This window comes from Melospiza georgiana, chromosome 21 (assembly GCF_028018845.1).
Source record: "Melospiza georgiana isolate bMelGeo1 chromosome 21, bMelGeo1.pri, whole genome shotgun sequence".
Classification (NCBI taxonomy): Eukaryota; Metazoa; Chordata; class Aves; order Passeriformes; family Passerellidae; genus Melospiza; species Melospiza georgiana.
The window spans coordinates 2270295-2555555 of NC_080450.1; the positions used below are offsets into that span (position 1 = coordinate 2270295).

General features: G+C 46.6%; 7 protein-coding genes across 10 annotated transcripts; 5 read left to right on the forward strand and 2 right to left on the reverse strand.

The window, feature by feature from the left end:
* Positions 1–32616: 32616 nt before the first annotated feature.
* MAP2K6 (mitogen-activated protein kinase kinase 6) lies at positions 32617–88931 on the reverse strand. The gene is made up of 13 exons (XM_058038562.1): positions 88787–88931; positions 66645–66711; positions 65790–65838; positions 62979–63092; positions 61507–61626; positions 60691–60807; positions 59579–59630; positions 57956–58083; positions 57588–57665; positions 55802–55941; positions 52582–52627; positions 48400–48515; positions 32617–33448 (listed from the first exon to the last, which is right to left on the reverse strand). Exons 1-12 carry the CDS (start codon positions 88800–88802, stop codon positions 48438–48440), a joined length of 1005 nt encoding a protein of 334 aa, XP_057894545.1. The 5' UTR covers positions 88803–88931; the 3' UTR covers positions 32617–33448; positions 48400–48437.
* An 8502-nt stretch (positions 88932–97433) lies between these two features.
* Positions 97434–140697, forward strand: ABCA5 (ATP binding cassette subfamily A member 5). Of its 3 annotated transcripts, none has more exons than XM_058038560.1 (40): positions 97434–97494; positions 101654–101786; positions 103260–103375; positions 104339–104543; positions 105988–106146; positions 107033–107130; positions 108349–108578; positions 110287–110428; positions 111484–111672; positions 112395–112542; positions 113394–113562; positions 114979–115037; positions 115498–115608; positions 117051–117226; positions 117601–117720; positions 118886–119024; positions 119142–119232; positions 119967–120106; positions 121475–121594; positions 124242–124443; positions 124680–124849; positions 125973–126106; positions 127287–127424; positions 128346–128459; positions 128678–128848; positions 129022–129135; positions 129383–129520; positions 130155–130229; positions 130696–130787; positions 131953–132079; positions 132158–132275; positions 132380–132471; positions 132639–132814; positions 133598–133673; positions 133752–133846; positions 134538–134657; positions 134830–134979; positions 136290–136369; positions 136573–136628; positions 137539–140697. In XM_058038560.1, the coding sequence occupies exons 3-40, from the start codon at positions 103271–103273 to the stop codon at positions 137644–137646; spliced, it is 4947 nt and encodes a 1648-aa protein (XP_057894543.1). In that variant the 5' UTR covers positions 97434–97494; positions 101654–101786; positions 103260–103270; the 3' UTR covers positions 137647–140697. The 3 variants fall into 3 exon arrangements, with proteins under 3 accessions (XP_057894543.1, XP_057894542.1, XP_057894544.1); XM_058038559.1 differs by having other exon boundaries at positions 103263–103375; XM_058038561.1 differs by lacking the exons at positions 97434–97494; positions 101654–101786; positions 103260–103375; positions 104339–104543 and adding an exon at positions 105001–105055.
* Positions 140698–144765: 4068 nt separating this feature from the next.
* Positions 144766–176304, forward strand: LOC131092134 (ATP-binding cassette sub-family A member 9-like). Its single transcript, XM_058038674.1, has 39 exons — positions 144766–144828; positions 147819–147931; positions 149545–149755; positions 150818–150976; positions 151513–151613; positions 152173–152396; positions 153608–153746; positions 154190–154375; positions 154923–155055; positions 155443–155608; positions 156272–156330; positions 157283–157393; positions 157789–157964; positions 158280–158399; positions 159516–159654; positions 160216–160306; positions 160863–161002; positions 161408–161527; positions 162087–162246; positions 162483–162649; positions 163069–163196; positions 163813–163950; positions 165300–165413; positions 165926–166096; positions 166255–166368; positions 166554–166661; positions 167224–167292; positions 167843–167934; positions 168275–168395; positions 169297–169411; positions 169670–169761; positions 171000–171163; positions 172246–172321; positions 172799–172893; positions 174183–174302; positions 175035–175175; positions 175741–175820; positions 175913–175968; positions 176072–176304. Exons 1-39 carry the CDS (start codon positions 144810–144812, stop codon positions 176159–176161), a joined length of 4818 nt encoding a protein of 1605 aa, XP_057894657.1. The 5' UTR covers positions 144766–144809; the 3' UTR covers positions 176162–176304.
* A 4038-nt stretch (positions 176305–180342) lies between these two features.
* On the forward strand, positions 180343–204967 carry LOC131092117 (ATP-binding cassette sub-family A member 9-like). The gene is made up of 32 exons (XM_058038644.1): positions 180343–180444; positions 180850–181066; positions 181808–181966; positions 182221–182321; positions 182543–182769; positions 183659–183797; positions 184162–184347; positions 185292–185439; positions 185902–186073; positions 186603–186661; positions 187060–187170; positions 188026–188201; positions 188487–188606; positions 189592–189730; positions 190650–190740; positions 191040–191179; positions 191746–191865; positions 193146–193341; positions 194758–194924; positions 195693–195820; positions 196196–196333; positions 196813–196926; positions 197273–197443; positions 197791–197901; positions 198518–198652; positions 199799–199864; positions 200653–200744; positions 201234–201354; positions 201671–201788; positions 202272–202363; positions 203510–203685; positions 204853–204967. The coding sequence occupies exons 1-32, from the start codon at positions 180343–180345 to the stop codon at positions 204965–204967; spliced, it is 4347 nt and encodes a 1448-aa protein (XP_057894627.1).
* A 140-nt stretch (positions 204968–205107) lies between these two features.
* LOC131092408 (ABC-type organic anion transporter ABCA8-like) lies at positions 205108–208974 on the forward strand. Its single transcript, XM_058039088.1, has 6 exons — positions 205108–205263; positions 206535–206654; positions 207746–207886; positions 208111–208190; positions 208271–208326; positions 208876–208974. Exons 1-6 carry the CDS (start codon positions 205118–205120, stop codon positions 208972–208974), a joined length of 642 nt encoding a protein of 213 aa, XP_057895071.1. The 5' UTR covers positions 205108–205117.
* A 25985-nt stretch (positions 208975–234959) lies between these two features.
* On the forward strand, positions 234960–255500 carry FAM20A (FAM20A golgi associated secretory pathway pseudokinase). The gene is made up of 11 exons (XM_058038970.1): positions 234960–235261; positions 242564–242745; positions 244437–244487; positions 245521–245599; positions 247223–247315; positions 249021–249136; positions 250458–250638; positions 251166–251275; positions 251812–251893; positions 252015–252074; positions 254813–255500. The coding sequence occupies exons 1-11, from the start codon at positions 234960–234962 to the stop codon at positions 255075–255077; spliced, it is 1521 nt and encodes a 506-aa protein (XP_057894953.1). The 3' UTR covers positions 255078–255500.
* A 2679-nt stretch (positions 255501–258179) lies between these two features.
* On the reverse strand, positions 258180–275333 carry PRKAR1A (protein kinase cAMP-dependent type I regulatory subunit alpha). Of its 2 annotated transcripts, XM_058038752.1 has the most exons (12): positions 275250–275333; positions 274284–274347; positions 272247–272425; positions 266831–267004; positions 266115–266206; positions 265857–265918; positions 265327–265373; positions 264645–264803; positions 264159–264219; positions 263771–263892; positions 263116–263197; positions 258180–260691 (listed from the first exon to the last, which is right to left on the reverse strand). In XM_058038752.1, exons 3-12 carry the CDS (start codon positions 272421–272423, stop codon positions 260519–260521), a joined length of 1149 nt encoding a protein of 382 aa, XP_057894735.1. In that variant the 5' UTR covers positions 272424–272425; positions 274284–274347; positions 275250–275333; the 3' UTR covers positions 258180–260518. The 2 variants fall into 2 exon arrangements, with proteins under 2 accessions (XP_057894735.1, XP_057894736.1); XM_058038753.1 differs by lacking the exon at positions 274284–274347.
* Between the last annotated feature and the right edge of the window lie 9928 nt (positions 275334–285261).

A 285261-nucleotide genomic window follows, 5' to 3' on the forward strand; every position in this document is an offset into this window, starting at 1 on the left:
AGTGTGCTGTGGATGGAAGCAAGATGGAGGGCACAGGGTGTCACCCTGGGCTTCTTCTTCATGCTGCTTCTTCCTTCTTCTCCACGGGTTTGGGTGGCATTTTGTAATTGGGTGGGAAAGTCCCCATTGCAGCTCTGTGGGATCAGTTATTGGGTTAAAAGGGAAAATAATCTAGGTCCCAGCTCTTAATTGGACAGTTCAGTCCTAAAAGACCTTGTACCAAGAGATTGTTGGCCATTTTGTGCCTTCTAATGAAAAGCTGCCGAACTCACAGTTTTACTGATAAGAAATAATAAACACCTGAGTTCTAACATGAATTACTGTCTCAAATGCCTTCAATCCAGACCCAGAGAAACCAAAACTGGTACCACCCCACGCTGCTGGTGGTGAATGCAGGTTGATGGAAAAAAGAGCAGGAATGGTTCTTGAGATTGAGTTCCAGCTGTAGTTTATTGCCCCTACACACTGAAGGGTCCAGGAACAAAGAGCCAGTAACACAGGAGGGTTATATGGGGTTATATGGGACAAGGGAGGTGGAACATCGGGTCTGAGGCCAATGGGTAAAGGCAACAGAGGTGGGGTTACAGGGTAACAACCAGCTGGGATCCAGGGGAGCAGCTATCAGCAGAAAAGTGTCTGCAAATAATCCTGTCCAGGTCCTACAGACCCTAAAGGTAGGGAATGGAGACCAACGGGGAACCTTCCAGAACTGGGGAGGAGAAAAGAGATTCTGTACCTGGGGTTATTAGCATAATAACTGGTGTTGTCAACATAAAAGTACAAAGAACTGTGGGAGAGCATCTCTTTGGGTCACCCTGTCCCAAAGGTGGGTACCTTCCCATGGCATCCCTGCCTCAGCATCCCCTTTGGAATCCTGGCATGCAGCAGGTCCCAACTCCCGCTGGACACTGCTGGGAGCGCTGTTCCCTTTGCCTGATTTTGGGAAGCACAAAATGGGAAAAACAGCCGAGGGTCTGTCCACAGGCAATGGGCAGAGCTGGGAAAATATTTCTCCTAGAAAAACGTAAATTGCTGTTGAGAAGGATGAAATCCCTGTCACCAAACTGCGTCACCACCATTGTCCCCACCCTGGGGCATCCCCTGTGTGTGACACACGTGTGGTCCTTGTCACCTCCCGTGAGGATGATGATGGAGCTTAGGGATACTTTAGGAGCACAAAACGCTTCCTTGTGAAGTCTTGAGCTGCCTCTGCCTCGAGCACTGCAATCAATACAAAGGAAAATAATACTTTTGTTTTACTAATCTTCTGTAGGCTTGGTGAAATATATAATAGGTTCCATTAAGGCCGAGTTAGTTAATTACTAGGTAGGAAATCCAATATCTTCTCAGGGTTATTTTCCAGTTGTCATTTTGCAAGAGAATTTCTGCTTTGACGTCATTGTGAGACAAAAAACACTCTGTGGACAAAAGAAGCCCCAAATCAGGGGAAAAATACATCAATATTGTTTTTCTTATAGCCTGCCACTCATTGGGTGGAATTCTGTGCAATGTTGTCGGCCTGCCTCTGGCAAAGCTCCGTTTCCAACCCAAATGCAATAATAGGAGGCGGCTCATGGAGCCATTCCTGGAAAAGCTTTGCAGATTTTGCAGGTCCTTCCAGGGCCACCTTCAGGTGCTGACCAGCGCCTCAAGGATCACTCCTCGCTGAGGAAAAAATAATAATATTTTATTTTTTGGACATTTTCATTTTGGAATTCAACATCAGCATTTGGACATTTTCATGCTGAAATTCAACATCAGCATTTAACTAATTTTCTGTAAATTCCATTGCATCCCCACACAGGTGTAAATCAGTTCCATGACCTTCCTTGGTTAACAAGGATATTACCATTACCAGGATGCCATCCTTGGAGCAGAGAATTAATTATGCTCATTAATATTAATCTGATCACCCACTGCATCTATTTTCCTGCTTCAGCAGGAGCTGAATTAAAATGCAAGCTGACTTTAGCAAGGTTTCTAATCTGATTAATTACTATCCAACTTATTTACATACAAAGCCATAAAAGCACCCATCAAACTAAAATACCTGGTCATTTGTTCTGCATGGTTTTGTGGAAGTGCTGACTGCAAAAGTTCCTGCAAAAAAAATCCACTATTCTGTTGGAATCTGCAAGGCTGAGGTGGAAGTTAAATATAATTTAATGTTGGGATTTTTTTTTTTCCTCTGGAATTTTGTTTTGGAAGAGAACCTGAGGGGAAAAATTCTGACAATGTCAAAATATTCTGTTTTGACTATTTCAGAACAAAATGTTTAGAGTTTCCTGTTCGGGATGGATTTTGTTTTGAATTTTTTGGTTTGGTTGTGTTTTTTTTAGAATAAATACATTATATTGTATTATAGAAGGAAAAGTTCGAGAGCCATAATGAAAATAAATGGTTTTATCTGTAGAAAACATTTCTTTTTTTTTTTTTCTGGGATGGAAAACGTGATTTTGCAGCTTTGCACAGACTCTGGTGTGTAACAGAGTTGGCCTTGAAGGACACAACAGGGAGTGCACAAAAGTGCACAATAGTTTCAAATACTTCATCAGGAAAACATTAAATTATCAATTCCTTCAGGCTGGTAAATAATGGGGAATTACAATTTGAATTTTGTGCCCAACAAGACATAATTTTAATTTGTTTAAAGGAGTCCTCAGCACCTTCATTTTCCAAGAGCATTTCTGAAAAGTCAAGCCTGAGAGAGGTCAGCCTGGATTTGCAAAATTCAAGAAATCTAAATGAGAAACCAGCTTAAATCGTTGGTCTGAAATGCCTCAGGCACCTTCCCTGCTCCTTTTCTCATTTCCCAAAGCACAAACTTGTGTAGAGCTCATTATCTGCCTTAATCACCCATAGAATCACAGAATCCTTTTAAAAGGCAGAACCAGCAAACAAAAGCAGCTGGAAAGAAGATTTCAGGCATCATAAAATGCTGAAAGTACCAAAGTTTTCAATAAAGCCATCTTGATTTAGGATTTCTCTTTCAAAAAACTGTGCATCTTGATTATTCCTGGGATAGATTTAAAAAAACACAAAACAAAACGAGCCCAAACAACCAATCTTGATGGTATTTTTGTCAAATATTTCCATTCTTTTTCCAAAGGAAATGGTTGATTTTATAACTGCAGATGCCTCTTGGTGAGCTGTTCAAGAAAAATCCCAAGATTTTTCCATTCATTAGCCAATCCAGGCTCACTCTTGCATCCACAGAAAGGTGTTGCCATCATAAAACTGGGCCACAGTGTTTGCATTTTTATGATGTTTTCACAATTAGCAACTTTCTTCTCTGTCCCTCTGGTGACTAATTAAAAAGCAGCTGATCTTTGATGGAAAATTTAGGCACATCCTGTTTTGAGATTATTCTGCTGCTGTGGCCCATATTTTATGTTTTGTTTTTAAAGCTGAGGATAATTCTACAAAAAATGAGTTTGTTGTTGTTGTGTCAGGTGGGATGTGGTGCTGGTGAATTCTGGTGTTGTCGTGTTCTGCATGGCATCCTAATGTCACCTCCAGCCATCTGATGTCACGGTTGCACCAGAATTTCTGCACTCAGGACATCTCTGTATGTGAAAAAATGAAACAAATTATGCTGGTGTGGAAAATGCAGCTCTGAGGATGCCCCATACCTGGCAGGCTGGCTAAAATAATAGCAAGAAATGGGTAATTTCTGGTATTTCCTCATTTGTGGGGATTAATCTGAAACAAAAATGTTTCCACCAAGAGGTGCCTCATGTTTTCCAAGCCTGGAGGCTCCAGCAGGATCCTCCAATCCTGCCTGATGCCAAGAACCCCAAATATCTCATGAGGCTCCACTGAGGTGAGACCAACCTGCTCCTCACCTCATACCCATGGTCATCATCATCATCATCATCACCATCACCATGATCAGACCCTCTTGCATTTGAGAGGAATGGCAGATTTGTCTTTACAAACCAGCTGTAACCCTCCCTTTTAATTTTTAATTCTTATGGAATTTAGGGGATTTTCTTCCCCTTTGTTTCTTTCATCTTTCAATATCCAATTCCACTTATCAGCAAACCTAAAGTTTATTTGTAAAAGCAAATATCTTTTTCCATTCATCAATCAGTGGAATCCTTCCCCTTGTTTATCTCTCAGTGCTGCTTTTATCCACCAGCTTGTTTGTAAAGACAAATCTGTCATTCTTCTCAATGTGATGTTAAAGTAAATTTGTTTTAAAGATACAGCTTTTATTTCTGTTGTTAATTAAGCTTAGACATAATAGTAAAATAGCTGATATAAGTGTTAAAATACCTGCTTGGATGAGATAACATCCAATAAACATATGAAGAAGACACCTACTACATAAATACAACATAAACATATGAAGAAGACACAACTATCAGCACTCCCCATCTGAAGACAGCGTGGGCTGGGGCCAAAACTAAAAGTGATAATAAAACACCCTAAAACCACAACCAAAAAATACATACACTCTAGAAAAGCACATCCAAAGAAGAACCATACTAAACAATTCTTAGAATATATAAACTAGTTTAAAAAAAAAAGCTTACTATGCATAAAAATCTATGAATATGCAACAGGATGATGTAAAAGAAAAAATATTTCAGGGTATCTCTGAAGATATCTCAGCCAAGATGCACCAGGCCATAATAACCTTTACTCTACAATCCTTATCTCCTGTTATCCTTCATTAAACTTTTAATAGAGGATAATAAACATGAGAATAAACATGTTTTTCACACACGGGAATGAGAGGAGGGCTGGTGGATCCATCTGTGAGGAGCAGGGGGAGTTTGTGCTTTCTGCTCTGCCTGGATTCAGCTTTCACAGCTCCTCTGCCTGCCAAAACAACAACAAGAAAACCAAACAAACCGCCCCCGAAGAAGCTGTGGGATCACTCCCGAGTCCTCGGGCTGGGAGGTGACTCTGAATTGAAGGAAAAACCCAAAAGTGACAGGTCCCACCCGCCGCCCTTTGCCTTTTCTGTCCTCGTGGATTGTTCACTCAGAGCTGATGGCATTCCCAGCTCACGCGTGATGCTAAATTGTTCCAAAACAGAGCGAATATCACCTTTTAGCTCTGAAAATCCTGCTGCAATTCTCCCCCCGGAGCTGGGGCTGTCTGTCTGCCTGCCAGGCACACAACAAGACGTGGGCAGGGAGTTTGTTTTCCCCACCGGGTGACAAATTTCGCGACTTCACCGCTTCTCCTTCCCTCTGCTCGCTCCTCCAGCTATTTTTGGACTCGCTGGTGTGGCTGTTGCTGCTTTCTGGCCAAAGCTGCCTTGCAAATGACCATTTCCCCGTGTGTTTGCTGAGTGTAAACATCTTGCAAAACACAACTTCTGCTTCCAGGAGCAGCAGAGGAAAAAAAGGGGGAGTTTGCTCAGAGCCCGGCCGCTCTTGTAGTAACAGCAAAAGAGATTCTCAAATTAGAAATCTGGCTGCAAGATTTCAGCGTCTCGGGCTACTGGAGCAGTCAATGAGTGAGGAAATAAAGAAGAGATGGAAAAAAAATAAGCCCTGCAAATACACAAGGAACAGATCAGTACTGGTGTGGGATATTTCCAGTTTTATAGGGTAAAGAAATGTTGGTATCCCCCTTGTAGCAGCCCTGTGGGGAGGGCTATCCCAAATTCACCCTGCTGGGCTGCAGATAAAACACAAAAGAAATCTGAGTTCATGAAAATGTCCAAATCCAGCCAGCCTGGATTTTCTGGATCTTCAACACTGAATTTTCTGGATCTTCAACACTGAATTTTCTGGATCTGCAACACCAGCACTGCCTTTGCCCAGCAACCATCTCACCTCTCCCACCTGCAAGGGCAGGGTTTGCTTTCCACTTTCAGAGAATGCTTAAAAATACTTAGAATTTAAAAATAAAGGGCAGGTTCTGCCAAAAAACCAGCAGGGTTTGCTTTCCTGCCTTTGCAACCACTTTCAGAGAATGCTTAAAAATACTTAGAATTTAAAAATAAAAGGCAGGTTCTGCCAGAAAACCAGGTGTCCCCTCATGAGTTCCCCATCAGAGGGATTTTACAGCGAGTGACAGGACAATGAACACGTGGGAAAACAGAGTGCTCTGATCCTGCATTGTTTCTTATATTTTTATATCAATAAACACTGACTCACCTTCACCAACGTAATCCAGAGACAATCAAGGGAAGTACGTGGGGATCTCGTGATCTTTGCTGACTTTGTTTTGTTTACGACCCCAAAACACCACAGAAGACAAATCCATGAGTGTGTCCCGTGTCTGCAGAGCTACAAATGGGAAAGAGCTGAAAAACCAGGCAGAGCCTCGTCCTTGACACTGGAGCTGCAAATGTTGTGGGGTTGGAGTTCAGCATCTCAATTCTGCCCATTTTTTGTGGCTATGACTTCTTTCAGAGAGTAAAAAAAACTCCCATGTTTTTCCCATTTTTCTTTTTCTTTCCCACCAAAATGCTGTGTCCCATAATATTTGAAATGCTGGGAAAATGCTTTTCTGATTTTTAAAGGAAAAGTTGTGGAATCAGCTCTAAAAGGGTCCAGCCATGCTCACAACTGATCAGCATCAAAGGGAACTTTCTTCTCCTTGCACTGCTTCCCGTAAAGGCACCAATATTCCAAATTTTCATTTGGACCTCTGGGCATTAGGAATGTGTCCTGAACAGCATTTTGATAAAAATCAACAGAGAAATGACCCTAAAAATACTGTGCAATCACTGTCCTGAGAAAATGGTGATGGGATCTCGAGCTCCACACCCTGATGGCTTTTGCAGGGAACAAGGGAGGATGTCAGCAAAGGTTGGGAGATCATTTCTACAAGATCAGAGATGCTCCACATGGCAAATCATTCCTTGCAGAAGTATTGCTGGACATGAAAACCCTCCTACACCCCAAAAAAATCAGTGGGAATTTCTTGTTATTCTCACTGAGATCTGGATATTACCTAAAGCTCCCAAAAAAAAAAAAATTAGAAATGTTCTCATTAAAAAGGAAAGAGGGAAAAAGGCAGAGCTGGTCCCATGGGCTCTGTGGCTTGTGCTGTGTGAAATCTGCCAGGATTTGATCCCTCAGAGCCTTCAGTGGAGCTCAGATTCCCACATTCCCACGAGGCTCAGGGTGATGAGATGGAAGCGCTTGGGCTCCCCAGCCAAGTCTGACTGCACGGCTCTCAGGGGGATTTTTGTGACCACAAGGCCTGGACGAGATGTGGTGATGGGGAAGAGTCAGAGCAGGGGCTCCCAGCACATTTTATTGCACAGCAAAGCCTGGGCAGGGACTGGCTCTGATCCCTGTGCCCAGTCCATGACCTCCGCAAAGTCATGACTCAAATGCCAATGGAAACTGCAGCCAGCTCTGCCACCAAGAGCACCGGACATTTCTCTTGTTCTCCTCTCTCCTGGAGCATTGTCCTTGCTCAGGGCCTGCCTCTCCTTGCCCAGGCAGAGGCAGGACCCCAGTGAACCCATGGTTCAGTGAATCCATGGATGTTTACCTGCTCTCAGAAAACAGCTCAGCTGTGAAAACTCACTCTCCCTGTGGCAGCTGTTTATCTGTTCCTACTTTTACCTGCTCTTCCAAGAAAAGTCACTTCTGTCTTTCCCTTAATTTTCCTTTCATCACGCACAAACATCCCACCCAAATTCCTCTAGGTCTCCTTTTCTTTATTTTCCTTTCTTTTCTCTTAGTTACCACACAACAAAAACGTTTCTCTTCCATTGATGTTGTCACTCAGACAGAGCAAACCATCGCTCCTCAGTGCATCCCCCAAAAGCCAGAGTGGAGTGACTCAGGCAGGGTTTTATTCAAACCATTTGTCCTGTGGTCAGAGCAGATTAAAGGCAGATCAGGTTGCCCTGGGAGCAATGCTGGGACAGTGAGAGTGAGAGATGTTGGCACTTGCTCCTCAAACCGCAGGCAGCTCGCGTGACTGCGCCTTCCTCCGGCCTCTGCTGCCTCCTGGGAGTGCCATTTCCATGTGGGAGCACCTGGGTGCCCTTGGGATGGGGCAGCAGAGGGTCCCTGGCCACTGGTGTGTGTGGGGCACTGCGGTGTGATGACCCGAGGGTGGGCACTGCACTGCAGGGATGGTCAGTGCTGAGCAGGGATGGTCACTGCACACCAGGGATGGTCAGTGCTCTGCAGGGATGGTCACTGCACAGCAGGGATGGTCACTGCACTGCAGGGATGGTCAGTGCACTGCAGGGATGGTCACTGCACACCAGGGATGGTCAGTGCACACCAGGGATGGTCACTGCACTGCAGGGATGGTCAGTGCACTGCAGGGATGGTCAGTGCACACCAGGGATGGTCAGTGCTCTGCAGGGATGGTCAGCGCACACCAGTGATGGTCACTGCACTGCAGGGATGGTCAGTGCACAGCAGGGATGGTCAATGCTGAGCAGGGATGGTCAGTGCACAGCAGGGATGGTCAGTGCACACCAGGGATGGTCAGTGCTCTGCAGGGATGGTCAGTGCTGAGCAGGGATGGTCAGTGCACACCAGTGATGGTCAATGCTGAGCAGGGATGGTCAGTGCACTGCAGGGATGGTCAGTGCACACCAGGGATGGTCAGTGCTGTGCAGGGATGGTCAGTGCACTGCAGGGATGGTCAGTGCACAGCAGGGATGGTCAGTGCACACCAGGGATGGTCAGTGCACACCAGGGATGGTCAGTGCACACCAGGGATGGTCAGTGCACACCAGGGATGGTCAGTGCTCTGCAGGGATGGTCAGTGCTGAGCAGGGATGGTCAGTGCACACCAGGGATGGTCACTGCACACCAGGGATGGTCAGTGCACACCAGGGATGGTCAGTACACATCAGAAATGACCACTGCATGTCAGGGATGGTCACTAAAGACCACAGATGGTCAGTGCACACCAGGGATGGTCAGTGCTGAGCAGGGATGGTCACTGCACACCAGGGATGGTCACTGCACACCAGGGATGGTCAGTGCACACCAGGGATGGTCAGTGCTGAGCAGGGATGGTCACTGCACACCAGGGATGGTCAGTGCACAGCAGGGATGGTCAGTGCACACCAGGGATGGTCACTGCACACCAGGGATGGTCAGTGCACACCAGGGATGGTCAGTACACATCAGAGATGACCACTGCATGTCAGGGGTGGTCACTAAAGACCACAGATGGCCACTGCACCCCAGGGATGGTCACTGTACATCAGTGATGGTCACTATACCCCAGGGGTGGCCACTGCACACCAGCGATGGCCACTTCACACCAGGGATAGCCACTGTACACCAGGACAGGCAGGTCAGAAGGAGGAAAGGGTTAAAAAGCACAATCAGCATCTCCTCATCCCTCCCCATTCTGGGGTACCTGCAGGTTTTTTGCCCTGGCTCATCAGCAGAAGGGTTAGTTCAGTGTGAGAGCGTGGGTCAGGCCCACCAAAGGTTTTGGGATGAAAAGCCAAAGCCTCCTGGAAAATCTGACAGAAATTCATGTGATGAGCTGGCTGCAGAGAGGTCCCTGCTGGACCACGAGGGTTGGAGAAGGATCCAGGAGGGTTTAAATTGAGTTAATAATTCCTGTTACAGCGTCACCCCTTGCACTCGGTGCAGACATGGAGGGAGGGGAAAGACAGTAAACCCCAAAGCTCTGGAGCTTCTCCTGACCATGATTTCACACTGGGCTGGTGCTGAGCCCTCTGCTCAGCTCCCAGCACCCCGAGCCAGGCTCCCCTGTGCCAGCACAGCCAGAGATTGCACCACAGAGCAGCCTGGGGACGGAGCTGGCTCACAAAGAGCCCAGCAGCAAAAGAACATTTGGTTTAATTTTGAGGAGCATCATTTCCCTGATCTGGCTCGCAGCACGTGCCAGCACTGCAGGAGCAGGAGCTGCTGCAAAGGGAGGGAACCAGGCAGGGAAACACCTGGAAACACCATCACCTGCCATCCCTGCAGGTACCCACGGCCTCCCCGAGCTCCAGGAGCTTTAACTTCATTTAGGAATTTAATTTAGGACTTTATTAGCTCTAAACAAGGCATTTAAAGCCCTGAGTCTGGCAGCAGATGGTCAGGGTCTCTTCTGGCTCTCACTGAAACACAAAGCATAAAAGCACAGAAGTGCTGTAAAAAGAGAGAATAAACACAAAACTGCAGTGGGAACTGATGCAAATTGTCCTGTTTGTGGCTAGAAAGGACATTTCCAGGGGTTTATATATGTTTTGATATATTTATATCTCATTGGAGCCTGGCTACCTAAGTCCAGGCAGTGCTCATGCCATGCACCAGAGATTTACACAAAACCTTTCTCCCAAATTGACCAATCCAGAAACTCATATAAACAATCATTTCCCCATATTAGAAAAAGATGTTGAAGGCTTTGATTAAGTGCCTCATCTTCCTGAATCCCCCCTTTAGACCCAGGGCATGGGGTTGCAGTCTGGGATGCATTCTATTAATGCCAAATCAACTCATTACCCAAATCCTTTGAGAAACAAAGGATCTGGCAGCTTTGTCTGGACTTTTATTATGGATTACAACTCTTGTGATCAGTTAATCCAAGAAATTACTCAATTCTTCCAGTTGACAAAGTCAAAATATGATTGCTCTTCAAAGAATGCAAACTCAGAGGAATTAATCTCTTCATCTCAGGGATTTAATCATTTTTTACTAATTTTATACCAAAATATTGCCATGTGTGGGCTCCATAAATCTGTCTCACCCTGTTAGCAGTTACTTTCCCCAGATGCTTTGAACTTTGAGAAAAAGTTGCTTAACCAAAAAACCACAGCTGCCACATGTTGTAATTTCCTCTTTGGGGGCATCTGGTGCTGTCTTTGCAGAGGTTCTGCCAAATTTTCCCCAGGACTATTTCTCTCTTTGTTGTATTTCTCAGTATCTTTGGCATTTCTCCATATCTTTGGGATTTTATCCCAGAAAACAAAGCTGTGTTGTCAGCAGCTTCCCAACCCCCCTCTGAAAGATGCAGTTGCATAAACTCAGGTTTAGATTCAACATTTAGCAAAGAAATTACATTTCCCAGCCCTTTGAACTCTCCTGGACCTGTTTCCCAATGATTATTGGGTGTTTGACTTTTTGCCTGACCAACATTGGTGTCAAATTCAGGCAAAAAGTGGAGGGGGGTGGGGAAAGGAGGGAGGAAAAGCTTCCGTGAGATAATAAATTAAGCAGAAAAAGAATAAAAGGTCGTGATGTGAAATCTACCTTCATGTTCCAGTGCCCAAAATTTCCCCTTGTGCCTGTGAAGCGTTTCTCCCGACTTCAAAGGTTTTATTTTGGGAGGTTAGCAGGACTTGGCCCCAGCTCCTGATGACAAACATGGACATTCCTTGGGTGACCTCTCAGCCCAACACTTCAAAGGTTTTGCTGGAGTTGCACCTACAAAGAATTCGTCTGGAGAGGCACAAAAGCTTCTCCATGGTAGAAGCAGCGGGCACCTGCCAAAATACACAAAGCAACAAGCAGGAGAGGGGGGGAAGATCCCTGGGCTCTCAAAAAGGCGTGTTTGAGGTGGAAAGTGGGGAATTTCCATTGGGAAAAGCAATGTGGGAGCCCTCTGGAGCCCCCAGCTGCCATGGGAGGTATCTGGAAAATGCCCTGGAGGTGCTGAGATCCCACATGGGGAATGGGAACAGTGATTATGGGGTCCTGATGGTTTTGGGGCCTCTGATGTGCACTGGGAGTGCTGGAGGAGCCGGGGAGATGCACTCCCTTTAACTCCTTAAACTCCTTTTAATTCACCAGGAAAGTTCAAAGGGTTGGGAAATGTAATTTCTTTGCTAAATGTTGAATCTAAACCTGAGTTTATGCAACTACATCTTTCAGGGGGGGTTGGGAAGCTGCTGACAACACAGCTTGGTTTTCTGTGATAAAATCCCCAAGATCTGTAGAAAACCCAAAGATACAGAGAGAGAAAAAATCCTGGGGAAAATTTGGCAGAACCTCTGAAAGGGCACCTTCCCTGTGAAACCATCACCATAAAAAACTCCCCAGAAGTTGCTGTTGCAAAGCACAATTTGCACGAGAAAATTCCTTGGGAATTCCAGGAGCTCCTCACCTCAAACTGCTCCTCCTGCCCAGCACTCAGCCCTGCTGGGGGCTCACAGATGCTCCTCAGGTCACTGCTCTGCTCTCTCCAGCCCAGAAGTCTCTCTGACTTTGGGGCAAGAGGAAAAGTTTGGCAGGAAAGGCTCTCCAGCACCGCCATGGGCCCCTCGGGTGAGCCCCAGCATCTCCTTGGGCACCACGTGGGATCCCAAAAACAGAAGTGATGCAAAGCACTGAACTCCCACTCAAACCAGATCAATTGCTGTGATGCCTTGGGAAGGCTGAGCTGGAGCAGAGGCTGGGCAGAGTTACAGAATAAAGCAGGGATTTATTCAAAGCATCTCCTCCATGGATCCACCTTGGGCAGCACAAGAGCCCAGCCAGGGCTGCACCCAAGGTGAACCAAAATGGTCAGAAATTGAACTCAAGATGACCCAAAATGGTCACAAATTGAACTCAAGATGACCCAAAATGGTCACAAATTGAACCCAAAATGAACCAAAATGGCCCCAAAATGCACGGCCGGGCACGGGGTCTCTCCCTTGGATCAGCTCTGCTCCATTTGCACCTTGCAGTTCATTGTCCCATCCCAGCTTTAGCCCATCCAGTCCCACCCTGCTTGTTTTTCTCTCTCCAGCCCACGGGGTTTGTGCTCCTGGGCTGAGATTTGGGTCATTTGTCCTTGGTGCCCAGCTGGAGCAGGAATTGTTTTGTGTCCCTGCTCTGTGCACAGAGCTCAGCAACACTTTATATGAAGCTCAGACCCACACACTAAAGCAGCATGGGATCTGAAAAATAAAAAAGCTGAAACCTGTGGCGTCAGCTCCATCTCTTGTGTAGATTGCAGTAAAAAATTGGTTTCAATAACTCCCCATTTCCAGGTACTAACCAGCAGCAAGGTGCTGTTTCCCAGGAAATCACAGCACAGTTCAAGCTCCAGCAGGAATCTTGACTCATTGTTTTCCAATTACTCTTGGGGAGTTGTTTTACTGTGTGCCCATCTAAAAGTTTATTCTCCTCCTGACTAATACAAGCAGTGAGTGACTGATTTTATTTGGCAAATGTTGCTCATTTCTCCCATTGCTGAGTTTTTTTTAACTGGCTTTTTTGGGGGTTGTTGTTCCTTTTTTAAAGCACGGATAAAATGAGCTGAGTCTGAATTTCGTTTTGCTTTCTGCAGCTTGGTTTTAAGTGGAAATCTTGTCATCATTGCTCTCCCCTGAAGACACTGAGAGGGGAGTGTGAGTAAGCTGGGTGTATCACCTCCTTCCTGCACAGCACACGTGGCTCAGGTGGTCAGAACACTGAGAGCTGGGAGATAAAACATCATCCTGGAAGCAAATGTTTGATTTTTTGCTCTTAGATTACACTGAAAGGAATCTTTCTAAAAAATAAAAAATAAAAAAAATTTTAAAACAACAAAAAAGAAGCAAATTTGGTCTAAAAGCTGCCATGGATCAAGAGGAATTTTCAGGAATGTGAATGTGCAGAGCTGAAGGGATGCAAGAGGAGTAGCCCTGGTTGGATGAGGTCCTTCTCTCCTCCTCCTCACACACCAGGGGAGCCACCACTCACCCCACCCCAGAACCAATTCCAGGTGTAACAGAGGATGGATCTGCATTCCATAGGATCCCAGAATATCCTGAGCTGGAATGGACCCACAAGTCCAACTCCTGGCCCTGCACAGACACCCCAACAACCCCACCCTGTGCCTGAGGCCTTGCCCCAGCATTTTCCTTGGAGTTCCAGCTGTTTTCCACCTTCCTTGGTTTTCTGGCCTTGCCTGTGGCTGTTCCTCTCTCCCATCAAGGCAGGGTTTGTAGTGTCTGTGCTATTGAGGGCCTGGATGGCAATTCCCATTGGGCACAGAGGGAATTTTGAGACATCTCCAGGTCCCCTTTGGGGTGGCTGCTCAGTAGAAGCCCAGTGCCTGTGGTGGTTCTGCTCTGGGAGCAGCGCAATATCCTGTCGGAATGGCAGCAGGACAGCTTTGCAAACACCTCATCTCATGGAATTCCAGCGGGAAATCTGCAAAGGAAAGAAGGAAAGAAGGAAAGAAAGGCCAACCCAAGCTCCAGGAGCTCAGCACCTCCAAGAGCGGGACCCTTCACAAGCAACTCCTTACCAGGGTCCCTGCTTTCCTTCATTAATGATCCATTTGACTGCAATTTGCAGGAACAGAATTTGGTAATAGAATTAATCTTTGACTGTAAAGGAACTGCTGTGAGGCTGAGGAAAATTCACCTTCTGGAAAGTGCTTTGTCTTGTAATGGGCTGCTCTGCCCATATGTGCTCTAATTCCAGTGTAAAGAGGAAAACCATTTGGAAGGGGATGTTATTCCTCAGGGCTCCCTGTTGGAATTCATGTCACTGCAGAAGTTATTATTGTAATAAAAAGCAAAAATGAGTTCTCAAAATACACTCTAGCCTATTATTCAGGACAGCCTGGAAGCAGAACCTTAATGTTAAGCACATGCATGGATCAGTCTGAAGTCAAAGCAAGGGGATGGATTGAGGGGAGCTCTTTTCCTGACTCAGGACTCCACACTGATCCTCCAGATAGTGTAAAGAGACAGGCACGAGCTCATGGGGAAAAAAAAACCTAATTACATTAAATCAGTGGTAAATTGCCCTTTACCATATTGCAGCCCAGTTTAGGACAGCGTAAATTATTTTATTTATTTATTTTTTGGTTTTAGGACCATTTCAGGGCCAGCTGTGAAGCCAGGCATGCACAGGGGCACTGCACCCCTGCATCCCATCCCACTGCACACACACATTTCCAAAGGGATTCGGCTCCACCTTTAACATTTTGTTGATTTTCCTCTTCTGTGGCTGAAGGTTTCTCCAGCCCCTCTTGCTCTGATGGTTAAAAAACTTCCCCACTGCACCCAGGGTCAGTTTTGCCTTCTCCCAGAATTTCCAGATCTTCCCAATATTTGTAGGTTCATCCTGAAGTTCTTTTACATCTACAGAGCCTTCACTGCACAGGGATGAGCCAAACCAGCCTCTCCTATTCTCCTGTTAGAGGGGAGATCCGTGTCCTACTGACACAGGGGACCTCAAGGGGACCATGAAAATCCCTGGCATTTAAGGAGCAAATGGAGGGAAAGCAGAAATGCAGAACATGTGGCAAATATGGACTGAAATGCTGGAATTTCAGATCAGATTGTTCAGAGGATTTCCAAAGTGAAGCAGTAACATTTTAACACACCCTTTGTATGGCATTTCTCATTAAAAAAAAACCAAACCAAAACTCATTCTGGGGTCATTTGATTTTTATTTGGTTCAGCTTCCAGCAGCCTGAATTCAGGGGGGGAATTGTGGCATTTTGGGAAGATTTCCCAGCCGTGGAGAGTTGTGAAGAGCCAGCCTGGTGTGCAGGGACAGCTGGTGCCACCCAGGCCAGGAGAGCTGCTCTGATAAACCCAGCAGGCAAATTTCTCTAATTAACAATGAAAAGACAATAACATCCACAAGATATGCCCATGGAAACTTATTCAAGGCTTATTATTATGTATAAATTAAAACTGATTTATAATTAGATATCAGTTAAAATAGCTGAAGACTGTTAAGTAAGATCCAGAAACTGAGATGCAAAATAGATGCTGACAGCAGGTTTGTGTTTGATTTTTAAACACAGTGGGTTTTTAATCCTTTCCCACAAAGTGAAAAAAGCCACAACCAGATATCTGCACCTGCCAGATCTTTGGGATCCACAACCTGTCCCTGCTTTATCCTCAAATCCACTGCGCACCAACCATGGCCACTGCCAGGAACACGACTCAAAGAGGAATTTCTCCTCCTCCCCATCTTCTCAAGGCTCACTGAAAGAACTTCATCAGGGAAAAGTCAGGAGTGAAGTGTCCTTCCTTCCTCCCCTGCAACTTGTCGAGACACTTAAAGGAATTTTAGGAAGGCAAACTCACTCTGAGCATCAGCCTGGCGGGGGCGGAGAGCTGCCAAGTTATTATTGCAGCATTTTGTTATTATTTAATAGGAAGCATCCCAGACATCTTAACAAACAGGAGTCCCTCGCGGCTCTTCTGCTCAGGATTCCTTGGATCCTGTGACTCAGCACTTTATCCTCACAGAAATGGTGTGAAAAACACGACTGAAAGTTGTTTGCTGTAAATCAGCACTTTATCCTCACAGAAATGGTGTGAAAAATACGACTGGGAGAGGCAAAAAGCAGCATTCATAGATGAGAAGAGCTGAGGGGACTTGTCAGGAAAGCTTTGGTGGGTCCTGTGGAGCCCCCAGACCTGTGGGGTTGTGTTAGGGAAGAAACAGGAAAGCCTTATAAATATGATTGTCTGGCAAAAGATTTTGAGAATATGGAAACTATAAGCGAGATTGAAATGAAAGCAAGCTTTGAGATCCCTCAGTTACTGAACAACTGGAAAGCAATGGTGTGGCCAGCTGAAGGTGATCCCCTTTTGATGGAACAACACCCTCTGCTTGCAGACAGGCCCAAGGGTCAGAGCAGACCCTGCAGCTTGGCAGAAGGGCCCAAAGAGGAGTTTTTAGGGTTTAAAATGTAACACAGTGTGGTAATGTAGTGATTCTTATAGGCTGTATGTAAATGCTGTAGGATTTGTATCTTGGACTAGATTGGTTAGTGAGAATTAGAATATTCAACACAGAAGAAGATTTATTGTATTGTAATGGGAACCTCACTCTCTTACCCCTTTTACTCTCTTACCCTTTTGCTCTCTCTCTCTCTCATCCTCTCTGCCCCTCTCTTCTCTCAGCCTGCTCTGAGCTGTGGCTGGCAGCTCCCAGCAGGGCCCTGCACTTGGCCCTTTGCAATAAACCACAAGTTCCAAACCTGGCTTCAAAGATCTCTCATCTCTGTCCATCCTGACCGTCCTACCCCCCGATGCTCCTACAGGGTTGTCCTTTCCACCACAAAATTATCCATCCCACCACCCAAAGGAAAGATGCTGCTCCCACTCGGGGTGACCAGGATAACAAATCCTCCTGAAAGGAGGCTCCAGTGCTTTCCCCAACATCCTTGTGGTGGCCACGAGAGGGCTGCAGACTGGTTTCACTGTTTTTTGTTTTATCTTTGCAATAGCACCCAACTGTAAAAACCTTGATTTTAATGCAAGTCAGAAATGGATGAAGCAGCAGAGAAACTTTTGCTCCCTTTTTGGGGACTTTAGTCCCAACTTTTGCTCCCTTTTTCTGGCTGAGGTAGGCAGGGAGGCACTTTGAGTCCCACTGCTGTTTTCCCCAAGCATTCCCACAGTTACCCCCCAACCTTCTGCTCCCTGTCCTGAGATTTAGAAGTAAAAAAAAAAAGGCAATTCAGGAAGTTTGGGTGGATTTTCCTTCTCTTGAGCTGTTGTGGAGCTGCTGTGCTCCTCCTAAGTTCTCAAAGAGCCTGAAAAGTTCATTTTCTTCCCTTGTCTCCAGTTCTGCCTCTCCACTCCAATCCAGGGCATAAAAACACAACCGGTCACACCGGAGAAACATTAAAAAAAATATTTTAATACCCAGATCCAGCGCTGGGGCAGCAGGAGGAGCTGGAGCTGGGGCAGGACAGAGCGTTCAGCCGCCAGCCAGGGTGAGAAAGTAGGTCCAAGGTGATCGGAGTGAAAAACAAACGCTCCACGTCCCATCCCATGCCATGCCACGCCAGGGTTGTTGTTTTCTCCTCGGGGGTTGCTCAGGAAGTTTGCAGCAGGATACGCCGCTGACCTCTGCTCCACTCGCGAGCCGCGCTAACGCCGCGCTCACCTTCTCTCACACCACAAACACAAGGTTTCCTCCCTGGGAATCTGGCTCTGCCTGCAGGTTTCCTGTGCTGGGCAGCAGTTTAACCCTTTGGGATGTCCTCATGTCCCAGCTGGTCCAGTGGGAGCCCTTGGGGAAGCAGCTTTGATTGGGATTGACAATCACATTTCATTGGGGCCGACAATCAACTTTGATCGGGCTGACAGGAATGCTGTCCTCAGGTATCTCAGCTTTGTGGAGAAGAGGAAGGAATAAACTGTGAAAAATAAAAGTTTTGTGCTTTTTTTTTTTTTAATTAGTCAAAATTCAGTGTGTGTGGGGTGCTCTGCTTGGTGCCATGACCAAGGAGTCAGAATACCAGAGAATGCATTCCAAAAACATGGATATTCTACCACCTGGATGCAAAGTCCAGAAAAACTCTTCCTGGTGAGGAATCCTCTGGAAGGAGCACAATTGAGTCTGCGGGAAAGCCCCAGATTTGTACCAAGAGATGCTCTGTCCTATGTGCTTATTTCAGCCCCAAATAAGCTTTGGATTAATCATGAACGCCTTGGAAGGTGGAATTCCCATCATACAGGTACATCCCAGCCCCAAACATCTCCTGGAAAGGAGGCAGGAGTTATTCTTACCCTCCACCTCTGCAGCACTTGCCCCTGCTGGATCCATGCAGGGATGGATGGTTGGAAGAAGCAGTGGGACAGCCCCATCCTGGGGACTCTGATGGTTCCTGCTTGGTTTAATTCCCCTTTGTAGCTTGGGTGGGGCCATGGGGGACACGACAGCAGCACGAAAACAGGCTCTGGAAAGAGCGACTCACTTGCTGAGCCATTGAGGATGTTGTTTATATGTGAGATCCTGTTTTCTTCCTCCAGCAAAGTGCTTCTCCTCCCAGGTGCATCTCCCGAGGCTCCCCGGGGTGAGAGCGGCTTCCTGGCAGAGTGACCCCGTGGGAGAGGCCGGCATCAGCCCGGGGGACGAGCCCCATGGCCAGGGGAGAAGCCCTGTGGTGGTGTTCACAGGGGTCTTAGGATGAAGGAAGAGATGAGAATGTTGACTCCAGGTTTCAGAAGGCTTGATTTCTTATTTTATGATATATGTTATATTAAAACTGTACTAAAAGAATAGAAGAAAGGATTTCATCAGAAGGCCGGCTAAGAATAGAAAAAGAATAATCACAAAGGCTTGTGACTGACTGAGACAGTCTGGGCCAGCTGGACTGTGATTGGCCATTAATTAGAAACAACCACATAAGACCAATCCCAGATGCACCTGTTGCATCCCACAGCAGCAGATAATCAATGTTTACATTTTGTTCCTGAGGCCTCTCAGCTTCTCAGGAGGAAAAATCATAAGGAAAGGATTTTTCAGAAAATATCACGGCTACAAAGCCCCCAGCCAAGGGTCTTGGGAATGACCAACATGTGGTGATAAATAAAGTCCCCTTCACCTCCATAGTGGGTAGAGCAGGACCTGGGTTGAGCACAGTGTTATTTGGGGCTTCTGGATTCCTTGGAAACAGCCCCAAGTGTTGGGGGAGCTCAGGGTGGAAGAGGCCATCACCACCACAAAATCCAGCACGGCCTGGGCAGCCCTTGGAAAGACCTCAGGATGCAGGTGTGCAGTGGGCTTTTCCAGAGCACAGCTCAAAATGACAGAAAAGAGGGCACTGGTGGCACCCACCTCCAGCACACACCTGCAGGAGCTGCTCTGCACAGGGAGGGTGGCAAGGAAGGAGAAGAAGATGCTGAAAACTGGAAGGCCAAAAAATGGAATATTCCTGATTATTCTCCAAGAGTTCGCAGAGGAGGCATGAGCCACCAGGACATGGTGGTGTCACCATCCCAGGAGTGTCCAGTGATACCCTGGGGGGGAAAACCCAAATATTTCCCCACCTTCAGCACCTCCCACCTGCTGGAGACACTGCCTGGGCTGGCATGTCCCTGGTTACAGGAGGGGAGGACAGGGCCTGGCAGAGCAGCAGCTGCCAACATGGGAATGTTTGAACAAGGAGCGAAACCTCATTCAAACAAATAAATAAACAAGCTGACATCCTCCAGGCCCAGGTTTATGATAATAAAAACAGAGCACACAGCTTGTGGGAGGAAAATACATCGTGTATTTTCACATCTCCCGCTTCCTCCGAGACCGTCGCAAGAATTTCCTCCGAGTCCATCGCTTCTTCCTGACATTTGTGAGCTCAGAAATCCCTATCTGAGCCCTGGTGCCCTCTCCTTGGTGAGTGATGCAGGAAGAGCCTTTGAAGGATCCCTGTCAGGCAGATTTTCATGGCTTTGAGGAGCTGGAAGCAGGACAGAGACAAAGCAGAGCTGGGGATGGGCACCCAGCACGTCCCAGCCTGGGGGCTGGGACCCTTTTTCCCCTTTTCCCCCTTTTTCCCCTTTTTCCCATTTTTCCATCCCTGGAGGTCTGTGCAGAGCAGCCCTGGGCACCTTCATTTACCCACATGATGGTGTCCTCCAGCCAATCTTCCTGTTGAATTCCAAGGAATTTTCTGGTGGAATCATCATGGAATGGTTTGGGTTGCAAAGATTTAAAGCTCATCTTGCTCCAGGGCAGGGGCACCTCCCGCTAGACCAGGCTGCTCACAGAGGTTCTGAAAAGATAAGTTGCAATTGGGACCTGTACCTGCACCTGGAGCTGAATCAATTCCATCTTTATTTTGTAATAAAATTCTCTATTCCAGTTGGCAGTGGAGGAATGGACAGAGCCATCTCCCACACTGATAACTTGGGGTGTAATCAAGAACTCAGTGCAAAGCCATGGTTTAGGAACAAGCAAAATTAGGCAAGGTCACAAATAAACTCTGGGATATTTTAGTGTTATTTCTGTGTTATTTCTGTGCTTAAAATGCTTTCAAAAAAACGGGGCTGAAGCATTTTCCTGGTGTTCAGATCCTGGAGCAGCGCTCAGTTGTTTGCACTAAGTTGTGAATGAGCTTGGGAAACTAAATCTAAAAATTCAGTAAACAGGTTATGGAGATGGGAGCTGGGATATCCTGGAAAGCCCCAGCTGCCCTGAAAAGGAAAAATAAAAAGGAAAAAAAATGCAAAAAAAAAAAAATCACGAGTGCATTCCAGAGTCTTTTAAATGAAGGTCAAGTTGCCCCAACTCTGGCTCCAGCCAAGGCAAATTTTTTCCTAAAGATCAGATAATTTAGGCACCTCTGCCCTAAAGCAGTGACCTCCAGCTGTCCCCAGGGGCCGTGTCCCCAGGGCAGTGCCATCCACGCCTCCACAGCCCCCGGCCTGAGAGCGAGCCCCAGCAGCGCTATCACAGAGGGGGGAAAAAATAAAGTCACCTTGGGAAGAGAATGCTTCCCATTTTTTGGCTCTCAGAGGTGTCAAAGGAAGCAATCTGACGTCGAAGGGCCGGAAAAAAACATCTCCTTGGCTGATGTTGGTGCTGCACAGCGAGGTCACTCCACAAGCTATCAGTGGCTTAAAAATAAATGCAGCGTGGAGGCTGCCATTCAGCCATATCCTGGATCTGAAAGCTGCAAGCAGGAAGAAACTGGAATGACCTTCCCTCCCCCTCCTCCTCGCCCCATTCCCATGTTTTGTTTTTTTTTTCTTTTCCACGCTCCTGGCTGTAAATCACTGAAATTTCTGCCTTGCAGAGGGTGAAAGCAGCCCAGGGATGGGTGATGCCAGGCTGTGTGTGCCCTCCTGGGTGTGCTGCACAGCGGTGGGAGCTGTGACACGGAGCCGTGGCAGGGAGCTGTGACAGGGGACGTGCTCCCAGGTGTCCCCAGGGGCTTGCTGCGTGCAGTTTGTGTGCTCTCTGCCCGGACACCTGGGCTGGAGGCCGAGCTGAGCCTGCACGACAGCTCCGGGCACGGATGGAGGGCGGTGCTGGGGTCACCGTCCCTGGAGGGGTCAGAAATGTGGGGATGTGGCACTTGGGGACAGGGTTTAGTGGTTGGACACAATAATCTGAATATCTTTTCCCACCCCAGCAATTCTGTGATTTGATGATGATGATGATGATGGTGATGGTGACCAGGCCCACACGCTGGTGCTGCCTGCAGAGCAATTTCTCAGACACGCACACGGGAAAAGAGAAATTCCTCTGTGGAATATATTTAGTAGCTTTTCCAGCAAATTAAAAAGAAATCACAAACCCATCAGCATTGTCCCAATGGAGCCTCTCCAGGCAGGAGTCACTCACACAGAGGATGAGACACGGGAGGTGAAGCTGCTGGGGACACAGGTGATGCTCCCTTGCTCCAGGAGCAGCTCAAGAAAAGCTCCAGCAGCTGCAGATCTGGCCCTGTTCACTCCTCATCAGCAAAATTCACCTTTTTTACCCTCTTCCCTCCTCCAACCTCATCAGGGATGGGAAAGAAGCCCTGAACGAGGAACCTGGGGTAGGAGCAGACAGCTCTGGGAAAGGAGCTCCCAGGTAGAGGTGTAAGATTTGTAAGATTTTGGGTCCTTTAAGCAGTCCTTGGCCAAGTGATCCTCACCTGAGAAGACCTCAGGGCCCCATTTCTGCTCCATCACCCAGCAGATTTTGGAAGAAGCCCCACAGCCAAACTGGGAGCTCTGTGGGAACGGGGTGACCAAGCTCTCTCCTTGCAGTAAAATCAGAAATACTGATTTTTGCTCTGCACTTCCAGTCTTAGTGAGGCTTCCCCAGTTAATGCCAGGGATGTCCATGACAGGGATTATCTGGGGAGCCTGGCCATGCTGAAAAGTTGACACCAGCATGACCAGCATTGCCAAACTGCTGGGGGCTTCTCCCGACCACAGCAGCACAACTGGGGTTTTACTGAATCAGCACTGTTAAAACTCCTGCTGTCCCTTCTGCACCCTGCTCTGGTCCTTTCCAAACCCTGTCAATCCTTTTTCCACCCAGCAGCAATGGTGAGAATCACCAAGGTAAAAATCTGTGGGCAGAAAATCAGCTTATGAAACCCATTTACATTTTCTCCTGAGAAACTTCAGAACACAGGAAAGAATCGACACCCAAACAGAGAAAGAAAAGGAAGAAGATTTATGTCTCCTCTGCTGAGAGGATCAAAACCAGCCATGATGTAATCTCTGATGGAGCCCACAATCCCCTTTTGATGTCTGCAGGAAGGAAAGAAGATGTTGAGAACTTTCTCAGCTCTCTGGACGTTATTTCCACATCCAAGGTCAAGAGGTGGTGGAAAGAAAAATAAAGTCCCACTGGGAAATGAGGAGTTGAAAGAGCCCTTTCCTTCCCTGGGGCTGCTGGGCAGGGGCAGAGGTGTGCCCAGGGGTGCTGGGATGGGTGGGTGAGTGGTGGCATGAGTGGGAACCACATTCCCACTTCCCATTCCCATTCCCAGTTGTGCCAGTGGCTGTGCAACACCTGCACGCTTGAGGAGCCTTCAAACAGCTGTGGAAGTTCACAGAGGGATTTGGGAAAGCAAAATGTTGTGGCCACAGGTTGGCCTGAGTGTCCCCTCCCACAAGAGTGCTTGATCCCACCACGCCACTCACAAGGAACCCCTAAATTTAGACCCACCAGCTGTGAGAGGCATGAGAGGTATTTAGGGGTTATAATTTTAGACAAAGCATAATAGTGAGATATATTTAATTGTGTTCTGTGGGGGGCTGAGCCATGCCAAGTATTTTCCATGGTTATTCCTGTAGATCTTGACGTGAATTAGCAGCAGCCATGGCAATCCCTGTAGCATGAGGGACAGGAGGCAAAGCTGAATTTTGCATTTCATCCCAGCTGGGCTTGGTGAGGGAAGCACTCTGGCATCCACTGGAGCTGGGAAAAGAAAAATCCCCCGCTGCAAAGGCCAGGTGTGAATCCTCAGCAAGGCTTCAGGGCCAGCCCTTCCCAAATCCCCTGCAGGATGAACAGGGCAGGCATTGGAGTGGTCAGAGCTGCACAACTGAGCTTCCTGAGCTGTCCCCATCCCCTCCTCTTGTCCCCCTCCCTTCTTCTTTTCATCTTCCTGCATTTCAGGAGGGAGAGGAGGAGGAGGAGGAGGAAGGGAAGGGTAATTTTGACTGATGATGAGGAAACAATTTGGTGTAACTTGAGCCAGGGTTTTGTCAAACACTCAGCACCCAGCATCATTTTCCTCAGCCTGGGGAGGCTCATCTTACCCTACTACCTGGAGGGTGTTTAACCTCCCTCCATCCCCCCAGCAGGTCAGAGTTTTCCAGACATCCAAGGAAAGGGGAAATTTGTGTTTTGGGTTATTTTTTTTTTCTCATTTGTCTGTTTTCCAACACCACTTGTCCCCTCTGCCTTGGAGTATTTGTGCTGACAGGAGAAGACCGAAGTGGAGAGGAAAAGTCTGGAGAGCTCCAGCTGCACTAGAGGGACTTGATGCAGCTCTAGGAATGGATTTAATAAAAGACAGGACAGAGGGATCAAAGATCAAGAGCTGGTCCAGCCCACAGGGTAAGAAAACTCCCTTTTTTTGTCTCATTTTGGCATCTGTGTCCCCTCCAGCTCAGCTCCTGGGGCTCCCCTTTAGCTCAGAGATTTTAGTCCTCCATCATCTTCTCAGTGATGGTGGCCAAGGGTGGGAGCTTCCCCAGCCCCACTCTGGCCATCCCCAGCCCTCACTCCATGTTCACAGAGCTGGATGGGAACACTTTTGGCTGATAAAATCTCATCCAGGAAGGTCTGGACCGAAAGGTGAAGCAGCTCAGAGGAAGGACAGCAGGAAGAGCAGAGTCACTGCCAGCTCCTGAGTCACAGGTCCAGGCAAGACCTGCATTATGAATAACACCCCTTCCTCGGCTGACTAAAAAAAGGATTAATTTTTAAAAACTCAACTGGTTTTTATTATTAATGTCCTACCTGGGTGCCTCACGCTTTCAAATAAAATGAATTTGAGTTGCTTTGACATTTATCTTCAAGTGATTTCACATCAAGTGTTACAGAGATAAAAAGTGGCCTGCAAAGAAAACAGAAGTTTTTTTAATATGTTTGCCATCAGATGGTTTCATGGGCATATTATTCTCAACCCATATAATCTTATTAATTTCACTTTTTATATCTGATGCCTATTTTAAATAAAAAAATTGGATTTTGTTTGGATTTTTTTTTATGATTTGGTACAAATAGAAGTACACAACATCTGGTAAAGTTGTGTGAGCATGTGGTTCCAACCTGCCTCGGAGCAGTCGCAAGTGTGTTCTGAATATTTATCAGGTATTCTAACCCAATTATTCCCTACTAGTCAATAAAAATGGAATTATCCCAACAGCTTCCCTGTCACGCATGGGATCACAGCGAAATTAGGAAGGAAGAGTGCATGGTTAATTATTCCAAATGCTTCCTGGGTGTTTTACAAGGGAGAAATGACATCCTGAAGGTGCCGTGGCTCTGCCTCTGGGCAAGGAAAAGGTGACAGGACCACACCAGTGTCACCTTCCTGCAGTGCTGGGAGGGCCACGAGCCTGCCATGCTCCCCAGCCCATTCTCTGTGCCACAGAAACCGCTGGGAAGGGACACAACTGAGAGGATTTAGGACCTGAATGACTTCTACAGGTCTGGGCAGGCGTGCTCCTGTCCCACAGCCAACAGGCAGGAAAATTGAACCCGAACCCCTTGCGCTAATCCCGCTATGGAAAAAGGGTTTGAGCAGGGAAAGCAGAGAGGGGATGGGCTGAGAGTTTAGCTGAGCACAGAGGAGGCAAGGGCCAGCAGGGATGGTGCCTTTTTGGGCTACCTAAAAAGAGAAGCCAGACAAAATTCAGAGAATTAAAAGCAGATTTATTTATTGAAGGGCCTTCAGGTACATTTAGGGCAGACAAAGCCCACACAAAATGGACAACGGGTCACAGGTTTTGACACTTTTATAAGTTTGGTCCATTTGCATATTGGGCAATATTAATCTTCCAATTACAGCTCCAGCTAATGAAGTTATTCACGCCAAGTTTGCTCCCCCGTCACATCACTTTTGTTTCCATCTCTGGGGCCTGAAGCAGTGAGGTGTCCTTGATTACCAGGCCTGGAGAGGAATTGTTGTGTCTGCCCCAAATGGGAAAGCAGCAGCTCCCACTGTACATGGAGTTTAGAGTTACACACTGAAGAATTACAGGATTACAAATAGATAAAAAATATAAAAAGCAGAACCCTAAGGCATGAGGGACGACCTGGACATTGGCACTGAGCTGCCCCAGTCCCTGCAGGGCCCAGGGGTGACAGCAGTGCCGGGCCAGGCCGCGGTTCCTGAGGAGGTTCAAGGGAAGCTCTGCAGGACATATTGGTGGCTGCAGGCTCCTTGTCCCTGAAGGCTGCTCGGGTGGCTGTGAGAGGAGCCCCTCTGTCATCACCCAGCTCCGTTTCCTCCCTTTCCTGCCCCAGCCCCATCCCGGAGCTCTGGGATCGCTGTGGAGCCGCCGCTGGCCCGGGGGCCTCTGCTCCGGGCCCTTCCAAGCACAATAAAAGCCTCGACCACCAGCCCCAGAAGTCTCTCCTAATTAAAGGCTTTAGGGATGGATGTTCCAAGAGCCGCCGAGCTCCGGTGGAAGCGGGACAATGTAAACAGCTCGGGAAACGCCTCGGGTTCCAGATGAGCTCCCCACACCAAACCCCGACCCACCAGAGCACAGCAGAGCAGCAGGGAAGGCCGTGCATTGGCCCTTGTGCTGCTCAGACAGCAGAGAAGTGGAAAAACTCCTTCATTCCTGATTATTCCTGATCAGCAGAGGTCCAGAAATTTGGCAGCTGGGAGCTTTTTTCCCTCAGCTTTTGTGTGTGTCTATTACTGTTATTCATTCCCCTCCTGCAGCACCAAATTCCCTGCTCTAGGATGGGTTATAACACCTAAAAAGCAAAAGCTGTTCTTGCCCTGTGGGCAGCAGGGATTGGAAATATTTGATCCACCTTTTCAGTGTTGTCCAGGGATTTTTCTCTCCCTTGGGCATGAGGGGAAGTCCATGACATTATCGTCCATCAGAGAACACTAGAGCTGGTTTTACACTCATTAATTAAACCCCACGTGCTGCCCAGGAGGTGGACACAGGCAATCCACCTCAAATTAACCTGGAAAAGGTGAATTGGACCTCACAGGTGCCCTTCCATTCCTGCCCAGCTCCCAGAGAAGCCAGGACCAGATTGGTCGTGCTGGTGCCATTCCCTCAAGTCTGTCACAGACCACACAGGGGAATCAAGCGTGCAACACCAAAAAAAAAAATCCCTCCTGCCTATATCCATCATCTCCTGCTTCCCTTCTTGCTTTTCTTAGCATCCAGAGGAAAGAAAGGAAAAAAAAATTAAAGGCAACCTGAAACCACTCCACACTCCCAATGAGAAAATAAAAATGGATGTTGCAGGCTCATGTGTTCTATACGTTTCCAAATATTTCCATCTGCTCCTGAAATTTCCATTAGGAGTTGCCAAAAACTCTTACAGAATTGTTAACACGATGGTAAATTTAGATTCTTTTTATGGAGAGACGTTTCCCCACCCTCATAAAAGTCTGGTATCAATTTGTCCTGTCACTGATAAGCCAGAGGTATTGCTGGATTTGCCCTTTTGCTCCCCGGGATGGGCTCAGGGAAGAGAGGCAGCACCCACATTTTGGGTCTGGGTCTGTCCCCTCCATCCTCCTGGTGTCTGCACAGAAATTCCTTCCAAGGAAATCTCCATCCCCAGGATTGTTCTTCAGTTTGGAAGCTCCCAAAGGAAGGTTGGAGCTGTTGAGGTGTCCTGGTCATCCACCACCCAGGCCCTGACTGAAATCTTGGTGTTAAGGAGCAGGTCTCACTCCCAGAAGGATGCAAGGCAGCAGTGAGGAATGACAGGACAAAGGGAATGGTTTCAGACCCACAGAGGGTAGGGTTAGATGGGATGTTGGGGAGGAATTCCTCCCTGTGAGGGTGATGAGGGGCTGGGATGGATTTCCCAGAGCTGTGGCTGCCCCTGCACCCCTGGAAGTGCCCAAGGCCAGGCTGGACAGGGCTTGGAGCAGCCTGGGATGGTGGAAGGTGTGGGTGGAACTGGGTGATCTTTGTCTCTTCCAACCCAGGTGAGTCTGTGAGGGCAGATCATCGCTCAGGGGTGATGAGAACCCCAAAAAAAAGCTCAGGGTGAGGTGGAGAAGCAGAGAGAGGCCTCAGCATGCAGGGAACGCTCTCAGGAATATTTCCAGGTGCAGTGACACATCCAGAGTTGTGTCACTGGGCTGCTTCACCAAGGGTTTGCTTCAAACACTTGTTTTTCAGTGAAACAGGGCATTGTTTCCTGTCAAAAAGGGCTTTTTTGGTCCTCTTGTGCGTGCTCCACCTGGGGAATTACCAGTGGCATCACTCAGAGCTGACCAAGCTGTTGTTGGAGTTCTGAGGAGAGCACAGCGAGTGCTCTGCAATATTATTTGAAAGCACTCACTCCCTGCCACCATTTAATAATAATAATCCTGTTCCCACAGCACAGCAAATTAGGGGCCACTTCCAGAGGAGAGATCAAAGATTCAGAGCCCACACAGAAAGGCAGAAAGCACCAGTCCCTCCTCTGGGCTGATGTCAAGAACCTGTGGAACCTGAGCCTTCCCCAACCTCATTTTATTCCTCCAGACAGACCCCAGTGCCTCAACCAGGTGAAATCCCTGCTCTGCCCAAGCTCCTGGGTGAACTCAGAGCCTTTTCCTGCCCACCTGGCACAGCTGCCCCATTTCCAGAGGCATTTCTCTGCATGAAAATGGGATTTTTGTCCCCTCCAGTATTCCCAGGCTGATGTGCCAGGCTGTCCCCTCCATCTCCCAGGATTAAAAACGCTGCCCCAGGGCTGAGCAGCAAAACCCCAGCAGAAAATCCCCTCGGAGATGGCTTCAGGTATGAGAAAGCCCTGCTGGAGCAGTCACAGGAGTGGGATTGCTGCATGGACACTGTGAGGGATCTGTAAAACACTCAGAGATGTTACAAATCATCACCTAATTAATTAATCTGAGTTTTACTCTTCCTGATTTTCCTTGAGGAAGGAGGGAGAGCTGCCAGTCTGGATTCTGGCTCCTGGGGGAACAGCTCAACAATGGGGTTGGGGAATTAAAATGCCTAATTTCTTTTTTTTTTTCCACTTTCAGGATATATTTTGCCCATCTCCCAGCTGATTTCTCCACTCAGCTCCTGGCACCACATGAATTCCAGGGCTGGGGACAGGCTGGGACATGGCAGGGAGAAAGGAGCCCTTCCCACCAAGAGGAAACCCACCTGATCTGCTCCTTGTTGTTGAGTTTTATATTTTTTTGGTCAGAATTGGGATTAAATGTGCTAGAGGGTATTTCTTGTTCAGACTTAGATATTTATTAGTTTTTATCTATATTACAGTTTCACAAATTGTGAGTTCTACAGCACTTAAACAAACTAAAAATGGAGCCCTCTCTCTCTCCAAGGTTTTTTAAGGATAAACTGTCCAATTAAAAAATGACACTGGAATTATTTTTACTTTTAACTTAATAACTAACTACTTGTGGCTTGAAATGTGGACTTTTTAATCTAATTACATGATACTATCTAAACTTATGAAGAAGAAGGCGAGGAAGAAGGAGTAGCTTCTGCCTTAAAACTACTATCTTGCTTTACATATATATATATGATATATGTATATACGTACACATATATCATATATATATTATATGTATATAATATATATATGATATACATATATCATATATATATATGTGTGTGTATATAAAATATATGTGTATATATATAATATATGTATGTATGTATTACTCTATTCTAAAAGGTTAAACTCTAAGTTTTCTACTATGTGATGTTGCACGTTTCTATTTAAACTCCACACTTATAATCCCAGTTCTATCATTTAATTTTGGAAGCTTTCTCCACAGCCTCAGGTCAAATGCATTTTTCTCTTGGGGGTCAGTGCCTGTTAGCACAGAAAGCCTCAAATTCTCAATAACCAGGGTTCCAACACTCCTGCCCTCTTCCCTGCAGCCAGATTTCCCTGCCCATGGATTCCTTCTTCGAGAGCAACCTCCTCCTCCTCCTCCTCCTCCCCCGGAGCTTTCAGGCAGAGGCAGCATCAGAAATAAATGTATTGCCACCTGCAGCCTGCTCGGGAAAGAGCTGCTGGAATCAGCCCTGCAGGCTGCTCTGGCAACCTGCTGCTTCCAAATCCCTTGGATTTTCAGGGATGATGGGCATCAGCCCTCATTTCAGCCTTGTAGGAGTTAATTAGTTTGTTTTATTTCTAATTTTGATCCGTGCCCAGAGATGGGAGCTCGGGGGAAACAGAGGAGTCTCCATCTGCTGATGTTATTTACAAGCTGGGGTGATGTTATTCAAACCTCGGTGTAAAAAAATGGGGTTAAAATCTCCCTTGATTTTAATGTTCCTTTTTATTTTGTGACCAAAACTTCCTTGTTTTCAGTGTTAAATTCACCCAGGGATCCACAGCTTTGCAGAGATGGGAGTGAGTGTGTTTATATGTATTTTAAGTAATTTTACCTTTAAAAAATGCAATGTTATGAAAATTAACAGTTAAAGTATCAGTGACTGTGCTCTTAGCCAGATCTGCTTTGTTAGTTTTTTAATACATGTAGGGGAAAAAAAAAAAATCTTATTTGCCTGAAGAACATGTCAGAACTTGAACAGATGGGAGTTTTTACCAAAAGGAGACTGTTTTGTTCAGACATCATTCCCTTTCCAAAACCTCAAGTAAAGTTTTATATCTTTCAGCAAATCTTGGAGTGGGATTATAAATTCAAAATAAAAATACAGAAATTTCCTATGGTGAGCTTATAAATGCCAGTTTACAACATTTTCTGGTGTCTTAATGAGAGCCATGTGACCAAAGCTATATATTCTAGGAAATAGCCAAAAGGCACATATGCTTTTACAAGCCCATTTTTAAATGCAGAGGACTGATTTTCACAGTTTTAACACAAGAGGTTATTATCCTTTTTTAATTAAAAAATTACTGGGTTATTTTATTTTTTTTCCATTTTCAGCAAGCTCTGCACTGCTGGAGAGAATTGAATCCTGTCTCCAGAGACCCAGTGCAGTGCAGGGATGTTGATATTCCCCTGGCAGCTCCCAAAATCCCAAAGACATCAATTTTCCATGCTGATTTACCCCTGGCAGATCCCAAAATCCCAAAGTCACCCATTTTCCATGCTGATATTCTCCTGGCACCTCCCAAAATCCCAAAGTCATAAATTTTCCATGCTGATATTCCCCTGACAGGTCCCAAAATCTTAGTGTCACCCATTTTCCATGCTGATTTATCCCTGGCAAATCCCAAAAAATGTCACCCATTATCATAGCTCCCAAAATCCCAAAGTCACCCATTTTACATGCTGATATTCCTCTGGCACCTCCCAAAATCCCAAAGTCATCAATTTTGCATGCTGATATTCCCCTGGCAGACCCCAAAAAATGTCACCCATTTTCACAGCTCCCAAAATCTCAAAGTCATCAATTTTCATGTTGATATTCCCCTGGCAGTTCCCAAAAAACTCACCCATTTTCCAAACTGATTTATCCCTGGCAAATCCCAAAAACGTCACTCATTTTCCCCTCAGTGTTGCTTTGGTTGTGTGAGTGTAGCACCAATGATGATTTCAGACTGCAGCATCATTAAAACACATTTATTTTCCTTCAACCCAGCAAAGTAAGACAGTGACCCTAATGGCACATAATGGTGTCAGTGGGGGAAGGGGCTGTTCCTAAACCTCTCCAGCTGTAAATTGTCAGTTCTGGTGTCGCAGCAGGGCTGAGCTCTCTGCTCCTCACAGCCCCCAGCCCCATTTCTGCTGTCAATAGGGATGTTTGTCCCGACTGAATGCCCCTGATGGGTTGTAGCCTCCAGGCATCCTCCCTACCCATCCTCAGCTCCGGGAAAAACAGATGGGGACAGGCACTAAAAAGGGTGAGAGCTCCCTGTGGTTGGAGCTCTGGATGCTGAGAATTTGAGATTTTCTGCGCTGCCAGGCACTGACCCCCAAGAGAAAACTGCATTTCTGGAGAAGCCCTGGAGAAGCTCCCAAAATGGAATGGCAGAACTGGAGTTGTGGGTGTGGAGTTTGGGTAGAAGTGTGTGGTATCACAGGGTGGAAACTCAGAGTTTGGGGATTTAGAATATAGTAATATAAATAAAGCAGGATGGAGGTTTTAGGGTGGAGGCTGCTCCTTCTTCTTAACCTTCTTCTTCATTCATCTTCAACTTCTTCTTCACCTCTTCTTCACCTTCTTCTTTCTCCATGGTTTTTGGGTGGTTTTGTGTAATTGGACACATTGTGGACTCTGAGTGATCAGTTATTCGGTTAAAAGTGAAAATAATTTAGGTGTCATTTCTTTATTGTCAGTTTGGCCTTAAAAGACCTTGTAGCAAAAAATTGTTGGGCATTTTGTGCATTGTTAGTGGAGAACTGCAGAACTCACTGCAGTGAGACTGTAACCAACACCTATAATATTTCCAGTGGAGCTTCCAGGGCACATGGGGCACACCCCAGAGGGAGTTCTGTGTCTGCATGTCCTAAATGTCAGCTCCAGGTTCAACTAAACCCATCAGCTGCCAGCACTGAGGCTGAGCGAAGAGGAAACTCACTGGGTCAGGGACAGCAGAGGTGCAGGAATGTCCCTCAGCCCAGGTGGCTCCTTGCTGGACTTGTTCTCACTGGGATGGAGCTGACTTTCCTCCACCGTGGGGCTGGGTTTGGGGTTTGTGCTGAGCACAGGGTTGATAACCTGGGGGTGTTTTTGTTATTGTTGAGCTGTGCTTGCACAGTCAAGGCTTTTCCTGCTCCTCACCCCTCCAGCGAGGGCACAAGGAGCTGGGAAGGGACACAGCCAGGACAGCTGACACCAGGGACACCCAGGCCATCCATGTCAGGCTCAGGGGATGAAGGAGGAAGAAGAGAAGGACATCTGGAGTGGTGGCCTTTGTCCTCCCTGCTGTCCTGGGGATGGCTGAGCCCCTGCCTGCCATGGGAAGTGGGGAATGAATTTCTTGTTCTGCTTTGTTCCCATGTGTGGCTCTTGCTTTAATTATTAATCTCAGCCCAAGAATTTTCTCAGTTTTACCCCTCTGGTTCCCTGTGGGGCTGAGCTGCTGGGGCTGGGGTTAAGCCACCACATCTGGGAAGGAGCCACAGCTGGAATCTGTGCTGGCACCTGGAGTCTCCGAGAGGACCACGAGATCAGCACGTGACCCCCAGACTGTCCATAGGAGCCTTCGGTGGCACCAATTTAATCATTAAATATTTGCATGTTTCCAATTAAAACGGAGCCCAGGAGACTCTGCAAGCCTGGGATGGGCCATGGATGAGTCCTGTGCTTCCCTCCAGCACTGCCTGGTGGGCCAGGGAAGCTCTGGCTGTGCAAGAGTTAAGGGCTGGGGGCTGGGAATTAATTAACATCTTCCATCTTCATCTGATCTCAGGTGGATACTTAATGTTTTTGTCTGCAGAGGTTTATTTTCCTCCAGATTGATTGGATGAATTGTGTTCCCAGAGATCAGAGAGTTCAGATGGCAGAGGATCCTCTTACCAGAAGATGAAAGCCAACATAATCAACTGCACAACTTCAAAACATGCAGCTTGTTCTTGTTGGCTGTGCCTAAGTTTTCCCTGCAGAGAAGCTGTCGACAATGATTTGATATCAATCCAGTAACAATCCCTGGTTTCTAATAATAATTTGCACTTCAGTAGAAATGTTCATGTGAGGCTCTGAGAGCATTTAGCAGATGGTCATTAGTGAAGCTCCCCAGTTCTCCTGTGAGGAAGAGATAACAATTATGAGCCTTGTTTTACAGATGGTGACACTAAGGTGAGGCACTGAAAGGTGAAATAACTCTCCTAATTTTCCATAATGAGCCAGTGGCAACAGATCCATGAATGAAACCCAGGCATCCTGCTGCGATTACTCCACAAACCCTATATCCTTATCTTTCACAGGAAAACGTGGTCAAAGAGATGAGCCTGGAAAGCAAAAAGCAAATGACTCAAAGGCAAGATTCATGACACATTTCTGGAAATAAGGAATTAGGTCTGGGTCAATAAATAACTGGGAAACCAGGGGGACGCAATCCGAGAGGCATGTGAAACGAGGATGGATGGAAAAGAAAGAAGATAATGGAAGGGAGGGGAAGGAAAACAGAGCAGCTCTGACTTTTTATTTCCACTCTTGGTTTCAATCAGCCTTGTAAAATTAAAGGTTAGGCTCTGAGAGAAAGGAGAAAGCTCCATCTGCTCCCGTGGGGATACATCCAATGGGTGAGGCTCCAAACTACCGCTAACAAAACCCTCCAATGGCTCCTCACCCTGAAGCCAGGTGCCAGCTGTGGGGACAGTGCTTGTGTTTGGGTACCTCAGAGGCCGTGGGGAGGGCAGGGAAATGGGGCTGGAGCTCTGGGAACAGCAGCTGGAGCTCTGGGAAGAGCAGCTGGAGCTCTGGGAACAGTGTCTGGAGCTCTGGGAACGGCGGCTCTGCCCCGCGGCATCACCCACCAAACCGCGGCGGGGCTGGAGAGCTCAGCCTGGCTGGAGGTGCGAGGGCTGGAGTTCTGGGGCTAATTTTAGCTCCCACCTGCACTGGTTTTGCCTTTCTCGCCCAGCAGGGCTGCCCTGCCAGCGCTGAGGGACTGGCTGGTGCCCCGAGCCGCCCCGCGCGCAGCGCGCACACGCCGAGGGGAACGCGGCCCGGCCGCGCAGTTTATAAAACAGCCAAGTGGAAGCCAAAAGACTTGAGTCTAATCCCTCCAGTTAAGTCATCTAGATTCCTTCTCACCACCAGCCATCTGATCTCAATCAGCAAATCTTGGCCTTCCTCTCCTGACCCAGCCGAGCGCGGTGCTGAGGCCTGAAGTAATCTGCATGCAAAATGCTTTAGTAATGATTCCTCCAGGAGGGGCTGCTTTGATTGTTATTTCCCAAAAGTCCTCCGATATGAAAGGGGCAGGCAAACAACAAAGGTGCCTTGGTAATGTTTGCCATCAATAATTTGTCAATACTCTGTAATGTTCCTCCATTTATTTTCAGTGCCTGTGGTTAATAGAAGCCTATTGAAAGAGACCTATTTATATGCATGCCTTAAAAGCAATCACGGGGTATTAAATGGGATGTGCTTTTAGTCTGAAGGTGCTTCCAAGTGTCTATTAGTAGGATTCAGCAAGTAAATGAAACAGAATTAAACATCTCTGTCTTTAACATCACCTTTGGGTGCAGTGTATGCTTCAAAAACGCTGCAAGATCTTCACAGATTTATGAACTCACAGAATGGTTTGGGTTGGGAGGGACCTTAAAGATCATCCAGTCCAGGGGCACCTTCCACTGTCCCAGGTGCTCCCAGTCCCATCCAACCTGGCCTTGGGCATTTCCAGGAATCCAGGGGCAGCCACAGCTGCTCTGGGAAATCCATCCCAGCCCCTCACCACCCTCACAGGGAACAATTCCTTCCCAACATCCCATCTAACCCTACTCTCTGTGAGTCTGAAGCCATTCCCACTTGTCTCACCATGATTATATTGATTTCACCATCACCCACAGCACCAGAGAGCCAGAACTGGAACCAAAAGTGTGTTGGAGTGGTAACACCAGGAAAATCTGGGAGAGCAGCAGCGATGTCTGATGAGAAGATCTTGACTGGAAAGACTTGGAGAGCCTCAGCCATGAGCACACCCATGGGTGCTCCTGCTGCAGGTGCCCCTCAGGGTGGGAGCTGCTCAAAGGCAGCTGGTTGGTGTGGGAACTGGCATGGGGATTCTGGGATGCTCACTGGCATATTTGCACTTTGGGAGCCAATCCTAGTGCCATCCAGAAGGGCTCCCAAAGGAGAGGAGAAAAGGTGCAGAAGGGCAGTTCTGTTCAGCCCCAAGGACCCCAACTTTCCCTCTTCTCTTCCTCACACCTCAGCTTTCCCTGTTCTTTTCCTCACTTCCCTGTGATGTTAGCTGGGATAACGCAGGAATGACTTCACAATTTCATACATGGAGCAGGCAGGGGAGGCAGAGGAAACAGGATCTGCCATTTTCAACCCAGATAATTGCATTACAAAGCCCAGCACGGTTTTCATTATTGTGCCGTGTTCAATCAACCTCCATCCCAAAGGTGCACACAGATCTCAGGCTATTCCAGGCCTTGGCAGCTGCTTCGCTGTACTTGCTCCTTTTTATTTATTTTTTTTTTTTTTTTTCATCTTGGGGCTTTTAAAATTGATGGGAGGCTGAAGGCAAGAGCTGATGCATTGTAGATGACAACAAAAGAGGCTCCATAAAATTGCTTTTGGCATCTCGTGTGCGTTCCGTCTACATCTTATAAATTACTGCTGCATTACAGCGATAAAAATAGGTTAGTATTTGGAATTGATTACAGTGAGATAAAGCTCTAATAAAAAAAAAAAGCACTGATGCATAAATATTCTGAGCATACAGGGGTAATTTGATTTGATAAAATAAAAATATGGCTCTTAATTTCTTCCTTTTAAACAGAACACACACGCACGCGCAGCGCTGGGAGAACTTCAGCAGCTGTTCGGTTCAGCATTCTCAGAAATGGGTCTGTGCCTCTTGCAGCTCTTCCCTCCAGACATTTTTATGGCAATCTCTGCATCACCAGCATTCCCACTGCTGGGTTATAATATTCCTGCTGCAATCCCAAAGCGTTCAGCCCAGGCATCCGTGCTTCTTCCAGGTGGCAAACATTGATTTTCCTCACACCTCAACTTCTCCCATTCTCTTCCCCACTTCCACGTGACATTAGGAATTACTTAACAATTTCATACATGAAACAGGCGGAGGAGGCAGAGGGAACAGGATCTGCCATTCCATCAACCCAAATAATTGCATTACAAAGCTGCATTTCAAACCTGTGCCACTCAAAGCTTTTTATTAACCAGGCTGGGTCTCTGGAATTCACAGTGCAGCACACCAGCTCTGCAGCCCTCACTGGGACTGCAGGATCAGCAGAGGGAGCTGGGATATTGTTTTCTGCAGTTCTAACACAAATGGAAGGATAATTTTATTTACAGGAGGAGGAGGGAAGCAGCGATTCATGTTTCAGCACGAGCAGCCCAACACGCCTCACTCCAGCAGAGCGGTTTGGCTCACACAGTGAACTCAGGGTGAACGCTGGCCTTGCATCAGGACAAAAGGACAAAAAGTGGCCTGAGAGCCACCCTGGACAGAAAGGCAGGTAGCAGAGATGGGGAACGCAGAAACACAGCAAAGCGGCACATCTGTCCTGCAGCCCAGCCCAGCCCTTGGCCACACAGCTGGAGGTGCTGAGCCCCCACCCAGCAGAGCCCAGCCTGGTGAATGCTGGGCACGGGGCTGGGTGCCCTGGAACCCCTGGCAAAGCTGGTTTTGGGCAGGGCTGGGGGCAGGAAGGCGCTGCTGCCGTCCCTGCGGGCCGCGCCTTTGATGTGGGCTGGACGGGATGTGGCTGCGCCTGCCCCCGCCAGCCCGAGCAGGGAAAGGGAAACCAGCGCTGACAATTATCCCTGCCGAGCAGCTTGAGCATTCCTGAGCTTTCAGTAATGGATGATAAGCTGTTGGGAGTAAGACGATCCCCAAAACCCTCCCATGGCAATGGCAAAAGCAGCCCAAAGCGTGTCCCAACACAACTGGTAACACTTCCACTGAGGGAAACACAGGTAGGCTGAGAGAACGTTCCTTTTAAATTTCATTTATTTATTTTTTGTGTACATTTCCCGTAATTCGACTGACATACCATTGCTATAAAGATGCCCTGCTCTTTGAATATTTCCATCCAAGACCACTAGTTTCAAGTGTGGTTATGAAAAGTCACGGCAAACATATGACTGGAAAGAGGTGGTTGGTTTTTGACTTCCAGGCAGTTGTTTGAAGCATTTCAGAGATGCACACGATATTCAGCAGAACACACGCACGCACAGCGCTGGCTTACACACACGCACGCGCACACACACATCTGGAAAACTGTTACAGTGGTTGAAGTCTCCAAAAAAGGTGTACTGTCCCCTCTCAGCAGCAGTGAAAAATCTCTGAGTATCCTGAGAAATCAAATCAAAGCACAGTAAAGAGGAGTAACTTATCCCATCAGCAGGGTTTAGGGTTGGTTGGGGTTTTTTTCCCCAAGCCAAATGTATTTTGCCAATCTGATTGAAGTGAAGAAAAGGAAGAAAGAATCTGTGGCAGTGAAGGTTGAAGAAACCAGTTCAGCACGGACCCTAAAAGCATCTCATTAAAACAACAACAACATGGAGTAAAAGCCTCTCAAACGTTACACACACACTCCTACTGTCACTCTGCTACCCCTGCTCGTCTCCAGAGCACCAGGAACAGCAGAGATGAGTGAAGGCAGCACAGGGACGTGCAGGTGGACAGCCAGGTGACCTCAGAAAGGCTCTGGGGCATGGGGACAAGCAGTGAGCGTGGCAGTGCCTGACTGGTGGGACCTGGCAGTGTCTGCACCCGGCTGGGAACGGGAGCTCGGAGCACCCACCCTGCACAGGGCCAGCTCCAAACCCTGGGCAAAGCCCACAGGACACTGCCAACCAGCCAGTGCCACCTCAGAGCCACGCCAGTGCCACCTCATCCCCTCCAAGCTGCCCTGGCTGCCCAAGCACCCTCCCCAAGGCTGTGGTGCTGTGGTGGTTTGGATTCTCACAAGGAAATAATTCCCTCCCTCCACAAGGCTGGAAACTGAGAATCACCCCCGCTGCTCTGTGCTGCCTTTAACCCAGCTCTGCCCCTGCTCCCTGCCTGCAGCCCAGGGCTGTCCTGAGGGGCTGGAGCTGCCCCGTGCCCTGGCTGACAGAGGGGTTGTGTGAGGCGACAGAGCCCTGCAGAGAAAACCAGCAAAGCCTGAGACAACACAAACAAACACCACGCAATTAAAAGAAGGATGGGAGATGTGGTCTGATGTACTTCTGCCAAGAAATAAATATTTTACACTGCCTTTCTTTTTTTATTTTTTTTTTCTAAAAGCACTTGCATTGTGTTTTCGTAAATCTCAAAATGGTTGAGTTACTCCCTGCACAAAACACACTCACACACACACACACATCCACACCTCTCACACCCTCCAATGCACACAATTCCAGCTTTGTAGAGCTACTGGATTTGCTTTGAGACAAGTTTCTTGTGCATTTGGACAATTTACTTTTGAGACAAGTTATTTGCAAGAAGGCAAAGTTCATGCATGGCTTTGACAGCTCCACTTTCTCATAAATGGTTTTTGAAAAGCAGAAAGCAAATGAGGGCCAAAGCTCCATTTAAAGTTCACCTCGGATGCCTGAAAAGCATTTATACCCACATCCTTCTGAGGTCCCTGCTTTATGAACTTCTAATCAATTCCACATTCTGCTACCCAACGCTTCTTATACGTTTGGGGAAAGAAAACAAACCAGAGAAGCAGCGTGAGCTGTCTGAAAACAGCTGCACCAGGGAAGGGCTTCAAATGTGGCCATGTGGCACTTGGGGACATGGGCTAGTGGTGGCCTTGGCAGTGCTGAGTTTTTGGTTGGACTCGATGATTTTCAAGGTTTTTCTACCCTAAATGACTCTGTGGTTCTCTGATTCTCTTATTCTTGAGCAGAAAGGCTGGGGAGGCTTTGGAAGCACCTTTCCAAGGGGAGGAAGGGAATAAAAAGAACAAAACCTGATGGGTTTGGAGCCCCCAGTCCTGATTCTCTCTCACACTTCAGGGATTGCCCTCAACATCCCATGGGGAACAAGGAGCTGCAGATGAAATGCTGCATTATTTCTGCAGATGAATTATTGGATTATTTCTGCAGGACCAGGTGTCCTCCACCCCAGAGGTGACACCTGGCTGTCCCCAGCCCTGCCCTGGCCCATCCTGAGCACCAAGGGCTCAGCAAACTCCACGGAAATCTGACAGAGAAAAGCCTGGCACGAGCCTTGGACAAACCAAGTTTGCCACCAGCCAGATTTTAATTTCCAGGTGGAAAGTGGTTGTTTTGTCAGAATTCAGGGTGGTTTTAATGACACAGAGCATTTTACCAGCTAAATTGAACCCTGCTGCTACTCAATCCCCTCTCAAAGGAACAAGAAACCCACCTCGTTCTTCCCTCCCAAAAACATAAAAGTGAGCGGGTTTCTTCAGAAGCCCCCAAGATGTTAAAACAAAACTCCAAAAATTACAATTTTTTAAAAGCAAGATTCCCTATCCCCATCCCTAATTCTAGAGCAAACCAGGACGCTAAAAGAAAAATAATCTAAGTTGCTAAAAAGATAATTTAAAATAATAATTAGGTGTCTACTGCCATCCCAGCTGGTAGGAGAAAGCACAGGGATTCCACATGGCTCCAGGGCAGGCTGGGAGATACCTTCAGCACCTCTTGGATAGTACCAGAAAGGGATCAATAAAAAATAAATAAGAAGAACATGAGAAGGAATATAAGCCTTCCACAGGGATGGAAAAGCAGAGACTTTCACAGTTAAGCAACCAAATGATGTTACTGTAAAAAAATCCTAAAAATGAAGTAAAAAAGGACTTGTATTAAAGCAGGTTGGAAAGTCTTCTCCTTCCTAACATGTTCATGTGCCCTCTCCAACACCAGACCACTGGGATCTGGGTGCTTTTCCATTTTTTTGCTCATATTTTGGTGTTTGGGGTTTTTTTTCCCAGCCAAAATGATGTAGAAATATTGTTGTTACAGGTTTCCCACCATCTCCAGAAAAAGCAGACTTCACACCTTAAGAAAGAAAGTCTAGAAATCCCATATATTGATGCTAAACAGGGATCTTTGCCAATAAAACTGTAAATCCTTAAATTGAAGATCCTGGACAATTTTGGGGTTTTTTTTTCCCCTACAAGAAATGACAAATTTTACTCCAACACATTTCCAGCGTACAAGAAGCTCCATTTAGCCTCTTCCTCTTGTTGTATTGCTATTAAAAATTGCAGAATTCCAGCTCTTTTGGATGTTGTGACTATTTCCAGCAGTCCCTGGCACAGGGACAGCTCTCACCAAGCACAAATCACTGGATTCACCAAAATAAAAACAGTGGCCCAGCCCTGGAAATTCACTTTACACAGGGATTTTAAAGGGAAAATTCAGAGCCAAATCCTGGCTTGGGGAATGTTGGATTTAGAGCCCCAGCCTGCAAGAAGCCCCCCAGAAGGCAAAGTCCATGCTGTAGGTGTTTATGCAGGATCTGGGAATAAATTTGGGTTAAGAATGGATGGAGAGCTCTGCAGCTGTACCTGGATTTGGGAGAATTCGATCCTGGCTCAACAGCTGTGACAGAGACTGGGATTTATCTTTAAAAACACATTTTTTGGCTTTTACCAGGCACTTAATCCATATTTCTTCACCCTGATTGTGCAAATCAAGGACACCTGGCCCTTCGTGACTTTTCACAGTATCCACCCTGAAAAACAACCCAAACCATAAAAATGCTGAAGGTTTTTGGGTGTTCTGGGACACCCTGAGATGGCTGAATGTTCTCTCCTAGAGGGAAAAATCCCGAGATAGGGCAGAACCCAACACCTCCATCCCGTAATTCCTGGGGAAAATGTGTCTGAGTGAGTTTTTGGAGGCCATGGATACTCCAGGCTGCTCTTCCAGCCTCCAGACGTTGGCCCCTCTCACTGAATTTATCTCCATCCACCTCTTGGCACAGCTTGGTGTGTCAGGTCACAGCCTTTTGGAAAGATCACGGCCTGCTCTCATTATTTCCTCAAAAACAATCATTATCTAGGGGCAAAACCAGACTGAACTCAAGCCTGAGCTGGCCTGAATTATTCCTGGAAGATAAAGCAAGCAGCAGCTTTCCTGATGGGTTCAGGAATACTTTGGGGTGTGTTTAGTCTTGATTCAAAAATTACACCACTGCGAGTTTCCTGGATTTAGCTAAGCCCAAAAGCGAAACTAACAGATCAAAATACCCCGAAATCAAACTGCTAGGAAGGCTTTTCAGCTCTGGCTGACACCAGGCAGCTTTGGAAATGGCCAGAGGATGTCTGAGCTTTTGAGATTTCCATCTGCACGTCCAAACTTCTCCCGGTTTATCCCCGCAGAACCTCGCGGCCCCGTCCTGCAAACACCAGGAGCCTCCCGAGGAAGGGACTGAGGCTCATCCTGGCCCAGCCCCCTCAGAGCAGGGCTGCTGCAGCTCCAAAGGGCAGCAAACCAAGGACAAACTCCTGCAGGGTGGGGATGCCCAGCTGGGGAATCAGGGAGCAGGGAGCTGGAGAGGACAGGAGCTCCTTCCTCACCTAAAGCACTCCATGGACTCCCTTCCAGCTGGTTGCGAGTAAAATACCATGAAAATAAAAATATGAGGAATATTTTGATATGAAAATAAAAATAAAAAGGTGCCCAGGATGTCAGGCGTCCCAAACGGCAGCAAATGAAGTGACAAACTCCTGCAGGGTGGCTGTGCAGGTCGTTCCCAGCTGGGGAATCAGGGAGCAGGGAACTGGAGAGGACAGGCAGCTCCTTCCTCCCCTACACACTCCAAGGACTGCAAACCCTTCCCCTCCCTGCTGGCTGCCCATGAAAATAAAAAGATGAGAAATATTTTGACATGAAAATAAAGATATGAAGGTGCCCAGGATGTCAGGTGTCCCAGAGCTCTGCAGCATCCCAGGGCTGCTCTGAAGGACACAAATCAAGGACTCCTGGCCCTTTCTGACTTTTCACAGTATCCACTCTGAAAAAAAAAACCCAAAACATAAAAATGCTGAAGGTTTTTGGGTGTTCTGGGACACTCTGAGATGGTGAATGTTCTCTCTTAGAGACCAGCCCCACTCATCCTGCAGCCCCAGCTACTCCCTGGCTGTCCCTGGTGAATTCCCTCCTCCTGCTGGCCTGAAAATGGGAGATTTCCAGCATTTAACTGGTTGAGACCACCTTGAAAGCTTCCCCTCTTCTCTCTCAGCTCCAGAGACCTCCAGGCTTTCCCCTTCTTTAAGGCCACACAGCAGCAGCATGCCTTGGGTCACCTGCAGGTTTTCCCCTGTGGGTTCTTTTTGGGTTTTAAGTTTTGCTCCCCTCGCTGGAGCTGGGGATGAGTGGGACCCATAAATGTGGGTCTGAAGGAAGATGTGGGGAGGGCAAGGGCAGCCAGGCTGCTCTCAGGCTGTGTCCTGCCCCTCCTGCTCCTCCCTGGCAGAGTGCTCCGATCTGATATCATGATCAGAGCACTCATTTTGTCCCCAGGCCATTAAATCCACCCTTAAATTCACTGCACTCTCAGAGTCCTTTCCATTTATCCAGCAATGGACCTTTGTGCCTGCAGCACTGCCCCAGCAGCTCCTGGCTGTGTTTATTCATCTGCAAACACCTCAGATCTGAGATGCAGCTTTGTCTGGCCCTATTTATCACCAAAAGCCTCTGTTTTGATGGAGTGGGGTTGTGTGAAGGAGCAGAGAGTCCTTTCAGCCTTCAACAGAGCTGCCACTCCTCCAGCATGATCCAGGGGGGATCTCCAGGGCAAATTCCACATTCTCCATCTGCTCCAGCAAAGGCTGAGCTGAAATATTCATGAGGAGATGTGATCCCTTCTCAGCACAAACCATCTGGGTTTCACAGGCCAGGCAGAGGCCAGAGGAGCAGGCACAGCTCTGGGATCCATCCTCTGCTGCTGCTTTCAAGGAAACCAGGAGCCTGGGGCAGGACACAGGGTGTGAAATGTGCACATCTGGTGAGAAATGTGCACATCTGGAGTGTTCTGGGTGTGCTGACCACCCTCCCTCTCCCCAGGCACATCCAGAGCAGAGAGAGGAACCTGCTCTAACATCCACAACCATAACATGGCAATAAAGATTAATGAGCAAAAATTGCCATTTTACGTCTAATCCGTGGGGATTTGTGCTCATTAATCTTTATTAGTGTGTAATAACTGTTTAGACACTCAGGACAGATTCTCAGCTGGACCAAACTGGCTCTGTTCCAGTGGAGCAGTGCCAGTTTACACCCTCCATGACCCCAGCTCACCATGAGCCATCCCATCTGCAGCAACCACAGCCCTGACAGTATTTCCCCAGCAGCAGGGGCACACAAGTGAAGGCAGCTATTTGTCTTTCCCTGCAACCCAAAAAAAGAGAGCTGCATGTGTCCAGGAAGCTCAACAATAGACGTGTCAATAAACACCAGGAAATGCAGTGAAAAAGCAACAGCAACAAAAGGAACCCCAAGGAGCAGGGAAGTGGATGGTTTCAGAGGCAAGAATGTAAGATCTGGTTTGGCAGGAGCATAACTAAGAGGGATCTTTGGCATGTGAAAGAGTGAAAGCACCAAGACAGGCTCCCAGAGTTCCTCTAACAGGAACAAGATGGAAAAAGGAAAAAAAATTAAAAAAAGAGCATCTTGGCTGTTTTTTTGGGTGTTGTTTTGAATATAAAGGATTTATTAAACATGGGAGCTGGTGGGAACCTTGTCTGAAGCACACCAGAGCAGCCGCTGAAGCAATGCTGTGTTGACCAAGCAGGATTTCCTCCTCCAGAACGTGGAGGGAAGAAGGGAAATGTGCAGGTACACAGCAGCATGGAGAAATCCCAGCTGAGGCTGTGCCCTCAGCCCCTTCCCACCTGGACAAGGTGCAGCAGGGTTGAGAATTCAGATTTTTTTAGAGATTTTTTTTCAAGTACGGACCCACCAACTCCCTCCTGCATCACACACCTGCCTCCAGAAATGAAGTTTCACCTCCTTAACAAGTCACAGTTGCCTCTTTGTCAGCAGTAAACTCACCAAAAGTCAGGGGAAAGCAGAGAAATACAGTACAGAGATATCTGTGTCAAGGTTTGTCCACCTGGAAGAACTCCAGGAGAGATGGGCATTGCACCCAGTGCAGCAGCATCGACCCGGTGCTTAAAACAGCAACCAGAAAATGCCCTCCAGCTCCTCTTTCAGATTTAAGGGTCCAACGGAGACCCAGGAAACATCTTTGCTACCAGAGACACTTCAGAGCTCCACCATGGCAGGGCTGCAGCATCCTGGAGATCGCAGGGGCTGTGCAGTGGGAGGAAGAGGAGGAGGAGGAGGAGGGACATCACACCTGGGGTCCCTGTGGCAGCCTGGAGAGGCCTCCCTGCCCTGCAAACCCACCCAGAGCTGGGCCTGAGCTCCCACAGCTTTGCTCTCTCCCTGCCCCCTGAATCCCTTTGGGGCTCTTTCAGATTTATGGCATTTGGGAGCTGCTCCTCTAAAAATCCCAGTTTGCGGCAGTCCCAAAGCCTGGGCCGTGTGAACACAGAAAATCTTGGTGAAGAACATCCCTAACCCTCCATCCCTGGGCTGTGTGAACACAGAAAATCTTGGTGAAGAACATCCCTAACCCTCCATCCCTGGGCCGTGTGAACACAGAAAATCTTGGTGAAGAACATCCCTAACCCTCCGTCCCTGGGCTGTGTGAACACAGAAAATCTTTGTGAAGAACATCCCTAACCCTCCATCCCCAGGCTGTCAGGAAAGGTTTCCCAGAGCCTGTCTTGGCCAAACAAAGAGCTGAGCAGCCACCAAAGGCTATTCATCTTCACAGAGGTGCCAATTAAAGAGCAGAGAGAAAATCCTGACCTATCCTGCAGCTCTGCAGGGCTCTGAGGCACACAGGAGTCCCTGGGTCTCCTCCCTGAGCTGAAGAGGAATTCCTGGCTCAGGCCAAGTTTTGTGCCCACCTCAGGGATGCAGGGACAGCTCCCCTGACCTCCCACAGCACCTCCCACCCTCACACAGCTCCACACCTGCTCTGGCCTCACACAAACCACTTGGAAAGGAGCAAAGTCATGGGGAAGGAGCAGGGAAGGGAGGGGTTGCTGAGTGCCCTGTTGTAATGTCATTAAAGCAAGGGATTAGAGCAGAAAGCAGAGAAGCAGGGCCTGTGTGGAGGCAGGAGGAACCTTTCAGAGGGTTACAGACAACACTGCCATTAATTCTCCATTGGAAAACGCTGGTGACATTAATATCTGCTATTAAAACTGAGCCCTGACAGTGTCTCATAAATTCAACCTGTCAATTGCCATGGCACTGAAATGAAGGTGCTCTGAGGTCAAGGAGATGTGGTGTCCAAATGAGACTTATATTGCAGGGGAAAAGCAGCAAAAACAATCTTGAACAAAAGCATCAGATCCATATGTAGGAAAACCAAAGGGTGGTTTTAAATGTCATGTTTTTCAAAGTGAGAATTGATGCTGGAACCAAGTCTATAAACTGGCTGGCTGGACTTTCAGCTGCAGCTGAGGACAATCAATCAAAACAGCTCTGTGACTCTGAGAAAGTGAGAGAGAGCAAAAACACACACACACACACACACACACACCATGGAATATGAGAGGGCAGATCATGAGCCAGGCCAGACCTCTTAAAATTACACTGAAGTAAAACATCCTCGTGTTTCACCCGCCACAAAATGTAACCTGAAAGGTTCCCCTGGGCTCAGGGTGAGACTGGAGCTTGTCCTTCCCCGAGGGCTGGGCTGAGCAAGGAGAACCTCCTCCTCCTCCTCCCCAAAGCCCCAATGACCTGGGAATGGCACCCTGATTGCTGCCAGCCCTCTGCGAGCCCCTGCTCTGCACCAGCACTGAGAAACCCCAGAAACGCTGCCCTGCCTGACAGTGCCAAAATCCCTTCCCAAAATCCCCTCAGACTGTTCCAGCCTGCACCAGCAGAGAATGGAGCTGCTACCCTGGCAGAGAGGGGGAAATGACACCTGGACAGGGTCAGTGGCATTCTACACATGTTCAATGACACCTGGACAGGGTCAGTGACACCTGCACACATTTTCAGTGACACCTGAACAGGGTCAGTGACACCTGCAGAGGTTCAGCACTGCAGAACAGGGTTAAATGACACCCTGCACAGGGTCAGTGACACCTGCACAGGTTAAGCATTGCAGTGTCACTGTTCAGTGACACTGTGCACAGCTTCAATGACACTGTGCACATGTTCAATGACACCTGCACAGGTTGAGCATTGCAGTGTCACTGTTCAGTGACACTGTGCACAGGTTCAATGACACCTGCACAGGTTCAGTGACACCTGCAGAGGTCCAGCACTGCAGGGCAGGGTTCAGTGACATTGTGCACAGGTTCAATGACATTGTGCACAGCTCCACCATTGCAGGGCAGGGTGTTTGTGCTCACACCTGGCTCCGAGGGGCTGTGCCCCAGCCAGGGTGGGGACAGAAGTGCGTGCAGGGGCTCGAGGCACTTGAGCAGCCCCCCAGATGCACAGGCAGGCCCCACTGCAGGGCTGGGGAAGGAGCCAGGGCAAAGGCAGAGGGGCTCAGGCAGCTGTGGCTCAAAGCAGCGTTAACCTGGAGCCAGCACCTCACTCCAGGCTCAGCAACACCCACAGTGCCCCCTGCTCCACACAGTGACTGACCCCAGGGCACAGGCACCTCCAGCTCCTCTCCCACCTCAGCAGCCTCCTCCTCTTGCTGCTGGGGACATTGCAGCTTGTCCCCAGCTGCAGGGAGCTCCTGGGCAGGGTGGGCTCTGGTGTCCCTGCGTGGTTTCCCAGGCTGCAGCTCCCACGTGCAGCCAGGGCAGAGCCCAGAGCTGCTGCAGAGCCCAGAGCTGCTGTAGAGCCCAGCTGGGGCTGGACACAGCCCAATCCAGGTGCCAGCAGGGGCTCCTGGCAGCGCTGGCACTCCCAGACCCTGTGGGCAAGCAGGGAGAGATTGCTGCCAACACAGTGCCAGGAGCCCTGGAAAGCAGCACTGAACCCCCCCATTCTTTGGGGGCGTCACACCCTGCACCCTGTGACCCTGTCCCACCCCCAGAGGACAGAGGAGCTCCCACTGAGGCCCAAAGCAGCTCATCCCCAGCCCAAGGGAGCCTCGGGCACTGCAACGCTGCTGGGCAGGCGGGCACGGACCAGGGCAGCCTCCTCCTCCTCCTCCTCTTCCTCCTCTATGTGCAACTCCTCTGACAGCCTCCCTCCTTCCTCCCCTCCTCTTGTCCCAGACACTGTCCCAGGGACTCCAGAGCTCCCAGCCTGCCTCCCCAGCAGGGCAGGGCTGGGATGGGGCTGGGAGCAGCAGCTGGGCTCGGTGTGTGTGTCTGCAGGTGACACAGGGGACACCAGGAGGTGACACAGGGGACACCAGGGCCTTCCTCCCCGGCACAGCCCGAGCAGCTGAGCTGCAGGTCTTGCTCATCAATTCCTTTTATGATGCACATTAAATATACTCCACAACAGGGACACTTCTCCTCTGCTCTCTCCTCTCCTCAGACACCTCTCCCCCAGCAGAGCCCTACAAGTGCTGCTTGCTGTGGCCTCATTTTGCATCACCATCATCACCATCATCATCATCATCACCACGCACTCATCCTCATATAAAACAGAAATCTATTCCATCAAGCACTTAACATAAATATTAAAATAATGGAAGGGACAAAATATAAATCTACATACAACTTCATGACTACCATAGCACCTATTACCATGACAAAGCAAATTCTGGTTCAGAGGGAAGGGAAGGGGGATGAGGAGCAAGTTAGGAAGAGGAACCTCATTAAATATGTAAATCACTCATTCAAAAAAAATTTTTTGTTGTTGTTGTTGTTTTGTTTTTTGTTTTAAGGTTACCAACCTTATTAAAATTCATTCCCACTAACCAGCTCGTTCTATGTCACTATGGATACCAAAGAACCCTTTCAAAAAACTCGGGCAGGGCGGGGGTTTCTCAGAATAAAACCAAACCAAAGCAAAACAAACCCACTTTCTGTTGGTGCTTCCATGACAAGTCCTGCCACGTGGCCCTCCCCTGCACCCACCAGTCCACAGAAGGGCAATTCTTCCCCAAGTCCAGTTCTCAGTCTCCCAGGATGAGCTTGACAAAAGAGGCGACGTCTGTCTCTTTGGATTCGTGCAGGGTGAAGAAAGGATGTTGCTGGGAAAGCAAAGAGAGAGAAAAAAACAAAAACAAAAAAGCAAAGTTTATTATTCACCACAATGAGCATAAAAGCTTTTCAGACAATCCTCTAGACAGTGAAGAAGGCTTTGTCCTTAGCATCATAATACTGGGTTTTTACAGCAAGTCAGGGAGCACAAGGGCTGCTCCATGGAATTGTGATGCCCCCCCGGGTTCCCCCCAAACCTGGCTGGCAGGGCTGAGTGGGCAGCACTGGAGGCAAAGGGAAGGCTTAGAAAACCCTCTTGATCTATCCCAAAACGTCTCCCAGCCCATGGTCACCCATCCAGCTGGAGCAGGGCAAACCTTGCTGGTTTTCCCTCAGCGCTGTCTGTGCATTTTCACCCTCTGGTGACTCCTGGGCCTCGGTTCCTCCCTGAGCTGCCCCTCCTCAGAGCAGGAGAGGCTCCCTCACACGGGAAAACCACCCCTGCTGGAAAACCATCCCCACTTTTGTGTTTAACTGCTTCATCCTGACCAACGTGGGGAGACAGCCTGCCAGAAAACCCTGCTGACATTTCAGCACCAATGGAAAAACACGGGTGAGGAGGAAAAACACAACGAAATCCACCTAACCCAGAGCAACAAAACCCTCTCCACCAGGAGCAGCAATTCAGTTTGGTTGGTTCAGACACACACCAAGCTGAGATCCCACCTGAAAACCCCCAAAATCCTGCTTGGCACCCACTGTCCTGGCAGATAATTGGATTTATTTGTATGGAGGGGGTCAGAAAGAAGCAAAAGGCAGCCAGGGCCCTGCAGGGCTCACAGTGCTCTCTGCCCTGTTCAAGGGTTTGATTTCCAACCCCTCATTTCAAATTTTCAAAGGTAATTTGGGGTTTCCAGGGTTTTTTCCAGGCTGCCCCTCAGCTCAGCTCCTGAGCATTGGCTGTTTGTTGGCAGTGGCCAGGTGGAGGGAGGAGAAGAGCAAAGAAAAGAGAATTTTCAAGGTGGGCTCGAGTGGAAAGTCACCCAGGGAATAAGATGAGGCAGCTCAGAGTGGCTGGGAAGAGATCCAAAGACACTCCAGTAAGGAAGAGGAAGCACAATTATGTGGGAAACAGGGCTGGAATGGGCTGGGGCAAAGATCCAGGCAAAACTTAAGGTCTCCCTAGGTCAGCCAGTGACAGGAATTGAAGTGTCCTGAGTAACTCTGAGGTGACCCCAATGCCTTGTCATTATCCCAGCAGGACACCCTTGCTTTCACACCCTGTAAGAGCCTGAATGAGGGATGTGGGACTCCAGGGGCTCTCCAAAATGCAATTTATTGTAGATAAAATACAGTTTTTTCCATCCAAAATGACACAGCAGCCCAGGGTGGTGGGTGACAGAGCTGTGCCTACAGCTGCCTGGAGACCCTTTGGTTTTGGTTACATTGCATTCTATACTTTTCTTTTGGTTACAATGCATTATAAACTTTTCTTTTGGTTACAATGCATTCTATACTTTTCTTTTGATTACACTGCATTATAAACTTTTCTTTTGGTTACAGAAGAAAAGAAGCCATGCTTCATGGCTTTGCTTGCCTAATAATTAATTAGACACATTTTGCTTCATGTTAGCCTGGTAATGCAAACCAAAAAAAATGTCCCAAAGGTGGCAGAGTAGGTGGGATGAAACGCTGCTAGGAGCAAGTATTTTTCATATCAAAGCTCAAGGGTTACAGTGCATTATAAACTTTTCTTTTCGTTACAATGCATTATAAACTTTTCTTTTGCTTACAATGCATTTTATACTTTTCCTTAGGTTACAATGCATTCTATACTTTTCTTTGGGTTACAAATGCATTATATGCTTTTCTTTTGGTTGCATTGCATTCTATGCTTTTCTTTGCTGAGCATCTTCATACAGTAGAACCAATCTATCCCTTAACTTTTATCTCTAGCCTATCACAACTACTGTAATTACCATATTCATGTTACTGTTCTCCAATCACTCAAAGTCAGTACATTGCAGTTTAAGCTAGAAGTTGTTTTTCAGTTTTCTTGCAGTGGAAAATTCTGAGACCTTTTTTCTACTTGCAACTTTGCTGCCTTGTTTGCCTGTGCTGTCTTTGTGCTTGGTAAAAACATCCTCTTGTTTGGGGTGGGTTTATCCTTTGCTCTAAGCCATAAAAACCCTTCTAACTAACATAAAATACCCTTTGGATCCTTGGTTATCCAGTAAGACTGGCTCAGCAATTCTTCTATATCAAATCTTGCTTTCATTTCTATTCCTTCTTCAGACTCTACATTTAAAAATCTTTCTGCCAAGCACACAGATCTGTGAGACTTTGCTGTCAAACTTCCATCCTTCCCAACAAAACACCCAAAGCACAGCCTGGAAACACCCAGAATGTGCCAGGGGTGGCAGCAATGCCCCTGAGGCTGGCACAGAGCCCTGTGCCAGGCAGGGAGTGCAGACCACCACCCCTGCAGTAATTTCGTGCTCCACTTCACCTGGGAAAAGGGGTTTTTAAATGAAATTAAGCACCCCCTATCAGCTTTCCTGATGCTCAAGATAGCACAGAGTCACATTTTCCACGAGAAACCTCAATTCCACAGGAAAGCAAGGGAGCAGCCTTGGTCTAAATGACAACTCCAATCCAGCACCACAACTTAATGCTGTAAGAGAGAGGAAAAAACCCCAACAGAACAGCAGCCCTCAACCACAGGACCTCACAACATCCATGTCAGCCATAAAATACCACAGCACTGAGGTACTCTGCAGGGGTGATCCAAGAACCTAATTCAATAGAAATGCACTCCCTTGCCAATGGGAATTATTGCTGCAGCAGACAGAGCTGCTCCAGCGAACCTTTCTTGATAAAAGGCCATTTGGCAAAGTTCAGAAGTTTGCTTAAAATATACAGATGGATTTCTTCAATGATATAGCCCCCAAAAAATAAAGTTGGTTTTTTTTTAAAAAGGCATAAATCTCAGGCTTCTCTTTGTTTGAAACCAAGCTGTGTGTCAATCACATCTATTTATAGTTTAATTGCATTACAGGGCCCAGCACCAAATGCCACGGGAATTATTCACTGCTTACTACTCAGGGTTGTGGATTTCCAGCATGACTTGCAGGTAAAAATCACCTTAAGCCTGCCCCTTCTCCCCTCTGAGCAGGAGGTGTGAGGTGTGGTGGGTCTGACCCTATGGAGGGTGAATGTACATCCCAAAAATTATGGGGTAGGGAATATGAGTGCCTAAAGAAACCCCTCAGCACTTTCCACCCTTAATCCAGGTGATCTTGGCACTGAGACTGGACAGGGGTGGGAATGCAGGGTCAGGATCTTCAGAAATGACAAATTTAGGCACCTTCAGAAAGCTGTGAATTGTGTGAGAGTGAAAAAGGATTCAATGTCTGCAGGAGTGAAGCACCATCTTCCTGAGCTCTCCTGCTTTTTGCCAGCTTTCAGGAGCACCAGAAAGTCATGGGAGAGAGAGAGGACATGAAGCTGTGGAGCCCAAGCAGAAGAATCTGTTCTGGCCAGCCACAGCCCAGGGCAGTGCCCTGCATTTCCCCTGTCACCAGCCTTTATTGGCATTTTCCTCCTTGGTTACTCCTCAGTTATCCCTCCCAGTAAACAGTCTCTAGGCAGCAGATGAAATTCAATAACTGGAATTATTAGTCACAGACTCATCCCTGTCCCCAACATCCAGGAATTATTCTGTCCAAAAATGCTCCTCTCCAAAGCACCCGGGCAGCAAAACCACTTTGGCCACTGGGTTCCTGCAGCTCTTGCGGACATCTGGGGCACACTGAGGGGTTTGAGTTGATCACACAAAGGATTTGAGCCTCACTAACTGATTTTTCACAGCCTCATTCTTGTCCATGACCCGCTTTAACACGACTTTTCTCCCTTGATTTCCACAAAAGGTGGAAAAGCACCTGGCTGAGATTTCAAAGAGCATCTCTGCTTTGCAGCCACCCTCCCAGCGTCACAATTCTCCCATCTGGTATGAAAAAAGAGATGCAAAGCAGCCCAAAACCCCATCACTGTTGGAATCTCTGCCTTCAGCACCTCCTGTGACCCCTTCCACACTGCTTGATGTGTGCCACTCACCATAAGCTCTGGGTATGTTGGCCGTTCTTTGGAATTCTTCTTCAAGCTTTAATTGGGGGTAAAAGAAAAAAGAAAAAATTAGAATTGACGTTCTGTCTGCAATAAAATAACACCATGACCACATTAAGGTTTAAAGACTCTGCAGAGTAAGCTCAGCTACTTCTCCATGCTGAGGAAACCGTTTGGGTGTTGAGAACAGGGACGAGAGCTCAAGGTGCACCGAGAGACCTGGAGCCACCAAAATCACCACTCAAAACACTGATTTATGCTGGCACAACTGGGGGTTTGGGTGCTCTCCAGCAGGCCAGTGGCTCAGGGAAGGATTCAGGCTCTGAGCTGTGCCTGGGAGCAGTGACTGAGTGGCTGCAGAGCACGTGCCCAGCTGTTTATCACTGTGCTGTTATCATCAGGGAATTCTTCCATGGGACATCCTTTTTTTCTCCTCTCCTACAACAAGGTAAGGTTTAAAGACTCTGCTCTCCTACAACAAAATAAGGTTTAAAGACTCTGCAGAGTAAGTTCAGCCACTCCTCCAAGCTGAGGAAAAATTTAGGTGTTGAGGACAGGGACAGTGCTAGGTGCAAGAGCTCAGCATCCACTGAGACACCTGGAGCCACCAAAACCACCACAAAAACACTGCCTCTTGCTGGCACAGCTGGGAGTTTGGGTGCTCTCCACAGGCCAGTGACTCAGGGAGGGATTCAGGCACTGAGCTGTGCCTGGGAGCAGTGACTGAGTGGCTGCAGAGCACGTGCCCAGCTGTTTGTTTATCACCACGCTGTTATCAGCGGGGACGCTTCCATGGGACATCCTTTTCTTCTCCTCTCCTACAACAGATGGCCCTGGAGGGTTGTAGCTGGAAGTTATTTTGGTTTCCCTCCAGCAGAAAATAGCTTTTTAAAAGACAGGACGTAATCTCTACTCACTTCCTGGCAGTGTATTTAGGGGAAAGAAACTTGGAGCGACTTGAAAAGATCTTCGCACACGTACGCGGCGGTGGCGGGGAAAAGGTGTCACACTGAGCAAAACAAAAGTGAGAACCTCTGCTAGGATTTGCTGGGGCCCAGAGGAAGCAGAGGACACACACTGAATAGATATTTCCTGCTTGCTGTGTGTAGAGGGCTCGTGTTTAGTGTCATGTTGTGAATGAACAGAGGAACCCGGGGCCCGTACGTGCCAATATCGCCGGCCCGAAGGTTCGGGATGTGTCACATCCTCCCGGCCAAGAGAAGGTGAATTTGAAGGTTAGCTGCGTCCAGATTTGGTGCAATTCTCTTAATTTAGACCCTCCACAAAACCAATTCATGCCCAGGTTACTAACAGCAGGAAATCTGCTGATAAGTTACCGAAACCAATGTGAATTTTCAGGAATGAAAAGTTATATTGGGATGTGATCCTGACTCAGATATCCCAGGGAACTTCCTGCAGTGCCTACAGCTGATCAGACTTCAGGCAGCAGATGGACAGACACAGTCCTAAACCAGGCTTGATACAGAGTGGCTGTGACCTGGTTTGGTGTCAGAAGGAATTCCCAGACCCCAATAACACAAAACTGGTGCAAAGTTCACCATTCCAAGTTCCCTATTCCAAGTCCTTTGCACAAAACTGGTGCAAAGTTCACCATTCCAAGCCCAGGCCACTCTCCTGGCAGTCAGGGATCTCCAGTGACCCTGAAGGACAGGATTTGCCAAGACAGGAATCACCAGAGTGGCTGTGGATGTAAATCCTAAAGCAGCCACAGCCTGAACTGCAGGACACAGAGCTTGGAAAAGCAAATCCCCAGAGAGGAGCAGCCTGGCTGGCACAAGCAGGGAAGCAGCAGAGCCAGCAGCACTGCTGGAGGAACAGCAGCTGCTCCAAATCCTCAGCGTGGGCTTGGCAAGAACGGGGGGCACCTTGTGGGAGGATTTTCCAAGGCAGCTCCCCCAGAGCCAGGGCACAGCGGGCATGGCAGGGATTCCCCAGCCTGGTGTCACACACATCTTTCATGGAAAACCCTTTCCTCAGGGTTTTCCCCCCTGAGAAGCTGAGAGGCCTCAGGAACAAAATGTAAACATTGATTATCTGCTGCTGTGGGATGCAACAGGTGCATCTGGGATTGGTCTCGTGTGGTTGTTTGTAATTAATGGCCAATCACAGTCAGCTGGTTCAGATTCTGTCCATGCCACAAACCTTTGTTATCATTCCTTCCTATTCTTAGCTTAGCCAGCCTTCTGATGAAATCCTTTCTTCTATTCTTTTAGTATAGTTTTAATGTGATATGTATCATAAAATAATAAATCAGCCTTCTGAAACATGGAGTCAGATCCTCATCTCTTCCCTCACCCTCAGACCCCTGTGAACACGGTCACAGCGTGGGGCAGGAGCTGAGCAGCTGGACCCAGGGACATGGAAACAGGCTGGAACAGGACTCTGAGGAATCCAAACGTGGGTACTGAGAGTCCCCAGGCAGCAGCAGCAGCTGACAGCTCCCTTCTGGGGCACAGCACAGCCCTGGTGCTGGCAGCTCAGGACAGTCTCACATTTCTGTTTGTCCATCTGCCACCCTTTGTGGGCAGCCTGGCAGTGGGTGGGTGGCACTGCAGGGCCTGCCTGGAGCACCCAGCCCAGGGCAGGGGCTGCCTGAGCCCCCTGTGCAGCGCTGCTGCAGCCCTGTCCTGCAGCACAGCAAATCCTCCTGCTGCTGCCAGGCCAGGGGAAAGCACAGCAGCAGCCCCAGGGCCCCGGGAGAGGGACAGAGACCAGGCAGAGGGGCCAGCATGGGGCAAAACCTGCCCTCAGAGCTGTGTCCCCCTGCAGGAACACAGTTTGGGGACATTGGGATGGGGCTGTGCTCAGTTTGGGGACATTGGGATGGGGCTGTGTGTGCCACACTGTGTTAATTGGGGCTGGGGCTGTGTGTGGCACAGTTTGGGGTCACTGGGCTGTGTGTGGCACCCTGTGCTGCTGGCATGGGGGCAATCAGAGCCAGGAGCCTCCTAAACCCCCTGTGCCCCCTCCCAAACCCCCTGTGTCCCTCTTAAACCCCTGTGCCCCCTCCCAAACCCCCTGTGCCCCCTCCCAAACCCCCTGTGTCCCCCCCTGCCCCTCAGACAGACCCCCCAGCCCTGCTGTGTGCCAGGCACAAGGGCACAGGGAAGGTTCTGCCCAGAACAGCTCAGAGCTGCCTGTGAGGGTGAGCAGGGCCAGGGAAAGAGAGGGAGAAGAGGGGAACTTTTACCATTGCGAGGTAAAATCGACGAACTCTGCTGAGAACCTCTCTGCTGGGAGCTGTGGGGAGGGCTCCTCCACCACCTGCTTCAGCTGCTGGAACGGGGTGCCCCAGGAGTCGTAGGGGAAGCGCAGGATGGCCAGCTCGATCTGCAGCACAGAGGGGACTCAGGAGGGGACAAACCCCACAGCCATCCAGCCCAGGGGTTTGGGACGGCCCCATCAGGAGGGGACACCCCACAGCCACCCACTCACAGGTTTGGGATGACCCTGATAGGAAGGGGGACACCCCACAGCCACCCACCCACCCCATGGGTTTAGGATGGCCCCATGTCCACCCTGAGTGTGCTTTTGTGGCTCCACACAAATGGGGATGTTCAGCCTGGAGATTCTAGACCTCCTCTCTTGCAATGCCCAAATGGGGATTCGGGAATAGAGGGAGAGGGATTTTTTACATGGGCAGACAGTGATGGAGCAAGGGGGATTGGTTTGGAACTAAAAGAGAGGAGAGACATAGATCAGATATTAGGAGGGAATTGTTCCCTGTGAGGGTGGTGAGGCACAGGGGGCACAGAGCAGCTGTGGCTGCCCCTGCATCCCTGGAAGTGTCCAAGGCCAGGCTGGACAGGGTTGGAGCAGCCTGGGGTACCAGAAGGTGTTCCTGCCCATGGCAGGGGGTGGAATGGGAAGATTTTTAAGGCCCCTTCCAACCCAAACCATTGTGGGATTCCATGATTTCCTCACCACAGCACATTGCTATCCCCCCCCCAGCAAACAGGAGAGGCAGGAGGAGCCCAGGCAGCTCCACAGGCCACCCTGTCACCCCTGCCACAATCCCAGGGAAAAACCAGAGATTTTTACCCTGCAGAGGGTAAATCTGGGAGCAGATGGATTCCCCAAACACTGCCTGGGATCTCCCCCTGTCCCTGCTGTCCCAAGGGGGCCTCTGTGGGTGGCTGAGTGCTGTGGTGAGGAAATCATGGAATCCCACAATGGTTTGGGTTGGAAGAGGCCTTAAAAATCTTCCCATTCCACCCCCTGCCATGGGCAGGAACACCTCCTGGTACCCCAGGCTGCTCCAACCCTGTCCAGCCTGGCCTTGGACACTTGCAGGGATCCAGGGGCAGCCACAGCTGCTCTGTGCCCCCTGTGCCTCACCACCCTCACAGGGAACAATTCCCTCCTAATATCTGATCTGTGTCTCTCCTCTTTTTTAGTTCCAAACCAATCCCCCTTGCTCCATCACTGTCTGCCCGTGTAAAAAATCCCTCTCCCTCTGCGCTGGCAGTGCAGGCTGTGCACTCCACTCTCCTGCCTTAGCCCATGCTGCCATCTCCCGGCAGCTGCAGCTCCATCCTGCACAGCAGCCACAGCTGACACAGCGGCTCCTCCTCCCTCCCTCCCTTCCACCCTGGGGCACCTGCCTGAGCTCCTCCCCTGCCCACCTTGCGCCAGCAGCGCCGCTGTGGGCAGGAGAATGAACCCATGAGCCACACCGAGCACTCCTGGTGGCCCTGGCAGCTACAGGTGACCCAGCCATGGTGATCCCCTGGTGACACCCCTCCCCAGGTGACCCCGAGGTGACCCCGCCATGGTGATGCCCAGGTGACCTTTCCATGGCGATGCCCCCAGGTGACAGCCCTGGCAGCCCTCAGGTGACACCACCATGGTTATCCCCAGGTGACCCTGCCACGGGGATCCCCAGGTAACCCTGGTGACCCCCAAGTGACCCTGGTGACCCGCAGGTGACCCTGCCAAGGTGATGGCAGCCCCAGGTGACCCCCGGGTGGCCGTACCATGGTGATGCCCAGGCTCCAGATGTCAGATTTGACGCTGTATCCCTTCTGGTTCAGCTCGGGGTTGATTCTCTCCGGCTGCCAACAGACACAAAGGGGGGTGAGGAGCAGCAGGGGTGTCCCCAGTGCCCTGCCCGTGCCCAGGTGAGCAGGGGATGCCCTCAGTGCCCTGCCCGTGCCCAGGGAGGGTCTCTCAGGGTGCCAGCCCAGCCCCCTTAGTAGCCCACACAGCCCACGAGCTGCGCACACGGAGTCAGATCCATCGTTCCTCCCTGCCGTGAGGGTCTCTGAAAACACAACAGGCTCCCCAGAGGAATCCCCAGGGCAGGAGCTGCTGCTCCTTCCCCCCAGGCTCCTGCTGCACTTACAGCCATGTAGGGTTTGCATCCTGCATCCATGGTTTTAGCCACAGAGTCAACCAGGTACCCGCTGATGCCAAAGTCGCACATTTTCACCTGCCCCTGCGTATTGATCAACACGTTAGAGGGCTTTACATCTGCAAGAAGGAACACAGAGCACAGTCACTGTCACCTGGGCGTGCTGGGCCAAGGCACGAGGAACACAGAGCGGCCAAGAGGCACGAGGCAGAAACTCTGCCCCAGCCACAGGAGGAACAGAGCCAGTGCCACTGCCTGCTCCCGCTGAACCCTGCTGCTCCCCAGGCACTCACACACTCCACTCCTTCCTCCTCAGGACAAACTAAAAATTACCCTTTTAAAATAAAGGTGTCAAACAGCAACTGCGGGTTTGGTTCTGAGTGTGCTCAAGGCAGCTTTGAAACCCTCCAGAAGAGTTTAAGGAGAGGATTTGTGATTTGGTTTGAGGCTGGTTTAGGTGTCAGACTGCTCTGCTGCACTCAGGGAAGGGGTGAGGATGGGAGGATGAGGCTGGAATTTTTTATATATAAAACCCCTTGTGGAGTTTTATATATAAAACTTACACACTCTCTATATATATAAAACTTTATATATATTGCTGTATTCTAAAAGCTTGAACTCTAAGTTTCTATTGGAAATCAAACACCCTCTGCAGATTCTTTGCTTCTTTTAATCCCAAGGTTGGGATTAAATGTCCTAGACGGTATTTCTTGTTTATCAGATGTTTATCAGTTCTTATCTATGTCACAGTCTCACAAACCCTGAGTTCTGCAGCACTTCACTCTAACAAACTAAAACTGGAGCCCCATCTCTCTCTACAAGGCTTTTTAAGGATAAACCGTCCAATTAAGAAATGATCCCTCAATTATTTTTACTTTTAACCCAATAACCAACCACCCATGGCCTGCAATGGGGACTTTTTTATCCAATTACACAAAATCACACAAACCGGAGGAGGAGGAGGAGGAGAAGAAGGAGAAGGAGAAGAAGAAGAAGAAGAAGAAGAAGAAGAAGAAGAAGAAGAAGAAGAAGAAGAAGAAGAAGAAGAAGAACCTCCATCTTCCTTTATATATATTACTATATTCTAAAAGCTTAAACTCTTAATTTTCCACCCTGTGATGGAAATTCTATTCAAACTCCACACCCACAATCCCAGTGCTATAATTTAATTTTGGAAGCTTCTCCAGGGCCTCAGGTCAGTGCGGTTTTCTCTTGGGGGTCAGAGCCTGGCAGCACAGAAAATCTGAAATTCTCAGCATCCACCAGGGCTCCAACATCCCCTCCCACTGCACATCAGCACAGAGCCCTGGAGCTGGGGACAAACCTGGGCACAGCCTGCCCCAAAGTCGGGGAAAAAGGCTGAATTTCACCCAGGTGATGAAGCACACCACGGGTTTAGGGTTTAGGTTATGGGTTTAGGGCAACAGCTCTTCCTCCTCCTCCTCTTCAGGAGCAGCAGGCAGATTTTAAGGAGCAAACAGCAGCCATTCCTCTGCCTGGGTTCTGCTGAAGTCAGGAGATGCTGGGGAGCACTTCTGCTGTCAAAAGCTCACTCTGTCTGGGGTGTTTTGGGAGCCCAGGCTGGGAGCAGGGCAGGGTGTGCCTGGCACTCACCTCGGTGGATCACAGAGAGCTTGCTGTGGAGATGTTCTAGTGCTTTTACAATCTGAAACAACAAACCCAGAGTCAGTCACAGCTGGCAGCACCACGAGGAGGAGGAAGTGACACCTGGCTTCACCCCCAGACCTGCCAGGAGGGCAGGAAAACCCAATTCCCCATGAGTCCTGCATCCTGCCAGCAGCCTGAGGGTTCGGGGGGTACCCAGGGATCTTCCTGGGGGCCCCAGGACCCTGATGAGAAGGGAAAGGAGCTGCAGGAGCTTCCCCAAACCTCACACTGGCCCAGCTCTCCATCATGTGTGTGGATGGGCACATTTATGGCTTATAAACCTCCATCGTGTGTGTGGATGGGCACATTCATGGATTATAAACCATAAAGGAGCTGCAGAAGCCTCCCCAAACCTCACACTGTGCCAGCTCTCCATCATGTGTGTGGATGGGCACATTCAGAGCTGCAAGACCCTCCCCACACCTCATACTGGGCACATTTATGGCTTATAAACCATCCAGGAGCTTCAGGAGCTTCCCCAAACCTCAGACTGGGCCAGCTCTCCATCATGGGTGTGGATGAGCACATTTATGGCTTATAAACCATACAGGAGCTGCAGGAGCTTCAGGAGCTTCCACAAACCTCAGACTGGGCACATTTATGGCTTATAAACCATAAAGGAGCTTCAGGAGCTTCCCCAAACCTCAGACTGGTCCAGCTCTCCATTATTTGTGTGGATGGGCACATTTATGGATTATAAACCATAAAGGAGCTGCAGGAGCTTCCCAAACCTCACACTGACACAGTTCTCCATCATGTGCATGGATGGGCACATTTATGGATTATAAACCTCCACCACGTGTGTGGGTGGGCACATTCATGGATTATAATCCATAAAGAAGCTGCAAGAGCTTCCCCAAACTCCCACTGGTCCAGCTCTCTCCATGATGTGCATGGATGGGCACATTCATGGCTTATAAATGACATCAGACCAGGCATGGGAATGGCCACATGGGCTGGCACATGGGCCAGCCTCCTCCTGGTGCCCACAGAGCAGGGAGGGCCTGGCTGAGAAGAGAAACCCCTTTCCCTGCCCTCCTCCCCCTGCTGCCACTCACAGAGACGGCGATTTTCCCCAGGATGTCCTCGGGGATCGTCAGGCCTTTGTCAATGACGTGTTTGTAGAATTTGTCCAGCGAGGTATCCATCAGCTCCATGCAAATCCACACATCTCCCTGGAGAGCGAAGCAAGCAGACACCCAGAGGTTTCAACAAAACATCTTTCCTTTCCCTTTCCTTTCCCTTTCCTTTCCTTGAAATTTCCCTTTCCTTGAAATTCCCTTGAAATTTCCTTTCCTTTCCTTGACATTTCCTTTCCTTGACATTTCCTTGAAATTTCCTTTCATTTCCTTGAAATTTCCTATCCTTGAAATTCCCTTGAAATTTCCTTTCCTTTCCTTGAAATTTCCTTGAAATTTCCTTTCCTTGAAATTCCCTTCCCCTTCCTTTCCCCCTTTCCCCTTCCCTTTTTTGTTTTTTTTTTTTTAAACCCATTCAAAACTGTCCTGGACTCTCTTTTCCCCTGCTCTGGAATTCAGTGCTGTGCACATTCCCTACCATTTAGGGCATCCCCTTCCCAAAGCAGAACCACGGTGATTTAGGAGCCCAGAGAATTATCAGGAACTGAGGCTCCCAATGCCCAGCCAGGGAAAGTTCAGCTCTGCAGAGCTGTGCTTCAAGCTCTTCCACAAATCCTCCTTTTCAGAGCTTTCCACGTGGATGAAATCAAACCAGGGCAATTTTAACACGGTGGGACCAGGCTGTCCCACAGGCACAGTGAGTGACAGGGCTAAAACCTCCATGTCCAGGTGCAGATTAAACCCCTGGCACCTGCAGAGGCACAGGAATGAGAACTGAGCCCCAGCAAGCCTCACCTCTCTGAAGAGCGCCCCGTAGAAGGTGACAGTGAAGGGACAATCCACTGTCCTCATGGAGATGTCCAGGTCCATCAGCAGCCTCTTCTGCTCCTGGCTGTTCACCGTGGCTCGGATCCTCTGCAGGACACAGAGGGTCAGGGGCTGTCCCAGGGCCCTGGGCACACCTGGAGCCCCCCAGCACCCCTCGTGCCACCCCTCTGTCACCCCTTTGTCACAGGCACGTCCCCAGCCCAGCGCCCACGGGGTGCTCACAAGGATGTTTATGGCTTTGACCTGTCACCTTCACATTTTCTGAAAAATCCCTTCTTCCAGGATTCTTCTCCTGGGAAGCTTAGAAGCCTCAGAGAAAAAGGAGAACAATTCTTTTCAATCTCATTTGCTTCTCCTGTGTTTTGCTCCTTTGGAATGTGTTTGGAGATTGTTTACCCACACGTGATTGTTTCAGTGGTTTTTGGTGTGAATTATTTTGACTCTTTGGCCAATCAGGGCCAAGCTGTATCAGGACTCTGGAAAGAGTCACAAGTCTTCATTATTATCTTTTTCGCCTTCTGTAGGTATCCTTTCTGTATTCTTTAGTATAGTTTAGTATACTATTCTTTAATATAACAGAGTATAATAAAATAATAAATTATCCTTCTGAGAACATAAAGTCAGATTCATCATTCCTTCTGGCCACGAGGGTCCCTGCAAATACAATATTGACCCAATCCTTCAATATTTTGTCTTATGGACTCATGCTGCAGTGTGAGCTTTCTTAGCCAATCATGTTATGACAAACAAACCTACAGTGCTGCATTCTGAACTCCTTATTCACCTTTGTAGCTATTTTTATTTTTTTCTATATCTAGGATGGTGGGGATGGATGGAGATCAGAGATCTCTGCAGCCAGGTCATGGAACTTGGGGTTTATTGCAAAGGGTCCCGCAGGGAGCTGCCAGCACAGCTCAGAGCAGTAAAGAGAGAGGGAGAGAGAGGTAAAGAGAGTGGTAAAGAGGATGAGAGAGCGAGGTTCCCGTTACAATACAATAAATCTTCTTCTGGTTGTGGAATTCTTCTTCTGTGTTGAATATTCTAATTCTCACTAACCAATCTAGTCCAAGATACAAATCCTATAGCATTTACACACAGCCTATAAGAATCATTACATTACCATACTGTGTTACATTTTAAACCCTAAAAACTCCTCTTTGGCCCCTTCTGCCAAGCTGTAGGGTCTGCTCTGACCCTTGGGCCTGTCTGCAAGCAGAGGGTGTTGTTCCATCAAAAGGGGATCACCTTCAGCTGGCCACACCATTGCTTTCCAGTTGTTCAGCAGCTGAGGGATCTCAAAGCTTGCTTTCATTTCAATCTCACTTACAGTTTCTATATTCTCAAAATCTTTTGCCAGACAATCATATTGCTAAGGCTTTCCTGTTTCGTCTCCCCCATCACCCCAGCCCCCAGAGGGTCAGATCCCCCAGCTCTGGTACCTTCACTGCCATGATCTGCCCGCTGGGCATGTGCCGCATCTTCTCCACCACGCCGTACGCGCCCCGGCCCAGCTCCGAGATGGGCTCCAGGTCATCGGCCTTCACCTCAAAGTTCTGGGGGACAAAAGGCAGCAGAGCCCTGAGGGTTTGTGCTGTGCTCTGACCCCCCAATGCAGCCCTGCAGCCCCCCCAGTGCAGCCCTGCTGCCCCCACTGCAGCCCTGCAGCCCCCGCAATGCAGCCCTGCCTGGCACATCCTCCCCCTGTTGTGCATCCCCTCCCCAGCTGGGATAAACTCCCAAGGCTGGGAGTTGTTCTATAAATATAATATATATAATATATACTATATAATATGTATATAAGAAGTGTAATATATACTATATAATATATACTATATAATATATAATATATATTATATAATATATAATATATAATATATATTATATTATATATAATATATAATATATAATATGTAATATGTAATATATAATATATAATATATAATATATAATATATAATATATAATATATACTATATAATATATAATATATAATATATAATATATAATATATAATATATAATAATATAGACTATAATAAAATAGTAAATAATATATACCATTAAATAAATATATTATTAATTATATAATAACTCATACAATAAACATTATTAATAATATAATTGAATTTTAATTGTTATTAGTTATATAATATATAATAATTTATACTTTACATAAAATTGAATAATTATTAATTATATAATAAACATTAAATAATAAATATAACATTATTCTATATAAAATGAAATAGTATATGATATTCAATATAGTTATATAATTTATACAATATACTTATATATATTTATATATTTTATATTTCTATTTATTCATTTCATACTTGTACAGTTTAAATAATATAATTAATAGATAAATAGTATATAGATTACATAGATATTATATAAATAATAAAATAGTCAATACAGTTACATAATTTATATATCAATATCTTTTATATTGATATTATATTTATATATCCTAAATAATAAAATATGTAATAGATAAATTGTATATCACATATAAATATATCTCAAAAAATATAAATAAATAAATAAATAAATGCATATATATATGTGTATATATATGTGTGTGTATGTGTATATATATATATACACACATATATATATGTGTGTGTATGTATGTATGTATGTATGTATGTATATACATGTAAATATATAAATAAAAATAAAAATATAATGCTGGGGAATCAGCCAGCACCATGGTGACCACAGAGCTCTGAGGGGACACTGCTCAGGAATTTGCTCTGTTTCCCTGCTGCACCATGTTTTACCACTCAGCCCCTGCTCCAAATACAAAATCCAAAATGAAAGGAAAGCCTCCAAAATCAAGCATTTCAAACCACAATTGGATTAGAATTTCACTGCATAAATTACCTCACTGACACCTATCTTTTGCACCTCATACATTTATGGTCCAGCTTTAAGGTGCTTTTTTGAATTCTGCTCTGCCTTTTCCTCCTATCAAAATAACTGGCCTGGCGTTTGTTTTTTGCTCTTATATATTTTTAAATCCAGGTGGATTGGTTTCCAGGGCAGGAACATCCACCCTGAGCTCAGCTCCTGGAGGAGATGACCTTCAACATCAGCACAGAGAAATATTTTGGGTGAAGGCTTTAAAGCAGCAAAGGAACTGCAGAGGAGAGTAAAACAACCCTGTTATCAACGCCCTTGCTTGATAATGGTCATTTCCAGGGGATAAGCTGCACCTCAGAGCAGCAGGGAAGGAATTTCCATGGTGGAAAATATGCAGGGAGCCCACGTGCCAGGGCAGGCAGGGGGTGATGCTGGGCAGTGCCAACATCAGCTCCAGCTCCCACCCACACAGCCCTGCCCAGGGAGCACCAACACCAGGGGCACCTGGGCATTTCTGCCTGCACATGGCTCACAAACCCCCAGAGCTCAGGCTGCAGCTTCTCCGCTTTTATTCTTCCAGGAGCTGCTTTTTATTTCAGGTAAAATGGGTGCTCATGTTAATTATAACATTATAATGTTGATTATAGCCATTATTAACATTATAATGTTAATTATAATTAATTATAATATTATATATATATAAATTATATGTTAAAGTATATCAATTATAATGTTAATTATATCTAAATAATATATATACTACATGTAAATATATATTCATATATTTATAAATACATATATTTATAAATAATATATTTATATATATTTAAATATATATTTATACATTTATAAATATATATTTATAAATCATATATTTATATATACTTTATAGCTAAATATAAATATTTTCTATATATAAATTATATGCTAAAATATATAAATTTTATATATTTATAAATATATAAATATTATGTTAATAAATATGTTAATTATACACAAATAATATATATTTAATATAATACATTTAGTGTATATTCATATATTTATAAAGATATATTTATAAATAATATCTTTATAGATTTTATATAAATATAAACATAAATATTTATATGTAGATTAGATGTTAAAATATATAAATTATAATGTTAATTATATATAAATAATATATATCATACATTTAAATATATATTCATATATTTATAAATAATATATTTATATATAAATTATATATAAATATAAATATTTTATATTTTTAAATATATGTTAAAATATATAAATTATAATGTCAATTATAATTTTCTGCCCTTTCTAGGGGGTTGAAGTGAAGCAATCCCACAAGCAGCCAGCCCAGGATGCTCTCTGGTGCCAGAGGTCTCACTCTTACCTCCTCACCAATAGAGATGCAGGCTTTGGAGTCCAGATCTCTGGGTGGCCTGCACAAAAAAAAAATGGAAAATATTTGAAATATTCCCTAAAAAATTCAATTTTTCCCTCAGTGATTAAATCCAGCCCCCAAACCATCCCCTCACACCTTCCCTGGCTCTGCAGGATCAACAGATTCACAAAGGCACCCCAAAAAAAGGAAAAAAAGTAAATGGAGCTGGCATTTCTCACCCCCAGCCTGGCCCCGCAGGATCCCACAGGGATTCACTGTGAAATCAAGGCAAGCACCAAATCCCTGCCAGCTTTAGGAAAAGGGCATTACGTGGGCAGGAGCATCCCAAGCTGCTGTAAAGCCTCACCTCAGTCCCCCAGCACAGGCTGAAACACCCAAAGCACAGAAGCCAAGCAGGCTGGGGATGCACAAAGGGCCCTAAAACCAGAGGGATTCCCACTGCAAGGGTTTATGAGTTTCATGCCTCGACCAAATGCCTGCTGCTCAAACTGCTGCCAAAGCGCCACACCAGTAAAAACTGGGGGCCCGTTCTGGTTTTTAACTTTTTCTTTTTTTAACTTTTTCTTCTGCTCTTTATCTCTTTATCTTTTACTGCCTCATCCAGCAGCACGAGAGACTGAATGACGGGGCTGAGATCTGGGAAGTGCAAGGGCTGAGAAATTATCAGACAACACCAGAACGGTTTGTGTTGGAAGGGACCTTAAATATCATTTAATTCCACTCCCTGCCATGGGTAGGGACAACTTCCACTGTCCCAGGGTGCTCCAAGCTCCATCCAAGTGCTGGAGGGCAGCTGGGCTTTGTGGTTTGCTTTTCATTCTGCCCCAGTGCTTGCAGACTTACGTGGAGCTCGTCTGTGGTTGCTCAAATGCTTCTTTAGGAATTTTCAGCCCAGGGTTTCTCTTCTTGCCTGCAAAACAAGAAAGAGGCAGAGTTGAAGAAAGGCACTTTCTGGTGGTTGTTGTTGTTGTTCGGTGTGATTTGTTTGGGGTTAATTTGCAAAACACAGCTTGTCTATATTTGCTGAGCTCATTTAAGAGAAATGCCCGGCCAGGCTGGTGGGGCAGACTCAGGGCACAGAGTTCAAACATAAAGTGCCTTTGTTCAGCAGGGTTTCATTAAAACCTGTGAGCTCTGCCTGCCAACATGCTCCAGAAACCAGGCAAGAGCCCTGGCAAAGGCAGGCCAGGAGAACATGCAAAGGGAAAGGTATTTCTGCTCCTGCCCACATAGGAACCCTTCAAACACTTCTCAGATTTTAAAACCATTCCAGATACAGAACTTCAAACCCTGGCAGGATGGAGCATCTCCTGAAAATTGCACCTGAAAGTGCAGATTGTGGTTCTGTTTAACTGCACCTTTCATCTCCTGGTCCCTACAGTTATGCAAACCCAGCAAAAATAAAGCACAATTCGAGTTTGGAGGCTTCAAAGCCATTTGTTTCTATTCACACTGACCAGCCAAGCTTTGCTGAGATGAGAAACACAAGAAGCTTTTTATGACTGCACAGATCCAGCCCCTGGGAGTAAACAACCTGGACACATCACCCATGGCACCAAACCCCAAGGGAAACATCTGCCTGCTTGCCTGGCTAATAAAATCCCCCAAAAAGGCACAAGCATCTAATTGAGGCATTCAGCATTTTTAATCTGACATTTTCTATTAATTACTCTGTTTTTTAATACAGCAGCTTTACTCTCTTTTCCCAACTCTCTCTCTCAAACTTCACCGATACTTTGGTCCATCCCCCCCAAAAAAGGCACAAGAATCTAAGTGAGGTATTCAGCATTATTAATCTGACATTTTCTATTAATTACTCTATTTTTTTACTACAGGAGTTTTAGTCACTGTTCCCAACTCTCTCAAACTTCACCTCTAATTTGGTCCATTCCCCCCAAAAAAGGCACAAGCATCTAATTGAGGTGTCCAGCATTTTTAATCTAACAATTTCTATGAATTACTCTTTTTTTTTAAGCAGGATTTTCACTCTCTGTTCCCAACCCTCTCTCTCAAACTTCACCTATAACCTGGCCCATCCTCCCCGCAAAAAAGGAACAATTTATTGAGTTATTCAGCATTTTTAATCTAACAATTTCTATTAATTAATCTTTTTTTTTAAGCAGGATTTTTACTCTGTTCCCAACCCTCTCTCTCAAGCCTCACTTATACATGTCTGAATTTGTTTTTCCTTTTGACACATCAATAGATGCCTGTGCATCCCAGTGCCAGAGGGGATCAAAGGGCAGCACCCAGGATGGAAAATGACCTGTAGGAATCATTTAATCAATTTGGATTAGCATATTTTTTAGAGTTTTAGTTTTTGGGTTGTTTTGTTGCTGTTATTTTTGTTGGAGATTTTTTGTTTTGATTTTGTTTGGGTTTTTTCAAAATTTTTTTTTTTTTTGTTTGGGTTTGGAGTTTTGGTGGAGGTTTTTTTCCCAATTTTAGTGGTTTCTTGGGGTTTTTTTAGTATTTTTTTCTTCATCTGCTCCAAAAGATGGACAAAATTTGACAAAGTCACTCCAGGATGGGCAGGCTGCAAGAACCCAGCTGACACCTTGTGGAAACAGCATTTATTGGAAACCCCTGTGCACACACACACTGATCAGAAATCAACAGAGCTGTAAATGCACAGAAGGAAAAAAAATGTGGAAAAAAACCCCAATTCTCTGCTCCCAGGAACTCCCAACTCACACGGGAAAAGCAAAATAAAAGCAGCAAGGTCATGGAGAGCACAAAGAACAGCTCTGAGCTTTCCCAAAGAGTAAAAGCTGGTGTGCAAGGAAGCAAAAACAATTCTAAAAACCAGCAAATTTTTATTCTGTTGAGTTTTCCGTTCAGGATGAATGGGACTCTTTGGAATGGGACTCTTTGGGTGGAAAATTTGGGATTTTTTTGCCCTTCTTGGGTTGTGCTGGGATTCTGGGGAGCCACGTTGATTTCTAGAGCTCTCTGGTGCTGGCTGCTCCTGTTTCCCTCTCCTGCCCAAGCTGTGCCAGGGGCACCTCAGATCTGTGGGATGTTCGATGGGAGAGCTGTTCTGGATGCTGGCACCTCACCCTAAAAAAGGAATCTCAAAAATACAGGTCTGGCAGTGCAGGAAAACAAAATCCCCGCTCCTCTGGCATTTCCAAGCTGCCACCTCCCTGCATCCGCAAGGAAACGAGACAGGCACAGGAAAAAACATCTTCAAACTGATTTTGCATGCGGGAAAGAGACACAAAATCCACCAAATTGCCTATAGAAGAGCTAACTGCTCCTCTTAGGGCTGAACTGTCCCTGTGAACACTCAACAGCTCCTCCTGGCAAACCCCAAGGATTCACTCTGGCACGACCGAAATCCAACAAGAAACAGGCACAAATTTGCTCCTTTATTGCCTTTTTTCCATTTTATCCCTCAAGGCTTTGCTTGCACCACCCCACGTGCTGTCCCCCAGGCTGCTGTGGGAGGGGGAAAATGAACCCACTGGAAATTTTGATTTGAGCTGGACCCAGAACAGGTTGTGCACTGTTGAATCTTATCTTGGTTCACGGGTGGTGTCAGCAGAACCAGGGAGCAAAAAGCCAAACCCAAATAAACACTAAAAGCCTTTCCTCCTAGGGAAATAAAATCTGCATTTTGGGGAGTTTATTTTCCTTGTCTCGTCTTCACAGAACACAATATTTTGAAACTTTGCCATTTTTTTGAAGCACAATCTGTCCGTGCCTGGCAGCTGCCAAGGCAGGATTGAACATTCCTTGGGGTTTTCTTTTCAAGAAAAAGGAAAGCAACAACAGTAGCTCGAACAAGACATGGATTTCACGATGGCACCAGGAGGAGGGATGGGAAATGGGAATTGCCACGGGCAGGATTTGCACCTGCAGCAGCCAGAGGTGTGTGGATGGTGAGGCTGTGCTGACTTCATGGCTATTTAATGAATCCTGGGCTGAAATCAGGCGATTTCATGGCTTTTAACTGCATCAGGCCAAATTTCTGAGCTCCTTTTGTTCCAACATGCAAAGCACTCATCTCTCCGAGCCTCTGGGGCCAAGGGGTGTGAGTGGTTTGCAGGAAGCCCCAGCAATCCTGAGCATGGCACTGCTTTAAACCCAAAACAAGCAGCAGAACCACCCCAGCAGGAGCCAGGATCCCCCTTCATTCAGAACCCAACACCCAGCTCACACCCACTGACTTTCTCCCCAACACAAACACACTTAAAAGGCTTTTTTTATTAAAAAAAGGAAAAGAATATTTGGAAGTCTGAAGATCTGAAGTCTCAACGTGGCTCCTTCTGCAGAAGGTTCTGCTGGTGGCTCGGCAGATGGGACGGTGCATCTGCTCCTCAGCACCCAAAAAACCATGAATTTTCTGTGTGAACAACCCCTGGAGCTTTGCTGGTCCCTCACCTTCAGCCTTTAAACCCAAAACAAGCAGCAGAACTACCCCAGCAGGAGCCAGGATCCCCCTTCATTCAGAACTCAACACCCAGCTCACACCACTGACTTTCTCCCCCAACACAAACACACTTTAAAGGCTTTTTATTAAAAGGAAAAGAACATTTGGAAGTCTCAAGATCAGCTCTGTTCAATAGGAACTGCCAAGCAAGTGTCTCTCTGTCAAAATAAAATCTCCCAGTTTGCCAGAGCAGACTCAGCTTGGGGAGCACTAAAATCATCTGCACAGGAGCTCCAAATGTGGGGGCAGCTCAATAACCCACAAAATGGGATGGTACCTGTTCCACGCAGCAGCAAACCAGTATTTTCCACTCTGTTTTTGTGAATCATGACTATTTTTAGCTTTGTTTCCTGGACAAAACCACCGCGTGTGTTTATCTGTGCTGCCTGTGGCCCCTCTCAGCCCCATCTGACACAGAAACTGAGCTTCTGGAGACTGTAAATCTGGGAAAAGCAGATTCAATAACAGAGTCAGGGACTGGAAGACAAAATCCACCCATGGCAGGCACCAGGAATCCACACAGGTGCTTCAAACACTGAAATAACAGCACAGGGCTCCAGCCTGGGGCACATCCCAGCAGGGCAGAGGGATTTTGCTGCAATTCTTGGGCATTTGCAATAAGGAAAGCCCCAGTGATCCACCACACACAGCCCCAAGTCTAAATGTGGCTCCTTCTGCAGAAGGTTCTGCTGGTGGCTCAGCAGATGGGATGGTGCATCTGCTCCCCAGCACCCAAAAAATGTGAATTTTCTGTGCAAACAACCCCTGGAGCTTTGCTGTCCCTGAGCCTCTGAGTAAAGCTCATTTGAGAGCTCTCCCTGCAATTTGGCACATGGAGAACATCCACAAGCACTTGACTCAAAAGCCAAGTTTGAAGAATAATTGAGGCAGAAAAAACCAAGCCTGGTTTGGAATGATGCTGAGAGACACCTCCAGAATCCAGATTTGATAAACAAAACTTCCAGGGTACCTGTGACATTAAGCAGAAGCTTAAATCTACTTGGTTTTAGCAAAAAAAAGCCCCAAAAACTCACAGTGAATACTGAACTGGTGCTGAAGAAGGCACCACCTTTACAAAGCTAGTTTCCTGAAAATTCCTTCCTGCAAGTTCCACCTCAGGATGAGAAGAAAAGCCTCAAATTGTGCCTGGAGAGGTTCAGATTCGAAACTGGGAGGAATTTCTTCTCCAAAAGGGTGGCCAGGGCAGTGGTGGCATCACCATCCCTGAGCAGAGGTGGCACCTGGGGACGTGGTTTAGTGGTGGCCTTGGAAGTGCTGGGTTAATGTTGGGATTTATTGTGCTTGGAGAGCTTTTCCACCCTCAATGATTTCCTGATTTTGGGGTTAATTTAATGAGCTTGGAGAGCTTTTCCACCCTTCCTAATTCCCTGATTTTGGGGTTAATTTAATGAGCTTGGAGAGCTTTTCCACCCTTCCTAATTCCCTGATTTTGGGGTTCTTGTTTGGATTCAATGAGCTTGGAGAGCTTTTCCACCCTCGATGATTCCCTCATTTTGGGGTTAATGTTTGGATTCAATGAGCTTGAAGAGCTTTTCCATCCTCAATGATTTCCTGATTTTGGGGTTTTTGTTTGGATTCAATGAGCTTGGAGAGCTTTTCCATCCTTCCTAATTCCCTGATTTTGGGGTTAATTTAATGAGCTTGGAGAGCTTTTCCACCCTCGATGATTCCCTGATTTTGGGGTTCTTGTGTGGTTTCAATGACCTTGGAGACCTTTTCCACCCTTCATAATTCCCTGATTTTGGGGTTAATGCTTGGATTCAATGAGCTTGGAGAGCTTTCCCACCCTTGATAATTCAAAGGGAAGACAGAGGAATTTGCTGCCCACATGGGCTGTAACAGAAAATAAACTTTGACTTCTGAAGGAAAATCCCAGTCTCCAGACTTTTCACTGCAGTCAAAAACCTTTTATTATGTAATCCAAAATAAATGGTTCCTTGCCACAAAAAGCTCCTATTTCCTTCAAAGGATATTAACTAGTTCTGTCTTCACCACAATTTATTATTAAAAATGTGTTCAATAGCCATGTAGCAACATTTCCTTTCAAACAACACTCTTAGGCACATAACATGCTGGTAAAATTTCACAGGCAGGAAATGCCTCTTTCTCCCATTTTTAGGAGATAAAAGTGGCTCATTTACAGTTCCTGTCTCTCTTAAGGACTTTTTGCGTGATTTCTTGGAAGGTTTTGAAAGCTCAATGATCTGGTTTTCCCCTATCAGCTGTAGTGTCTGTGTGAGCAAACTCCCATCTCAAAAATGAGGGCAAACCGGGAATGTTTGGTGGGTTTCCATGGAAGAAAAGTGAATTTTGGCAGCTCCCAAGCCTGGCCCGACCCTGAAGTGCCACTTTGCACAGGGACAGGACCCGTGGCCATGGCTTGGGTGCAAAACTCCCAACCCAGATGGTTCTGGCAAAACCCAGGAATTAAGAATATTTATTTTGTGTCCCAGCCACCCTGCAGACACTGAGCAGGAGGAAATTCCTCACACAAAGCCTTGGTGTGCAAGTGCAAAGGGTTTATTTCATCACAGCTCTGCTCCAGCCCATATTTCAGCAGCAATGGTGGGTTTGGTGCTGCCAAAGAGAACTTTAGGCCTTTCAGGACACCTGGAAATACCCAAATCTCTGAGAAATTCACTCATTAACCCCCTGGACACAAACACTGAGATATCCCAACACAGCACCCAGGGCAAAGCAGGGTCACATGGAGCAACTGCTGCTGCAGGTGTAGCAACCTTGTATTTAAAAATATTTTGGCAAAATTACCAAAAATGACCAAAAAGTGAAAAAAAAAATTAACAAGTATTACAAACCATCTCACAGGTTCATTATTTATATTTGTGAATTCCTATGGCTGTTACAACAGCTGCTGTAGGTGTAGCAACCTTGTATTTAAAAATATTTTGACAAAATTACCAAAGAAGTGAAAAAGTATTTTTAGCAATTACAATTACAAATCATCTCAGGGGTTCATTATTTATATTTGTGAATTCCTCTGGCTGTACACAGACCATCGTGGCACAGTCTGAGGGTGGGGATGTCCTGTACCTGCCCCAGCTCATCCCCACTGCCCAGTGCTCAAGGTTTGAAGCCTTTAAGCCAGGTCTGTCCCCCAAGGAATTAAATTGTTCCCCCACACGTGGGGACATCCCAGAGGAGCATTCCTGGTGTCCCCAGGGTCAGACACTGCCCACTCCAGACTAAACAAGGGCCATGAGCACAGCCCGGGGCTCCCTGCGAGCCGAAAAATGAAAATACACAGAGATAACAAAGTCTCTGCTCAGTGAGTGGGGCTGAGGAGAAGCCCGGCTGCTGGAGCTGCACCAGAACTCCTCGTGGCTCCACTCCAGCTGAGATGGAAATCCAGCCCTCACAGAGAACACAAAGGGGGTACGTTCCTCAGGCAGCCACTTCCATGGGTTTTGCAGCACAAAATGCCACATCCCCACGTGTCCCCCCTATGTGGCGCCTCCACAGTGGGTCCTGCACCACCACCTTCCTCCCACGGGCTCCAAATGGGTAAAAACCCTCTGAAATTTGTGGAACAGGCACTGAATTTTGGATTTAAACGCCTTTGGGATGGAGCTGCAGGTGACAGGGAGGAAGGTGGTGGTGCAGGAAAATCCACTCCAGCTGAAATGGAAATCCAGCCCTCACAGAGAACACAAATGGGGTACATTCCTCAGGCAGCCACTTCTGTGGGTTTTGCAGCACAAAATGCCACATCCCCACGTGTCCCCCTCATGCGGCATCTCCACAGTGGCTCCTTCAGGAAGGTGTAGAGAGCAATAATGTCACCTCTGAGTCTCTTCCAGGCTAAACAACCCCAGCTCCCTCACGGGTTCCTCGCAGGGTTTGTGTTCCCAGCCCCTCATCAGCCTTGGTGCCTCCTCTGGATGTGCTCGAGCATCCCAACATCCTTCCTAAACTGGACGCAGCTCTCAAGCTGTGCCCACACCGGTGCCAAGTGCACGGGAAGAACGACCTCCCTGCTCCTGAACCCAGCCTCTGCCAGCACTCATCCACGACCCAGCACCCAGCTGTGTCCCTAACATCCAGATGTGCCCCAGCTCCACTCCTTGCCCCGGGCTCTCTCCATCCCAGGGCTGCACTCACAGGGCTGCGCTCTCTGCCCTGACTCAGCCCCACAAGCTGCAATAAACCCAGGCCAGCAGAGGCTCCAAACCAAAACAGCAGGGCTGTGCAGGGAGAGGTGAGGTGCACCCGCTGAACTGGGGCAGCCCTGAGCAGTGCCAGGGTTATTTGTGTCCCTGCTGAGGCGCCCACACTGCCCAGACAAAGCTCTGCAGCTCTGCTGCCAGGTGAAATCACAAGGACGGGGCTTGGTGCCTGCCTCAGCCCGGCCTCCAGCAGGAGAGGCTCTGAACAGCAGCAGAAGAAAACAGGAGAAGCTCTCAACAGCAGCAGAAGAAAAAGCTGGAACAGGCAGCTCTGCAATAAGGACTCCAGCAGACTCAATCTGTGGCTCCTGTGGTGCAGACACGGACAGAAATGTCACCAAACCCTGCAAATATCAGGAGCTGCTTGCCTGCCTTTCAGCAAGCTCTGTATGCCAGTAATTCAGTTTTGGAGGTAATTTCCTGACTGGGGCTAATCTCTTTTACTCTGCCCATTTTCCTCTTAACACGCCCTGCAAAAGGGCTGCAGGCTGCTGGGTCACTGGTGACAGTACTGAAACCAGGGGATGCCATTTCTTCTTGTTTATCTGCACATTTTGGTTACCAGAGTCTGCCTGTGCCCCTGAGAAGAGTGCATTTCCAATGAGTTGTTAAATATCAATAATTTTGAGAGCCAAATGGGAATACTCATGGAAACAGAGGAGTGTGCCACAAGCCATTTATTTATTGAGCATCTTCACCTTCTGCAGAAGGCCCTGGTGAGCAGGAGGGCTGTGTTAATCCATGTGCAGGTCAGAAATGAGGTGCCAGCTCTGCCCAGATTTTTCCTTCATGAGAGGAACACCCCAACAGGAAAGGATCTGTCCCCTGGCATTCTGTCATTGGGAACTCTGGCAAAGCTTCAGCCAAATATTGTGATTACATTTCAACATGTGAAGGTCAAAGCTTTGATTATCCTGCCTTTGTGCCACACCATCACACAGCTCTCTTGCTATTCTGTAATGATGCAAGAGCTTACTTGCTTATTTTTATGTCTCAGTTATTAAAGATCCATCTTTAATATCTGAGATATAAAAATAAGCAAGTAAGCTCTTGCTTACTTTTCAGTAAGCAATTTTAACCTTTTTTAAAGCAAATTTATAATTCTGACCAGTGCAGAGGGCAGGAACCAACTCCTGCTCCCTCTGCTGGCAATGCCTCCAGAATAAACTTTAAAACACCCAGAAACACCATTGCTGGGGGAAACCTGTGGAACCGCAGAAATCCCAGGAAACCAAAGCTGTGACCCCTCTGTGGGGCATCTAAAACCACCCAGGAGCACCAGTGCTGGGGGAAGCCATGGGAAATGCAGGAAACCAAAGCTGTGACCCCTCTGTGGGGCATCTAAAACCACCCAGGAGCACCAATGATGGGAGGAACCATGGGAAATTCAAGAAACCAAACCTGTCACCCCTCTGTGGGCACTTAAAAACACCCAGGAGCACCAGTGCTGGGGTGAAGCCAGGGGAAATGCAGGAAACCCAGAAAACCAAAGCTGAGACCCCTCCGTGGGGCATTTAAAAACACCATTGCTGGGGGAAGCCAGGGGAACTGCAGGAAACCAAAGCTGTGACTCCTCTGTGTCCCACCACCAGCTCTGGGCGCTGCCCCAGCTCCTGGCCAGCACTGCCCTCCTGTTCATGGCACTGCCCTCCTGTTTATGGCACTGCCCCCATTTATGGCACTGCCCCCATTTATGGCACTGCCCTCCTGTTTATGGCACTGCCCCCATTAATAGCACTGCCCCCATTTATGGCACTGCCCTCCTGTTTATGGCACTGCCCCCGTTTATGGCACTGCCCCCATTTATGGCACTGCCCCCATTAATGGCACTGCCCTCCTGTTTATGGCACTGCCCCCATTTATGGCACTGCCCTCATTAATGGCACTGCCCCCATTAATGGCACTGCCCTCCTGTTTATGGCACTGCCCCCATTTATGGCACTGCCCTCCTGTTTATGGCACTGTCCCCATTTATGGCACTGCCCCCACTTATGGCACTGCCCCCATTTATGGCACTGCCCCCATTTATGGCACTGCCCTCCTGTTTATGGCACTGCCCCCATTTATGGCACTGCCCCCATTTATGGCACTGCCCCCATTAATGGCACTGCCCTCCTGTTTATGGCACTGCCCCCATTTATGGCACTGCCCTCATTAATGGCACTGCCCCCATTAATGGCACTGCCCTCCTGTTTATGGCACTGCCCCCATTTATGGCACTGCCCTCCTGTTTATGGCACTGCCCCCGTTTATGGCACTGCCCTCCTGTTTCTGGCACTGCCCCCATTGATGGCACTGCCCGCCCTGCCCAGGGCTGCTCAGGAGCCCAGGGGCACACAGAGCCAAGCACTGGAGCTGCTCCAGCACCAGCACCAGCAGCAGCTCTGGCACAGGGGGGAGCTCCAGGAGCTCCAGGCTGAGCAGGGCAAGGTGGATGCAGCTCCCAGGGAAGCTTTTTCAAGTTCAGACATGCTTAAGGCAGAGGTCAGAGAGCGCGACCTGCCAGCCACCTCCTTCGCTGCTTTTCCACCCTGCAGCTTGGCTTGGCCCAAACCTGCCTTCCACTCCTGCCAGCACATCATCTCGAATGCCCTCAAATCCTAAAAACAACCTGTCCCTGTCCCTATCCCTGTCCCTGTCCCTGTCCCTGTCCCTGTCCCTGCCCCTGTCCCTGTCCCTATCCCTGTCCCCAGGGCAGAAGCTGGAACTGCTGAGATCTCTCCTCATCCTCCTCCAGGCTGAGGAAGGCACATTTGCTTGTCTGGCACAGAAAGAATCCAAGGCATTTATAAAGAACAAAAGCTTTCCCCCAGGTTTATCGTGCAGTTTTATCTCAATTTGGAAATCACACTGAAGAAATCCATGACAGCACTGCGACAGACTTGTGACAGCAACTCTTGTCCTTCCAATAAAGTGACACGAGTGGGCAGATTTTTTTTTTCTCTCTCTTCATATGTGCACATGGATCAAAGCCCATCAGGTCACATCCCTAAAGCAGAAGCTGAAAATGCAAATCTCCTTTTAGGAGCCCTCCTGCCAAAGCCTCCACACAACTCCCCATGAGAGGTCTGAGGCTGGAGCTTCACTTACACACTCCCAAAAAGGAGATGCTTCCCATGGGCAGATGAGCAGAATTGGGGAAAAAGGAAAGCAGAAAAAGGGGAAAAAAGGAACCAAGAGAAGCAGGATAAAATAAATCATCAACACAGACCCATAATGTCCATCCCACTTAGCAATCAGGACAAAATACGTCCCAAGCTTGTAAATTCTTTTATGGGTGTGCTCGACCCCAACCAAGCACATTCAGTCCCGTGCAGAAGGACTCAGATGTTCTGAGTTTACCACGTGCACTTTCAGGATGAAGTGAAAAAATCCTATTAAAAAAAAAAAAAATTTAAATTTTAAAAAAAATTTCAAAAATTTAAATTAAAAAAAAATTAAAATTAAATTAAAAATTTAAATTAAAAATTAAAATTAAATTAAAAATTTTAGAAATCCTATTTAAAAAATCCCACTTTCACGATTTAAAAAAAAAATCCTATTTAGCCTTTCCATTAAGGCAAAATAAAAAAATTCTTCAGCCCCTACTGCTCCAACCAAGCACATTCAGTCCCATGCAAAAGGACTCAGATGTTCTGAGTTTACCACGGGCATTTTCAGGATGAAGTGAAAAAATCCTATGTAAAAAAAAAAATTCAATTAAAAATAAAAAGAAAATAAAAATTTAAAAAAATTAAAATTAAATTTAAAATTAAATTAAAATTAAATTTAAAAAATTAAAAATCCTATTTTAAAAATCCCACTTTCAGGATGAAAAAAATTCCTATTTAGCCTCTTCATTAAGAGAAAAGAAAAAAATTCTTCAGCCCCTACTGCTCCAACCAAGCACATTCAGCCCCATGCAAAAGGACTCAGATGTTCTGAGTTTACCATGTGCACTTTCAGGATGAAATAAAAAAATCCTATTAAAAAAAATTAAAATTTTTAAATTAAAATTTTAAAAAAATTAAATTTAAATTAAAAATTAAATTAAAATTAAATTTAAAATTTAAAAAATCCTATTTAAAAAATCCCACTTTCAGGATGAAAAAAGAATCCTATTTAGCCTCTCCATTAAGGGAAAAATAAAAAAATTCTTCAGCCCCTACTGCTCCAAACAAGGCCCTGCTCTGCCTCAGCCCTGAGTGAACCTCCTGCCTTTCTGCTGTGGCAATGCCTTTTCAAAAAAACCCTTTTTAAAAAACCTTTTTAAAGCAAACAGCTGGAAAAGCAGCCCCCCTTGGCAGGAGATGCTCACACAGGATGGACCCTAAATGAGATTATCCGAGGTACAGAGAGGCTGGAAGTGCTGGCATTGTTCTGCCTCTGTGCAGGAAGAGCCAGAGGAGAAATTCTCTCCTACTGCAGGAAGCTGTTCCAGCCCCTTATCAGACAGAAAGCTCCTGATTTCTTGCAGGGGAAGCACCAAATGTTTTTGAGGGGAAGGAAAAAAAAAAGAAAGGAAAGGAAAGAAAAAAAAAAAAAAGGCATGGCTGGCTCTTAAGGAAAAGAAAAAAAAAAAAAAAGGAAAGGCATGGCTGGCTCTAAAGGGAAAAAAAAAAGGAATGGCTGGCTTCTTGTAAGTCTCTTCTGAATTTACTTGATTTTAAATGTCTGTGTAGAAGACATATTTATTTTCTAGAATTTTAGATCCTGCTGAAGAATTAAAACCCCACTTCTAAGATATATTTTTTGTCATAATGTTCTCTTGCATTTCAAGCTAAACTTGCCTTGGCCAGAGGCTTATTTGTCTCTCCTGAAGTGAACTTCACATTGTATCCTGGACAGCATTTTACATCAACCTTTTACACATGCAGACAATAATAAAAACATGCACCAAGTGACCTCAAAGCTCCCCAAAATCCTTTCACCAACCCATTAAAGGCACCTTAAGCATTTCCCATTCTTGTCTCAGTAAACGGCCGGGTGACATGAATGGAGCTGAGGGAGCCTGAGGTGCTGCCCTGCTCAGGTGGCTCTGAGCAAGGGGACACTGCCAGGGCACACTGCCCTGCTGTCACCCCACAGGGACATGCAGGGCTGCAAGCCCCGGGCTCCTCCTCTCTGCCCAACAACGGGAATTCAGCCTGGTCTCACTCCACAGAATCACTGGCAAAGACCTTTGAGCTCATCAAGCCCAACCCATGACCCAACACCTCCTCACCAGCTAAACCACAGCACTGAGTGACATGTGGCATGACAGTGACCCCACCACCTCCCTGGCAGGTGATCCCAGTGCCCAATCACCCTTTCAGTGAAGGATTTTCTCATTTGTTGCCTCCAGAAATCAACTTGTTTCTCACCATCTCTGAATGCAGCATCTGTGTCACCCTCCCCAGCTGCCAGGGGCTATTTTGGGCTCTCCCTCCAGTCGGGGGCTGCTTTGGGATGTGGGATGTCCTTCCCTGCAATGCACAATCTGCTCTTTTGCTTCATTTATAAAACTGATTGCTTGGCAGGGATCCAAAGCTTTCTGTAGATATGTTCCAGAGTTTTATTAGCAATGAGCAAATTGCTGGTGTCCTTGGCAAAGGTAAGGAAGTCAGAGCCTCTGTTATTTGACTTTATTTTTTTCTAGAAGGTCTCTCCCAAAGGACAATTCCATGTCACAGAGCAGAGCTCACTTGCTGCACAAGGACCTGTAGATATGATGGTTGTCTTGACATATTCCATAGATATGGAATAAAACATAAAAAACTTAGATTTTAACTCTGTTCCCTATTTTGTGCCTTATTTCAGCCTTGTCTCGGCCTGGTTTCTCCTGGTAGGTTGTTAAGGGATTGTGGTTTCCATCTCTTAGGAGTTGAAAAGCAGAAAAACACTTTGGCACAGGTCAAAACCCAACAGTATTAGAGCCTTGCCTTTCTTCTCCTTTAATAGGCTACTCTGACAGCCCTCTGCTTGTTAAATGAGAGAAAAATCTGTGGGCAAGCAGTGAAGGTCAATCTTGTGGTTTTTGAAAGCATTTAATTAACACAGTTAAGTACCAAGGTCTGCTTGGGAGGGAACTTGTGCATTAACCAGCAGCATCCTTCTCTTCAGAGAAGCAAACCTGGGACTGAGTGCAGGCTTTATCCTCATCTCCCCATCCCAAACCTCAGAGCCGCTCGGATTCAGCTGCAGCAGCTTCCCTGTCCTGCTGCTGCTGCCAAAACTGTGAGGCAATGATGGTCAGAGCTGTTCTGCACCTCCTTCTGCAGGGTTTGGGGTGAGCCCTGCACCCTCAGGGCTGTGACTTCTGCTCCAGGCCTTTTGGCCAAGTGATCGAACAAATCTACTTTTGGGGTTTTGGCATTTTAATGACAGCATGGAAAGTCCTTGTCTCTTCCTTGAGCTGCTCTCAGCTCTTACAGGCGCTCCTTTCCTAAATATCCCATATTTGTGCTTTAACCCTGGGCAGCCACATGCACAAACCCCACAGGCCGACAGCTCCTTTCTAAAAGGTCACAGCGCCAGCTGCTTGAGAGCAGAAATCAATCCCAGCCCTCACAAAGCCACACTGGCTTTTATTCCTTCACACTTTTTGCAGCACTGGAGACCCTAATTGCAGACAATGAAAGCAGCCCTAGGAAAAAGGGGCAGCGCTGAAATCCAAGCTGCGAAGTGTGGCTGTGACTCCAGTGCTGGAGAGGTGCCCTGAAAGCAGGAGCTGTGCCCAGGGCTGTGCCGGGTGCTGCACAAACCAACCCTGAGGGCAGAGCTGCTGCCAAAAACACCTTCTGAGCTTGTGTGCCCTGATTTTGGCAGGAATTGTGGCAGGGATGTGGCAGGGACTGCTCCCCTCCCACCTGCAGGGACTAAGGCAGTGACTGCAGTGGGCTCTGCCTGGGGTGCTGCACACCAAAGATGTGAGAGCAGACAGAACAGAGCAAATCCAGGGGAAAATCACCCAGTCATGGAATGGGAAGAGGCCTTAAAGTTCATCTCATACCTTCCACTGTCCCAAATTGCTCGAAACCCTGTCCAGCCTGGTCTTGGACACTTCCAGGGGTATCTCGGACACTTCCAGGCAGCCACAGCCTCTCTGGGCACCCTGTGCTTTCCGTTTTTAATTCCTAAGAGATGAAAACCACAATCCCTTAACAACCTACCAGGAGAACCAGGCTGAGACAAGGATTTCTTGGCTAAAATAAGGTATAAAATCGGGAACAGAGTTAAAATCTAAGTTTCTTAGTGTCTATGGAATATGCCAAGGCAACCATCACATCTACAGGTCCTTGTGCCTCACCACCCTCACAGGAAGTAATTTTCTTTTAATATCTAATCCAAACCTACTTTAAAAAGTCAGGAATCAATGCTGGGTTTGCCTTTGTAAAATATTCTTTCTCCCTTCCCTTTTGGCTCTCTGGGAAGGTTTGTGTTTGCTGGATTGGGCCTTCCATCACTTTAGAGCTCTCAGAACAACAAAAGACTTTTGAGTCATTTTCTATATCTGACCTTGAACTACTGCAGAAGCAATAAACACTCATGAGAGGAATGATACCACGGAGTGAAGCTGTAATTTTTATAACTTGTTGCTTGAGTGTGGAATAATCCCTGTGAGCAGCCAGGAGTGAGGCAGTGAGGGATCAGCCCCCAGGGCAGGCACAAAAACCACCACCAGGCCTGGGATGTGCACACAGCAGCCACACACACCATGCTCTGGGGCCATTTGGCATTGATAAGCATTTTTCATTGAGTGCAATTACATATTTTTGTTTAGAAAAATGATTCTCCTTCAAAAGCAGCTCCCAAGTCCGTGCTGATTCAGCCTTCATTAAAGGCCTCTTCTTGCAGACACACTCAAGTGTTGACTCCTGCACTGATTTCCTATTGCTGCCTTATCTTTGGCATCTCATCTGCAACTTCTGCTGGGTTTTTTCTTTCTTTTATATTTTTTTTTTTCATCTGAATGCAGTAAAAGTGGCTCCAGTTCTTCTCACGATTTTTGATCTGCCTGGGTGCAGGCTAAGAAAACCCAGCCTTGATGATAAAATTGCTAAGTAGGCTAACAAAACAGCACCAGCAAGAAACTGGATCAGCTCAGCTCTGTGCAGTTTTCCTGCTAGAGTAGGGGAAAAAAAAATGCTTTTTCTCTCACAAATGTGAAACCCTACCCCAGCTGCAGAGGTTGTTTGCATTGGGCTTCACAGGACTGGGATTTTGCAGCCCAAAAAGCCACAGGCACTGCTCCAACAGCAACTGGGGGATGCAGCCAGAGCAGCTGAGCCTCTCCTGATGCCATCTCTGACCCTGCCCCTCCAAACCCAGGCTCCTGCTGGAGGTCGGGATGCAGATCCAGAGGGATTTTTCACAGCTCCAGAGGATTCCTGCAGCTCCCACAGAGGATGTGCAGCATCTCTGTGCACCATGGCGAAAGGAAAGGTGACTCAGAAATGCTCCAGCACCCCGTGTCCTGGTGGGATGAACCCTCTGTGTGTTTGGAATCCCCATTTTAAAAGGGATGGGGAGGTTGGAAGGATGGGTTTAATTCTGGCTTTGAGGCAACAGAAAGCCCTACAAGCACCAGGCTCAGACTTCCCCTCTCCAAACTGCTTCTCACTGAGCCAAGGCCACTGAGCAGGAGTCAGTTCTCCATTCACACCTGTCAAGTGCAGAATATTGTGGATTTGGAAGACAAAAGCAAAGAAAAAAAAAACCAAAAAAACCCCCAGTTTTTGCGCAATGAGCAGCTATGGAAATTGCACCCAATGGCCTTCACCACTCGGCCACCACAGACCATAATAATATGTGAGGTGGCACAGCTCCAGCCTCTGGATCTGCTTCCCTGCTCCCACTGATAATGCTAATCCCTGAAACTATTCCCAGCCAGGCCCTGAGGAAGGGAGCTCAGGAACTGCACAGGTAATGAAACAGATTTTTATTATTTTTAATTACAGCTCTGTCCACGTCTCAAACCAAAAGAACGCTCCTGGCCACTGGAGGCTGACTCAACATTTCATCTAATGATGCTGCCAGCTTGTAAATACACCCCAAAACGGTCCCCAAAATGAGAGAGGGCAGGAAGGGAGCCCTGGTGAGTAATTCCTGCCCAGAATTGCTGTGCCAATGCTGCCATCACAGCTGTGATTTTGCCTCTGCAGCTGGAATGCGAGTTCATGGGGTGAACCCCTTGGGGCAGGGCTGGGGACCAGCACAACCACCAGGCTGAGGAGCTCTGGGCCTCCAAGGGCATTTGCAGAGGGCTGGAAAAGCATCCCCACTCCTGTGCTAACACAACTCCCACACTATTCTTCTTTTTCCAGCTTTTTTCAGGTGTGTTGGTTTTCAGTCCTTTTTGGAGAGGGGCTATCACAGTTGTTTTCAGCAACAGAAAAAGCCCAAGGGACAACAGACACAGGCACTGTTTGGGGGGGAAAAGGCAACTTTTTAATCACTTTGTTGTATTTTCAACACAAAATCTCAAACCTGCTGTGACCATGTTCCATGTGAAGAGTCTCATCTCTCCAATCACTCCTGTGCTTTTCATGGAGCACCATTTGCTTCACCTCAGCAGCTCGTGGATGTGTCAGTGGAGGGAACTGAGCCCTTAGGAAGCCCCCAGGTTTTGGGGACTTAAACACCACAATAAAAAGGAGCATTGAGGAGCCTGGCAGGAGCACTCAGCTCTCTGCTCCCTTCTTCCTGCAGCTTTTATTGCTAGAATTGCTCCTGGTTGGAGCTTTTAAATATTAAATATGTTCCTGGGTGGCAGCTGCTGGCCTGAGCAGTGGTGTTGGGACATGCTGGGACATGTGTGACATGGGGACAGGACAAACACCTCCTGAGGGCAGAGCAGGGGCTCACCCAGGCGTCTCAGCCCTCACCTGGGCACAGCTTTGGTTCACCTCCAGCCACTTTTCTGCCCCAACCACATTTTCCTCTTCCCAAGCTGGGTAATTCCTCCAGCCTGGCATTGCAGGAGGTTTTTAAACCTCTTTATAAATATTTGTCCCATCTCTTAACCCAAAGCAGGCACACAGGCACCTCCAGCACTTAACCTAATTCAACAGGGCACCCTTAAAAAAAAAATTAATTAAGAATAAATCATCAGCTGCAGCTGAAATCTGCTGCTAGTCCAGGCTTTGCTAGGCTTGCACCCGGCTGACCGTGCCAAGTGCCTGTGTCATGGCAGTGTGTGAGTGGGGAGAAGCTGAGCTGGTGCTGATGAGGCAAAATTCACATTGCACAACCCACAGGAGCTGCCTGCAGGTTAATCCTCCACCAGCAACAACCTGCCACCTACCTAGGGCTGCAAAAAAAAACCCCAACAACAAGGAATAGCTCAGCTTTACAGCTGCTCCACTGAGACTCTGGCTGGGGAAAACATGAGTGTTTCACGTAAAACTCTGGTATTTGGACTAGGTGCAGGCCTTTGGTCAAAGTCCATGGGGTGCACGCTCAGCCAGCATCACGTGGGATGTGCTGCTCACAATCTCAGCTTCCCTTTGCAGCTGGAGCGCTGAAAATTGTGTTTGAAACAAGAGCCTGAGCTTCAGGTGTGAGGCCAACAGGCAGCAACACTCAGCTCAAACATCATTTCGGTGCATTTATGAATCAGTGCTCTCCTGGGTGCTGCTCCCCCTTCCCTTTCCTCGTTGCAATGGAGAAATCTGCATATTTGCAGGTGTTTGCTCCCATGTGGGCTTTGCCAGGGAATAATTCCCCCCGTTGCAAGGAATTTGGGAGACTCCTGAATATATCTGCTGTCACCAGAGTCCAGATTTACAGCCTCAAACTGTGCTTGGCTTGAAATTAATATGGACTTCCTCTTTTTTTCCCCCCCCCCCCCCCCCCCCCCCCCCCACCTCTTCCAAAATAATATCCTATTAGTCACGACAGCCAAATGGGCTGGATTTGGGCAAGGATTCAACTTCTGAGCTCCCATCAACACCAAGGCCCTCCTGGCCAGAGCAGCCCCATCTCCAAAGGTGAGGAACAAGCTGCAGGAACCTGCTGGGCTCAGGAAAAGCTGATTTTTGCTGTGGGCTGCTACATCCAACAAATAACACCAGCCTGCAGCTTGAAAGAGGGAATGAACAAGCACAGGGTGTCTCTGACTCCAGGTGAGTTTTGTATTTGGGTGGACCCTCAGGGGCAGGTGAGGTGGCTCAGAGCCACCAGCACAATGCTGTTCATTCCTGCTGCAAAAAAAGCCAGAAGAAAAGTGGTTTTTCTGAATTCCAGGGGGTTTTACTCTTCAGACTGTGCAGGAAGCAAATCCCCCCCCATTTTTTTGCACAGCACAGGTAGGGTCTCCCTGAACCAGGTGGGATTCCTTGCAGGGAGCAAGAACAACTCTGCTGCTCACATGTTCCCCCTGCGACGCTGCACCAAAAAAAAAATTAATCTCTGGCAAATTCTCAGAACAACTCTGGAAAGGATTCAAAGCAGGGAGAGGGCTCAGCAGCTGGCTGAGGCACTGGGCTGTACTTTCCACAGAGCTGCTGAGGAACCTCCTGTGCAACACGTGAAAGCTGATCCCAAAAACTCAGCTTATCCCAGAGAACGACACCTCTGCTGCAGAGCCCAGAGCTGAAACCCCTTCCTGAGCAAAAGCTGGGCCCGAACAGCTGAGCTTGGAAAAGTCATCTGTGCCAGGAATGCAGGCACTGGTGCTGCAGGCAGCGAGGAGGGCGGCAGAGGGAGTCAAGAATGATGCCATTCATTGAGATCATGTTTTGTGGGTTGGCTACTTCCATCCTCCCTTTTCCTGGTACAAGGCCCTGCTGGGGGACACTCAGCACTCTGCAGGGCCACCAGCACAGCTCCCTGCGTGTCACCACTCTGCACGCTCAGCCTTTGCCACCCCCAGGCTTTTTGGGGACCCCCTGTCCCCCCCTGGCAGCGGCAGAGGGCTCTGGGTACCCCTGGGTTCAATCCTGCATTATCAAACTCCCTTGGCTCTTTGCATCGGAAACTTTTACAATTCCCCTGCCCGGCTGGAAAAGATGACTGCAGCAAACCCAAATTAGGAATAAATTATACAACAACTTTACATTTTTTCTTTTTACAAAGGAAAGCTGTGTGGCAAGAGCTGTGCAGGCACCTCCTTCCCAACGTCCTGCCTTGCAAGGATTATTGTGGGTTAGTTTGAATAAATAAATAAATAAATAAATAAACACAACACGAGCTCCAAACCCACTTTGGGACCTGCTCCTGCCAGGCCACACGCTGCCTGTCACCCCCAAAATCCCAAATATGTGTGAGAGCTGCAGGATGCAGTGAGAGCCAAGCTGCAACATCCACCCCAAGCACTTCCAAAAGCCGCGTCTGTGTCACGGGCAGGGATTTTCACAATGAATGGCCACAGCTACTCCTCCTTAAAGCTCTCTCCCTGTTGCATTCCCGCAGCATTTTTGCAATATGAAATTCTCCACCTCCTCCCAGCCTGCCCCCCCCCCCCGCCCTTGCAAGGGCACAAGGCAGAGGCAGGCAGGAATGAGCAGCGAGTTAAAAAGCAAAGAGCAAAGAGCCAGCTCTCTCTTTGCCACCACCACCACCAGCACCAGCAGCACGCTGGCAGAAATAAATCACTGCTGTCCCCTTCCCAAAGCCCCTCCTGCTGCTCCCCAGGCCTCAACTCCTGCCCTTCTGCAGCTCCTCAATGCTCAGCTTTGCCCTTTTGCAACTCCCAAACTCTCAACTTTGCAGCTCCAAAATGCTCAACTTCTGCAGCTCCAAAATCCTCAATTCCTGCAGCTCCAAAATCCTCAATTCCTGTCCTATTGCAACTCCTGAATTCTCAACTTCTGCAGCTCCAAAAATGCACAATTCCTGCAGCTCTCAAATGCCCAATTTCTACCCTTTTGCAACTCCTAAGTTCTCAACTGCGGTTCCAAAATGCTCAGTTCCTGCAGCTGAAAAATGTGTAATTCCTGCAGCTCTAAAATGCATAATTCCTTCCCTTTTGCAACTCTGAAATTCTCAACTTCTGCAGCTCCAAAATGTCCAATTCCTTCCCTTTTGCAACTCCTAACCTCTCAAATTCTGCAGCTCCAAAATGCTTAATTCCTGCCCTATTGCAACTTAGAAATTCTTAACTTCTGCAGCTCCAAAACGCTTAACTCCTCCCCTTTGCAAATCCTGAATTCTCAACTTCTGCAGCTGCAAAATACTCACCTCCTGCAGCTCCAAAATGCATAAATCCTGCTCTTTTGCAAACCCAGAATTCTCAACTTCTGCAGTTCCAAAACACTCAACTCCTGCAGCTCCAAAATGTCCGATTCCTGCCCTTTTGCAACTAAATTAATAATTTCTGCATTCTGCAGCGCCTAAATGCTCCAGTCCTGCATTTCTGCAGCTCCACAATGCCTAATTCCTGCTCTTTTGCAACTCCTAAGTTCTCAACTTCTGCAGTTCCAAAATGCTCAATTCCTGCCCTTTTGCAACTCTGAAATTCTCAACTTCTGCAGCTCCAAAACGCACAATTCCTGCCCTTTTGCAACTCCTAAATTCACAACTTCTTCCCTTCTGCAGCTCCTAAACAATTCCTGCAGCTCCAAACTGCTCCATTCCTGCCTTTCTGCAGCTCCCAAACACCCAATTCCTGCACTTCCAAACGCTCCATTCCTGCCTTTTTTGCACGCTCGGGGCGTGCTGGTGTGACCAAAAGTTACCAAATATTAAAAGAGAGAAGGGGGGAGAGAAAAGGGTGGAAAAATGATCTCAGCGCTGGCACGAGAACAATACTTTCCCATGGAAACATAGGTATATATTTAATTCCCGGTAACTCCACTCCAGTTTCACCTTTCATCTCCCTCGCGGACTTGTTTAAAAGTTTTGCTTTAACCCCCGCGCCGAGCCCCGGCTGCAGCTGCTGCTGCTGCAACACCCCCCGCTCGCTCCGGGCCGTGCCAAAGGCGGCCGAGGGGCACCGGGGGCTGCACCGGGGGCTGCACCGGGGGCTGCACCGGGGGCTGCACCGGGAGCTGCGAGCACTGGAGGCTGCACCGTGAGCGGTGACCCCCGGGCAAGGCGGGCGTGCAAACTCGCGGGCACCCGCACCCCATGCATGCGCGTGCACCCGCACCCATGCATGCACATGCACACGCACACGCACCCGCACCCGTGCATGCACATGCAAACGCACTTGCACATGCACGCGCACACGCAGCTGCACGCGCGCTTGCACGCGCGGTTGCGCGCGTGCACCCGCAAGTTGCACAAGCGAACGCGCGCGCGCGCGCACCAGCTCCCCTCCCCCACACCCCGCCACCGCAAGTTGCACGAGCGAGTGCACGCGTGCACGTGCACGTGCGTGCACGCGCGGCCCTTGCACGCGCGCGCATCCACCCGCGGCTGCACGTGCACGCGCGCTCTCTCACCTCGGGGCTGAGACATTGTCCCCCGGCGGGCTGGGGGCAGGGCGCGCGCACACAAAGAGCCGTCCCCCCGTGCGCGGCCCCGCCGAGGGGCGAGCCGCCCGGCGCGCTCACACACACCACACACACACACAAAAGATGCGAGCGGCGCGCTCCCCCCCCGGAACGCCGCGCGCGCTCCCGCCTGGGCGGCGCGGGGCTCGGGGCGCGCCGGGCCGCGCCGTGCCGGGCCGGGCCAGGCCGGGCCGGGCCGGGCGGGGCCGGGGGGAGCGGGGGGGTCCCTGCGCGGCTGGCGCGGGGCCGGCGCGGCTGCACCTACATGATGGGCCGGGGCGGCCGCCCCGGCCTCCGGCGCGCAGGGGGGGGCACCGCACTGCGCGTGCGCGGCGCCGCCGCGGGGCCGCATGGGAGATGTAGTCCCGCGGCCTCACATCCCGCCTGCTGAGGCGCCGGCAGGGGGCGCGGAGAGCGCGGCGGGTTCGCCCGCTTCAAACCGATTAAAATCGCTTCAAACCGATTGAAACCGCTTCAAGTCGCTTCAAACTGCTTGAAGTAGCTTCAAACTGCTTGAAACCGCTTCAAACTGTTTGGAACTGCTTCAAGTAGCTTCAAAACGCTTAAAATTGCTTAAAACCGTTTCAAGTTGCTTCCAACCACTTTAAATCGCTTCAAATCACGCTTTGCAAAGGCCCGGGAAGGGAAGGGAAGGGAAGGGAAGGGAAGGGAAGGGAAGGGAAGGGAAGGGAAGGGAAGGGAAGGGAAGGGAAGGGAAGGGAAGGGAAGGGAAGGGAAGGGAAGGGAAGGGAAGGGAAGGGAAGGGAAGGGAAGGGAAGGGAAGGGAAGGGAAGGGAAGGGAAGGGAAGGGAAGGGAAGGGAAGGGAAGGGAAGGGAAGGGAAGGGAAGGAAATTTCAAGGAAAGGAAAGGAAATTTCAAGGAAAGGAAAGGAAATTGAATGGAAATTTCAAGGAAAGGAAAGGAAATCTCAAGGAAAGGAAATTGAAAGGAAATTTCAAGGAAAGGAAAGGAAATTTCAAGGAAAGGAAAGGAAATTTCAAGGAAAGGAAAGGAAATTGAAAGGAAATTTCAAGGAAAGGAAAGGAAATTTCAAGGAAAGGAAAGGAAAGGAAATTGAAAGGAAATTTCAAGGAAAGGAAAGGAAAGGAAAGGAAAGGAAAGGAAAGGAAAGGAAAGGAAAGGAAAGGAAAGGAAAGGAAAGGAAAGGAAAGGAAAGGAAAGGAAAGGAAAGGAAAGGAAAGGAAAGGAAAGGAAAGGAAAGGAAAGGAAATTGAAAGGAAATTTCAAGGAAAGGAAAGGAAAGGAAAGGAAATTGAAAGGAAATTTCAAGGAAAGGAAAGGAAATCGAAAGGAAAGGAAAGGAAAGGAAAGGAAAGGAAAGGAAAGGAAAGGAAAGGAAAGGAAAGGAAAGGAAAGGAAAGGAAAGGAAAGGAAAGGAAAGGTTATTGCACAGCTGACTAAAGAACTCAAACTGCTGCATCTGGCCATAACTCTTTTCCTTAGAACTCCCTGCCTACTGTAGTTTGAATTTTCTGAGAGTTCTGATTTCTTTATTTCCCCTCCCAACTCACTCTCTCATTGCTAAGGGATGAATTTGCTGCTGAGAAACTGGACAAGCAATTTCTGTGGTGTCACTGCTGAAAAATCTCCCCTCTGTCTATAAACAGGAGATTTGCCCCGAAATGTTGTTTGTTTTAGACACCAGGCTGTTCCCAGCCTTGGTTTGATCAGGGAGCTCGGGAGGCAAGCACAGTCATGTGCTGGGTTTGTCCAGGATGAAGCACAATTGGAGGCTTCAGTGTCAGTGTTTGTGTGAGCACTCACTGCAGGGCCAGAAATTCACCCCACCAACAGCAGTGAGCTCCAGCACCCCCAAATTCTCCTGCTTCCTCTTGCAGGAGCTTTGCCAGAGTTGTTTCCCTGTCCCATCCCTCTGGGGAGGGGGGTGCTTGCCCCTGCTCCATCTCCCTTCACAAGGAATGCTTTGGGAAACCCAGATGCTGCCCAGGTGGGATTTTCGGCTGTTACAGGCGGTGGGAAAGGAGCAAAACTGTGTCCAGAACACCTGCGGTGCCTCCTGGTGCATCCTTGAACACCAAAACCAGGTTTTGGGGCTTAAATCAGGATTCTCCCAGCATGTCATGAGGTGGGAAGGGAGGCACCCCAGGTTTTGTTCTGAAGCTGTTGGGTATTTTGGATCACAGCCCTGTGCAGGGACAGACAGAAGCCCTGTTTTTTCCCAAATCAATGCACTTTGCAAATGGAGAAACCAAGCAGAGGAGCTTGGCGATCCAACTTTATGGGATGGGACAGGCTCCAGCAGTTCCTGTGCTGAAGGATCCAGTGGCTATTTCAGTTTCTTTGGTTCTGGTTTATGTTTTTATTTGATTATTCTGCTCCCAGCCATCCCTTCCTTCATGGCAATGGGGAAGGAAGGATAATTTGGAACAAGTGTACAGAAGTTTGCCTTGGTCTGTCCTGTGACAGGCAACGAGACAATGACATTTTCAAGTGTGATCCCATCCTCTGCACAGAACCTCATGAAATTTCTCATTATTTTTGAGCTCAGGTAGGGGTCAGTCCCCACATTCTCTTGCTGGACAAGAGAATGCAACCATTCCCTAATGCTCCCAAGGTACAGAAACAAGCTGGAAATTCAAAATAATTGGAATAATGACCCCAAAGGCCCTGGCTCTCTACTGCAGAGGATGAATAAAGTGCAGGAAGTTCTCCCAGCTGGGATGAGGGACCCTCCCAAGGGATGTCTGGGCCAGGAGCTGGAAGCAAACCCAAAGCAAACAGAGGGTGCAGATGCTGGGGAGGAGGTGAGAAACAATGAGCTGTGCTGATGGCAGCAGCACCATCTGCTCCTCAGGGGCTGAGTGCTGCCGCTGATATCCTGCATTCCTTTGTTCCCCGGGAGCTGCAGCCTGCAGGAATTTGAGGCCAAACACAGCCCCTGCAGTTCAGCCCCATCTTACCTTTTGTCTGAATTTCCTCTGTCTCCTCCTCCTCCTCTTGCAGCCCTCAACTCCCAGTTTTTCCCTGAGTCGATGGACAAAAACCCAGGAGAAGTTGGAATGCTCAGAAGTTAAACAAACTGTGCTGCCCCAGCACACATAGGGTGGGATGCTGGTAAAATCTCTCTTTAGCTGAAGAGCTGAATTGAGAGGATAAAATGATCCAAGAAGCACATGCAGCTCATAAAAGAGGCAGAGGCCAGTAAATAAAAATGACTTTCGGCTTAGTAATAAGAAGGTTTTAGAGCCATAAATCTGGCTGGACAGTAGTGATGAGTCAAGCATGCTCTTCCAGGAGGGGTGAGGGTGATGTTTGTGTGTGGGAACCTAAAGAGGAGGGACAGAGCTGGAAAAGCAGGTAGGAATTTTACATTTTTAGAAAAATATGCAATGAATGCACAGGTGAACTAAAGCAGCCTCACCATTCTAAAATCATTGATCTGGGACTGGGGGAAAAGGAGTTTTTACATGGCCTGTCTTTAACTGCTTGTCCTTCCCTCTGAGCCTTGCACTCCTGCACTTGGGGATGGTTTTGTTTCTTAGAAAAAACCTGAAATTTTACCAGTCACATCTCTTTTTGTGGTCACCTTTTTCTGTGTTGCTGCAGAAAGTCAGAGGTCCCATCCCTCTGTCCCACTTTGGGCAGAGCTGAGCGTGGTGCTTTTTCCTTGCCTGCTGCTGTGGGTTTAATGCTGCAAACACTGCTGGGTATTTTAGGTTTGCATTTTCTCCTTTGTGCCTTCTCTGTGTATGACACACTCTGGGTTTGCTTTGCTGCAGAAATGAACCCAAATTCATCCTTGGGGCAGCTGGGAGCACTCAGAGCAGCCCTCAGCCCCAGCCCTTTTGTGTCTGTGCATTCTCAGGGTCACATCCCGAGCTGCAGGCTCTGAGCACTGCCCTGAGCCTGCTCAGCCCTGCAGGGACAGCTGGCAGCTCCCTCCTTAGGGTCAGATCCATCACCCTCAGCACCCCTGGCTGGCTGCTGCACCTTTGAGGTCAGATCCATCACCCTCAGCCCCCTTGGCTGGCAGCTCCATCTTTAGGGTCAGATCCATCACCCTTCAGCCCCTCTGGCTTTAATATTTGCAGCTCACTCAGCTGGCATTGTTTGAGTGCCCGGTGCTGGGTGACACTGTGTGGGTCACTGGTGGGTGACACTGCTTGGTGACACTGCTGGGTGACAATGCATGGATCGCTGGTGGGTGGCTGTGAGGAGATGTGGCCTCAGCCCTCCCCTGACTCCCCTGCACCCCTCGCTCCTAGAAGATGTCAGCGTTTGGGATTTGGGATTTGGGATTTGGGATTTGGGGCAGGGTTTCACCTCAAGGCACTGCTCTGCCCTTTGCACTCAGTTTCTTGGTGTTTGTGCCCAACTCCTTCATGGCACCCCTTTCTTCAGCAGGTTCATTCAACAACTCAGTCAAGGGTTCAGTCATAAACTGCTCGTTGCTCTGGATCCCCAGGGATGCAGAATGATTTGTTCAGGTGGATGCAATGCTGGGGTCCCACCCAGCCTTAAAATTCTCAGTATGGAGCGTGCAAGGCAAGGAGAAACCTGGATATTGAGGGGCAGAAGGAGAGGCCTTACCAGCAGCCAGGGAGAGAGAAAAAGAGGAGGAACTGATGCCTTGAGAAGGGTGAGCTGGACCAGAGCTGGGCAGAGTTACAGAATAAAGCAGGGATTTATTAAAAGCATCTCCTCCATGGATCCACCTTGGGCAGCACAAGAGCCCAGCCAGGGCTGCACCCAAGGTGAACCAAAATGGTCCCAAAATGAACCCAAAATGGTCACAAATTGAACCCAAAATGAACCAAAATGGCCCCAAAATGCACGGCCGGGCACGGGGTCTCTCCCTGGGATCAGTTCTGCTCCATTTGCACCTTGCAGTTCATTGTCCCATCCCAGCTTTAGCCCATCCAGTCCCACCCTGCTTGTTTTTCTCTCTCCAGCCCACGGGGTTTGTGCTCCTGGGCTGAGATTTGGATCATTTGTCCTTGGTGCCCAGCTGGAGCAGGAATTGTTTTGTCTCCCTGCTCTGGGCACAGAGCTCAGCATCCCCTGATGTGAGCCCAGCCCCACACACTGAAGCAGCACAGAACCTGAAACATATGAAATCTAAAACTGAAGTCATCTTTTCCCCCCACTGCAAAAATGTTCTAAAACATGGTGGAACGAGGCTGAGCAGCTCCAGTGCTAAACAAGGACAGGTGGCACCTCTGCCTGAAGGGATCTTTCTTTTGGGATGGCAGCAGGAAACATCTCCTCCTTTAACTGACATGGATATCTGGAGTGTGCTGCAGTGCAGAACCAGCCAGGAGCTTTTTTTAAAGCAGGAAATCATATCCAATAATCCAGCCAGGAAAACCCCTGGGAAGGGAGCACAGCTGGAGGTGGGCAGGTGGCTGCAGGACCAGGGCATGGTGCCACACACAACAGTGGCGCTGACAAAAATTCTCATTTTCTGTCACATCCCCATCAGGGAGAGGTCACATTTCCCCCCTCAAACTCTGCTGATTTAAAATAGGCATTTGGCTTCTTTTTTCTGCAATCATGAGGTATTACTCATGGCCAGAGTGAATCTATGTTTGTACCCATCTGGGTGTAATTATGGCATTCTATATGCATTGCACACAATGTATATATTGTGCACTGAACTGCTGCCATGGCTCTTGTTGAGCTCTCTTGATGCTTCACTTTAAAGCTTTTGGTTTTGTTTTTTTGTTGGTTTTTTTTTTTTTTTTTTTCCCCAGAGGTTTTAAACTTCCCGTAAAAATCTATTCTGGGCTGGGACTCCTTGTGCCAAGTCTTAGGCCAAGATTGAAATTTCTTTTATGAAATTTTATTCTGAGCCAGCCTGGATGTTGTTCCAGAAGGGGGATGAGGGCGTGGAGTAAAACCCTGTCCTGCATGGTGTGAGCAAACCTGACTCCTAAAGAACTGAATTTTGCACAATCACTTCTAGGGGTGCAAAATGCTGCAATTCTCAGCTGGTTTTGAGCCCTTTCCTTTAAATCCAGGGATAAATTGTACTTGTTAATCATGCCCTGGGTCTGAATATCAGGATATTTTTGGTGTCCAGGAGCTGATTGCTTTGAGAGAGACCAAGGACCCTCTGCAGTTTGGTGCAGCTGCAGTTGGAGCAGTAAACACTGGAGCAATTTGGGTTTTGCACAGTTTATTTCAGCCTCTTTCCAGCTCCCAGAAAAAGGGAGGCCTCAAAATAAGGTGCTCTGAATTCCTGCTGGCAATCTGGGCTGCAGAGGATGCAAATGCATCATCCTTGTGCTGAGCCACAGGTTCATTGATGCAAACACATCACTTCCAGTAAATGTGGAGAAGATCTCCTCAGCCAGTGCCTGAGCCAGCTGTGTGCACAAGAAAAAGAACTGAGAACATGGACTACCTGTTCCATCTGTTCCCCATTGTATCTGTTTCACCCCCCTCACAATTTTCAGTAATAAAAACCTCTGAGTTAGCCAGAGCCTTTGAGATCTCCCCAGTGTAGCAGGCGGATCCTCAACTGGACCAAAGGACTTCGTCTCTGCGTTGGTAGCTATATCCCCCCTCCTTCCCTTTCTCTCTCTCCTCTCCCTTTCACTATCTTTTTCTCTCCCTTAATCCCTCTATCACATTTTTGCTGTGGTTATTTCAATAAAACTGCATTTGATTTGATTATCACTGCAAACCCCCTTGCACCGTGTTGGTTTTTGCACTCTGAGGTCACTCCCACGAACCATCAGGTCACCTGTCCACTAGGACTGATCCTGACAGGAGGCCAGAGAGAAAATGGGATGCCCAGGAGGAGAGAAACCTTGGAAGAGAGGATCCCTTGGAGGAGGGGGTTACCTGGAGGATGGGGGTCCCTGGGAGGGGTGGCCACACAAAGATGGGGTCTCTGGAACAGGTGGCCACACAAAGATGGGGTCTCTGGGAGGGGTGGCCACACAAAGATGGGGTCTCTAGGAAAGGTGGCCACACAAAGATGGGGTCTCTGGAACAGGTGGCCACACAAAGATGGGGTCTCTAGGAAAGGTGGCCACACAAAGATGGGGTCTCTGGAACAGGTGCTCACCTGGAGGATGGGATCCCTGCGAGTGAAGCCCTCAGGAGGGATTGATGCCCAAAGATTTTTGCTTTTTATGTATTTTTCCTGTATTTGTGGCTCTGTTGGCTGTTGTTGTATAATTATTTAGTTTCTCAGCTAACTCCAAAGCTTTGTGAGACAAACACATTCCTGGAATGCTGCTCTAATCTTGTTTCTTCAGCCAGCCAAGGCCATTTCACTTTCCCATGTGTTTTGATACAATGTGGGGCTGGAAGCAAGGGGGAGGCTTCAGCAGGGGGCTGAACCAACAGGGGAACTCCTTCATTAACTGTACTTCTAATTGGGGACTCTTATAAAACTTATACAAGTGTCAAAGGCCTGTACCACTTGTGCATTCTGCCGTAAGCCTGCCTGGAGGACCTTCAATAAACGGTAATTGCTTTTTTCCTCACTTTTTTCCTCATTTTCATCTCCTTTGGTGGTGATTTTTTAGGGCTGGTGAGGCATCAGGATGGGGCCGGAGGAGAGAATCCTGAGAAGGGAGGGATGGAGGTCCCTGGGAGGAGGGAGGATTGGAGTCCTCAGGAGGGATGGGGTCACCTGGAAAAGAGGGCCCCAGGAGGAATGGGGTCACTTGGAGGATGGGGTCATGAGAAAGGGGTCCTCAAGGGGATGGGGTCCCTGGAAAAGGGGTCCTCAGGAGGAATGGCGTCACCCAGGGGAAAGAATCCTTGGAAGGGGGGTCCCTTGAAGGGAGGCACCTGCAGGATGGAGGACCCTGGGAAGGGGGGATCATGCTGAGATTGGGGTGCTTGGGAGGGGAGGGATGGATTACCCAGAGAATGGAGTCCTCAGGAGGGGTGGTCACTGATAGGATGGGGTCCTGGGAAGGGGGTCCTCAGGAGGAGTGGGGAACCTGGAGGATGGGGTCCCTGGAAAAGGGGTCTCTGGGAGGAGGATGAGGAGGTGCTCGGACATTGGGAGCCCCGGGAGGAGCAGACCCCTGGGAAGGGGGTTCTCTCACAGGAGGGGTCCCTGGGGAGCAGTGTCCCTGCGAGGGAAGGGGTCCCGAGCCCCCGGGAGGGGAGGGCAGGGAAGGGGGCCCTGGATCGGGGTGTCCGGCAGGAGAGAAAGGGCAGCAGCACGGAGGGCTCCGGCACTGCGGGCTGGCCCGGGGGGGTACCGAGGGATGCCGGGGGTACCGGCGGAGTTCAGGGGGTACCGGGGGGTACCGGAGGGTACTGGGGGATACCAGGAGGTACCGGGGGGGTTCAGGGGGTAGCGGGGAATACCGGAGGGTACTGGGGGGTACCGGCAAGGTTCGCCGGGTACCGGAGGGTACCAGGGAATACCGGAGGGTACTGGGGAATACTGGCAGGGTTCGGCGGGTACCGGGGGTACCGGCGGGGTTCGGGGGTTATCGGGGGGCTCGGCTCCGCTGCCGAGGGGCGGTCCCGGGCCGGGGGGCGGTGGCAGGGCCCGGGCCCGGCCCCTCGGGCTCGGCAGGGACGGGAAGGGGAAGGAGCGGAGAGGAAGAGGAGGAGTTGGGCCGTACCTGGGTGCGCGTCAGTAGCCGCGGGTGCCGATGGCTGGGGCGGCGGGGCCGGCGGGGCTGCGCGCTGAGCGGTGAGAAAAGCGCAACGCCGGGGAGCCACAGCGGGGAACGGGGACGGGGGCAATGCACGAGTGCCCTTCCTGCGAGACACGCGGGGCAACCGCGGCTGCGGCGCCCTGGGGATGCGGGAGGGTGCTGGGGATGCTCACGAGATGCTCAGGGATGCTCGGTGATACTCAGGGGTGTTGGGGATGCTCAGAGGGTGCTTAGGGATGCTCGGGGATGGTGGAAATGCTCGGGAGATGCTCAGGGGTGTTGGGGGTACTCAGAGGATGCTCGGGGATGTTCAGGGATTTGCCGGGATGCAGGAGGATGTTCGGGGATGCAGTAGTAAGCAGGAGGATGCTCGGGGACGTTCAGGCATGCTCGGGGATGCTGGGGATGCTCAGGAGATGCTCAGGGATGCAGGAGGATGCTGGAGATGCTCAGAGGATGCTCAAGGATGCAGGAGGATGCTCAGGGATGTTCAGGGATGCAGGAGATACTCAGGGATGCAGGAGGATGCTCAGGGATGCAGGAGAATGCTCAGGGTTGCTGGAGATGCTCAGGGATGCAGGAACATGTTCAGAGATGCAGGAGGATGTTCAGGGATGCAGGAGGATGCTCAGGGATGCAGGAGGATGCTCAGGGTTGCTGGGGATGCTCAGGGATGCAGGAACATGTTCAGAGATGCAGGAGGATGCTCAGGGTTGCTGGGGATGCTCAGGGATGCAGGAGGATGTTCAGAGATGCAGGAGGATGCTCAGGGATGCAGGAACATGTTCAGGGATGCAGGAGGATGCTCAGGGTTGCTGGGGATGCTCAGGGATGCAGGAACATGTTCGAGGATGCTGAGGATGCTGCAGGAGCCGTGCAGGGACAGCCCGAGCTGGCTCTGCTCTGTGTCATTCCTTGTCCCCACAGGGAATCAGGGATGAGTTTGGAGGGAAGGGATTTGCAGCTCCGGGCAGGACAGGGGTTCCCCTTGGGGCTGATATGGGAGAAAATTCAGACCAGGGAGAAAATTCAGAAAAAGGGAGACAATCCAGCCCATTTTTTAAACTTACCATAAAGCATTTATGTTATTACATGTTGTTATAGCCACAATCTCAATAATGTGAAGAGCACAGCAGAGTTTTGCTGAAGGACCAGCTCGGCTGCTGCCTTGTAGCAGCAGGATCAATAATCTCATTTTCCTGCTGTTCCACGGGGTTGTTCACTCATGAGTTGTTTTTGCCTCGAGCCACAGCTCGTTTAGCTGTGGCTGACACCCTTCTTGTTTGGTTTTCTTTGGGTTTTTGGGGGTTGTTTTTGGCTGGAGAGCCAAGGGAAACGTGCTGAGCAGCACCAAGGCCCATGAACAGAGGGAAGGGAAGGGAAGGGAAGGAAATTTCAAAGAAAGGAAAGGAAATTTCAAGGAAATTTCAAGGAAATTTCAAGGAAAGGAAATGTCAAGGAAAGGAAAGAAAATTTCAAGGAAATTACAAGGAAAGGAAATGTCAAGGAAAGGAAATTTCAAGGAAAGGAAAGGAAATGTCAAGGAAAGGAAAGGAAATGTCAAGGAAAGAAAATTTCAAGGAAAGGAAATTTCAAGCAAAGAAATTTCAAGGAAATTTCAAGGAAAGGAAAGGAAATTTCAAGGAAAGGAGATTTCAAGGAAAGGAAATTTCAAGGAAATGTCAAGGAAAGGAAATGTCAAGGGAAGGGAAGGGAAGGGAAGGGAAGGGAAGGGAAGGGAAGGGAAGGGAAGGGAAGGGAAGGGAAGGGAAGGGAAGGGAAGGGAAGGGAAGGGAAGGGAAGGGAAGGGAAGGGAAGGGAAGGGAAGGGAAGGGAAGGGAAGGGAAGGGAAGGGAAGGGAAGGGGAAGGGAAGGGGAAGGGAAGGGAGGGGAGGCTTCCCAGGATCAGCTGAGCAGTGTTTAAGAAGCACTGGCATCTCTGATGTGGAATTACAGCCCAGAGCCAGCCATTCCCTTGGCATGGCTGTGATTGAGATGCCCACGAGGGTTTGTGTGTCACCCTCTTGCCAAAGCAGCACAAATCACAAGGCAGTGCCTCAGCTGAGGAGGATCCTCACGGCCTATCTCCATTTTTCCTGCTGTTAATCCATTCAAATGCCTTGCCAGCTTTTTCTGCTCATCCTCTGTGTTCCTTTCCTTCATCTGGAGTTTCAGAGAGGGTTTTGCTTGTTTTTTTTTCCTCCCCCAAATACAATTTTTCACCCTTCAAGTGATGCTTCTTCAGTGTCCTTCATCGTTCTGTAGCCTACGTGGAGGTGGCAGGTGTAATATGAAAAATTAATTAACATTCTTCAAATGACCCTTCCTCCAACCTGGCTGACGTAAATGAAAGCATGGCAGAGTTCCAGTGGAGATGTGGGAGTGTTTTGGGTTTTGGAAGTGGATGGAAAATAATTAGAGAAAAAACAGTAACTGGCACTGATGATTGAATCTTGTTAAATCGTCTTTGCCAGGTTTGGGAGTTTAATGAAAACATTATTATTAATATTATAATTAATATTATAATTAATATTATAATTATAGAATTAAAATATTGTTTTATTACCATTAATATTATTATTATTAATGTTATAATTCTAATTATTAATTAATTAAAATCTTGTGGCTGAGGGAAAGGGTTCCTGGGTCAGACCCTTGTGTTGAGGAGGACCCTTGGTGTTGTTTCACTCCTGGGAGTGCTCTTGGAATGTGCAAACAGTGGCACTTGCAGGGCATGCTGTGAGCAGAGGAGAAGCACAGTGATTTTCATGACCTGTAAGCAACAACTGCTGCTTTTGATTATTTTTCAAACACTCTGCTGTCACTGGGAAAGGTTTTTTTGCCTGAAAATACGCAGAGGAGTTGTACTCATTTTTCCTTCAGGGCTTGGTTACTGTTGTAGCTTGGTGTTGAAGCATTTTGTAGCTTGATTTTTTTTTTCTTTTTAAGCAAAATATTTTTTTATTTTTAATTTTTGGAGTAGTCTCAGTGTGAGGGCAGCACTCCAGGCTGGAGGTGGGATTCCTTCCCAGAAATTGAATCCCACATCCCTTGTGGGGTCTCTGCTCCATGGAGGCCCCCAGAGCCATCCTGGGAATGAGAATTCGGTTCCTTTTAGCCCCTTTCCCCTCCTCTCACCCCTCCCATGCTCAGACAGGCTCTGTGTATTAAATATTTGTGTATTTATAGTGGTGCTGACATCTGAGGAGCTTCCTGAGGTGGTGCCTGTGCTCCAAAAAAAGATTTCCCCATTAGGACCCAGCCAGGGAAGGAGGTTTGGGCCATGTGGTGTCTGACAGATAACTGAGAGCCCAGAGCTCTGCACAGGCACCAGCAGCATCAGCCTCTGGAAGGAGTGCTGGGAGGCTGAAATACGGATAAATTCCATATTTTCCACTGTGTTTTGGCTGCAGGGTTGAGGGATTGCTCAGTTTCTTGTTGGAGTTTTGGATGCTGAGACTTTGAGACTTTCTGTGCTGGCAGTCAGTGACCCCCAGGAGAACTCTGCATTGATCTGAAGCTGTGGAGAAGCTTCCAAAATTGATTAATAGCACTGGGATTGTGGGTGTGGAGTTGGTTAGAAGTGTGTGATATCACAGGGGGGAAAACTTAGAATTAAGGGTTTAAAATACAGTAATATATATAAAGCAAGATGGAGATTTTAGGGCAGAGGCTGCTCCTTCTTCTTCACCTTCTTCTTCATCTTCTTCTCTTCTTCTCCATGGGTTTGGGTGGTTTTGTGTAATTGGATAAAAAAGTCCCCATTGCAGGGCAGGAATGGTTGGTTGTTGGGTTAAAAGTGAAAATAATTGAGGTGTCATTTCTTAACTGGACAGTTTATCCTTAAAAGACCTTTTAGAGAAAGGTAGTTATAGCTATTTTGTGCCTCATTAGTGAAACACTTCATAACTCACCCCTTGTGAGACTGTAATATGGATCAGAAATTATCTATATTAGAAATAAAGATGGAAATATGGATAAGAAATAAAAAAAGATTCTTTATTTCTTATCTTTTTTGTTCTTATCCACGTAAGAAATAAACACCTGAGTCTGAGCACGAAATACCACCTCAAGAGCTTCAATCCTTGACAGAGGCAGAGAGGCCAAACCCCGCAGTTTGTCCCTGGTGCTGCTGGAGGTGGCTGTGTGCCACTGTCCCCTCTGAGCAGCTCCTGCTGTTCCTCACCCTCCCAGGTGAAATGTCCCAGCGTTCCCAGCTGAGGAAGCAGAGGGAGATGGACGCTGAGCCCTGACTGCCGAGCTCGGGCAGCACAAAGGGTGGGAAACCCAGGAGAGAGGAGCCCTCGCAGCCTCCATCCCTCCCCAGGTGCGTGTGGGTATCTCCTGGCAGAGCATTTCCCATTCCATCCCATCTATTAATTAATCTCATTTCTCTCTCCTCTCCCCAGGGCCACGTGCGGCCTGGGGGGTGATGAAGAGGTTAAAGAGGAGCAGTGAGTGGTGCTGGCTGTGCTCCAGCCGGGGATGGGGTTACTCACAGCCCATTGCACAGCTGGCCCCGGGGCAGCTCTGCCTGCCCTGCTGCTGCACAGACCCTGCTGGCACTGGGATGCACTGGGGAAATGGGAATGGGCCTGGCTTAACTCGGGGCCAGGGAGCTGGGCTGGAGCTCCAAGTCCTGCCCTGGGGTGGAGGGGTGGCTCCAAGGCGTCCTGGGGCACCTTCAGCCCAAATTCCCAGATGGATCCCTAATTGCTCTCATTCCCAATTGCCAATTTCTCTCACTGCCAGTTTCTCTCATTGCCAATCTCTGTCATTCCCAAGCTTTCTTGTTCCGAATTTCCACGTTCCCAGTTTCTCTCATTCCCAATCTCTGTCATTCCCAAGCTTTCTTGTTCCCAATTTCCACGTTCCCAGTTTCTCTCATTGCCAATCTCTGTCATTCCCAAGCTTTCTTGTTCCGAATTTCCACATTCCCAGTTTCTCTCATTTCCAGTTGTCAGTTTCTCTCATTGTCAGTTTATCTCACTGCCAATTTCTCTCATTCCCAGTTCCCAATAGCTCTCATTCCCAATTTCTCTGGTTCCCAGTTGTCAGTTTCTCTCATTGCCAATTTCTCTCATTGCCAGCTTCTCCCATTCCCAATGTCTCTCATTCCCAATTGCCAGTTTCTCATTCCCAGTTTCTCTCATTCCCAATTTCTCTCATTTCCAATTTCTCTTATTCCCAATTTCTCTCATTTCCAATTCCCAGTTTTTCTCATTCCCAGTCTCTCTCATTCCTAGTTTCTCTAGTTCCCAAACTCTCTCATTCCCAATTTTTCTTTCCCAGTTCCCAGTCTCTCCCACTCCATCTCTCTCATTCCCAGTCTCTCCCATTCCCAATTCCCAGTTTTTCCCATTTCCAGTTTCTCTCCTTCCCAATTTCTCTTATTCCAAATTCCTCTCATTCCAAATTTCTCCCAATCCCACCTGCCAGTTTCTCTCATTTCCAATTCCCAATTTCTCCCATTCACAGTCTCTCTCGTTCCCAATTTCTCCCAATTCCCAGTCTCTCCCATTCCCAATTCCCAGTTTCCCTCATTCCCAATTCCTATTTTCTCCCATTCCCAATTCCAAATTTCTCCCATTCCCCATTCCCAGCCTCTCCCATTCCCAGTTCCCAGTGTCAGACACATGATGTGTATCAGGAGTTATTAAAAAATGAAAAACTGAAAGTGAAACCTCTCCGTGACAATCCAAACCAGAGCTGCCGAACGCTGCGGCTGCCCGGCTCAGCTTGGAAAATTATTTAATTAAAAACAATTTAATTAAAAATCTGTATTTTTTTCTCCTGAAAGCAGCGCAGACAATGGCCCCAGGAGCTCCAAGGGAGGCAGGAGTGTGGAGGCAAACCCGAGCTCTGCTCTTCAAGAATTGTCTGATCAAGTGCAGGACCAAGAAGAGCAGTGTGCAGGTGAGGGGCTCCTCACACCAAATGTCATGAGCTTTTTGAAATATTCAATTTTTTTGGTGCAGGAGGTGCTTTTCCCACTATTTTTCCTGGTCTTCGTGAGTATATGATGAGTATTTTTGAACTTTTGAAACGCTGAATTTTGAAATATTCCATGTTTTTGGTGGACAAGGTGTTTTTTTCCTCTGTTTTTCCTGTTCTGGCTGATCCTGATGGGCATGATGCACCCTCACAGGAAATATGATGAGTTTTTTTAAAATATTCCAATTTTTGGTGCTTTTCCCTCTATTTTTCCATTCCTGGCTGATTCTCATGAGTACATAAAGAGCTTTTTTGACCTTTCAGATACTCAATTTTGAAATAGTTCCATTTTTTTTGTCCAGGAACTGTTTTCCCTGTGGTTTCACTTGTTCTGGCTGATCCTGAGGAGTATATAATGAGATTTTTTTTGACCTTTCCAGAGACTGAATTTTTAAATACTCCATTTTTTTTTTTCATCCAGGAAGTGCTTTTCCCACTGTTTTTCCTGTTCTGCCGATCCTGATAATTATGTAACAAATTTTTTGACCCTTTGAAATACTGAATTTCATAATACTCAAATTTTTTGTACAGGAGGTGTTTCTCCCTTTATTTTCCCTGTTCTGGCTGATCCTGATGAGTTTATAATGAATTTTTTTGACCCTTTCAGACACTAAATTTTGAAATATTTAAATTTTTTTTTCATCCAGGAAGTGCTTTCCCTGTGGTTTCCCCTAATCTGGTTGATCCTAATGAACACATAATTAATTTTTTTGACTGTTTGAAATACTGAATTTTAAAATACTCAATTTTTTTCGTGAATTTTAAAATATTTCAATTTTTTTTTCATCTGTTTTTCCACTTCTGGCTGATCCTAATGAACATATATTGAATTTTTTTGACCCTTAAAAATACTGAATTACAAAATATCCCATTTCTTCCATACAGGAGGTGCTTTTCCCTCTGTTTTTCCTCTTCTGGCTGATCCTGATGAGCATGATGCACCCTCACAGGAAATATGACGAGGTGCCCAACACAGACCTGGGCCCCCTGGACCCCTCGGTGCTGGTGAATTTTGTCATTGGCTACACCCCCCCCACGGCCCAGGCTCGGGACATCATGAGGAAAGTGGCTTCCGACAACTTTGAGGATGGTATTCACTCCTGAAATCTTATTTTTTTCCCCTCCTATCTCATTCTGGGCCTTGTGTTTGAAGGGGGAACTCAGTGTTTAAAGGGGGAGGTCGGTGGTGCTGTTAATAGGAAAAATCTGAATTTTTCAGATGAGGGAATGTGAAGGTTTGGGGCATTTTTTGTTGATTTTTAGGGGTTTTTTTGGTGTTTTTTGACTGGTTATATGGGGTTTCTTTGATGGTGTTAGGATTTTTTCTGGTATTAGGATTTTTATTGGTGGGGTTCTTTTTTTTCTGGTTTTCAGGGTTTTTTTTGTTGTTTTCAGGTTTTTTTGCTGGTTTTGGGGGTTATTTTACTAGTTATAGGGCTTTTTGCTGGTTTGGTGTTTTTTTGCTGGCTTTTGGTTTTTTTTTTTTTTGCTTGTTTTAGGGTTTTTTTCTTGGTTTGGATTTTTTGTTTGCTGGTTTTGGGCCACCCAGAGCCCTGGCTCGGGACATCATGAGGAAAGTGGCTTCTGACAACTTTGAGGATGGTATTCGCACCTTAAATCTTATTTTTTTTCCCCCATATTTCATGCTGGAATTCTGAAGGGGAAACTCAGTGTTTTAAGGGGGAATGCAATGGGAGCGTAATAGGAAAAATCTGAATTTTTCAGAGGAGAGAATGTAAAAGACTGGGGTTTTTTGTTTATTTTTAGTTTTTTTTTTTTTTTTTTTTTTTGTTGATTTCTAGGGATTTTTTTGGTTGGTTTTGGTGGGGTTTTTTTTTTCTGGTTATATGGGGTTTTTTTGATGGTATTAGGGTTTTTTATTTGGTATTAGGATTTTTATTGCTTGGGCGTGGTTGCTGGTTCTATGGGTTTTTTGATGGTTTTAGGGATTTTTCTTGGTATTAGGATTTTGGGTTTGGTTTGGGGTTTTTTTTTCTGGTTTTAGGGTTTTTTTGCTGGATTTAGGGTTTTTTTTTTTGTTTTGGGTGTTTTTTTGCTGGTTTGGGTTTTTTTTTACTAGTTAGAGGGCTTTTTGCTGGTTAGGTGTTTTTTGTGCTGGTTTTTATAATATTTATATTACAATTTGATATTTTATAATATATAATAAACATTATATATATTTATATAATATATATTATATATTATAATATAATGTATAGGAAATATATAAATATATATTTATATAATAATATATATAATAAATAATATATAGATTTTATAATATATAATAAATATAATATATATAATTTTATTTTATATTTTATAATATATAATAAACATATAATATATATTTATAGAATATATATTATATATATAATATAATATATATGAAATTATATAAATATATATTTATATAATAATATCTAAAATAAATATATTATATATATTATAATATATAATAAATATATAATATATATAATTTTATTTTATATTTATATTTTATTTATATTTTATCTATATTTTAATGCTCCCAGGCCTCATCACTGAGGAGTATTTGAGTGAGGAGGAGCTGGAGGAGGCGAGTTTCCTCAAGCCCTCCAACTTTGTGGGGGTGGTGTTCAAGGACCCCATGTCCTACCAGCTGAGGTTCCACGACTCCATCGCCATGTCCTCCATCTACACCGAGTCCAGAGGTAAACCTGCAGGAAACAAGCTGAAAAACCATCCCAAAATTTCATTTTTTGGTGTTTTTTTTGACCTGGTTTGGTGTGTATTGTTTGGTGGGGATTGTTGGTGGTGTTATTGGGGAGTGGAGCAGCCCTAACTCAGTTTTTTGGGATTTTATTGTGGAATTGTGGCATGGAAAGGTTCCTGAAGATGATGATTTAATAGTAGCTCCAGATAGTAATCCAGACGTAAATCTACAAGGGAATAAGCTGGAAAATCATCCCACATTTTCCTTTGTATTGCTTTTTTTTTGGCTTAGTGTTGGGTGTATTGGTGTGTGCGGTGTTATTGGGGAGTGGAGCAACTGTAACTCAATGTTTTGGGATTTTAACGTGGAATTGTGGCATGGAAAGGCTCCTGAAGATGCTGATTCCCTATTTAATAGTAAATCCAGATAGTAATAGTAATCCAGAGGTAAACCTGCAAGGGAATGAGCTGGAAAATCATCCCAAATTTTCATTTTTTGGGCCTTTTCTGGCCTGGTGTTGCATGTATTGGTTTGTGGGGATTGTTGGTGGTGTTATCAGGGAGTGGAGCAGCTGTAACTCAGTTTTTTGGGTTTTTAGTGTGGCATGGCCTGGCTTGGAAGGGATCCTGAAGATGATGATTCCCTATTTAATAGTAAATCCAGATAGTAATGGTAATCCAGAGGTAAATCTGCAAGGGAATGGGCTGGAAAATCATCCCATATTTTCCTTTTTTCTGGCCTGGTGTTGCATATATTGTTTTGTGGGTGTTGTTGGTGCCGCTATCAGGGAATGGTGCAGCTGTAACTCAGTTTTTTGGGGTTTTATCCTGGAACTGTGGCATGGAAGGGCTCCTGAGGGTGATGATTCCCTGTTTTCCCTGCAGCCACGTGCTCCAACCTGCGCAAGAGCTGCGAGTCCGTGACCTACTGGAGCTCGGGGTTCACAGCCCTGCAGGCCTGCATTGATGCTGCCATCATCCAGGTGAGGAATCCCACAAATCCCACCAAAAAAAATCCCATAAAATAGGGCTGGGAACACACAAAACCCCTGTGAGGAAGCCCTGAGGGAGCTGGGGGTGCTCAGCCTGGAGAAAAGGAGGCTCAGGGGTGCCCCCATCACTCTCACAGCTCCTGGAAGGTGCCTGTGCTCAGCTGGGGCTGGGCTCTGTCTGCAGCAGCACTGACACAGCCAGAGCACACAGCTCCAGCTGCACCAAGGGAAATACAGGCTGGAGAGCAGGGAAAAGTGTTTGACAGAAAGGGGGATAAAGTTCTGGAATGTTCTGCCCGGGGAGGTGGTGGAGTCCCCATCCCTGGGTGTGTTTGACAAAGCCTGGATGGGCACTGGGGGCCAGGGCTTGGGTGAGGGGCTGGGGCTGGGCTGGGCTCGATGGGCTTGGAGGGCTCTGACAACCCGGGGATTCTGTGAATTCTGTGGAAATCCCACAAAATCCCATTAAATCCCATCCTCACCCCAAGGAAGGGCAGATCCTGCTTTATCTATCTGTCAATCCTGGGAGATGCTGTGTGAGATCCCAGCTGGGATCTGATGAGAAGGCAGAAGTTTGGGGTGGGTTTGCTTGTTTTGTCCAGGACTGTTCTGTCCAGGTACCACTGGGAAAATCCCATAAAATCCCATCCTCATCCCAAAAAAAGGGCAGATCCAGGGACTGCCCAGTCTCCTTAATCTGCCTGGAGCTGCTGTGCTGATGAAAAGGCAGAAGTTTTGGGGTTGGTTTGGCCATGTTCTGTCCAGGACTGTTTTGTCCAGGATTTCCCCAATCCTCTTGGGTTGGATTCTGAGGATTTTTGTCTCCATTTGGATCCCAGAGATGCTGAACATCCAGCACAACCCTCCTCAGAACACAAATTCTCATCCCAAAATGCCATTCCAAGCAGGGGCTGCAGAATTTACCTGCAAAATTTATTATTTTGGTGTCACTATTGCTCAGCAATTTCCCCAGCTTCCCTCCCCTCTTGCTGCTCATGGTGGCAGCAAATTCCATCTTTTTAAATGACAGAAATTCCACATTTCCTCATTTTATCCCCAGGCATTCAGGTGTTTTCCAGTCTTGCTTTTGGCCTGGAATTTGGGGTCAGGAAAGTTTTGGCCTCTCCAGATCTCTGGGGTGGAGTGGTTGGGATGGGGCTAAAAAATCAGGAAAAATGTCAAAATAACTTTTCCTCCTCTTTCTTCCAGCTGAAAACAAACCATTCTGTCTGGGAACAGCTGGATCTGACCAGAGCCATGGTTATGGGAGAGGCTGCAGTGGTGGAAATTGATAATTTCCCTCGTGCAATCATTTTAATTTACCTGGTGATTGCATTCTCCCCCTTCGGGTATTATTTGGCAATTCACATCGTGGCAGAAAAGGAGAGGAAGCTGAAGGAGTTCTTGAAAATTTTGGGACTCCATGACACTGCCTTCTGGTATGTGAGTGTTTGCTACAACCTGTTTCTTATAAAAGGAAAAAAAATTTAAATATACGCAAAGAAAAAAATTAAATATATGTAAAGAAAAGGCTTCTAGGAAAGGAGGTAGTGAGCCAAAAAATGCTTAAAAACCTCCATAAATTTACATATACATATGTTTAATTTCTATTACTGTTCTTAGAAAAGAAACAAAATTAAATATATGTAAATATATATTTTAACATATATTTAAATTTAAAAAAAATAAATATATGTTAAAAATTATTATTTTAAAAGGTTATTATGTTAAAAAAATTTTTCTAGTTAATCTCTTCCATCCCACCCTCCAGTTCTTAAATTTCTTTCAATCTTTAAGTGAAAACAACCAAAAACTGAGATATTCTGTACAATTAAACAGAGAAAACCTTGCAGTAGCATGGAAATACGAATATTTTAATAATAATCCTGCTGCATTTATTCATGTAAAGCTGCACCAGATTAGAGGGATTAAGCCTCATCATGTGTGAGGTTTTATGGAGGTTTTTTAAGCATTTTTGGCTCACTACCTCCTTTCCTGGAAGCTCAACAGGTAACCTGCAGCCTGGCACATAATTAAATAAACCCAACTTTATAATTTAAACATGCCAGAGCAGTCTCAGCAACAAGTTTTCAATTATTTCCTCATCCTGATGGTGAAAATTGGCCTGGGCAATAGAATATTTCATTTTTTCTCCCAGATGATGTGTTAATTTGAAATCATTGATAGCTGAGGGGATAAAAACAAGTTTTTGCTTTGCCCTTTCTGGCGGGGTTTTCACCCTGCACTGAAGCATCCACCTGGGGCGGCTGGAATGATTTGTTTTTTAGTTGTTTCAGAGGAAATGTGTCATTTTTTGCTGCCTGCACACAAAACCACCCCTGTTTGCTGAGCTCAGAGTTGCTCCCACACTCACAGCTCTGGTTTTCAACAGAGCAGGATTTTATTACCCTGCCCAGCAGCCTCTATTAAAGTTTAAACAGAATTCCTTGAATTATTGAAACCTACGACTCTGTTTCCTTCTTTTGCCCATAGCAGGGAATTAATTATGCAAAAAATAAAGGTGAATCACCTGATTGTGCATCTTTAGCTGCCCTGGGTCTCAGTGTGTGCTGAGGACTACCCCAGGATATTCACAACAGCTCTTTTAATCAGGTTTTGTTAAAAACAGCTTTTTTATTCAGGTTTTGTTACGAACAGATCTTTTATTAAGGTTTTGTTACAAACAGATCTTTTATTAAGGTTTTGTTACAAACAACTTTTTTATTCAGGTTTTATTGCACATTTGGCCTATGGTGCAGTGAGACACAGAGTTAGAAATTAACTTGGGATAGAAGTCTGTGTGGAATATTAAAGAGTGCTGGGTAATGGAATATGTGGAATAATTAAGAGTTCTGGGTTTTGGAATATGTGAATATTAAAGAGTTCTGGGTTTTGGAATATGTGGAATAATTAAGAGTTCTGGGGTTTGGAATATGTGAATATTAAAGAGTTCTGGGTTTTGGAATATGTGGAATAATTAAGAGTTCTGGGGTTTGGAATATGTGGAATAATTAAGAGTTCTGGGTTTTGGAATATGTGGAATAATTAAGAGTTCTGGGGTTTGGAATATGTGGAATATTAAAGAGGGCTGGCTTTTGCTGTTTGTGTGGCTGGGCATTCATTCATTTCCCGTTTTTTCCTCCCTAGGCTGTCCTGGGTGCTGCTCTACGTGAGCCTGATTTTTGTCATGTCCATCCTGATGGCAGTGATTGCCACAGCCTCGTCCCTGTTCCCCCAGAGCAGTGCCTTTGTCATATTCCTGCTTTTCTTCCTCTACGGAGTCTCCTCTGTGAGTGTTCCACCTGATTTATTCCCCCTGCCAAAATATTTCTTGTTTCTGTGGGGTTTGAGCAGCTCAGGAATCTGAGCTGTCCCAGCCCTTCCTGGGGTTTTAAATATTTTAAATATCTAATATTTAAATATTTTAAATACCTCCTGGTTTTAGGATGTGATAAAGGTGTCACCCATCACCATGAAAAATGCTTTTCCCTCCTGAAATACCTGAGTTTATAATGATGAGTTTATCTGTGATGAAAAGTCATCAGGTTTTGAGTTTTCAGCCCTCCACAGAACGATTCTTCACTCCAGATCCTCTTTAAAACATTTCCTGTTACTACAGAGTTTAATGTAAAAAACCTAATAAACTGTCAGAGAATGATAAAAAATACATGATAAATATATTTATCTATCCAGTTGCTTGTCTGAGTTGATAAGAGGAACAGTTGGTCTTGATCTTGATCTCCTGAAACCAGCTGAAAATGATTCCATGAATCTGTGCTGTAGTGACTATACCAGGAAAATTATATTATAAATTATATGTTTGTCAGAGGCAGCTATGGTATTTTCCCTTAGTTTTTTTGCACAATTTCTTTATTATTATTATTATTATTATTATTATTATTATTATTATTATTATTATTATTATTATTATTGTTGTTGTTGTTGTTGTTGTTGTTGTTGTTGTTGTTGTTGTTGTTGATGATGTTGATGTTGATGTTGTTGTTGTTGTTGTTGTTGTATTTTCCCTTAGTTTTTCCACACAATTTCTTTTTTTAATTATTATTATGACTATGGTATTTTCCCTTAGCTTTCCTACACAATTCCTATATTATTATTATTATCATGATCATGATCATCATCATTATTATTATTATTACTGTGCTATTTCCCTTAGTTTTCCCACACAATTTCTATATCATCATCACCATTATTGTTATTATTATTACTACTGCTACGGTATTTTCCCTTAGTTTCTCCACACAATTTCTATATCATTATTATTATCATTATTATCAATTATTATAATTACAGTCCTTTGCTGTCTGTTTTTCCCTGTGCCCTCAGGTTTTCTTTGCCCTGATGCTGACCCCTCTGTTTAAGAAGTCCAAGCACGTGGGGATTGTGGAGTTCCTGGCAACTTTGGTTTTTGGCTTTGTGGGCCTCAACATCGTCCTGCTGGAGGATTTCCCCAAATCCTTCGTGTGGATCCTCAGCCCTTTGTGTCAGTGCAGCTTCTTGATTGGTGTTGCACAGGTAAATCCCCACCTGCCCCTGATGGGGGTTGGAAATATAGATTTTATTTTTTAAAAATTAAATTAAAATTAGATGTATTACATATTTATTATTTATATATTAATTTTTATTATAATCTTTAATAATACATTATATATTTATTTAATATTTATTGATATTTATTACTTATAGATTATTTACTATAATAATAAATAATAATTATTTATTATTAATTATTATATAATTATATTTAAATTATATTTTAAAATATGCAATATCTTAAAAATATAATTATGCAATTATTTTTAAAATATTACTTTTTTTATACCAGTTTAATATCCAGCGCCTCTGTTGGGGGATTGAAATAGATATTTTATTTAAAAAAAAATTATATTTATTACATAAATTTTATTTGTTTATTAATTATCTGTTCTATTTATTAATATTTATTATTCATTGATTATTTATTTTATTTATTAATATTATAATATGTTTAAAATCTATTTTTAAAATCAATATTTTAAAAATGTAGTTATGCAAATATTTTAAAAATACACAAATATTTTAAATTTTTTTTCATAGCAGTTTAATATCCAGCACCATATAAGGAGCTGTTATTTTTTGTGTCCATTATGATCTCTGTCACTTTCTCATTATTTTTGAGGTTTTTGCCAAGTTTTGGGTTTCTTTTTTGCACTGTGCTGTTTTTTTGCCTTTTTGGTGTGTGACGTCTCTCCCTGCAGGTGATGCACCTGGAGGATTATGAGGATGGGGCAACATTTGCAAACATCAACGCTGGTCCTTACCCTCTGTGTATCTCTCTGATTCTCTTGGTGCTGGACAGCATCTTTTACCTGCTGGTGGCTGTCTACCTTGACCAGGTGGTCCCAGGTGAGTTCCTGACAGAAACTGAGCTCTGGGGGGATCACCCTGAAATCCTGCTGAATCTCCTCCCTGAACTCTCTGGAGAAAGGAGGTGATGCTGTTTTCAAATGGAATTTTACACTTCTAGCTGAAATAATTTGTATTTTGTAACTATATATATATTCTTGAACTATCCATATCTATCTATCTATCTATCTATCTATCTATCTATCTATCTATCTATCTAATATATAATATTATATAATATATAATAAAATATATATTATAATATATAATATATAATATATAATATATAATATATAATATATAATATATAATATATAATATATAATATATAATATATAATATATAATATATAATATATAATATATAATATACAATATACAATATACAATATGTAATATGTAATATATTATATATAATATGTTATATGTAATATATAATATGTTATATATGATATGTTATATATAATACATTATACATTATACATTATATATTATATATTATATATTATATATTATATATTATATGTTATATGTTATACGTTATACGTTATACGTTATACGTTATACGTTATACGTTGTATGTTGTATGGTGTATGTTATATATGATATGTTCTATATTATATGTTTTATATGTTATATATTATATATTATATATGTTATATATGTTATATTATATAATATATAATATATATTCTATATTCTATATTCTGCGTTATATATTCTATATTCTATATTCTATATTCTATATTCTATATTCTATATTCTATATTATATATTATATATTATATATTATATATTATATATTATATTTGTGCTTGCTGCTCAGGAGTTGCCTTCTTTGCTGTCCCCCAGGTGAGTTTGGCCTGCGCCGCACGCCCTTTTTCTTCATGAAACCCTCCTTTTGGTCAAAGCGCAGGAAAAACTACAAGGAGCTGTACGAGAGCAGCATCAACGGCAGCTTGAGCTTCAGTGAGATTGTGGAGCCTGTGCCTTCAGAATTCCAGGGCAAGGAAGCCATCAGGTACAGAATTCCAGGGCAAGGAAACCATCAGGTACAGAATTCCAGGGCAAGGAACCGTCAGGTGCAGAATTCCATGGCAAGGAAGCCATCAGGTGCAGAATTCTGGGGCAAGGAACCATCAGGTGCAGAATTCCAGGGCAAGGAAACCATCAGGTACAGAATTCCAGGGCAAGGACTCATCAGGTGCAGAATTCCAGGGCGAGGAAGCCATCATCAGGTACAGCCCTACCCTGCCTGGGGGAGAGCAGCTCGTCTGGAATTTCAATGCTTGAAAATCACTCCTGGCTCTCCAGTGCCTGGGCTCAAACAGCACATGAATTGCCATACAGCAAATCCCATCAGGGCTGTGGAGCCAAGCATAAATCACTTCAGGAGAGGGGTTTGTTGTTGTAATCTTAGAGATGCACGAGATACACGCTTATTTTTTAAGTAGTGAAAGGTATTTTTATTACCTACAGGTTCAGGAGTCCATCTTTAATGCTGATGTTCCTCTGAGAACATGGTGGCTGTTGTTGCATTGTTCACCCAGCCAGGACTCTTCCCACATCATCCCTCCACCAGCTCCAGCTGTTTCACTCAGTCTTTTCATCTCTCCATGAGCAAGTTCTGTTTGCTTTCAAACTCATTCTCTTCCCCATTATTCACCCTCCATAATCCGCTCACCATCCTCGTGTTCAGGGTGATGAGGCTTCCAAAATCCATCCTTGATTTGGTGCCTCCAGATAAATTGGCTGTTCTTTTCATTTGGAAAACCAGCAGAGCTGGAAGGAAGGTTTTAACCTCTCTAAAAAGGAAAAATATTTATTATGTATAGTATATATATATAAGAATACTTGCTATTATATGTAATATATTTTATATATATATATATATAGATATCTATCTATCTCTCTCTATATATATATATTTAAATATATATATAAAATACTTGCAATTTTTATATATAAAATACTTGTTATTTATATATAAAAGAGTTTTCCTGATTTTAATCAAGAGCTGTCAGGAATCCCATCTTTAGAGTCCACTCTGCTGTCACCTCTCTTCCATGTTGTGTCTGTGGCATCTCCTGATTTGTTGTGCAGCTGCTGGGGAGTAGCTGTTCCCTTTCCCAGCTTGGGAAGCCTCTAGAGCATTGTTCCACCATGTGAAAGAGACTCAGATTTGAAATAATTCCGTTTATCATCACAGGAAATACCTTAGAAGGTGACCAGGAAAAGCTTTCTGATGCCAGGGTGGAAATGGGCAAAGTTTTTTTTGGGAGAACCTGCCCTGTCTTGACTTGCCTCCATGGCTTTTTAACACATCTGGTGCCATTTCAGTCTGGTTGGCTTGTTGTGGTTGTTGCTGAGTGTTGAGGACTGAAAATGCCACGTAAAGGTGCTGAAGTAGTTCATGCCATGATATGTCTTCTTTCAGAATCAGCTGTGTTCAGAAAACATTCAGGAAGAAGGGGGAGACCGTGGAGGCTCTCAGAAGTAAGAGCATTTCAGCTTTCTAGCTGCTGGTGGGTTGCAGAGGAGCAGTGGCTGAGTTGCTGAGTGATCTCTTGGGTTTCCCTTCAGGCTGGTTTTGGTTTCTTTGGGAGGGGTGGGGCCCTGGAGCACAAATGCCAGGTGTGCTTGTGTGTGTCCTGTCTCACACAGTGGTGTCTAAAATAAAAATGAGCCCCTCATCCCTGAGGAAAGCCTGCTGGCATCACCCAATGCCCCTGTAGGGATGTCATCTCCCCTGCCCCACCTCCCTGATGTTGTCACCTCCTTTCCCTGGGTGCCTTTGAGACATGGGCACACCACAGTGGCTGTGGGACCATCCCAGGCCAGTCCTGTCCCCCAGACAGAGTGTGAACGTGAGCATTGGGATTGAGCCAGGGGCAGGAGCTGGCTCAGGGGGCCAGGACCCCGCCCTGACCCCTCTTTTTGCTGTGCCCTGGAGCAGATTTGTCCTTTGACATCTACGAGGGGCAGATCACGGCGCTGCTGGGCCACAGCGGCACCGGGAAGACGACGCTGATGAACATCCTGTGTGGGCTGTGCCCTCCCTCTGATGGTGAGTGCAGCCCTGGGGCTGCCCTGCTCCACAGCCAGGCCTGGGAACCTGGGTGGGTGCTCCAGCATGCACCAGGCCTGGGAACCTGGGTGGGTGCTCCAGGATGCACCAGGCCTGAGAACCTGGGTGGGTGCTCCAGGATGTACCAGGCCTGGGAACCTGGGTGGGTGCTCCAGGATGTACCAGGCCTGAGAACCTGGGTGGATATTTCAGGATGTACCAGGCCTGAGAACCTGGGTGGGTGCTCCAGCATGCACCAGGCCTGAGAACTTGGGTGGATATTTCAGGATGTACCAGGCCTGAGAACCTGGGTGGTTATTCCAGGATGCACCAGAATTTCTTTGGATAAATCTGAAAGAGCCCACTTGCAATTCCTGTCCACACAGGGCTGTAAAACCCTGTCTGCTGGTTGCTGCTTCCAGTGGAGAGTTTCCAGCTGTCTTGGTTTGAAAAGGTGTCTGCTAAGGAAGGCAGGAGCCTTCCTTGAAATGGAAAATGGAAACCACCTCCCTCCAAATTGTTCTAATTTTAAAATTAAGGGTCTCATGGGAATAGGAATAACAGTTCTTTATTAGGAAAATTAAAAATAAAAATGCAGTAGTACAAAAAAAACCAAAAAAACCCACAATCCAATGACAGGGTCAGAACAGACCCTAGCACCCTGTGTGTCAGGGGGTGTCCCAGCCCATGCCATGGGGGCTCAGCCCTCATGTGCCAGCTGTGGCTCTGCTGCAGCAGGGATCCTGCACAAGGGGGGAGTTTTCCTCTGCAGCTCCAGGGCTGCTGCAGATGGGCCTGGGCTCCCTCTGGCCATGCAGGGCAGCAGAAAGCTGCTCCTCTGGCAGTGCAGGGGGCAGAGGCTGCTGGGGTGTCCCAAAGCTCAGATTGTACCCAGGTAGGAATGCTTGGCTCCTCCCCTGGGCGGAGCATCTCCCCATGGGATGCTGGGATTGGATCAGCCCTGCAGGGACACTCACTGGCCATGGACAGAAGAGAATTAATAATCAATGGCCCATGAGCAGCAAATAATAATCAATGGTCCATGAACAGAAGAGATATCCTGGAGGGAGCATTAGTTGGGGAGGAGATAAAGGAACAGAGATAACTGCCCCACCTCGGACAGATGGGAATTGGAAACACACCCCCACCACCTTCCAACCTGAGTCACCAGCCCATGGCAGGGGGTTGGAATGAGACGAGCTTTAACCCACTCCAGCCCAAACCATTGCATGATTTTATGCTCATTTCCTTTAGGGTTTGTGTCAGTCTATGGGCACAAACCACTGGGTGATTTTATGTTATTTCCGATTTTATGTTATTTTCCTTAGGGTTTGTGTCAGTCTATGGGCACAAACCACTGGGTGATTTTACGTTGTTTCCCTTAGGGTTTGTGTCACTCTTTGGGCACAAACCACTGCATTATTTTACTTTATTTCCCTTAGGGTTTGTGTCAGTCTATGGGCACAGGGTGTCTGAGATTGATGAGATGCTGGAGGTGCGGCAGATCGCGGGCGTGTGCCCCCAGGCCGACATCCACTTTGACATCTTGACTGTGGAGGAGAACCTCTCCATCTTTGCTGCCATCAAGGGCATCCCTCAGAACGATTTGATACAAGAGGTAACTCACCTGGCCGCTGGTGTTGTCTTCCATGAACGTTTTTAACCTGTAAATCAGAATATCCTTGCAGGGATTTCCTTTTGCAGGGAAATATTGCTTTGTGGTACAGTGGACAGAGAGGTACAGGCAAATATTTAGACAAAGATAAACCTTTAATTTTCCCTGAGATTAAAATGCCCATAAAATGTTTTAAATCTGGCATTTAGGTCCAATTATAGACACCATTAAACTTTGTGTGTAGGTTGTGCAGTTCAGATACAGAACACTCTGGGAACCAGCAGCAGTTAATTTGAATATTAATTGTTAACAATCTGGTTTTAAAAATTTATAGTTTGTTTTTTTTAAACAATAAACGTGTTTCTTGTGTTTTCAAGGTGCAGAAGGTGTTGCTGGATTTGGAGATGCAGCCCATCAGGGACAATCAAGCCAAAAAATTAAGTGGGGGGCAGAAGAGGAGGCTGTCAGTGGGAGTTGCTGTTCTTGGGAACCCCAAGGTGAGAGGGATGGAATTATTCTCAGCTTGGTGTTGCTGATCCATGAAAGGCTTGGATTTTCTTGTCAAAACCAACTAATGTGCAAAATGCAGAAATTGTTCCTTTGGGCGCCTTTTTTTTCTTCGTTTTTGGTTTAATTACAATCATTTCAATCTCTCAGCCTTTGTGCTTGAGGCTCAGTAATGGCAGCAGCCTTGGGTTTGATCTCTTTGGCAGATAAATAGCATGGCAAGTTTTGTGTGTAATTTCTGGCAGGTAGCATTTATCCCCCAGCAGGGAAATCGTTGGATGCTTTCATTCCAAAGCCATCCAGGAGCTGGGAGCAGGAGCAGAGCCAGAGAGCTCTTTTGTGTTGCAGCTCTGTCATTTCTGGCCTGTGAGGATGGGCACTGCTTTGAGATCTGTGGTTAAAAATGGTGTGTGTGACACTTCTGGGGGTTTTCAAAGCAGGTGTGTGCATTTAACCACCCCTCTGTAGAAAGAGTGAATCCATGGCTAGGCTGTGATTCTGCTACACAATTCTGTTGGAAGCAGAATAAAGCAGGTTGTGGCATTAATTTATCCCAGGATTTTTCCATTTGTCACACAGGGAGATGGATGTGTTCAAAGCGCAGTGACAAAAGCTGCCTTGTTAATCTGGGCTGTTTCCTATTTTACAGCAATTAACTGGCAGGCTTCAAACAAACCCTTCTGGGTGTGCTGGGGTGTAGCAGATATTTTTTTTCTCAGACATTGGAGAGGAATGATGAGGAGGATTCCATCTTATCAGAGGGCTAATTAATTACTATATTATACTATATTACACTATGTTACATTACATCTAAACTGAATCTGCCAAGCACTCACTGCACAGAATCTCATGACTGTCAGCCCACACACCTGGATTCAATTGGTCAGTAAATCAAAACACTCACACCAAAATCCCATTATTAATCCCTTCAGGTAAACAATCTTCCACGATGCATTCCACTTGTGAACAACACAGGAGCAGTAAATGAGATTAGAATTGTTTTTCCTTTCTCTGAGGTTCAGAGGATGTGAAAGCCAGGAATATCCTTGGGAAGCATTGTGCTTTTCTCTGTGAGGAGCAATGTGGCTGCACTGGGGAGGGATCCCTGAGCTCAGGGGCTGTGGCTTTGAGCTGCCCTGCTGGTTTTGCCCCCAGGTTTTGCTGCTGGATGAGCCCACGGCAGGGATGGATCCCTGCTCCCGCCACATCGTCTGGAACCTGCTGAGGAGCAGGAAAGCCAACCGTGTGACAGTGTTCAGCACCCACTTCATGGACGAGGCTGACATCCTGGCTGGTGAGCCCTGCCCCAGCCCAGCTTCAGCCCCCAGCCCTGGGCTAACATTGCTGTGCAACCCAGAGGGGAATTTGGGAGGAAATTGTTGATTTTCTGCTGCCTGACTTCCCTTTCCAGATCGTAAAGCTGTGATTTCCCAAGGGATGCTGAAATGCCTCGGCTCTTCCCTCTTCCTCAAGAGCAAGTGGGGTATTGGCTACCGCCTGAGGTAATCCTGTGCTCAGTTTTGTACCTCTTAGGGGCCATTATGCATCTCTTTTTTTACTGTTTTATGTTGGAATCTCTGAGAAAGCACCCCTCAAAAAGATCCTTTAATCCTTGAATTGATGCCTTGAGAAGGCTGAGGTGGAGCAGAGGCTGGGCGGAGTTACAGAATAAAGCAGGGATTTATTAAAAGCATCTTCTCCATGAATCCACCTTGGGCAGCACAAGAGCCCAGCCAGGGCTGCACCCAAGGTGAACCAAAATGGTCCCAAATTGAACGCAAAATGAACCCAAAATGGTCCCAAAATGAACCCAAGATGAACCAAAATGGCCCCAAAATGCACGGCTGGGCACGGGGTCTCTCCCTTGGATCAGCTCTGCTCCATTTGCACCTTGCAGTTCATTGTCCCATCCCAGCTTTAGCCCATCCAGTCCCACCCTGCTTGTTTTTCTCTCTCCAGCCCACGGTGTTTGTGCTCCTGGGCTGAGATTTGGATCATTTGTCCTTGGTGCCCAGCTGGAGCAGGAATTGTTTTGTCTCCCTGCTCTGGGCAGAGAGCTCACCACAATTTAATATGAACCTCAGAACTACACACTAAAGAATCTGAAAATCAGAAAACCTGAAAAACAGAATCTGAAAAACAGAAAAAACTAAACCACAATGGCACAACTGAATGTTTGCTGCAGTGTCAGGAGCAGGCCAAGCTCTAAACCCCAGTCCCTGCTGTGTTTTTCCAGCATGCACATTGATGCCTACTGCAACACAGAGGCCACCACGTCTCTGATCAGGCAGCACATCCCTGCAGCCAGCCTGATCCAGCAGAACGATGAGCAGCTCGTGTACACCCTCCCTCTCAAGGACATGGACAAGTTTGCAGGTATTTGTGGGGTTTTGTGTTGCAGGGAGCAGGGATTGCCACCGGGGGTGTTTGTTAGGCGTGCCTTTAGGCTGATGTTCTTGATAAAGTGTCAGTTGTGGTTTGATGGTTTTATATTTATTATTATTTGGTGGGGAGTCAGGGAGGGATTTCTCAGGTGAGGGAGGGTTTTGTCGCCTCTTCCAGTGAGGTGTGAGGGATGTGGGTGCCCAAAACCCAAGAGCTGGGTGAGGAGTCCCTTCTACCTGAGCATCCCCTGGTCCTGCAGAATCACCATCCTCTTGCAGAGGGTCCAAATATCAGGGCTGGCCTGCAGCAGGATGCAGGAAAGCCCCAAACCCTACAAAAATCCTACAAAAACCCTACAAAAAACTCTTGTGAACTGCAAAGACTGCCTTGAAATTCCATAGAGAGAAGGAGCAGAGGGGAGGATTTCACTAGATGGCAGCAATTATCTGAGCAGTCCTGGCCAGGGCTCCGTGCTCTCCTCCCAGAAATAAATGGAATAAACCCTGTGTGGGAAGGCAAGGGAGCATCAATATTGATGGGAAGATGCAGTTGATATTCCATAAAGGTTTTTTTTCCCTGTTGCATTGGGGTTAATGATTCATGAGCTTTGCAAAAAGGCTGAGATTGAATCAATTCCCCCAAACTATTTCAGGGGGAGCTGAGGTTGAGCACTTACCAGCTGGGACAGGAGAAACTGTGGAGGGTTGAGGAGTATTGTCAAATATCCAAATGCTCCTCCCATTTTGTACATTTGAATTTCCCTTCAGCCTCACCTTGGCTCTGAAGCTCCTGTTTTTAAAGTCCTAATTCATAGGATTGACAGAAACCCCAAGTATGAAGTTCTCCCACTCTGAACCTCGTGTTGTTTTTCAAGCTCTCTGCCTTGTCCAGCATCTCCTGCCTGGTTAACCTGGCCTTAAACACCTGGGAATTCTTTTTAATATATTAAAAATGTGTATTTTTCTAGATTTAAAGTGACTCAGTGGTTTATGTGTAAGATCCTTTGTGCCTGGGCAGGGATTTAGGTAGGATGAACTGTCCTGGGTGTGATTTTTCCAGGAGAGCTCACCTTGAACCTGCCCTGAGGAAACTTTGAGCCCAGCAGCTTCAGGATGCTGAGCCAGTTTTTAGAAGCAGCACAAGTTCAGCAAAGCCACATTTCCTGACCACAGAGCCTGAAATTTCGTGCTCAAAGGAGCCTGTCCCACCTTGGTTCTCAAACCACGACTTTCTGGTTTATTTGCTGCTCCCACATTCCTGATTTTCCCAGCAAGCAGGAGGTTTAGGGGGGTGTGTGATGTGCCTGAAGAGCTCCTGGCAGGTGCTGGAGCAGGGTTTCAGAGCTGCCTCTGTCCCTAGGTTTGTTCTCTGACCTGGACACCCATTCCCACCTGGGCGTCATCACCTATGGCGTGTCCATGACCACGCTGGAGGACGTTTACCTGAAGCTGGAGGTGGAGGCAGAGATTGACCAAGCAGGTGGGAAGGAGCAGGGCTGTGCCCTCAGCTTTGCTTTGCCCTCAGTTCCTGTGGGACTGGCACTGCCAGGAGGAGGGAACAAGGAAAATGTTCCTCACAGGGTGCTGCTCCAGCATCTGGGCATCCTTTGGTGCTCACAACATTCCAGGCTATTGAAATATTCCAATACAATATTCAGTATTAAAATACAATATTCAGTATTCAATACTGTATATTCAATATTCAAATACAATATTCAATATTGTATATTCAATATTTTATGCTCAATATTCAGTAGGAAGCAGGAAAGCCCCAAATCCTACAAAAATCCTACAGAAATCCTACAAACTCTTGTGAACTCCAAAGAGCATCGTGTGACTGCCTTGAAATTCCAATTATTCAATATTCAATTACAAAATACTGCTTAAATTCATGAAGAAGAAGGTAAAGAAGAAGGACTAGGTTCTGCTTTAGAACTTTCATTTTGTTTTATATATATTTCTATATTTTAAAATATATAATATATATAATATATATTATATATATTATATATATAATATGTAATATATATAACATATATAATATATACTATATATAATATATATAGTATATTAAGTATATTACTATATTACTTTATATATTTTATATAATATATCTTTATATAATTATATATAATCCATATGTGTTATATAAAACTATAATTATATATTTAGATATAATACTTATATATTACAAGATATACTATACATTACCATATATCATATATTATATATATTACTGTATATTATGTATAAATATATACATTTTATATATTAGTATATATAATGTGTATGTATATATATATATATATATATATATATATAACTATATTTTAAAACCCCAAACTCTAAGTTTTTTACTTTATGATATCACAACTTCTAATTAAACTCCACACTCACAGTCTTAGTGCTGTTAATTAATTTTAGAACCCTTTTCCACAGCCTCAGGTCAAATGCCGTGTTCTGGAGGTCAGTGCCTACCAGCACAGAAAGTTTAAAATTCTCAGCAATCAGGACTCCAGCACAGGAAAAGGCAGAGAATTGGCTGGGGAATTATTCTGGGAGCATCCAGGGGAAAAGCTTTTTGCTGATGAATTTTTCATCCAGCCAGCTCACATCTGACTGCTTGGCTTACAGTTTACTTGCCTTTTAAAATGCCTTTTATTCTCCTAATGGAGTTTGCTTTCAAGAAATTATAAATGTGCAGGGTAAAATTAATTTTCAACCTTTTGTGTGAACAGTAGCTGCACTTAGGGCTGAAACAGCTCAGCTTGTCTCACTTTACATCAACTTTCAGTCCAAATGGAAAGTTGGGACTGCTTAATATTACTCCAGAATGAGTCAGTTGTTTTTTTAATGTCAGTTTTGAATGGTTTGAGCTGTTTTAATTGTTGTGGATCTTTCTGTGTGATCCAGAATTATTAATATGAGTGGATATATGGACTCTGTAACTGGTATGGAAATTACTCCCTAGTTAGAGTGACTGCACAGAGTTTCTGTGTGGGTTTAAGAGGATTTAACAGCTGGGTGTGCAGGTGCACACACAGGCCAAGGGTAGGAGACTGGGGCAAATCTGCCCCTTTTGGTGGCAAAATTTTGAATCAAGTCCCAGTTGGGACTGGATGGCGCTGCCCAGGGAGGTGCTGGAGTCTGTCCCTGGAGGTGTTTATGGGGTGGATGTTTATGGGATGGCCCCTGGTGCCCTGGTCTGCTTGGTCACAGGCTGGACTCAGGGGTCTCAAAGGTCTTTGCCAGCCTGGTTGGTTCTGGGATTTGAACCACCAGGGTTTTCCTGGGAAATGCTCCTTTATTTCTGCTGTGTCAGCTCTAAGTACCTGCCATGGGTGGGGTTGGGCTGGATCAGGGTCACTGAGCTTGGGGTTAAATTGGGATGGGGGTGGGAATGGGATGGGATTGGGATGGGATAGGATTGGGATGGGCATGGGATGGAATGGGGAGGGGATTGGGGTGGAGTGGGATGGGGATTGGGATGGGGAGGGCATGGGATTGGAATGGGATAGGATTGGGGTAGGATTAGGATTAGGATGGGGATAGGATTGGGATTTCTGGAATGGGATGGGATGGGATGGGATGGGATGGGATGGGATGGGATGGGATGGGATGCGATGAGGAGTGGGATGGAGATGGGGGTGGGATGGGGATGGGGATTGGGATTGGGATGGGGAGGGGATATGATTGGAATGGGATGAATTGGGATGGGGATGGAGTGGGATGATAGGATAGGATTGGGATAGAGATGGAATGGGATTAGGATGGGATGGGATTGAGATGGGGATGGAGTGGGATGGGATAAGATTGGGATGGGATTAGGATTGGGTTTGGGACAGGATGGGGATAGGATTGGGATTGGAATGGGATGGGATTGGGATGGCTGGAATGGGTTGGAGATGGAGTGGGATGGGATAGAATTGGGATGGGGATGGGGATGGGATTGAGACGGGGATAGGATTGGGATGGAATGGGATGGCATTGGGATTGGGATGGGATGTGATGGGTGAGGTGACTTCTACAACAGGCAGAGCACAGAGTCTGGCCCTGGCTCCCCCTGCTGCCCCATTCCCCCAGCTGTCAGAGATCACCCCTCTGGGTGTTTCCCTGCCCTGTTGCAGATTACAGCGTGTTCCACTCGCAGCAAGCCCAGGAGGAGGTGGACACCAAGTCCCTGGATGACATGGAGCAGAGCCTGCTGATGCTCTCCGAGGCCAAGGCACCAGCCATGAGCAACTCAGCCCTGTGGAAGAAGCAGGTCTCCACCATAGCCAAAGTGCACTTCCTCAGCCTGAAACGGGAGAACAAATGTGTCAGAGTTATGTGAGTACTGGGGCTCCTCCTCTGTGTGGGAGTCCCAAATCCTGCCTGGATGGCACCAGGGAAAGCACATCCTGCCCTTCATCTTTCCCCATTTAAATAACAGCAAGTGTGGAGCTGTAATTTCTGTCAATAAATGGTTTTTGGGGGGGTAAGGGAGATGTTTTTTGAATAGCATGCATAAAATTGGGTTGGCTTTCACTGAACTGTAACAAACCCCAAACTTTTATTTCTTTCAGGTTGTTGCTTTTCCTCATTTTCCTTGTAGTTCAGATTTTGTTGTTTTTCATACACCACATCATCAAAAATGCTGTAGCTGCTATCAAACTCTCCCCAGATTTGTACTTGCTGAAGCCTGGAGAGAGCAGTCACAAGTACAGGAGTCGGCTCCTGCTGCAGAACTCCACAGGTAGGGCAGCAGCTCCTGCCTCCATCTCCCTCCTTCTCCCAGGTTTTGGGGTTGGGAATGAACTTTTCCCTTGGAATTAACCCAGATGAAGAGTTTGCAAGTGCCCAGGGGTGGTAAATTGTCAGTTTGTGCCATGGGGTTTGGTTTGGTTTGGTTTGGTTTGGTTTGGTTTGGAGATCCTCCTCCCATCTCCATGACCTTGTTCTTGCTGTGTCAGAAGATGATTCAGGTGAGAGAAGTGGCCAGAAACATTGAGATAAATCACCAATGAATAAAATCACCATTGAGATAAATCACCATGAAAATCCTGCTGGAAAACATCTGGGAAATTCCCTTTTTGTTGCAACTGGGGATGTTTTAAATGTGCCCAGCAGGAACTCAGGCAGTAGAAACTGTATCGATTGAGCTGTGCATGGATAATTCTGTGTAAAATACATCCAGGCTGCTGATGAGGAGGGATTTAAATGACAGGGAGATGTGGCACTGGGATGTGGCTGAGGGGTGGGGAGTCATGGCTGCATTTCAGAATTCACAGAATCACAGAATTTACAGAATCACACAAGTTGGAAGAGCCCTCCAAGCCCATCGAGCCCAGCCCAGCCCCAGCCCCTCACCCAAGCCCTGGCCCCCAGTGCCCATCCAGGCTTTGTCAAACACACCCAGGGATGGGGACTGCACCACCTCCCCGGGCAGAACATTCCAGAACTTTATCCCCCTTTCTGTCAAACACTTTTCCCTGCTCTCCAGCCTGTATTTCCCTTGGTGCAGCTGGAGCTGTGTGCTCTGGCTGTGTCAGTGCTGCTGCAGACAGAGCCCAGTCCCAGCTGAGCACAGGCACCTTCCAGGAGCTGTGAGAGTGATGGGGGCACCCCTGAGCCTCCTTTTCTCCAGGATTAACCCCCCCAGCTCCCTCAGGGCTTCCTCACAGGGGTTTTGTGTTCCCAGCCCCTCTCCCTTCTCTGGACATGCTCCAGGTCCTCAATGTCCCTCCTAAACTGAGGAGGACAGAACAGGACACAGCACTCAGGGTGTGCCCTCACCAGGGAAAAAATTTATTTGATGGTTTGATGATCCTGAAGGTCTGTTCCAGTTTAAATGATTCCCTGCTGTTTTGTGTCCCCAGAGTCGGATATCAGTGACATTGTGCACTCCCTGGGGAGCATGAACATCCTCTGGGAGATGCTCAATGACAGTGATTATGTCTCAGTGGCACCTCACAGTGCAGCTCTGAACGTGTTTGCCCTCCAGTCCAGGCAGGTAAGGCACTCACGGGCTGGGCTGTGCCCAAGGAGCAGCTCCTGAAGTCAAATAATATTGATTTGGAATTGTATAATGGAATCATATAATATAATATAATATAATTATGTTATGGTATAATAATATATCAATATAATATAATATAATATAATATAATATAATATAATATAATATAATATAATATAATATAATATAATATATATAATATAATATATATAATATATATAATATAGTATAATATAATATATAATATAATATATATAATATAATATAATATATATAATATAATATAATATATATAATATAATATATATAATATAATATAATATATATAATATATATAATATAATGTATGGAATCATATAATATTGCTTATACAAGAGGCTGCAAAGAGGAGAGAGTGAGAATATTAGCAAAATAAATGTTCTTCCATAATTATAGTTATATAATTATAATTACAATTACAGTATGCCAATCAAGCTTTGATCCCCTTTTCTTTCCCACAAGGACACAGAAAGTCAGGAGAAATGTTCTACTTCACAGGACACCTGGCAGAGGAATGTTTTATTATTTTATTTTTTAAATTTGTACTGACTGAATTACAGTTTGACAGAAATACAATCCCACGGTGCTCTTGTGTGTAAAGAAAAATCAGTTTCTTGGGCTGTGCATGTTCACAGTCACAGGAAGATCTGAACTTTGGGATCATATTTAATCCCCAGCAAGGAGCTGCTTTACAATGTGCCAGCTCTGGCTCTTGTCCCCATTTTCACTCCGTGACACTGCTGCCAGCAGTGTGACAGTGCAGCTCCTGCACAGCTTTGCTTCTCTGGTTTTAAACCCACGAGCAGGATCAGCCCAGAGCAGCTCCTCCTGTGCTTTGTTTCCCAGACTGGAATTGTCTGAAGTGCCACTTGTCAGAGCCTCACTGCTCCTGGAACATGCTGGGAATTTGTTCCTGATTTCCTGAATTGGGAATTTGTTCCTGATTTCCTGAATTGGGAATTTATTCCTGATTTCCTGCATTAGGCTGTGTGTGCCAAGCACCCAGAGCAGCCCAGATCCTCCTGCAAAGCTCTTGATTATGCAAAGATTTATCCCAATGTTCAGGTTTAATTAAGCAGAGCCCTCTCAGGGCAGAGGGATTAATGCAGCAGCACATATTTTTTTTTCTTCCTAGAATTATGTTTTCAGCATCATATTCAACAGCACCATGGTGCATTCCCTGCCAGTTCTGATGAACATTGTCAGCAACCTCCTCCTGCGCAGCCTGAACGTGACTGAGAGCATCCAGATCTGGAGCAACCCCTTCATTCAGGTCAGCAGCTCCCAAAAAACCACCCTGGGAGAGGGCACAGCATCCCTGGGGGGCAGGGGGAGTGCAGGAATGTTGTTTTTTGGGGTTTTTTAAGTTTTTCTACGTTTTTGATGTTTCCATTCTTGTAACGAACTTTCTCACGCGTTTTATGTAAAGAACATATTGGTTTGTATTCTTTTATAGAATTTGGTGAGCTGTTGGTTTGTCCAGTGTCATTGGAGAGGTGGCACTGTCACCCTCCAATCCAGTGGCACTTTTAGAAATCTAGAAATGTTGGGAGTTAGAAATTAAACGCTCTCTTTGTTACCTTGGAAAGTCCAGGTATTATTTTGTTATATAACTTATAGGACACATTTATTTTGTGCCCTGGAGCTCCACAGGAGCACCCCACAAACCAAGGAAAAGCTGTTTGGGGCTGTGTGCAGGGTTTAGGAGGGTGTGGAAGGTGCTGGCAATTTGCAGGTTGTGGAAGGGGAGGAGAAAAGGGCTTGGAAAGAGGATGATGTGTCAGGAATTAAAGGTTCTGTGGGGCTTGGAGAACCCGGGCTGGTGGAAGGAGCTGGGGGTTGGGATGAGATGATCCCTGTGGTTCTTTCCAACCCCAACCATTCCATGGTGCTGCGAATTCATTAATTGTGGGTTTGGTGGAGGTTGCCTGCAGAGCTGGGGGGGCCTTTGGGAGAGGAGAGGACCTGCTGCAGGAGACAAATGCTCTGAAAAGTTCTTTATTTATCATTTATTCCTCATCTAAATACGCCCAAAACTTCCACAGGGGTTCTTCTTCCTGCAGCTCAGGTGATCTTGACACCCACAGACTTTCCATTTTACCATTCACAACCATGTTCCAACTCCTAATGTAGCATTTTTTTTTTTTTTTTTGTCACATTCTGGCATTGAATAAATGCCTGATCTCTACCCCAGGACCTTCCAGACACAATTTTCAGGCTGGAGATCTATTTTGAAGCCGTGTTGCTGGGGATCATCATCACTGGGATGCCACCCTACTTCGCCATGGACAATGCAGAAAACCACAAGGTAACACCCAGGTGTTCACACAGAAAGGCACAGGGAATTAAAAACCCTGGGATTTCCTCTTTGGAAAGAGCCAGAGAGGGGTTTAAAAAATGCCAAGGGTGGAGCAGATTCGGGAGAAGCTTTTCTGTGCCAAGCCAAGCTTGGCAATACAGCATAACACAGGAGGGGATTCACGAAATGTTAATTTTAATTAACTCTGTGTTGTTCCCCTGCTGCAGATCAAGGCTTACACCCAGCTGAAGATTGCAGGGCTCTATCCCTCAGCTTACTGGACTGGCCAGGCTGTGGTGGACCTGCCTCTGTTCTTCCTCATCCTCATCCTCATGATTGGCAGCCTCTTTGCCTTCCACTATGGTGTTTATTTCTACGTGGGCAAGTTCCTGGCTGTGGTGAGTCTGGGCTGGGCTTATTTCCTCTTTAATAATACATTCTCTGTGCACCAAAGCAGCAAAATGCATCAGATAAAGTGACAAATCCAGAGTTCTGTATCACACTGAGGTAATTCCTTATGCATAAAAATTCCTGCTGCACATTCCCTGAGGATCCTCTCCTGTCTCTGCAGATTTTTTGCCTGATTGGCTACGTCCCCTCCGTCGTGCTCTTCACCTACGTGGTCTCCTTCACCTTCAGAAAAGTCCAGAACACGAAGGAATTTTGGTCATTTATATTTTCAGTGGTGAGTGCCTTGGCCTGCAGCTGGGCTGAGTGGGAAGATTGGTGATTTCCAAAGCCACAGCAAAAAATCCCAGTTGTTTTGTTGATTTGAGTGTCCCTGTTGCACAAGAAATGGGAAATTTTTGCCAATGTCTCACTCGCTGCCATATGCTGAGTGATAAAAGCTTTAAGAAAAAATTAATTAATTTACGATTGGAGTGTCTGAAGTGGATGAAAATTGACATTTTTTCCCCTTTTCTTTGGTACAGACAGCCCTGCTCTGCACAGTTGTCACTGAGGTGTCCTTTTTCCTGGACCATTACCTGGTGACCACCATCCTGCACTATGTCTTCTCCATCTTCATCCCTATTTATCCCCTCATTGGCTGCCTGATTTGTTTTATAAAGGTAAGAGGACTGCAGGACTCCTTTGGTGTGTCCTGTGTAGCCACCTAAGGAGGAAAATCACCTTTTTCCTATTAAAGAAAGTGGTTTGGTTTTAAAATGGGGCAAGCAGCAAGTTTTTCCATGAAATTTCCTTTCTCTGAGTGGAGGGAGCCTAGAGGAAAGATGGAGGGGGATTTTAAACCAGGGATGGAGTGACAGGACAAGGGGGAATGGCTCCAAGCTGACAGAGAGCAGGGTTAAATGGGATTTTGGGAAGGAATTCCTCCCTGTGAGGGTGGGCAGGCCCTGGCACAGGTGCCCCTGGATCCCTGGAATGTCCAAAGCCAGGCTGGACAGGGTTTGGAGCAACAGGGGATGGAATGAGAGGGGTTTTGAGGTCCCAAACCGTCCCATGGTTCTGTGATATTCCAAGGAAAACCAGGTGAGCAAACCCAGGGATGGATGAGGGTTCAGTGGGAGTCGGTGGTTTGAAAGCAGGAGCAGCCCCAGCTTTGGATGGAGCTGTTGGATTTTATTTTGGGGAGTCTCTGCAGAGCTCAGGAAGTGCTTGAGCACCTGAATGAGATGAAAGTGGAGGAAATGGAGGCTGTGTAGGGGATTCTTTAGCTGACCACGCTTCTCCCTCAATTGCCAGGTCTCGTGGAAAGGCAAGAGTGAGAGCGGGGGATTCCACGACCCCTGGGACCGGCTGCTGGTGGCAGTTCTGGCTGTGAGCATGGCATTGCATTCTCTGGTTTTATAGAGGGAAAATTCCCAATTTTCTGTAGGGAATTGTGCTTCCTGCTGGTATCCCCTGCTGCCCATCATCTTTATCAGTAAAGATTTGCTCTGATGCTGAGCCAGGAGAGCTGCTGTGCCCACCAGCTCCACATCTGCTTCCCCCATGGCCTGATTACCACTGTTAATTGTGATTATTATGGGGATCCCTGCTGATGGAGCAAGAGCTCCAGAGCAAGAACAGTCCCCTCTCTGCACAAAAACCCCAAATAGTTCCTTTTAAATCTAAGCCCACTTTGGTTGTGCCTGCTGAGCAGCATGTAATGATATATTTCATATTCTTGGCAGCACCAGCACTTGTGTGGTGGTGCAGGGCTGGAGCTGCTTGTCCCTCATCCCTGTGGGGGGGTCAGCCAGGGTTCCCAGCCTGGTGAGCAGGGTGGTTTGTGTCTGCCCAGCCCTACCTGCAGTGTGTGCTGTGGCTGTTCCTGCTGCGCTGCTTCGAGCTGAAGAACGGCGGGAGGACGGTCAGAGAAGATCCCTTCTTCAGGTGAGTCTCCCCTGAGTGCTTTTTGTCCAAAATATTGTCCAAAGGAACTGGTGTTGAAGGTGCTGGTGGTGGCTAACCTGGGGAGAAATAAAATCTCTTTCACTGTCACTGAAGTGCAGAAATGGGGGGGTTATTGTGATGATGTTCACAGGGGTCTGAGGGTGAGGGAAGAGATGAGGATCTGACTCCATGTTTCAGAAGGCTTGATTTATTATTTTATGATATATATTACATTAAAACCATACTAAAGGAATAGAAGAAAGGATTCCATCAGAAGGCTGGCTAAGAATAGAATAGGAAGGAATGATAACAAAGGTTTGTGGCTCAGACTGTCTGTCCGAGCCAGCTGACTGTGATTGGCCATTAATTACAAACATCCAACATGAGCCAATCCCAGATGCACCTGTTGCATCCCACAGCAGCAGATAATCAATGCTTACATTTTGGTTTTGAGGCCTCTCAGCTTCTCAAGAGGAAAAATCCTACAGAAAGGATTTTCCATAAAAGTTGTCTGCAATGTTATTTCCTCTGCAAAATCAGGAATTTTGCAAGGATGTTACCTATGTAAAATCAAGGGAATTGCCATTGCCAGTGCATGGCCAGAGAGCTCAGCAGGGAGGTGACACAGTGGCAGTCCCTGAGCTCCTCCTGCGCTGGGATGAGCTGCAGGAATGTGCAGATGCCTTTGAGCATGTCGTGGTTTGATGCTGGTGCAATGCCAGTGCCCCCATGAAAATATATTCTCCCTGGTGTCTGCTGTGAGATGTGACCAGAAATAGAGCAAAGCAGGCTCCAGCTTAGGAATACAGGGAACAAAAAAAAACTTTATTAACCTACAACTGTATGTAAAAAGAAACACACACAGAACTCAGAATGAAAACCTTCCAAAACATTCCTCCCCCCCACACCAAATTCCCAACACATCACAGTAAGACAAAACCTTGGGTTCTCAATTCAGTTACCACCCCTCAGATCACCAACTCTCGGTCCATCACCACCCTTCAGATAATCAAGGGTGATTCAGGGTAATCTCACCTCATCAAGAACAGAGGAGTCCCTCTTGTACCATATCATGCATCCCAAAAAACTCAGTTCCTTCCAAACCAGGACAGAGCACCCAAGCCCTGAGCCAGCCTCAGCCTCGTGCTGCCTTCCTCCCTTTTAGGAAATGTTTCACCAAAGCCAAGCCCTGGAAGTTCCCAGACGTGCCTCACGAGGAGAACGAGGATGAGGATGTGAAGGCAGAGAGGCTGAGAGTCAAGGAGATCCTGAGCAGCCCCAGGAGTGAGGAGGTAAAACCCAAATTCCCACTTTTTTGGGGGCTCCCCAGAGCTGCTGGGATCTGCAGCCACCTCCCTCTTCCCTGCCAGATGCCAGCAATCCTGGTCAGCAGCCTGCACAAAGAGTTTGATGAGAGGAAGGAATTTCTTCTGGGGAGAAAAATAAAGAAAGTGGCAACCAAACATGTTTCCCTCTGTGTGAAGAAAGGTTGGAGTTCAGTTGCTTTGCTGTTGAGCTGTTTGATTTATAAAAACAACTCTTGGAGCCATTGATCTGATCTTGAGGGTAATGTTTGTGTTGTCCCTTTTCAGGAGAAATCCTGGGTTTGTTGGGACCCAATGGAGCTGGGAAAAGCACGTTAATTAATATGCTTGTTGGAGAGATTGAGCCAACCAGTGGGCAGGTATGTTCCATGCCACAGTTACACAAAAAAATCAACCCACATTTCCATTTTACTGTTATTATTGCAAGCACTCCTGAGGCCATTTTGCTAAAACCATGCAAATGTTTTCTGCCAAAACCATGCAAAAAGAGTTTGGAAGTTTGTAATATTGGGCATTTTCCTCACAGGTGCTGATGGGAGATGATTCCTTGGGGCTGAGCAGTGAGGATGACTCTGTGAAATTCGTGGGGTACTGTCCCCAGACAAATCCTCTGTGGCCAGATATCACACTGCAGGAGCACTTTGAGATTTATGGTGCCATCAAAGGCATGAGCCAGGCTGATGTTAAAGAGGTCGTCAAACGGTGAGTTATTAATTACAGAAATCTTTGTGCTTGAGCTAAAGTTGCTTTAGCTTTTTTTTATCTTCAGCCTCATTGCTGGAGGGGTTTTGGCTTTTTTTTGTGGGTTTTTTTTCCCCTTCTCACCTTTCCCAATGCAGTTTTTGTTTCCATTTAAGTTTGGTTTTAAGCTTGGTTGAAATTCTGCAGTTGTGAATTCGTAGATGAGGAGATGAAGGTTCATCCACACAAAATTCAATAGGGATTTTAATTTTGATATATTATTGAAAATTATATTATAATTATATTCATAATAATTATAATTATTATTATTTGATATATAATTATACTTATATAAATAATAAATAACAATTATTTATTATAAATAATAAATAACAATTTATTATAATAAATAATAAATAACAATTTAGTATAGTAAATAATAATTTTTGTTATAATGAATGATAATTTTTATTTTTAAAAATAACAATTATAATTGAATGAATTTTACTATAATTACTATTATTTGATAATTATTTTTTAAGGTTATAAAATACTAATAGTGACCTTTGTAGAAGCTGCAAGGATGGGGAGCCCTGAGCTTGGAGCTGTTTCTGTTGTCACCAAAGCTCCTCCAGGGCAGGTGGCTTTGCATGGAAGCTCCAATTCTGCTTTTTGCTCCGCTTTTTTTTAAACTTGATACACAAATATTTATAACTGAGCTCTTCCAAAGGAGCTGTTTTGCATTCTCTGGTGAGGGGGAAGCCAAACCCTCCCAACCTTTCCCACCTGTCCTTCCCTCCCCAGCATCGCCAGCGTGCTGGATCTGAAGGACCACCTGCAGAAGACCACAAAGAAGTTGGGCATGGGGCTGAAACGCAAGGTGAGGGGGGCTCTGGGTACCCCTGGGGGTCCCCCCAGCGCCTCCCTGGGCTCACCCTGCCCCTCTGCCTTCCCCCAGCTCTGCTTTGCCCTCAGCATGCTGGGCAACCCGCGGGTGACGCTGCTGGACGAGCCCTCCACAGGGATGGACCCCAAGGCCAAGCAGCACATGTGGTGAGTGCTGTGGCTCCAGGGGGCCAGCCTGATCTCGGGACAGTTATCCCTGCTGGGTTATCCCTCCCTGGGAGCCACAGACAGGGAATAACTCACTGGGATGGGCTGCAAGGGTCCGTGAAGATGATCCGGTTACACCTTGCTGCCGTGGGCAGGGATATCTTCCACTAACACAGGATAATTTCTGCTTAATATCCCATCCATCCCTGCCCTTTGGAAGCCATTCCCTGTGTCCTGTCCCTCCATCCCTTGTCCCTGCAGCTCTCCTGGAGCCCCTTTAGGCCCTGGGAGGGGCTCTGAGGTCTCCCCAGAGCTCCTGTTTGGATTGAACACCTCCAACACAACCTGTGTCCATAGCAGAAGGGCTCCAGCTCTTGGAGCATCTCCATGGCCTCCTCTGGGCTCTCTCCAGCAGCTCCTCCTGTGCAGGTGGGGTCTCACAAGAAAAGGAGCATCAGCCCAACCTGTGTGCCAGAGCAACTTGGGAATCACAGGCTTGAAGGCTGAAAGAAATCCTTACAATAATATCAGGACTGCAGATTTGAGCGGTCTTTAGGAAACACAGGTGTTAATTGTTGCTGTGGGAGTAGCATTAATCCATAAACAGAGGGTTATGAGGATTACTGAGGCAGGATTTGCTGTTCCCTGGCAGATGTTTTTGCCCAGGGGTGCTTTGGGTTGTGTTTTGCAGGAGGGCAATCCGAGCAGCCTTTAAGAACAAGGAGAGAGCAGCAATCCTGACCACACACTACATGGAGGAGGCAGATGCTGTCTGTGACCGTGTGGCCATCCTGGTGTCAGGGCAGCTCAGGTACCCCCAGACCCCCATGAATATATCAGCACAGGCAGCCGTGCTGATACATTCCTCTAAAAATACAGATAAACTTGGTACCCTAAATTTGGTGCTTTAAATGAATCCTTCCCAGTTTAAAGGATCTGTTTGAGTTTAGGCTGTTCTTGTGTTTTTTGCCTGTCATTTATAGGTGTATAGGTACTGTCCAACACCTGAAGAGCAAATTTGGCAGAGGATACTTCTTGGAAATGAAGTTGAGGGAAACAGCAGATGTGCAGCAGGTGGAGTATCTGCAGAGCCAGATTCTGCACATCTTCCCCAACGCCAACCGCCAGGAGAGGTGAGGTTTGACAGACACACAGAAAATATTGATATTAATCCAATTAATCAAACCCTCTGATTGCACAGCAGCTCCTTGGCACTGGGGAAGGAATGTAAATATTTACACACAGCTTTAAAAAAAAAAAAAAAGAGGAATACACAAAGGAAGGGATGTGGAAGGCAGCAGAGCCCGGGCTGGCAGGGCGGGGGCCCGGAGCCCGCACAGATGTTTGGCACAGAGGAAGCAAAACTGGATTTCTGCATTGCTGTTGCCTGACAGCTTCCTCCTGAGTCAGGGCCCCTGGGAAAGGGCTGAAACCCGAGTTCCTGACTCTGTGCCCTCACCTGGAAATGCCTGAGGTCTCTGGGGGTCTCAGCTGCAGGGTGGGCTGGCTGCTGTCCCACCAGCAGCTCTCAGTTTGGCTCAGTGACTGCAGAGACTCCAGCGAGGGCACTGCAGGCATCCAGAGCAGTGTGATCCTTGGGGGATTGGGGTTGGGACCCTTCCTCAAGCTGGGAGATGGGAGAGTTCCCTGTGCAGGGCAGAGCAGCTCCCTGGGCTGCAGTTGGGGTTGCAGGAACTGCTGTGTGATGCAAACTTCCAGGACGTGCCCAGCTCTGCTGAAATCCAAACCCTCAGGCCTCTGGGAGCTCCAGGGAGCAAAGCTGCCATGAGTAAGCAGAGTAAAACTGATGGAATCTGAGTGGAGGAGCATGAGCTTAGAACAGTCTTGGGTGGTCTCAGCTGTGCCATTCACATTCTCTGAAAAATCCCTTTGCCCAGGATTTTTCTCCTGGGTAGCTGAGAAGCCTCAGAGAAAAGGAAAACAATTCTTATCTCATTTGCTTCTCCTGTGTTTTGCTGCTTTGGAATGTGTTTGGAGATTGTTTACCCACAGGTGATTGTTCCATTGGGTTCTGCTGTGAGTTGTTTTCACTCTTTGGCCAATCAGGGCCAAGCTGTGTCAGGGCTCTGGAGAGAGTCACGAGTTTTCATAATTATCCTTTTAGCATTCTGTCTGTATTCTTTAGTGTAGTTTAGTATAGCATTCTTTAATATAATAGTATTATAAAGTAATAAATTAGTCTTCTGAGCACATGGAATCAGATTTATCATTCCTCCCTGCCACGGGGATCCCTGCAAATACAATCCTCTGCAAATACAATCCATCTGGAGCTGCATCACTGCCCTTCTCCTGTGTGAGCATGACAATCAGAATTCCTGCAGTAACCTTCAGGAAAGGAGTTCAAATCCATTCCATGGAGTATTAATATTTGTACTTGGAGTGATCTTGCTTGAAGCTAATTTTTTTTCCTTCTTTGTTCCAGTTTTGCTTCCATCTTGGCGTATAAAATTCCCAAAGAAGATGTACAGTCACTTTCACATTGTTTTTCCAAGCTGGAGGAAGGTAATGAAGCACCTGCCGTACATCACACACACAAATCCTTTTGTCTCCCATCACTTCTGCCATGTGATGTCACTCCTCCATTTCTGTCCCAAATTTATTGAACTTAATTTTCCTTTATTGATGTTTGTCCCCAACTCTGTTTCTTGGGAAATCAAGAGTAAGTGAAGTGTCCCTAAATCTGCTCTTTCTGATTCTTTCCCCAGTAAAACACGCCTTCAACATCGAGGACTACAGCTTTTCCCAAGCAACACTGGAACAGGTGTGTTCAATTCTGGTTTGTGAGTTTAAACCCTGGGTTTTGAGTGCAAACCCTGCTGGGTGAAGGTGTGGATGGGATATTTGGAAGGAATTCCTCCCTTGGAATTCTTCCAGTGAGGAAGGAATCCCTCCTTGGATCCCTGGAGTGTCCAAGGCCAGGCTGGAAGGGCTTGGAGCACCCCGGGACAGTGGAAGGTGTCCCTGCCTGTAATAGGAATGGGATGAGATGATCTTTAAGGTCCCTTCCAACCCAGAGCATTCCATGATCCCATAATGATGGACCCTGTGCAGGCAGCTCATCCCCCAGGCTCTGCTCTCTGCTTTGCTGATGCCTGTTGGGGGCATTTTTGGGAAACTGAATTCCCTTTTTGCAAAGTGAATCACATCTGCCAGCTCTCCAGCTCCTCTTTATTCCCGTTTTCCCCTCTAAAAATAAGATGCCAACTGCAGTGACTGGAAGAGAGCAAATGTGTGGTATTAGTGGAAAAGCTGCTCTGATTTATTCCAAGAACAGACATTTGCTGTTTGTAGCTGGAAGGAGGGTGAAGCTGAGACTTGTAATTGCTTATTGTGGATTAATTATTGCTGACAATTAATGTCCTTCAGTGCTGAACTTCCCTTTCATTGAAGAAAAGAGGTAGGGAGGGTAGGAGTAAGGAGAAAAACCTCAAAATACTAAAAATGTCTTACTCAGAGATTAAGCAATACTTTGAAAACTCATCAGGATTTTGGCATGAGTTGTATTTGTGACCAGGGAAGTTCCTACAAGAAGCGTGGGGTCCTCTTGGCTGTATTTTTACCTTTTTGATAATTATTTAATAGATTAACTAGATACCTAACTTAAAGTTAATAACAGCTAATATTTATCAGTTCTCTAACTGAAAATTCAATTCCTTCTCTGTGTTTCCCAGGTGTTTGTGGAGCTGGCTAAGGAGCAGGAGGAGGAGGACAGCAGCTTTGGCACCCTGAACAGCAGCCTGTGGTGGGAGAGGACACAGGAGGACAGAGTCATCTTCTGAGCTCCTCGTGCTCCTGTGGGTGCCAGCACCAGCCCTCCCTCTGCTCCTGGAGCTGGGCTGGGCAAGGACAGCTGGCTTGGGGAGCTCTGAGCCTGTGCCACCGTCCTGGCCTTGGAATAGGAGCTGTGACCCCAAATCCTCCTCCCCTCGCTGCTCCCGGGCTCTGCTGGGCAGGAGGGCACAGCCACAGCATCTCCTGGAGCAGCAGCTCCCAGCTGCCTTCCCCTGGCTCTGCTGGGCAGGAGGGCACAGCCACAGCATCTCCTGGAGCAGCAGCTCCCAGCTGCATTCCCCGGGCCCTGCTGGGCAGGAGGGCACAGCCACAGCATCTCCTGGAGCAGCAGCTCTCAGCTGCATTCCCCTGGCTCTGCTGGGCAGGAGGGCACTGCCACAGCATCTCCTGGAGCAGCAGCTCCCAGCTGCCTTCCCCTGGCTCTGCTGGGCAGGAGGGCACTGCCACAGCATCTCCTGCAGCTGGTGGCTATCAGGAGCTCTCAGCTGCATTCCCCTGGCTCTGCTGGGCAGGAGGGCACAGCCACAGCATCTCCTGCAGCTGGTGGCTGTCAGGAGCTCCCAGCTGCCTTCCCCTGGCTCTGCTGGCAGCACGTTGGGCTGTCCTTCACTCTCTGCCCCAGGGATTTGCAAGGTCTGGCCGTGCCCATCCTGGGCTCTCTGCCCATCCTGCGCACCCATCCCTGCTCCTCACCAGCCCAGCCACCCCTGCTTCTGCTTTGAAGATGCTCCTGCTTAGAAGAGAGGGTGGAAAAAACCTCTGCAGAGTCCCTGTCCCTCTGCAAGGAGGGTCCTGACCTGCAGGGCCAGCTCAGCTTGAGGATGTTCACCTGCAGAGCAAACCCGGAACCTTCCCCCGCAGGCTGGCAGCTGTGGGTGCCCCTGGGGTTTGTCCTGAGGGGCACAAAGGGCGGGCAGAGTGGTGTGGTTGTGCCCTGTGTCCGTTCAGAGCAGTCTGATTGTCCCCCCCTGGCTGTGTGTCCTGCCAGCTGCTGTCACACACAGGGCTTTGGAGATGGTTCATTTTCCTTGCCAGCCGTGCAATCGTGAGCTCCAGTGTTCCCCAGTCTCTCGTTGTTGTGGTTGCAGTCACGCAGGGCCCATTCTGTCACCCGTTTTGTCACCCCCTTTGTAAAACCCCAAACAAAAGGGTCCCAGCTCACAGCCTCACCCATAAGAAAGGTGCCTTTGGTTTGCCTTGAAGCACTAAAAAGAGTAGAATATGTGGTCCTTTAGCCTGAGATATGACAGGTATGTCAGGTTGAAAATATATTATTTTTTTGTTTTTTTTCTATGCAAAGCTATCATCACTTTTTTTTTAGTTTTATAAGGGGAAATTAAAGATTGCTCCCAGTTCATTTTGCTCTGCAATGAACAGAGATGTGTTTCTATTGAGACATTGGCTTCATAAGTCATATCATTTGTGTATCTTCCCTTTAAAGTTAGAAAAAACCTTGTTTTTCTTGAGAAAACTAAAAAAAAAAGGGTAAATTTAGAGTTGTGTGTCCCAGCTGTGTGTAATTATCAGGCAATAATGTGTGTGATGTGTCTGATAATGGTTTATCAGTGTGTTCAGCCAAAATCTGTTTCCATCAGCTTCTTATCTAGGGAAATGTGAACTCCTTATGCAGAATTTCACTTCCTCTTTTGTACCCATAGGTTGCACAGAAATGCACAACTTTGGGTTTTTCCAGTTAAAATTTGAGCCCAAGCCCTACAGAAAGCCCTGGACATCCCAGGGAAGCACAGCCCTGGAAATTAGGAATTAAATGGATTAAAGCAAACTGCAGCTCCGGCACTGCCTGTCAGGGGTGAAACTTGTCAGAAAATAACCAAAAAAAACCCCAAATTCAGGTGTTGTGCTTATTTAGCCCCAGCCCTGCTGCTGCCTGGGAGCTCTGAGCTTTTGCCTTCATTTGGAGCAATTTGGGACTCGGAATTCTCTTGGCACTTCCCCATGCAGGTGTGAGCACAAGTTGAGTGCATTTTCCCCAAATCCCACATTTCTTTGGTGTCTTTTTGCCAGTGGTGTTTCAGCCAAGTGTCACCTGCCCATCAATCCAGCACATTTTTGTCACCTGGATTTAGGGAATTAGTGTGACCTGTGAGCAGCTTTGGTGTCTGCCTTGAATTTATTCTTTCACTTGGAGTTAATAGTCTGTGAAATAGTTCTGTGCTGTCTGTTTCAGATGTTTCCATATTTCCTCACATTTCAGATGGGAAAACTTTGGATTGGAAGCCAGATGAGCTCAGTTTGGTGCTGTTATTTATCTTGGAGGAGCCCAGTGGATGGTGGCACTGGTTTTTTTGTGCAGCTCCAGAAAGGACAGAGAATTTGGCTCATTTGATTAATTCCGTCTTTGGGTGGGATCTGCTTGGCCTGGTGACATCATGTGTTAAAATGGGGCAAAATTCCACCCCAAAACATCACTGTCCTCATGTCAGAAGTGTTTGAGAGTGTCCTAAAATGTCTGTAATTGTCAGAATAGCAAAATTAAACCAGGGAATGCCCTGGGAACAGCGGATTTATTCCTGGCATTGGAAGCTCTTTGTTCAGCTGTTATCAGTGCCATTCCAAATCCCATCCATCCACACACCCAGCCTGTGCTCCCAGAGATAAACTGGATTTGGGGGGATTTGGGGTAAATTTAACCAGTTTGGGTCCCCATTCCCAGGTGAGCTGGTTGGAGCTGCCTTGCAGTGATGGATCCAAAGCTTGGAGAACGCATTCACTTGGTGCTGTTGTATTTTTCTATGGAGAGTTTCAGGTGTCTGGTTTCGTTCAGGTTCCCAAGAAATGTCCTTGTTTAGGAGTATCTCTGTTCAGCAAGTGAGATTTATGGCACGGCCAGCACGCAGAGCTGGGGCAGCAGGAGCAGAGGGTGTCAGCCTGAAGGTGACGCATGTGGGACACTCCTCCTGCTGCAGCTCCTTTACACACTTGCCTTTCTTCCAGCACTTGGCTGCACTTGTAAAGGTGAGGGTTTTCCTTTCCCAGCTGGAAGTACTTCCAAAATAAAGATGGATTGGGTTGTTAAACTCTTGGTTGTTTTGCTGTGCTGGAAGTGGGGATGGTTCTCAAAGCCTGGGCTGATTTTGGGGTGCACCAGGGTTTCAGGTGGTTGGGCTCAGGCAGAGCATGGGGGGCTCTGGTTGTGGGCATGGCCAGGGCTCTCAGGGTGCAATATTTACATATTTTAAACTGAATTTGGGGGGATTTTGCAGTATTCTAACAGTGGGCTCCGACTGCCCAGCTTTGGGCTAGCAGTGACCCCATGGCAGCTGTGTGCTCCTGGCATGGCACACTGTCCATCTGCAGGGCTGAATCACCTCCAGGCACTGGGAAATTCACCACAGATAAAATAAAACAATTCAACAATTCATTTCTGTGCTTGGAGCTGTGCCCAAGGTGAGTTCACTGGGTGGGTGCTGGAATGGGGCGAGGGGCAGTGGAATGGGGAGGGGTGTGACGGTGTTCACAGGGGTTCTTGGGTGAGAGAAGAGACAAGGATCTCACTCCATGTTTCAGAAAGTTTGATTTATTATTTTATGATATATATTACATTAAAACTATAGTAAAAGAATAGAAGAAAGGATTTAATCAGAAGGCTAGCAAGCAAGGAGAGAATGGAATGAATAACAAAATCTTCTGACTCTCAGAGAGTCTGAGCCTGTGACAGTGCTCACAGGGGTCTGAGGATGAGGGAAGAGATGAGGATCTGACTCCATGTTTCAGAAGGCTGATTTGTTATTTTATGATATATATTACATTAAAACCATACTAAAAGAATAGAAGAAAGGATTTCATCAGAACTCTAGCTAAGAATAGAATAGAATAGAATAGAATAGAATAGAATAGAATAGAATAGAATAGAATAGAATAGAATAGAATAGAATAGAATAGAATAGAAAAGAATGATAACAAAGGTTTGTGTCTCAGCTTTCTGTCCAAGCCAGCTGACTGATTGGCCATTAATTAGAAACAACGACATGAGACCAATCACAGATGCCCCTGTTGCATTCTACAGCAGCAGATAATCAATGTTTATATATTGTTCTTGAGGCCTTTCAGCTTCTCAGGAGGAAAAATCCTGAAGAAAGGATTTTCCATAAAAGATGTCTGTGGGACATGAAAGGTGCCCTGCAGGGATGGAGGGCACTGCCAGCTCTGGGCAGACCCTGCTGAGGCAGAGGAGGAGCTGGGCACCTCCAGCCTCGTGGCTCGGTGAAGGGTGCAGCAAAATAAAAGGAGTTTGTGCTCCCTGAGCTCCTCAGTGGAGAGGAAATAACTCCAGAGAAGTTTAATCTGAGCTTGGGGACAGTTCCCAGCAGTTCATGCTCCTTTGCTTCTGATGGTGTGGAAGGGCAGTCTGCCATGCGTTTATTTTTTTTAGCTGTAAAATTAATTAGTTCCCTTATAATGCTTCTTTTAAGAGATGTCCAGAAAGTCCCTGATTTAACACGCTGAATTTCCCTTTGATAAGGGCTTCCCAGAGCTCTTGCTGTTCCATTTCCTTTTGCTTGGCATGTCCTCCTGCAAGGGTCTGGCTCCCTTCCCAGCCCCTCTCCTCCTCCTGGCAGATACAAGGGCAGGTCCTGAGTCCCCTTCTCAGAAATCCTCTGGAGCATCTGCTTGGGGGATTTAACTGATCAGAAAAAACAGCAGCAGATATTAAAATATCAGTTTATTTTTATTTCTCTTAATATATTTTATATTTATTATTATTTTAATATTAATTTTTATAAATTTTATATATAAATTATGCATTTCTTTATTAAAATTATTAAATTTTATTAATTTTAATGATAAAATAGTTATTAATGTTCATATCTGCAGATATCTTAATATAATTTTATTTTAAATTTTCTATATATATTTCTATTATCCTATTATTTATTATTAATAATTTTTATAAATTTCTATATGTAGATTATATACATTTTATTAGAATTATTAATTTTTATTAATTTTAATACTAAGTAATTATTAATATTAATATCTGCAGATATTTTAATATAATTTTATTTTAATTTTTTATATATTTTTACTATTCTATTCATTATTTATTATTTTTATATATTATATATATAAACTATATAAATTTATTTAAATTATTATTAATTTTAATAATAAATTAATATTAATCTTGATATCTGCAGATATCTTAATATAATTTCATTTTTAATTGTTAATATATATTTTATATTTTTATCATCATTATTAAATTTTATACGTTTTATATATAAATTATATACTTTTTATATTTTAAAATATTTATATTTATATATATATAATTATTTTATAATTTAAATAATAATTAATAATTTTTAATATTAATATCAGGAGATATTTTAATATCTGAAGCCTTGAGGGGTTGGGGTCCCACTTCAGCAGCCGGATGGGGAACCCCAAGGGCTGCTTGGTTCAGGTGCCATTTTTGTGTGAAAATCCTTTTCTGCAGCCAACGTGCAGCCAGGGCAGGGCTGGTCCCACACTCAGGCAGGGTTTTGTCACCAAAGTGCTGTTTTGGTGAGGTGCACTCAGATGGGTTCCTGCACTCAGATGGGTTCCTGCCTGTTGCTCCCCCCTTGCCCAACACCGAGGGATGCCAGAAAACGCTTCTGCTCCTCTCCTAAACGAGCTCATGCCTTGAAAATGAGAAAATCAGCAGCTGCAGCAGAGCCCCAGCCTTTGGTTAAGCAACAATCCTGTGGTTTGAGGCATCTCTGCAAATCTGGGGCACAATCTGGAGCTCTGAAGTTCCGGGACAGTCAAATTCATTTAACTGTTGAATTATGCCCTGGCCATGCACCCTCGCAGCTCCTTTGGGTTCCCTGGCTTCTCTGATTTCCTCGCCTCCCTGCTCTGAATGCAGACCCACTGCGAGGATGGTTTGTTTTTAAACTCCCAACACGCTCCATCCTGCTTCCAGCTGTGCGGCAGCTGCTGGAAAAGCAATTAAAAGGAGTGGAAATTGGGAAAAAAACGCTCAAAACAACAGAGAAAGGAGAAAGAAGAACTAAAAACCCCGTTGGTGCTGGGGAGCAGAGGAAGGAGCATTTGCTGAGCCAGGCTCTGGGCACGATGGGGACAAGGCAGCAGAGTTTGTTCTCTGGAGAAGCTGGGCTGGAGACCCCCTGAGTCCCCTTCTCAGAAATCCTCTGGAGCATCTGCTTGGGGGACTTAACTGATCAGAAAAAATATCAGCAGATATTAAAATATAATTTTATTTTTTAATTTTAATATATTTTTATTTTTAGTGTTATTTATTATTATTAATTTTATAACTTTTTCTATATAAATCATATAAATTTTATATATAAATCATATAAATTTATATATTTTGGCCATGTATTTTATGTATAAATCACATACATTTTGCCACCTATCTCAGGAGTGAAGGCTCACCCCATCCCGGGCCACCCCAGCTCTGCTGGGAACATCTGCAAGGGTTGAGTGCAACCCTCCAAAGCGGGCTGTAAACACGCCCAGGCTCGGGGCCAGCTGGTTGTAGGTGCTGTTCCAAGGCTGGGTCATCCCTGCAGCAGTTTTGGGAGGGTTTGGATCATCCCTGCAGCAGATTTGGGAGGGTTTGGATCATCCCTGCAGCAGTTTTGGGAGGGTTTGGATCATCCCTGCAGCAGATTTGGGACAGTTTGGATCATCCCTGCAGAAGTTTTGGGAGGGTTTGGATCATCCCTGCAGCAGATTTGGGACAGTTTTGATCATCCCTGCAGAAGTTTTGGGAGAGTTTGGATCATCCCTGCAGAAGTTTTGGGAGGGTTTGGATCATCCCTGCAGCAGATTTGGGAGGGTTTGGATCATCCCTGCAGCAGTTTTGGGAGGGTTTGGATCATCCCTGCAGCAGATTTGGGAGAGTTTGGATCATCCCTGCAGCAGTTTTGGGAGGGTTTGGATCATCCCTGCAGAAGTTTTGGGAGGGTTTTGATGATCCCTGCAGAAGTTTTGGGAGGGTTTGGATCATCCCTGCAGCAGATTTGGGAGGGTTTGGATCATCCCTGCAGAAGTTTTTGGGAGGGTTTGCCCGGGTGACGTCAGCCTGGAGAGGGGCAAGGCCACCGGGCTGAGCCTCCCTGGGGCTGAAAAGGGACCAGAGCAGCCCCAGCACCCCAGAGCTGCAGGAGACCCCATGGAAAACACACCAGCAGGTAAGCAGCCACAGATCTCTGCTTTTATCAGGGGGAAAATTAATTTAGAAGTAGGGATGGGATAAATTCTCATGCAGGGTTTGTGTTTTCGTGAGGGGATGATGAGTTTTTCCTTACTGGTGCTTTATGATGCTTCCTTCCAGCTCTGTTTTCTGGTGGACTACAAGTTCACAACAAAGTGTTTTACAGGAAAAGGAGCAAAAATATTCAGCTTTTCTAGGGGTGTGTGGGTTTTGGTTCTCCCTGTGGCTGCAGGTTGAGCACTGGGTGATGATCCCTCCCTTTGCTCTCCTCCTCTTGCCCTGCTGCCACTAAAGGCATCTAAAAATACAAAACCCCAAAATTTCACTTCTCTGTGTGAGCTGAAGTGTTGATCTTTGACTAAGGGCAGGCTTAGAGTTGTTATTTTCAAGCTGAGAGCAGGAAAAAAACAACCTGTTCCAGTCTGAGTTGGAGCCAGTGCAAATCTGTCTCAGATTTATCAGATGCAAACAAAAAAAGCTGCCAGAACTGGCAAAGAGGAGGGGATGGGAAGAGCACTGCACTCTCCACGTGCAGGGATTCATCCTTGGCTCTGGGAAAGCCACTGGATCCTCTGGGAGGTGTGAGATGCACCGTGGATTTCTCCCTTTGAGCTCAAAATTGACAGGTTGCTGCCTGAAGAGCAGCTTGATTTTAGGAGCTAAAATCATAAAATCCAGCAATGCTTTGGGTTGGAAGGGACCTTTAAAAGTCTCCCAGCCCAATGAGCAGGACATCTTCAAACAGACCTCAAAAAGTTAAATTCATAGAGGAAAGCAGTGTGAAGAGGTGCCAAAGAGGAATTCCCTGGGATAGTAAATAAAGGGATTATATGGGATGTGCCTTCCTGGGACAGCTTCTGGTAGAGCAGAGCTGCGTGCAGGATCCAGGAAAAGTTATTGCAACACCTTGGCAGGGATTTCCTGGAGAGCAGGAAGTTTGGATGCACTTAATGAGCCCCTGGAGACATCCAGCCTTACAAGTGATGCTCTTAACGGGATTAAAGTTTCCCAAACATCCCTGCCTCCAGTTTCTGATGTGTTTATTTTGCCTTCTGCATCTGAGGCCACACAGAGGATTCTCTCTTGGCTGTATTTTTTACCTTTTTGATAATTATTAAATAAATTAATTAGATACCAAATTTAAAGTTAATGATAGCTAATATTTATTAGTTTTCTAACTGGAAATTAAATCCCACAGCCTTTGTAGGCAGCATCACTTTTTTGAATTCCTGGCTTCATATTTGGCTCCCAGTGGTATTTGCTCCTAGCTCCACGGGCAAAAAGTAAATTAAAACTAGTAGAAATTTGGTTAAAATTGTCTAAAACGTTTTAGATTTGCTCCATCATTTTAAAATGGTTTGTTGTGACTGCAGAGATCCCGTGCATCCTTTAAAGGCCATCATGTTTTCCTTGTTATCCAAACACCACCACACTTTGTTTACTACCCAAACATCCTGGGCTGCTTTCAGCTCATGACTGAAATCAAGACTTAAGCAAAAAACAGAAAAAAAAAAAAAAAAAAAAAAAAGAAAAAAAAAGTGACACTTCCTAGAAATCTCTTCCTATTTACCTTTTAGTGCAGGCAGTAGGGTGGAATGGAGGGAGGAAGTTTGGGAAGGGAAAGAGAGATAAGATAGGAAAGCCCTGTGATAACTGGGATCTTGGATCCCTTGCCCCTGTTGTACACAAATATTTAATTGTTCCAAAAAACAAGCAGTGAAAGAAACAAGGCAGTGGAACCATTTATTAACTCCAGCTGCCCAATCCATGAAATCAGGAATGCTGTCCAATGGGAATGGAGACTCTGCCTTTGAGGTTGCTTTGATTTTGTGTTTTTATGATTTTGGGTTTCAGCCATTTGAAAGGATTAAGCCACAAAAACATGTTGGGAGGTTCCCTGCCCTGCTCCCCTGGGAAGGGGGTGAAACCCATCACTCTGAACTTGCTCCTGTTCTTGCTGCTTTGCCACAGGATTAAATCTGGAGCTGAAATAAATATCCCAAAGAAATACTCCCTGCTCAGCATTCAGGAGGATATCGAGCACGTGGGTGTTCTAATCCTGCCCTGCTCTAAGTGCATTAAAGTTCCTTAATATCTGGGAGAAAACAGAGCAAACTGGTCTCTTAGCAGCCTGGTGAAGACAGGCAGGGGCAGCCTCAGTTTTGCGTTATTTTTAGCCTCTGTCCAGTGTTTGTAACGTGATTCTGGGTCTGGTTCAGAACCCAGGGCACGTGAGCAGCGCTCTGCCAGCAAACCACATCTTTGAGGCCAGACACAAATTCACTTCCTGCAGTGAAACGTGGAAAGTGAGCGGTTGTCTGTTCCACAAAGCCTCTTTGGGATGAGGAAGGATGAATCTGGGTGAGGAAGGATGAATTTCGGAGGAGGAAGGATGAATTTCGGATGAGGAAGGATGAGCTTGGGTGAGGAAGGATGAGTTTGAATGAGAAAGGATGAATTTGGGTGAGGAAGGATGAGTCTGGATAAGGAAGGATGAACCTGGATGAGGAAGGATGAATTTCGGATGAGGAAGGATGAACCTGGATGAGGAAGGATGAATCTGGGTGAGGAAGGATGAATTTGAGTGAGGAAGGGTGAATTTGGATGAGAAAGGATGAACCTGGATGAGGAAGGATGAGTTTGGATGAGAAAGGACAAATTTGGGTGAAGAAGGATGAACCTGGGTGAGGAAGGATGAACCTGGATGAGGAAGGAGAATTTGGGGGAGGAATGATGAGTTTGGGTGAGGAAGGATGAACCTGTGCATGTGGAAGAGGCAGCTCAGAGTCCAGCCCAGCTCTCTGTTCCCTTGCATGATCTTGGCCTATTTCCTTTCAATTTTAGTTATCCAAAGTTAAGGAGACAACTTTTCCGCCCTTGGCATGTTGTTTGCTTCCTCTGAAGTGCTATTTAATTCCCAGTGTCCTGTTTTGCTCTAAATTGCATCATTTTCTTTCCCCATCTTAGCTGGAAAAATGCAGGGGGCATCCAAGAAAGCCTCACAAATATTGCAGCAAACCTGCGCTCTCCTGTGGAAAAATATCCTTCTGGTGTGGAGGATGAAGACAAAAAGTTTCCAGGCAAGTGTCAGCTCCTCCAAAGGGACACCAGGATTTCTAGTACCAAGTATTTTCACGTTGCATTGTTTGCGTGTGAGGGGATGTGAGAAGGCTCAGCTGTGGTTCCCTGGGAAATGTCAGCAGTTCCTTCCTCCTGTGACACTGCAGCTCTGCCTCGTGACAGAGCTGGCTGCTGCCTCTTGCTTGTTGATCCTGCCCCGTGCACAGGAACACAATGTCCAATTCATGGCCCCAGTGTCAAATTATCCACAGGCCTCGCTGGCTCTGGGACTAACACAGCGTGTTTTCCATCTGAGGCCTTGCTGGGATGCAAGCCCACCACACCTGTAGAACAGCTCTCCCTCCTGCACAGGCAGAGGCTGAGCTGGGCTGGGCTGGGGGGTCAGAGCCGGGTTAGAAGGGTCCTGCAGGAGCCTCCCCAATGCCTCGGAGTGGTTGCCGAAAACAGAGGCAAGATTGAGGGAATAAAAGTGGGCATTTATTGCAGGCCTTCAGTAAATACGCCTTGTGCCTCTGAGGGGTACACCCAAGATGGACAATGTCACAAGTTTTTCAGAAAATTATAAATTTGGTCCATTTACGTATCAGGGGTTAATCCTCCAATTACAGCTTCAGATACTCCAAATTTCCAACCCCCCAGTTCACTGTTATTTATATCTCCCCAGGGCTGGGGCAGTGAGGTGTCCTTAATTCCCAGGCCTGGAGAGGAACTTTTTTGTGTGGATAACATGGGAGAAGAGCACCTGCGGAGTTTTAGAGTGATACCCTAAAGGAGTGGATCTGAAAAATAGAAAAGCTAAATCCTAAGGCACCAGCACTTCCCTGGGCTCCCCTCACCTTTTCCCTTCCTTTCCCTTCCCTTCCCTTCCCTTCCCTTCCCTTCCCTTCCCTTCCCTTCCCTTCCCTTCCCTTCCCTTCCCTTCCCTTCCCTTCCCTTCCCTTCCCTTCCCTTCCCTTCCCTTCCCTTCCCTTCCCTTCCCTTCCCTTCCCTTCCCTTCCCTTCCCTTCCCTTCCCTTCCCTTCCCTTCCCTTCCCTTCCCTTCCCTTCCCTTCCCTTCCCTTCCCTTCCCTTCCCTTCCCTTCCCTTCCCTTCCCTTCCCTTCCCTCTCCTTCCTTCTGTCAGGAAGATCCATCCACAAACACCAGAGGTTTCTGTCCGAAAGGAGACAGAGGAGTCCTGGAACTTTATTCCAATGAAGGCAGAGGCCATGGGACAACCCCTGGGGTCTCTCCAACTTTTGGAGGATGCAGCCTCCTTTTTAGCCCAATTTCCCAGCCACATTTCCCCTCTCTCTTTTGGCTGAGGTACTTGAGATATACAGACTTCTCAAAACCCCTGGTACCAAAGATTCCCCTCTAATGTACAACCCTCCCTTTTAATTTCTAATTCTTACGGAATTTAGGGGTTTTTTCCTCCCTGTTGTTTCTTTCATCTTTCAACACCCAATTCCATTTATCAGCGAGCCTGAAGTTTATTTGTAAAAGCAAATATCTTTTCCCACTCATCAATCAGTGGAGCCCTTCCCATTGTTTGTTTATCTCCCAGTGCTGGTTTTATCCACAGCTGGTTTGTAACGACAGCTCCGCCATTGCTCTCACTTCCTCCCCCGCAGGAGTGGGTGGCCTCGTTGCTTTTCCTGTACATCCTGAGGGACTCTGCAGAGCTCATCATGTACTACCCCACCCAGGAGTTCCCCTACAAGGTGCTGGGGCGCCTGGACGAGCCGGCCTTCAACGCCTCGGGGGTCACCCTCATGTTCACCCCTGCCACCAACAGCACCCGCGGCATCATGGCCAAAGCGGCCTCCAGCTCAGCACTGAGGGGTAAAAACGTTTTAATCCACATCCCTGCAGGGGCTCAAGGGACCTGACCCACCCTCGAGGCAGGGAGGGACAAGAGCATTTGTCCCATGTAGATTTTTGAGGGGAAAAAGTGATGGCGATGCCCATTTCCATTGTTGTTTGAATATTCAGATGACAGCTGTGTGACAACCGTGCTCACAGGGGTCTGAGGAAGAGGGGAGAGACGAGGATCTGACTCCATGTTTCAGGAGGCTACTTTATTATTTTATGATATATATTATATTAAATCTATACTAAAAGAATAGAACATGATTTTTGAGGGGAAAAAAAATGGTGGTGATGCCCAATTTCATTGTTGTCTGAATATTCAGACAACAGCTGTGTGACGGTGTTCACGGGGGTCTGAGGATGAGGGAAGAGACGAGAATCTGACTCCATGTTTCAGAAGGCTTGATTTATTATTTTATTTTATATATTACATTAAAACTATACTAAAAGAATAGAAGAAAGGATTTCATCAGAAGGCTTGAAAGGATTATTATTTATTATTTTATTATTACTTTATTATATTTTTATATATATTTTGTATATAATATATAAAATATATATAATATAAAAATATATAAATATATATTATTTATATATATTATTATATATTTTATATTTTTGATATTTTATAATATATATTTATTATTATTATTTTATTTTCTATATTATATTATTTTATTATATGTATTATATTAAAACTATACTAAAAGAATAGAAGAAAGGATTTCATCAGAAGGCTGGCTAAGAATAGCAAAAGAAAGAATGATAACAAAGGTTTGTGTCTCAGACAGAGAGTCCAAGCCAGCTGGACATTACTCAGAAACATCCACATGAGACCAATCACAGATGCACCTGTTGCATTCCACAGCAGCAGATAATCAATGCTTACATTTTGTTTTTGAGGCCTCTCAGCTTCTCAGGAGAAAAAAAAATCCTAAGGAAAGGATTTTTCATAAAATGTGTCTGTGACAAGCTGTGTTGGTTTTATTTATTTTTTTCTTTTTTTTCAATATTAATTATTTATTCTAATGGCAGGTATAATCCTAGAAGAAGTGGAAAATGAGGCAAAAATGGAAGAAAAAGGACTTTTGAAGGAGGAAACCATTGGTGTTGTTTTTAAGGATGACTTCTCCTACACACTCAGATTTCAAATGGGCAAAGCAATGTTTCCAAATGAAGACTTTGAGCACATAGGTAACAAAATAAATGAAACCCCAGGCTCTGATTTTGCATTAAAAACTGTTCAGCTGGATTTCTGTGCTGCTGTGCCACCTCAGAGGGATGGAGGCTGCATGTGCCAAACGGTTCGAGAAAGAATGAGTTAAAATTTGGGGGTTTGTGTCTGTAAAAGGAAAAAATATCAGAGGAAAAAAAGGTGTAAGAACATTAATGTCATCCATGGTCACAGAGTCAGAAAAGCCCAGAATGGTTTGGGGTGGAAGGGAGGTCAGAGATCACCCAGTGCCTTTTTGCCCCTCTCCCTTTTGTACCTTAACACATCAAATCATGCCTGGAAAATGAGAATTATGTGTGCATTGATGTCCCTGGCCAGAGATTTAACATATTAAAAGATAAAAGGCTGAGTTAACACAAATCTTGATTTCCTCACACTTAGATAAAACTCATTTTCAACCCCACATGTCACCCACAAGTATTTACATGCACATGTATACGGAAACGTATTGATAAATACTGATTAATTATTTTTTTAAAATTTGTTTCCCCCACAGAAACCTGCTGGGATTTTTCAGCAAGGCACTGCAAAGTCCCTCTGTACTGGTATGGGGGGTTCCTCTCAGTGCAGTCCAGCATTGATGCAGCAGTCATAGAAGTAAGTGCGCTCATGGTGGAATTTGCTGCTCTTCCCACAGCTCTGTGTAAACTTAAAACCCAAACTGATTAAACCAAAAACAGAGGGGAATAAAACCCCAGAATCATGAAAACCACCAAGCCAGTTCATTTTTCCAGCCCTAGAAGTGTCCAAGCCCATGTTGGACAAGGCTTGAAGCACCCTGGGACAGTGGAAGGGGTCCCTGCCCATGGAAGGGGTGGAAAAGGGGGATATTTGGGGTCCCTTCCAACCCAAACCATTCTGGGATCCTGTGATGCTCTGATTTTCTGTGGTCATCAACTTCTCAAATAATTTGGGTAATTAAAAATTAAAAAGAATAACAGATCATTCTCATGGCTCGAGGCAGTGAATGGAACAAGGCTTTAATAATGCTTATTGCAAATCAGCACAAAAATACACTTATTACTAGTTACTTGCTTATAAACATAACCCTATTATTGACAAACAAATAATTTTAATGCTTGTAACTCCCTGTTTGTTCCGATGCTGGCTATTTCATTGCAGAACCGAAATGAATTTAATTTCTGATTTCTTTTAGATGAAAACCAAGCACTCTGTGTGGAGAGAAATGATGTCAATTACTGGAATTCACCTGCAAACTGTGATGAAACCTCTGTTTAAACTGGATTACCTCTGGTTCATCGTCTGTGCCGTGCTGAGCTACTGCCCATACATGCACTTCTTGTCAGTGAAGGTTCTCAAGGAGAAGAAGAGGCTGAAGGTATTGATGAGAGCCATGGGCCTGCAGGATGTTTCCTTCTGGTAAGCCTCAGAAATCAATCAATCAATCAATCAATCAATGTGTAATCACAGGGATTATTTTATCAATGTGTAATTACAGGAATTATCAATGTGTAATCACAGGGATTATTTTATCAATGCGTAATTACAGGAATTATCAATGTGTAATCGCAGGGATTATTTTATCAATGTGTAATTACAGGAATTATCAATGTGTAATCACAGGGATTATTTTATCAATGCGCAATTACAGGAATTATCAATGTGTAATCACAGGGATTATTTTATCAATGTGTAATTACAGGGATCATTTTATCGAGTGTTCGGAGCAGCCTGCTTTGGTGGGAGGTAGCCCTGTCCATGGCAGGGGTGGAATTAGGGGATTTTTGAGGTGTCTGAACCATTCTTGGGTTCTTTTTGTTGGGGAAACCTCTGTTTCCAAGCCTGTTGCTCTGAGACAGGTATTTTGCAGTTGTTTTCTTGCTTTTCTCCTCCCCAAAAAGGAGTAGGAGCCCTCCTGGTGGAGCAGGGGTGTGTGCAGCAGGGTTCTGGGCATGGAGGGGGTTTTGCCTACAGAAAATGGGTGGAACTCACAGAAACAACAAAATCTGGAGCAAGCCCTAAATTCCTGATACCAAAAATTTCCCTCAAATGTATAACCATCCCTTTTAATTTTTAATTCTTATGGAATTTAGGGGTTTTTCTCCCTCATTGTTTCTTTCATCTTTCGATGCCTGATTCCATTTATCAGCCAACCTGAAGCAGAGGAGGGATGCTATCCCAACAGGTTTCCTAACCCATCTGGGCATGAATATTTCCCATCATTGGAAAAGTACAGGGATGGAAGGTCCTGGCTGCAGATTCTCTGTGTCCCCTTGAGCTGCAGAGATCTGGGCACGTGCCAGGCCTGGATTTGTGGAAGAATTTTTCCCTGAGCAGTAACCAAGCACTGAGCAGCTCAGAGAGGAGTTTCCCTCACTGGAGATCCTCCAGACCCACCTGCACACATTTCTGTGCCTTGCTGTGCTCTGGGATGTCCCTTTTTGAGCACAGACATTGACCCTCCCTGTCCCTCCCACCCTGACCCTTCCTGTGCCTCTCTGATATTCGCACCTGCCTGGAAACTGGAAATGGTTGGAAAAATACAAAATATTTGAATTCAAACCACTTTGGCTACGTCATGGCAGTGTTGTTACCCTCAGGGGGAGAAATAACTGTGCCTTCCCTTGCAGGTTATCCTGGAGTTTGCTGTACACTGTGTACGTCTCCATCACAGCCAGCCTGCTGACCTGGGTCACCCTGAGCGAAGTTTATAATCACAGAAGCTTCTTGGAACTGTATTTTTTTTATTTCTTTTATGGCATGGCATGTGTAAGTTTGCTTTTGTATTCTTATATGATGCACCTTTTTTTTTTTTTATTTTTCCTAATTAAAATATCTGCAGAGATTTTTCAGGCTAGTATTATATGAGACAGTTACAAAAATACTCTGCTGTGGTTTATTGTTATTTTTTATAGCCTGGGTTATAGGTTATTTTTTGTGTATTTTTTATACCATTATATTTTGGGAGATTCTGACTCGAAATCAGAGTAAAGAGAGGTGCTAAAATGAGGCCAGGAGTGATTTGTCTTATAAACCTTATAAACTTTATAAACCTGCCCTAAATCTCAGAGCTGCTAGACAAAGCCTTGTGCATCTGGAGGGAACAACTGAAACCAAGCAGGGTGTCTAATTTTTCTCCTCTTTTCATGTTGTTTTATTTTTAATTGCAGCAGAAATGCATCCTGCTAACTACTGGTTTTTCTCTGCTGCAGATTCACTTCACTTTCCTGCTCAGCTCGTTGCTAAAGCAGCCAAACATTTCCAGTTTTGTGGGATTTCTCCTCCACATCCTCTTTGGGGCACTGGGCTTTTTGACACTGCTTGAAAAACTGCCACGAGCTTTGGAATGGATTTTAAACCTCTTCAGTCCTTTTGCCTTCACAGCTGGCCTTGCAAAGGTATGTCCACAATAAAACCTGTGCATCTCAAGAGCTCAGCCCCCAAAATTCTGCCAGAGAGCAGCAAAATCCACGATTTGCATCACCAGAACAACCCAGTCACCCCCCTCTGCTTTTAAAAGAAAATTTGGCTCAAAAAAAATCTGAAAAAAAAAAAAATCTAAAAAAATCTGTGTTAAATCATAAAGATGGTTGGACACTTAAGTGCATCATGAATTTTACTGCAACAGATTTAAATCTATGAAATGAGCAGTGGGATGTGGCTGGTGGGTACCAAGGGCTGCAGGAACTGAGGGCTGGAAGTGCTGCCTTTGCAAACAGCACTCTGCAACTTCTGCATCGTGTGAAATTCAGCTTACTGAGGCATTTCTGGTGCTTGTGGTCAGAATAAACCCTTTCCCTCTTGGAAACAGCGTCGTGGTCACGAGTGAATTGGTTTTGAGTGAAAATGGCTGTGATGACACAGCAGTAGCTCGCACAAAGTATTTCTGTCTGAAGGAAATGTGGAATCTGAATTTTGCTTTTTTTGCTTTTTTTCCTCCCCTAGATGGTAAAACTAGAAAAATATGGACCAGCATCTAGCCCAGAGCTGTACCCTTTTTACAACCTGTACCTCATCCTGAGCCTTGACAGTGTCTTGTATTTCCTGCTGGCCATCTACTTTGATAAGGTTTTGCCTGGTGAGTGAAAGTGTGAGGGGAAAAATGCAAAATTCATTGCTTTTTCTTCTATAATTCCCTGATTTGTAGGGATAAAGTTACCCAAGGGGTGGTGAGAGGAGGGAAAACTGAGACCCTGCTCCTACAGCCCTGACCACTGGGGTTGGAAGGGTGTTGCAGGGCTTGCTCTGATTTTTTGGAACCAAAGAGGTTGTGAATGGGATCTTGGCTGTGATTATTCCCCATCAGATATGGAAAATTTAAATTGCAGAGTTTATAAATTCTTTCACTGTGCTGGAAGTTCATGCTCTGCACTACCGGGGGAGCGGTGGCTGGGCTGGGCGTTTATCGGAGCTGACAGATGGAGGCTTGGGGGTTGATATTTCCCCTTCTCTGCCTCTGATTCAGGCAAACACGGGGTCCCACATCCCCCTGCCTTCTTCCTGAGACCCTCCTACTGGCTGCGGGGCAGCAGAGGGGCCGTGGGGGTGAGAGCTGGCAGCAGCCACGACCCCGTTCTGGGCGGCGATGCCGAGCCGATGCCGCCGGGCTTCGATGGCAAGGAGGCCATCAGGTAAGGGACAAAATACAAAAATACAGCTCTGTGTGGGTTGTTTGGCTCTAGAGAGCACAGCCACGCTGCACTGGTGGGCGTGAGGCTGGCAGCTGGCGTTGTGGATGAGATTAATGCAGATGTGTGAAGGGCAGGGGTTGTTTGGCGTTTTGTCCCGCTCCGGAGCTGGATTTGAACATTTATTGGATGTGGGGCATCCTCCAACTCCCTGCCCTGCACTTCCCTCTCAGCAGTGAGTCTGTTCCCGTTCCCCAGCATCTTCACCAGAGAGTGCTGCAGGAAATGCTGCCCTGTCCATCCTTGCAGGGCTGGGTGGGTTCATGGCTGGTGCTGCCTTCTGCTTGTTACCAGAACCTGCCAAAATAACAGCCAGGTCATCACTCCTAATTAAATATCCATATTTATATCCTCCTCCTCCTTCACTCACTAAATGTTCCTCGAGTTTGGCTTGGAAGCCTTTCAAACAGCTTTTAGAAAAGCACAGCTAATCCTGCTTTAAAGGTACCAGAAATGAATTCCATCAAGGGATTCCTTCTGCAGGACCAGTTGGAGGAGGAGGTTGGGAAATATTCACCCCAAAAGTTTTCAAAATTTAATTTGAGGCAGAGGAAACAGCCCCCAAATTGTGATTCAATAAGTAATGGCTTGCTTACTTTTCTTTAGGCTAAACAATATTAAAAAAATATACAAGAAGAACAGCAAGAGCACCGAAGCTTTAAAGGGTAAGGAGAGGCTTTGTAATTATTTTATCAATTTTTCACTAGATAAGAACCCAAAATGTTTTCAAATGTACTGGCTGTACTGAGATCTGCCTCTGGGCCTGTTAAATTATATTGTGCAATGGTTATTTCTGCTGGGGTAAATTACTGACAAATTTCTACCAGGTCGTTATCTCCCTGTTCCCTCCAGGAAAAAAAATCACTGTTTATTATTTTTTGCAACAGCAGAAATCTCCTTAAAAGCTGTGTTTTTGCAGCGATGAACCACTCTAGAAATCCCCTCTCAAACCTCCCTTTCAAAATGTAAACTATTTTGGGCAAACTTGGGATTTTATGGCCAAATCTGCTGCCCCTGCCTGAGCTGTGTTCTCCAAGCACTTGCCAATGCAAATATTTGACACGGCCATGGTAAAGTCATGGGATATTTTTTAAATGCCTTTGTTTAACAAGTCCAAGTGAAAATATCAAAAACGAAAAATACAAAAATATTAAAAAGATCAATATGGCCTCAAAGGTATATATTGAGTGGAAAAAACCAAACACAACCCGAACAACCCACAGAAAGAAAAAGTATTTAATAAAAAAAGAAAATGAGGGAGAAAAGTCTGGCTGCTTTGAAATATGTCTTGAAATCTCACATCTTGGAAGAGCTCTGGGCTCTTCTCTTCCTGAGGACTCTGAGCCACACTAAAATAAAAATCTTATGAACCTTGTAGAAAACTGAAGCCAAAATTCATTAAATAATGAAGATAATACATTTATTCCCTCAGTTCAATCAAGATATAATTCCTTACTAAGTTTAGGCTTAACTCCTGAAGGACCAGCCTGTGCTTTTGGATCTGATTTTGCCTCTCAGCTTCTAAAAAATGTCACTTCTGTCCCCTGTGGCAAGGGCTACAGGTCCGAGTGCACTTCTCACACACTTCCATCTACTGTTGTCCTGTTTTTATTCCAGGTTTGTCCTTAAATGTATATGAAGGGCAGATCACTGCCCTGCTGGGTCACAGTGGATCTGGGAAAACTGCTCTGTTAAATGTGCTCAGTGGATTTTCCAAGCCTTCAGCAGGTGAGATGGTGGGCCTGGATGCTGAGTTGTTGGTTTTTTCAAGTGTAAGGGTAAAATAAGCAAAAAACCTCCAAGTTTTCCCTCAGTGATTCTTGCTGAGTTGTTTTCAGCGCAGATTTCTCCTTCAGCACGAGCTCCAGGGATAATGGATCCCTCATGTGAGCACCATGGTCATTTCTCCATCTGGTGCTTTCCATGAGCTGCACACCTATAGGAAATATGGTTTTATTTGTAAAGGAGGGCTTTTGGTGCTCTGAAATATTTTTTAAAGGTATTAAATCTTTGAGCTATCTGGTTATTTTGCTTTTTTGTTTCTTGAATTTTTAATTTAACACTTGGGAAGCATCCATGGTGCTGGAATTAATGTCAAGTATTTCATTCACCCCCCTGTGCAGGTTCTGCAATGATCTACAACTACAATGCTTCCGAAGTGTGGAATACGGAAGGAATGCAGGAAAGGGTTGGGGTTTGCCCCCAAATTAATTTGCATTTTGAAGCCTTAACAGCAAAGGAGAACCTGAGAATTTTTGCTCACATCAAGGGGATTCAGTGGAAGGAAGTAGATGAAGAGGTTGGTATGTGCTTCTCAGCCACTGACTCCTCTTTTATGGCATCTTGGGCACTTTGTGCTTTATTTATAAAATATGATCACCTGCACCTTGTTCTGTGAAATGAGAACAAACCTGATTTAGTGCCAAAGTGGTTTTCCAGTTCTTTCTTGACCTCATGTCACTAATTAAATCTCAGACTTGTCTTATTTATCTCCGAGCAAAGCCATTAAGAAGAGTAAGTAAGTTTGAAATCTTGAAGTTGTAATGCTTGCAGCCATTTAGAAATTCAAAGCAGTGCCCTGGAAATGTGGCTCTTGTCTTTGTGTGTCCCCAAGGTGCAGAAAGTTCTCGTCATGATGGACCTCACTGACGTTCAGGATGTTTGTGCTGAAGCCCTGAGTGGGGGACAAAAACGAAAATTGTCTCTTGGAATTGCAATTTTAGGAAATCCCCAGGTAGGGACGGATTGAGTTTATGCACACACAGCATGTGCTGTTTTGGGACATAGCTTTGCATTTTGACTTGGCACAGAGTCTGCTGTGGTTTTCCCCTGCCGCTCCAGGCTGCTAATTCACTTACTGGAAGGACTGGGGAGTCTGGTTCAATCAGAGCCATATTTTTAATTAGAAGGGAGGTAATACTGCATCAGGAGAAGGAGCAATAAAAACGAGCCATACTTGAGGGTACATTCTCTTCTCTGAGCGAGACCATCAAATCATGAAACCAAGTGATGCAAGTGTGGAACTGAGCCATGTGAGCACGGCTGGTGTTGAAGTTGAGATGGACACAATATAAAGCAACACACTCCATTTTCAGAAGCCTTCCAACCTTTTTTATCCTATAATGCATGATTTTTATACATTCTTACAACGTTCATAAGTTGACACTTTACTCATTGAACAGTAAAGACAAACAAAGGGCCCATTGGAACAGACAGTTGCAGGTTTCTCATATTTCTCCTTCTTTCTTTCTTGGTTTCTACGTCAAAAACCTTGGTAGGAAATTTTTTCAGGGGTAAACATGGATCCTCTTATCAAACTCCTCTCTGGCTCACAGAAGTCACTGTAAAACTTGTAGCGTGGGATAATAATTAGCATTGACTCCATGATTCTCAGAAGGCTGATCAATCACTTTATTACACTATTCTGTAGTACAGAATTATTATACTATTCTATAGCATAGAATAGTGATATATATATCACTTTATTACACTATTCTATCACTTTATTATACTATTCTATCACTTTGTTATACTCTTCTATTCTTCTCTTCTTATTAAGAAACCTATTACTTTTATGAACAGTTATAATACAGGTTGACCTAACTGGTCCTTTACTAAAACCACCATCACCATTGGCCAGTTAAGAAACCACTCTTTGGTGAACAGACATCCATAACACATTCCACAGGTGCAGCAAGTGCAGATGAGAACTGTTCATCATTCTTTCCTCTGATCTCCTCACGATGCCTGGGAACGTTGTGTTTCTCTCTTTGGCCAGAGAGCTGCTGCCACACCAAACCTCTTGCCCAGGCTGGGTCGTGGGGGGTTCTGAGCAGGTTGTGCTTTGCAGGTGCTGCTCCTGGACGAGCCCACGGCGGGGCTGGATCCCTGCTCCAGGCACCACGTCTGGAGCCTGCTGCGGGAGCGCCGCGCCGGCCGCGTCACCCTCGTGGCCACCCAGTCCATGGAGGAGGCAGACACTCAGGCTGGTGAGCCCACGCTGGCACCTTGGGGTGCACACCGGGGGTTTCCAGCCCCACTGTGGCGCTGCTGGTTGCGTTTTATGTGACAGTGACCACCCAAGCTGAGCTTGGCAAGGGTTCAATCTGGGCTGGTGTGTCCCTCCAAGTCTTCATCATGCTCATCTCTAGGATAAAGCAATCTTTGCTTGTGCTCCTCTCTAGGACAAAGCACTTCCACATTATCTGGCTTCGTCTCTATGTCAGCAAAACTCGGTTTATTTTCCATAATTTTCCTTTATTTTTATTGCACTTGCCGCTATTCCCATTTCTGTATCATTCCTGTGCTGTGTGAGAAATACTCCAAAAACCCACAAGAATGCAGAACTAAAATAATTAACCATGATGTTGAGAAGAAAGGCATTGGTTTAAAAATATTAAAAAAAAAAAAAAAGACCTTCAGGGCTAGCCTGGCTTTACTCCTCTCAATTTATTATTAAAATCTCTGCTGAGTTCAGAAGGAGCAGAGTGAGGTCAGTCTGCTGCACTCTTGTAAATCCCCCTAAATCCTTTGCATTCCCTCCTCCTTAGATCGAAAAGCCTTCCTCTCCTGTGGGAGATTACAGAGTGTTGGCTCATCTCTCTACTTGAAGAGAAAGTGGGGAATTGGCTATCACTTAAGGTAAAACCTTTTGTTTTGGTCATCAGTCTTTTTGTGAAAAGCTTCTCATTCTCATATTTTCTTGTAGAGTCTGTGTTTTTGTAGAGTTTATCTGGACAGTAATAAATTCCTGACAATTCATTTCAGAAGAGCTTTGAGGCTGCCAAAATTTCCCTGTTTTGGACAACAAGCTGCCTTTCTTTGGAACTCAACCCTGAAAGCTCTGAGCACGCAGCTAAAATGACCTTGCAGTGAAGGAGACCAGAGTGAGGTGATCTGGGTGCCAGAGTGATGTTCAATGGCTTTGCTGCAAAGTTGTTTTTCTTCTTAGGAGTTTGATTCCCAAGTTCTTGGTTTAGCAGCATTGTCCAGGATCATAATTCTTACCCTGAATGATTTTGTGCATGCATGGCAAAACCAGGGCACTGCAGATGCTGTAAAAATTCCCACTGAAGTTCCGCCCAGTTTTGGAGGTTTCCCTATGGGAGAATCACCACTGGCTCTGCACTCCAACCAGATGAGACACAGATTTTTTATTTCTTATTTAACATTATCACAAATGGGGTTTTTTTAACAGGATGCACATAAATGACCTGTGTGACCCAGAGCTTGTGTCATCCGTGGTCAGACGGTACATCCCTGATGCTGTGCTCAAGGGACAGAAGAGGGATGAGCTGTGTTTTAGGCTGCCTCTGGAAAACACTGACAGCTTCCCAGGTGAGAAACCTGCCCCTGTGCTAGGGTTGTAAAGGGAGACCCACTGGTGGGAAAAATCAGAATTACTGTGAAGGGAATAATTATATTCCTTGGTGTGGTATTAGGAAGATGCATAAATTTCTGTTATATGGAGAGCCTTCAGTGCACATGCTAATATTAATAATGAAGATGAAAAAAAGAAAATCCACCAACTAATCTGCAAACTAAAATCCACTGACCCTCTTCTGTTTTCATGGTCCATGTAAACCAAAACCACTGAATTTTACACTAGTTACCTCTAAAGTACACAATAAATTAGTGATGACTTTTAGGTCACGTGGATTAACGACATGAATGCTGGAACATCCAGTGTTAATTGGCTGAGTTAATTACCATTGGCTGAGTCTGGTTGTTTCTCCTGTGCAGATCTGTTCAGCCACCTGGAGAGCAGCCTCCTGCAGGGGGTGGTGAGTTATGAGGTGACCAGGACAACCCTGGAAGATGTTTTCCTGAAGCTGCAGGGTGAGGAGGCTGTCGACCCCGAAGGTAAAGATTTCACTCCCTTCTGCAAGCATGCTATCCCTAAAGTTCCATCCAAATGTGTGCTTTAATTGAATATTTAATCAATTTCTGCTAAATGGGAATATTGATAGGCCTAGAGTGGCTTAGTTGTGTCCCACTCGCCTTCAGTGGGGAACATCATCTTGGAGAAGCCCAAATGATTCTGTCTTGGCTTCCCAAAGGGCTTCAAGCATGAGAATTAAGGCTCATGTTGGAAAGATATTTATTTACCTTTGAAGGGGTGTACAGCCCAGAGCAGGAGGTGGGAAGGGATAAAGTTTGCAGAAGGCACTTCCCAAGGCCAGTGAAGATCTGGGATGTGTTCCCACACCAGCCAGTCTGAATTCACCAATATAAATTCTATTCTGGATGAATTACGGCCCTTTTTCTCTGCACTTCTAACTCTTCTCTCACTAAAAAAATAAAAAACAAAAATCAAAGCGTCCCTCTGTTCAGAGCAGAAGATCCCTGATGATTGCTGGGGATTAAAAGGCGTCCTTGGAAGGCTCTTTGTGGGTAATGGCATTTCGTGGTGAACACACAGGGGATGGAGACCTCGAGGAGAGGGAGCAGAACCTCCCGTGGCTCTCCAAGCAGGGGCTCCTGGCCATGAGTGGGATGATGCTCTGGAGGCAGCAGGTGTGTGCTGTGCTGAGGATTCACCTGCTCAGGCTCAAGCACGATGGAAAATTCCTCAGGGGCATGTAAGTACAGAAGCTCCCACCTGCCCTGGAGCAGCTCAAGAGGGGTTTAAATGCTGCTGGAGATGTTTGGAAGCAGAGAATTAGGTGGGAAATGTTTCAAAGCTGCAAAAACAGGGGCAGTCTGGACTTAGCAGGAGAACTCTGGCTTGCTTAAGTTTTAAATTTCCCCATAAATCACACAATTACTTCTTAGTGGATTTCCCCTGGCCTCACTTATGGTCTGTTTTTCCATCTAGATTGCTGTTATTTGGAATATTTGTCCTTCCACCACTGATGGTTTTAGTGCTGTTTCATCTGTGGCACACCGCCAGCAGCTGGGAAATCTCATCTAGCCAGTATTTTCTTCCCACAAAAGAGAAAATTCAAAATAGGTCTACAAACCTCCTCATCTTCAATGACACAGGTGAGGAACAACATGTGAGGCTGACTCACTTTCTGCATCAATGTGAATTTTATTATAATTGGCAGAGCAACCTTGCAAATGCCACAGGTATATAAAGGAATGTGCATTGAGAGGTGTTTTATTTTGAGCAAAAGCAAATGCAGTTCTAGTGATGATATATATAATATGTAAAACAGTAATGAACGAGGAAATCTTTAAAAAAGAGCAATAAATAAACTAAGTTTGAAACTATATTTTGTTTAACCAGTGGAAATAAATAGAAAAGATACACACAATATGTGTTTGCTTAGAATTTCAATATTTGGGTTTTTTAACATAACTCTGCTTTGCAAGTAAGAGCGTGTTTATATGAAACTGTTTCTATTTAAAGAAAAAAATCCCTTTAATGACTCTAATTTCTGTCCTTGACTTGATTTCAGGATCAGAAATCGAGGATTTCATTGCTGCTTTGAAGATTCAAAACATAACCCCAGAAATAGCCTTGGAGAAAAACATCACAAGCCTTCCAAATTATAATGGAGCTATAAAAATATCCCTGGAAGGCAAGGTAAGGGATATTTTTTTTTCCTTCTTTCATCCTGCACATCAACAGGATTTCCTGAGAAGTATTTAAACGAGAGAAACAAACCCACCTGTGGTTGTCATGTTTTCTGGAAAAATCCCCTTGCCCAGGATTTTTCTCCTGGGTAGCTGAGAAGCCTCAGAGAAAAAGGAAAACAATTCTTATCTCATTTGCTTCTCCTGTGCTTTGCTGGTTTGGAATGGGTTTGGAGATTGTTTACCCACAGGTGATTTTTTTGTTGGATTCTGCTGTGAGTTGTTTTCACTCTTTGGTCAATAAGGGCCCCAACTTTGTCAGGACTCTGGAGAGAGTCACGAGTTTTCATTATTATCTTTTTAGCCTTGTGTGTGTGTGTCCTTTCTGTATTCTTTAGTGTAGTTTAGTATAGTATTCTTTAATATAATAGTATTATAAAGTAATAAATTAGCCTTCTGAGCACATGGAGCCAGATGCATCATTGCTCCCTTCATCTGGGAACCCTGAAAATACAAGATGCACCAGAAAAGGAATAATATTTTTTTGGCATGATAAGGAGTTTCAGTAGTGCTGCTCACACCTCTCAGGGACATGAAGGCCTTTTTTTTTATTTTGACACCTTCAGAGCCGCCAGTTCACGGTGATGTGTGGCCCGGAGCCCATCAACTGCTTCCCTGTGCTGGTGAACATCCTCAGCAACTCCTTCCTGCGGCTCTTCAACTCCACCACGCGCCTCCGCGTCTGGAGCCAGCTCTTCTACACGGTCAGGGTCCCCGTCCCCGCGGGGCCAGCATCGCCCGGAGGGGTGGAGGCTGCACGGCCTGGGGGCTGGGGGAGCAGCTCCCAAGGGCTGAGGGCAGTGGTGCCACTGCTGCTGGTGCCTGGGGCTGTTTAATGACGCCGGCCGGGGGCTCTGTGCAAATCACAAATGGGATGGGACTGCTGGGAACATGCCTTGAGCTGGTTTATTTTCCAGCATCGTTCTCATTACATGGTTACGACAATGGGAAGATGCCACCAGCTCACATCTCAGGCAGCAGACCAAGAATTTAATGTTACAACTCACTTTATAAGCCTTTTGGCCAATCACACAAAGCAAAAGCACATTGACAGTAGTTCTACCCAACCACTATGAGCACACGTACCTTTAGTTAAAACAATTCTTGCTTATTTCAAATACAATACCTGCTTGTAAGCCTTAAAACACAATGCACAGAGCTCCATTATTAAGCTTCAGCCTTCCTAATATCTTGCATTAATACACAGACCATTGTTCTACTTGTCCTTGCTTTTCTCCAGTTTAAATCATTTTTCTGCTCACATAAGTCATAGCTGCTGCTTAGCTCTTAACTGTGATTAGAGCTAAGCTTTTGCAGCTTTCCCAAAACCCTCTAATTCTGTAGATTCCCACATTTAATGGTGATTTTCCCAATGGTTCTGTGGGGTTTTGGTACCATAAGGAATTCGTGCTGTTTGGAGAGGATTGGGATTGTTCTTGGAGAAGTTGCAGGGTGATGCAATTGTGGCCTTCCAGTCCCTGAAGGAAAGATGGAGAGAGGCTGTTTACAAGGGCCTGGAGTGACAGGCCAAAGGGGAATGTCTTCCCACTGACCTGGATGGGTTCAGATTGGATTTAGGAGGAGATTGTTCCCTGTGAGGGAGGGCAGGCCCTGGCACAGGGTGCCCAGAGCAGCTGTGGCTGCCCCTGGATCCCTGGAGGTGTCCAAGGCCAGGCTGGACAGGGCTTGGAGCCACCTGGAATAGTGGAAGGTGTCCCTGCCCACAGCAGGGGTGGAATGAGGTGATCTTTAAGGTCCTGTCCAGCCAGGCTATGGGAATACAACAATGATCATTGCAAACCCCACCTTTCCTCAGCAACAATAAGCTGGTCTTCATCCTCAACAATTTACAATAATCCAAATTATTTCTGCAAATTCTAGGATGCTAAATGTCATTATTTTGTTCTTTTTGCCTTGTTTTCTGTTCTTAATCACCACTGGCTTACCATTAGTGCTCTTGCTCACTGGCGTGTTCAACCATCCCGTGAGCATTGAGCCAGCCAGGTTGTCCCTGGGCAGCATCAGCCATGGATGACTGAATTTCTTCCCACAGGGAGAAAGCCTAGAGCTGAAGCACTACATTTTCTTTGGCTTGTTCACCTACCTGATGGTTTTGGCTGCTGGTTTGCCTCCTCTCTTTGCCATGAGCAGCGTGGAGGATTACAAGGTAAAGGGCACGGGGAGTGAATGCAATGCAAAATGTCTGGAGAGCACCAGTGGGCAGGCCCTGGCACAGATGCCCAGAGCAGCTGTGGCTGCCCCTGGATCCCTGGAATGTCCAAGGCCAGGCTGGACAGGGTTGGAGCACCCTGGGACAGTGGGGATGTCCCTGCCATGGGCAGGGATGATATTTAAGGTCCCTTCCACCCCAAACCATTCTGTGATTCTGTGGTTTTTAGGTGGGGTGATAGAAGAAATTCAGGCAGATCAGTACCAAAGTGCACTTCTCTGCATCTCAGGGAACCAGCTGGGGCCCACAATAATGTGGATGTCAATAAAGCTTTTGAGACCTGAATGATTTAATTTTTTTTACTTTTAGGAATGACGTGGTTTTAAACAAATGGTTGAACTAAGAATTGGAAGTGGTGGAAAGGAGAGAAAGGGTGTAGCAAAGGAATGGAGAAGGGGCAGGGTTGATGTTTTAGACTCTCCCTTTTCTCACTTTTGTCGTTTTTGCAGCTCCAGGCTCGCTCCCAGCTGCGGCTGGCGGGGCTCTTCCCCTCAGCCTACTGGTGTGGGCAGGCTCTGGTGGACATCCCCTTCTTCTGGAGCCTCCTGTGCCTCATGTTCGGGCTCCTGGTGCTCTTCACCCGCATCTGCCCCTTGGAGACCCGTGCTGTGCTGACCCTGGTGAGCTCTGGGCCAAGTGGGTGAATGGGAGCAGCTCCCTGCCCCCGTTTCACTGCAGGATTTGGCTTTGGAGAGTTCATTTGCAATGGGTTTCTCTGGGCTGGTTGTGATGTATCCACAGGCACCTCCTGGTCACTGGTGTCTCTCTCTCTCTGCAGCTCATTTGCATCTTTGGTTATGGAATATCTCTTGTCCTCTTCGTTTATTTAATGGCCTTCAAATTTCACATGGGGCGAAGCAATCGTTACATTTGGTCCTTAATCTTCATTCTGGTAAGTGAGGAGAACCTTCACTCTGAAATCTTTGATTTACTCACCTTGACACTTGGGGCTTTATTTCAAATTTACATAAATAAATTTCAGTTTATATCAATATTCAGCAGAATAACCTGAATCACTGACAAATATCCTGGCAATAATACATGAATGTTGTAAATAGTTTTTCTGCTTTATTCCAGGTGAATTATGTTGCTTTTATGCACAGTGACCATCATGAAGTGCTTTACTACATCTGCATGCTGATTCCTATGTTTCCCCCTGTGGGCTGGATCATGTTCACTGGACTAGTAAGCAAAACACATCCTACTAAATTCAATAATAAATTCAATACTTATCCTATGGTGCAAACTGGCAAAGGAAGAGGCACTTCCCAAATTCCCAGTCAAAAAGAGAGAGTGGGAAAAGAAGAAGGAGTTTCAGGCTGTTTCAGGCCAAGATTTGACCTGTTAATCCTTTGTTTGATCAGGTTTTTTTGGTTTGTTTAGTCCCTAAGGGTGTTACAGTGGCTGTATTTTGGCAGCAGGGGTGGGATGGGAGGGGAAAGTGTTGGAATAGGAGAACCAGGAAAGAGGAAATGAGCTGGGAGAAGGCCAAAGACCTGGGAAGAGAGAAGCAGTGATGGAAAAGGTCAACTTAACCTGGCTGATTTGATGCCTCTGAATTTCTGTAGCCAAGGAAGTCACAACCCATTGAGGCAGTGAGAACCAAATTTAAAAATGCAGATCAAAGCTCCTTTATCCCATCCTGAAGAAAAGCTAAGCATCCCTACCTGCCCCTCTTGCTCTGACCCTGCCCTGAGACACGCTGTGCTGAGGAGTTTTCTAATTGACTGATCTCCTTTTCTTCCAGCATTTCCTCATGTACCACAAATTCAGCATTTTTGAGACATGGAATTACATCTACATGCCTGTCTTTGCAGTAAGGAGGGGCTTGGAGATGGTTGCTTGGGCAGGGGTGACTGTCAGTGATGCAGGAGGCTTGCACTGGGCTTGTAAACTCTTCCCCTTAAAGAAAGGATGAGTTTTGTAGTCAAAATTTCCCATTAAGTGTTGGCAAGGGAGGCAAATTCCAAGAAATCCTGGGCTTGTGCCTGATGTGGCCTTTGGATGCTGCAAAAATGGGGCAGGGGCTTAAGTGGAGCTCTTGTAGAAGGCAGAGATGTTATTAATAAACTGATCATGCCAATGCTGCTGCTACAAAAGGATGAGAGGATTTCCCATCCCATGGGATGTCTGTTGGGGTGCAGGTGGATTATCTGGGCTAGAGCTGCTGTAAGAAATCAAGGCTTTTGCAAATATTCTGCATATCAGAGAGGAATGTCGGCAAAGCATCAATTTAGCTCCTTGCCCCTGCAGACCTTTTCAACAGGCTGAAATTAATGAGATTAATGCATGCCTTTATAATTTAAATTAATGGGGTGTGTTGCTACCTTGTCTGCACCCAAACCTAATGAGTGTCTGCTTTTCAGCCATACATCCACGCTGTGGTTTTTGCTTTCCTCCTGCGCTATTTGGAGATGAGATACGGAGAAGCAGTCCCAGGGTTTGATCCCATCTTCAGGTGGGTCCCAGGGGCTCCTTGTGAGCCACAATTACCCCAAGCTGCAGGGTGGGCTTGGAGCTGCACAGCCTCCTGACAGCACGGGTAATAAAACACGTTATGTGAAAAATAACTGTTATGTTATTTTTCAGTGCGGTCAAAGTTGATAAGTTAAGAAATGCTTGTAGTGTTTTGTAATTAGGAAATACTTGGCTTCTGATTGTGATCTTGTGAATTAGAACATCAGTATTGTCTCACCCTTCTCATGGGGCTGCAAATGCAATAGAAGTTTGCAAAACGCCCCTCGGTTGCCCCATCTGCGGGTCAGAAAGGGGCTCAGTGTGCCCCTGCTGCTCTCCAGGATCCAGCAGGGCCGGGAGGAGCCCCAGCAGAACAAGGAGCCCCCCGGAGAGGAGCCCGCCGAGGTGCGGGCGGAGCGGGAGCGCGTGCGGGCCGCGCTGGCCTCGCTGCAGCGCCAGCAGGTGAGCCCCGACCCAGGCCTCTGCAGGCCCTGCTTCCCCTCCCCACCATCCCCATCCTCCCAGCTCCCTCTGCCTTCTGAGCTCATGCACCCAGAGCCCAGGAGATACCTCTGACTGCCCTGGAGGACCCAAAACCCTGATGGGGGTCTTGGAGACCTTGGCACAAAGCCCAAGACCCCCGTGCCTTTGGTTTTGACCCGTGGAAAAAATTACCAACCTTATATGAAGATTTAGAAGCCACAAAAATTTAAGTAGAGTGATAGTTAGTTCATCACAAGGTGAAAAGTAGAATTTTGAGGGTTTTGGAATGGATGCTCGAAGTCCCAATGTAGAAGAATTTGAGTGTGCCCCGTCCTTCTCCTTTCTGCTTCCCAGCCTCCATGTTCTAAGTGATGCTAGCACTTCTAGATTAGTTTAAGGTAGAAACTCCCTGTCTAACATAAGTGATAAGTATTAAGAAGTTATTGTAGTTAATTACGTGTAGTTTTTAGTATAAAAAACAGCACTGCCTCTGGGGGTGGTCAGTGTGCCTCAACCTGACCTGACCTCGGTGAGTCAGAAAAGGAATGTTATAAATAAGAGACAATAAACAACTTTGAGAGTGAGAACAGATAGAAAAGAGGCTTGTACACATCTCAGAGTCACTCTGACCAGCAGAAGTCTCGGGAAGATGTGATCTCACTGTCCAGCCCACGGTGGCACCACAAGGACTTTAGCTGGCCCTGTTATTTTTATTCCTATCCTGCATATTTTCCTGTTTTGGTTTTTTATTTTTTAACCTCTGTTTCATGGTTTTTTAATTTAGAAATTTCTCTTTTTCAAAGTCCTTAATGGTAAGAACAGATCAGCTGTATCGGGGGGTAGGAGGAGAATTTTTATTTCCCTCTCTGTCTCTTCACAGGACTTGGTCGTTGTCAACGGTTTGCGCAAGGAATACGAATTCAAGACATCCACTTCCATCTTTAAGAAAAGGAAAAAACTTGCTGTCAAAAACCTCTCTTTTGGTGTTAAAAAAGGTTCAAGTACTTTTCTGCACTCCCTATAATATAAATGACTAAAATCTAAATGGAAGGTCTCATTTGGAGGCAATATTTTTGTTAGAATTTTCTGGTGGGCATTGAGACCTGGCACTCTGGGCTCCTGCATTCAAAATTTTAATTTATGGGGATAAAACAACCCTTTCTCCTACTGTACTTCTAAATATTACATAGAACACAGGGGAGCAGTCATATTACCAAGAAATATTATTAACAGTTTTTGCATATTTGTTCCAGGAGAAGTCTTAGGTCTGCTAGGACCCAACGGAGCTGGGAAAAGCACAACTCTGAACATGATTTCTGGAGGTGTAGCAGTGACTGCTGGGGAGGTAGGTGGCTCCTTGGAGCAGCTGCAGAGTTGACCTTGATGCATTTATAAATTAAGAATGTGATAAGGCAAGCCAGCAAAATCTTCCTACAATCAGGGGATGTATGGATGTTTATGTATAATTTATGTTTCCTGGATATTTACAGAGCTGAGAAAAAAGTGTTGATTTATGCCAAGCATAAATTGTAGCGTTCATCAAAGTCAGTGTTACAGATTTAAGAGTTTGAGCAACAGGAAATCTTCAGCTGGCATTGGAAACCCATTGTGAAATGTCTCGAGCCCTGTAAGAATTGTTGACATCTAAAAAACCCCAAAAATAACACTCTCCATAAACAGCCTTGCAAAACCAGGAAATTGAAAACGAATGTGAGCAGCGTTGGGCCAGTGACAATCCATCATTAATTGCATGCAGAATGATTAATGGCATGTGCTGGGGGAGGAGAAATGCCATTGCTCTTACAGATTTGGGACTGAAGGTTGGAAATAGAAAAGTATTACTAGGAAAGGACAGGCTGGTGTTGGTAATATCACCCAAAGTGAAAAAGCAGATGGAGCAGGATCACCCTGTCATGGAGGGTGACCACTCCCAAGTGGCTGCTGACCACACAGCTGCTTGCCTTGGCCACTTGGACGGGGCTTGGGGCAACCTGGGCTGGTGGAAGGGGTGGGATGAACTCTGAAATCACTCCAAGCCAAAGCACCCTGTGATTGTGTGACCCCGCAACCAGAGCTGTGTGTCTGTGCAGGTGCTGCTCTGGGGCCAGGATGAAGTTCCCCCACGCCCAGGGGAGCAACCTGAGCTGGTGGAAGATGTCCCTGCCCATTTTAGGGGTGGGATGGGATGAGCTCTGAGATACCTCCCACCAGAGCCGCCTGTGATTGTGTGACACAACTGCAGAGCTGTGTGTCTGTGCAGGTGCTGCTCAGGGGCCAGGATGAAGCTCCCCCATGCCCAGGGGAGCAACCTGAGCTGGTGGAAGATGTCCCTGCCCATTGTAGGGATGGGGTGGGTTGAGCTCTGAGATACTTCCCACCAAAGGGACTGTGTGAGCCCACTCCCAGAGCTGTGTGTCTGTGCAGGTGCTGCTCAGGGGCCAGGATGAAGCCCCCCTGTGTCCCTGGGCTGGCGGGAGATGTTGCTGCCCATTGTAGGGGTGGGATGAGTTCTGAGACACCACCCAGCCACAGAAGCTGCCTGTGACTGTGTGACCCCACTCCCAGAGCTGTGTGTCTGTGCAGGTGCTGCTCAGGGGCCAGGATGAAGCCCCCCCGTGCCCGGGGTCTCTGGGCTGGTGCCCGCAGCAGGACCCGCTGTGGCCACACCTGACAGTGCTGCAGCACCTGGAGGCCTTCACTGCCATCAGGGGAATGAGGGAGGAAGATGCTGCTCTTGCCATCAGCTGGTAGGAAGCCAAATGATCTCATCTGTTGGTTCTGCCTCCCTCCTGAGGTGGGGAGCCTTCCAGCCCGTCTGTTGCTGCTGGAAATGAAGGGTTGGGACTGTTTTCAAGCTAGGAATGATTTATGGCTCAGATAAACATCAATCTCAGAGGCTGTGAGATTTTACAGGAGCAAGCATTTGGCCATAGCTCAAGAGTAGTCACAAGTTTCTTCATTACAAGGCAATACAGAACTTTCTAAACCAATGGACAGTTGCCACTGTTCATTTATTTATTATATTATAGAATTTTATTTTGCTTTTCTAATCTAACACCGTTACTAATCCTGCTGCAGTGCAGATACTTTTGTCTAATGGCTTCTGCCTCACAGGCACACAAATGCTTCTGTTATAACTTCTAAGCTCTCAGCTTATTCCATACAACCCCACCCTTATTATAAACCCTTCACCATCTTATCAATACAGTTTCTCACTTACTTAAGGCATACTCTCACCTACAGCTGTAGAAATATAAATTTATTATTTTTCCGCTTAATATCTCTGTGTTGTATTTTTGCATCGATCTAAGCTTCCTCCGAGGCTGTAGATTAAATCCTTCAGTGTCTGAGGAAGTTTCTGTGTTTCTGATTCCCACACCAGCCCAATCACTCTGTGATTTATAGGGTGGGGAAGGGTTTCTCTGTTAACAAAACTGGCTCGTGTGGTTAAGAGACAACATCTTCAATGCCTCTCCTTGGAGACGTGGCTTCTCCTGATGAGGTCTGGTGTTTTATACTGTTCTCAGTCCCTTGCCTATGAAGATTGTAACACAAGTTTACCTGGAAATATTCAGAAAAAAAATCAAACTTGTCTCAGTTCATGGGTAGTTGCAGGAGTAACTCAGTTCTCTCATTAGCTGTACTTCTTGCCTTGAATTTCTGCAAAAATTCCTCAATTTAACATCCAAGTTAGGAGCAGAATCCCCAAGTAACCCAAAGTGATGGATATCAACCAAAATATGTCATTGTCTGGTTCCTCAGCTCCCCTGACACAGAGGTTCCACACCAAGATGGTCATTTGAGGCTTTTCCCTTTCCATTCCCCACAGCATAGGAAGGACCTTGGATCTCCTGAAGCATTTCAAGAGCCCAGCGAGGAGTTTATCTGCTGGAGAAGCCAGAAAGGTGCGTGTTGGATTTGTCTTTGCTACTTCCCCAAGCCCTGCTCACTCTTTCTTGGACATGGTACAGAGGAAACCTTCAGCTGAGTGGGTTCCTGGCATCATTCATTTTCATCAATACCTTTTGAATCCATCCTGGCAGGATTCCCTCCCTCCTCCTCACCCCCTTTTGCCATTCTTTAAGTGCTGACCACAAACTGGATTTACAATCACCTCTTCACGCCCCACCACCTACATCTTCCAGTAAATGGGATGGAAAACCACTTTCAAATCTTTGGCAGGCTCAGGGGTTCTGGGGAAATATGATTTTGAGTGATTAAAACATTAACTGAGAACACCTGAAGTGGGATTTTTTTTAAATCCCTGTTCCTTTTGTACTTCGGAATCAAGAGCTTCATCTTTGAAAAATTCATGGGGATTAAGGTGCACCAGTTTTGCAGGTAAATAAAAGAGCCCTGACCTGATGTTGTTGCCATTCCAGCTGTCATTTGCTCTGAGCATCCTGGGAGGCCCAGCAGTGATGCTTTGGGATGAGCCCTCCGTGAGTGTGGACCCCAAAGGGCAGCGCCGCATGTGGTGAGCAGCCCTGGCCTGGCAGGAATGGGAATCTGGGGCAGGATTAACAGGATGGGCTCACCCATCATTGCAGGAACTCTTGGGCAGGCAGAGGGGACACTGGAGATCTGTCTTTTCCCTTTTTCCCAATGCCCAGGGGATAGCGAGAGCTTGCTGAGCTCCTCACTCAGCTGGCAGCAAACCCTGTAACATAATGGTCATTAATAAACCCAAAAAATTACTCCATCATGGTCATTATTACACCTCAGAAAATGACCCCATAATGGTCATTAATACACCCCAAAAGATGACCCCAAATGGTCATTATTACACCTCAGAAAATGGCCACATAATGGTCATTAATACACCCCAAAAAATTTCAGTAGGCACCAGCTGAACCCATGCATTTGGTACAGAAGCCCAAATTTCTGTTTTCTTCAGAGCAAGGGAAGAATTTGTAGGAAGTTCTCCTTTGAGGCATTCAGGGCTGGTGTTTGCTTCAGCTTTTCATCAGTGCAACAAATTTGGAGGGATGCTGACATGACAAATTACAACATAGCAGCGGCATCCAGGTCATCTTTAAACGAGAAAACTGAAGTCTTTTAAATAGTTCTCTGCTTTTTAATAACTTTAAAAAGTTGTTTCTATGGAGGGAGACATAGACCAGTGTTGGAGCCCTGGATGCTGAGAATTTTCAACTTTCTGTGCTGAAGGGCACAGACCCACAAGAAAATATTGCAATTGGCCTGAGGCTGTGGAGAAGCTTCCAAAATTGATTGATAACCCTGGGATTATGGGTGTAGAGTTTGATTGGAAGTTTGTAATATCACAGGGTGGAAAACTTAGAGTTTGGGGTTTTAGAATAGTAATATACATAGAGCAAGATGGAGGTTTTAGGGTGGAAGCTGCTCCTTCTTCTTCACCTTCTTCTCCTTCTTCTTCACCTTTTTCTTCCTTCTTCTCCATGGGTTTGGGTGGTTTTGTGTAATTGGACAGAAAAGCCTGCATTGCGGACTTCAAGTGATCAGTTATTGGGTTAAAAGTGAAAATAATTTAGGTGTCATTCCTTAATTGGATAGTTTGGCTTCAAAAGACCTTGTATAGAAAGATAGTTAGCTGTTGTGCATCCTGTCAGTAGAATGCTGTTGAACTGATGACTTAATGTAGACAAGAAATAACAAACATCTAAACCTGAACGTTGAATACCGCCTCTAGCGCTTCAACCCCCACCTTGGCAGAGGCAGAAAGAGAAGCCAGGAGATTTTCCTGTGGCCATTGCCAGGAAGTGACTGTGGTCCCTGTGTTGGCAGGAGGATGCTGGAGGCCTCCATGAGGAGCAGGGAGCGGGCAGCCATCCTGTGCACGCAGTCCCTGCCCGAGGCGGCGGCGATCTGCGACCGCGTGGCCGTCCTGGCGTGCGGCCGGCTCCGGTGGGCACGGCACCTGGGCTGGGCTTGGGGCTGGCTTGGGTTGGTTTGGGGTAAATCTGGGGTTGGGGGTCGTTTGGGGGTCTTTCGGCTTTGTTTGGGGTTAGTTTGGGGTTAATTTGGGTTAGTTTGGCTTCGTTGGGGGTTGGGTTTATGTTTGGGTTAGTTTGGTTTTAGTCTGGGTTAGTTAGGGGTTAATCTGGGGTTGGGGTTCATTTGGGGTTAGAGTGGGGTTATGTTGGGGTTTGGTTGGGGTTAGTTAGGGTTAGTTTGGCTTCATTGGGGGTTAGGGTTACATTTGGGTTAGTTTGGGTTTGGGGTTAGTTTGGGGTTAGTTTGGGGTTAATCTGGGGGTTGGGGTTTGTTTGGGGTTTGTTCGGCTTACTTTGGGGTAAGGTTGGGGTTCGTTTAGCTTCGTTGGGGGTTGGGGTTATGTTTGGATGTAGTTTGGGGTTAGTTGGGGTTAGTTTGGCTTAGCTTGGGGTTAGTTGGGGGTTGGGGTTATTTTGGGATTATTTTGGGGTTAGCTGGGGTTGGTTTGGTTTTATCAGTTCCTTATCTAATGGCAAATACTGGTTAGGATGCTCCCACGTGTGTCACAATCAATTTTGTGGGAGGTAGCATGGCATGAAGAGCTGATGAATAAGAGGATGCACAGCCACTCCTCAGCTCCCTCAAGCCATGGATTTATTTTCTGGTTGTCGTGGTCTGAGCTGTGTTTCCCCTCCTCTGCAGGTACATCGGTTCCCTTGAGGATCTCAAAAGGAAGTTTGGCACCAGTTACCGCCTAGAACTCAAGATGACAGACGCGGGGCAGAGCGATGCTCTGCACACCGAAATCCTGAACCTCTTCCCCCAGGCAGCTCGGCAGGAAAGGTCAGTGCCCATGGGCTGCCCACAGCCTGCATTTGGGTTGGGATGCTCTCTTCCTCCTGCTGACCTTGCTCAGTGATTCACCTGGAGCACAGTTATCCTACAAACCCTCCAAACTGCACTGTGACCACGCTCACAGGGGCTCTTGGGTGAGGGAAGAGACGAGAATGTTGACTCCGTGTTTCAGAAGGCTTGATTTATTATTTTATGGTATATATTACATTAAAACTATACTAAAAGAATAGAAGAAAAGGTTCTCATCAGAAGGCTGGCTAAGCTGAGAATAGAATCAGAAAGAATGATAACAAAGCTTCTGTCTCGGACAGAGAGTCCGAGCCAGCTGACTGTGATTGGCCATTAATTACAAACAAACCAACATGGACAAATCACAGATCCACCTGTTGCATTCCACAGCAGCAGATAATCATTGTTTACATTTTGTTCCTGAGGCTTCTCAGCTTCTCAGGAGGAAAAATCCTAAGGAAAGGATTTTTCATTAAAATATATCTGCAACATTGCACTGCTGAGTCACAAGATGAATAATTCATTTTTTTCATTACTTTTTCAGGACTTCATCCATGCTCACCTACAAGATTCCAGTGGCAGACGCACTACCTCTGTCCAGGTCTTTCTCCCAGCTAGAAGCAGGTAAAAGGAAACAATCCGTAAAATAAGGAAATCACTTTCAAATGGTTTCTGTGGATTTGGGTTTTAAGGATGCTTTCTCCATCCCTCCGCAGCCAAACGGAATTTCAAGCTTGAGGAGTACAGCTTGTCACTGAACACTTTGCACCAGGTAGGCTTGTGCAGGAGCTCCAGGTTGAGAAAGGAAGAAATAAGCTGTGACCAGCACAAATACAGCCAGTCCATGGCAATGATGGGGTGCTTTCCCATTGCAGGTGTTTGTAGACCTCACCAGGGATGCAGAGGAGCACGACCTGGAGGTGGCCTCCAACGGGGCTGTGGAGCAGAGACCCCTTCAGCCCTGATTCCTGGAGCCACAGTGGGAAATACTCCATGCATTTCATCAGTGTGACTGAATTTCATCAGTGAAATCACTGCTAGCTGTGGTCAGCTGCAGCCCCAGCACTCGGTGACCCACGTCACAGCACACACAGCCCTGCAGGTGTTCTGCCTCACAGAGAAAAGAGAGTTATTATTTTAATAAATAAAGCCTTTATCCTTTGACATATCTCATCTGTGCCCCTGCTCAGGGTGGCTCGTGGGGTTTGAATTCCTGACCCTGAAGCTGTGAGGGACACTGGGCTGGGATGGGGGCTCAGCCCCTGGGGAGAACCAGGAGCAAACCCTGGGGAGGCTCCGACACCTCACTCATCCATAGCAGGAGGACACCAGGTCTCTGCCTTGTCAGACCTGAGAATCCTCACCCTCTGCCCAGTGGGATGTGGCCAGCACAGCTAGCCTGATTCCTGGGAGAGAGAGGGACCAAATTTTGACCCAAAAAGCTGCTCTTGCTGTGAGTTCCAGCTCAGGCCAACTTGGCCCATCTCATCCCCCCCACTGGGGCCAGGGACAGAGGAAAGGACTCAGCAGCGGCTGGATAAATGTAATGAAAACTGGCAGCTCTTTTATCATCATCTATAAAAGCCAGTTATTAATTAGAGTCAAAATAAGGTGTGCTTTGACCCAAAATGGAGCTGAAGAAGGACAGCAGGCTGAGCCTTGCTTTGGTCATTGGGAAGAGAGGGTGGGTGCCTGGGAGGGATGGGGCAACTGATGGGGAGCTGGGGGCAAGCCCCATCACCCTGCCCCTGTCTGTGCAGGTCAGCATCATCTCTTGGATTATCTGCCTGCTAGGGCTAGAGTTAAAAAGTAAATTTAAAAAAAACAACACAAAAAACAACAACAAAAAAAAAAAAAAACCCAAACAAAAAAAAAAAAAAACCAAACCCAAAACAAAACAAAAAACAAACAAACAAACAAAAAAACTAAACGAAACAGGAACTCCCTGCATCCAGGGATGCACTCCAGGCAGGGATGTCTGTCTGGGCACTGCAGGTACCAGCAGGTGGCTGCCCTGGCTCACGGATGGGCTGCTCCTGCCAGGAGCAGTGCCCAGAGCAGCCACCCACACCCCGGGGTTCTGTTTTCCACCTGGATCTCCCAACATCGGGGCTCTGCCAAGGTGGTGGGCAGGGAGGAGACTGAGATTCACTGCCTGGCACCTGGCAGCTCCCCCTCTTCAGGTTAGGGTTGTTGGTTGTCCTTTGGGAAGGAGGGGAGGAGAAGGTTTGGACACCCAGGAGATGTTCTGGGGACAGGTTTAACTCCATCCCGTGCCCTGACTTACTGCACCTCAGCTGTCTGTCTCGCTCTGACACATCTGAATGGGATTTAAACCTTAGGGGTGTTTTTTTTTTTCCTGCTAGGCAGAGCAGGAGGAAGCAAATCCAGCTGCTCCACTTTTCCTGTCCCAGCTGCTCAGGCTCCCTCCCAGCCCTGGTCCCTCAGCCCAAGGATGCTGCTTTGGGCAGCCACGCTCCAGAGCCTGGGCTGAAACCAAACCCATCCCCTTTAGGAGTGTGGGCTTAGTCAGGAGACGTTTATTTCAGCGTTTCCAAGATGTTTTTTAGCTGGAAGAGCTGCAGCTATGCAGGAGGCAGCACTTCTCTGCTGCCCCTGCTCTGTGGCTGATGGCACGGGAAGAGTTTGCCACCTTTTGTCCTCCCGTGGCTGTGCTGTGACATCTCTGTTGACTTCAGCCCCACTTGCTGCACTGAGAAACACAGCAGAGTTTGCTAGAGAAAGGATTTCTGTGTGGTTTGTTGTGGGGCTGGTTTTTCTTCTCCTGGCCACCACTCAAGAATGTCCCGAGTTAACTTCTCGGACGAGGCGCTCCAGCGCCCCAACAGCGATGTGCTCTGTTTGCTTCTTCTGACACAAATAAAGCTGGAGCCCGGCCAGGGAGGAAGGACAAGGAAGCCAGGGGAACGAAAGAACCCATGATGTGAGGAATGTCTTTTGCAGGAGTGCCTGAGGGGGGAAAAAACGGGAAAAGAGAGCTGGGAGTTTTTGGGAGAGCCAGTCAAGCCCAGGGAGGCTCAGCACCTCTGCTCCTCAGGACAGGCTCTGGAGTCCTCTCAAACCTTCCTGCTGAGGTAAGGCCGAAGCATTCTTCCTAAACCTAAATAGCAAATGTTATTTTGAAGGTATGGAACCCCCCAGTAAATAATAATGCCGTTAATAACCCTGGATGAGGGTACAATGTGTTGGTGAGGGACGGGGCATCTTTCTAATAGGTTGGGTCAAGCTTAGGGGTGTTTAAAGGCAACAGAGTCTTTTAAACCTTGCTTTGAGATTAAATAACACACAAATGGAGCTCAGCTTGTGGCAGAGATTTATTTCCAGTGTTTCTCAGCACTACAAGGAGGCAGCAGCTCCAGCTCAGTATTTTAAATGATCCAGGACATACGAGGAGCAGGTTTCTTTCCCTACCTTCAGTGTAAGCTAAAGTTTGGATTTAAAAGTTCTGTCCATCTTATGCCTCTAAAAAAAATCCTCCTAAAATACCACCGGAGCAAAGAAATCAGTTGTTCCACATTTCCCCCAGCTGCCCAAACCCTGCAGCAGCCTGGGGTCAGTGGGCACTGAGGGGTGACCTCACAGGGGACATGGGGCATGTCCAGGATGAGCTCCTGGTGTGCCACTGTCCACCCCAGGATCTCCTGGGACTGTCAGCCCGCTGAGGTTACTCCATGGGACCCTTAGATCCACCTGGCAAGGGGCTTTAGCTGTGAAACAAACCTCATGGCAGAGGTGGAGATGTGCAGGTGACACACACAACCTCCTGATCCTCATTTCTGCGGGGTGAAAAAGCAACCAAGTAATAGCAAGTTTAAACCCACAGTTTATTCAAGGAAGTCTAGAGGTTATTACACACTAAATTCAAATTTTTATACACCTGGGTTTAGTGAGACCATCAGTGAGGAAAAACTGTTTAGAGATGGTGGCAAAACCCAGGGCAAGTGTTTGCAGCCCGTTTGTTGCAGCTGCTTTTCCAGCATTTCAGTGCCTGCTGTCTCATCACACCAAGATTCAGCCCCTGAGGGCTGAATAGAAATATCTGGAGGAAGATAATGTCTGTTTTGCCTGTCAGCACCAGGAGGCATTGTCCCCCAGGGGAACAAGACAACGTCAATCTTCCTTCCCTATGACAGGAAGACTTGAAGGGATTAGATCTGCAACGGCTCCGATTTTTCTACCTGAGAATCACTTAGGGAAGATCAGGATTTTGTTGAAAAGCAGATTTTAGCTCCAGATGTGACAGCAGAGCAGTTTGGCCATGTGAACAGAGCTCTTTTACATGGAGCCACTGAATCCTTTTGCTCATTAAAGGTCCTCATGGATATTTTATGGATGGTTAAAAGCACACGTCTCATCTGCAAAAATCTGACAGGGGGCTTTGTGCTTTACTTCTTTCAGTTCCCACATTAACCAGGCAAAATAATCCTTGTTTTGCTTGGACCATGTCATTTTGAGGATTCTGCCCTGTCTGTTGGAGTAACACCTCAGTGCATGCTTGTGGCCACTCGGTTTTATCTCATTTCTCATTAATTACCTGCCAGTGACATCTCTCCCACGCACTTCCAAGAATTTGCTCTCTATTAGCTCCGAGGTCCCTTCAGCAGATGCTGTTTTACACAAGAGCTCAGCTCACACCACAGCCAGGAGTTGCTCAACACTTCTTGGTGCTGAGCCTAAAGCACATTAAAATTGCAAGCAAAAGGATTTTAGGGATTTTTAATTGACTATATTGTTGTTGTTTCTTGGATATGGAGCCCACCCAAGATTATTAGGTCATGTAATGTGATAGTCCCTTTATATTTCATCAATAAATGATGAACTCCTCCCAGACTCCCCATGCTGAAGCATGGAAGCCTGAAATTCTGATTTCTATCAGCGTTTGCTGCTGAGCTGTGAGGGTTGGAGTGTGTTGAAGGTGATGAGGTCTCTTGGACCCTGTGCTGCGGGGGTGGTTGTGCTCAGCACACAACATCTGAGTTTCTTCAGCTCATTCTTGCTGTAAAAAGGGAGAAAAAGCTTCACTGCACATCTGCAAGGACTGTGCAAATAAAACCAGTTGCTGCTGGTTTGGCTTTTGTTGTATTTGAAAGCAATTTTCAAAAATAATTTGTCTCTAGGTTCAAAGATGAAGACAGTCCAGAGGAATATAAGTGTATTCCAGCAAACTAAAATTCTCTTGTGGAAAAATGTCCTGATCAAGTGGAGGATGAAGACGCAGAGCTTTCAGGTAAGAAAAAATTAAAAATAAAACCAAAATAGTAGCTAAATACTGAGAGTGGCCAATCCCTGCATGTCCCTAGACACCAACTTCTTTGGGTAAAATTAGAACCTAAAGTGCTTTTGAGAAGCCTGACTGGTAATGAACACTTGGAGACTTGAATTATTTTTTTTTTAATGGTGATATTTATGTCTGATTTGTGACAAATGAGGGCCCAGATGGGTTCTTGGAACAGGTGATGGGCACAATGCAGAGAATCTCTCCATCCCCACCTGAGAAATGGGTGTGAGCAAGTCCCTCTTATTTACATTTTAATCCCGCAACGACTGAATTCCTCCCGCTCCCATTTTAATCCCACAAAGAACCCGCTTCTATCCTGCCATGACGTTCTCCTCCCCGCTCTCCCTGGCGCAGGAGTGGATCCTGTCCCTGCTCTTCCTGCCCCTGGTGTTCATCGTGTCCGGGTTTGTGTTCATGACGCAAAGCCGGCACCCCGAGGTGCCCGCCGAGCACCTGGGCTACCTGGACGACCCTGCCTTCAACGCCACCGGGGCCACCGTCACCTTCACCCCCGTCACTGCCACCACCAGGCACATCATGAGCAAAGTGGCCTCCAGCTCTGTCATGACGGGTGGGTTTTGCTTTTTAAACATCGGGTTTTGTCGTTGTTGGAGCTGTTGCGCGTGCGCTGTGTTGTGGCGGTTCTTCAGCGTCTTTGGTCAGCAGGTGGTTTAAAATTCATCCTAAATCCTCCATTTTCACAAATATTTCTTCTCTAGGATCTAAACTACCTGTGAGGCCAGTGTGCCTTTCTGAAGTGGAAAGCTCTTCCTTACCTAATATTCCGTAATACTTTTAAAACACATTAAAAACCATTCTTTTGAGGTGCATTTCTTCTCAACAGGTAAAGTCTGAAGTATTTAGAGCTGCCTCCATATCCAGTGAGTGTGGATACCATGGGACAGAGAGAGAGAAACGGCAAACAGCAGCTTGTGAGAAGTTTTAGGGAGCTGGAAAGATGTGATAACTCGTTGACTATAAACAATTTGCACGTGGTGGTTTTCTACTTTATTTTTCTGTTCCTCTAAAGGACAGTGCGTGAGAAAGAGGTTTATGTTGGTTAGCCAATAGAATAGAACCTATCGTACCACTCTGTAAAAACCGCGCGGTTCTTTTGAATAAAGCCTTTTTTGCCTTTTCTACAATCCTGCCTCTCACCTGTTCCTGCCCCGACCCTGGCATAAGAGTGACAAGTGAGAACTGGAAAAGGAGGAGTTGCAGTGCTGAGAAAGCAGAACATTCCCTCAACGCCTCTGGACACAATTCCAGACTCACAAAATCTCACGGCAGTATTTTTTCTGGCACTCCACAGGTGTAAAACTAGTGGAAGTGGATGATGAGAGAGCCATGGAGAAAGCCTGGATTTCAAACAGGGAAACTATAGGAGTTGTATTTAAGGACAACTTCTCCTACCACCTCAGGTTTCCTACCACCCATGTGATTATTCCTAATGAAGTCATTGGAGACGTAGGTAATACAAAATGAGAATTTCAGGGTGTGGAATGAGAATGCCTGGTGTGGACAGGGTGGGAATAATCCACATTTGTTAAGTGATGGAATGAACTGTGGTTTGGGGTTTTTTTGGTTTGAATTTGGGTGGTTTGGGTTTTTTTTCTTGTTACTGTCCATTTGAAGATCTTCCCATAGTGCCAGTGTGTTCTTGTCATTACATTTAATAATGAAAATTAATCACTTTTCATCAGTGTGATGCCCTTTGCCTTGCAGACGCCTGCTATAACTTCTCCTTGAAGAGCTGTGAGAGCCCAAGGTACTGGTACAAAGGCTTCCTGTCCCTGCAGTCCAGCATTGATGCTGCCATTATAGAGGTAAATCCAATTTAGGAACTGACGGAGACATCCTTTTATTTTAAATATAATATAGGAAAGGCAAACTCTGCTGCAGGAATAGCAAGGGATGGCTTTGTCAGAAAATAAAGCTGCTTTTAAAACTTAATCCAGGGAGGATGAAGCAGAATATTCCTTGTATAAATGCATCCCACTGCAGGAAATAAGCAAAACACTGATCTGTTGACCTTGCATTCCTTTAGATGGTGACAAATCATTCTGTTTGGGAAGAAATGGAATCCATTGCTGGTGCCAGAATGAAGTCCCAGAGCATCATGTTCTCCATCAGCCTGGAGTATGGCTACTTCATGGTCATTATCGTGATGTGCTTCTTGCCCTTCATGTATTTCTTATCAAGGAATGTCACACGAGAAAAGAAGCAGCTCAAAGAACTGATGAAGACCATGGGCCTGCAGGACATTTCATTTTGGTGAGCTCTTTTTTAACTGGAACACATTTGCCAAAAATCAGCCTGTTCCTGGGCACTTGTGGTGTTCTCTGAGTCCCCAGGATGAAGGAGGAATTGAGAATCTGACTCCATGTTCTTAGAAGGCTAATTTATTATTTTATGTACTTGTATTATATTAAAGAAATATATACTAAAACTATGCTAAAGAATAGAGAAAGGAATAGAAAACTATACTAAAAAATACAGACAGAAGGTTACAAAGAATGATAATGAAAACTCGTGACTCTCTCCAGAGTCCCGACACAGCCTGACCGCGATTGGTCACTAAATAAAAACAATTCACATGAATCCGATGAAACAATCACCTGTTGGATAAACAATCTCCAAGCACATTCCAAAGCAGCAAACACAGGAGAAGCAAAGAGTTAATATTATTTTCCTTTTCTCTGAGGCTTCTTGCCTTCTCAGGAGAAGAAATCCTGGTGAAGGGATTTTTTCAGAAAATATGACAGTGACAGGCACTTGAGAAGCCAGTCAATGAGTTTAACAGGTTTATAACTTTACTCCAGCACTCTGTGAGAGTGATTCCTGGTAGAGACAAGGAAACACCATTGTGCAAATACTTCAATCAGTCAAGGGAAAAACATACTTGCATTGATTGAAAATTTACGTCAAATGTTAATTGATGCAACTGATCAGTGCATTTGTTCAGTTTCTCATCCAGAGGTTGGGCATGGCAATGGTGTCCTCTGCTGTCTGGGGCATTTCCTCCTAAGCTGGATCACCTGAGGACGTGAAAAAGAAATGATTCCCACAGGAAATAATATTTCAATTTAAACACTTCTGACTGATAAGCTGTGAGCAGAGGCGTTGATGACCCCCAGGGCTGATGGCACCTTTCCCTCCCCAGGCTGTCCTGGAGTTTGCTGTACTCCCTCTACGTGCTGATCTTCTCCTGCCTGCTGACGGCCCTGGTGCTGCGCCACCGCTTCTTCGCCAGCAGCTTCCCTGCAGTCTTACTCCTCTTCTTCCTCTATGGCCTGGCGTGTGTAAGTCCGGCTTTAAAGCCAGATTTCCTCCCCACGTGATTTATTACCCTGTTGATGAGCCTGAGCATTGCTCCAGAGCCTTTTGCACAAGGCTCAGGAGCTTTGTGGGCCACGCTGGCTGGAACACCTGAGTGGTTTTCTAGGCCAGCAGAAGAGATTTGGTTTGCAGCCTGAAGGGCTGACAGGCTCTTGTTTGGCTATAAAAGGCACAGTTTGAGACTCAGATCAACCCACTAAGAAGGGCTTTAGTGGGTTTTATTACACAGACTCAGCTCAGCAGAGCTCTGGTGCCCGGCAGGTGGAAGTGCTGCTGTTTGGAATATTTATTTCTTTCAGTGCTTGAAGGAAAGCCCTGTCCTTACAGGTCCACCTGGTTTTCATGCTCTGCTCCCTCTTAAGGACCTCCAAGCTTGCCAGCTCCACAGGCTTCCTCATCATCTTCATCTTCGGGTTCCTGAGCCTGGCAGTGCTGATAGAAGAAGTCCCCAATCCCCTGAAGTGGTTCCTTGGTCTCATGTGTCCTTTTGCTTTCAACATCGGCATTGTCAAGGTAGGGGGGCACCACCCCTGCAGCTGAACCTTCCTTCCTTCCTTCCCCTGCTGGTGGAGAAAGGTGCAGGAATTCCTGCCCTTAGCTCAAAAATCCAGCTGGAAACCACCCAGGCATTTCTCCCTTCCTCTGCACATCCCCCAGGTGAGCTGAGCTGTGCTGGCCAGCACCGAGGGGCTCCAACACCCCCATCCCATTCCCCTGCGTCAAAAACAGCTGAATGCAGAGACAAGCAGGGCCCTTGGTGCAAAACATCTGCTGTGGTGCACGTCTGCAGCTTCCACATGGCCCCATCCTGCACACAGCAGCCCCATTATCCTCGGGAACATCAGGGACAGCATCCTTGGCTGCCCAGCCCTTCCCCTGCTCCTTCCTGGCAGCAGGGACGGTGCAAATGCAGCTCTGGATGGATTCCTGCTGCTGCTGCTGCCCTTCCTCCATCCCCACCCTGCAGAAATCCATTTCCCACTTCTCCATTAGTCAGAGCTGCACAGCTCTTGCTAGCTCTGGTAATCTAATATTTGATTTCTTGAGATATATTTTTTAAAAATCTGCCTGGGAGAGGAGATTTCTGCAGCAGCAGAAAAAGGGACTGACTTCGTTAATTTGCCATATAGTTAAATCAATCATTATGTAAATTATAACATTTTTGTCGTGACTCTATCACATCAAGAGTGCCCATATCAGGTTTTTTTTTAATTGATCTCCTCTAAAACTCTGATATTTTCTTCTGTTTCTGCATTGTTATGAAAAATTCTGGATAAAAGCATGAAGACCTCTGCGTGGAGTTAATTCATTCCACCTCCCCTTTAGAGAGAAAATAAAAACAGTTGGTCAATACTGCAGATGATTTCTGGGTCAAGAAACAGAGTTGCATCCATAGTTTGGTAGCATCTGCATATTTTTCCAGCCTGAAATTTATTCTTCTTCCTCTTTTATTTCAGATTTTTGATTTAGAGAAATATGGAATAGGTTTCTCCTTTTCCAACCTTATGGAGGAAGCATACTTTTTATTTTCAACCTACATACTGCTGGTGTTTGACTCAGTCTTGTACATGCTGCTGGCTCTGTATTTCGACAAAATTCTGCCAGGTGGGAATGATTTATCTTTATTTACATGGATTGCATGGGCTATACCAAGGAAATGATGGGCTGCTCCTTTCTTGAACTCAACCAAAATAAGGTTTGGGCTAAAAGAAATTTATGGTGTCATGGAGTGATTTTTCTGTTTCTGGCACATGCCAGATTCAGAGAATCAATAACAACAAAATATTTAACATTTTAAATGTAATACTTTTTCTTTCTAATTATGAGATCATAGTGTAATAATGTGTAGGACAATACTTCAATTCATTACAAAACCACTGAATTCATGACGTAACTCCCTTGAGCCACCCTTCTTGTCTCCTCTACTTCTGCTCCAAACCTGGCAGGGGGTTGACTGGAAAAAAGCACCAATTTTGTGCTATTTGAAACTCCTTAAAGTTTAGCCTAGCATGGTGTCCTGGCTGTGCCTTTGGCTGATGTCAGGCCATCTTTCTGCTTTCCTGGCAGGCAAATATGGGATCCCAGCCCCTCCTTTGTTCTTCCTGAAGGCCTCGTACTGGATGAGGAGCAGGAGAGGCTCCAGCAGGGACGTGCCCAGAGCCACAGCAAACCCTGAGGAGCTCCTGGGGGACGATGTGGAGCCTGTGCCCCCCGAATTCCTGGGCAAAGAGGCCATCAGGTTCAGAGAGAAGGGCTTGCTTGTGTCTGCTTTAGTGCTCCCCACTCCTTCCATCAGCTTGGGTTGGACTTTTCGAGGCTGTTTCCATGTTCGTGGGGCTCTTGCAAAACATTTTGTTTCACAGAGAAAAATTAGAGATAAAAAGATAATTCAGACTGGTCTCTAAAGGTGAAATTTAGGTAAATTTATGTTAAAAAATAACTGGGGTTTTTTTTGTTGTTGTGGACTTTCAATGTTCTTTAGGGACAAAAGGGAGAATAAAGAGGGTAACCCATTGTGAAAGTGTTGCAATGGGCTTGGCCCTGTCTTTGCCAGTCTTGGTGCCCCATTTTTGGTGCCAGACTGGGATGTTCACACCTGGGCACAGAGCCTGGCAAACCTCTAAATCTCAGCTTTGTTTCCCAGCACTTCTTATTTTCTTCATGCCATTTCTGTCATTGTAACCTAAGGTCCATAAAAATGTAAAAGGGGAGCATGGAAAAGCATTTACAGAAATCCCCAAATAACAACCTCTTTACCTTCCTTTTAGGCTCCACAATATTAAAAAAGTCTATAAGAAGAAGGACAAGAAGACAGAAGCTTTAAGAGGTATGAAAGCTGTGGGATTGATCCCTGCTATAGACAAGGAGACACCTATGAGCAAACAGTCAATGAAAAAAAGTTTGCATTGCTTGAAAATTTATGTCAAGTATTAATTGATTACTGATCACTATTTTGTTCAGTTTTTTACTAATTTGCTGGTTTTAATAAGACTAAAGAGAAGAAATATTTTAATTTTTAAAAATTGTTTTATTTCTGCCTTTTCTGATAAATACAGACCAACTCCTTATGCCTTTAAATGTTTGCAGAGCTTTGCCCCCCTCAGTGTCTTTTGGCTAATTATTATCACTTAGTTCTTGAACTTTTTTACTTCTGTACCTTTGACAGTGAGGGAGGGCAACACAAACCTCATTTCTCCCAAGACTTGATAGTTATTTTTGTTCTAGGTCTGTCTTTAAACATTTATGAGGGTCAGATCACTGCCTTGCTGGGCCACAGTGGGGCTGGAAAGACAACGCTGCTGAACGTGCTCAGTGGGCTCAGCTTGCCTTCAGAAGGTAGGACAAGGCTGGGATGGGGTGGTCTTGATCCAAAAGCTCTAAAGATCAATTCATTCCCCCTCATCCCACTGTCTTGGTTTGAACAGCCAGGTGTCTCCTAAGGAAGGCAGGAGCCTCCCTTGAAATGGAAAATGTAAATCCCCTCCTTCCAAATTGTTATAAATTTGAAATTAAGGATCTCTCGGGCAAAGATGTGGGAGTAGGAATAACAGTTCTCTATTAGGAAAAACAAATTAAAATTAAAAGAAAATATAAAAATACAAATGCAGTATTACAAAACAACACTGACAGAGTCAGACCATGCCTCGGCCCCTGTGTGTCAGGGTGGTGTCCCAGCCCCATGCCACCGGGCCTCAGCCCTCCTGCAGTGCCAGCTGTGGCTCTGCTGCAGCAGGGATCCTGCACAAGGGGGGAGTTTTCCTCTGCAGCTCCAGGGCTGCTGCAGATGGACCTGGGCTCCCTCTGGCCATGCAGGGCAGCAGAAAGCTGCTCCTCTGGCAATGCAGGGGGCAGAGGCTGCTGGGGTGTCCCAAAGCTCAGATTGTACCCAGGTAGGAATGCTTGGCTCCTCCCCTGGGCGGGGCATCTCCCCATGGGATGCTGGGATTGGATCAGCCATGCAGGGACACTCACTGGCCATGGACAGAAGATAATTAATAATTAATGGCCCATGAGCAGAAGAGATCTTCTGGAGGGAGGATTGGTTGGGAAGAGCTAAAGAAAAAACTGCCCAATGAACAGCAGAGAACTGCCCCACCTCTAACAGATGTCAATAGAATATTGCCAGAATATTGCTACCCCCAGCCACATTTTGCCTTTCCAACCCAGGACACCATTTATCCCCATGAACAGGCTCTGCCACCATATACAACTACAAACTCTCTGAAATGGGAGACCGGGAGGAGATCAGGGGGATGGTTGGGATTTGCCCGCAGTTCAACACGCAGTTTGAGGTCCTGACGGTGAAAGAAAACCTGAAGACCTTTGCAGAAATCAAGGGCATCAAGTCCAAAGAGGTGGAGCAAGAGGTGAGTGTGTTCCCCACCACTCCACAGAGACTCCTTTTGCACTGGGAAGGTCAAAGATTCCACCTGGATCTTCTGAAAATTGAAGCTCCAAGCCCATCCAGCCTGGCCTTGGATGCTTCCAGGGATCCAGGGGCAGCCACAGCTTCTCTGGGCACCCTGTGCCAGGGCCTCCCCACCCTCACAGGGAATAATTTCCTTCTGATGGCTAATTTAAATCTAAATCTCCCCTAATAAAGGATGGAAGGACAATGGCTGCTGAGAATGGACATCCTTGTGCTGTTCTAGGTGCAAAAAATTCTGGAACTGCTGGATATCAGCAACATTCAAGACACTCCGGCTGAAAAACTGAGTGGTGGACAGAAAAGGAAGTTATCCATTGGAATAGCCATGCTTGGAAACCCCCAGGTAAAGCAGCAGACATGGATCTGTGATGTAGGAAATACTCAGGTCCAGCATAATTAAAACCTTGGGCATGAATCTGGCTCTAGGATTTCTGACTTCTTTAAAGTGCCTATAATAAGAATGAATACATTTCATAATTTCTTTTGTTTTTTAAATTCATAACCCACCTTGCCAGCCAAGTTTTGAAGCAGACAGAGTTCCCTGAGCTCTCACAGCCCCCTTGTCTGAAAGATGCCCAGAGTCTCTTGCCTTCAGAACCCCAAACTCTGTCGGGGTACCTGTGGCCAATTCCCCGACTTCTGGGACTCAGGTTTGGCCCTCTCTGGGGCTCCCCTTTCGTGGGAGACCCTCCTGGAGCAGTCTTGTGTCAGGAAAGAGAGATGCATTGGATCTTTTCGGTCTTCAGGTTCTTGTTTATTGTTATGTTATCTAGAGTTTTGCACGCTGTCCACACCAGGCTCGACGCGCTAGAAAAGCACCTCAAAAATCGCCAACAACCTCTTGGTACAAGGTCTTTTAATGCTAAACTATCCAATTAAGAACTGACACCTAGATTATTTCCCTTTTAACCCAATAACTGATCCCCAAAAACCTGCAATGGGGACTTTTCCACCCAATTACAAAATGCCACCCAAACCCATGAAGAAGGAGGAAGAAGAAGCATGAAGAAGAAACCCAGGATGACACCCTGTGCCCTCCATCTTGCTCCCATCTACTACATACTAAAAATCCTAAAATCTAAATTTCTCACCTAAGTGATACACCTACACTGCTCTCTATAATCTATTCCACACTTTTGTGGGTTCCCGTCTATCTTGAAGTCCAGGAAACTTTCTCCATGGATGAGGGTCAAATTCAGAGCTTCCCTGGGGGTCAGGCACCCCAGGGCAGACACAGAAATATTCCCAGTGCCCTTGGTTTCCGCAAAACCCCAAAGCCACTCCACCACTCCGGCAACGGGGAATGTCTGATCCCGTCCTCCCTGCAGGTTTTGTTCCTGGACGAGCCCACGGCAGGGCTGGATCCCCTCTCCAGGCACCGCGTGTGGAGCCTCCTGCGGGAGCAGCGGGCGGGGAGGGTGATCCTGTTCAGCACCCACTGCATGGACGAGGCTGACATCCTGGCAGGTGAGCTCTGCTGGGGCACCCCTGGGGCATAACTGAGGGAACACCAGCAGCGCCAAGACAGGGGACAGGAGAGAGGGGGCACTCTCCCATACCCTGGGGGTACAGGAGGCAGCCAGGCTGATCCCCGTCAGCCTGGATTTAGGATGATCCCTGCAAAGGAGAGGGATTGCACAGGTAGAGGGAGGGGACACGATCTGAGGCAAACCATTTGGGGAAAATAAGGGGATACGAAGACAAAACCATTATAAAGCATAAAAACACTCTACAACAGATAACCCAGGGGTATTGAAGGCAGCCAGGCTGATCCCCATCCCCAGGGGTATGGAGGACAGCCAGGCTGATCTCCTGCAGCAGAGGAGACACTCGAACAACGGCAGAAGATGAAGGGGTCAACTCTTAGCAGGGGTTAATCCAAGGTTTAATTTCAGGAGCTCTGGGGAGCCTTTACAAACCCCAAGGGGCTTGCTGGCGAGAGCCCTGGGAGAGGTGCCAAGGTTACATTTAAAGGGAGGTGGAAACTGAAGGTAGATAACATTTACTGGCCAATAAGGAAACTTAAGGGATGGAGACTGGGGGAATGGACATTTAGGACAGCATATGGGGTAACACTTGGGGGGCTGACCCCTAGCTTCTGGCTAATCACTCATCGTCCTAGACCAAAAGTTCTGGATGGAGGGGATGGGATGCTGAGTGGCTGACAGAGAGCCAGGGCGGGGATTTGGGGATGATTACACGGGTAGAGGGAGGGGATACAATCTGGGGAAAATTTCCCCCATTTGGGGAAAATAAGGGGATACAAAGACAAAACCATTATAAAGCATAAAAACACACTACTACAGATAACCCAGCAGCGCAAAGCCCCAAAAGATGGCAGCAGCTGCTCTGCACTAGAAATTCCTTTGGCTTTTCCTTTCTCCAGACCGCAAGGCTTTTATCTCGCACGGGAGGCTGAAGTGTGTTGGCTCTTCTCTGTTCCTGAAGAAGAATTGGGGCATTTGCTATCATTTAAGGTATCTCCTTAAGCCCCAACAATACCTGGCAACATGCAAATACAAGGGGACACCAGAATTCATGAAACCTTAGAGCAGATGTCATCAAAACAAATTGCCTGCATTAAAATCCAGCTCCATTAACTGAAACAGCAGTAAGATTTAGGGTTAGGGTTAATTAATCCAGAGCAGGGAATGAATGAAGAATTCTGTACTTTCCGTTTTATGCATCCATAAAATGGTGGATGTTGTTTGTCTGGGTGGGTTTGGGTTGTTTTTATTCCAAACCTAAGTGTCTGTGGTTTTTTTCCACACAACAGGATCCATGTCAGTGAGTCTTGTGACCTGGAGAATCTGACATCTCTGGTGAAAGGGTACATCCCCAATGCCACGTTCTCAGGACACAGCCAGTATGAACTGAGATATAAACTGCCTTTAGAAAACATTAATAAATTCCCAGGTAATGTATATGAAAATAATTGAGGATTGTTCATACAGAGAAAAAAAAAAAGACACATGTGTGAAAGGAGAAATGCAAAGGGAGATTTTTTTACAGGAGTCACATCAGGACTTCAAAACCATCGCAGTTTGGGTTTTCCCCACAGTTTTATCATACATTTAAGGTCAAACTGTGCAACAAATGCTTTTCTACTGTTTGCAGTGACAAACCCTGCAGGCTAAACTGGGCCACGTGTGTTACTAAGAGTTCAGTTCTCTTTCTGTTAAATGAAAAGACAGAGATCAGAGAAAACCCCACACAACCTGTGGTGGTCCATGCCCATTTCTCACCCACTGTGCCCATCACTTAAGCCTGGCCATCCCACAGAGGGTGAAAACAGTTTGAAATTTTGTTGCTAAGCAGAAGAACACCTTCCATGAGGATGGCTCTGGCAGTTTTGTTTTCCTCCACACCTTTGTGTCCTGGCAGTTCTCTGTCACTGGAGATGCTCCAGTCAGGTTGGCTCAGCTGAGCCAGAGTGGTCTGGATATCTGTGCTAACACCTTTATTTTATCTCTGCCCTCCAGATCTGTTCAGAGGCCTCGACAGCTGCTCTGAGCAGGGAATTATCAACTATGGAGTCAGCATGACGACCCTGGAGGACGTGTTCCTGAGGCTGGAGGGAGAAGCCATGGACAATCAAAAAGGTACAATTTACAACCCACAGCCAAAGATCAGCTCCTCTGCAGAAACCTCCAAAGGTGCCTCTTAAACTTTCATGAATCCCAACCTAGAAGCTGGTCTTATGTAGCTGCAGCTCTCTTCATAGAGAACAGGCAGGCACAACTTCCCAAGGATATTTCCTGGGAATGGCAGCGAGTAACCTCAGAGAAAGAGAAAACAATTCTTATCTTTATTCTCTGTTCCTGTTGTCTTTGCACATGTGGATTGTGTTAGGAAGATTGTTTACCTGAGGGATTTGTCAACTGGATTCTGCTGAGGATTGTTTTGTTTCCTTGGCCAATCACTCAAAGCTGTGTCCTGGCTGTCTCAGACAGTCACGGGTTTTTCTTTAGTGTTCTTTGTAGTATAGTATCTCTTTATTACAGTATAGTATTGTCTTGGTTTCAAAAGGCAGGTGTCTGCTAAGGAAGACAGGAGCCTCCCCTGAAATGGAAAACGTAAACCCCCTCCCTCCAAATTGCTATAAATTTTAATTTAAGGGCTCTCAGGCAAAAAAATATAGGAACAGGAATAACAGTTCTTTAATAGGGAAGAAAATAAAAAGATAAAATGAACAATGCAGTAAAACAAAACAACACTGACAGGGTCAGAACCCAACCTGACACCCTGTGGGTCAGGGTGTTGGAGCAGTCCCATTGGAATTGTGGCTCAGCCCTCCTGCAGTGTCAGGGGTGGCTCTGCTGGAGCAGGGATCCTGGAGAAGGGTGGAGTCATCCTCTGAAGATCCAGGGTAAGAAGAGGCAGCTGCTGTTCCTCTGGGAAATCCAGTGGAGAAGCTGTGCTGGTGTTCCAGAATCTCCAGATTATATCCGGGTAGGAATGCTTGGCTGGTGTTCCAGAATCTCCAGATTACATCCAGGTAGGAATGCTTGGCTGGTGTTCCAGAATCTTCAGATTATATCCGGGTAGGAATGCTTGGCTCCTCCCTCTGGGCTCACATCTCCAAATGGGATGCTGTAGTTCTTATCAGCCATGCAGAGACATTCAATAGATGTTATCAGCAGATGTCTCCCCAGAGGGAGGAGTGGGTGTGGAAAACTGCCCACTGAATAGAAAACAACTGCCATACATTGGCAAATAGAATACAAATTGCTTGACAATCCAGGACAATAGTTTAATAAAGCAATTGTTCATTCTGAATCATTCATTCTGAATCAATGGAGTCAGGTGCCAATCCCCACATCGGGGGCACCCTGCATTCTGTAATCTTGGACATAAATGTGCATGTGGAAACTCTCTGCAGATGAGCACGTCCCTGGGGAGGAGTGGGGAGAAGCAGCCCCAGGATGTCCTGAGGAGGCCGGGCCAGGCTCCCTGCTGCTCTCGGACACTGGGATGGCATCAGTGGAGGGCCTGGCCCTCTGGAGGCAGCAGGTCTCTGCCATGGCACGGGCGCACTTCTTGAAGCTCAAGAGCTCGGTGAAGAACCTGCGGTCCATGTAAGTCCCGAGGGGGTTCTGCAGGACAGCAGGACTCCTGGACAATTAACCAATGTGATTGAGCAGAAGCCACTTTATTGTTTACATTATGCTCTGTTTATACATTCTAACCCTACTGCACGCTAATCACACATTTCTTGATTGGTGCCTCTATCTTGTCCTCATGCTCTGCACTTTTCAGGATGTGTGGTTGGTTACAGTCCAGTGCTTCACTGACTTTCACTTTTTTCACAGCCTTTATCTAGTTCTTGCGGTCTCGGCATTTTGTTTCTCAGCCTCTTCTTTCTTAATTTAGCACAATTTACGTCCCAGTAACCTTGATGAATTCCAGAGGGCTCTGACAAGAACAACCGAGAGTGGTTTGGCTGGAGCACACTGCAGCCCAAGCTGTTCAAATCCATTGCTACAGGGTTATCTCCTGGAGGTCTGGAATTGGACAAGGTCACGCCAGGGGGGACAACTTCCACACCCCTGTTTCCATGAGTTTGGATTAATTGGTATGAGGTCTTGGCTAGGAAGGATCTCGGTCATCTGCACTGAGAGGAGGGGAAAGTTTTTTGCTTTCCAGTGCCAGTAACACAAAATCTCCCTTTTGTGCATTTTCATTTCTATGTTGAATAATTTATGCAAGAGAAACCCATTTTCTCTCGAAATAAAAGAATCATTTAGAAATACTTATATGTCAAATGGAGGAAGTTTTAAAATAAGTTAGTGGGTACAGAGAGTGCTTTCAGGCTTCCTCTGTTTTTTCTTTTTTTTTTTTTTTTAATTCTCTCATGTTGCGATTGTTTGAACTCATTTGGCCCTGCTGGTGTTCAAGCTGGAGTTCCTGGTAGGGTACAAGGAACTAAAGGAAGATGCTGATTTATGAGAAACTTGTATCTAAAAGAAGTCTGAAAGGCATTTCATGGCCCTAAAATGTTGATTTTAGGGCCTCAGCAGTCTGAATCTGAGGTTCTCTCCCTGCTACATTTTGAATCATTTGGTGGATGATCAAGGTTTGAGACTTCTGGAAATAAAATTTTCTCTGGTGACAAGGCCTGAGGGAATGGCTGGAGCTGTGTCAGGGGAGGGTTAGGTTGGATTTTGGGAAAGGTTCTTCCCCCAAGGGCACTGCCCAGGCTCCCCAGGGAATGGTCACGGCCCCGAGGCTGCCAGAGCTCCAGGAGAGTTTGGACACCACTCCCAGGGGTGCGCAGGGTGGGATTTTTGGAATGTCCAGGCCATGAGCTCGATCATTGTGGGTCCCTTCCAAGTCAGAATATTCCATGATTCTATGAAAATTGGCAAAAGTTTTCAACAGAGCTTTGGGTAATCTGAATATCATCCACCACTTCCAGCACACAAATGCATTCTGGAGGCATTTCTGCTGAATATCTCTTTTCAGACTGTTTATTCATCCCTTTCTTCACGCAGTTTGCTGCTCTATGTGGTTTTTCTGCTTCCTCTGGTGGTGCAGCTGTGTGTGCTGGGAGGCTGGCAGAGTGTGAGTGCCTGGCAGCTCTCTCCTGCCCGGTACTTCCTGCCCCTGGGGAGGAAATCCCACCTGGAGACCACCACCCTCCTGCTCTACAACCACACAGGTGAGGGGAGAGGCTTCTCCTCATCCTCCCCTGCTCTGGGTTCTTGCTGCTCCAAAGGAAAGCTCAGGACAGAGCAGATGGTGTGGATGAGGAGGATGCAAGGAGGGGATGAAGGCTTTAACAAGGGAGGAGGGATTGTCTTTAGAGGGTTGTGGGGGAAACCTATTGTGGCTTCAGCAGCTGGTGAGACCCTGATGGGAGATGTACAAAATGGAGATAAGGTTTTCTCCCTGCCACAAATCCAGGTCTCTATCCAAGCAATTTCAGAGTGTGGGGTCCTCAAAGCAGGCACCACACTGCAGGCTCACTCATGCTGAGTCAAGTTAATGGGCTGCTTCCAGAGTTTCACCTTCAACATTCCCATGAGTGCATGATATTTCATATTATTCAGCCAGAGAATGACACTGGTATCTTCATCAGACAGGTCCAAAAGTGCAAAAAATTCATTTTGTAGCACTTCAGGAGAGGCTATGCAAAATTTCAGTCTGAAATCCATTAACTTCCCAAAAACTAACGTGCAATGATCCAGCACACATGTGCTGGCTGATCCCCGCGGTTATTAGATTTCTTCTGGTTTTGTTTGGTGGTAATGGATTTAAAATAAAAAATAAATAAATTTAAAAATAAATTTAAAAATAAATTTAAAAATAAAAATAAAAATAAAAATAAAAATAAAAATAAAAATAAAAATAAAAATAAAAATAAAATCGCCAAAGACTCTTTTGTTTTCCAGTGTTATAATTCCTCTGTTTTTGGTCCTCACATCAGGCACAGACATTGATGACTTAGTCCATCTGCTCCAGAGCCAGGATATTACAGTGGAAATAGCAAAGGAGGAAAATATCACAGAGGAGCTAGAACACAACGGCGCTCTACGATTGTTCCGCGAAGGTCAGGTGAGGATTTTTCCCCTCTCCCTCCAGTCTCCTCACAACAATTGAATAATTAAGCAAGGTACCTCCATCAGCTCTCCCTCTGGGATGGCCCTGTTGACTATTTACAAAAATTTACTACTTACAAAAATTAGGAAATGTTTTGATCAGTAAAGTCCACGCTAGAGGAGCCTTTATCTCCCTGACCCTCCACCTCAAAATATAAATTTTTAGCACAGCAATACAGAATTCCAATACCTAGTAATATTTTTTTTTTAGCAAACAAGGCATAAGCAAAGCTGTTCCAGGGCTGGATTTTCCTGGTGTGCTCCTTTTCTACTGCTTCCCTGCAGATGAGAAAAGCCAGGAGTTCTCACCTTGTTTTCCTGCTCTTTGAAGAGCTACAGGTTCACCGTGCTGTGCCACTTGGAGGCTGTCAACTGCTTCCCAGTGCTGGTGAACGTCATCAGCAACGCCCTGCTGAGGTCCCTCAACTCCACCAGGCACATCCAGGTCTGGAGCCACCCCTTCTTCTCTGTAAGTGAAGCCAGAAACTGTCAGAAAACCATTTAAAGTCTCACTAATTAATCAGATTTTATCCCATGTAAATCCACCTTCCTTCACGGTGCCTCTGGAACCACCATGTTTGCCTTCAGGAAAATCAGATTTTTCCCGTGTGGGTCTCAAGGGCTGCTGGGTGGAGAGGGTGGCTGGGAGGGTTTCTCCAGGCGGTTCTTTATTCTCTCCAGCACGCTGTTCAAGCTTTGGCCTGTCAGCTGGTGGAAGAGAGAGCTCCCCACAAGTCTGGGATGGAGGAGTGTGTCCTGCACCACCCATCTGTCCTCACCAGCAAGCACTTTGCATGGCTCTGCTTTGGGAAAACCTTCCCAAATTGGGTTTCAAATCCCTCTTTTTGTTCATACTGCCCTGTATGTAGTCCATGAGAAATGCAGTAAAATGAATGGTAAAATGAATTGTAGGCATTTTCCACGGATGCTTTGTTCTTCCCTTTTCAGATGAACAATCCAAAATACTGGGATTCTGTTATGTCCGTGTACTTCGTTTATACGCTGCTGTTATTCCCTGGTTTTCCTCCTCACTTTGCCATGGGCTACGCGCAGGATTACAAGGTAAATTCCTTGGGATGGGGCAGGTTTGGGGTGGGCAGAAGGGATCACAACTGCACTGCCAGAAGGATGTTTGAGTGCAGAACCATGGAATCATTTACGTTGGAAAACACCTCTGAGGTAATTAACTGAGCCCAGCCCTGTGATTGGCAGCTTGGGGTGTTTTGACCCATGAGAAGTTTTGCAGCCAGCACCAAATATTGAAAGACAAAAGGGGGTTGAATTTTACCCCAGAATCACAACAGTGACAGATTTTATTCCCTGTTCATTTCCTGGGGCCATTCTCATGGGTGCAGTTGGCCAACCATGCATGGGCAATAAACTACCCTCTAAAATTGTGCCTTCCCAGGTGGGAGCTCGTGCCCAGCTGAGGATCTCGGGGCTCTTTCCCTCGGCCTACTGGTGTGGCCAGGCACTGGTGGACATCCCACTCTGCTGCATCCTGCTCTTCTCCATGTTTGTGCTCCCGTTTGCCGTGAGCAACAAGATTTCTGGCAGTGCCAGCATCACCTTTGTGCTGGTACATCCCATTCTGGTCCTTGGTGCTTTACTTGGAAGGGATTGAGGGAAAATGTTTTGTATGGGGGCAGCTGAGACACTCTGGGTGTAGATGGTGCTAGAACACTCTTGGTCCTCTTACTGACCTTCTTGTTTCACCTCCTATCCTTTGGGTTTCTCCAGCTGGAAATAAAAGGCAATCAATCTTGCCTTAATGTATTCTTTACACCTCAGAGTAAAACTGTGGTAATTTCTAAAAGCCCTGATCTTACTCTGTGATCATTTCCACTGCTCCCTGTTGCTATAGATGGGTTTCTGGTGGTTTACCTCACTCCATTTTCTCCAACAAAAGCCTTTTTTTCCCTTTAGGTCACGGGGATGTTGGGTCATGGAATTTCCCTCGTTCTCTTAATCTATCTGATCTCCTTCAACTTTCGCAAAGGATGGAGCTCTGATCTTTGGTCATTCATCCTGATAATGGTGAGCACATGGCTGGATAATGCACTGCAGGGATTGCAGACATGCTGAGATCTTGAGGATGAGCTAGATGTCAAAACACCAAGCAGAGATGTGGAGCAAAAACCTGGGTATGATTCATAGCAGCCAATTCTGTATTAAATTTGTGTCACCATGTTCTGCTGCCACAATCCTGCTGTTACATGGGGGAATACCTGGATCCAACCTGAGCTGGTGCAGGAATGGAGACAAAAAATGGATTTATCACTCTGCTTGACACCCCACATCCAAGGGATGTAAAGATTTGGGACAGGACCCACCAGGCTAGCCTGACCTGGAAGGAGGGGGATTATTGCCATGGATTGGGATGGGAATGAACAGGATGGGATCCCATGTTTGACTTGTCTGCCTGGAGCAGCCCTGTCCCTGGGAAGAAGTCTCCCCAGCTGGCCCAAAGCAGCAGCCAGCCCTCAGACTGAGACAGCTGAGAATCTCCTGAGCCCTCTCTGTGTCTCATCTTCCCCAATTTTTTATCCGTTTCTATAAATTCAACAGGGAGTAGCAGAGCTAGACCCACACAGTTTTAAGGAGCAGTTTAACCCTTCCCATCAGCTGAGTCGCCCTCTTGTTTTATTTTCAGGTGTGGTTTATTTCTGTTATCATCAGCAACATCATCGACACCCTGGGCCACCCCGTCTTCCTCTACGTTCTGTCCCTCTTGGTTCCTGTGTACCCCCTGATGGGTTTTGCCCTCGATTTTGGGAGTGACTCCGACGTGAGTGGTGCTTTTGGGCAAGGAGAGGCCTGAAACACAGTCCTGGGTCCTCATGACCAAAGTCTGGGGGTAACTGCCCCAAAGTCTGGCAGTAACTGCACAAAAATCTTGGGGTAACTGCACCAAAGTCCGGCAGTAACTGCACCCAAACCTGGGGGTAACTGCAGCAAAATCTGATGGTAAATGCCCCAAAGTCTGGTGGTAACTGCCCCAAAGTCTGGGGATAACTGCCCCAAACTCTGACAGTAATTGCACCAAAATCTGAGGATAACTGCACCAAAATCTGGGGGCAACTGCCCCAAAATCTGGGAGTAACCACACACTGCAGGCTGGGAAGGCTGATCCTGGGTGGGATTTTCCAGAGCGCGTAGTTAGACGACTCTTTCAGCTCAGATCTCATTTTCCAGCTGCTCATTAGGGCTGGGGGTGACTCCTTGTGCAGCTGTGACTGTGGATTAGGTAAAAACTCTTAATTCCTTCCATGCAGAGTCATAGAATGGAATCATGGAATGGTTTGGATTGGAAGGGACCTTAGAGCTCATCTCCTTCCACTCCGTGCCATGTCAGGGGACACCTTCCATTAGACCAGGTTGCTCCAAGCCACATCTAAGCTGGCCTTGGACAATGCCAAGGATGGAGCAAGCGCAAAGTCAATCAGCTTGGCTTGACCAATCCTAAGAGAAAATCTGAAGCCACGGATCTGTCTTTGCATGGAAAAAAACCCCGAGTTAAAATTTAGAATACTCACAAGGGGCTTTACTCCATGTCAGTTGACGGGGGTGGTGGAAAGTCAGCTGAGAATTTAACAAAACCCCCAGCTATGTGCAACACTGCTGATAAATGATAAATTACTGAGGGGTGAAGTCTCCTCTGTCCTGTCCCACTCACCTCCTCTCCACTGGGACCCAAAGCAGAAATGTTTTCCTGGGACAGAACATCTGGAAGGAGAATCTGCTCTATGTACGGAGAGCTGTGACATGTTCTGGTGTAGGACCAGGGTTCCCAAAGCCAAACATCTGTATCTCTTCATCTGGGGGAAGTCAGGAGTTTAGCAGATTTTCAAAGCATTTCTGAATGTTACTGCATTAAACAGAATGATACTAAAGAATTACACTTCTTCACTGAGTATTTTTTTTATTCTTACAGATGCTGGGGGACTCTGAGCCATTTAGTTGGGCTTCAGGCAGTCATGTACTGATTGCTATCTTTGCAGTAAGAAAACATTTAACATTGCTTTTATTTAGGAATGTGGGTCTCCTAATGTCACATTCACATTCTCTGGAAAAATCCCTTTGCCCAGGATTTTTCTCCTGGGAAGCTGAGAAGCCTCAGAGAAAAAGGAAAACAATTCTTATCTCATTTGCTTCTCCTGTGTTGTGCTCATGTGGAATGTGTTTGGAGATTGTTTCATTGGGTTCTGCTGTGAGTTGTTTTCACTCTTTGGCCAATCAGGGCCAAGCTGTGTCAGGGCTCTGGAGAGAGTCACAAGTTTTCATTATTATCTTTTTAGCATTCTGAAATTATCCTTTCTGTATTCTTTAGTTTAGTATAGTTTAGTATAGCATTCTTTAATATAATATAGTATCATAAAATAACAGATTAGCCTTCTGAGAACATGGAGCCAGATTCATCATTCCTTCCTGCCATGAGGAAATACAATATCCTAAAGCCCCTCCTCAGTTATGAGGAAGCAGGAGGAGGTTCTGGGTAGGTCTGGATGACATTTTACCCGCTGTGCTAGAATAATTTCACACCTTTGAACTGGGGAACACAAAATGAAATAAGCCCAGATCACCTCATGCTGTCCTGTTATTTTATGAATTGGGGTTTTTCTGCCCTTAGTGCTTTCTGCAGCGTTGATTACCCAGAGTTTCAGTGTTAATGGGCCATTTTCACATATTCTGTTTTCCCCACATATTTTATAGCACTGCCACCATCTCAGCGCCAGCTGTGGTGGGAGGAAAGGCAAGGCTGTTAATGTGGCAACCTCTGTTTTTCAGCCTTACATCCATTCTGTGCTGTTCATTCTTCTTCTTCGCTTTTTGGAGTTAAAATATGGAAAAGCAGTGCTGAGAAGGGACCCCATATTTAGGTTTGTATAAACACACATGCATGTATGAGATCTGAACTCCCAGCCCACTGCTCCTTCTTGAAAACATTGCGTTTGTGTCCCTATTTTTAAATATATTTTTTTAATACTGGTGATCTTTTGATGACTTCAATAGCCCCTTAAATACTGCAGTGATGTGATAATATAAAACAGCATAATATATAATATATAAAAAATAATATAAAAATAATATAAAACAGTATTTTAAGTTATGTAGTGACTCCACAGGATGTTGCCTGTGCTGTGGGATGTACCATCTTGTTTTTTTGGTAAAAACCAAAGATTATAAATGTCATCATTATCATCACCATCCCCAACAATAACAATAATGATGATGATTTTAATAGTAATCATTATAATATTGTATAAATTCAATCCCAGGGAAATTCCCCTCTTTGGTTTATCCAAAACGCACTGGTGGAGAACAGAGGTAAAGAACAAAATCCTAAGCTGAACCTGGTGGCTTTTCAGGATTTCTCCAAGAAAAGAAAGCAGCCAGCAGCACCCCAAGGAGCTCGAGGAGGAAGATGAAGATGTCAGAGCTGAAAGGGAAGCAGTGAGGAATGCTCTGGTGGCTCCCAGTCAGGAGGAGGTACCCCTGAGTGTTGTCCTTCTTGTTTTGTTTGATTTTCTACCAGGTAAAACACAAACCTGTGCAGGGCAGGGCTCTGGCTGTGTTGTTCTCACTGGGAAAATCAAAATTCCAAAAGGGTGGGTTCCCTCAGGAGAAGAAAGCTCTTTAAAGGAACTTGGATAATAAAATGTCCTGTTGTACCTCATATTTGTGGTAAACTATAAAACAAAGATCTTCAGAAGGTTTTCTGCCTTTTTTAAAGGAAAAAAATCACTGAAGGATTGATGCTAGCCAAGATAATAAATTAATCTTGTTCCTTCCTCCTCACTTTCAGAAATCAGTCATTATAGTCAGCAATCTGTGCAAGGAATATAAAATAAAGCAAACTGGCTCACTTTTTAAGAAGAAGAAGAAAACAGCCACCAAAAACCTTTCTTTCTGTGTTAAAAAAGGTGAGAACTGGGACTGTCCTGCCAGACCTGTGTTGGACCCAGAGTTAATTCTCAGTTACCTGAGCAAGGACAGAAAGGTCAAATCTATTTGTCCTGTTGTTAAAGCACCTTCCGTCTGGGTTTGGTGTGTTAATGGTGCATCCTGTTAATGGCCTTTGACTGTCCATTATCTAAAATAAAGATAAAATAAAGATGTTGGGGAGAGGGGACCACTTTAGCAGTGGCTCCTGGGAGAAATTCACAGCATCAATTTTAAGTTGAAATCTTATGGGCTCTCTGAGTGTGTATTTTATACAATAAAAACATTCATTTTATATGATCTTTGATATTAGCATGCTTCCTTTTCTATTTTTTCTTTTGTGGGACTGTATATATTGATATATTTCTTGTATGTTTATGATACATTTATGATTATTCTTATATATTTATGATATATTTCTTGAATGGGGAATAGCCCTTAGAAATTCTGTGCATCGGTTGCAGGAGAAGTGTTAGGACTTCTGGGACCCAATGGAGCTGGGAAAAGCACAACTATCAAAATGATCACTGGAGAGACAGCCCTGACTGCTGGGCAGGTAGGATTCACAAGGGATGGGCCCATGGCAAAAATCCAAACCTTGCACCTGGGCTAAGCTGTCATTTTTATCAAGGCTGCAATTTTTGTCAGAGCGTTATTGGTGATCAGGGTTTTAATTGAGTCCATCATGCTATTAAATTAAATAATGTATCAATAAGATGATGGTGAGCTACTGCTAATTTTGATAAGCTGCTGCATCTGCCCTAACTGCTATATTTATATTTATATTTATATTTATATTTATATTTATATTTATATTTATATTTATATTTATATTTATATTTATATTTATATTTATATTTATATTTATATTTGGTATGAAATCACTCCTTCCCTCTGGGTTTCCTCACCAAAACCCCATAATCTCCCCTAAACCACCCCTTGGGTGGGAAAAGTAGTAAAGGTAAGAAGACTTTCAGAAAGCTGTGGCAGCAGAGAGCAGAGAACTCAGAGCTGGCTGCAGCTGCAGAGTCTGACAGTAGAAAAGTTACAATAGTACAGCAAGCAAGGCTATGAAACAATGGTTTGAGTTTTAGGCTTGGCTAAGATAGAACTTAAGACTGCAGAAAAATAAAATATGCCTAGCATGTGAATTGGGGTTTTTAGAGTATAAAGGTAGAAGGTTTTAAGGTTTATAGTAGAAGGTTTTAAGCTGAGTATTGGAATATTGTGTGCTGTTAATAGAGAGCAGACAAGCCAGCATTGTGTGAAGCAGGTGTACTTTAATGTTGTTTTAGTGTACTTTAATGTGCTTTTTTCCTAGAACAACTGTCTGTAAGCTTTAGCAATGTGCTGTTGGCCAGAAAGTTTTTAAAATGCTCTGTAACAAAGAAATCCTTGGCTGCTGCTGTCTGTACGTGAGCTGTTGCCATCTTCCAATTGCCAGTGACTGCCTAGAACAACTGCCTGCAAGCTTTAGCAAATGCTGTTGTCCAGAAAGCTTTTAAAATGCTCTGTAACAGAGAAATCTTTGTCTGTTGCTGGCTGCACGCGAGCTGTTGCGCTCTCCCAATTGTCCCAACCACGCACTGAGGCTGAACAAAAGCTCAAGGAGCAGATCCCAGCAGTCCCACCCTGCTGCTGAAAATCCCCAGCACAGCCCCTGTGCTGTGCCAGAGGACAGTGCCCAGCCTGGGTTGTGCAGGTGCTGCTGATGAGGAGGGCAGATGGAGGAGGCTCCCTGGAGCAGGCTCCTGCGTTCCTGGGGTGCTGCCCCCAGGAGAAGCCCCTCTGGCTGGAGCTCACCCCGCTGCAGCACCTGAGGATCTACGCGGCCGTCAAGGGGCTGCGCCAGGAGGACGCGGCTGCTGCTGTGCGCAGGTACACGTGTGAAAAACATCGCTCGTTTTCAAAACGGTAAAAGTTTAATAATAAAGTAATAAAATGGTTATAAAAAGTATATATAAAAGTAATAAAATTGTTATAAAAATAATATTATAATTAGAGTAATAATAATTTGGGTTAGGACAATATGAGACAATAGAACAGAGTTACTGGGTACCTTTTATGGGCAAAATAAGCCCGAAATAGTACACATGTTAACAGAGGATTAACCCTTAAATACAACAGCCTGTTGCATATTCATACACCTCATACATGATGCATAAATTCCACTCAAACACAGGATTCTGTCTGGTCAGTGTCAGCTTCTTCCTCTGAACCCTGACAGCATCTTCATGGCCGAATGACGTGGGAAGAAATTCGTTTCTTCTGATAAGAGAGAAATAAATTATTTTTCTCTAAAAGGTTTAGGTGTCCTGTGGCTGCTATCTGGTGCAAGTCCCTCATTCCTTTCTTAAAAAAATATCTCACATACATAGTTTCTATTTTAACATTATGTTGTAACCTAAACTATATTTAACACACTACTACAGCATAACTTTCTAACATAACACATATAATATTCATTTTAATATTTGCAAAAAGGCAATCATGAAATACGCATTTTTCACACATGGAGGGTTGGGATGGTCCAAGTTCCACCCCTCAGTCATGAGGAGGGGACCAGAGAGTCAAAATTCACAGAGGAAACCTGGAAAGAAATCAGGAAACTCAGCTGCAAAAGTGCTTTTGTGCTGTGATTTAGTGAGAGGGTTTAGAAAAACTCCAATTTTCCTGAGTATGTTGGGTGGGGATAAATTTATCACTAATGCTCTCTTAAGAATGTTATCTTTAGGCAGCTTTTCTGAAATCTCTGAGGTTAGAGTTTGGCACCACAAGAAAGGGTGCTGAGCTGACACTGGCAAGGGGAATGGGTTTGAAATGCTGTTGACACTGGTGATGGGTTTAGAAAAGAGCTTGTGGCTTCTTCAGTGCACTCTGCTTCAAATAGTCACTGCATTTTAGTAACGCAATAAATGTTTAATGAAAACAAGCAGGAGTCGAGAGCAAGGGGAGAAAAGCTCCTTTTTCTTGTCATTTTGGGGACACTTGATGAGAGTATTGATTTGGAGTTATAAAAATGTTCTTTTTTCATTTCCCCCGCAGAATTGTGAACGCTCTGCAGCTTCAAGACTACTTAAACAAAAAAGTCAGAAAATTGCCTCCTGGGATAAGCAGAAAGGTGTGTTTTGGCTCACTGCAATGCTCAAACACTAATTAAAACTCCCCTTTCTGAGTGGAGGGACCAACCTGTGCCCTGAGCTACCTGGGAATGCCTCGTGCTGGGTGGGGTGATGGAAATGAGCCTTCCCCAAACCCTCATTTCATAAAGCACAATTGCCATAAATGAGGAGGTGCTGTCCACAGCTGCATGGGGGCACAGTGCCAGGAGGTTTGGCTGAGTCCCTTCTCCGTGTCACAGCTGTGTGTGGCACTGTCCTTGCTGGGCAACCCCTCCGTGCTGCTCCTGGACGAGCCCTCCACCGGCATGGATCCCAACGGGCAGCGCTGTGTCTGGTGAGCAGGAAAAATGATACAGAGAAGTGTTCTGAAAGCTTTGTTCTGATTCTTATTACTCTTTATTTTAGTTACTTTTCTTTGTACCCTTTTAAAGTTTTGAGGTTACTCTGCCTTCCTCCTAATCCCACCTCACAGAAGGAAGTGAGTGCATTAGTAATTACACCACACTCATTAGCCATAAAAATCTCAAAATTGGAGAAATCTCGAATTACCAAACCAGAACTACTACACTGAATTGGTGTTCCCACCATGGAAAAGGGATGGAAAGCCAAAAGGAGGTATTAAAAGTTACATGGAAAGGGTTTTACCCCATCCACAGACGGTGCTGTCCTTCACGTTGCAATGGTTCTGTTGGAAGATACATTTCTTGTCTCTCTCTAACTCAGGGATGAAAAATTATTTAACCTTCATCCTTTTTGCAAGATTCAGGACAGTCCTAAATGGGATTTGGGAGAATTCATGAAGAGACATGAGTCAAAAGTATTTTTTGTCATTATTTCAAAGCATTTCAGTGTGCTCATTAATCTAAAGTTGCTCCACGTGAAAATTTTGTTCTTATTTTTGGAAAAAGGCATTTAGATGGACAAAGAACAATGAATGTCATGGACATATTTTCTGAAAAATATCTTTTCTAGGATTTTTCTCCTGAGAAGCTGAGAAGCCTCAGAAAAGAAATGTAAACAATAATTATCTGATTGCTTGGAATGTGGGCTGGAGATGATTTACCAACAGGTTCATCTTTGATGGGTCTCATGTGGCTGTTTTTAATTAATGACTAATCACAGGTCCAGCTGTGTCGAGGCTGTGAGCAGTCACAAGATTTTATTATTCATTCCTGTATTTTTCCTTGCTAGCCTTCTGATGAAATCCTTTCTTCTATTATTTTAGTAGAGTTTTAATACATCAATATGATATAATATAATATAATATAATATAATATAATATAATATAATATAATATAATATAATATAATATAATATAATATAATATAATATAATATAATATAATATAATATAATATAATATAATATAATATGATATAATATGATATATTATAATATAATATAATATAATATAATATAATATAATATAATATAATATAATATAATATAATATAATATAATATCCTAATAAATCAGCCTTCTGAAACATGGAGTCAAGATTCTCATCTCTTCCCTCTTCCTGGGGACCCACAAACACCACCACAAATTATATTTCTAGGAGTGTTGGATTTTGTTTTATTTTATTTTTTTTCACTCTGATCCTCAGGAAAACCATCCGGGATGCCCTGAAAAGCCAGGAGTCGGGAGCCATCCTGACCACACACTACATGGAGGAGGCAGAGGCCGTGTGTGACCGTGTGGCCATCCTGGTGTCAGGGCAGCTCCGGTGGGTGACAGCACCTGGCTGGGCTGGAGCTCACCCAGGCTGCTCCTCCTGCCTGGGGTTGCTATTGCAATAATACCAATATTGCAGATGGAACATGCCTGAGCTTGTCTGGCCCTTGGTGCTGAACCAAACAGTGGCACTGTGGTGTTTCACCCCACAGACACTTTTGGCTGTGGGTGTGTGGTGTTTCACCCCACAGACACTTTGGGCTGTGGGTGTGTGGTGTTTCACCCCACAGACACTTTGGGCTGGCTGAGTGTGTGGTGTTCACCCCACAGACACTTTGGGCTGGCTGAGTGTGTGGTGTTCACCCCACAGACACTTTGGGTTGGCTGGGTGTGTGGTGTTTCACCCCACAGACACTTTGGGCTGGCTGGGTGTGTGGTGTTTCACCCCACAGACACTTTTGCCTGGCTGGGTGTGTGGTGTTTCACCCCACAGACACTTTGGGCTGGCTGGGTGTGTGGTGTTTCATCCCACAGACACTTTGGGCTGGCTGGGTGCTGCAGCTGGGCACTGGGGACAATTCCAGGCCTGCAGGAGCTCTGGTGGTGCTGGGATGGAGCTTCCCCCCATAACAGGGGCTGCTCCTCAGGTTTCCCTCTGTGGAGATGCTTTGAGGCGATGGTGAAGGAAAGGAGTCGGTTCTGATGGAGGGTTTGGATGCAGAGCTTTATTCTGGCCCACAGGCCTCTGAGTGCAGCACCAGCTCCAGCAGAACTCCCTGAGCCCGTGGTTGCTGCTCCTTTAACCCCGGGCAGAGGGGCAGGGAAGGGGCAGGGAGCCATAACCAGGTACAGGAGGGGATGGACAAAGGGACAAGGGACACCTGGATGGCCCAATGCCCCCCAGGGGTAGAGGGCATCCTGTGAATCTGCCAATCTTCTGGAATGCCAGGATTGGCAGACAGTGCTGGGAGGGGAAAGGAGAGGTGACTGGCACACCTGGGAGGGAATTATCAGGGAGGGATCCGAGGTTCTGATGTAAGCCCTGAAATCACAACATTTCATGAAGTGTGCCATGGTTTCCTTCTCAGGAAGGAGCAGGTGCTGAGGTGACAATGATTTCACTGTCACCTCCCTGCCCTGCAGGTGCATTGGCTCCATCCAGTACCTGAAGAACAAGTTTGGCAGAGGATATCTCCTGGAAATCAAGGCCAAGGATGCAGAGAGCTCTGATGCTCTGCACGCTCAGGTTCTGAAGATTTTCCCGGGTGCAGCCCGCCAGGACAGGTAACTGAAAAACGTGGGATGAGGAGGGGATTCAACACTGCCTCATCCCTGAGAACATCCCTGGCGGGATGGCCAGACACAGCTGGAGAGGGACGAACAGCTCCCTGATTTATAATGTCACCACAGCCAGCTCTCCTGTGATCCCAGCAGCAGGACACCCATAAAGGTTTGACCCCAGAACCTCAGTACAGAGCCAGAATCACCTTTTCTTCTGTTTCCTCAAGGTTCCCCTCTTTGCTTGTCTACAAGGTCCCAATGAGAGATGCCCTGCCCCTGTCCCAGTCCTTCTCCAAGCTGGAGGAAGGTAAGAGCAAAACCAGGTGACTTTTTCAAAATGCAGAACAGCAACTGCTCATTTTCAACATTTTCCCCATTTCTCCGCAGCCAAACGAAGCTGCGGCCTCGAGGAGTACAGCTTCTCCTTGAATACTCTGTCTCAGGCAGGTGAATTTTATTTGTGCTGTAAAGGCAGGAGCAGGGACAAAAGCTGCAGCCAAACCCAGACTGGTGCAGTGGCCAAAAGGCAGCTCCACCAAAAAACTGCCTGAGGGTTCTGGGTGAGGAGTTCTCTACTGGCAAAATGGTGGGAAATGGTTTGGGTTTTTTACTGCTGGGATTTTTCATGGTTGGAACAAGTCTGGATGAAATCTCAGACCCCACTTGTTGGAGGAAAGCACACAGCACACCCAAGGAGGGAGCTGCCCATGCCCAGCCCCTCTGGGTGCCCTGGAAACAACAGATTATTTATTGCTGCTAGTACAAGGCTGATGGCAAAGATGAGGAACGTTTAAGTCAATGCATTGGTGGGGAAAACCTGTATGGAAATACCTACAGGCAGGGGGTACCTGTCTGGTTACTCCAGAGAGCACAGGAGGCTCAGCTCCTGCTCCCAAAAATCCTCCCCAGACCCCTCCAAGTACTGCAGAGCTGTGCCTCCTGCAAAGGAGCATCACAGATAAATAACCCAAGCATTACCTTGCTCATTTCAGGTGTTTCTGGAGCTCTCCCGAGAGCAGGAAAAGGAAAACTTTGATCTGACTTTGGATGGGACTTTTGACTGGAAGCAGCTGCAGCAGGAGGACTGTTGAATGCTCATTTATGCACTGCTCAGTATTAACCAAGCTGCACATATTTACTGCCACTCTCAGTGTACCACGGGGAGGGGAAGAGGCTCCTCTGTGCTGCAGAAGATGTTTCACCTGCAGGGCTCTCTGCTCCAAGCTGCACTTGCAAAGCTGCCTGATCCAATAGTGCCTGCCCTGGTGAGAGCCCTTGGCAAGCCAGGCAGGGTGAAGCAGGAGGACTGGAAGCTTTGCAGAAAGGAGGGTCCCAATCCATCCCTGGGGATGAAAAATCTCTCTGGATCTGGAAATCTGGACGTGCTCTGCCCTCCTGGGTTCCTCTCCCACCCATGTCTGGGACTCTGCCTGTGATGTGTTCTTACTGGAATTTGCATTATTTTATAATGCAATTATACCATTTTTATACCCTTCCAATAAATGCCTCTATAGAACAAACTGTTCATTCTCATCTGTCATCATTGCTGGGGACCCTGAGGAGCAGCGCCAGCTGCCTCCCCTGGGGATGGGGTGTGATGGTGTTCACAGGGGACTGAGGATGAGGGAAGAGATGAGGATCTGACTCCATGTTTCAGAAGGCTGATTTATTATTTTATGATATATATTATATTAAAACTATGCTAAAAGAATAGAAGAAAGGATTTCATCAGAAGGCTGGCTAAGAATAGAATAGAAAAGAATGATAACAAAGGCTTGGGCTGTGATTGGCCATTAATTACAAACATCCAACATTGGCCAATCACAGATGCACCTGTTGCATTCCACAGCAGCAGATAACCATTGTTTACATTTTGTTCCTGAGGCCTTTCAGCTTCTCAGGAAGAAAAATATATTATATTATACTTTAATGGTCCCTGCCAACCCAAATTACTCAGTGACTTCCCTCCTTTTATCCCTGTGCCCAGCTTGCTTGCAAAGGTTAAATCTCTGCCATAAAATGCTCAGTTCTCTCCAGGCAGTCCCAGTGGTGGCTGTGTTGCAATCAGTGCTTGTGCACATCCCACACTCAGCTCCAAAACACATTTTGACAGTTGGAGGTCACATCTTCAGAGACACCCTGGTTGCTTCCTTTTTCCTTTTTCTTTTTTTCTTTCTTTTTTTTTTTTTTTTGTACAATTAAAAAGAAACTTTTGTAATTGTGTTGTTTATTAACTACTTTGTGTTTTATAGTTTTATTACAATATATTGCACAACAGCTCCCTTCCTACCCTGCACCCCTGAGAAATGGGTAAATGAAGTCACCAAACATTTGTGTCACCTGTTCACACACGGCCCCAGGAAATGGGGATTCTCTGAAACAGAAGAGTTTTATTTGCTGCTCTGGGGTATCAGTAGCAGTGGAGAAGTCAAGCCACAAGCCTCCAGAGATAAATACCATTTATATGATCTGTTGCTGTTGGATTTTTTATTTCCTTCAGCTTTTTGTGGTTTGTGCCTCTGCAGATGCTGCTTTGAGTGGGTTTGTGAAATCCACTCTGCTCTGCCCTCTGTGTCCTGCTGTGACACAGAAATCTGGGAAACCTTTCCTTGACCACCCAGCACGATGGACCTGCTCCCTTGGCAGACCTTTGCGTGATGTAAAGACTCAAACAGCACCAAAATCCCCAGCAAACAAGTCCTGTCCCAGAGAGAGCATCTCTGGAGCTGGAGAAGGAAGGAGGAATTACTTCTGACACCAATTCTGCTGCTGCTCCTTCCAAGGAGCCACCACCCTTCCCCTCCCACAGCTCTGAGGGATCGTTCCCCCTGATATTGGACATTTTCCATTGCAGGGGAAGGTGAAGCAAGCAGAGCTCACTCCATCACCTCCTGCACAAGGAGGAGATGGAAAAGACCCCAAAGAGTCCCCAGATGGAGCTGTTGGAGCTGGGGCCTTGCCTCAGCATGGAGGGAAGGGGGACAGGGCTGGTGGCACTGCCGGCACACAGGGGACAGCTCCAGCTCCTGGCCCATGGCCAGCACTGGAAGAAAGGGGCTCTGTCCCCCGCACCAAGCAGAGTTTGCAGCTGGCAAGAGGGAACAAAGAAAAGTTGTCGAAAAGTTCACGCGGACTTAACTTTTCCATTGGGGAAAAAAAAAAAGAAAAAGAAAAGAAAGAACAAGAGAAGGGCTTCCTGGAAATGAACTGACTCCTCAAATATTCCCTTTGGAATTTGCCTCTCCCCTTGAGCTGACGGGCTGAGGGAGGAGGAACACCCCCAGGAGCTCTGCCTGTGAGAGGAGGGGCTGGCAGATCCTGCTGGGATGTGCATTCCTGCTCCAGCACGAAACCAGCCCCACAACTGCCCCAATTCTGATTATTCTCCCCATTTCCCAGCCCCGCACAAGGGTCCTCTGCTGCTAAAGCTGGAGCAGGGCCTGAGGGTGAATCCATCCTCCCTATGGTATTTACAGGGACCCTCATGGCAGGGTGGAAGGAATGATGAATCTGACTCCATGTGCTCAGAAGGCTAATTTATTATTCTATTCTATTCTATTCTATTCTATTCTATTCTATTCTATTCTATTCTATTCTATTCTACTCTATTCTATTCTACTCTATTCTGTTCTAGAATGCTATACTAAACTACACTAAAGAATACAGAAAGGATACGTACAGAATGCTAAAAAGATAATAATGAAAACTCGTGACTCTCTCCAGAGCCCTGACACAGCTTGGCCCTGATTGGCCAAAGAGTGAAAACAACTCACAGCAGAATCCAATGAAACAATCACCCGTGGGTAAACAATCTCCAAACACATTCCAAAGCAGCAAAACACAGGAGAAGCAAATGAGATAAGAATTGTCTTCCTTTTTCTCTGAGGCTTCTCAGCTTCCCAGGAGAAAAATCCTGGGCAAAGGGATTTTTCAGAAAATATCAATGTGACATTCCCAGCCTGGGGTGAATCCATCTTCCCAGGGTATCCCCCACTGCTCCTTGCAGGAACCCAGCAAGAACTCAGCCTGACCAACAGAGAGATTCTCATTTTTTACATTTCATAATGCCCCCTTTTATCCAGAAAAAGGACAAAGCACACAAAGGGCCATTCAGCAGCTGCCTCCAGTGCTGATCCCCAGGCACCAATCCCAAATTGTCCCCCCTCAGTGACAGTGAGGAGCAGCCCAAGCCTTCAGGGCCAGGTGAGAAAAACTCACCCTGTCCCCCCTGTATCCCCCTGCAGGCACCTCCAGAGCTTGGAGCTCAGCTGGGCCAAAAACACCCTTTGTTCCAAACAACCCAGGGGACAACAAACCCCAAAACAACAGGAGACAGGAGTGACACCAAGGAGAAACTCCTTGTGTGTGTCCTGGGAGGAAAGGCACCATGAGCAGGGGGTGTCACCTGCTCTGGGCACCTCCAGCCCCTTCAGCACAGCCCCTGCCCCAGAGCAGAGCCAGATGTTCCCCTGATGCCTTGAGCAGGCTGAGCTGGAACAGAGCTGGGCAGAGTTACAGAATAAAGCAGGGATTATTCAAAGCATCTCCTCCATGGATCCACCTTGGGCAGCACAAGAGCCCAGCCAGGGCTGCACCCAAAATGAACCAAAATGGTCACAAAGTGAACCCAAGATGAACCAAAATGGTCCCAAAATGCATGACCAGGCACGGGGTCTCTCCCTGGGATCAGCTCTGCTCCATTTGCACCTTGCAGTTCATTGTCCCATCCCAGCTTTAGCCCAGGCAGTCCCACCCTGCTTGTTTTTCTCTCTCCAGCCCACGGTGTTTGTGCTCCTGGGCTGAGATTTGGATCATTTGTCCTTGGTGCCCAGCTGGAGCGGGAATTGTTTTGTCTCCCTTCTCTGGGCACAGAGCTCAGCATGCCCTAATATGAAGCCTAGACTTTCATACTAAGGCAGAACAGAATGTGAAAAATAAAAGAGCTGAACCTGAGGCATCACTCCAAGCAGCAGAATTGAGGCAAGGCAGATGCTGGCAACCTCCACAGCTCAGAGGCCAATTCTCTTTTTCCATTCACTTGAGACAAAATAGAAAATGGGGGCTGGATTCTGTGTCCACGTGTGGAGGGGAGCAGGGTGGATCAGCTCCTCAGCCTGGGAGTACCAGGCTGCTGGAAAAGCATCTCTCAGCTTTTAATCTTTAAAGCATTTCAGCCCGAATCACTCTGCAGGTGAAGCTGAGAAGGATTTTCCTCCTGCTCTGCTGCTTCCTGATTCATCTCAGCGCCTCAAACCCCTTTGGAGACTTCCAGCCCCAAATATTCCCTTTAGCAACAGATGGCTCAAATATCAGGCAGAAGAGGATGTGTGGCTGTAGCAGCAGCCAAACCCAACAAAGCATTTGCCTCAAAGCAGGAGGAAGGACAGCGTGTCCAGCTGGGAAAAGCAGGAAATGTTTTCAGAAAGAGTGAAAGAAGGGACGGAGAAGGGGATGATTGTGTAAGACATGATGTTTCGATTAGAACAGCCCTGAATGATAGCAGCAGTTCATGAACTCGTGTTCCAGGCAGAGTGGGGATGTTGGATTTGTTCCTCTGCAGCTCCATCCTGGCACAGACAGCAGATGGGTTTATGAAAGGTGAGGGGGGATGTGGGCTGTGCATCAGCTGAACATCAGTGCAGGAACTGTGCAGGAACTGATGCAGGAACTGTGCATCAGTTCCTCACCCAGGAACACCCCTGGGTGTCTGTGACCCCAGTGGGCAGCACTGGCAGGAGGATGGAATCCACCCCTCATGCTGGGATTTGTGTTTTCACGATGAATTTTGGCTGTTTGAAAATACCAGGAGCCATTTGGGACAGTGTGGCAGCAGCTCTGTGGGCACAGAGAGAGAAACACAACCTTGCCAGGCATTATCCTGGGAAAGGCTGTGAGAAGATCAGAGAAAAGAATGAGAAACAATTCTTATCTTAACCTGCTGCACCTGGTATTGTGAACATGCAGAGATTTGTTCACCAAAGGGTGATTTCTTAATTAGCCAATGGTGATGGTGTTTGGATTGGAGGAACAATTAAGTCCAGCTGTATCACAACTGTCTATAAAAGCAATGGTGTTCTTAATAAGGATTATTATTGATCAACCTTCTGTGATACATGGAATCAATGCTAATTATTACCTGGCTGCAGTGGTCCCAGTCGTTGGTTTCTCCGGGTCTGGATCGAAGGCACTTGAGACAGTAATTCATGTTGGAACTCAGGTGTTTATAATTTCTTATCAGCAAAACAGCCTCACAACCATGAGTTCTGCAGCTTTTCATTAGAAGGCACAAAATGGCCAACAATCTCTTGGTACAAGGTCTTTTAAGACTGAACTCTCCAATTAAGAACTGACACCTAAATTATTTTCCCTTTAACCCAATAACTGATCCCAATGTGGACTTTTCTGCCCAATTACAAAATGCTGCCCAAACCCATGAGGAAGAAGGAAGAAGCAGCATGGAGAAGAAACCCAGGACAACACCCTGTGCCTTTCATCTTGCTTCCATCCACAACACACTAAAAAATCCCAAAACCTCAATTTCTCACCTAAGTGACATACCTACAATACTCTATAATCTATTTCACACTTTTGTGGATTCCGGTCTATTCTGGAGCTAAGAAAACTTTCTCCATGGATAAGGGTCAAAGTCAGAGCTCCCCTGTGGGTCAGGGCACCCCAGAGCAGACACAGAAATATTCCCTGGGTTCCCACACCCGGCTGGGGATGCCTGACCACGACAGCAATTTCCCTGGAGGGGCTGGCTGGCCCAGAGGCGGGGATGGATGCCAGCAGAACACTGGTGCCAAAGGGAAACCATTCCCGACAGCCGGGATGTGGAGCAGGGAATGGGGGCCAGCAGAGCCTCTGGCCCTGGGGGGACACGGCCAGAGGGTGTCCCCACAGCTCCGGGCTCCTTTTTCCCTTCTCTCCAAGCCAAGCAGAGTTTGTGCCCTTTCTTTGTTCCTTTGTTTTGCACGCGAAAATAATTCCGCACAAAGGCTTTCCCAGAAAAGCCATGAGGGATTTTTCCTTGGCTTTCCTGGAAGGATGAATCACCCCGCTCCTTTTTTGGGGTGTCCTGGCGGCCCGGGGGGGGATGCGCGACCTGGTGTGACATCCGCGCTCGGGCTGTGCCACCTCCTGGTGGCAGCGGGCGGTGCATCCCTGAATCCCTGCGTCCCTGAATCCCTGCAACCCCGCATCTCTCTGTCTCTCCATCCCTGCATCTCTGCGTCCCCATGTCCCTGCAACCCCAAATCCCTGCATCCCTGAGTTCCTGAATCCCTTCATCCCCGCATCCCCACGTCCCTTAATCCCTGCATCTCTGAATCCCCACATCTCTGTGTCCCTGCATCCCTCCATTCCTTCATCCCTGCATCCCCTCATCTCTGAATCTTTGAATCTTTACAACCCTGAATCCCTGCATCCCCACATCCCTTTATCCCTGCATCTCTGTCCTCACTTCCCTGCATCCCTATATCCCCACATCCCTACCTCCCCTCCATCCCCACATCTCTCCATTACTGCATCCCTTCCCAAACCCCAGCCCCTTGCAGATCTGCATCACCAGGATTTTCTGGGTTTGTTGCCCAGCTGATCCAGCCCAACTTTTATTCCCAAGCTCAACTTTTATTGCCATGGCCTTACCTGCAGCTCAGCACCGCCACTGGGGTGCTTTGGGAAGGAGGAGATGGAGCAGCTGCCCCACAGGTGCTGGGATGAGGCTGGTGGCCCCTCAGGTGCTGGGATGAGGCTGGTGGCCCCACAGGTGCTGGGATGAGGCTGGTGGCCCCTCAGGTGCTGGGATGAGGCTGGTGGCCCCTCAGGTGCTGGGATAAAGCTGGTGGCCCCTCAGGTGCTGGGATGAGGCTGGTGGCCCCTCAGGCGCTGGGATGAGGCTGGTGGCCCCAGGGGTGCAGCAGCCACCAGCAGCAGCAGCAGCAGGGACGTTCCCTTCTCAGCCTGTCCCTGGTGGAGCTCTGAGCTCATTGATGCAGCAGAGTTTTGGGGGCAGACGTGTCTGTAATTCCCTTTGCCCAAAGGGAAATTGATATCAAATATATCCACTTGATACTGAAGGGAAAGAGAGAAAAATGAGTGGATGTTATTCCAATATATCCCTGTCTCTCCTCCAGTGCCAGCTTCCCTGAAATGCTGCTGTGCCCATGGCCAGGGGGGTTGGAATTAGGTGATTCCTAACCCAAGCCATTCTTTGATTCTGTATCACAGGAAGGTATCCCAGCCCTTCCTGCTGCAGTTTGGGATTGTGGCTATCTGCAAACTTTAATCCCTGCCCAGCTGAGGACAGAGGTTCTGCTCGGTGCTGCCAAATCAGACTCTCATTTTTTGCAGCCATAACTCTCCTCCCAGTCCCACACCAAGCTCCATAAATCTGTGTCTCCTTTCCCCCTGGAGGATGCTCCCAGTTCAGGGCAAGAGGGAGCAGTTGATCGGTAAGGAAAGAATAACAAAGGGTGGGCACAGATCCAAAAGCAGGATTTATTTAGCAAGATTTTCTGGTTATTATCTACTTAGGAATGGAGGATTTGTCAGAACAGATCAGAGCGTTTTCATCAAATCTGGCATCCTGCACAGAGTGGTGATAGTGAGAGGATGTTCCTGGGGGAAAACTCTCTGGATTCCCTCAGAAGTGCAGGTGCTTGATGCTGTTGGGAAGGGGGGCAGAGGCAATGCTGAGGTAAAACCAGAACCAGCAGCAAAGTGCAGCCCCTGTCACTCTGGAAACACTGAGAAATGGAGGGGATGCTCCCCTGCTGCAGGATGGTGAGAGCTGGCCTTGAGTTATTGTGTTATTGTGTTAAAACAAACCCAAATCCTCCCCCAGCTCAGCCCCGGGTCCAGCCACATCCACCAGGACCCACCACTCCTCTGGGTCACATCTGGGGACACAGAGCACAAAACCCCCCAGGCTTCACCAAGAAACACATTTTGGATATTCAGCACTGCCATTGCAGCAACAACCACGTCATCCTGAGCCTGGAGTGCTTGGGCAGTGTTTGGTTTATGAGGCAGGGCTGGAGCTGCTGCAAAAACAATCCCTGCTCTTAAAAAGAAAACATTCCCTCGTAAACAAGCCACTCAGGCTGTGCCATTTCTCCTAAAGCCGTGGATTTGGGGCTGTTTCTCCAAAAATCATGGAGGATAAACTCTTCCAATGGCATTGACTCCTGCAAGATGCACCTGAGCACATCAAGGGTTACCTTTCCCTGCCTAAGCTCCTCTGTACTCCCTGATTTTACAGCTCCTGCTTTTAAATCCTATTTTTCTGTTAGAAACCACAATTTTTTTTTTTTTAATAATCTATACATTGCACCTTCTAAAATGCATCCCTTAATCCACAAAACTGCACCCAGCAATGCCCACAGATCCACAACTGGAAGCATTTCCCTGGGAAATGTCCTTTACAGAGCCAGCAGGGTCAAGGGGAAAGGAAAAACAACACACACACATGATCAATATTTTTTAAAATAGGATTTGAAAGCATGAGAAGCCTCTGTCTGGTTTTCATTTAAAATGGAAAAAAAATATGGCTATTAATACATGGTAATGTTACTCCACTGGAAGAACAAAGTGTAGATAAAACCTGCAGGCTTAATAAGGCTCAGGAACAATCAAATTGAAAGCAAATCTTTGAAAAATCTCTAGGTAATCTGTGTTCCATTTATCATGCTCTGGCAATCAGAAAGTAAAACCAGGCTTAACATAATGAGGAAAATCAAACAGGCTTTTCCCCCCCCTGCTGCTCTAAAATCCCAGAATATCATCATCACAGAAAAGGGGGGAAAAGGAGGAACCTTTGCCCTCCTGCTGGAGCAGAGGGAATTTAATTGCAAAGGTTTCTTCCTGTGTGCCTGAGAAGATGATGCAAGGCTGGGATTTTTTAATGACAATATTTAATTTCTCCTTTAAAGCAGCGCTCCTGTCCTCAGCTATCAGGTGGGAAGGCAACAATGGTTTGTAAAAAGCTGGAATTGGGGAAAAAAGAAAAAAAAATCCAACCTGATTTCTCTTGACATCACCTGGCCAGGTCAGCAGCACAGAACTGGTCCCACCAGGCTGGGGAGGTGCTGAGGGCACTGGTGGGAAGGACAGGGCTGAGGAAAAGCTCTCTGATCTCTGCAGCACCACCTGAATAAAACACATAAAGAAATAAAATAAAACAGGGATACAAAGCTGCCAGCTGCCCACAGAATCAAATTGAATCAGCTCAGCTCAGCCTCCCCCATTTTTCCTTGGTGATAAAAGCACTCACTCTGCAAATATGGGATTTTATGGGGGGAAAGCAAGTCCTGGAGCTCGGGTGGGGCAGTGGGGGAGCTCAGCCCAGTGAGGGATGTCCTGGGCTCTCTCTTATCACTCTGTTATCACTATTATCCTCTCTCTTATCACTAACTGCTGCTTATATGACCCAAAAATAAATCAGAATCTCTGCACAGAGGGACAGGCAACAGGTATGGATCACAACCATTCCTGGAGCTTGCAAAACAGCCAAAATCTTCTCCTTCCCATCCAGAGGGAGGTTCCTCAGCACATCATCCTCACCTTCCTCACCTTGCAGTGCTGGGGAAGGTCCAGAGCATCTGCCAGGGGTTAATGAGCAAAACGTGCTGAATGAACCTGGTTAATGAGCATCCCTGCTGCAGGTGAGGAGCTGGGATGGGAATATTCCCTGCTCCAGCGGGGCTGGGGTGTGACAGCCACCAGGGAGGGGAGGAGAGACAATCCCCTCTCCTCAGCTGGATCAGCCCCAGCCAAGCTCATCTGCATTAATCTTGCTCTCATTAAAGTCAGTTGTTCTGCTTCTAATTCAACCAGCGCTGCCAAGATCAGGAACTAAAAATGGATGAGGCAGTGTCCCTAAAAAAAAAAAAAAAGAAAGGAATTAAAAAAAAAAGGAAGTTCATCATCCAGAGCAGCATGGATCTTAAAATAATAATGAAAAATATTTGGCTGCTCCTTTGGGCTTGACACTTCCATGAGGGGTGGGAAAATGTGCAAAAACTGAGAATGTTACACAATCATGGGAGTCCAGAGGCTGGAGCTTCCTGGGGGCAGCCCTAAAAATGGCCTCACGTGGGAACCCCAAATTCTGAGCCCCAAAAACGGCCTAACTTATGGGGAAAATCCTAATTCTGAGCCCAAATTCAGGGGGAAATCCCAAATTCTGAGCCCCAAAATTGGTCTCACTTAATGGGGAAAACCCCCAAATTCTGAACCCCAAAAATTGCCTCACTTATGGGGAAACCCCAAATTCTGAGCCCCAAAATTGGTCTCACTTATGGGGAAAACCCAAATTCTGAGCCCCAAAATTGGTCTCACTTATGGGGAAAACCCAAATTCTGAGCCCCAAAAATGGGGTCACTTATGGGGAAACCCCAAATTCTGCTTGTGGGGACAGAGCAGCACCCAGGAGGAACGTGTGAGTTAACAGCAGAAGCAAATAATGATGTTTTAAATTCTGCATGAGTGACAAACTCAACATTATTTTCAATCTGACCCAATTAAGGTCACCGATGACAATGGCTGGAGACAAAGATGATAAACACCATTTATTTGAAGCAGATGAGAGCTTGGGAAAAGGCTCTCCAAAAGCCAAAACTAAATAATATTTCAGAGAAAGCCAGAGCCCATAAAAACACCCACAAAGTGCAGTGGCTTTTGCTGACCCAGGCTGGAGAGATCCTGCTGAGCTGTCTGGGTCTCTCTCCACAAATCTGCTTTTTTTCCCCTCATTAAAATCACCATGTTTGCACAGAAAAGCTCAAGCAGGAGAAAGTGGAGCCAGGCCAACCCCAAACTAAGCCTGGGAGAAGTTTGGGATTAACTCCTTTAGAGCCAAGCAGAGGAGGAGAATCAATAAATATGGGCTGGCAGTGATGGGGGATTTATTTGTAGCAGGCATTCATTGCCTCCAGGATCTGGATAAACACCCATCAGCTTTCAAGGTGATGAATCAAGTATTAATTAACCTGCTGGGAGTAAAAAAAAAAAAAAAAATAATAATAGGGATATTAATGTTTTAAAGGGAAGCTTCCAGCTGAGGGAAACAATGGGAGAGAGCAAAGCTGAACTTTTCAAATAGAACAATAAATAAGTAAAATAAAACCTTTTAGTGCTGTAAAGGAGCAATGGGCGCAGAATGAACCAGGTGGATAGTCTGGCTGGTAACTGGGAAAATATAAAACAAAAAACAAAATACAAAACAAAACAAAAACACCAAAAAAACCCCCAAAAACAAAAACACCACACCAATAAAATAAAAAAGCTTTCTTGGCATGTCTCCAGAGCTTCAGAGTGGAGAAAAAAAATGAAAATTTAATGGGCACTGGTGCCCAAGCCAGCCCCTGCCAGCACTGAGCCACTCACACCCTGCAGAGGGGGAAGTTGCATTTATCACCTCCAGACAAGGATGCAACAAGTGGGTTTTTGGTTTAATTTCCCTCCACAGGTCCCTTCTGGACCCTGCTGCAGTGCAAACGATGAAAATCCCGAGCAGGAGAGCAGCAGAGTGGGCAGGACGTGCTCTGGAGCAGCCCTTGGCACTCAGACCCCACTTTGTCCCACTCAGGGACAGAATTTCCCTTTCTTTGGAGCTCCTGCAAAGCAGCCACGTCCCAAGGAGGCCAGCAGGGCTCGGCTCAGCACATGCACGAGAAAACAGAAATATTTCTGGAGGACCAGACTGCTTTCGGAGCAAAAACGCCCAAATGAGATGTGACATCAAAAACTGGGCAAAAAAAAGGAACCAATTTCCTGCAGGTCCAGCACAGCCAGCATCCAGCTCCCTGGGATGGCTGGGCTGCATCCCCTCTGCTCTCTGCAGCTTCCAGGGGATGTAAATCACAAGTTTGGAGAGGTTTCTCTCACAGTGAGACACAGCTCTCCTGCAGTCAAGCACAGAGGGAAAAAAATCCTGTATTATTCATTCCTGTGTTCAGGATCAGCTTCATCTGCCTGTGCTCCACCCCTGCAAACCCAAATTTTAACAGCTTCAAGCTCTTTTTTAATCTTTTTTTTATATATAAGGAGAAGAAAGCATATGCAGTCCTCCTTTTCCTGCCCATTTTTAGCTCTTTTTTCCCTCTACATATTTCCAGTTCTCTACCCACACACAGCCACGCTGCAGACAAACCATCCTAAAAAAAAATAAATAATCGAAAGAGATCTAAAAAAAACATCAGTAATCCAGGGGGTCATCAACTTCCAGAAATGCAAACTGACTTAGGAAACCACAAGCTCCTTCAGTTGTTGTTATTTTTTTCTATGGGATTTTTTACAATCTTGTTCTAAAGGCTGGCAAGGGAGGAATTCTGTCTTTCCTCGCCCTCCTCTGCTCCCCTGCTGCACGCAGACATTTCTCACCAGCCTTGCTCGTCTCACATTTCAGGGCAGAGCAAATGTTTGTGCATGCAGGGGGGAGGCAGGGATGATGACTCAATTAGACACCTCATAAAAATCTGATTTAGAAAATTCCCTCCCACCAGGAACCAGCCTGGCCCCTGGCAGACAGAGGCTGCTCCCTGCACTGAAACCCCTCTCACCCTGCTCGGATGTCACCAACCATGAGGCATCTGCCACTGCAAGCGACAGCCACCCTCCCAGCCCCATAAATCACATTGCCAGCGTGCCACCGTGGCGTTTTCTGAAAAATCCCTTCGCCAGGATTGCTCTCCTGAGAGGCTGAGAAGCCTCAGAAAAGAAATGCAAACCGTAATTATCTGATTGCTCAGAATGTGGGCTGGAGGTTGCTCCCCAACAGGTGCATCTTTGATTGGCTCCATGTGAATTGCTTTTAATTAATGACCAATCCCAGCCCAGCTGTGTCAGACTCTGGTCAGTCACAGGTTTTTTTATTATTCATTCTTGTCCAGCTTTCTGATGTCTCCTTTCTCTTTCTTTAGTATAGTTTTAGTATATAATTTTCATATACTACATTATATAATAGAGTAGAATAGAATAGAATAGAATAGAATAGAATAGAATATCATATATAAAATATATACAATACAATATATTATATATAATACAATACAATATATTATATATAATACAATATAATATATACTATATATATTATATTATATTATATTATATTATATTATATTATATTATATTATATTATATTATATTATATTATATTATATTATATTACATTACATTACATTACATTACATTACATTATATTATATTATATTATATTATGTTACATTATATTACATATAATAGCCTTCTGAGAACCTGGAGTCAATTCTCATCTCTCACTTCATCCTGGGGACCCTCCCAGCACCAGGAGGGTTTCTGTGCTGTCCCTGCTGCTCCTTTAGCTCCGTGGCCTCCCTGTTCTCCTGCTCATCCCCAAGGCCTGTGCTCCAGCTGCTTCACTCAGCCCTGGGGCCAGCTCAGCCTCATGAACCCTCTGCTCCTGCTGCTGTTCCCATCACTCCAGCCACAAGGAAATCCCAAGGGATGAGCCATTTGTCCTCCTGATCCTGTTTAATACCCACGGCACCTTCCAGCTCCAGTTCCAGGAGCTGGAGGGTGGATTGAGGGATGGCAGCTCCTCCTCCTCCCCCTGCAGATGGCCAGAGCCACCTGCTTCCTGCACACTGCTCATCTGGGGCCTGCCCAAACCACCCACCAGTGGGGTCTCTGTGGGCTGCACAGCCTCCCATAGTGCCAAACTTCCTCGTGTAGAACCTGCTCCAGGGAGCAAAACCTTCTCCATGGAGCAAAACCTTCTCCACACTGAGCAAAACCTTCTCTCCTCATGGAAAACCATCTCCCACAGTTCAAAACCTTCTCCACACAGTGCAAAACCTTCTCCATGCAGAGCAAACCCTTCTCCATGGAGAAAAACCTTCTCCACACTGAGCAAAACCTTCTCCACACACAGCAAAGCATCTCTCCTCATGCAGAACCTTCTCCACAGAGCAAAACTTTCTCTACTCATGGAAAACCTTTTCCATAGTGCAAAAGCTTCTTTCCCGGACAAAACCTTCTTCCACAGTGCAAAACCTTTTCCACATAGTGCAGAACCTTCTCTCCTCGAGCAAAGCCTTCTGTCCTCATGCAGAACCTTCTCCACACGGAGTAAAACCTTCTCCCCATAGTGCAGAACCCTCTCCATGCACAGATCAAACCCTTCTCCATGGAGCAAAGCTTTCTCTACACTGAGCAAAACCTTCTCCCCATAGAGCAAAACCTTCTTACACAGAGCAAAACCTTCTCCCCACTGAGCAAAACCTTCTCCATGGAGCAAAACCTTCTCCCACAGTGCAATACCTTCTCTCCACAGTGTAAAACCTTCTCCACACTGAGCAAAACCTTCTCCACACAGAGAAAAACCTTCTCTACATAGTGCAGAACCTTCTTTCTTAGAGCAAAACCTTCTCTCCTCATGCAGAACCTTCTCTCCCAGTGCAGCCATCCTGGCAGCATCACCAAAATGTGTCCATTCCCCATGCATGAAGTGTAATCTGAGAAACTGCAGCATTTTAGGGCAGGTTTTGATTTGATGGGCCTGGCCAGGTTCAGACAGGAAAATGAGCAAGCAGCGCTGAGTGCTGGAGCAGCATCATTCCAAGCAGAACACAGCACTGCAATATTCATACCAGGAGACACCAATTCTGTATTAAAAAGAGCTGAATTTTTAAATTGCCCTGTAGTTTCGTAAGCAAAGACCCTGCAGGGAGCAGCCAGGCTGCAGAAAGCAGCACAAAGACATTTCTGGGACTGCATAAACTGCATAAGCCACGAGGCTCAGCAGCCACTGGGGCCAGAGGCCAGCTGGACTGGGATGAGAATGGTCTGACCACAGGCTGGAGTAACCAAAATCACAGAGGCCACGGGACCATGGCATGATCATTCCCATCAACAGCTTTACACCCCTCCCACAAGGAGCTGGTGGTTTCCTTTGGAGGACAGATGATTCTGTTGCACCTCTGTTTCATTTCCTTCTGGGTGAATATGCTTTGTTTTGTGGCTGGGCAAAGTAAATAAGCTCATCGTTCAATGAAACCTGCCTGGATTTTTATTTTCCCTTTCTCCAGTGAGACAGAGGGCTCAGACCCCAGCTCCCTCAGGGGTTCCTCACAGGGTTTGTGTGCTCCCAGCCCCTCTCCAGCCTCGCTGCCTCCTCTGTTCAAACCCTCATTGCATTCAAACGCTGCAGCCACAGCACACAGATCAGCTTTTTGTGCTTTTTGCCAAACAAATCCCATTCCGAGTGGCTGGCAGCACAGGGAAATGTGCCATGTTGCTGCTTTGAAGGGTTTACAGCTCACTGCAGCACTTCAGAGCTGCTGCTGTTTCCATGGCTGAGGCCAAGAGAGGCTGTGAACAGGAAGGAATTAGGCACTCATGCAAAGACCATTAAAGTCAAGGGGAATCTTTCCATTGACTCGAGAGGGTTTGGCTGCCAGCCCTGGATTTCAGGGTCTGTTGTGGGGGATTTGCAGCAGGAAATGGGAGCAGGGCTTTCCAGGTTTTCTCAGCATTTCTTATGGAGTTCAGCACAGAAGGTCTCTGTGCCCATTTTCCTGCATGTAAATTAGGAAGTGAGTGCTCCTCCAAGGTGCAAGGCCCTCACTGACCATCCTGGGCACCTGCTCTGCCATTCCTGGGATGGCACAACTAATTCCAGATGGATGGGAGGAGCACATTCCTAGGGGAATTAAGATTTCTTTATGGCTCCTGACATATCAGCCCCTGATGCACAACCCACATATGGTGTGTCAGTCCAAGAGGAAAAAATACCATGAACCCAAAGCTTCAGCAGGTCTCAAAATCTTGTAAATCCCAAACTCAAATTCCCACAGGGGGTGAAGCCCCACTGGCATCCAGATTCACTGAATCCAAATTCCCTCCCTGCTCACTTACAGCCAAAGCTCTGCACAGATGGGTTCTGTCTTTGCATGGAGGCCAGGGAGAGCAAAAGGACAGAAGGTCTGAGCTGCCTCCACTGCTAAGGGCATGGTGCCTTTTATATTTTTTTGTATTTTTCAGGTTCTGTGCTGCTTCAGTGTGTGGATAATTATTTTAATTATTAAATTAACAGAATCCATGCTGATGTGAGATCCCACCAGGAGCAGAAGGGAAGGAGTTCCCAGCCTGGCACTCTGGCCATGCCCAGCCCTTCCTCCCCACCATGCCCACATCCCAGCAGGCTCCTGAGCACCAGCAGGGCTGTGCCCAAGCCCAGAGCTATTTTTGCTCTGCTGAAGCCCCTTGGAGCCTGTGCCAGCTCCCACAAGAACATCCAGAACATCACGGGACGAGCTCAGGCCAGGCAAAGAAAGAGCTCCACTCTCACCTTGCTTTCAAGGGCATTTTGCAGCTTTGCCCTGCTTTCTGTGTCTCCAGAGCAAACAATGGCAGCCCTCAGGAGATGAGGATCCTCGGGGATCCAGCAGAGTGACGGCAACCTCGGCTGTAATTATGGCCCTGCAATCTGCATGTCATGAATAAATTGGGAGTTCAGCAATAGCTGCAATCACCACCCACGGTTTGATGGGGAAGATGGGCAGCGGTTGGGTAAATATTCATTTTTGATCTTTCCCTGACAACAAAAAGAGGGATGGAGGGCAGGGCCTGTCCCCTGAACCCCCAAAACTTCTGCACCCATCAGCTGGGCTGGGAAGAAATGTGGGTAATTTAGAAAATGAGGAAAACCTTTAACCACAGTTAAAATTGAGGCTTTTCTCCTCCTGTTCTTGGAACCATTTGGTTCACAGATGTTTTTAGGAGCTCTCAGAGTGTGGCAGTCAGAGCCAACAGGGCACCCACACCATGGCCAAGGGGAAAACTTGCTGTTCTGAGCAAGCAATTTCCCTGACAGCTTCTTATATAAATATTATATTTAATATTCAATATTAAATATAATATAATATAATATAATATAATATAATATAATATAATATAATATAATATAATATAATATAATATAATATAATATAATATAATATAATATAATATAATATAATATAATATAATATAATATAATATAATATATATTATATTATATTATATTATATTATATATTATATATTATATATTATATATTATATATTATATATTATATGTTATATGTTATATGTTATATGTTATATATTATATATTATATGTTATATGTTATGTTATATATTCTATTCTATTAGTTTATATTATATTAGTTTATATTAGTTTATATTAATTTAGATTATATTATATTATATTATATTATATTATATTATATTATATTATATTATATTATATTATATTACATTATATTATATTATATTATATTATATTGTATTATATTATATTATATTATATTATATTATATTATATTATATTATATTATATTATATTATATTATATTATATTATATTATATTATATTATATTATATTAGTTTAGTTTAGTTTAGTTTAGTTTAATTTAGTTTAGTTTAGTTTAGTTTAGTTTAGTATATATTATATATTTTAACATAAATATTAAATAAACATCCCCACATAACATCAACAGCTTCACCAGGCTGGACACAAATGACTCCAAGTGCTCCTCAGCTTTTTGCTTCCCACCACCACAGAAGCCAAGGGCAGCAGGAACAAATCCTTCTCTGTGGTTATTGCACCCAACAAATGAGCAAAGGTACCTCCCTGGATGAGCAGCGAGGGCAGGGGGATGAAAAACCCAACGACAAGCACAAAACCCCCCAAGAGCCCTTGGAGCAGAAATGGGATTCTCTGGAAATGGCTCGAGCTGCAGCTGAATCCATGTGTGAACAGGAATTGAGTGGAATAATTCACTGTGCACTGACTTTCACCACGGGCCCTGGGACTCAAACCCATGTTCTTTCCAAATGGCTGTAATTTCCAGCCCATCTCCTGTGATGAGGAACACAGCCAGCCTCAAATTCCCCCACGGCGCTTGAAGAAATACTTTAACCTGAGATATAATTTACTGAGATTTAAATGTGAGCTCGGCAAGATCTATTTCTGCTGCGGGAACTTGTGCTAAAATTGGCACCAACTCTCTCCAAGGCTTTCTCCATCCAGCACACTGGGACTGGAAAATTCTACCTGTGTCCCTCTCCGTGGGCTGCAGAGGCTTGAAAACGTGGAGAGAAACAAGGTCAGAGGTGTTTCCCATCCCTGGAGATGCCAGGGGAGGAGAACAGGGATTAAACACCCCCTGGTCTCACTGGTTGGTGGCAAAGGGTCAACAAGGAAGGACAGAGCTGAAAAACAGCTGAATTTGCTGCTGGTAAGAGACCCGTCCTTCTGAGCCCCATTAAAACTTTCCTATTTTAATGCTTCAAAAGGAGTTTCCTGGTGTGAAATGAGATGAACCAAGCAGAACTGGAGGGCAGCTTCAGCCCAAGACCGTTGCTCTGGCACAGGAATTCATGTTTAAAGCGCTGGGGAGTTTTACGCAGAGATATTTGAACCTCCATAGGGTCCCAGCACCCTAATTCAATTTAAATTTGATCTGGACACGGGACTGCGCTGAAAACAGATAGAGAACATTCCCAGGCTCAGCAGGAATTCTGTTACTGCAAGGGATTCATGGATTCTCCCTGGTTTATGTTCTACTGGTGATAAAAACCTCAACATTGGTGCTGCTTCCCAATGAAGTGAGAAAACAGGAAGCAAAGCTGCTGAGCAGGTAAAATCCAAACAGTTTGGTTGTCAGAAGGGCAGAGGAGGTGGCAGTGACCAGTCTGGTGTGAGCAGCCCCATCCTGCACCACATCCAGCCCAGCTCCCTCAGGAATGGAGCTGAGCTCTCTCAAGGCCCTTCCCAGCGCCTCCTTTTTCTTTTTTTTTATTGTTTTCTTTCTTAGTTAGTGCCACATTTATTGCAGAATAAGCTGCTGGACAAACCCCTACGTGAGCACAATGTTCCAAAATCATTACATTTATTACCCAATCCTGTGTGCACTGAGACACCCCCCCAGAAAAGTCATGGCCAGCACAGAGCCAAGGCTGAGGTGACCCTGGTGGCAGCAGAGATTAATAGGGGCAGGAAAGGGAAAAACAAACACATACACTAAAATAAAACCTCTGGAAAAGGTGAGCAGGGCAGTGATGTCCCAAAATCCCAAAAGTTGCCTGGGAAGTGGAAGGATCTTCCTCCCTGGCTGACATTGTGCTCACACACACCTGACCACTCTGCAGCTTGCTTTTGGCCATCCCAATTTATGTATTAATTAACAATTTCCACTCTGGACTGAGGATGAAAGGGCTTTCCCCCCTCCCCTCAGTGCAACAAACACTGAAAAACTGTTTGGGATTAACACATTCACTCCCTTTCCTTTTCTTCCCCTGGCAGTTCTGATACAGGAGGGCATTTCCCAAAAATCAAGGTGTAGAGAGGTGCTGGAATGAAACAGCAGAGGAGGAGGATGAGGAGGAAGAGGAAGAAAAAAGGGAAAGGGAAAGGGAAAGGGAAAGGGAAAGGGAAAGGGAAAGGAAAAGGGAAAGGAAAAGGGAAAGGAAAAGGAAAAGGAAAAGGAAAAGGAAAAGGAAAAGGAAAAGGAAAAGGAAAAGGAAAAGGAAAAGGAAAAGGAAAAGGAAAAGGAAAAGGAAAAGGAAAAGGAAAAGGAAAAGGAAAAGGAAAAGGAAAAGGAAAAGGAAAAGGAAAAGGGAGGAAGAGGAAGGTGCTTTCTCCTTTCCCTTGGCACTTCCAGTGCCATCCAAGGTCCTTCCCAAACCCTGATCTCACCCACAACATGTTCCCAGGATACACAACATCCATCCCCACCTCCTTTAGCAGTTCCACTTTATCTTCCCACCAAAACCTCATTTCCCAGCCTGTGCTTTTCCCTGGGATGAGATGGGACATTGTAAGAGCAAACAGCACCCAGGGTTGTAGAATTTCCCCCTCTAAATAGTTGAAATCAATGTTCCTGCAGACACAGAGGGGTCAGGCAGCCTCCTCCATGGAGGGACACAATGTTCAATTAACTCCTGAAGCAACTCATTAGCTACTGGAAATTGATGCTGCTCGTCTCTTTAGAGGATTTGCTTTTGAGGACAAAGGTGTCCCAACGTCCATCACAGCCTGCCCTGCCCCAGAACTGCAGCTTGGCTGTTTTCTTTTGTGGTCAGGATGAACTGGGGCTGGGCTGAGAGCTGGAGGTTTGGGATCCATCTGTGATTTCCCCATCACTGGAAGGAAGCACAAAGCCCTTCATTTTCTCTGGTTTGTACACAATCCTTGCCTCATCCACTGTCCAGATTTCAAATTATGATACAGGGAGTCCCACCCCAGCCCTCAGTGGTTTTACTGAGAAAGTGCTGGGCAGAGGAGCCGTTTCAAGATTTGGAAAATGTTACAGCAGCTTCAGAGAGAGGTTCAAACCCTCTGCCCTGGGTTTGGGGCCTGGCCCAGCCAACAGCAAAGGGAACATCTGTGCCTCTCCCAGCCCTTCTGCCTGCTAACAATAGACAAATAAAACAATAAAAGCTCCTCTCTTCAAAAGCCATTAAAATAAAATAAAAACCCTCTGCAAACAATCTGCGTTTTATCTTCTTAATGGCCCCAAAGCCTCCACTTGTCTACAAAAACAATTTCACTCAGCAAGGGTTGAGGAATATTCCTTTCAAATGGTGCACCAGCTGTCCCACAGAGACCACTATGCAGTTAACTACCATTAAAAGCAATTCCACAAAGTAAATACTCATTAAATAACGCGTGCGCAGAGCCCGGCAGGCGAGGGATGGGGTTTGCTGTGATTTAACCTTTAATGGCTCCAGCAGGCTGTTCCCATCTCCGTGGCAGGAGCCCATTGCAGAGGGACTGTTTTGTTTGTGCTATCTTGGAAATCAGATCCCATAAACTGAGCACAGGCTGAGCCCTGCCCGGCCGGACAAACCCCGGGGTTGCTCAAGAGGTCGGCGCCGCTTTCGGGTCAATCCCAGCGTGTCCAAGACAAACAGCCCGGTGACATCTGGGCTCCACGTCACCCCAGCCCTCCAGGGACGTGCAGCTCGCCCTTCTCCACCAGCCCTGCCTGCACAGAGCTTCTCCAGGCTCCCAGGCTTGCTGCCCACTGTCGCAGACATCTTTTCATGAAAAATCCTTTCCTTGGGATTTTCCTCCTGAGAAGCTGAGAGGCCTCAGGAACAAAATGTAAACATTGATTATCTGCTGCTGTGGAATGCAAAAGGGGCATCTGTGATTGGTCTCATGTGGTTGTCTCTAATTAATGGCCAATCACAGTCAGCTGGCTTGAACACAGGGCCCGAGCCACAAACCTTTGTTATCATTCTTTGCTATTCTCTTCTTAGCCAGCCTTCTGATGAAACCTTTTCTTCTATTCTTTGAGTACAGTTTTAATGTAATATATACCATAAAATAATAAATCAAGCCTTCTGAAACATGGAGTCAAATCCTTGTCTTTGATTTGAGCCTCATCCTCAGACCCCTGTGAACACGGTCACATTCCACCCGTTGGATTTCGGACAGGAGCACTGAGAGCCTTCCCAGCCCCACACACCACACAAGGGTTCATATCTCACCCCACCCTCCTGGAAGAGGATGGTTTGGTGTTGGGATTGACCATGGGTTTTGCTCTAAGCCAGCTGCAGGGATGCTCAGATGGAGGGAGGGAGGGGGGAAGCAAAGCTGTGCTGGAGGCCCCAGCACACAAGAGCAGCTCGCTCGGACCACGGAGGTGCTTTCCTCTTGTTTGTGCTTAGCTGTGCAAGTTCACTGCCAAGAGGGAGAGGATCCACCCAGATTCCCCAGCCCTGAGCAGCTGGGAGCTCGCTGAGGCCAAGGGATGAGCGTGGAGCAGCAGCCAGGAGGGCTGGATGGGAGGAGGGAAATGAAACCACGATGGGAGCTGCTGCCAGGGATGGGGAAGTGTTGGAGGTGTCATGTCTGGGGCACCTCTTCCCTTCTGCCTTCCCTGTTCTGTGGTGAAGGATGCTTCCGACTTATTCCTGCTTTTTGGGTTTCTAAACATTTCCTTTTATACCCTATAATGGCATTTTTGTACCAAAACCCCTCTGGAGTGAACACGCTCCTTCCCTCCAGACTCCTCTGCAATGCGAGCAGAGAGGCACTGATTGCCCTGTCAGGGTCTCCAGGGCTCTCCTCAGTGTTGTTAGCTATCAAAAATGTGTTCTTAATTTGAGCACTTGGCCCAAATATTTCATTTTTAATTACAAGCTGAGACAGAGCGTGAGACAGCCCAGAGCAGAGCGAGAGCTCCTCCCAGCAAACCAGCAGAGACTGGGAGGGCTCCCACACCATCCTGGGGGGAAAAGCCCAGCCCTGGGGGTGTCAGGCAGAGGGGAACCCCCTGTGAGAGACACCACCTTGGTGTGAGGCTGTGCCAGGGTGGGAGGTGCCCTTTGGGGACCATGAGGACAATGAAAACAACCACCACCATCAGCACCACCATCACCACCATCAGCACCACCACCATCACCACCACCACCACCATCATCACCACCATCACCATCATCACCACCATCATCACCATGATGACCATCACCACCATGAGTACCACCATCATCACCACCACCATCACTACCATCATCTCCACCACCATCATCACCATCACCTGTTGTAAAAGCAGGGCAATGCCAACGAAGGCAGGAAATGTCAAGGAGAACTTTATTTTATTGGAAAGTTAATTAATGATTTTATTATACTATATTATTTTATATTACATTGCATTTAAACTGGATCGGTACAAATTTTTAATTTAACTCAACTGCTCAGAATTTTGTGACTCTCTGCTGACCTGCAGTCAGCACACACACCTGGGCCTGATACTGTGGGTAAACAATCTCCATATTGCACTTTACTTTGGCATTTACTTTGGCACAGCACAGGAGCAGCCAACGAGATAAGAATTGTTTTGATCATTCTTTTCTCTGCTTCTCTCATGTTCAGAGAATGTGAATCCCACAACTACCATCACCACCATCATCACCATCATTACTATCACCACCACCACCATCATCACCATCATCAGCACCATCACACCACCATCATCACCATCATTACTATCACCACCACCATCATCATCGCCATCATCAGCACCATCACACCACCATCATCACCATCGCCGCCATCACCATCATCACCATCATCATCATCACCATCATCAGCACCATCACACCACCATCATCACCATTGCCGCCATCACCACCACCATCACCATCACCACCATCATCATCACCACCATCACCACCACCACCATCACCATCACCGCCATCACCGCCATCACCACCATCATCATCATCACCATCATCAGCACCATCACACCACCATCATCACCATCGCCGCCATCACCACCACCACCACCATCACCACCACCATCATCACCATCACCACCGTCACACTCCCACCATCACCATTATCATCACCACCATCATCACCACCACCATCATTATGATCACCGCCACCACCATCACCACCACCATCACCACCACCATCACCGCCACCACCATCACCATTATCACACCACCACCATCACCATCATCACCACCGTCACACTCCCATCATCACCACTATCATCACCACCATCACCACTATCACCACCATCACCATCATCACACCACCACCATCACCACCACGACCATCACCACTATCACCACCACCACCATCACCATCATCACACCACCACCACCATCACCACCAGCACCATGCAGGGAGAAGATGGCCCTGCTGCTCTGAGTCCCAGCTGGAGCAGGAGCAGAGCTGCAGGATTGCTCCTGGCACGTCTGTGCCCTTGTCAGTGAAGCAGCAAATGCAGAACTTGGCTCCCCCAGCTGATCTTTTCCCCTCCTTTGTGATGCTGTGTAGCTGCCTTGGTGTTTAATCCTCCTAATTAAGGGCAGTGAGAAAGGGATAATTCTCATCTGCTTCCTTTTGCAAACATGACAATCTGCAGGGTGGGACCAGGCAGCTCTGCAGCATTTCAAGTTAAAAAGACAAAAAGCAGCAGACAGAGGCATTTACCTTTTGGCAAGCCAAAGGCATCTCTAAGGAAGATGGGTTTTAAATCCATACTGTGTGAAAGAATTTAAATTACATACTTAAAACTCCAAATATTGTAAGCTGTGTGTCTGGAAAAACAAGAGGAATATCCTTTGTTTATTAAAAAATGACTTTGAAAAGGCCCTGGCTGGCTCCTATCTGAAATACAAAGGAAGTATTTCTTACTCTGAGATGTCATCATACATTTATTTAAAGCTTTAATTACATGTTTTGGGACATCATCTACGCCTGAACATTTCTCCACTGCAGTTGTCTGGAAGAAGGAGCTTTTTTTTCCCCCCTATCTTTAAATAGTAAATGAGGCAAATTATCTCATGGTAATTCCAAATGGTAATTTGGTTCTGCTGGAGCTGTCAGTGGCCTATCAAAATAGAAATTCCAGGTTAATTTTAGGAACACATCCACCCTTTCCAGAGGGCTGGGATGAGTTCTGCTGAGCCCTGGGGTGGGGAGTGATGCTCACCTGGAGCCCAGGGACCCAGGCTGAGCAGGAGGAGCCACAAGCCAAGGAAGCAGAACACGAGGAGATGCCCAGGAATGTGTGTGGGACAAGCTCCAGCAGGATCCCCCTGCTCCAACAGGACACTGGAATTATGGAACCATCACTCTGGCAATATGGAAACATCACTGTGGCGTTATGGAGCACCACTGAGTTGTTCTAAATAACACCAACAGCGATTTTGCATTGCAGCCAGCTGGGAGCTGGCAGTCCCAACTGCTTTGGGAAGGACTGGAGCACTTCAGTTTATTACAGATTAATGGGATTGATTTATTATTTTTTTGTTTCTTTTTAATTAGCCTCATTAAAAGCCAAACAATCTTCCAAACAAACAGGGGCACGGGCTCAGGCACTGCTGGTTCCTGGTGCCTTTGTCCAGAATTAGTGTTGCAAACCAGGGAAGATTTATTAATGGTTCCTGGGAGAGATTGGCAACGGGGAAACAGCTCAGGGAGGATTAGGAGCCAAGCAGGTATCAGCCAGTTTTTGGTGGAGTGTTTGTCACAAGTTGTTCTTTGAGTTTGAAGAGGGTGTCCTTCAACAGGCTGGTAGCCACAGAGCAGGGCTGGGGATTCATCTGGGTTTGCTGAATCCTGGGGCAATCTTTTAAAAAATAAGTTTAAAAAATAGAAGAAGAAGAAGAATCCTATTGTTAGTCCCAGGCTGTTGCTCGATTTTGGGTTTATGATGTCACTGTCTGGGGGAGCTGCCAGGTCACCTGGCCTCGGAGGGCTGAGGAGCAGGGTGTCCCCAGGCAGAGTGTGCAGCTGCACACACCCTCTGCTGTCCCCTAAGGCACCTGGCAGGGAGCTGGCACACACAGCCCCCTGTTTACATCCAGCTTCATGTCCTGGAAGCTCCCTCTCTGCTCCTGAAAGTTCTTTCTCTCCTCCCGAGAAGGATCAGCTCTGTGCTTTCCCATCCTGCAGACCCCAGCCCAGCGCCTCTGAGCAGAGCCCCTGCCTGCCCCCACACCTTTCCAGTACAGCACCCTAAAACTTCCCCTCCCAACACCTCATGTCCGGTCTGGAGCCTGAAGGGATCCAAGTGCAATCATTTCACCATTTTTGCCCCCAAAGGGCACAGAAGTGGGGCACAGCTGGTGTCCCCAAAACCCAAGCAGTGTGGGGAGCACATCCTCTCCTCCCACTGATGGAGGAGCCCTCTGCCGAAGCTCTCCCGGGCCGATTTTCCGCTTTGGGGAGAGGGGCCGAGGTGCCCGAAGGGGCTGGCGGGGGCCGCGGCACCTGCGCGGGGGCTGCGCTGGGCGGGCGGGCAGAGCCCGGGGGCGCTCGGTTCGGTCCGCACCGAGTCCGTGTCCGTGTCCGTGTCCGTGTCCGTGTCCGTGTCCGTGTCCGGGGGAGGCTCCCCGGCCGCCGCGCCCCCACCCCCGCTCCCCTCGCCGGGCCCCGAGCGCCCTGCCCGGTCCCCGCCCCGAGGTGCCCGCACCCCCGGCTCCGCCGCTCGAGCTCCCCCGTGCGCTCTGCCCCGGGAGCCGCCACCGCCGTCCCCATCCCCATCCCCGTGCCCGTCCCCGTGCCCAGCCCGCCCCGGCCATGCCGGGCCCGCGGCGGGACCGCCCGGCCGTGCTGCTGCTGCTCGGGGCGCTGCTGGCCGCCGATCTCTACTTCCACCTCTGGCCGCGGGCGCGCCGGGAGCTGGGCAGGGTGTCCCCGGGCTGCCCCTGCCCCCCGGGCCCCGCCGCGCCGCGCCCGCCGCTGCCCCGCGCCGCCCCCGCGCTGCGCCGCCTCTTCGCCCACCCGCTGTACCGCGCCGCCCCGCCGGGCCCCGCCGAGCCGCTGCTGGGCGCCCGCGAAGCCCTGCGCTACTACCGGCGGAAGGCGGCTCGATGGAACAGGTGCGTCCCGCAGCCGCGCCGCGCCCGCAGCCCGCGCACCCCGCACCCGCAGCGCCGCGATGCCCCCTGCCCGGGTATCTCCTGGGCACCCCCCTTCCCGGGCACCCCTTTCCTGGCTGTTTCCTCGGCATCTCCTCCTTGCCCGGCACCCCCTTCCTGGGCATCTCCTCCTTCTCCGGCACCCCCTTCCCGGGTATCTCCGGGGCACCTCCTTGCCTGGCATCCCCTTTCCGGACATGTCCTGGGCACCTCCTTGCCCGGCACCCCTTTCCTGGCTGTTTCCTGGGCATCCCTTTCTTGGGCACTCCGTGCACCAGTGGCTGCTGGCACTCCTTTCCCCTTCCCTTCCCTTCCCTTCCCTTCCCTTCCCTTCCCTTCCCTTCCCTTCCCTTCCCTTCCCTTCCCTTCCCTTCCCTTCCCTTCCCTTCCCTTCCCTTCCCTTCCCTTCCCTTCCCTTCCCTTCCCTTCCCTTCCCTTCCCTTCCCTTCCCTTCCCTTCCCTTCCCTTCCCTTCCCTTCCCTTCCCTTCCCTTCCCTTCCCTTCCCTTCCCTTCCCTTCCCTTCCCTTCCCTTCCCTTCCCTTCCCTTCCCTTCCCTTCCCTTCCCTGGTACCTCCTGGGCACCCCATTCTTGAGCACCCACTGCACGGGCATCTCCTGGACCACCCCTTCCCGGGGGTCTTCTGAGCGCCCCTGCATGGGCACCCCTTTGCCAGGTATCTCCTGGACACCCCTTTTGTGGGCACCCCTTGCATGGGGACACATTTCTCTGGCATCTCCTGGGCACCCCTTTTTTAGACCTCCTATGCACTGGGATCTCTTGAGCACCCCCTTCCCAGGCACCCTCTGTGAGTGCACCTCCTGCACGGGCATCCCCTGGGCACCCCCTTCCTGGGTACGCCCTTTCTGGGCACCCCCTTTCTGGGCACCCCTGCCCTGGCATCCCCTGTGCACACTCTGGCCAAGCACCTCCTGCATGGGCACCCCCAAGCACCCCCTCTCAGGTACCCCTCCCTTTCTGGGCAGCTCTCCTGGGTGTCCCTTGGGTGCCCCCTGGCATCCCCAGCCCAGCTTGCCCCCCATGCTGGCTCTGTGCCCTCACCCCTCCAGCCTGGAGGTGTCTCCCAGCCTGCCCCACTGCCAGAGCCCAGAGAAAGCAGAGAAAGGCACCCCCAGCTCAGAGCCCTCTCCTGCTGCCTCTGCCAGCCCAGCAAGGAGGAAACTCCCTTTGCTCCTGGGGTGGGACTGTCCCTGCCCTGCGGTCACTGCCTGGGGGTCACAGTGACCCTCAGTGCCAGCTCCAAGCGTTGATTATCTGTACCCTGATCTAACCCCCCTTCCACGAGCACACAGCACCCCAGAGCTGCTCCCTGCACCCCCAAAACTCCTCCACTCATGCGCAAACCTGGATGGAGCAGAGCACAGAGCTCCTCATGGCATCGCCTCACCCACTGTCCCCTCTGTGGGACAGGACACCTGCAAGGGGGTGACAGCATGTGGGGACACCCCAGGGACCCCTGTGCTGGCACTGCCCAGGTTTGGTTTCCCCACTCCTCCCATCCCCTGGGGCTGCACAGGCAGGATCCCCAAGTGCTCTCTCCACCTCCATCCTGCTCCTCCTGCTCCTGTGGGGCTCTCCCGGTGCTGGTTCCATGTGAGATTTGCTGCAGGAGATGATGGCAAGCAATAATGGAAGGAACAGAGAAACCTTCATGGCCTGACAGCACCAGGGTCTGGAGCCACCTCAGTGCTCAGCCAGGGCCACCCCTGTGAAGCTCTTCCCTGTCTCCAGTCTGGATCCTGTTGAATCCTTTGTCCCAGCACTTGAAATCCATGGCTGGTGGGTTTGAGTACCCCTGGATGTGCCACAGACCCACCTTGGGTGCATCTTCTCAGAGCTGAGCACTGCCTGCTGAAGCCACCAGGATTTGGGTACCAAGGTGGATGTTTCCCCAGCAAAATCCCAGTGGCAATTGGGGATTTCAGCCAAAGCAGCTCGCAGCTTGGTGGCACCATCAGAAACCCTGGGCACTTGCTGTAACCTCTGCTGCAGGAGAGGGAGAAGTCTGCACTCCCCAGTTTTATTCACCACGCTGTTAAAAGATGGGATTTGTTAAAAGATGGAATTTGTGCTGCACTTTGCCTCCTGGCCCAGGGTTTGGCTGTGCTGTGACTGGGAGGAACACTGTGGTGCCATTTGTCCTTGACTGACTTCACTCTGCACCTCCAGGAAGGGAAGAAGGCACAGTATTGATTATTCCTCACTCTGAAATAAAATATTTGATGCTCATAAGTGGGTGAAACCTCCAGAGAGCACAGGCTGAGGTGACACAACTGCTCCTGCACAAACCTGCCAACAACCACCAGCGCTGCAAATTGAACATGGAACAGGTGGCACTCACCAGAGATGATGGATTTTATAAAATTGTCCATTTGCTGTGGGCACAGAGGAATTCCTGCCTCACCTGCAGAGCCTGTGTCCTCTCTGATGTGGCCAGGGCAGGGTCCTGGTGGGACTCAGGAATCATCCATGGCTTTCTCTCCCACTGCATGGGTTCAACCAAGCTGCTGCTGAGGATTGAAGAGCAAAAACTCCACAGCAGCTCCACGTGCAGAGCCAGCAGCAGAGACTCAGGGCTGGGTGTCCGTGGGATGCTCTCCTCGCCACAACAGGATAAACAGCACATTTCTCACCAGCCCTGGACGTGGGTGTTGGCAGAGCAGCTTTGGGAGCAGCAGGACTCTGCCCTGAGAGGAACAAGCTGCAGTTTCAGCCCGTTCCTCCAGCGCAGTGTCTGCCTTCATTTCTGCAGGCAGCTGGACGTCAGCTGGAGCTCTGTCCGTCTGCTCTGTCCAGGGGCTCTGCCAGCTGGAGCAGCCCCAGCACATCCTGTTGGGACACCCATGGCTCCCCCACTGTCCTCCACAAGCCAGCCCTGTGTGCTCCCAGCCCCTCAGGATGCAGAACCAGCTGGAGAGACTGATGGGGATGCATGATGGAAACAGAAAAACAACAAAACATCCACACCTCTTCAAAACCCCTCCAAAAAAATCCCCCAAAACTCCGGAGCTTATTTTTATCCCTGAAGGAGCAGCTTCCAAAGCCCAAACTCAGGATGCTGGTGGCCTGAGCAGCGTCACCCCACGCTGTGCCTCCCTCCCAGCCCAGCACAGAGCTGAAAGCCAGGGCAACCCCAGGCCTATTTATAGCAGGGCAGAAATGAACCCTGGTTTTATTTCATTATGCCTTTTGCAGAGATCTGGCTTTTTCCGGGGAAATATTTCAGGAATCCTGAAGGAAGCAGGGAGAGCTGTGTTTTGGGTTGAAAGGCTGGGAGGGGACTGGCTGAGGCTGGGCAGGGCCCATGTGGATGCAGGGCTGGGAGCTGCCTCCCCTTGCATAACCACTGCATTTTTTTCCCCCTCAGTAATGCCTTGCTCACCCTGGGGGAACAGCAGGCAGGAGAGCAAATATGGAAAAATATTTGGGCAGCTTCCCTGGGGAAAAACCCTGAGTCACCGCTGCCCATGGCACTGGGGTTAATTGCCATCCCTGGCTGTGGCAGGGTTAATAACTCATTTATTAATTAAGGCTTTATTAATGCCTCACAACTCGTTAAGGTTGTGCCTCACTTACCCACAGGAAGGGCAGCAGGCTGGGGATCAGGGCATTTCTGCTGGAGCTGATGGCATTCCAGGGCATTTCCAGGTGCACAGGGAATTTTCTGCCTCCTGTGCAGAAGGAACTGATGGCATTCCAGGGCCATTTCCAGGTGCACAGGGAATTTTCTGTCTATTTTCTCTCTGAATTTTCTGTCATTCCAGGGCCATTTCCAGGTGCACAAGGAATTTTCTGTCTATTTTCTCTCTGAATTTTCTGTCATTCCAGGGCATTTCCACGTGCACAAGGAATTTTCTGCCTATTTTCTCTCTGAATTTTCTGTCATTCCAGGGCCATTTCCACGTGCACAAGGAATTTTCTGTCTATTTTCTCTCTGAATTTTCTGTCATTCCAGGGCCATTTCCAGGTGCACAAGGAATTTTCTGTCTATTTTCTCTCTGACTTTTCTGTCATTCCAGGGCCATTTTCCAGGTGCACAAGGAATTTTCTGCCTCCTGAGCAAAGCCCTGGTCAGGGAGGGCAGTGCCCCAGCTCCCTCTGACCATGCACACGTGGATTTTTTCCATGCTGTGGCTGGCCCAGTGCAATGGAAAGACAAACAGACTGGGAGAGGGAGCAGGCACATCCAACCTGTCTCTCCAGCTCCCAGAGGGCTCCCAGGACATCGCTGTGTAGGAAATGAATTTGTGGGAAATCCTCAAAGCCCGACAGAAGGCTCACATAGTATATATGTGTATGTAAGCCTTGAGATAAGAAATGCTGACTTAAAAATTCTGTGGAATAAGACATTATTGGGAGAAAAATAGAACTAAAAACAATTTTCAAAGGATGGTATTGATACATTATGTTATAAATGTTTTAAAGCTAGCCATCTAAAATTACTCTTCAGAATTCTTACTGCAATGTATTTTTCATACTTCTATTTTTCTACACTATCTATTTTTAGTTGCAAGGCTGTCCTTTTAAACTTTATTTTTCTGTCTTACTCCATAATATTTCTAAGTCAACATTTCTTATCTCAAGGTTTACATCCACACACATACTATGCAAACCTTGTATCAAACTTTAAGAATTTTCTCCAAATCCATTTCCTACACCACTGGAACCCCTCTGGGAGGGTTCAAGCCCTGCTCACAGCCAGGTTACCCACCCTGCTCAGCCTGCTTGGATGGAGGAGGGTGATGGAAAATTGATGGAAAAATCCCAACCAAGCCCCAGCTGCTGGGCTGAGCAGGGAAATAAAGGAACCCCTTTGCAGCCCCCAGTGGAAATTATCATAAATTATCAAGGATTATCATTCGTTGGCTGATAAATGTCCTGGGGCACGGTCAGCCCTCACTGCTCAGGCTCTGGATGGGCTCTGGCTGGGATTGTGGCATTTCCCCCTGTCCAGCCTTGGTTAATGTCCTACTCCTTATCAGCCCTGTTTGCTTTCCTGCATGGATCCTGGCACTTTCAGTGCAAACTGAGCTTCATTTTCCCTTTATCAGGACTGGCTGCTGCGCACACGGGCTGGACACTGTTAATGAGAAACCAAACCCTGTCCTCTGCTTTCAGTGACCTTCCATTTCCACAGTCCCAGCCTTGGAGTCTCTGTCACTGCTGAGCAAGAAATGACAGAGATTCACCCCAAGGCTAGTTTGCAGAAGAGCATTTAATTTCAAAAATCCTCTCTTTTACAGACAGATTCAACACATTCTGCCTGATTGGCTCACTAACAAAACCATCTTTCTCACAAGCAGCCCTTGAGAGGAACAGAAAAGCAGAGTAGGAAGACACCACCTGCAGGTTGTTTACACCAACAAGTTATCATCGTTTTTCTACAAATCCCTAAAAAAGCCTCACAAGGCCACTGTGAGAAAACAAAGCCCATTTTCTCGCTCTCTGTTGCATCCACGGGTCTCTAGGTTGAAGAAAATGCTGATTGAGTGGTTTTAGGTTATTCCTGAGCTTGAGAGGCTCCTTCAGCTCCACCTGCCAAAAAAAGGGGGGGAATTGAACCTTGATTTTTTAGAGATCATGGGCAGGATGCTGCCACATGGCCTCGTAGCATCCCTGCTCACTGTGAATTTGGTCACAGAGGCAATTTGTAGCTTTCAGTGATTTTTTCCCCCCAAATTCTGGGAAAAAACCTCTCTCAGAGACTCTGACCATCTCAGCCATTTTTAAGCCCTGCTCACAGCCAGATTAACCACACTGCTCAGCCTGCTTGGGTGGAGAAATGATGGAAAAATCCCAACCAAGCCCCAGCTGCTTGGGATGAGCAGGGAAATAAAGAAACCCCCAGGAGCCCTTTGCAGCCCCCAGTGCCACTCCTTGGCTGATAAAGTTTGATAGAAGGGTGACATGGTATGGATGTGTATGTAAACCTTGAGATAAGAAATGTTGATTTAGACATATTACGGAATAAGACAGACGTGACTGAGAGAAAAATTGAACTAAGAAGAAGCTTTAAAGGATAGCCTTGCAAATAAAAGTAGATAGTTTAGAAAAATAGAAGTGTAAAAGATACATTGTGGTAAGGCTTGTGAAGAGTAATTTTAGATTATTAGCTTTAAAACATTTATGACATAGTGTATCAATACTATCCTTTGAAACTTGATTTTAGGGATTTTTTCCCCCCAGCTTTGAGATGGTCAGAGACTATGACCCTCTCCTGCCTCAGTTTCCCCTTACCCACCCCATGCTCTGTTCCTGGCACCCTCCAGGCTCGGAGAAGGGAACTTTTCCACATCCCCATCCCTCTTCTCCTGCAGGAGACACAAGCTGTACTGAGAGGAGCTGACCCTCTCCCTTAACCCCATCCCCATCCCTCTCTTGTAGGAGACACAGGCTGTACCAGGAGGAGCTGAACCTGACCCTTTTCCACATCCTCATCCCCATATCTCCTCTCTTGAAGGAGACACAAGCTGTACCAAGAGAAGCTGAATCTCTCCCTTTTCCCCATCTCTCCTCTCTCTCTCCCTTGCAGGAGGCACGAGCTGTACCAGGAGGAGCTGAACCTGATCCTTTTCCACATCCTCATCCCCATATCTGCTCTCTTGAAGGAGACACAAGCTGCTCCCATTTCCACATCCCCATCCCCAGAATGTCCCTCTTGCAGGAGGCACAACCTGTACCAGGAGGAGCCGGACCTCACCCTTTTCCACATCCTCATCTCCATCCCTCCTCTCTTGCAGGAGGCACAAGCTGTACTGAGAGGAGATGAACTTCCACATTCTCATCCCTATCTCTCTTCTCTTGCAGGAGACACAAACTGTACCGGGAGAAGCTGAAACTCTCCCTTTTCCACATCCTCATCCTCATCCCTCCTCTCTGTGTCTTGCAGGAGGCACAAACTGTACTAGGAGGAGCCGGAACTCTCCCATTTCCACATCCCCATCTCTCCTCTCTTGCAGGAGACACGAGCTGTACCAGGAGGAGCTGAACCTCTCCCTTATCCCCTTATCCTCATCTCCATAATGTCTCTGTTGCAGGAGGCACAAGCTGTACCAGGAGGAGCTGAACCTCTCCCATTTCCACATCCCCATCTCTCCTCTCTTGCAGGAGACACAAGCTGTACCAAGAGAAGCTGAATCTCTCCCTTTTCCCCATCTCTCCTCTCTCTCTCCCTTGCAGGAGACGCGAGCTGTACCAGGAGGAGCTGAACCTCTCCCTCATGCCCGTAATGTCTCTCCTGCAGGAGGCACAAGCTGTACCGGCAGGAGCTGAACCTGACCCTGCCAGCCCCTCTGCCCCTGCGTGCCGAGGCCGCCTGGCTGCAGTTCCAGCTGGGCATCAGCCGGGACGGGCTCTACCCGCGCTCCAGCGCTGCCGTCAGCCGCCTGCTGCGGGACCTGCGCCACCTGCCCACCGTCAGCGCCGGTGAGACACGGGCGCGGGCACGGGCATGGGCATGGGCATGGGCACGGGCACGGGGATGGGCACAGGCACGGGCATGGGCATGGGCACGGGCATGGGCATGGGCATGGGCATGGGCACGAGCATGGGCACGGGCACGGGCATGGGCACGGGCATGGGCACGGGCATGGGCATGGGCATGGGCATGGGGATGGGCACGGGCACGGGCATGGGCACGGGCATGGGCATGGGCATGGGCATGGGCACGGGCACGGGCATGGGCACGGGCATGGGCATGGGCATGGGCACGGGCACGGGCATGGGCATGGGCACGGGCATGGGCACGGGCATGGGCATGGGCATGGGGATGGGCACGGGCTCCTTGGAGCCCGCCAGGGGGATGGCAAACAGCTTTAAACTCATGGAAATTTTAGGGAGATAGAAAGAAAGCTAATGCCAGGATTAGTAGGACCTGGGGTGTGACCGTGTTCACAGGGGTCTGAGGGTGAGGGAAGAGACGAGGATCTGACTCCATGTTTCAGAAGGCTTGATTTATTATTTTATGATATATATTATGTTGAAACTATACTAAAAGAATAGAAGAAAGGATTTCAGCAGAAGGCTGGCTAAGAATAGAAAACGGAGGAATGATAACAAAAGCTTGTGTCTCAGACTCTCTGTCTGAGCCAGCTGTGATTGGCCATTAATTAGAAACAACCACATGAGGCCAATCACAGATGCACCTGTTGCATTCCACAGCAGCAGATAATCAATGTTTGCATTTTGTTCCTGAGGCCTCTCAGCTTCTCAGGAGGAAAATCCTAAGGAAAGGATTTTTCATAAAAGATGTCTGTGACACCGGGGAAATGTTAAAAGTAGGCTCTGGGAAGTGTTAGGTCTTGTGTTTGCCAGATCATGTGAAATTGCACCTGTGTAGTCAGTATATGATAAATGATATAATTGTTAGATGTGATGATTGTTTAGTAATTAGATATAATTATTGTTTAATCATTAGAAGAATCATGAGAAACTATGTTCAAGTGTTAGAGGGGGGATCACAAGAAACCCATGCTTGAATGAAATCAATGTGTAAAATAGAACAATGTAAGTTTAATAATTAATAATTAAAGATTATCTAGTGACATATTAGGAAGTTCTAAGCTTAATAATGGAGCTCTGTGCATTGTGTTTTAAGGCTTACAAGCAGGTATTGTATTTGAAATAAGCAAGCATTGTTTAACCAAAGGTACCTGTGCTTATGGTGGTTGGATAGAACTAGTGTCAATGTGCTTTTGCTTTGTGTGATTGGTCAAAAACCTTTTAAAGTGAGTTGTAACATTGAGTACACGGTGTGAGCTGGTGGCATCTTCCCATTGTCATAACCATGTAATGAGGCTGATGCTGGAAAATAAAACAGCTCAAGGCTGTTCCCAGCAGTCCCATCCCATTGGGGATTTGTACAGAGCCCCCAGGCAGTGATGTGTCAGGACTGTGGGCTGACAGTCATGAGATTCGTGCATTTGTATGCAGTTGAGTGCTTGGCAGATTGAGTTTAGATGTAATGTAACACAACGTAATATAATATAGAATAATATAGAATAATAAAGTAATTAATTAGCCTTAATGATAAGGTGGAGTCAGGTGCATCATTCTCTCCCCTCGCTGGGGATGCCTGTGGCTGCTGGTGGGGTCTCACTGCTGCTCCTGCCCTGCAGACTACAGCCAGGATGAGAAGGCCCTGCTGGGAGCCTGTGACTGCAGCCAGGGTGAGTGTGGCACCTGGGGTCCCCATGTCCCATCCCCAGTGCCCCATCCCCAGCTGGGCCAGGGGAACGCCAAGCCAGGCTCTGCTCCCTCCCATTAACCCAGCACAGGCTGGGATCACACAGCATGGCATTATTCCAGTTTAAAAAGCCTCTGAAATGATGGAGCCCACCCCAAGGGCCATGTCCAGGCTTTTTTCAATGCCCAGGGGTGATGATTCCACCACTTCCATGAGCAGCCTGTCCAATGTGGGTGTCAGGACACCAGGACAGCACTGGTTTCTGCTGGAGAGGGAGGGAAAAGTCCCCAAGGGGATGTGACAGAGGGGCTGCAGGGAAATGTGCTCTGTGGCACACAGGGGAGAGGAAAATAAATGGGAAGAGAGAGGGGGGAGTTGCTGTAAGGAGTGAGGGGATGCACTCATGGGGCAAGAAAGCTGGCTTGTGCTGGGGAGGTCACTGGGGTGTTTACAGGCAGTTAACACCCCATTTCCCAGCAATTAACACCCCATTTCCCAGTAATTAACACCCCATTTCCTGGCAGTTATCATCCCCTTTCCTAAGTGTTAACATCCCATTTCCCAGGAGTTAACACCCCATCTCCAAAAGTTAACACCCCCTTTCCAGGAGTTAAGATCCCCTTTCCAGGCAGTTATCATCCCATTTCCCAAGAGTTAACATCCCATTTCTGGGAGTAAACACCCCATTTCCAGGAGTTATCACCCCCTTTCCCAAAAGTTAACACCCCATTTCCCAGCAGTTAACCCCCCGTTTTCCAGGAGCTAACCCCCCATTTCCCAGGATTTAACCCCCATTTCCATGAGCTAACACCCCATTTCCTAGGAGCTAAGACCCCATTTCCAGGATTTAACCCCCATTTCCATGAGCTAACACCCCATTTCCCAGGAGCTAAGACCCCATTCCCAGGATTTAACCCCCATTTCCATGACCTAACACCCCATTTCCCAGGAGCTAAGACCCCATTCCCAGGATTTAACCCCCATTTCCATGAGCTAACACCCCTTTCCTCCCCAAGTGGTGAAGCCCAGCGGTGTGCACCTGAAGCTGGTCCTCAGGTTCCAGGATTTTGGGAAAGCCATGTTCAAGCCCATGAGGTAAGGGCAGCAGAGCCCCCTGAGCCCCTGCAGGGCGGGCTGGGACCCTCCTTGGCATGGGAAGGTCCCAGCCACCCCTTCCCTCTCTGCCCTCCCTACCCGGGGAGTGAAATGTTCCATTATTTTCCATTTTTCTTGGCTGCTCACCCCCCCCCCCAGGAGCACACTTGGGTAAACACCAGTGCTCCCACACTGCTGTTGGAGTTGGAGATGTCTCAGTTTTGGGTGCCAGGTGCAGAAGGACCTTGGGATACTTGTTCTCCTGAGATCCTTGCCATGAGGGACTGCTCTTCCTCATCAGAATTTGGGGCTTGCCTTGCTTGTCCTTGGATTCCCCAGAGTGTTTCCAAGAAGCAGCCATCAAACAGGGGATTTAAATTGTTTCTGCTTTATTCGCAGCCCCTTGGGACTCTTCACATCAATTCCCTCTCGCTTTAGTGTCCATGTGTGACAGAGCAGCTGGGATGATAAATCCTCACCCAGGAGGAGCCAGCTCCTCTCCCCTGGGTTTCCATCCACCTCTGCCCAGTGTCCACCGGGTCCTGGAGGGGAAGGAGAGCATCCATGGCCTGAGGGATTTCCTGTGTCTTGTCCCCTTTCCCAGGAATTAACATCCCATTTCCCAAGAGTTATCATCCCATTTCCCAAGAGTTATCATCCCATTTCCCAAGAGTTATCATCCCATTCCCCAGGAATTAACATCCCATTTCCAGGAATTAACACCCCCTTTCCCAGGAGTTAACATCCCAAGAGTTAGCACTCCCCATTTCCAGGAGTTAACATCCCATTTCCCAGGAGTTACCACCCCATTTCCCAGGAGTTAACTTCCCATTTTCCAAGGAGTTAAAGCTGAGCATCAAATTCCCGTGCTGCACTTACTGGGGCATGTTGTGCCAGCCAGGAAATGGAATTAAATGGAGCTCCCACCTCAGGGATAGGAGAGCATCAGCCCTGAGCCCTCCTCTGTCTCCATGAGGATGTGACAAAAACCTCCTGAAACTTCATCCTAGGGGGGTCTAAGCCTGTGTCCTGTCCCCTTTCCCAGGAGTTAACATCCCATTTCCCAGGAATTAACATCCCATTCCCCAGGAGTTAACATCCCATTTCCAGCAGTTAACGCCCCATTTCCGAGGAGTTAACATCCCAAGAGTTAACACTCCCTATTTCCAGGAGTTAACATCCCATTTCTCAAGAGTTAACACCCCATTTCCAGGAGTTAACATCCCATTTCTCAAGAGTTAACACCCCATTTCCAGGAGTTAACACCCCATTTCCCAAGAGTTAACACCCCTTTTCCCACTGCGTGCCAGCCAGAAAATGGAATTAAATGGAGCTCCCACCTCAGGGATAGGAGAGCATCAGCCCTGAGCCCTCCTCTGTCTCCATGAGGATGTGACAAACACCACCTGAAACTTCATCCTAGGGGGGTCTAAGCTCTTGCTGGAGCAGATTTAAGCCCCAGCCAGCTCTTCTGCCTCCCCCAAGGTGCAGGTGCTGCTCCCTGGCTCCAGCTGGGCACGGAGCCCTTGGCTCTGACCCTGTCCCCCTTGTGGCCCCCCAGCTGTCCCCGTGCCACCCCTCGGTGTCCCGGCTGCCCAGGGCTCACCCCCTGCTTCCTCCCAGGCAGAAACGTGAGGAGGAGACTCCTGAGGATTTCTTCTACTTCGTGGATTTCCAGCGGCACAACGCGGAGATCGCTGCCTTCCACCTGGACAGGTAGGGCTGGCACTGCCCTGGCACTGCCCTGGCACTGCCCTGGCACTGCCCTGCTGCTCTTCTGGCCACCAGGGTCTGGGGGAAGACCTGCAGGGCTCGGGGAAAGGAAATTTCCAGGAAATTTCAAGAAAAGGAAAGGAAATTTTCAGGAAGCTCCAGGAAATTTCCAGGAAAGGAAAGGAAATTTCAAGAAAATTTCAAGGAGATGAAATTTCCAGGAAAGGAAATTTCAAGGAAAGGAAAAGAAATTTCAAGGAAAGGAAATTTCAGGGAAAGGAAAGGAAATTCCAGGGAAAGGAAATTTCAAGGAAAGGAAATGGAAAGGAAATGGAAAGGAAAGGAAATTTAAAGAAAAGGAAATTTCAAGGAAATTTCAAGGAAAGAGGAAAGGGAAAAGGGGAAAGAAAAAGGGGAAAGGAAAAGGGAAAAAGTAAAGGGAAAGGAAAAAGGAAACGGAAAGGGGAAAGGAATCCTCCAGTAGATCCTCCTGGCTCTCATCTGACACCCCAGAGCCAGCTTTGCCTTGGCCGTTGCATGGGAGCAGGTGCAGTCCAGGTGGGAACAGGTCAGATTCTCCCCTGGCTGTCACACATTGTCCCTCCCCTGCATCCAGGTGCCAATCTGAGCTCTGGGCACAGCTTGGGTGCCCTGCTGGTGGGGGAGGCACACACTCCATCAGCAATCAAAGGTGTGCTTTGGGTTGATAAACTGCAGCAATGCAGTATTGAGCCCTCAGATAATGAGCAATTAACCTGGCACCTCTTCCCAGCAGGGTGTGTGTTTAATAAAATCAAAAATACCCTTCTGAAAAGATGAGGGCAGCAGCCTTTCCCTCCTCTGAACACCAGATCTCTGATGGTCAGGGTGGGTGGGGATCTCCAGTTTCCCTAGGATAAGCAGGACTAAATTAAGTCCTGCAGCTCAGACTCAGAGAAAGGGAACAAAGGGAGCTGAATTCCCTTCCCATTTCTGTCCCAACATCCTCTCAGTGACTCTGCTTGACTCAGCCACCACCACCTCGCCCCTGCAGCTCCACTGCCACAAAAATGAGGCCAGACTGCTTTTCTGAAGTGCTTTGTGGTTTTCAGAGCTGAAAGATGCTGGATAAAAGCAAATATTTTCTTCTCTCTGAACATTGCTCAATAAGTAGCAGGCTAAATCCTGTTCTGTGCCCAATTCCCAGGAGCAGGGGGCATTACCCAAGGAGCCAAGCAGAGCCAGCTCTCCCCATTTACTGACTCAGCAATCAGCAGCAGCTTCCCATTGACTGCCAGGAATGCTTTCCTGCCCCAGGCCCTGAGGTTTTTAAGAATATTTTTGAGGAATGAGCTGGGCATGAGAGCCTCTGGAGGAGGGGGTGCCTCCTCAGCCACGTTGTACCAGGATCAACCTCTTTTCTCCATATCGAACCAACATTGTAGAGGGGCCTGAAGGGCTGCTCTGCCCCTGTTTGTGTGCAAAGGGTGGGGAGAAACCAAGGCAACGTTAGGGAAAGAGACAGGAATGCTGGAGAACATCCAGCTTGTTCCAGACAGCAGCTATTAAAATACCAAAATCCAAACAAAGCCACATTACATTTTGGCCCAGAGGGGTTTTTGCTGGAAAGAGTCTGGGTGCAGGGATCCAAAGGCTCCTGCTGGAAGGGGCAGGGGCAGCACCTGCCACCCCAGTGTGCAGAAGCAGCATCCCTGTGCCCTCTGTGCAGGATCCTGGACTTCAGGAGGGTGCCACCCACCGTGGGGAGGCTGATCAACGTCACCAAGGAGATCCTGGAGGTCACCAAGAACGAGGTCCTGCAGAGCGTCTTCTTCGTGTCACCAGGTGGGCAGGGGCTGGCTCAGGATAGGGCAAGTCATGGCCCCAATTGTCTTCAAGGTCCCTTCACAGCTGACCCAAACCTGTGGTGTTCCACGGTGGGAGGAAGGGACTGCAGGAAAAAGGGGATGCAGGACTCATGCTGTGGTGCAGAAATGAAATTCTTGGGCTAAATGTGCACAAAAACATGGTTACTGCAGAGGTTCCCTCCAGCTGGAATCAGCTACCAAATCTTCTCATTTGGCCTTTTTTTCTTAACCTTTCCCTTAGCACAGGACCCCAATCTGTCATTTGGCAGCTGGACATCTATGCCATGGATGCTTTGGGGTTTTCCTTCTTTTTTCTTGGATTCCCCAGAGTATTTCCATGAAACAGCCATCAAACGGGGGGCTCTAAACTGCTCTGCACTCATTTGCACCCCCTTGGGCCTCTTCCCATCTGTTCCCCCTCACTCCATCTCTCCCACAGGAAATAATCACTGTCCCACAGTGGGGAAATGTGGCAGCATCTCTGTGGGCATAGAGAGAAACACAATTTTCCCAGGATTTTCCTGGGGAATGCTGTGAGAATGCTCAGAGAAGGAATTAAAACAATTCTTATCTTCACTTGCTGCACCTGTTGTTGTGAACACGTGGAATGTGTTATGGAGATTATGCCTATAATCCCCAGATTATACCCAGGTAGGAATGCTTGGCTGGTGTTTCAGAATCTCCAGATTCTATCCAGGTAGGAATGCTTGGCTGGTGTTCCAGAATCTCCAGATTCTATCCAGGTAGGAATGCTTGGCTGGTGTTCCAGAATCTCCAGATTATATCCAGGCAGGAATGCTTGGCTGGTGTTCCAGAATCTCCAGATTCTATCCAGGTAGGAATGCTTGGCTGGTGTTCCAGAACTCCAGATTCTATCCAGGTAGGAATGCTTGGCTGGTGTTCCAGAATCTCCAGATTCTATCCAGGTAGGAATGCTTGGCTGGTGTTCCAGAATCTCCAGATTATATCCAGGTAGGAATGCTTGGCTCCTCCCTCTGGGCTCACATCTCCCAGTGGGATGCTGCAGTTCTTATCAGCCATGCAGTGACATTCAATAGCTGTTATCAGAAGATGTTCTCCTTCCCAGAGGGAAGAATGATTGTGGAAGAGATAAGGAAAACTGCCCACTGAACAGAAAACAACTGGAATGGAATAGAATAGAATAGAATAGAATAGAATAGAATAGAATAGAATAGAATAGAATAGAATAGAATAGAATAGAATAGAATAGAATAGAATAGAACAGAACACACCTTGCCTCACAATCTGGCTCATCCTGTTTTCTGCTCTTCTCCCAGCCAGCAACGTCTGCTTCTTCGCCAAGTGCCCGTACATGTGCAAGACGGAGTACGCCGTGTGTGGGAGCCCCCATCTCCTGGAGGGCTCCCTCTCTGCCTTCCTGCCCTCCCTCAACCTGGCTCCCCGCCTCTCCATCCCCAACCCCTGGATCCGCTCCTACTCCTTCGAGGGAAAAGAGGAGTAAGTGGGTAAATGAGGCTGCTCCCCACATCTGCACTGCAGGGCATGGACACACAGACAGAGCTGCAGACATAACCCAGGCCAGGGTTCAGGGAGCCCATAATTAGTGTAATAATTAGTGTAATAACCCTTAAGGCCGTTTGCTGTGAGAAGATCAGAGAAAAGAATGAGAAACAATTATTGTGAGCATGTAGAATGTGTTACGGAGATTTGTTTACCAAAGGGTGGTTTCTAATTAGCCAATGGTGATGGTGTTTTAAGTAAAGGACCAGTCAAATACAGCCATGAAAAACATCCACTCTCACATCAGGAGATGCTGTCCAATGGATCAAACCCTTCCATAAAATTCTGACAACCTTCCCCACATTTGCTGCTCCATTGGCTGCGTTTCAATTCCAGCCTCCTGCATGCACCAGGGGAGATTTATTTCCTCCTCCTGTACATCTTCACATGGAAGATGGGTTTGGGGTATTTTTGGGATGCGGCAGAAGCAGCTGAGGGCGTCTCCTTTTCTCCATCTCCTGCAGGTGGGAAGTGAATCCACACTACTGCAACACAGTGAGGGAGATCTACCCCTACAGCAACAGCAACCGGCTGCTCAACATCGTGGACATGGCCATATTTGACTTCTTGATAGGTAATGATGGAGGGAAAGGAGTTCCTTTCCTTCCCTTTTTTCTTTCCTTTCCTTTTTCCTTTCCTTTTTCCTTTCCTTTTTCCTTTCCTTTTTCCTTTCCTTTTTCCTTTCCTTTCCTTTCCTTTCCTTGAAATTTCCTTTCCTTGAAATTTCCTTTCCTTGAAATTTTCTTTCCTTTCCTTGAAATTTCCTTTCCTTGAAATTTCCTTTCCTTTCCTTGAAATTTCCTTTCCTTGAAATTTCCTTGAAATTTCCTTTCCTTGAAATTTCCTTTCCTGGAAATTTCCTGGAAATTTCCTTGAAATTTCCTTGAAATTTCCTTTTGTTTTTTTAGAGGGGCTGCTGTCTCCCCACAGCCCCTCCAATGTGGGGGCACAGGGGAGCCCCCAGACCCACCCCAACAAAGGTAAAGCAGCACCTTGGGCACTTCCAGCATTGCAACAAATACTCCGTGCAGATCTGAAAGAAACCTTGGGATAATTCAGTCAATTCCCTGGAAGGAAGGCAAGCTGTGTCCCTCTGTGTGGCCTTTGCAGGGAACATGGACAGGCACCACTACGAGATGTTCACCAAGTTTGGGGACGATGGCTTCCTCCTGCACCTGGACAACGCCAGAGGGTGAGGCAGCAGGGGGACGTGGGGAGGAGAGGGAGGAGGAGGAGGAGGAGGAGGAGGAGGAGGAGGAGGAGGAGGAGGAGGAGGGCAGGCTCTGAACTCTGAACTCTGCTTCCCCCCCCAGGTTTGGACGGCATTCCCACGATGAACTCTCCATCCTGGCCCCGCTCTCCCAGTGCTGTGTGTAAGTTCCAGCTGCAGGAGCATGGGAATCACGAGTGGAAAAACATCCACTGCCACACCAGGAGATGCTGTCCAATGGATCAAACCCTTCCAGAAAGTTCCAACAGCCTTTCCCAGCCCATCAGCACGAGGCACTTCCAGGAGGCGCAGAAATCTCCATCCAAAATCCTGGTGGAGCTTTGATGCACTTCTTCAAGCTTCCTCTTCTCGTGGCATGAAGGAGAAGCTCATGATTTTAACCCTTTGTTCCCCCTTCATTAATGCACATAAATCAGCAGCTGCAAGTTAAATTTAAGAGGCAGAAGCAGCTGCTGTTTCCTAGGGTTTGTCTTCAGGAGATGTGGAGCCTTTTTCCTTGCTCTCCCTGCTCCTTCTCCCCCTCAGGGTGGTAACTGCACTCTCCCCACACACCTTTAATTTCAAGAGCTGTTATTTGCACTCAGCAAGTATTTTAATTTCTAATTGCAGGCTCGCAGGGAATCCTTCTCTTGAAATTTTGTGCAGCTTGAAATTAACTCTGCCTCTTAATTTGGCCTTCCTACCATAATATCCACAGGTCACAGCATTCCTATTCTTCCAGATCCACCTCCCAGAAACTCCTCTTAATTTAATAATTGTAAAAGGCAGGACTTGAACACCTTGTCATAAGCAAACAAGGGCCAGGAATGGCATAAAAACAACTTGTGCTACATGAAGGAGACACACAAACCCTCATTTCCCACAAGGGCTGATCCATTTGGAGTGGGAAAGCATCTGAAACCACTTGGGAAGGAAAGGAAGAGGTTTTGCTTAAGTAAGCACACGGAGGCCACAAATTTCAGCCTGCCCTGACCAACAACCTGGACTCAGCCCACCAAGTTCCTCCTTGCTCTGACACCAAGCGGAGCCATGAGAGCAGGGAAGCTCCTCCAGCCACTCCAACCGGGAGCACAGGGATGCTGAGAAGAGGCTGTTAAACACATTCCCCGCTGAGTTCTGCTCCAAGCCTGGCTTCCAGCAGATTTGAGTCTGTTTTGTCTGCCTCTCCCAGCTTCCAGCCTGTCCCACGCGTTGAGGCCTCTCCCAGACCACGAGTGGCACAAATACAGCCATGCCATGAAAGCCCTTTCCTGGAAGCATCCAAACCTTCCTGGAGGCACAGCCAGGCCTGAAGCAGCGCCAGGCAGGCTGCTGGAGTCCCTGGAAGGCTCGGGGTGAAAGGTTCAGCAGTCCAGCCCGGGCACAGGGTCACAGCCCCCGCGGGAGCAGAGCGGCAGCGTTTCCATCGCAGCCCTGTCTGTGCTGTGCTCTGTTTGTTTGTTGTGTAACTGTTCCAGCGCTCCATCAGCTGCTCCCCATGGGTCACAGCAGCCCTCTCTCCACCTCCAAGCACTGCTGGGACCAGAGCAAACACAGCTGGTGTTTACCCACAGCAGCTCCCGGGCCGAAGGACAGCGCACAGATCCTCGTTCACATCTGCTCTGGGCACAGCTTCCCCTGGCAGCAGCAGCAGCACCTCACAGCTGGGGTTCAGAGCTTCCTTGTCAGCCCTCACACTTGATCAATTGATTATTTTAGGTTTTTCAGGGATATTAATGTGGGAAGGTGATGTCTGGCCCTGTGGCAGCAGCATCCTCCTCCCCTTGTGCCGCTGCCCACGCACACCTCGCTCCACACACATTCCTGATTTAGATTGGATATTAGGAAAAGTTTTTCCTGGAAAGGGCAGTAAAACATACTAGTAGGGTAGTGAAACATTGGCACAGGCTGCCCAGGGAAATCATGGAGTCACCACCCCTGGAATTCTTCAGGTGATGTGTGGATGTGGCACTTGGGGTTTGATGGTGCTGGGACAGCAGCTGGGCTTGATGACCCTAAAGGTCCTTTCCAACCTTAGTGATTGTCCCCAGCACCTGGAACAGCTTTCCCAAACAGCACGTGGCCTGTTGGAGCTGCAGAGATTCAGATCAACCTTCCCAATGGATGCCCTGGATTAACAACAGCCTAAAAATACAAATTCTTGAGCTGCCTAAAATGGATCTGACTTCACCTTTTTCCACCTGAAAATTCTGACTGGGCTGAATCCAAATGGTTCCATAAACATGGAGCACTTTGTTTCCAAGATTCAAAGGGCAATAACTACAGCCACTGATTTATTTCAGTATTATACATGCTGAAGTCAACACATTTCTGCTGAGGATTAAACAAATGATTTCAGAACACTTCATTTCATGCCCAGAAGCATTCCAAGACTGCAGCTTTTCATCCCATTTTCTGTCAAAGCAAATCACATTTGAACCTCAGTGCCCCCTAAGGTGAAAAGTCACAGTCACATCAGTTCCAGGAAATATTCCCTTTGTGCTCAGAGTTTTGACAGAAGATATTTTCTCATTCATGTCTTTTCATTTACCTCCCCCTCTGCTCCCATCTCATCAATGTCATCCTTGGGGAGGTGGCACCACCCTGCAGGAACCTGGGGAAATGGGTCATCTCTGACTCACTCACTACTGACAACTTCACTCATATTTTTCCTCTCTGCTGACAGAAATTTGCAGTACAAATACTCTGGGAAAACAAAGGGGGAATAAAGGTTTCTGCAAAAAAAAAACCAAAAAAACATTACCTTCCATAATTAAAATTACAGAACTTCTATTCTAAAATTCTTTAAATTCGTTCCCCCGTCCCTGCCCTGCTGCTGTCAAGGAGCTCAGCTGCTCTTGCTGGGAGGCATTAAATCGTTGATTTTATTTTTTTTTCCAGAATAAAGAGATCGACGTGGCTGCGCCTGCAGCTCCTGGCGGAGCCCGAGTACCGGCTGAGCGAGGTGATGAGGGAATCCCTCCTGCAGGACCCCCTGGCCCCCGTGCTCACCGAGCCCCACCTGCTGGCCCTGGACAGGCGCCTCCAGCTCGTCCTGGGTGCCGTGGGGCAGTGCATCGACACCTTTGGAGAGGCCACGGTGGTGGCCAACGACACCGCGCAGCCCCAGAGCCCCGCGGTGCACAGAGCCAAGCTGGACACTTAGAGCCAGGAGAGCCCTGCCAGGCAAGGGGCAGCTCCAGCACGGCTCATTTCCACCCACAAACACTCACAGAGACCCGGAGGGGAAATGTCAGATCAAGAGTCACAGCAGGCTCCTCTGCTCATGTTCAGTCGGAGCTCCTGTGCTCAGGCAGCGGCTGTGGCTGCAGCAGATCTCTGCACACCTTTGGAGATTCTCTCCCAAATTTGCCCTAAACCAGGACAAAATTTGGCACCCAACGTGGGGTCCCTCCAGTAAGAAAACACAGCTCTGGGGTGGAAAAGCTGTGGTCTCCAGGTCTGGAGTTGGCCCTGCCCTTGGGGGGCTGAAGGAACGCCTGACCTTGGTGTGCTCCACCTCCACAGGGGCTTGAGAAGGACATGGACTCAACCTGAGGGTGAGGGTTGAATAAAGAGATGCCAAGAGCATTTTCCTCTTAGTCAGTCTTTGTTCTGTGGTCAGGAGCGTATATTTGAGATATACCTGCCCCTGGCACAAGAGAGGGCATGGGTCCATTCTGACTCTGTCAGTGTTGTTTTGGTTTACTGCATTGTTCATTTTATCCTGGTCAGACCAGAGGGCTTTGTGAGAAACACAGTAAAGGTCAGAATTTCAGAAAGCTGTGACAGCAGGCTCAGAAACAGAAAGAGCAGACAACTCAGAGCTGGCTGCAGCTGCAGAGTCTGAAAGTAGAAAAGTTACAACAGTACAGCAAGCAAGGACATGAAACAATGGTTTGAGTTTTAGGCTTGGCTAAGTTAGACATTAAGGCACTAGACATGCTCAGTGTCAGGAGCAGTGTCACCCCAGCCCACACTGACCTGTGCAGGTCTCACTGAAACCACTTCTCTGCCCTGCCTGAAGGGCCAGTCTGGATACAGAACACAGGCAGGTCTGTGCTGCCTTAGATCCCAAGGGAAAAAACTCAAACTAAAAAAACCATGCTGAAAATCAAACCACTCTGAGACACAGGACTGTATTTACAATTCAGGAACCCACCCATTTCTGGGGAAAACATTTTGCCAAACTGGGGAGAATCTATCTAAGATCATCTCCTCATATATTTTAAAATAATTTTCTCCTCATATCTTTTAAAATCATTTAGGTTGTCGTCATTACCTGGAAAATACAAATAGTATCCCAGTGTCTCCCTCCTCTCCAAGTCTGTGCATTTTGAGGAGATGCAACAGAAACTGGGGACAAAAACAAAGCATGGGGAGGGAGTTTTCAGGGTTATTTCAGTTCCCAGCTGACCCTTCATGTCCCAACAGCAAGGTTTAAGAATAACTGGATTAGTGAAGCTCTCCTTAATAGCTTTTTCCTTTAACTATTAGGAATTACTACACTGAGCCTTTTGGCAGCCTGAGGAAAGCAGTTGAGGAGTTTGTTGATAATTTATCATCCTTAAGGGGGGAAAGCAAGCCAACAAAAAACCCCACACCATAACCAACCTACCAGAAACTCGTTCTAAAATAACCTTTAAGTCAAACAAAAGCCTCCTACAGCACTGCAGACCTTCCAGAGGATCCCAAATCCCTGCACAAAAGCTGCCAGGCAGGATCTGGACAGGATCCAGCACCACCAGCTCATTGTCCCATGGGCTGGAGCTCTGCCTGACCCAAAGGGAGCTCAGTGACACAACAAGTGCCTGGATGGTTCAAGGAAGGGACAAAGCTCTTTTGGCCACTGCTGTTTGTCCAGGGGGTTGTGCTGGTGGCTTCATTTAACTCCAAAATATTCTGATAATGCACCTGGCTCCAAACTGCAAAGCCACAGGAGAGGGGCAGTTCTGCTCTGAGTGTGCCCTACAGGTGCCCATTTGTGTGTTTGAGGAAGGTTGGAGCGTTTCACAGTGAAGAAATTCCTCCAGTATTCTGAGATCACAGAGGCGAGCAAAAACTCCATATAAGCCCACCAAAAACCCCACATAAACCCCACCAAAAACCCCACATAAACCCACCAAAATCCCATCTAAACCAAAACCTCACATAAACCCACCAAAATCTCATATAAACCCCACCAAAACCCCACATAAACCCCACTCCAGTTCCTTTAGTCTCTCCCAAACTGTGGTTCAGACAAATCCTTGCATTTCCAACTTTTCAGCAGTCTCTTTTTACTCTTGGGGCTTACAGACGTTTTTGCTCTTGGGGACAGAGAAGAGATGAAAATAAGAGGATTTGTCTCCCTCTCAGCACGTTTGCTCTGTTGGTTATTTCTGTCAGAACAGTGAATTCCCAAAGTTTTATCTCCCTCTACCGGTGACTTTTTGTGCTCTCCCCACACAGGACAAACCCAGAATTAATTCCATCTTTTGCCATGCAATGGTGACTGTTTGCTGCTTCAACAGGAAGCACATGGCAACAGAAGATAAGCTTAAATTTAAGTTGTAATTATAAAGTGTGTATTTATAGTTGTAAGGCTGGAAGTGGAGGGTTTAAAGTTTCATTTTAGGTTATAAAAGTTCTGGTTTCAGCCTGTTTTTTTACAGTGGAGGGGATTGGGAAAGGGAGGGCAGGTGAAGGAAATACCCATGGATATTTAAATGGCTGGTACAGGGTTCTTCTCACTTTTATTCTCCTGGACATGACAGATAAATTTTTACTGGACCTTCCAAGCTGGCTGACTCAGCTTCCTTGGGGCTGGCTGTAAAACACATCCAAGTCTGAGCTGCTTCAGGTCACTCTTCAAATTGTTTTCCTGCTCCATCACAGCTGAAAATCCCCCTTTTCCCTTTCCCACCACAACTTATTCATGATTATCCACCACATGCTCATGAAGGGGTTGCAGAGATGGGAGCAGCCGACTTAGAAATCCAAAAATCACGGCTGGGCTGGGAATGAACACCTTGGGAGAGATCAGAGTTGCCAGGAGCCAAACAGGACACAGGTCCAAGAGCAGAGGAATTCCCAGGCTGGCACGTGGAGGCTGAGCTCTCTCCAGGCTCCAGGGAAAAGCCAGGACCTGAACTCACCCCTCTGGACTTTACACCAAGATAATCCATTAAGCTGCTTATTTTCTGCTGCCTCATTCACAACACATCCTCTAAAGCCAAAGGAAAACACCGTGCAGGGGCAGGGAATAAAATAAAAGAGGCTGATTGCATTTAAGAATTTAAATCATTTTATTGCTTTACCTGCCATTAGGACAATCTATAACAAAAGGAATATAATATAATATATTAGCACATACAGTAAATCAGACTTATAGAGTCAGGTAACAATACAAAAATGGTCCTCTGGTTGACTATAGCTTCCTAGGGCAATAGACTTCATCAATTTGCTGAAGATAGACTAGCAAAAAATTACTTCTAAAGCCCTGAATGTTAGCTAAGGCAAAACTATGCCAATTGTGGTTTCAAACATATTGAAATTGCACACAAAGGTAAAGCTATAACTGTGTTTAATATTTAACTCAGACTTAGCTGATTTATCTTAAAATCTTGTAGGTAAAACTACAAAAGGGAGTAAACAGCAAGCTAAAAAGATGCAGTAGTGAAACTTGATTAGAAAGCCTTATATAAAAAAAATGTGCATTTTTTTTGTGGAGCTCTAACTGGTTTACACAGTTTTTGGTGCTTTAATGTAACACAAAACACATATGAAGAAAAAAACCTGCAGAGTCAAAACTTAACAAAAAAGTTTTACCCAAAAAAGAAGGAGGAAAAAAAACGAAGAACCAAAAAAGGTAGCATTTGCTTATTCCTTAAGGACTCTGGCAGAAATCCTCTATTCAACATCTCTTGAATAGAGAACTCAAACCACAAGCATTTCAATCCCCTTCCTGGGATTTCAGTTTCAGAAATACCCTGAAACCTTTTGTAAAGGCTTGATACCTTCAGTATTACTCTGCATGAATTAGCAGACTCTTCCTGATTCTGTCCATGCCTGGGAAAACGTTGCATTCGCATCCAATCCACCTCAGAAAGGAAATAAAACGAGGGCTCCATCGTTAAAGTAGTTGCACAACAAATGCCAAACTGCTTGCTGTCACTCCCAAATACAAACCTATGCTACTTGATATAAATTACAGTTTAAAGGAAACCTTAAAAATTGCCTACAATTATTGAACCGTGGAATTCAGTAAAAACTTTTGGGAAGTCTTGGTGAGCACAGAGTAATGGAACACAAAGCTGGGAAATACTGAAATACATTTAAGACTCCGCAACAGATTGAACTGGGGGGAAAAAAAAATAGATTAAATAAGTGTGGCGGAAATTCCATAAGCAAGAAAAGAGAATGCACCTTTTGGCTTTGAACTAGAATTATGGTGAACCATTTTTAAAATGATGAACTGACAGCTCTAAAAACTTGAAACAACTGAGTGTTGCAGGTAAGTTCAAATATTCAGGTTTTTTGCCACACATTCTCTACTAAGAATAATGGAGCTCTACAGACCAGCAATCTTGTCACCTGCAACTGATACTGGCCAAAACACTCAGCATTTATTTTCCCTGGTAACAAAGGGTCACTTGAAGTGATGGTGATTTTTTAAAAGTCAACTGAGGATTAACAAAACAATTCACAGGGAAAATCAAATGTTTGCTTTCGACTTCTACACCAATCTAAGCACTCCAACAGTACTAACAGCTGGACAGCTGCACCATTCTTACACCAATCTATGTACTAGAGATCACAGTCAGGCATTTCATGGAGCATTTGGTTCTTGCCACTTGGAACAGGAAGAGTTTTAAATGGCAAATCTATGGCTGGAGAAAGAACAAGTGGAAAAGATCAGTTGCGGCAAGTCAGCAAATGGATCAACAGCTGAAGTTCACCAGAACTATTAACCTGGAAAGCTTTTGATTTACACTTGACAAGAACAGAACTAAGCAATCTTAAACCAGCAGACACAGGAACAATTATACTGGTAAATTCCAACTGTGGCTTTCTTAGCAGCTGATGCCTCACGATTGAGCCTAGGATTACAGTACCCAGAAAATGAAAACAAAACCCAGGAAACCCCAAGCCCCAAGAAGCTCAATTACAAGGGTAGCTCTCATGTGAAAAGAAATACAGCAGGTGATGACCACAGCCTTAAAATCTGTCCAATAATTTGAGAAACACCTTTAAAAGAACTGTTTTCCCCCCCTTTTACTGTCACCTCCTCACTCTATGGCAATGGCGTGGTGCCAGGAGGTCTCTCCCTCGCTGAGCACCGGCCGGAGTTGGACACTGGTGCACAGAGAGAAGCAAACGTCTCCACTGAACTTTTTCTATTAATTTAATGGGACAGAGAGCACAGAAATAATATGCTCTAAATTAATGACAGTGCCATGATAAGCAGTTTATTTTTTTCCTTTTTTTTTTCCTTTTTTCTTTTTTTTTTTTTTTTTTGTTTTTACCCGGACAGGAAGCTGCAAATGCCAGTGGCGATGTGGCTCTGCACAAGGGGAAGGAAGCAGTCTGCATTTGTGAAGCATGGCTTGGACAGGGAGGAAGGTTTCAGACAGACAGTGATACAAAACTGTTGTACTGCTGGATGTTCCTCTTGAGGATATCCGAGCAGGGGCCCAGCACGCGCTCGAAGCGGGGCCGGTCCAGCTTCACACATTTCAAGGGGCCACGAGCCACGACGGTGGCAGCACGAGGACGGTTCATCAGCAGAGCAATCTCACCTGGGACAGCAGAAACAGACAGCAGAGTTACCAATCAATGGGAAAAAAAAAAAAGGCAAAGAAATGACCCCTCTCTGTGGTATTCACGTTTTTGAAAAATTCCTTCGCCCAGGATTTTACTCCTGGGAAGCTGAGAAGCCTCAGAGAAAAATGACAACAATTCTTATCTCATCTGCTTCTCCTGTGTTGTGCTCATGTGGAAAGTGTTTGGAGATTGTTCCATTGGATTCTGCTGTGAGTTGTTTTGACTCTTTGGCCAATCAGGGCCAAGCTGTGTCAGGACTCTGGAGAGAGTCACAAGTTTTCATTATTATCTTTTTAGCATTCTCTAAGTATCTTTTCTGTATTCTTTAGTATAGTTTAGTTCATTTCACACAGAATCAGCTGCTTTGCACAAATAACTGTTAGGATGCCTCAGTTCAAAAGCCACTTAGTCCTTGCAGAGTTCACTTAACTGCAGTATAAGAAGAACTGCTCCTCTCCTCTCTAAGCATTAAACATCTTGAACATTTAATTTACATATCTACAGCATTCTTTAATATATTATAGTATCATAAAATAATAAATTAATCTTCTGAGCACATGGAGTCAGATTCATCATTCCTCCCTTCCATGGGAGGACCTGCAAATATACATATATGTGTATTTGTGTTTATATATTTATATATATATATATGTAATATGAATATACCCTGCAAATAACAACACTTCTCCCCTTGAAATTGCAGAGGAGGTAATTCAGGCTTTAGCACTGCTCAGAACAAGTACCTAAGTAATTACACTAAAAGCAGCTCTGAGGGTAGTTTAAAAAAAACCCTACTTGTTGATTTTGTTATTAAAAAGCCTGTCCACATTCAAGTCTCTCTGAAAAAAGCCTAAAAATTTTCAATGTGTCTCTGTGAGAAAAGGTCATGTTTCAATTCACAGTGTAATTTTCCTAGCCAACATGTAGTTATTTTTCTAATAGAACTGCTCAATTCTGATGTTTCTAGGAAACTTAGGACATGGTTTTGAAGTAAACAAACAAATGAAACATTCATGCACCAGACAGAAGCTTGTGACCCATTGCTGGCCAGAATCAAAACTCTGACTTTGTCATGGGGCTGTGGAAAAGGAGCATTTTGAAGTCCCACTGGATCCCATTTCTGAAGTTTTGCAGAAATATGCCAAAAGCTTTGTTTCAACTGCTGAACAACATGTTTGGAAATGAAATTTTCAACAAACCCCTGTTATCAGCAACAGAAACAACCCCTAACATTCCTACAACAAGCATGGAAGAAACCAGAGCAGCAGCTCTGGGGTTTGTTTGCTTGGTTTTGGACTTGAGCTCTTTCCATGTTCAGGACTGAGGAAAGAACTCAGTGTTCCTTGGAGAACACTTCTGCCTGCATTATCAGAAGGGATGTTCCAAAGAAATGAGGAAAACTTTTCTTCTGTGCCCAATTAAAACTCCTGAACTCAGCAGCCTCCAAAAGAGAAGCTTGCTGAAGAATAAGGGGGTTCTAAGGAGAGTTAAACCCCTGAAGGAAAGGTCTGCAGCACCTGAACACGACTGTGATAATATTTAGAGTGGGAAACTCAAGAGAACACAGAGGGAAATATTAGAAAATATGAAATGACATGGAATGAAGTCTGGTCCGAGATCCTGAGCCAAGCAGACCTTTGGGCAGAGCCCAAGCACTCAAGTCCATCCCAATTCAGGCCTTGCAACAGAGGATTCGCTGCTTACATCATCTACAGGGCTGAAAACCTGGACAACCAAAAGGTTTTAGCAAGAGGAAAGAGAGGAACTACCCAAACCATGAGAAAAATGTTAGGGGTTTTGGGAGGGAGAGGGCTGTGCTTAACCATTAAAGAGCAGGTTGTGACAAGGTTCTGACCAGCTTCCTGTCTGACCTGGAGAACAGAAGGCCAAGGAAGGAATTTTCCTATTTACTGCTGTCTTCAGCTGTGTAATGAGTGACTACAAAGACAAACCCAGGCTGCACAGGGAAAGACAGAGAGAAAGCAACAGGCTGCAGAACAGGAAATTCTTGTCAGGCACGAAGGAAAAAACCTCTGCACAACAAGGCTGGTTAGACAGAGAATGAAATTGCCCAGAGAGGCTGTGGGATCTCCATCCCTGGAGACACAGGAAACTCAACTGGACACAGCCCTGAGGAATACAATGTCATTTAAAATTTAGCTCTGCTCAGGGCAGAGAAGTCAAGCCAAATAATTTTTTTACAGTAAATTAGTGTGGAACAATCACATCCTGTGTGCACACCTGAGTGCCAAATGACTCTGATACTCACCCAGCACTGAGAGCAACCACAGCAGCCCAAAACAGTAATTAAGCAAATCCATCTCATCTCCACCATTGACACAGCACAGACAAAATGGTGACAGTGCGTCTGCAGCCACAGTTGTCACAACAGAACTCACCAAAGTAATCAGAAGGTCCCAGTCTGCCCACTTCAACAAATTCCTCATTTTCTGACCGGCGCTGTAACACTGCAGCTGTGCCCTTCAATAAATGACAGCAGTCAAACAACTGCAATTTCCACTCCAAACACTGAATTGCACACAGAATCAGCTGCTTTGCACAAATAACTGTTAGCATGCCTCAGTTCAAAAGCCACTTCACAGGCCTTGCACAGTTCACCTAACTGCTATTCAAGAACAATTGCTCCTCTCCTCTCTAAGCATTAAACATCTTGAACATTTACACATCTACAGCAGTGAATTCTTCCTGGTTTTCCTCAGAATAGTACAAATATTATAGTATGACAAGCAAAAAACCCAGAATAAACACAAATCACCAGACAGAACACAAGTAAGGCATTAGCAGCTATCCAGAACAGGTCTCTACTCTCAGAAAGATAAACTGCTTTCAGTCAGAAACTTGTTACTTTTTTCCTGAAGTATCATTTGTGAAAACAGCAAAACTAAATCCAAGTTACTGCATGTCCAGCAAGATGATGTTTCTTTAGTGATTCTCTGGAAGTACATTCTTATGTTTTGTTCTTGTCCAAGTGCCTGCTTAGGGACACAACCAAGAAAAGTCAAGTTCTGAGCCTGCAATTTTGAGCTTGCTTACCTCCAAGATAATGAAGAATTCATCTCCTGGCTCTCCCTGGACCACAATCTTCTGCCCATCCTCAAATTGTACCGGTTCCAAGGCATCAGCCACAGTGAGACGCTCCCACTTGTCCAGAGATTCTGCAGATGTTTAAGAGTTCATTACTGGAGTGTCTTCTCAAGGCACAAATTACACCTTCTGCTCTGTATTTATACAGAGGTCAGTGTATTTCTGCCTGCATTTGTGCATCAGTGATCAAGACCTGAATTAGGGTTATTTTGGATTGATGCAGAGAAGCAGTTGTGATGAGTTCCCACAACAGCCTGTAATCATCATAATGCTGGGTAACAGCTTCATTACAATGTGCCAACTGATTCCACTCCAGAACAAAAATCTGCTCACTTACCCAATATAGATACTTTACTAAGGAATTTCTCATACATATTTCTCTTTCTCAAAGTATTTCCCTATAAAAAAAAGGAAAGGACACAAAGTAAGTGCTCTGTCTACTCTAAATAAAACTCCAGACACAAACAAATTTAACCAGACACACAGTGTTCTGTCTCACAGACCCCAAACCCACAAGATGAAATGTTTTGAAATTGAGTTCTCTCAGTAATATTCCAGTTGAGCAACATTCCTAAAGTACTCAGCAGTTCTTGCAGCCTTATTTCACCCTCAGCTCAGTTTAATACTGGCATTGTTTTGCTCACTAATGCAAGATTCCCCCTTGCCCTGCGCCGGAGAGATGCACGTTGAGTAATCAGCTTTCTGATTACCGAAGAGACAGCAGGATTTGGAATAAACAACTCCAGCAGAGGACAGGCAGAAGGACAGACACCCAGGATACATAACCCCCAAAGCACAAACCCAGGTTTTGAGGGCTACTTGCCATCAGGATCCTTCTGTAGCTGTCCCTGTCAATGCCCCACAACTTGACGTTGGTCTTGGCTTTGACGGTGGCAGCTCGGGGGGTGCCGTAGATGAGGGCGAGCTCTCCAAAGCTGCCACCCTCACCCACACTGGTGGCCCACTCACTGTTCACGTAAACCTGCAAGGCAGAGCGTGGTCAGACAGCCCTCAGCTTCCTGCTGCCCTCTGCTCCCTTGGGAGGACAAGGAAATTCTCACATCTGTACTAAGGTTGATTATTTCAGGGTTTTGCCAATGCTTCCGAACCCAGCACAATTTGAATTTTTGTTGACAAAGGGATTCTCTTCTACATCTCATGCACAGACTCCTGAGAAACAACACCTCAACAAGGTCTGTCAGCTATGAATGAGCTGGGCTGGAAAATAAAAGTCCGGTTGTTCTTAAAGACAGCCCCACACCTCAACTCCACCCTGCATGCTTAAAACATCTGTATCATGTCCAAATCATTAATTTTTAAACTCAGTCTGTGCAATCAGACTGAGCTCTTAAGGAGCAAAACAAACTTATAGAAGTAAGAACATAAAACGAGCAAAGCTGCTAAAGGCAGGGTCTGTAGAAGAGGCCTATAGAAGAATACTCCTATATCAGAGTATTCTTCTTCTAGGAATGAAGAGATCATAATAAACTACCAGGAATGCTTACATCCATTTCTCCTTGATCAACAACATAGAAGTTATCACCTTCATCACCTAAAGAAGAGAAAAAAAAATTGAACATACACTAAACTGAATATAATAAGAAAGAATTGGCATCTCTGCCAACTTTGATGTTTAGACTCCAACAATGTTGGCAAATTTTCCCACAGTTTGCAGGGTGAAACATCACATTTTGCTGATTTCACACTCCTCAGTCCCATGAAAGGGGACATCTACTGGTACCCAGGAGATCAGCAGCAATTCCAGGATTACTGGGAAGGCCAGCCAGATCCATAAACTGATATAACATTTCTCCAGAGTCATCAAGGGACAATATTCCCAACTATAATCTCTGCAAGGAAGCCTCATCCTCCTCCAGTGGCTCCAACTCCTCACTTCAGTATCAAGTGCTTCAGGGAACACAACAAGAAATTGTGTGGCTGCAGTGAGCCTGCTTTTCTATTAAAAAATAAACACAATCTAAGAGCACTAGGCCAGAGCCAGCTCCCCATCCCCAGAGCACACAGTGTCACTTGCCTTGCTGGATGACAGTCTCTCCTGCGATGTAAGTGACAGGGAACATCGCATCGAAGATGTCACTGCAGGACAGGACACCACAATCAGACAAAAACCTGCACAACTCCACACATCTGTACCCTCAAACCCATCCACACTGCTCCTGGAGCTCTGTGTGTCCCACTGACCACTGCAGAGTCACTGCAGATTTGTGACACATTTAGCTCTTCTGAACTCTGCCCTTCCACAAACCTTAACCCCACCAAGACTTCCTCCTACCTCCTCTCATTATCATCAAGATGGGTAAACAGCACATTCTTCTCAATTGCTTTTGCCAAAGCAGCCATGGTTTTATAATCTTTTGGAATAACCTAGGAGAGGATCAGAGAAAGCAAATGGTTAATTTTTCTCATGAAACATTTCTTTATTTCCCATGGTAAATAAACAACTTAAATTGCTACAAAACACTGGCAGAGTTTTTCCATTTTTCTTTCAAGCACTATAAATATAACCCCAAATATAGTAAATGTTTACAGACAGTTTGAACACAAGGAAAATATAATCTTGTATTATTTTATGCAACTGAAAAGCATAATTCCATGCTCAGTTTGTCAGTTTTTTTTGCAAGAGGATGAGTATCTGTTCAACCTGTGTTTTCCTGGGAACAGCAGCAAGCCTGCTCTGCCATTAGGCCAAACGTTGTTGCAGCTGCCAAATAACTGGAAGCACATTCTATATATCTAAATATATGCACATCTAAATATACATGGCTTCAAAGGGAACAGGTCTAAGTAATGCATGAATGGTTTAATTGCATGATGGGTTATTCTGTCCTCCAGTTACACAGCCACACACACAGGTCTGCTTTTTACAGCAATTAGGACATAACAGGCTCCAGGAGCTCGGTGTTATTTAACGCCCTGGACAGAAGGTGGGTTCAGATAAACTCTTGGATTCTGGGTGTAATTTTGAGCAAGGTTTAAGAGTCAGAGCACCTTTCTAACATAAGAGGCAGCATCCTCTTCTGTGTAGACTTCTGCACTGATGGCCCCACGTCGTGATCTGTATTTAACCACGGGGTTCAGGGGGGGAGGAGGGGAGATCTCGTCCTCCCGGGAGTCGGAGCGAGAACCAGACTTCAGCTGATTCAACAACTGCTTTGTTTCCTCCTAAACAGGAAGGAAGACATGTTTGTGTCACATAATCCAAAGGGAAAAATAACCAAGCAGAGATGTATCATGTTCCAGCCCAGCCTGCCAACACCAGGCAGCTTCCTGTGTACCATTATTCCCACATTAAGGCAAACAGGAGACTGCAGCATCCGAGATCAAAGCCCTTTCAAAACCACGTGGTAGATGTGCCTTTCATTCCTACCACTCACATCACAATGGGGTTTATTTCATTGAGTTATTCTTCATTTATTAAACTATTGGTGTGAACACATTGATTCTGGTTTCTGCCAGTGTATTCAACAGGTGATGAGGACATTCCTCAAATGCTGAAGGAACTTCCCCAGCTGCAAACCCCCCATTCCTCCCCTCAGCTGCGAGGTGTTAAAGCCTTTTTGGAGTTGAAAGACAGAGGAGCAATTCCTCAGAAATCCGTGCTACATGAGAAGCTTATCAAAGAGGTTGAGTCATGGACCAACTTGATACTCACTAACCAGCATTTATTTTGGGAGAAAGAAACATGAACACTGCTTTCAATAGAGCTGGAGGAAGGATGCTGTAGGCCAAAGTGGGATTTTTTTATGCAAACCACATGCAAACCTTGCATAAGGTTACTTGTTTTCCTTATTTCCTTCAGTTACTTATTGTGTTGGAGTGATACTCTAGAAGAGCAGGGTACTTACAATAACACAATTTCTAATTAACTCAACACACAGAAATTTGATTCTTCGAAAGATTCACTCAATCAACTAAAATCAGATTCAAAACAAAACAGCCAAGCCTGGACTCAGAGCACTGACATCAGAACAGCTCAAATGACTTTCCCAGCACTAGGAAACAGGGGTTTGGGACATTCTGTAAAAGAACAAGGACTCATCTGTTCTCCCAGAGCTCCAGCCCTTGTAAAGCTGGGTCTGTCCCAGTGTCCTTGATCCCAGCTGGGCAGAGGCTGTGGATCACAGCACCAGCCCCAGGGAAGGGCCATGGGACACCCATTCATTCCTGGGAGTTTCCACTGCCCCTCTCCCCTCCCAGAGCCAAGGAGCTGCACAGCCTCACGTTTCACTTCCTGCTCTCTGCCCATTGATCAAATGGTGCCACATTTCCCAGCCATGGGAGCAAAATGTATTTAAAACTCATTTCTGTCCTCTGATTTTATCTCGACAGAGATGAAATTAAAAATAGCTTGAGCAGTAATAAATGTTTGGTGTAAAGCGCCCCACCATCAACCACAGAACATGTTTGTTCATATATAAAATACTTAACCATTAAAAAAGACATTTTTTAAATAAGTGAACACCAGCTGCTGGGTTTTTTCCAGTATCACATAAAATATTAAATATTGTGATCAGAGACTGAAGCACTCAGCAGCATTTAGTGAGGGAGTTGTTATCAAAACACTCTTCAAGAGACTCCTCAGGGCAATGCCCCACTCAGGGAGAAGGAAACTGCACTAACACAAAAAATTATAACTGGTAACTTCTGTCTGACCCAAAATTAATATTAACATTTTTTAGAATAGTAAGTAGGGGATGGACACAGAAACAAGTTACATACGGGTAAAATAATGTATTAATTTAAAATACACCACTTTCTCTGAACAGTCCATACACACATTCACCAGTAAGATTCTCCCTGAGACGAATCATACAACAGAACCATAGAATGAGAGTAAAAGAGACCTCCAAGATCATCAGCTCCAAACATCACTGTAGCAACTAAACTATAAATCTCCAGATATTCCTATTACACTGACAGACACCCCTGTGCCATACATCCTATAATCTGTTTCATCTTTTTGATAGACACCTTTTACAATTTCTGACACTAACCCCCATTTCTTACACCAATAGATCAGAGAATAATTACAGTAGGACCTAAAGAAAGAGTGGCAGTTGTTATTCCCAGCTACCTTTGGATTTAGCCAGTTTATGAGGAAAACCTGTTTGTTCAAGTCTAGAAGCTCCTCACATTAAACAGGTCATGGATAAAGAAACTCAGTTTGCTCTGCACTCATCAGTATAAATATTCCCAGGATCTGAGAAAGATTATGGAATAATTTATTTATTCCATCCAAGTGTTGATCTGGTCTTTCAGCTGATGAAGCAGTTCACAATTTTCAGTGTCAGTCATGAACTGCAAGCATTATTTTTCCTGAAAAATAACCAATGTCTTTAATTCCATTTCAATTATTCCAAGTAATACTGAAGTGATGACACTTCACATACTCAGATTTAAGTCTATCAGCTACTGAAGGAGACCTTCACAATTTCAGAATTATGTACACTGTAAAACCTGCTAATTGCCATTGCACCAGACACAGTCTCAACTTCCTCTGGTAATTAGTATTTCATTTATATTATACTTTAAAAACCCCAACCATTCAGAAGCTATAAAAGCATTTTTAAAAAAGCTCTGCCAGAAATTCACAACTGCAGAGTATATCCTCATAAACTAGCTTGTTTTGCAAAAGAAACACTTAGGAAAATGCGAAAATATTCAGATATATATATAATATTATGTGTGTATATATATATATATATATATATATATATATATATATATATATAATAATTTTGAATATAATATATATAATAATTTTGAATATAATATATATACTAATTTTTGAATATAATATATATAATATTTTTTGAATATAATATATATAGTATTTTTTGAATATAATATATATAGTATCTGGGCAAGCCAGGTGGTGGGGAACAGGGGCAGTGACTGCACGTCCACCACACTTCCAGCTCTCTGTAAAGCCTGATGTGCACATAACTGCATCACACACAGTATTTCAATGCACTTATTCCAGAGGACAGGCATGTCCAAGAGCCAGGATTCAGCGGGCAGGCTGCAATAATGATCTCTACATTGAATTTCCACAGCTCAAGCAGCCCTACACAGCCCAGCCCAGCACTGGAGAGCCATTACAGCTTTTAGCAGGTATTGCTATTACCACACATGTTTGCACAGCAAAGAGAACAGAGGCCTTAGCACACCACAAACAGATAAAATAAACCATTTATACAATCAATGAGCAGTAATTAGATTCACCTAACAGCTTTCATAACCCAGAGGAGGACATTTGAATTCCTGTAGTAGCTGTAACCATCTCGGAGGCAGCAATTTTAATGTTTCTGAACAGAAATTCTAAAGCATGTTTAAATTTCTTCAGCATATTTTAATAACATGCCAGTGAATCAGCTCTGTTTGTGTGCAGTGGAAGAGATGACTTGTCAAGAGAATGAGAGAGAAAATAGCAAGCTCACTTCAATCTTCAATGGTGTTCCTTCAAAAATCAATCTTATTTAAAATAACTCAGGTTGAGATTCAGTCAGAGAGAGGAAAATTCAGAAAGCACATTGAAAAGCTGCTGTGCTTTATTACAGGTGTAACAGACATGATTTGGGAGGTGAAGCAGAGTGACTTCAGGCATTTTTGCTGTAGCAGAGCTGAAGACTGGTTAATAAAGTCAGTGACAATTTGTGCTCTGCAGACAGGGATGTCAGGAGTTTCCTGCCCAGCACAAGATGCTCACAGCTCACCTGAGAGCTGGGCAGGTACCACAGCATCAAGTTACATATGGCTAAAATAATATATTCATTTAAAATACACCAGTTACTGGGGAAACAGCCCAGCTGAGTGGGGAAAGCACCCAGGGGAAGCTGCAGAAAGTTTAAACCAAAGGAGGCAACAAAAAAAAATGCTCCAGTTTCTGTAGCTACAGCTGCACTAGAGGGCACTTGGAAACCATGAGAAAAAACCCTGACCAAAATTCAGAGCAATTTAAGGGGAAAAAACATCTCCTAACCAGTTTTATTTTCAGCTCCAGTGTAGGCTGACCAAGTGCACAAAGAGCCAATGGGCACCAGAATAAAATCATCAACTTATTCAATTCCAACATGTCATTAAATTCAGAGCTGGACTTGTTATCTTGCTAAAAAACAAATTAAGTTCCCAAATACTGCATGCTGATCATAAATCCACTGCACAAAAGCACCCAAATAATCCCATTTTATATCCCCACATACGGATTGGTTGAGGATTTATTCTAAGCACAGTAATATGGTTTACTTGGTAAAATTTTGTCTATAGATACCTGTGGTGATGCTTTAAAATTCCCAACCTAGCAGTACCTCAAAACTCAAGAATCCAAGGAGTGGAAGGAGTCATTGTAACAGGCACAAGGGATTTTTAAGAAACTCATTATTCACTGGTTTGTTGCTGATACGGACAACCAAAAAAGTCAGAGCTCTTAATTTCATAAGCAAAATGTTCCCCAAATAAATTAAGAGTTATAGCAGGTAGGCTGCCTCCCTTGGTGATTTTCTAGTACTTATCCTGAACACTTCCATTAAAATACAATTTCTACAAGACATATTTATGATCTGCAGTGTTAATTTCCCTCTTCTTTATAGCAGCAATTAGAAACTCACTAGGAAAAAAACCCATCAATATCTAACTGCCCTATACAAGCACTGAGAGCAGCACCTGCAAACAAGAGCTGCACAAGGTCACAGCTGCATTATTTACTAATTCCATCTTCTGAGCACAGTTGCATCCAACCTTTCCTCTGCACGAGCCTTTAATCTTCCTATTTCCACTGCAGCTCCTTCTCCTACCTGCTTAGTGATCAATATACAAAATTACCAGGTCAGAAGAGTGTGAAATCACTGTTTCAATGCTTTCTATTCCCAAGATCCCAGAATGCTTCCAGCAACAACAAAAACACCAAAGGGAGCTCAGGGCAAACACAAGAGGGACAGCAACACTGAACTCCCAAGAGAAGGCACAAACAGGCTTGCTCTTGCAGAGATCTGCAATGCAAATATTCATTTATCTTCAACCAGGCCTGGATAATACCACTGGCACCACTTCTGTGCTCTGCCCACATTACTGGAAATCAATAGAAGAATCCAAATGCCCTCAGCAGCATCCAGCAAGGTCAATCCCCAGAGCTCTCCAGCTCCAGACACACCCATGTATGCTGTGTATCCTCCATGAGTAAGCACTGGGCTGGGATCACACCTGGCTAAGTCTGCTTGTCACCTCATGGTCTGTCCTACAGGCTCTGGTGTGACAGAGGTGCACAACTACTGGAAAACAGGATCTGCTTTCCAAAAGCACCACTTCCAATTTCAAACAGTCAACACAACTGGTCAAATCTGCAGCTCAGCCCCTAAGTGACAAAAACACATCTCAATATAATTTGTTCCACCCTCTGTGTTTTTACCTTCTCCAATCTCTCAAAGTACTCCCTGATGAAGCCCATGGGTCGCTCAGGTCTCACAGTGCACAGCTGCACGATGCAATCCTTCAGCAGCTGCTGGATGTTGTGTTTTTGGATGTAAAGCTCACACTCCCGAAGGCTCCGCTCCTCCTCGCTGCTGCTGCTGCTGGAAGCTGCCATGGCTGAAGGGAACAGAAGGAGGAGGTTAAATAATACATAACTACTGGAAACTGCTTTGGAAACAAAGATGGTGCAGCCTAAAATAAAGTTATGCTGCATTATCTTACTGATACCACAGCAAAAAAATGCCTTTACCAAACTAAGCTAAAGAAAATGCTGGGAACTTATTTAGCACCTGGAAAGAAATCAGAAATCAGAACTCTGGGGGTTCTACAGCCACAGGCAGAAAAGGAAAAGCTGAGAAACCTTCAACAACTCAAGTCCTGTGTGAGGGAAGATCCCACCTGAACTGAGGGTTTTGTAGGACTGGAGGCTCCTGTCAGGAGCTGTGCGGGGTCATGGGGCTGGGTGAGGGCCAGGAGGGAGGTGGGTGGGAGCTGGAAATGTGAGAGGCCAGGCACGAGCAGCATTCGGAAGTGGAACATGCTCAGGTTGAAGCCAAAATGCCAGGGCAGGGTTGGCTGTCGGAAGTTATGGATTACAGACACAGCTCCTAAAAAGCTCCTGTGTAACTGAAACCTGCTCATAGCTCATCACTTATTTCATGGATACACTGCAATCCCAAAATACCTCTGCAACTGTAAATAACGAAGAGTGCAGCTTTAAACATCTGTCATGAGGCCAGGTGTTCTAAAGACTTCAGCTATAACATTTTCAGAAATGTTCTTAAGGAGATTTTTCTCCCCTTTCAAGTTTGTACTGGGTTTCTACTTCCAGATTTTGGGGTACAGGGGGTTTCTGTGAGAAGCTGCTGGCTGCGTTCTCCATATCAAACAGAGCCAGTGCCACTCAGCTCCAACATGAAACTGCCACTGGCTGAGGCTGGGCCCACCAGTGACAGTGACACAGCCTTGGGGACAATGGATCTAAGGAGGGAGGAGAGATGGCAGCTCCAGCCAGATAGAGGAGGGGGAATAAATGGGAAAAACTGGGAAAAACAGCCCTGCAGCCCCCAGGGTCAGAGCACGAGGGGCTCCAGGCTGTATGGATTCCCTGGCAGCCTGTGATGCAGCCCAGGGACCAGAGATCCACCTGCAGGCCCTGGAGATCCACAGGGGAGCAGAGATCCATCCACAGCCCCTGGAGGTCCAAAGGGGAGCAGAGATCCATCCACAGCCCCTGGAGGTCCAAAGGGGAGCAGAGATCCACCTACACCCTGTGGAGGACTGGAGCAGAGGAAATCACAGTGTGACCCACAGGAATCCTGTGCTGAGGTGGTTTTCTGGCAGGAGCTGTGACCATGGGAGGGAAAGCAGGCTGGAGAGCAGCCTGCAGGAAGGATTTATGTTGGAGAAGCCCATGGAGGACTGTCTCCCATGGGGAAGGTGTGAGACCTTCCCCTGAGCAGGATGGAGCAGCAGAGACAGCGTGCAAGGAACTGACTGCAATCCCCATCCTCTGAGGAGAGGCAAAGAACATCAGGAGTAAAGTTAAGGTTGGAAAGAAGGGAGAGGGCCAGGAAGATGTCTGTAAGATCTGGCTTTATTTCTCATTATCCTACTCAAATTTAATTAGTTTAATTTATTACCAATTTCCCCCGGTGGAGTCTGTTTTGCCCATGATGGCAAATGGTGAGTGATCTCTCCCTTATCTCAGTCCAGGAACCTTTCCTTATATTTCCCTTCTGTTGTTGAGTTAAAGAGGGCAGTGATGGAGCAGTTTTGGTGGGTGCTTAGCATCTAGCCTGGCTCAGCCCACCACAAGTTAATAAAACCATTTTAAAATACATTGTTTAAGTATACATGTATATAGACACACATTTCATGTCATTTTTTTCATAAGAAAATTAACACTGTGAGAATTAAAGAAACAGGGAAGAATTTCTCAGGGCATTTTTGGATGAAATATAAAGGAAGTTACCTGGTACAGGGAGTGTGGCAACAGCTTATTTATATGCAGTAAGATATGTTGATCCCGGGATCAGCTTTTGAAAGGGAAAAAACGGATTCAGTCAAAATAATTTTGAGAAATGACAAGTCACTGAAGTCACACCATGGGGTTTATCCTGCTGATGCAGCAGCAGAAAAACCCAGGGCAAAGAGGCAACACAACGTGCCCCTATGAATTCTGCTGCTGGAGATTACAAAGGCTTCGAGTTAATAAGGAATTACCAACACTTCACGCAGGTGTTGTGACTGTCACACCTAATCCCTGCTCAAGGACGGACACACACACACACACGTGTATTGTGCATTGCATAAACACAAAGCGTGGCCTCCCCACGGGCTGACAGAGCGCCCAGAAGTTCCCCAGTCGCTCCTTTCGTTCTGGCAGCCCGCACTGAAGGTCAGCGCTCACCGAGCGGCCCCGTGAGCGGCCCCGGGCCACGCCAGAAGGGCAGAGCGGGGCAGGAAATGCGGCATCACGGGCAAAATGAAAACGCCGCTATTTATCTCTACGAGCCATTTTTTCTGCACAATCCCAAAGCTTCCCCGAGCTGCCCAAGGCGTGGCTGCCCCGCCCAGCCCAGCCCATCACGCAGCGCTCCAGGGGCTGCGGCCGCTTCGCACCCGGGGCCACCGGGACGGCACCGAGCCGGTACCCCGGGGCGGGGTACGGAGCCGCGGGGGCAAACCGGCCCAAAGGCCGTGAAGCGCCTCTGGACCCGGCCCCACAGCCCGCGGGGCTCTCTCGGACACCGACCCGAGAAGGCGCCGCTGTCCCCGCAGCAGCCCCGGAGCCGCGGCCCCGCTCCCTCAGCCGGGCCGGGCCGGCCCCGCCCCAAGGCCGCAGCCTCCCGCTCCGCGCCCGTCCCGCGCGGTTCTCGCCGCCCCCGGCCCCGCCGCCGCCCCGGGGCCGCCCGGCCGCTGCCCCCGCCCCGCTCACCTGCGGCGGCTCCGCCGGGACCCCCCGCCCGTCCCGGCCCGGCCGCGGCCTCGCTGCAGCGGCGGCACCGGAAACCGACCGGCCGGACGGGCCCCGCCCGCCCTGACGTCAATGCGCCTCGCTCTCGCCCGGGCCCGTCGCCGCGGTAACCTTAAAGGGGCAACGGTAGGCGCGGCGCGGGCGCAGGCAGGGGAGCGGCGCGGGAGGAGCCTGCGGCTTTAAGGCGCGCGGGGCTGGCGGGAATGGGGTGGGGGTGCGCTGAGGGGTGTGGGATCCCCTGAGGGGAGCGGGAATGGCGAGAGGGGCGGGAAAACCTGAGGGGAGCGAGAATAGCGAGATGGGAATGGGAAACCCTGAGGGGAGCGGGAGTGGCGAGAGGAGTGGGTTCTCCTGGGGATAGTGGGATCCGTCGGGGCATCAACTCCACACCGACACGGCTGCAGCAGTCCCCGGTCTGAAAAGGACCCGCTTAAAAGATCAGAGATTGTTATAGGTGGAGGAAAATAAATGATATTCAAGTTTGGCAAAGATTTCACTATAATTGATGTAAATCCATCTGGGAATTATTTCATGTGTCTTTATGCTGAGATGAGCCCTTTGACTCCATTCACTTTGTCTACTCCAAGCCATAAGAAATAGTTTACATTATTTTTATATCTGGGCTGTGCTGGCACGGGCAGAACTCATCTATGGGCTTGGGGAGGAGAAATGAGCCCTAAAAATGAACCCTGAACTGTGCATCTGCTGATCTTGCAACACAGAACATAACTCAGCTTTTTCCTCTAATGTTACATCACTTCAGCCAGCACTCACTTGTGCTTAACCCATATGGGAGAATCACATAATGTACAGTGACAATTATTCTCAACAACAACAGTTCAATGTATATTTTGATATAAGAAGATAGTGGTGTTTGTGCTGTGATACACAATCCATCAGGAACTACCTGCTGAGGGGTTTCTTGTTTATTAGCTCCTATATTAAAGACATAAAGGGTAATAACTTGGGTGTAGATCTTGGACCTGCAATTCCAACAGACCCAGTCCAGCCCCTGAGCTCACATTCCCCAAATCTTTGATAATTTCTGCCTAATATGGGTTAATTAGAAGCGAGGGTCCAGGATTTTCTGGCATTCTGCTCAAAGCTAGTACTTTTACGAGAAATATAAAGAAGGATAATTAATATTTGTGAAATTGTCAGAGTACAGCATCGAAATACCAAATTACTTGCTCAGCTGGTTATAGAACAGTTCCTTCTGTAACTCAAAACTACTGGAAGTTTCTGAACACCACAAAAAGTCATCTGCATTCCCACCTACACATTTCTTCCTCAGCTTTTTACCTCCCCTTTTTACTTTATGCTAGTGTCACATCTCACTCCTTGTTTGGACAAGTCCTAGTGCTGTTTTGGGATGGATCCCATCTGGAACAAAGCTCTGCCCCTGTGTAAAACCTGTTCTGCAACGTCCTCTTTCTTAGGGAAACAAGTATTCCCTTGTGCTTGTTGCAATCCCTGCTGGAGTCCTGGAGCCAGGAGAATGGGAACAGAAGCAGCTTCCAGAAGGAGTTTTGTGAGGCCACTGGACACAGCGAGGGAGTCAGCACTGGTTATCTCTCAAAGTTAAATCACACTTCTCAAAGTTAAATCTCACTTCCATGAGCCGATGCTCCCACGTCCCCACGTGTTAATTCTCACACTGCCAAAGACGTAAGGGAAATTAAAAACAAACAAAGCCCTGTTTCATTTGGTCTGGTCTGAATTAAAGTCAGATCCTGGTCTTAACCACCTAATTAAGCATTCCTGAGTAAATAACTGGCATTACCGTCAGCGCTGTTCCCACAACTTTGATTTCAAACTACTTCATGCATCAGTTTCTCATGGAGCAATCTGTGGCTGCTGGAGAGCAGAGGAGAGCTCAGGGGGAAGGAGGGTGAGAGGCAAGGTGGGAAATAAGAGCACAGACGTCACCCAGCCCTGCTGTGTGCGTGGGACAGAAAGAGCTGCCTGAAAGGTCAGTGACAGCCCAATTAACAGTGACAGCCCAATTAACAGTGACAGCCCAATACACAGTGGGGAGCTGGGGTGCTGCACAGGAGCTGCAGTGCCAGGGGCTTCTACTGAAGGTATCACCCGACTCAGGACCATCTTCTGTGAGCAGAGAGTCCTGGAGCAGCCTCTGGGATGAAATCAAATTGAAGCAGTCAGTGGTTTTGTCACACGCACGCAGATTTAGGTGTTAAATCAGGCGTGCTCATCACCCATGAGGTACAAATAGGGTTTCACAGGGGCAGAGCACAACTTGGAACACACCTGGTCAGTGACTGCAGCATGTGTGCTGTCTTGGGGTGGAGTGAATGGGGAAGGAAGAAGTTTTAGTGGCACAGAAAGGTTTCATCCACAAACAGAAGCTGTCATTATCCCAAACAGCCCTGAAATCTACATCAGAAAATCAGGAATTAAAAACTGTGAGCTCTCTGTGGACCATGAGGTGCCAGAGGTAGAGTTCACAGTGTATCCTTTGGCCACAGCTCCTTGTGTTCTGTTTGAGCTTTAACTAGCACCTCTCTTATGCTGCACACCTTGGCTCACAGCACCACACAGTGATTCATAGGAAGATCCATAGATTAGAAACCCAAACACACAAAAATCTATTCTCTTTTAACAATACTGAGGATGTCTGGGCAGCAGGTCAAGCTCTGGATGTTGGCAGCTTTCAGTGTGACACTTCAGTGTCCTGCATGCAGGGACACAAGGACACTTGTCCCTCAGCAGTGCAGTGTTTGCCAGGGAGTCTGAGCCTCTGGATGAGTTTTGCAGTGTAAAATCTGTCATTTTGCCACATGAAAGTGATAAAGAAACAGAGCAAGGAATTGATATGATCCAAAAAGAGCCTGCAAGGCAGTGCTTGAACTTCCTGCTGTGATCCCAGCATGAGTCATGGGCCCAGAACCCCCGTGGACCCTGAGAGGTGCTGTGTGCTTTGGTCTGCTTGACGTCAGCTCTGTGGAACAGTCCCCAGCGCAGAACCAGTTTGCCATGGGCACATCCCAAACCATTTCCATATGTTACTTTGAAGAAGAAAATGACTGCTAAGACTCAAAACAGAGCAAGCAAGTGCCAAGAAAAAAAAAAAAAAGCCCTGAAGTGGCCAGATGTAACAGATAGACCAGTGGGGGAATCCATCTCCATGTGCCAGACGTGCCTGCTGCAGCACAGCCCTTCAGAGTCCCAGCTGGAAGGCTCCCAACACCCAAGGGGCAGCACTGGGAACATTTCACCTCCTGAGTCAGTGCTGACGAGCCCAGCGTGAGGGAGGCTGTGATTAGCTCAGCTCTGTCACACAGCTCTCCTGTGTCGGCTGAACCACAGGCTCCACATTTTGGAAAAGCCAGGATACCCTGGTTAAACTCTGACATTGGTAATGGTGCTCTTCCTGCCACCCTGCCAGGCTCAACTTAAACTCAGCATTCTCTTTTCTAGCGTTGAGGAGTTCTGTCCTAGAACAATGATTAACCTCCAGCTCAACAGCAGGCCAAGAAGTCTTTAGGCACCCTCCTGACAATATTTATTGGGAATTCTTGCTCAGGTGTCTCTGCACTTCAAGGGCTCTCCCTCTCCTCAGCTCCAATGAGGACAGGCATTAATGCAGTGGGAAACAGTTCACAAGACATGGGAGATAGAAAACAGCACCTCAAGTGGGGCCAGAAAAGGCTCTTGCCTCCAGAGAGAAGGAAGGAGATGGGAGAGCAGCAGGTCTGTGCCTCCTGCAGTTTGGATGTCAGCAGGCTTTGTTCTGCATCATTAACTTTACACAACCTCTGGGCAGCCTCAGCAGTTCATGAACTGCCCAAGCATCTGCAAATGTGATTCTTGACTTTGAGATCTCTCTGGCACAAACCAAATTAAAGAGCACTGAGATAGTGTGCAGCTACTGCCCACTTCTTTCCGGGAATGCCTGGGAAATACTCCCAGTGTTTCTTTTGTAACAGAATGTAAATACCCCCATTGAAAAGAATGCTCAGTTCTTGTGCTTTTAACACAGTCTGGGAGAGCTCCCTCTCCCAGTATCATCTGAGACACAGTTCTCCTGCAAGATAAATGCACACATGAAAGCATTCAAAACATTTGAATTTGCTTACGTGCTTTTCTCTGAAAGCAGGTGGCAAAGTAAACACATTGGTCAGATGCACTCTCCTTGGTCTGGACTGACATCCAAGCAATGTCTGGCCTGACATCTAACAAACTGGCTACAGAATCAAGTCATTTCTGCAAGTTGCTGCCTCCCTCCCCCCAAGATAATAGAGCATTTTCCCAGATGGAAGGAACCCACTTGAAAAACAAAAGGTCTTTGAAATGTCAGCTCAGGCTTGCTTGGCCGCGCTGTGTGCCCACAGGAAAACGATAGAGCCTTTTTTCACTCTCCAGCTGTAACACTCACATCTGAAGCAGCAAGATGGTTAAGAATTGCAGCTCTAGATTCCTGCTCTCCTACTGATTTCCAGCCTCTCATTTAGCCATTTAGCCCCACTCTATCTCCAGCACAATGAGGATAAAAGCACTTTCTGGGCTGAGCATGGATCCAAGCTCATGAGAGGTTTGCATGCTCCCGTAATGGGGATCAGCAATTGAACTGCTTGAAAAAGCTTCAAGCCAGGCACAGGAGAACTGATCCAGTGTGGTTGGCAAAAGAAGTCAGGGCATGGCATCCACATGGACGGGGGCTCCCTTGGCTCTGTGGGCACCAGAGTGCTGTGGGCAGTGTGGGTGCTGTCCTGCATTCTCTGTTTGAACTCTGCTATTAATCCAGTGTGGTTGGCAAAGGAAGTCAGGACATGGCATCCACACTGATGGAGGCTCCCTTGGCCCTGTGGGCACCACAGTGTAGGTGCTGTCCTGCTGTTTGAACTCTGCTGTTAATGCATTTATTACACCAGCATTTTGTGCCACTTCTCCTCCGAACCCCTCCTTGTCTCCTCTAGCATGGAAGAGGAGAAAGTCCCCCAGGTGATAAATCTTCCATGCTAAGAGCTTGGGCAGTGAGCGTGCCTCTCCCAAAGTTCTCCCTCTCCCTGCTCTGCTCACTCCAGGCTGAGGGAACCCAGCGCTCCTCTGGCTGTTGGGACCTCCACGTGTTCCCAGTCTCCCTCTCACAATGCACCTTGTTCTGATCTCTCACATCAGAACATTTTTTGATCTTTTGATAATTACAGAGGAGTTACAATTCGTGCTGTATCCAAGAGTTAAAGGGAAGGTAAAAGTGCCTCTCTCCCAGTTTTAACCCCTTTGCTCTCTGTGGTACAAGTCTCATGATTCTCAGCTGGAATCACTCCAGTGTGCCCCCCAGAGAGCCAGGAACATGAGCCACCCTTGGCCTGTGTCACCCCTGTGAGCAGTGTCAGGCCCCCAGGGAGATAATCCATGACCAGGGCACGTGTGATGTCCTAATGCTACTTAGGGAGATGGAGCATTTCCAGAGTGAGGAGAAGATAAGGGGCATGAATCCAACTGACAAGGAAATGCAACATGCAGTTGTGAGCTCTCCCCTGACCTCATCAGGCACATCTGCAAGGGCTGCTCCCAAGCACCCTGCCTGGCAGGATCAGGGACAGGCTCAGCACCTAAAACAGAGAAGGAAAAGCATCAAAAGCAAAGCTCACAAAGCCTTGGTGACTCCAGACTGGCTGTGGAGTGTGCCGTGACTGCTCCTGTTCCTCCCTCACCCTGGATGATGCCAGTGCACACACAGCTCTCAGGGTCCCCATGAATCTTTCCCAATTTCTGAACCTTAACCAGAGGGCAATGAATTCCATGTGCTCATGGCACACACATCTCCCCTGTGTCCCCCTTCCCCTCCCCACTCCATGTTAGAACCTGCCCAGACAATTTAGCAAGACAAGTTAGTCTGCTGGTGACTCTCCCAAATGTGTTCTGTCCATTGGTTTTTACTCTCCCACATTTTTATATTTAATACAGGAATGACAATATTTTTAAAAACTGCTTTGAATCCTGATCACAAGAAGCAGGTACCAGGCTTCTGTGGTACCTGCATCTTGTGATCAGGATTCTTCCAAACTCAGAATGGCCTCTGACAACCAACCCATCTCTCTGTTGTCTTCTTATTTTTTCATTGCATAAGAGGAAAAATCTCCTTTCCTGCCCTGACAGAAACAACGAATAAACTCACCAAAGCATGAGGAGAGTGCAGGTGGAAATTCCACTCTCCCTTCTCCAGCACTCCATTAGCAGGGCTGCTCAACTCCCTCTGTCAGTGCTTCTTCCTGCAGTGGAGGGGCAGGGAACCCACTGGGTAATCCAGAGAGCAGGATTGAACAAACCCGGTGTAACCCACTGGATACTCCAAGGAGCAGGACTGAACAAGCCTGGTGTAACCCACTGGATACTCCAAGGAGCAGGATTGAACAAACCCAGTGTAACCCATTGGATACTCCAAGGAGCAGGATTGAACAAACCCAGTGTAACCCATTGGATACTTCAAGGAGCAGATTTAACAGCCTGGTGTAACCCATTGGATACTCGAAGGAGCAGGATTGAACAAACCCAGTGTAACCCATTGGATACTCCAAGGAGCAGGATTGAACAAGCCCGGTGTAACCCATGGGATACTCCAAGGAGCAGGATTGAACAAACCCAGTGTAACCCACTGGATACTCCAAGGAGCAGGATTCAACAAGCCCGGTGTAACCCATGGATAATCCAAGGCGCAGATTTAACAGCCTGGTGTAACCCATGGGATACTCGAAGGAGCAGGACTGAACCAACCTGGTGTAACCCATTGGGTAATCCAGAGAGCAGGATTGAACAAGCCTGGTGTACCCATGGGATACTCCAAGGAGCGGGATTGAACAAGCCTGGTGTAACCCATTGGATACTCCAAGGAGCAGGGTTTAACGAGCCCGGTGTAACCCATGGATACTCCAAGGAGCAGGTTCTAACGAGCCCGGTGTAACCCATGGATACTCCAAGGAGCAGGATTGAACAAGCCCGGTGTAACCCATGGATACTCCAAGGAGCAGGACTGAACAAACCCAGTGTAACCCATGGATACTCCAAGGAGCAGGATCTAACGAGCCCGGTGTAACCCATGGATACTCCAAGGAGCAGGATTGAACAAACCCAGTGTAACCCATGGATACTCCAAGGAGCAGGATCTAGCGAGCCTGGTGTAACCCATGGATACTCCAAGGAGCAGGATCTAGCGAGCCCGGTGTAACCCATTGGATACTCCAAGGAGCAGGATCTAGCGAGCCCAGTGTAACCCATTGGATACTCCAAGGAGCAGGATCTAACGAGCCCGCTGTGGAGGCGCTGCCGTGCGCGGTGCGATGCCGGCCCGCTGAGCGCAGCCTGCTCGGGGCACCAGAGGGCAGCATTGATTGTCTGTGCGAGCCTGCAGCAGCACCGCTGGCACTTCAGCGCTCCACACTTGGTGCTTTAAAGCTCCTAAAGGTCGGGGTGCAGCCCCTTCTTCCCCCTCCACCTGCTCGATGCACTCGGGAAGGGCGACACAAAAGAGCAAAGCAATGTCTGTGCCACCTCGTCCTGCTCCTTCCACAGGAAAAAAAGTGGTTTCCTTGCTCTTACGAACACTTGCTCACCTCATTACACATTCACCTTTTGCCTGTTTATCCCCTACAAGGCTGTAGTGCCTGAACAGGCTTCTGGTTATCAGGAATTCCAGTGAAGGATATAAAGATATTTAACAGATTTAGCTCTGCCAAGGCCTTTTTATTTCCCTGCAGCAGATTTAAAATACCAGACCTATCAGTGGGAGCAAGCAGGCTTTATCTGAGAGGGAAGAACTGAGCTGGAATTTCAACTCTAAGCCATGGAAAAGCCTAAAAGCTCTCAAAACCCTTTCCCATGTGGAATGGCAGCACACAGGATGGCTGGGAGAGGCCCTTCTGGGTACAGCACTGGTTTCCCAGCTTCTTCACCTCTGTTTCCTCTTTAAGGCTTCAGTGCAAACACCCAGGGTGGAGATCACAAACCAACATCCCTCACACCATGCCCTCCGCACTGGAAAACATCAAAGATCAAATGGTCCCACTCTGGACTGGGTTTGGAGTTAATGACTGAGTTGAGGTTGTTACTGTCAGTAGTTACTGCAGTCACAGGATTGTCAGGAAAGGGAGGCCAAATCCTGATATATTCTTCCCAGCAAACACATGCAGCAGCACAGGGACTGTCGTGGTGCCTGGCAGGGCTCTGCTGGCCTTGCCAGACCATTTTCCCAGGTGTCACATACACTCAGATCCCAGGAAATATCTTGGGATTAAACTACTATCCTAATTACCACCTCCCTCCAAAGCTGAATTCCTGAAAAATCATTTCAGCTATTTCTTTGTGTTTGGGGCACCTGACACACCTCATCTCTTACCAGAAATGATGCCTTGAGAAGGCTGAGCTGGAGCAGAGGCTGGGCAGAGTTCCAGAATAAAGCAGGGATTTATTCAAAGCATCTCCTCCATGGATCCACCTTGGGCAGCACAAGAGCCCAGCCAGGGCTGCACCTCAGGCAAATCAAAAATGGTCCCAAAATGAACCCAAAATGAGCCAAAATGTTCCCAAGATGAACCAAGGTGGTCACAAAATGAACCCAAGATGAACCAAAATGGTCCCAAAATGAACCCAAAATGAACCAAAATGGTCCCAAAATGAACCCAAGATGACCCAAAATGGTCCCAAAATGAACCCAAGATGAACCAAAATGGCCCCAAAATGCACGGCCGGGCACGGGGTCTCTCCCTTGGATCAGCTCTGCTCCATTTGCACCTTGCAGTTCATTGTCCCATCCCAGCTTTAGCCCATCCAGTCCCACCCTGCTTGTTTTTCTCTCTCCAGCCCACGGTGTTTGTGCTCCTGGGCTGAGATTTGGATCATTTGTCCTTGGTGCCCAGCTGGAGCAGGAATTGTTTTGTCTCCCTGCTCTGTGCACAGAGCTCAGCATCCCCTGATGTGAGCCCAGCCCCACACACTGAAGCAGCACAGAACCTGAAACACAGAAAAGCCAAAACCTGAGGCATCAGACTCAGTTCCCACCCAGAGCACCCCAGCTTCTATTTCACACCCAGCACCCAACTGCTCCAACGTTCCAGAGCACAGATCCTGACATTTCCAAGGGTTTCACCAACACACAGCAGCTTTCCCAGCCTGAGGAGCAGCTTGTCCTGACCTCACCCCCACCATGGTGACACAGCTGTACCCAACCTGCTCCAAAGGCCACCCACACTTTTTTAATGCTGCAGCAGAGGACAAGAAGTCCCTGTTTCTCCCAGTCCTGCTGATCAAACAGCCTTTGCAGGCAGTGAGCTCAAAGGAGGATTGACCAACATGGTTGCATCAGTCAAACTGCAAAAATAATTGTGTTACCCAAGTCTGGGGTGCTTTATCAAGGTTTCATTTTAAAACCATGGTGATTGCCCAAGCAGCAAACATGCAGCTGCTGCTGTTGCTCAGAAACTGTTTTGGTTTTTTTTTTTTGAAACACAAGGCAATGTCTCCCTGGTTTTGTTTATTGGAGGGCTTTGTTTTGTTTTCAAATTTTTTCCTGCTCCACAACCCCACTTCCTGTCTGACATCCCTGTTTCAAAATCAAAGTTTGCTGATCCACAGGGACAGTTTCAGGACATTCAAAACCAGCTTTTCCAGTTCAAGTTTGGGTTTTATTAGAACTTCCCACTAGGCCCCTTGGAAAAGATGATGTTTTCCCCCCAAACATGATGTCCTGAAAATTATTCCCCTGCAGTGTCACTCGTGTGTTTTGAGTCCTAGGGATGATGCACCATCCACCTCCCTCCAAAATGGTGTTTTGAAGATGTGTCTTTTCCTACTTCCTCCCCAAAATCAATCTATCTTCACTGCTGCAGGCTTCCAGCTCCCTCACAAGGGAACATTACAGGCACTCCAGGTCCCCATGGAGCAGAGGGGGATTAATACAGGCAGATAAATGTGTCCACACGGACTCTGCCTCACAGGGATGGTATTGCATGGG

Coding starts and splice junctions, on each gene's coding strand:
- MAP2K6 (XM_058038562.1), bottom strand. Junction 57,666..57,955: donor GATGCAAACCCTACATGGCT/GTAAGTGCAGCA, acceptor GTCTGTTGGCAG/CCGGAGAGAATCAACCCCGA. Junction 52,628..55,801: donor GTCGATTTTACCTCGCAATG/GTAAAAGTTCCC, acceptor CCCCAATTAAAG/CTTGAAGAAGAATTCCAAAG.
- ABCA5 (XM_058038560.1), top strand. CDS start 103,271: ATGGCCCCAGGAGCTCCAAGGGAGGCAGGAGTGTGGAGGCAAACCCGA. Junction 133,847..134,537: donor AAGGCCAAGCAGCACATGTG/GTGAGTGCTGTG, acceptor TGTGTTTTGCAG/GAGGGCAATCCGAGCAGCCT. Junction 136,629..137,538: donor CCCAAGCAACACTGGAACAG/GTGTGTTCAATT, acceptor TGTGTTTCCCAG/GTGTTTGTGGAGCTGGCTAA.
- LOC131092134 (XM_058038674.1), top strand. Junction 161,528..162,086: donor GGAGGCTGTCGACCCCGAAG/GTAAAGATTTCA, acceptor GTGAACACACAG/GGGATGGAGACCTCGAGGAG. Junction 163,951..165,299: donor GGAGCCAGCTCTTCTACACG/GTCAGGGTCCCC, acceptor TTCTTCCCACAG/GGAGAAAGCCTAGAGCTGAA.
- LOC131092117 (XM_058038644.1), top strand. CDS start 180,343: ATGAAGACAGTCCAGAGGAATATAAGTGTATTCCAGCAAACTAAAATT. Junction 188,607..189,591: donor CCATGCTTGGAAACCCCCAG/GTAAAGCAGCAG, acceptor TCCTCCCTGCAG/GTTTTGTTCCTGGACGAGCC. Junction 201,355..201,670: donor TGGCTCCCAGTCAGGAGGAG/GTACCCCTGAGT, acceptor CCTCACTTTCAG/AAATCAGTCATTATAGTCAG.
- LOC131092408 (XM_058039088.1), top strand. CDS start 205,118: ATGGGGGCACAGTGCCAGGAGGTTTGGCTGAGTCCCTTCTCCGTGTCA. Junction 208,191..208,270: donor CTTCTCCAAGCTGGAGGAAG/GTAAGAGCAAAA, acceptor ATTTCTCCGCAG/CCAAACGAAGCTGCGGCCTC. Junction 208,327..208,875: donor CCTTGAATACTCTGTCTCAG/GCAGGTGAATTT, acceptor TGCTCATTTCAG/GTGTTTCTGGAGCTCTCCCG.
- FAM20A (XM_058038970.1), top strand. CDS start 234,960: ATGCCGGGCCCGCGGCGGGACCGCCCGGCCGTGCTGCTGCTGCTCGGG. Junction 235,262..242,563: donor AAGGCGGCTCGATGGAACAG/GTGCGTCCCGCA, acceptor TCTCTCCTGCAG/GAGGCACAAGCTGTACCGGC. Junction 242,746..244,436: donor CCTGCCCACCGTCAGCGCCG/GTGAGACACGGG, acceptor CCTGCCCTGCAG/ACTACAGCCAGGATGAGAAG.
- PRKAR1A (XM_058038753.1), bottom strand. CDS start 272,423: ATGGCAGCTTCCAGCAGCAGCAGCAGCGAGGAGGAGCGGAGCCTTCGG. Junction 264,220..264,644: donor GCTACAGAAGGATCCTGATG/GCAAGTAGCCCT, acceptor TTTTTTTTATAG/GGAAATACTTTGAGAAAGAG. Junction 263,893..264,158: donor TAGTAAAGTATCTATATTGG/GTAAGTGAGCAG, acceptor AAACATCTGCAG/AATCTCTGGACAAGTGGGAG.